We start from the raw sequence: 288358 nt of genomic DNA, 5'->3' as shown, positions 1-288358 counted from the left end.
TGACAATGGGTCCAAGGATTTCATCCCGATACCTAATGGCCGTCAGGGTGCCATTGTCTAGCTTGTAGAGGTCTGTGCGTCCCTCCATGGATATGCCTCCCCAGACCATCACTGACCCACCACCAAAATGGTGATGCTGAACCATGTTACAGGCAGCATAACGTTCTCTATGGCTTCTTCAGACCCTTTCATGTCTGTCACATGTGCTCAGGATGAACCTGCTCTCATCTGTGAAAAGCACAAGGTGCCAGTGGCAGACCTGCCAATTCTGGTATTCAATGGCAAGTGCCAATCGAGCTCTATGGTCCCGGGCAGTGAGCACAGGGCCCACTAGAGGATGTCCGGCAATCAATCCACCCTCATGAAGCCGGTTTCTGATTGTTTGGACAGAGACATTCACACCAGTGGCCTGCTGGAGGTAATTTTGTATGGCTCTGGCAGTGCACATCTTCTTCCTCCTTGCACAAAAGGGCAGATACCAGTCCTGCTGATGGGTTAAGGACCTTCTACAAACCTGTCCAGCTTTCCTAGAGTAACTGGCTGTCTCCTGGAATCTCCTCCATGCTCTTGAGACTGTGCTGGGAGACAAAGCAAACTTTCTGGTAATGGCACATATTGATGTGCCATACTGGAGGAGTTGGACTTCCTGTGCAACTTCTGTAGGGTCCAGGTATCGCCTCATGCTACCAGTAGTAACACTGACCCTAGCCAAATGCAAAACTAGTGAAAAGCAGTCAGAAAAGGTGAGTAGGGGAAAAGATTTCAGTGACCGCCACCTGTAAAACCATTCCTGTTTTGGGGATCATCTTATTGTTGCCCATCTAGTGCGCCTGTTGTTAATTTAATTAACACCAAAGCAGCTGAAACTGATTACCAACCCCCTCTGCTACTTAACTGACCAGATCAATATCACAGGAGTTTAACCGCCTCCTGCCCGCCATATAAGGAAATGACGGGCACAAGGTGGCTCTCTCGTTCTGGGAGGATGTCATATGACGTCCTCCCACTTTAACCGCGCGTGCGCGCCAATCGGTGGTGTGTTGTGTCCCTGGGACACAGCGGATCACCAATCAGCGGAAAGAGCTGATGACTTCGGCTCTGTCATGTGATCAGCTGTGTCCAATCACAGCTGATCATATGTAAATAAGGAAATGCCGGTTATCGGCATTCCTCTCCTCACGAGCTGTCACGCTGACAGCTCGTGAGGAGAGGAGAGCCAGTAATCGGCATTCCTCAGAGGGGACAACTACACTGATCATCAGGGCACTGATTATCAGTGTAGCCCCATCAGTGCCACCTGTCAGTGCCCATCTGTGCACATAAATGCCACATATCAGTGCCTACCAGTGCACATCAATGCCACATATCAATGCCCATCTGAGATGCCTTTCAGTGCCACCTATCAGTGCCGCCTATGAGTGTTGCCAATCAATGCCAGTCAGGGCCGCCTATCAGTGCCACCTAACAGTGCCAGTCAGTGCCAGTCAATGCTGCCTATCAGCGCCAGTCAGTGCTGCCTATCAGTGCCATATATGAGTACTGCCTTTCAGTGCCCATCAGTGATTTCTGTGAATGCCCACCAGTGATGCCTGTCAATGCCCATCAGTGCCACCTACCAGTGCCTCCTCATCATTGCCGCCTATCAGTGCCCATCACTGCAGCCTCATTAGCGCACATCAGTGAAGGAGAAAAATTACTTATTTACAAAATTGTATAACAGAAACTAAGAAAAAAACTTTTTTTCAAAATTTTCAGTTGTTTTTGATTTGTTTATCAAAAAAAAACCTAGTGGTGATTAAATAGCACCAAAAGAAAACTCTATCTGTCTCAAAAAAATTATAAAAATTTCATATGGGTACAGTGTTGCATGACCGCGCAAGTGTCATTCAAAGTGCGACAGCGCTGAAAGCTGAAAATTGGCCTGGGCAGGAAGGGGGTGAAAGTGCCCGGTAGGTAAGTAGTTAAATGACTTGATACTATACTCTGATTAAAAAGTGTTCCTTTAATTTTTTGGAGCAATGTATATATAGTTATATATTGCCTTAAGCCGGCCATACACAACACAATCTGATTGTACAATCTCTGTATAAGTACCCAAATTTAAGTAATATGATGATAGCCTAAACAATCCATTCAATATGCACCAAATCAGGGAGGCCATTACACTACATAGTTGATGGTAAATCTAAAGTATATTGCAGATTGTATAGTGTATGATCAGTCTAAAAGTACATAGTACTGTCTGAGCCGGATGGACTACAATGAAAATGAAATCAGTGTGTTTACACCCTCCCCCTCTCCCTTGCTCTCCATGAGCTGGATTACAGGAACAATGGCACCTGGGTCACTCCCTCCCATGTGCTTGCATAAATGAGAAAATTGGAAATGCATTCCCTGCATTAACCACTTGACCTCCGGAAGGTTTTACCGCCTTCATGACCAGACCATTTTTGTACTAGTTAGCAAAGTGCTACTTCAACTGGTAATTGCTCCATAATGCAACACTGTACCCAAATGAAAGGTTTATTCTTTTTTCACACAAATAGAGCTCTTTTAGTGGCATTTAACTGCTTATCCACCTGGCCGTTTATGTACAGTGGCTGGGTGGGACAAGCGCCGTTCTGAGAGGATGTACAGGTACGCTCTCCCACTCCTCCTGCTCATGCAGCAGCGTAATCCTGTGATGGCTTTGTCCCCCCGGACACAGCACACCACAGATCTGGCCATGGGCTCTCTGGCCCCCCTTGATGTGTCCAATCACAGCCATCACAGAATGTAAATAGAGGCATGTGCCTCTGTCTTGGCTCTTCTTGTGAGAGCTAAGTGAGGAGAGGGAGAGCAGACTGCTGCAGCCTGTCAGGGATCTATGGGCAGCTGCTGATTTTACTGTGCAATTACACACATATCCCACACAGTGCAGTCAGCTGCCACCAGTGCACCAGGCACCATCTGTCAGTGTCCAAGTGCACATCAACATCTATATCAGTGTCCCATCAACATCTGTCACAGACTACCAGTGTCCCATCAAAGTCTGTCATAGTGTACAAAAACATCTGTCCCAGTGTCCCAGCAACATCTGCCACAGTGTACTAGTGCAGATCAACATCTGCAATAGTGTCCCATTGGAATATCAACATCTGTCAGTGTCCCAATGCAACATCAACATATGTTGGTGTCCCTAGTGGACCTTCAACATATGTTGGTGTTCCCAGTGGACCATCAACATCTGTCAGTGTACCAGTGAACAAAACCTCTGTCAGTGTACCAGTGTCCCTTCAACATCTCTCACAGTTTACCAGTGTCCCATCAACATCTGTAAGGCTACGTTCACACTAGCGTTGTGTGCAGGCGGCAGAGAGGCGTTTGGGAAGCGTTTTTACTGCTTCCCAAACGCCTCTGCCAGTTCTGCACATTACAGCACATGGTGTTGTTCTAACGGGAGCGTTTGCATTGCAGCAAAACGGACGCCTCTGGTCGAGTCAGGAGGCATTGAAACTGCCTATTCTAGTCTATGGTGCCGCTCTGCAACCGTGCTAAACCGCACATGCGGCGTTTGCGGAGCGTTTGCCGAGCATTAAAAATCCGCAAACACCAGACCACTGCTTGCCAAACACTATAAGGGCGTTTGGCAAGTGTTGGTAAAACAGCCAAGTGTGAACGAGCCCTTATAGTGTCCCATTGCAACATCGTCTGTCAGTGTCAAATTGCAACATCAACATCTGTCAGTGTCCTTAGTGGACCATCAACATCTGTAGATGTCCCTAGTGGACCATCAACATCTGTCAGTGAATCTTCACCACCTGCTGGTGTCCCAGTGGACCATCAACATCTGTCAGTGGACCATCAACATCTGTCAGTGTCCCAGCAGACCATCAATATCTGTCGGAGTCCCTAGTGGACCGTCAACATCTGTCATTATCCCAGTGGACCCTCAACATCTGATGGAGTCCAGCTGGGGTATTCATCATCGTATCACCAGGACAGAAAGTTGGATAATTTAACAGTTTTTCAGCAGCAGGAGGTAAGGAGAAATCCTCCAAAGGGGACACCTATGCTGGTAACAGTTGTCTAAAAAGGAGAATTCCCCCCACTTTGGAAAGATTTTCTCTCACTTAGGCTAAATTTATATGTGCAGCAGACTTTGCTACTGCCTTGAAAAGCAATTTGCGGTGAATTGCTTTTGAGAGGCATTTGACAGGTGGTGAGGAGGCTATATGTTATCTCCTGACTGCCTGTTTTAACCCTGTGAATGCCACACCACCACGCTGAAAGTATGAGCATTACACATGATTGCAGGGCAGTTGCAGGCCCCACAAAAAATCCAAAAATATATATATTTTTTACATAAAAAAGTGTTGGCTTTAGGTACATATAAATGACTCAAAGTAATTGCAGGCACTCCCAATGTAATGTGAATTTGATTTTTAGATATCATCTTCTAGGTCATCTTTATCTCTACAAATCACACTGAATTAAGTTTTATATACAAAACTACAGATGTGTTTCATTGTGAGCTCAGCCTGATTTTGAGTTAAAGCACATGGCTACCTCTCTTGTAATTGTGCTAAAAGAAAAAAAAAGTAGGTGGATGAGGAAGGCGGCCAGTGCTCATTAATACTACAGTAAATGCATGTTAGAATATTCCTCCAAAATCTATGTGAAACATGTACTAGCCCTATGGTAACAAAACCATCTTCAATTATTTTCCCATGTAAATACAATAAAAGCAAATCTCACACTATCACCTCACTTTGTATTGCCAAACTAAAGTGGCAGAATGTCCACAGGGTGGCACTGTGTGACAAATGATGACCACACTAGACTTTCACTACTAAGGTGAGAAATCTTTCGCTGACAGATAAGCAGGTATCTACATACTATTTCCTGCAACAACATTCTTCACTTAGGCTAGCTTCACATCTATGCATGTGTGGTTTATGCGTTTTGAGGCCCGTTTTGTGTTTTTTCATGCAAGTTTTTTATGCGTTTTTATGCATTTTGTGTTTTTCGGATGTGTTAATATTGCTAGGAGGAGGTGTCTGTTGCCATGCAGGAAAACGCTCCAAAAACGCATGTACATGCATTTTTTATCTACTTCCATTAACACCTTCCCGCCAGGCCTATAGCAGATTGATGGCCGTCAAATGAGGTCCTCTCAAAATTAGCTGCACGCAGCCACAGGGCCACTCAGTGGGCGATCTGTCACCGGCCGTGTCGATGGGACACAGCCGATGACATATCACTACACTGGTCCGTTGCTAGTATCATGTGATCGCTGTGACCAGTCACAGCAGATCACATGTCAATTGTATACAATGGATGGCTTTCTGTCATGCCATCCATTGTATACAATTATGTTGTAAGCTTTGACTGGTCAAGGCAGTCACATGATACAGACAGGGCCAATCACAGCCCATCTGTATCATGTGATCAGCTTTGCCCAATCACAGCTAATCAACAAAAGACTGAATGAATCAGTTTCATTCACTAACAATGATTGCAAATATCCATGAAATACATTGGTATTAGCAATCATAATGTGTTAATAAAAAAAAAAAAATCCTGATCACTTGCCCAGAGTAGTTCAATGTTACTATTGTAACATTGTATTGCTTTGGTCACAGTGTGCTGAAAAATAAAATAGTAAAAAAAAGAAAACATTTTATGGTACTTGTCTGTTAATTCACCAGATTTATTTATTTTTATATATATATATATATATATATATATATATATATATTTGTGATATATTTAAATAAAACATATAAAATATATATATATATATATATATATATATATATATATATATATATATATATATAAATAAATCCGGTGAATTAACAGACAAGTACCCATTTTATAAAAAATAAAAAAATAATAGAAACATTTGAAAAAAAATTCAATTTTATTATTATTTTCACCAAAGAAATGTACCAGAATACATTTTTACCTAAATTTATGAAGAAATGTTACTTATTTGCAAAATGTTATGACAGAAACGAAGAAAAGTGTGTTTTATGTCAAAGGTTTCAGGTGTATTTTGTTTTATTTAGCAAAAAATAAAAAACTCAGTGATGATTAAATACCACCAAAAGAAATCTCTATTTGTGTGAAAAAAATTATAAAAATTTCATATGGGTACAGTGTTGCATGACCGCGCAATTGTCATTCAAAGTGCGACAGCGCTGAAAGCTGAACATTGGCCTGGGCAGGAAGGGGGTATAAGTGCCCAGTATTGAAATGGTAAAGTCTATGGAGCCAAAAAAAAAAAAAAAAGTCCCTACACCTCTCCAAACAAAAAACCACACTGGTGGAAACTGCAACTAGTCGTATAGAAGTGCATTCACTAGAATGAAAGATGGATCAGATTTCAGCATTCCCAATGAATCTGCTGAGATTTGAGCCATGCGTTGTCTAGCAAGCACCTCCTGGCTTAGTCAAGGTTAATTTAAAAACTGATTGAGCTGGGTGGAAAATGATCGACCGAACAGCAACTGCAACTTAGAAAATGCTCTTACTGTTTGTCAGCATCAAAACCCACACAAGCCACAATTGCCTGGATACAACAGTGATTCCTCCATTCACCCTGTTTATCATGGGTGGGAGAATCAAGTGTCTCACTCTGTATCTTGCAAAATTGAGTGATATAGGAGAAAAGGGATCACTTCAAGGGAGAAATGATGAGTGGCCCAACTTCACTTATTTTTGTGTTTGCGTGTTTTGGGTGAATCAACACGCATTGTCGAACCAATTTAATCATTTTCTTTGAGCCCCCATAGACATTAAAAAATGGTACCTGATGCATTTTTTGTGTGTGCATATTTTTTTTGAGCATGCATGAAAAGATATACTTCAGCCTGCTATATCTGCTGGATCTAATTTCAGCTGAAATCTGCTGAGTTTTGGGTGGCTCCCCTGGGCTCAACAAAAGTTTATTTAAAAATCGACTGGACCAAGAGGAACATTTAGTCTTCATGCACACTGGACGTTTTTACAGCTGCAGTTTTTGGCTTTTGGCGTTTTCTTCTACAGCCAGTAAACGCCCCAGCACGTTATCCTATGTGTCCATGCATACATAGGCTTTAATCAGCGTTTTTTGGCAGGGATGTTTTTTGGCTGGAAAACCCCCCCAGAACTAGTGGGTTTCTAGAGGAGTTTTTTTTAGCTGTAAAAATGCTCTAACACTGAAAAACGCAGTAAAATGCAGCAAACTGGCATTTTTGGACCTTTTTGAGCAAAAAAAGTGTATTTTTTGTGTAAAATAATGCTAAAAGCTCACGTTTTTAATGTGATTTTACACAGCTAATGCTACCTGCGTTATTAAAATGCCCAGTGTGCATGAAGCATCAGGTTTCTTCATCCATTCTGTTTAGGATGGTTGGAGGAATCAACTGATTTTTCTTGTTCAGCCTGTGGGACTGAACCAGATAAACCTGATGGTTTATGGCTAGACTAAGGCAGCCCATAGAAGAGTCTTTTTTTTTTTTTTCCATTCAACCAGCAGGTTGACTGAAAACAAACAACTCAATTCCCCCATCCACACGCTTGAGGTGGACGGTGGAATTTTCTGTGCAGAGCTATTGTATTCTGACAGCAGAGAGACTTCCCCACCATCAGGATACACTGATCAGCATTGGAAATTACCAAGAAAGGCGCAGGGATACAGCTAAATAACAACATAGTCATACAAGTGAATGTGCTCTGGAGGTGTAGGATTATACTAAAAAGCCTAGAGTTCCAAAAATATCCGTGGCAGCGCCTCAATGAGACTGAAGTGAACTCTGCGATATATAAAGGAAACAGTAGAGGCCGCCAACAAAGTGCAGTATATAGGAAAATATTTTTTGTAAAAATCATAACTGTTAGCTTACAAGATGCCTAAGGATAAGACCATGTAATCCTTCCAGTGCAATTTGCTGTTGCGCCTCAGTGTGTCTTCAGGAGCCAGAAAGCCAGGAGCAGTGTAGGATACCAGAAATTAAACCAGAAATCCTGGAGCGTATGGACTGCGTGATACTGGAGGTGATGTCACATTTGGTAGGCAGGTGTGATGTTACTTATGGTCTTGAGCAGTCCATGAGTTCCAGGGTGGCTTCAGGATTTCCGGTTTCGTTTCTGATGTCCTACACTGCTCCTGGCTTTCTGGCTCCTGAAGACACACTGAGGCGCAACAGCAAATTGCACTGGGAGGATTACATGCTCTTATCCTTAGGCATCTTGTGAGCTGGCAGTTATGATTTTTACAAAAAATATTTCCTATATACTGCACTTTGTTGGCTCCTAAAAACACGCTGAGGCTCAACAGAAAACTGGGTGGGTTACTCTTATTGTTATGCATTATGTGGGTTGCTACTTGTAATTTTTAATAGACTTTTCCTATATGCTACACTTAGTTGGCACCCTTCACTGATCAGCAATGCAGGCTATAGCCTGCGGCGCTGATCGAGCGGGGAAAATTTGACAGGGTGGTTGTACAGAAGTCGATCAGTAGGTCAACCTCTGTACAACCTCTCTGCCAATATATGGGTTAAAGTTCTGCCAGCCACTTCTGAAATGGCAAAATTTTGTTGGTCCATGTATGGCCAGCTTAAGTCTCTTCCAGGGGCGGACTGACCATTTGGAAACTCGGTCACTGCCCGAGGGCCTGGGGTCAGTAGGGGGCCCCATGAGATGCCCCTGGTACCTTTTTCATAGGCTTTTTTGAGTTTGGGCAAGGACACAGGGGCCCCATGATCCCCTATTGCCCGGGGGCTCCATGAGTTGTCAGTCCGCCCCTGGTCTCTTATACCAAAAAACTTTATCTACTAACAATTCTTTATTTGTTGTTGAAAATTTAGTTCTGCTTTAAATCAAAACGTAAGAGAATCAGCTGAATACACAGCTTAAATACATATATTGGAATTGTTTGTGCAGACAGCTTTGTGAGTTAGGCTCCATGTACACTGCAGCTGATAAACTCACGTTAAGGAGCTGTTCTGCATTTTTTTCAGCAGCTCCTGAACTCTCCCTAATGTTTTCTTATGTGTCCATGTACACTATGTTTACAGTCGTTTACAGGCAGTTGAGTTTACAGTCATTTTTTAATGCACCAAACTTGCGTTCAGGAGCAGATTTTATCAGCGTTTCAAATGCTAAACTCGTGTAAATGCGGCTAACCGCGTTTATAAGCGTTTGCGCTTTGAACATTTTTTTAACTCTTCCATTTCCAGATGCTGTCTGGATCCTTTTTTCATCATGAAAAATGCATGCAAAGCATTTTCCCAGTACTCAAATCGACCTGGTACACCATACATTGAGGTTTCTCATGAAAGAAAATATGTTAGACACTGCTGCAATAATTTCTGCACAGAAATGAGCTGGAACACATCCAAACACCACAAAATAAAAGACAGCTAATCTCAACAAATACTTCTCTCTCTGAATCTGCTCTCTCTATTTCTCTCAAAATGTCTGAAATAGTCAATTTGTTACTGTTTTTTAGTGCATTCTGGGCATTTGGAAAGGTCTCCTGAGGTTATCTTTATAAACCTTCTAAACGCTAACGCTCATAAACACGGTATGCAAATGCAGCTAAAACTGTGTTTTCCACCAGTCAGTTTCCATTGTTCAGAAGTGTTTTTCAAACGTCCCGTGTACATGGAGCCTTAGTTTCCATTGTAGCAGCAACACTTGGTATAAAAAGAAGACTGACTGGACAGTGATGAAGCTACAGTACATGGAGGAGATCATCCCTCTGATCTTTCATTCTTTCAGCAACAGAATCTGATTGCCTTAGTGCTGGCCCTCCCTTTCATCTGACTGCTGATTGGAGGCCAGAATTATATTATATCTTTATTCATTTTTAAATATTTTAAATACAATTATTACTTTTTACATCTTAAAAACATGTGTAGGATTTTTATATATATCTTCCTGGAGTTCAGATTTAAATAGTGTTTGGTTGCATATGCGCTGTCAGACAAGCAGACATTTGCTCAGTCCAGTTCTCTGAAATTACAAACAGTCAACATCTGGTAGTGCTTGTGAATTTGTATGGTTATTGCACTCATTACAATGTTTGCTTTGAATTAGCATAAAAACCACTAGAAAGAGATAAAGAGTGGAGACTAGAAAATATCTAAGAATCTGCTTCCTAGCAATTTGCTCAGTCTGCCCCTTTTATCCATCTAATGGAAACATTTTCTGAAAATCACACATTTTGCTGAGGGTACTTGGCTGTTTTTTCGGCTGGTTAGTCACATAATTTCCACCAGCATCTTAACCTGTATTATGATCACTAGGAATTAATACCTACAGTCAGGTCCATAAATATTGGGACATGGACACAATTCTAACATTTGTGGCTCTATACACCACCACAATGGATTTGAAATGAAATGAACAAGATTTTCCTTTACTGCAGACTGTCAGCTTTAATTTGAGGGTATTTACATCCAAATCAGGTGAACGGTGTAGGAATTACAACAGTTTGCATATGTGCCTCCCACTTGTTAAGGGACCAAAAGTAATGGGACAATTGGCTTCTCAGCTGTTCCATGGCCAGGTGTGTGTTATTCCCTCATTATCCCAATTACAATGAGAAGATAAAAGGTCCAGAGTTCATTTCAAGTGTGCTATTTGCATTTGGAATCTGTTGCTGTCAACTATCAAGATGAGATCCAAAGAGCTGTCACTATCAGTAAAGCAAGCCATCATTAGGCTGAAAAAACAAAACAAACCCATCAGAGAGATAGCAAAAACATTAGGCGTGGCCAAAACAACTGTTTGGAACATTCTTAAAAAGAAGGAACGCACCAGTAAGCTCAGCAACACCAAAAGACCCGGAAGACAACGGAAAACAACTGTGGTGGGTGACCGAAGGATTCTTTCCCTGGTGAAGAAAACACCCTTCACAACAGTTGGCCAGATCAAGAACACTCTCCAGGAGGTAGGTGTATGTGTGTCAAAGTCAACAATCAAGAGAAGACTTCACCAGAGTGAATACAGAGGGTTCACCACAAGATGTAAACCATTGGTGAGCCTCAAAAACAGGAAGGCCAGATTAGAGTTTGCCAAACGACATCTAAAAAAGCCTTCACAGTTCTGGAACAACATCCTATGGACAGATGAGACCAAGATCAACTTGTACCAGAGTGATGGGAAGAGAAGAGTATGGAGAAGGAAAGGAACTGCTCATGATCCTAAGCATACCACCTCATTAGTGAAGCATGGTGGTGGTAGCCTCATGGCGTGGGCATGTATGGCTGCCAATGGAACTGGTTCTCTTGTATTTATTGATGATGTGACTGCTGACAAAAGCAGCAGGATGAATTCTGAAGTGTTTCAGGCAATATTATCTGCTCATATTCAGCCAAATGCTTCAGAACTCATTGGACGCCGCTTCACAGTGCAGATGGACAATGACCCAAAGCAGACTGCAAAAGCAACCAAAGAGTTTTTTAAGGGAAAGAAGTGGAATGTTACGCAATGGCCAAGTCAATCATCTGACCTGAATCCGACTGAGCATGCATTTCACTTGCTGAAGACAAAACTGAAGGGAAAATGCCCCAAGAACAAGCAGGAACTGAAGACAGTTGCAGTAGAGGCCAGGCAGAGCATCACCAGGGATGAAACCCAGCGTCTGGTGATGTCTATGCGTTCCAGACTTCAGGCTGTAATTGACTGCAAAGGATTTGCAACCAAGTATTAAAAAGTGAAAGTTTGATTTATGATTATTATTCTGTCCCATTAGTTTTGGTCCCTTAACAAGTGGGAGGCTCATATGCAAACTGTTGTAATTCCTACACCGTTCACCTGATTTGGATGTAAATACCCTCAAATTAAAGCTAACAGTTTGCAGTTAAAGCACATCTTGTTTGTTTCATTTTAAATCTATTGTGGTGGTGTATAGAGTCAAAAATGTTAGAATTGTGTCGATGTCCCAATATTTATGGACCTGACTGTATATACTAAGCAGTCCGCAAATGGTTAAAGTGGAACTTTATTCAGAAAATGAAGTCCTGCTAGATCACTTCAGGCTGGCCCCTTATGCAGGTATAGCTATGTAATTGTAGGCTCTAGATAGCCAAGAGGAGCTAGTTAAATTTTTTTTAAAGTTAGAAAGTCTGAGTAGCAACCTTGGGAAATAGTCAGTGGGGTCAAATTTGGGTCAGGGCTGAGAGGCTCTGCAGGTCATTTTCTTGATACCTCCTCCTGCTCTAGAATCTTGGAGATGATTCTAGAAGCAATGGGCAGGGGTGAGGAGGACTTTGGGCCAGGGCAGCCTTTAATTGTGATTTAGCCTGCTCAGCAGCAGGAGGGTTCAGGTGGGAGATTGAGATTCAGGAGCCTGGAAGGGGGCCCAGTGGAAAGAGGCCTACCTACAGGCTGACACCTGAAAAGGAGGATTGCTCAGCCTTACTGGTTCCTGGAGAGAGGACCACAGGTAAGGAGCCAGCCCAGCAGAAGGCCTGAAGGCAGCCACCAACCCAACGAGCTCACAAGCAAGGAGTGACCTCCTGGGCCAGCTAAAGGGAAAGAACATTCTGGTGGGAAACTTGATTAGCTCCTTACCCAGGGGCAGACTGACAACTCATGGGGCCCCCAGGCAATAGGGGATCATGGGGCCCCTGTGTCCTTGCCCACACTCAAAGCGCAGCCAAAAAGCCTATAAAAAAGGTACCAGGGGCATTTTATGGGGCCCCCTACTGACCCCGGGCCCTCAGGCAGTGCCCGAGTGCTTGAATGGTCAGTCCGCCCCTGCCCAGGACTGTTTAACTTAAAGTGGCAGGCACTGCATCCCCTTGCCCAGGGCTTCCTCCAGACAGCTGGGTAAAGAGGATTTATCTGGGGTCTGGGGTGGTACACTAGGAGAAGCTGGAAGGCTCTCCATGAAGAGAAGTTCTATCTTTGTACAAAATTTCCTGGAAGTTGTCCTCAGTTTACTGCCCTTTGGGCATCCCATACACCCCCTTACCCCATCCAAGTTCCATTCCCCTAATAAAACTAAAAAAACAAGCTCATGGACTGTTTACTTTCTCTCCGGAATGCAAGTCTGTGAAAAATGTGTGTTGCATGGCTGTGCAAGACTATAGGGGGACCCAAATCTTCAGCAACTCCATAGGGGGTAATGCTACATAAAACATTAAAAATAAGTGCCTATATTGCCTAAAATCCAGTAATACACTTTCTCAACCTGTTCTGCACATGCTCATTTGCTCTCCATTATTCGGCACTGTGCCAAATTAGTAGAGGTTGATCTGCTGACAGCTTAAAGATTTACTGGTGCTCAATGGCTCTGGGCTTCAGCAAAATGGCAGCCTCCAGCAAGAAAAAACAGGAACAATGCAGGAGGCAATTTACACAAATTTCGGTAGCATAATTATTAATGTGGAATGTATGTTCCCTGCTAAATAACATTATTATGATTCCAACTGTTGTATTAGTGACTTATCCCTTGCTGAGACCTATATGCCTGGCCTGTATAAGCAGATATAATCACCGCGGACAGACTTTATCAGATGAACTCACCAAATGTCTGTTTTCTCATCCATTATATATTTATTGCACGCAGCAGGTTAACAGCAGACAACAGATGCAGCAGATGATTCAAAACATGGTAATGTGTTCAAGAATGCAAGCAGATTACATGTGGCCTAGAGACTAGCAGACATATTCATCCCAATAAAGACAGAGTGAAAAAGAAAAGGAAATACATCACAAGTGGGAAGTAACACAAGATGGAAGACAGAAAAAGATGGTGCAATAATCAAAATGACCACAAGATGGTATTATCTTAACTAGCTATACTGAGGCTAATAAACAATGGCTAAGGAGTTTAACTGTATAAAGCCTTAATTCACATTAATATGAACATTAACCATGACTACACATTGCATTCAATTTTCACACGTGTAACAGCACAAAAATTATTATTTTTATCATATTGTTATGGGCAAAGTTCCACTTTAACTGGAAACTCAATAACTCTTTTTTTCCACTGAATACAATTGTGGTATAAAAAGTCTACTGACATTGTGACCATGTGTAGCAAAACCCCAGGAAAACACGACTGATTTCCACTCTTCAAGGCCTGACAGAGGGGTTCTCAATATTTCCCCAGTGTTGGTTGTAGTTATAAAACATTCAGAGTCCAGATCTACACTATATTGCCAAAAGTATTGGGATGCCTGCCTTCAGACGCACATGAACTGTAATGGCATCTCAGTCTTAGTCTGTAGGGTTCCAGTTGGCCCACCCTTTGCAGCTATAACAGCTTCAACTCTTCTGGGAAGGCTGTCCACAAGGTTTAGGAGTGTATCTATGGGAATGTTTGACCATTCTTCCAGAAGCGCATTTGTGAGGTCGGGCACTGATGTCGGACGAGAAGGCCTGGCTCGCAGTCTCCGCTCTAATTCATCCCAAAGGTGTTCTATTGAGTTGAGGTCAGGACTATGTACAGGCCAGTCAAGTTCCTCCACCCCAAACTCGCTCATCCATGTCTCTATGGATCTTGCTTTGTGTACTGGTGCTCAGTCATGTTGGAACAGGAAGGGGCCATCCCCAAACTGTTCCCACAAAGATGGGAGCATGAAATTGTCTAAAATGTCTTGGTATGCTGATGCCTTAAGAGTTCCCTTCACTGGAACTAAGGGGCCAAGCCAACCCCTGAAAAACAACCCCACACCATAATCCCCCCTCCACCAAGCTTTACACTTGACAAAATACAGTCAGGCAAGTACTGTTCTCCTGGCAACCGCCAAGCCCAGACACGTCCATCGGATTGCCAGACAGAGAAGCGTGATTCTTCACTCCAGAGAACACATCTCCACAACTCTAGAGTCCAGCAGCAGTGTGCTTTACACCGCTGCATCCAACACTTTGCATTGCACTGGGTGATGTACGGCTTGAATGCAGCTGCTTGGCCATGAAAACCCATTCTATAAAGCTCTCTACGCAATGTTCTTCTAATCTCTAAGCCAGACAAAGTTTGAAGGTCTTTAGCTATTGACTCTGCAGACAATTGGTGACTTCTGTGCACTTTAGCATGCGCTGACCCCAATCTGTCATTTTACATGGCCTACCACTTCGTGGCTGAGTTTCTGTTGTTCCCAGTTGCTTCCATTGTGTTATAATACCACTAACAGTTGACCGTGGAATATTTAGGATTGTCTTATTGCACAGGTGGCAACCTATAACGGTACCATGCTTGGATGTTTTTACATATAGTTACATATTGTGAATTATCCATAACTACAATGTTGCCACCTTAATCGTTAGCGAAAAATTCCTTGAAAGGAGCAACAAGGCCTCTATCTTACCTTTATTGAGATTTAAATTGGTGGGGGATTTAAGCTTTAGTGTGTTAACTTCTTGCCCCACCAATTTCAAAAAGGCCGCCACATTAGGATTGGAACTCAGGGAGGGAAAGTGATCTGATTTATTTTTTAATTTTGATCGCATCTGTTGAAATGTATCCGTGTTTGTGGAATCAACAGATAATAGAGTTTAGCAACATCAAGTCGATCAGTCAGATCAGTTAGGTCGCTCTCTTCAAATAGAGACATAAGATGGTCTAACATAATCTGATCTGTGTTTGTCAATTATTGTTGGGGTCATGTTTATCGTATAGGCTTTTAAGTAAAGGTTTTCGGGCAAAGAGTTGGAGATCCTTCTCTATTTCAAACTTGTCAAGACTCTCATTCAGACAGAAACTCAAACCTCTTTCTAAAAACGTTTATCTCATCCTCTGAAAGTGTATGAGAGGATAACTTGATAATACTGAGACCATTGTCTCTTAGTGTCTCCTTATGTGTATATCCATGTTGGGGATCCCCATAAATGGATGCGTGTGAATAGCTGTGACTTCTAAATAAGTATCAGGTTGAGTGCACATGTAAAACTTCTTTGTTCTACATGTTTCGTAACCTTAGGTGTGGAATTAGTGAGTACAGGTTTGTCAGAGGAAGAAGTAGAACCCCTCACCATATTTGGTACATTACCTGGTACCTGAAGAGAAGAAGGCCACCAATGTGTAGAATTACTCTGACTAGATAAATTGAGATGTGTGTCAAAATGTGATTTCTTAGCCGATTGTGCAAATGTACTTTCTTCATGAAAACGTCTTTTGAACTGTTGTGTTACATTCTGATTGGGAGACACCTGTGAAGAAATGGATAGAGAGGATAAACTGGAAGAGGATTGAGATAAAGCCGAATGATGGTTATATTTTCTGATAAAGTAGTTTTTAAGCTGATGTTGACTAGAATTCCACTTATAGGCCTCGCCGTCGTGAAAGGATGATTTGTCACGTAGGAACTTTTTTTCTTTTTTAATGAGAATATCTTTGTTAAAGCATTAAAGTTGGTCCTTCAATCTTTTATCATGATCTATAAAAGACACATGCATTTTGTATGCTGTTAATTTCCCATTCAATTCCTTGATTACTTTGCCTAGTGAATTAGATCGCTGTTGATATTCAGATATCAGCAAGGTCATCATGTTGTGAGAGCAGGCTCGCATAGTCTTTTCCCATTCATATTTAAACTCTGGATCTAGATTCTCCAGGGTAGGGAAAATTTGAATTCTAAGGCAAAAAGGGTTGATATCCTCTTTGGTGTAGTCCTCAAAGGACTTAATATGCCAAAGAAGGGCAGATTTCTTTTCTAAAATTATAGACAGACTCTGAAATAAAGAGTAAAGTTCAGAGTCTAACAATTCCTTCTGCCCAAAATCATTGAGATACCCTGACATCAGTACTTCCCAATCTTTCCCCAAATATTAATCTATGGTGCAAGAAAAGGTAGGGGGGGGAGCAACCACCAACAACCTAAACTAAACAATAACAACAATAATGTCATACAAATATTCACTATTACATAATCATATAAGTCAATTAGATAATACTGGGAATGCACACCATCAAGAGGAGGGAAACGGGTATTTTCTACCCTGGCAATCAATATAAAATATATATGGGTGTATTCTAAAAATGCCACATCCATTAATTATAGTACTAAAACCAAAAAGAGGACCCCAATGGGACTTTGAAGGCATTACATAACAAGAATAGGATAAAAGATTGTTTGTGAAATGTCCTCATGCACACTGGACGTTTTTACAGCTGCTGTTTTTGGCGTTTTTTTCTACAGCCAGTAAACTCCCCAGCATGTTATCCTGTGTGTCCATGCACACATAGACTGTAATAAATGTCTTTTGACTGAAAAAAAAAAAATTACTGTAGTGCATTTCTAGAGGAGTTCTTTTAGCTGTAAAAACACTCTAACATTGAAAAACGCGGCAAAACGTGGTAAATCGCGGCAAACCGGTGTTTTTGGACTTTTCTTTGCTGAAAGAAAAACGCTAAAAAAACACTGCTAAACGCTAATGCAAAAATGCTAAAAAGATGCTTAAAAACCCATGTTTATAATGTGACTTTACACAGATAACGTTACCCGCATTATTAAAACGCCCCGTGTGCATGGCGCTGTTACAATATTGCATAAAAACATCAAACGACTTACAAATTCGATCTATTACATTGCATGTGGTAGCTCTCAACAATTTACAGAGACTAGACACATAGCTCCATTCATCCAACGCGTTTCAGAGATCCAACACTCTTTCTTCAGGGTTATAAGATATACGGTCTCTAGAACATAATATAATTAACAATGACACCAATAAACATTGCATATACAAATTGTCATACCTCAATAGACAACTTACTAATTAGAGAGCCATAGGAGCTCCGTAGGAGAAGTGGATCCACTCTGCTGACAGGAAGTGATGTAGCAGACCCAGTACTGGGCACTAGGGGGGAAAAGGCCTAATTATAATCTCATCTGTAAGTGTCCCTGAATTGCATAGTGACATAGACAGCACTTGGCTACGTCAGTACATTGATCATTCAGTAACATTATTTTTTTTCTCTGGTACCTCTTCATCTACATGCATTCGCTTCTTCTTTGCATTGGCCCTTGCGCTTCTGAGTAGCTAAATAAAGGCTAAGCATCTTGAATAATAGTTTTATTTTTCTCACGTGGTATTTTGGGTATTTATATAGGTAATCGTACCTAAAAAGCCTGGTGAACCATGTGTCAGTGCAATATACAGTCAAATCAAAAGGTGGGAAAATATGTTCCACCAACATAGGGTAGTTTATGCTTTGCTGCAATTTGATCACACTGAATGTTGTTGATTATTTCAAATGCTAGGCATATTCCTCTGCAGGAGTTTGCTATTTGTCACTGATCTTCCACATTGCAGTAATTCCTTGTGACCTATATTCAAGTGGACATGCAATATTTATATGTTGTATACCTGTTGCTGTGGTGGCTGGACCATAGGAGTGGTTGCATGTACACCCAGTTTTTATATTCATAAGAGTTAATCCCATTGATTCTAAATGTGGACCTTTGTTGTGCTTACTGTATGTGTATGTGTGTATATATATATATATATATATAATTTTTGAAAAAAATTTCTGGGGGGGGGTTAATGTATTTTTAATTAAAGTTTTATCAAGAAAAACAGTATACAATGCTGGAGCATGAAATACAAAATGTCCATTTAGATGACACAAATAATAAGAGTGACATTGTAAAGGGTAGCCAGCTATGTCAAATACAATACAATGCAATGTCCATAAAAATATACACAGTTAAGATCTGATAATATAAGAAAAAAATTAAGAGATATTGCAGGCTCAGAATTGCCTGCTATATCCAACTTAACAAAATGACATAATATGAACAGAGTTGTAACCAGCAGACAAACATGAAGCACTCTAGTAAGTCCTTCAAATGTGCATGTAAGTAAATGGATGTCACAGTGGCCACTGTGGTAAACTAGAAGAAATTATCGTGAGTACAGATGATCGGCAGAGAAATAAAAAAAGAAAAGGAAAATGGTATGTAAAAATCATGTAATCTGTCAATCATAAGGTGTAGAAAATGAAATATGACATACAGAGTATATATCACTAGGCATATCATAAAACCAGATCTACACAGCAGTCATATTTAGGTACAGTATCAGTACACATGACAAGTTGCACCACATATTTCCCAATGACTACCAATTATATGTGTGCAACTTCAAGTTGCAGTGACTTGAAAGTAGTTCCTGCACTACTTTGGTCCGACTTTCATGCAACTTGAGGGCCATAGACTTCAATGTAAATCCACCAAAGTTGCATGAAAGTCGCACCTGAATGTTATACACGCAACTTGTGTGTGACTTTGTACAGCACAGTCATCCTTGGTCAAAGCCAAAGTCGCACCAAAGTCACACTCATGCAAAGTTGTGCCAAAGTTGTATCAAAACTGCGTCAAGTCGCACTGTAATGTCGCAATGAAAACCGCACGATTTTGAAGTCGCACAAGTGTGAATGGAGCCTTATGATAGGCATGCTGATATTAATGAGGACCTGGTCCACCTATCTGCACAGGTGCTTTTTTCGATTGTTGTATATACAGTACATCATACACCAGACAGTGTTATACACCAGTGGACAAGCACATCACATCAGCCCTATTCTAGAGGTTAATCGTAAATTGCTACATGAAACATATGTAATCCTTCAAGTAGTAACGTTTATGGTCTGTGGTAGTTTTTTTTTCCTATCCATTCTCACTATGGCTGTTAAAATATACAGAATATGATTTTTTTTCTTTTTTGGCAGGACCCTGCTATAACGTTTAACTGTTTGCTTTGGGGGTATATATATACTGTTTATACAAGTATCATATACATTTTATTCTGAGGGCCTTTTCTATTTGGCATTTGCTTTATCCTTTTATTAAAATGTCTTTGTAAGGTGAGGTTTTGTATGTATTGTATTGATTTAGAAGGGCTGATGGAGCAAAGTTCTGACTTTCTTCCTAAAATGGATTTTTCTATATCATAGACACATAGTCAGATATATTAAAACTCTTTTTAGTGCTATATTGATTATTCAGTAACATAATATTTTTTCCTTTTTTGCTGGACTTTCCTCTCTTCTCTGGTACCATTCCATCTATGTGATCTCACTTCTTCTTTGCACTGGCCCTTAGCCTCCTTACTGCTCTAAAAAGGCTGAACATCTCAAATAACAGTTACATAGTTACAAATGTAGCACCCACTAGGTGGGGCTAGTGTAAGGTAAATGTATTTTTGGCTCATGGTAGTGAGTGAGCCTGAATTAATGTTGACTCAGCAGGTTGGGACTCTATCACTTCCACCTGGTTCTTGAGGTCCATGGAAGCTTCCAGAAGCCACTAGGTGGAAGGGTGGAGACCTCATTCTGGATATTCATGGAAGTTTGACCAATCCCAGGCAATGAGGCCCTGATAGTGCAATAGACTAGCCCTTAAATATGAGAGAGCCATGCTAGGGAGTCGAGTAGAAGATAGATTGCTGAGAGGTGATGCTGTGATGCCACGTAGCCTGGGAGGGAGCCCCGAAGGAGGGGGGTTCTGCTTCCAGGATGGAGGCTGGAAGTTGAGGTGAAGCTGAAAGAGGGAGCTACACTGCCCTGCCAGAAGGACAGCTTGCAAGGCTTGGAGAGGAACCAGCCCAGCTAGAAGGTCTGAAAGCAGTTCTATCCACAGCTGCAGGAAAGGACAGTGTGAGTGCCTCTATGCCTCCAGAAGGGAGAGGTCTGTTGGATGCAAGTTCTGACAAGTTTTCAGGGGATAGTTCATAGCTGTTCATAGCTCACCCAATCCCTTGTCCTGGGATCAGATACCATAGCCAGGTGGTCTGATATTCTGTGCACCAAGGGGACCAAGAGCTCCTGCACATTGTCATGTTACTAGAAATCCACTCAGGGGACACCAAGCTCCTAAAAGAGGATTAATTTACTACGGACTGTAATGGTTCCGGCTGGTACTTAGTCAAGAGTCTGTAGTTTTTTTACTAAGTGTGCTAGAGCAGGAAACGTCCTATATCTGCTATTTCATCACTCAAATTGGGCATTCTATAACCCCTTTACCCCTTCCAAGTGTAATTGCTTAATAAAACAAAAAAAACAAGTCCAAGGACTGTTTTACTGACACTAAAAGTACAACTGTGGAAATACATACATACAGTAGTTGGTAAGGTTGAATAAAGACACCAGTCCATCCAGTTCAACCTGTGTGGATGTATGAGTGTTCAGGTCAAACATCCCTGTATATTGTAAATATACAGCAAACCCCAGTGCACAGGAATAACTCCAAAGCTTACACCCAGGTTATAGATTGCTGCTGTGCACAGGTATATTAAAACCAAAATAATGACAAAACAAAAAACAGCGCAAATCAACACCCTGCCACAATTAATACTTTAAACACCTTACAGTGTAAGAATCAGTAAAAATATAAATAAAAAATATATAAAGTGACCCCCAGAAAATATTGTCCAATCATTTAAAGTGTCCAAATCAATAAAAATAAATATAAGGAAAAGTCCTTTCTCTCCAAATAAGTTGTGAAAAAATCAATTATCCAAACGAGATAGTGCTTCTACCAATCACCAGTGAAAAACCAACATCAGCCGCACTCACCAGATGATGGTGAGTAATACGCCTTTTAGGATGTATAGAGATCCTAAGCCCTCTCTAAAGCCTTCAGGATTCCTTTCCACCATATAGGATTTAGGGTATTTCTTCCACTCGCTCCAGCCTTATCCTCTCACCAAACTTCACAGCAGTGCAAGGGAAAGAAGTATATAATAGTGGAATACTGCTATTGAATGATGTAATAATAGAAAAAATATGCCAGACCACTCACATTTGCAAGATGAATAAAAAGCATCTATTTTATTGCCTCCATAGGCAAACATAGATTCCACTGCTTCCACACCTCATAGGAGAGACCTCACAGCCTGGTTCAGCAAGGGATGACAGGATACAACTCCAAACAATAATCAAGATGGCCGCTTGGAACGCACCGCTCAGCGTGCGTTCCACTCACCGGAAATGACACGGGACGTCAGGACGGCAGACCGGAAGTGCGGCAACACATTTCGCCCCACCCACAGGACAACACCCACAGTATTACACAGTATATTTACAGTATACAGGGATGTTTGACCTGAACACTCATACATCCACACAGGTTGAACTGGATGGACTGGTGTCTTTATTATTATTATTTTTTGGGGGTCACTTTATATATTTTTTATTTATAATTTTTACTTTTTCTTACACTGCAAGGTGTTTAAAGTATTAATTGAGGCAGGGTGTTGATTTGCGCTGTTTTTTGTTTTGTCATCCCTGTATACTGTGTTCGCTAACATACCCATCCAAGAGTTTTTTAAAACTATCAATACTTCCCGCTGAGAACACCGATTGTGGAAGCGAGTTCCACATTCTTACTGAAAGTGAAAAAACCCCTACGCAGTTTTAGTTTAAACCACTTCTCATCCAATTTCTTTGAGTGGCATGTGTCTTCTAACACTACCTGAGACTGAATAGTTCATTTTGTTATGCTAAAATCACCATTAAGATATTTGTATATGGCTACCATACCTTCTCTCAAGTGTCTCTTTTCCAGGGAGAATAAGTTTCATGTTAGCAGTTGCTCCTCATAGCTGAGGTCCTCCAGTTCCCTTATTAACTTAGTTGCCCTTCTCTGGAAGCTCTCCAGTTCCAGCACATCCTTTCTGAGGATTGGTGACCATAGCTGAATGGCATACTCCAGATGTGGCCGAGCCAGAGTTTTATAATGTGGCAGAATTATCATTTTATCTCTTGAGTAAATTCCATTTTTATGCATGCTAATATTCTACTGACTTTGCTTCCTGCAGCTTGGCACTGCATGCCATTGCTAAATCTATCTACTATGACCCCCAGACCTTTTTTCGTCCTGGATTCCCCAGGAGGTTCTCCCCCTAGCGAGTACCTTGAATTCACATTTTAGCTCCCCAATTCTTTGTTCTATTTTTCTTGCATGGTATTTTGGGTCTCACACCTGCTTTGGAACACCTAGTCTCTGTTTCCTTATCGTCAACAACTTTAAACTAAGATGAATTATCATTGGAGATCCCACCAAGAGTTTGCTCAATGGTTTGCAATTTAGGGGTTTATGCATTTGGACTGCAAAACTACTAATAATCATGTATAGCTATCAAGGCCAAATTAACTATTAGCCACAATATAGCAAAAATACTGCACGCACTGGCCTAAGGAATACGTAATCAATTTATTAAATAAAACCAAATGTGTATACGCAGAACCATGTAGAAAAAAAATCCAGCATGTAGACTGTACATGTTGATAAATTTGATTTAAACGTGCTTCACAAGGCAAGTATACTCTGTTGCTATAGGGAGGTAAGGCTGTGCTTGCACTGCAAGGTTAACTCACCATTTGGGTCTAGGGGGCATAAAAAAGAAGATCTACTTGTACAATCCTCCACTCTGCTAGACTGGTCCTGATAGGTCCTGATCCCAGGAGAGGATCTGAGTGAGTACACCTACACACCATAGGCAGATAGGGGAAGGAGAACTCTGGTGGGAAACCAGATTAGCACCCTACCTGTGACTGATCACCTATTTAAAGGGACAGGAACTGGATCCCCTGCTCAGGAATACCTCCAGATTGCTGGGTGAAGAGGAGAAGTTCATCTAGGGTATGGGGTGGTACATCAAGGAGAAGCTGGCTAGCTCTCCAACAGAGACTGTGCTGCAGAGGAAGCTTGTGAATAGTTCCATAAAGTTTGTTCTCAGTTGTCGTGCAATATGCATGGCTGTGCAGGACTATAGCGGGATCCAAATCCTCAGCAGCCCCCAAAGGGGTTGTGCTACATATGCTATTTGTGACAATATTGTGGCTGGCATAAACTTTCCTCTGCATCCTTTACATTAATAAAATGGTTTAGTTGTTTGTACTTTCCTATATAGTGCCTTGCACCTTTTGGAGTAGACCAAAATATGAGAACATTATCAGGGTTTGTTAAGTATTTATAAGAAAGGCCACAGACTTTCCACCTCATCTCAGAGTCACAGGATGGAGTTTGTCTGCCTGTCAACTTCACATATGATCAGTGCAAACAGGTTAGAAACTCCACTAATTGCATTACACCATACAGACAAATTTTGTAGGCTTATTATAGGCTCATTGATTCAATGCTGTGTAACCTCCTTCTCATTCACCCTTCTCACTGTTGTCTTGAAACTGTGTGTTCTTCCTTTTAATGTCACTGTATAGGAAGCCAGGGATGGGTCCTGAACGGGAGATACTGTATGTTTCCCCATTATTTGGGTTGTGGTTCTTTTAAGGGGGATGACTTGTGTACAATTTGAAATACTCAGGTGTTGTCACCCATGCAGGGTGAGGGGTTCCCGTGGTAGTTTGGTCAGAGAATGACTCTCTCTGGATTAGTAAGTCCTCAGTTGGGACCTGGAATTTTGATGGCTTGTAGAGACTTTTGGGTGGAAAAGAGCCTTTAACCCTGATTACAGGGACTTTGGGCTGTACCCAAAACAGTGTTTAAGGACCCCACTGACAAATGTTTGGAAACTCTTTCCAAATCCTTGCATTCTTTAGTAGGCCCACATTACAACCTATTATGGCTTTGATGTTACTCTGTCAGACCTTAGAGGAATGGACTAGACTGATGTTAAAGGATCCAACTTCTATTCATATTGATCCCTCATGTGTGAATTGCTTTGTGCTATTACCAACAGACCTACAGTATTGTGTTGATGGGTTGGATGATATTACCTGTCTTTTTTCTGAACTAGTCTTCAATCAGTTAATATGCAGTGCACCCTTTGACAAAAATGTTGGTCAGCTGAACAATGTAAACATCGTTTGCACCATGATTTTCATGTTAAATGTCTCTTTGGAGGTGCCTTAGACACCTTCATAAAAGATGTCACTGGGGGTAAAATTACATATTTGTTGCAGCTGAGAAAGCCTTAAGCATTAAGCTAGAAAAACTGGGCAAATCCATTACCTGATTAATGCAGGCCATAGATGGGTCGAAAATCGGCCGATTTGTCGGCCGAAAATAAAATCGGCCGATTTTCGGATCGTTAGTGGGCGATTTGGTCGGCCGTTTTTCGGGATTTTGGCCGTTTTTTTTTTTTGGTAAAGTTGGAAAAAAAATCGGCCGATCGGCCGATTTTCGCGGCATTAATGGGCTAATCGGCCGATTTTTTACCGATAAAAAATCTGCGCATGAGCAGTGACCTGCAAGAGGAAGACAAAAAGAAGAAAAAGAAGAAGAGGAAGAGGATGAAGAAGAGGATGAAGAAGAGGATGAATAAGAGGAAGAAGAAGATGAGGATGAAGAAGAGGATGAGGAAGAAGAAGAAGAGGATGAGGATGAAGAAGATGAGGATGAAGAAGAAGAAGAAGAGGATGAGGATGAAGAAGAAGAAGAAGAAGAAGAAGAGGATGAGGAAGAAGAAGAAGAGGATGAGGATGAGGAAGAAGAAGAAGAGGATGAGGATGAGGAAGAAGAAGAAGATGAGGATGAAGAAGAGGATGAGGATGATGAAGAAGAAGAGGATGAGGATGAAGAAGAAAAAGAAGAAGAGGATGAGGAAGAAGAAGAAGATGAGGATGAGGATGAAGAAGAGGATGAGGAAGAAGAAGAAGATGAGGATGAGGATGAAGAAGAGGATGAGGAAGAAGAAGAGGATGAGGAAGAAGAAGAAGAAGAAGAAGAGGATGAGGAAGAAGAAGAAGATGAAGAAGAAGATGAAGAAGAAGAAGAAGAAGAAGAAGAGGATGAGGATGAAGAAGAAGAAGAAGATGAAGAAGAAGAAGAGGATGAGGATGAAGAAGAAGAAGAGGATGAAGAAGAAGAAGAAGAAGAAGAGAATGAGGATGAAGAAGAAGAAGAGGATGAGGATGAAGAAGAAGAGGATGAGGAAGAAGAAGAAGAGGATGAGGATGAAGAAGAGGATGAGGATGAAGAAGAAGAGGATGAGGATGAAGAAGAAGAAGAAGAGGATGAGGATGAGGATGAAGAAGAAGAAGAAGTAGGATGAAAATAAGAATTCCAGTCCAGCAAAAAGTGTCTCTGCAGAGAGCTCCGCTATTTCTGACAGTTCTCTGACAGTTCCTTGACATTTACAGCGGTTGAAACATTGTATCTATTTGTTTCCGAATAAAAACATCTGTATCCTAAATGGAAACAAATAGATACAATGTTTCAACCGCTGTAAATGTGAAGGAACTGTCAGAGAACTATCAGAAATAGCGGAGCTCTCTGCAGGGACACTTTTTGCCGGCTGTAGACGGGATGAAAATCGGCCGATTTTTTTTACCATTGGTGGTAACGTCGGCCACTTGAACGACCGATTGTTCGTTTTTTTAAAAGAAAAATCGGCCGATTTTCGACCCATCTATGGCCTGCATAAGTGTCTCCTGATTTGAACTGATTCCAGCACATTACTTTATCATTGGTGTCCATTTACCAAGGATACAAATGATCTTAACAAGTTACATTTCAGAAGATGTGTATTTCAATATCTCCAAGTCACTGTAGAATGGTACATTGACAAGAACATCAGGAAAAGCTTTCAAGATTACCATTGCTGGATGAATAAGATATGCCATTTAACTTAGAGATATGCCTATAAAAAAATCTCCCAATAAGGTTCACTCTACTCCATAGAAAGGGTTAATTTCCACCACTGTGGAGAAGATCTTCAGGGCTGCAATTTAGTCAAGTGAGCATTCCAACAGAGTATACTGGAATGGAACTGGACCAGCAGACAGATTTCAACTGGAAATTCTTGTTGACAGTGACCCATCCATAGAGTATCTGGTATATCCATTGAGTGTGCTGTTATGGGGCATAGTGAAAAACTAAATTTACTAGTCATATATTTCTGCCATTTGTGATTAACTGGGGGGCGGGGGGATATTTTTGCAATGTGTTACATGCATAAGAAATAGGCATTTGGTTGTGTCACCACTCTGTCTCCACCCTCTCTTACATACTGAAGGATAATAATGTTGTTCCTAGGAATATTTTTTCAAAGTTTACATTGTTTTGATGGGTGTTATGCAATGCAGGGTGTGATGGACCGCCGAGCGGCACCACTAGCACTCCACTGGTCAGGCGTGCCCAGAGCGCGGAGTCTAAGCCCCAGGGTACTTGTTCACCAGGGCCCCTGATGGTGGGGATGGACTTGTAGTACCCCGAGACCAGGTCGCCACTACTGAGCACACCTGTCAGTGGTAGGGGTGTTCGCCAGGGGCTCCAACCAGGGAGAGCCAGATGTGAGGAGGTCGGGTGACCCCGATGGGATGGATGGATGGCTGAGCAAGTGCGAAGTCAGACAGGCCGAGTTGGTAACGTAGAGGACGGTAAGGTACAAGGGAGCAGGCAGAGAATCGTCGGGTCACACGCCAGGTCAGCAACAGGAGGTCAGATCTAATGAGGGGCATCCAGGGAGAGAGGTCAGGCAAGCAAGGGTCTGGGCAGGAGAAATCAGCAGGTCAAGAACAATCCGGGTCAATAAACTTACAAGGCACAGGTACAGAATCACAGGAAGCAGGTAAGACCAGAAGGCAACGAAATGACAGCTCAGGGACCTTTAAATATCCCGCCCTGCGCTGCCATTGGTGCCCAGCGGGCGGACGCGGCTTCTACTGCGCATGCGCGAACTCGAACGCCGCGGCCGGCCCGGACCTAGTGCCCGTGTACAGGGCGGAGCAGTGCGCCTGCGCCGGGACCATCGCAGCAGGGATCGAGGGGATCCCTGACATTGCCCCCCCCTACGGCAACCTCCGGATGCCCACCCGATCTCTCCACCACGGGTGATCACAAAGAAACCTCCGGACAAGTCTAGGTGCATGGACATTATGGGCTGGTTCCCACGAATTGTCCTCAGGGCCGTAGCCCTTCCACTTGATGAGAAATTGGGTCTGGCCCCCCCTTCGTCGGCACTTCAGGATTGCCTCCACCTCGAATTCTTCTTCCTCTTCAACCGTTACGGCCTCCGGGGGCCTGGATTCCCGTTCCGGGAAGGCATCAGGGACTACCGGCTTCAACAGGGACAGACAGGGTGGATCTTGAGTGTCTCAGGGAGAACAAGTTCATAGGTCACTTCATTGACCATCCGTTTGATGCAAAAAGGGCCTATAAATTTAGGTCCCAACTTTTTTGATGGGCAGAGCATCTTCAAGTTCGACGTAGCCAGCCAAACCTTCTCTCCGGGCTGCAACACCAGATCCCCTCTTCGCTTCCTATTAAAAGCCCTCTTGTAGTCTTCTTGGACTTGACGGATGGCTTCCTGTAGTTTTTTATTGTTTGAAGTGAAGAAGGCTAGTGCATCCTGTGTCGCTGGAATTGGGCATTCCGGGACTAAATCCGGGAGGAAGACAGGATGAAACCCATAGTTGGAGAAGAACGGGGACTGCCCAGTTGCTGAATGGCAAGCGGTGTTGTACGCGAATTCTGCCAAAGGGAGAAGTGGCACCCAGTCGTCCTGAGAGAATGATGTGTAGCATCGCAGGTATTGCTCTGGGGTCTGATTGGTCCTTTCGGTCTGACCATTAGTCTGAGGGTGAAATGCCGAGGAAAGGGATAGCTTGATATCCAGGGCTTTGCACAATGCCCTCCAAAATCTCGAGGTAAACTGCACCCCTCGGTCCGAGACGATGTCTTCGGGAACCCCATGCAGTCTAATGACCTCTCGAATAAAAACTTGCGCCGTCTCGGCTGCTGATGGAGTCTTCCGTAAAGGAATGAAATGGGCCATCTTGGATAAGCGGTCCACGACCACGAGAATTGCTGTGTGGTCCAGTGAAGGTGGAAGCTCGACTATAAAGTCCATAGAGATTTTCTGCCAGGGCCGTTCAGGGATGGGTAATGGACGTAGCAGGCCCCACGCCTTATTTCTTGAAGGCTTGTTCCGCTGGCAGATGGCAGAGGAGCCCACGTAACTTTTACAATCCTTGGCCATGTCCGGCCACCAGAAGGAACGTCGGAGAAGTTCCAGAGTCTTGACCGGGCCAAAATGTCCTGCCATTGGGTGGTCATGGCAATGTCCCAAGACTAAGGTTCGGGCATCCTCCGGCACCACAATCCGGTCCTCCCTCCATAGGAGTCCCTCCTTGTTCCGGAGGGGCGCCCCATCGGAGGTAGACATCGCTGTGAACGCTCTCAGGATCTCGGAGCGAAGGTTCATCTGAAGAGCCAAGAAGTTTCCTGCAGGAAGGATAGTGTCGGGTACTGGGATCTCCTTGGTGTCCTCGTACATGCGCGACAACGCGTCTGGCTTCGTGTTTTTTGAACCGGGCCTGTATGTGATGTGGAACTGGAACCTCGAGAAAAACAATGCCCATCTTGCTTGTCGTGGGCGCAGACGTTTGGCCGTCCTCAGATATTCCAGGTTCTTGTGGTCCGTGAATATCAGGATGGGATGGGAGGCACCTTCCAGCAGGTACCTCCATTCTTCTAATGCGGTCTTGATAGCCAGTAGTTCTCGATCCCCAATGTCGTAGTTCCTCTCCGCAGGGGTAAGTTTCCGTGAGAAAAATGCTACTGGGTGAAGTAATTCCTTGGCGCCCTTTCGCTGGGAAAGGATGGAGCCAACCGCGTTTTCTGACGCATCTACTTCTAAGATGTAGGGCAGGGAGGCGTCGGGATGACCCAGAATGGGTGCCGAGGTAAATAACTTCTTTAGTGCTTCAAAAGCTTCCTGTGCCTCTGGCGTCCATCTGAATCGCGTACCAAGCTTGGTTAACTGAGTGATGGGGGAGACCAGACCCGAGAAGTTCTTGATGAACTTCCGGTAGAAGTTTGCGAACCCAATAAAACGTTGGACGCTTTTCCTATCCGTGGGTTCAGGCCAATCAAGGATCGCAGAGACCTTCTGAGGGTCCATTGCGACCCCCGTGGTGGAGATAATCAGACCCAGAAATGTAACACTAGCCTGTTCAAAGCAACATTTCTCTGCTTTAGCGTACAACCCGTGCTGCCGCAACCGCCCCAACACCTTTGTTACATGTACCCTGTGCTCCCCCAGGGAGGATGAGAAAATCAAAATGTCATCTAAGTAGACGATGACAAAGATGTCCAGGAAGTCCCTAAAGATGTCGTTTACAAAGTGCTGGAAGGTGGCCGGCGCATTGCACAACCCGAAAGGCATGACCAGGTATTCGAAATGGCCGAAACGGGTGCGGAAGGCCGTTTTCCACTCATCCCCCTCCCTTATGCGAACCAAGTTGAAGGCTCCCCTTAAGTCCAGCTTGGTAAATACTACTGCAGCTTTTAAGCTCTGGAATAATTCAGGTACCAGTGGTAATGGGTAACGATTTTTAATTGTGACCCTATTCAGCTCCCGATAGTCAATACATGGCCTCAAAGTCTTGTCCTTCTTTTCTACAAAGAAGATCCCTGCACCTGCTGGGGAGGTGGAGGGACGGATGAATCCCTTCCGGAGGCTGTCCTCAATATAATCCTTCAGGGCCCCTAATTCTAGCTCAGAAAGGGGAAAAATTCACCCGAAAGGAATTTCAGAACCGGGTAACAGATCAATAGGACAGTCATATGGGCGGTGGGGGGGTAGAGCATCTGCTCCCCGTTCACTGAACACATCAAGAAACTTATGATAGGCTGCAGGAATCACTTGTTTTAGGCTGGCATCCCCTTCAGAGCACAGGAGGACCTGGGGGACCTCCGGGCCCGAAGTTTGACACAGTTCCCGACAGTATGGGGAAGGGAACGAGACAACCCCAGTTTCCCAGTCAATTTGGGGGTTATGGGCCCGCAACCATGGGAGTCCCAGAATGACTGGGAAAAGGGGTGATGCAATAGCATCCAGGCGGAGGAGTTCCCGGTGCTGACCGGCAATAGAAGTCACAATGGAAGGGGTCTCCTGGTTAACCACCCCTGACTTTATCCGGGAGCCATCAGCCAAAAAGATGTGAAACCCCTTCTCCTTTGGGCGGAGGGGGATACCCTGCTGGTGAGCAAAATTGATATCCACAAAACAGCTGCATGCCCCCGAATCAACTATGGCCATCACCTCCACGGTCCTTTCTGAAAGCTGAAAGGAGAGGGGAACAACTAAGTATTGGGACGGATTCATATTGCCAATAGATAAAGAAGATGAGGTGAACTTACTCAGTTTCTGCGGGCAGGAACGTACCATGTGACCCGCTTCACCGCAGTAGAGACACAGATTCTGGGAGCGTCTGCGCTGGCGTTCCTCTGGCGATAGTTTAGGCCGTGCCAGGCCTAGCTGCATGGGTTCGGGAGCATCTTCAGGCGGCAGGTTCTGGATGTTTGGCCTAGTATGTTGACCGGATCCTTGGAAAGATCCCCAGGTATTTCCGCGACCCTGACCAGACCTCTCCAATCTGCGCTCCCGTAGCCTACGGTCAATTTTAATGGTGAGTGCAATCAAGTCCTCTAATGTCTCGGGCACCTCCACCCGGACGAGCTCGTCTTTCAGAGCCTCAGAAAGGCCCATACGGAACTGGTGCAAAAGTGCGAACTCGTTCCAACGAGTGTCACCCATCCAGCGCCTAAAGTCAGAGGCGTATTCCTCAGCCGCCCGCCGACCTTGTCGGAGTGCGTATAGTGTGGCCTCGGCCGAGGCCGCCCGTTGTGGGTCATCGTATAAGATGGCCATAGCGTTAAAGAAGTTGTCAACCGTAACCAGATGAAGATCATTAATTCCCCTTAGTCGGTGGGCCCAGTCTTGGGGTTCACCCTGCAACAGGGAGATAACAAACCCCACTTTCACCGATTCTGTCAAAAAGATCCGTGGTTGCAGTTCAAAGTAGAGCAGACAGGAGTCACGGAATGACCGAAAGTGTGTGCGATCCCCATGGAAGCGCTCGGGTAAGGGTACTCGGGGTTCCGCCATAGGGAGTGATGTGGAAGGCCCAGGAGCCGGCCCGTGGGCTGCTGCGACCGGCGGTGCAGGAGCCGGGGCCTGTGAAACAGGAGCAGATATGGTGCAGGCCTGAAACCGATTCTCGATCTGCAAACATCTGTCCTGTAATGTGTTTACTGCTTGCGTCAGGGTAGCCAGGTGCCTGCAAACCTCGTCCAACGGGGAGGGTCCTCCTCGAGGCTCAGTCATGGCCTTCTGGTACTGTGATGGACCGCCGAGCGGCACCACTAGCACTCCACTGGTCAGGCGTGCCCAGAGCGCGGAGTCTAAGCCCCAGGGTACTTGTTCACCAGGGCCCCTGATGGTGGGGATGGACTTGTAGTACCCCGAGACCAGGTCGCCACTACTGAGCACACCTGTCAGTGGTAGGGGTGTTCGCCAGGGGCTCCAACCAGGGAGAGCCAGATGTGAGGAGGTCGGGTGACCCCGATGGGATGGATGGATGGATGGCTGAGCAAGTGCGAAGTCAGACAGGCCGAGTTGGTAACGTAGAGGACGGTAAGGTACAAGGGACCAGGCAGAGAATCGTCGGGTCACACGCCAGGTCAGCAACAGGAGGTCAGATCTAATGAGGGGCATCCAGGGAGAGAGGTCAGGCAAGCAAGGGTCTGGGCAGGAGAAATCAGCAGGTCAAGAACAATCCCGGTCAATAAACTTACAATGCACAGGTACAGAATCACAGGAAGCAGGTAAGATCAGAAGGCAATGAAATGACAGCTCAGGGACCTTTAAATATCCCGCCCTGCGCTGCCATTGGTGCCCAGCAGGCGGCCGCGGCTTCTACTGCGCATGCGCGAACTCGAACGCCGCAGCCGGCCCGGACCTAGTGCCCGTGTACAGGGCGGAGCAGTGCGCCTGCGCCGGGACCATCGCGGCAGGGATCGAGGGGATCCCTGACACAGGGTATGTTCTTATATATCAAACTAAATCTTGTTAATTTCTGTTGGTTACTCACTATTAAGATTAAAAGAAATATGTGGACATAGACCTATTTGAAATGTATAACACTGTATTTGATTGAACAGAAAAATCTGCTGGATAATGTGGACTTACTACACATGCATATATGACAGCTGAGACCCCAATTTCCTCTCTAATTGTCCTAATCACCAATGTCACCAGGAATGAATGTGAGAATAAATCCCAAATTTTGAGTTTCCACCAGAACAGGCATAGAGGGGAAATTTCCACTGGGGACGCTTGTTCTCTTGGGGTATTTCCTTCACATTGGGAAGATATCCTTTCACTTCTTGTTGCATCTACATCACAAGAAACTAAATGAAATCTCCAAAATGAAATGAAAAAAAAAATATTTAAAGCTATTTTAACCCTCCTAAATTTCTATTTAAACGGAAAAAAGTTATAATTTAGATATATTTAAATAAGAAATGTTCCTGCTTAGAAGCTTTCCACTCTGCTTGACAATGAACCCTAAAATTAGCGGGTGTGAGGGTTAATCCAGAACAGCCAAATGTAGATGGGCTTAGCAGGTCCCCAAAATCTTGCATACACCTAAATTGTATGGCCATGGCATACTGGTACATTCAGTTCTACACACAATATTCCAAAAATGGTTAAAAATTCACAGTTCTAAATGCCAGAGAAAATAATGTTCAGCTCTGAAACTTTGTGAAGGCCATATTGTTCATATTATCCACTTCAGTTATAGACCAGTAGCTTCTGCAATCATTCAAATGACACAGTGTTCAGAGCCTATATATGATATTTGTGTGTGCAAAAACTGAAATATAATGCTCAGTTATATACACATGGGAGCAGAAATATGCTTGTTAAAATGTCTAAACTCGGCTATATCTTGAGAAGCATTAGCCTGCTGGCTTACTCCTAATCCCACTTAGCAACCAGATACAAACATCATGAAAATATACAGAACTGGGCACGATGACTGCATTGAAATATGATGATTGCTTGCCTTTAATCTTCACCTTAAAGTCCTAAATGACTGGAGGAAACCACACGTGATTCACAGGCGACTTCTGAATATTGTACAGTCAGCATGAGTACAACAGGCATTCAATAAAGGAGAAAGTTTTTCAGAACTCAGATGGACAAAGAATATCCTTATAGCTCTACTGGGACAGCTGTGGCATTGAAATTGTTACAAAAATAGCACCAAAGCAAAGAGTTCGGGTGGACAAAGTTTAACGCACCAACAGTTTTTACAGCAGATGAGAATTTTCATGTCCTGGTTTTCTAGTCAATTTTTGTGCATGGATCTGGAATAGGCAGTGCTCTGATTCTGCAATCTAAGCACTGAAAGTGCTATCTCTATAAAACAATACAGTTGTGGTGAAATCACAGTCTCAGTGTTTGAATTGCGGGAGCAAAACAGTAAAAAATTATAATGTGTCTAGCTCCAGCAAAATATAGTACACTGCTCAAAAAAATAAAAAGAACAATTTGAAAACACATCAGATCTCAATGGGGAAAAAATATCCTGCTGGATATCTATACTGATATGGACTGGGTAATGTGTTAGGAAAGCAAGGATGCCCTATCGTTTGACGGAAATTAAAAATATCAACCTACAGTGGACTGAATTCAAAGACACCCCAAAAATCAAAGTGAAAAAATGATGCAGCAGGCTAATCCTTTTTGCTGAAATTTAATTGCAGCAACTCAAAATGGTACTCAGTAGCTTGTATGGCCCCCACTTGCTTGTATCCATGCCTGACAACGTCAGGGCATACTCCTAATGAGACCACAGATGGTGTCCGGGGGTATTTCCTCCCAGATCTGGACCAGGGCATCACTAAGCTCCTGGACAGTCTGAGGTGCAACCTTGTGGTGTCAGATGGACCGAAACATGATATCCCAGAGGTGTTATGTAGAGATGTGCAGGTTGCTTTAAATCTTAACCGTTTCAATACCGTGCAATTTTACACCTTCCTGCCCAGGCCAGTTTTCAGGTTTCAGCGCTCTCACACTTTGAATGACAATTGCGCGGTCATACAACATTGTACCCAAACTAAAATTTGATCATTTTCTTCACACAACTAGAGCTTTCTTTTGGTGGTATTTAATCACCGCTGGGGTTTTTATTTTTTGCTAAATTAACAAAAAAAGACCAAAAATTTTGAAAAAAAAACACATTTTTCTTTGTTTCTGTTATAAAAGTTTACAAATAAATAATTGTTCTTCATAAATTTAGGCCGAGATGTATTCTGCTACATGTCTTTGGTGAAAATAACCCAAATTAGGATGTATTTTTTAGTTTGTAGGAAAGTTATAGAGTTCACAAACTATGGGATAGATCTGAATATTGATCAATCCTGAAGTACTGACAGCCAATCTAATATCTTGAGGTCCAAGATGTCAGAACAGTATAGATATCCCCCAAATGACCCCTTTTTGCAGAGTAGACAGTCCGACGTACTTCATAAGAGGCATGGCGAGTTTTTTGAAGTTGTATTTTTTTGTCATAATTTTTCGGAAAATGAAAAAATTAAAAAAATTATTTTCACTATTTATTTTTTTTACATACTGTCACCAGTGCAGTACAGCGTCATCATATAACTGGCATGGCGGTGAACAGCGACACTGACTGGTGACAGTATGAAAAAAATATATATGTATATTTTTTTTTTTTATTATATTTAATTTTTTATTACATTTTTTTTTATTTTTTTTAAGATTTGTTTTCATATTTTACTATGACCAAAATAGTACAATGTTACCATAGTAACACTGTACTACTTTGGGGAAGTGATCAGTATTTTTCTTTTTTTACACAATTTGCTTATAGCAAAGAATTACTTTGCTATAAGCAAGCATTTACCTGAATGAAATCGATTCATTCAGCTTTTTTTTTTTTTTTTTTTTTTTTTTGTGCTTAGCTGTGATTTGGTCACAGCTAATCACATGACATGTGCATGTGATTAGCTGTGACCATTCACAGCTAGGCACTAGTATACAATGGATGGCATCATGAATGAAGCCATCCATTGTATACAACTGTCATGTGACCTGCTGTGATTGGTCACAGCAGGTCACATGGTACCGGCAACGGGAGCCGGTACTCGGATCTGTCATCGGCCATGTCCGAGGTGCACGGGCGGTGACAGATCGCACTGCTGCGTCGCTCTGCAACCGCGCAAACCGCGCATGTGCGGGAGCACGCCAAATGGCGTGCACCCGGAAAGCTGCAGCGCTTTTCAAGCCGCCAAACAGCCATTGGCCGGGCGGCTAATGGTTAAACAGCAGTTGCAAAGCATTTTTTTTTCAATTCCCTCGTTGTGATAGACAGGAAAAGCAGGACTGTGCTCTGATTGGTGGTTGCTACAGCTGAGAAGGATCCACCCATAGCAGCACTGTTGCAGCTGAACTTATGATTGGCTGTGGAGGAAAAGGAGAGAGGAAAAAGGAAGAAGAAGCACATGTGGGGAGGCAGACATTTTCAGGGGACCGCATGGAGCAAGGGCTCCTGGTGTAAAGTCACAGAGTTTCACTCTCTGTGCTGCTAGAGCCCATGGGCTGGGATGGGAGTGTGTAGCAGAGAAATTGTTTCAGGAGGACAGTGTGCAAACTAAGGATTGTCCTGCCTGACACTCAGGATTACAGCCACTCAAGTGCATGTGTCTCTCAAAGTCTAGAGCTGCTGAAAGAGAGAGGATTTCTACTGCTGTCTAATGCTATCTAGAGGACAATTCAGAAACAGTGAGTACTCTGTGATGAAAGGGGATTTTGATATTGCTGCATTTGCTGTTCCTCTCTGGAGAATGGTTATGAGAAAGCCTGCTCTCTAATTCTCAGAGTGACACAGACTTTGGAAAGCCCAAGCTGCTCAGAATTAGCTATTCCTGATGCTGATTGAAGAGAGAACTCTGTCTCTGTATATTACTGGTTTGTCTCCTCAAGACTTGTGCTGTGGTTGAAGAGTGTGTTTAGTTCCAAGTCCCCACAGAAGTTTGCTGCTTTAAATATACTGAGCAAGTGTCAGCATATCAGGATTGCACCTGTATGGTAAAGATTTGTTGAAGTGTTGTTTTCTTCTATTGCAATGTTCACTGGAAGATTCTGCTTAAAGGAGATTGTGCTATCCTGCTACCCCTGGATTACAAATACTCTCCCATGCAGATAGTGAGCGCTCTTCCATTGATTAAAGGGCCCCAACATTGAGAGACTTTAAGTTTCATCCCACTGGCCAGTGGTTAGGTAGGACATTTCTGCTCTAGATAGTACTGCTATAGCAAATTTCAATAAGTTGCTAAATCTCATTAACAGTTATTGTTTCATGTGTCAATGTCACCCTAGTCAGTGTGATTTTAGTCAGTTTTTGCAGTCTTTAGCGAGTGAATTGTGATTTCTTACTGTGTTATGCAAAGTGGTATCTGTGTTTTGTGTACGTTACCTGTGTTAAATCAGTTAGTTCTTTTCAGGGGTTGTCTTCTTCAATAAAACCCATAAAAAATATTCTCAGAGTGTCGGAGGTGTCACCAGATTCAGGTGGGAGCTGAACCTATATATCTACCAAGCATCACCCAAGGGTGTGCTACAGTTCTATTGGATTTAGATCATCCTCCAGGAACTGCCTGCATACTCTCACCACATGAGGCTGGGAATTGTCATGCACCAGGAAGAACCCAGGACCCACTGCACCAGTGTAGGGTCTGACAATGGGTCCAAGGATTTCATCCCAATACCTAATGGCAGTCAGGGTGCCATTGTCTAGCCTGTAGAGGTCTGTGTGTCCCTCCATGGATATGCCTTCCCAGACCATCAGTGACCAACAACCAAAACAGTCATGCTGAACATTGTTATAGGCAGCATAATGTTCTCCACGGTTTCTATAGACCCTTTCACGTCTGTCACATGTGCTCAGGGTGAACCTGCTCTCATCTGTGAAAAGCACAGGACGCCAGTGGCGGACCTGCCAATTCTGTTGTTCAATGGCAAATTCCAATCGAGCTCTATGGTGCTGGGCAGTGGGCATAGAGCCCACCAAAGGATGTCAGGCCCTCAGGCCACTCTCATGAAGTCTATTTCTGATTGTTTGGTAAGAGACATTCATACCAGTGGCCTGCTGGAGGTCATTTTGTAGGGCTCTGGCAGTGCTTATCCTGTTCATACTTGCATAAAGGAGCAGATACCGGTTCTGCTGATGGGTTAAGGACCTTCTATGGCCCTGTCCAGCTCTCCTAGAGTAACTGTCTCCTGGAATCTCCTCCATGCTCTTGAGACAGTGCTGGGAGAAACATCAAACCTTCTGGCAATGGCACGTATTGATGTGCCATCCTAGAGGAATTGGACTGCCTGTGCAACCTCTGTAGGGTCCAGGTATTGCCTCATGCTACCAGTAGTGACACTGACCCTAGCCAAATGCAAAACTAGTGAAAAACAGTCAGAAAAGATAAGTAGGGGAAAAAAATCAGTGGCCTCCACCTGTAAAACCATTCCTGTTTTGGGGATTGTCTCATTTTTGCCCATCTCATGCATCTGTTGTTAATTTCATTAACACCAAGCAGCTGAAACTGATTAACAACACCTCTGCTACTTAACTGACTAGATCAATATCCCAGGAGTTTAATTGACTTGATGCTATACTCTAATTAAAAAGTGTTCCTTTAGTTTTTTTGAGCAGTGTACCAGTGATGAATGGAGGCTAAAGCATGAAGAAGGGTGGGACTAACTACTTTGAGCATCTCCTAGCTATGAAGGGAGAGGTAGGGAGAAGCTTAATAAAGGCAAACCCTCAGACAATGCATGTGTAACATGATAGGCAGCATCTAGTTGCTTGTTTGTTTGGCAATTCATTACGGAAAGGCAACTTTTGGGTTATTTTTGCATATAGTTGGGAATGTAGACATATTATTTGGGGTCATTGGAAGGTTTATAAAACACCTTACACAGCGACCTGGTATATGATTTGTAGATGAAATCTGTAATGGATGTCATGAAAACGAGGAGCAGGATAAGAAGTGGAATGTGGTAGCCTGTACATTAAAAATAGACATAAACCATATCTCAATAAAAGATAATAATATCTACTTATGTTCCATTACATATTATGAAGCATGTGGATGAGAGGATATAAAGTCATTGACACCCACAAAGCCTCAATATCAATATTGTCCAGCGAGCTTCACAAAAATGGAAATTGGAGCATTGTATTAGGGACATTTTGGTTAAACTAAATGGAGTCCACTGGAAACTTTACAAAATGAGGTTGCATATAAAAAAATAAAACATATTTTCCCTCATCGCCTTCCAGGACAACACCTAGAGAGAGTGTAGCTAAACCCTCAATTCTAGGAAACACTGCAGTTTTAAAATCCACCTCTTCCACCATGTCCTCAGTATTTGTGTTTTCTCAATGCCTGCAGGGAACCTCTGAAGGGGGGCTGCACTCTCTCCAGGTGGGGGGGGGGGGGGTGGCCTACCAGTTTGTAGTTCTGTGAGCCCATCTCAGCACATTCCTTTGGCAGGATGAAAGGGGAGTACCGCATCCTTCTTTCCCCTACAGTTCAGGGGAGCAGTGGCCAGTCGGGGGTCCTTGCCCATGTGCCCAGAGGCTATGGTCGGTGGCTGACAGGATACTGGTTCCCTGGGGCTACTGAGCGGCCTGGCGGAGTGACAGGCTGCGGCTTTGGTGGTTGTGGCACAGTGGTTCCGTGACAGGGGCTGGTGCTTCCGATTCCAGGTCCCTGGGTGCTAGGAGGCCGGAGGGAATTTTAAAAAGGACAGTGTGGTCCAGAAAGCTGCATGCTCTGCATGGAGGAGGCAGTGGGATTGGCAGCAGCTGAGGAAGCAGGTGCCTCATGCACCATCCAAGCCCAGGTAAAGGGGGATACAGTGGTGCCTCTGATATTTACTTTTGGGCCTGTGTTTCTTCTGTTGTGCCCTTCCCCAGTGATTGTAGGGTGGAGCCTTCTGCTGGGTGGTGGAGGTGACTTCACTCGGCCTCACAGCCTGGGAAGAGAATGCCCTGCTGTCCTTTGGTGGACACATTTGCTTTCTCTCTATCTCTCCTGGTGCTTGGTCTGTGTCACTATGCGTAGGTTTAGTGGCCTAGGGGAGCCTGACAGGGTGTTGGTGCCCCCTTGTGTTTTGTAGGCTAAGGCCACAGTCAAGCTGAAGAAATCATCTCCAGTTTAGAGGAAGTGCCCTTCCTGTTGAAACCCGTTTTGGGATTCATGGCCAAAACCCTTATGTAGATCGTGTGTGGCAGATTTATTCAAAGAGGAGTCATCACAGCAGTGCCAAGATATCTTTTCTTCAGTTAAGAAGGAGTTAACAGAAACTATGGGGTCATTTTGCTCCTTATTGGATAAGATACTGGGGCTTCGGCCGATTTCACAGCAGAGAACCCTGTCCAGACCTCTGCCTTCCACCTCAGGCCGTATGGAGGGTAGTGAGGAAAAGAGGGAGAGCATGCTACTCTCCCTTAAGGATTCAGATGAGGATGAGGTAGAAGAGGAGATTGCTTGAGCATCCAAATATAAGCCGTCTTTAGAGGAAATGGATGATCTGTTAAAAGCAATTTACACCACCCTTGATATACAGGAGGAAAAGTTGCAATTATCCATTCACGATAAAATGGATCAGGGCCTGGACCAGGTCCAACGCAGAGTTTTTCTGATCCATCAAGTGTTATCTGAGTCAGTGAAAAAGGAGTGGAAGGACTCAGAAATGGGCATCTTCTTTTCCAAAACTCGCAGATGAAGATTTCCCTTTGATGAGGATGAGGCCTTGGTGTGGAACAAGAAGCCAAGTTGCATTCGGCCTTTTCTCAGGTCTCTAGGTGCACAGACATGATCATCCTCGAGAATGTGATGGGTAAGAGGGCGGACTCTTTACTTAAAGCGTGGGATTCCTCCTTATCCAACCTCAAGCTGGCGATGGCATCCACAGTGCTGCCAGAAATCTGGATTGCTGGCACAAGCAATTGATGGAGCATGTGGAAGTAGGGACCTCTAGGAGAGAACTTTTAGAATCCTTCCATGTACTCTTGAAGGCAGTAAAATACATGGTGGATGCATCAGCAGAATTGATTAGGAAGTCGGCCAGGTCCTCTGCATTGGTTAACTCTGCCAGGAGGGCCATATGGCACAAAACCTGGGTGGGGGTCTAAGCATCGAAGATCAAATTGTGTGGAATCCCTTTCTCAGGAGACCCCCTGCTTGGGCCAGACTTAGAGTCTGTTTTGGATTGGATGTCCGATAAGAAAAAAAGCTTTCCCATCCAAGAAGAAAAAACAGCCAGTCAGGTGGAATTGTTGTCAAGCCCACAGAGAGAAGGATCAGGGCCATAAGAAAAACTGGAGCTATCAGAAAAATTAGGGAAAAGGGAGCGTGCTCGTTGGACCCCCAGAGTGGCCTGCTAAGTCCCAATGACAGTCCTTTTCTGGTGGAGGAAGACTCCGGTCCTTCTATCCACAATGAGAAGAAGCAACAGGTGTACTTGTCAGGAACATCATTGCTCAGGGCTACAGTCTAGAATTCTCCAAGACTCCCCCCAAGCAGATTTTTTGTGACCAATCTCCCAAGGGATCAAGAGATGGTGGTAGCAATGATGTCCCTCTTAAAGGAACTGATGCAGCAGAAAGTCATTATCCAGGTTCCCAGGGAGCAAGAAGGTCTGGGTTTCTATTCACACATTTTTTTGGTCAAGAAACCCTCCAGAAAGTTCCGTTTGAGTGTAAATCTAAAAGTGCTGAACAAGTCCATTTGGTCCAAATATTTTCGGGTGGATACACTTTTTCAGTGAAGAAGCTATTGTCCCCAGAGTGTTTACAGTACCAAGAACTACCTTTAAGCCTGTCAGCTTCCCCAAGGGTGTTCACCAAGGTGATGGCGGAAGCTCTGGATCACCTAAGGCTAAACGGAATTGCAGTGGTGCTATATTTAGACAATCTGATTCTGTTTGCAGAATCCAGGACTCAGTTGCTGGCAAACCTTCAAATAGTTCAGGCCCATCTGAAAAATCTGGGGTGGTTGTTGAACCTGGACAAATCCAACTTGACCCCAGCCCAGAGCGTAAGATTCTTGGGGTATACCATAGACTCAGTACAACAGAAGATCTTTCTCCCCGAGAAAAAGATACAGAAAATTCAGGCGTCTCTGAGTCAGGTTCAATCCAATCTGTCAGTGTCAGTCCAGGGGCTCTGTCAGCACTGGGGTTACTCACCACTTCCATTCTGGCAGTCCAGTGGGCCAGGTTGCACTCCCTTCCTCTACAACTGATTCTCCAAAAGTGGGAATACCAGGAGCCTCTGGACAAACCTATAAAGATTACCTCAAAGGTAAAAAGAGCCTTGTAGTGGTGGCAGAACCTATCCAACCTGTGAAAGGGGCTGCCTTGGTCCTTTTGGACAACCAGACAATTGACGACAGACGTGAGTGCCTGGGGTGGGGAGCCCACCTTGAGGGTCAAACGACTCAGGGCTCCTGGGCAAAACAGGAGGCCAGAAGGTCATCAAACTGGGGGGAACTAAAAGCCATCCAGCTGTGTCCCCTCTATTTTCAGGGGACAGCTAGGGACCAGATCCTTCCAGACAATGTAACAGCAGTGGCATACATATCAAGGCAAGGAGGCACAAGGAGCAGGCCCCTGCTAGAACTGGTGCTGCAGATCCTGTTGTTGGAGAACAAAATGTAGCCTTGCTCTTGGCAGTCAATCTAAAGTGCTCGCAGAATCAGTTGTCAGACTTTCTAAGCTGGAGCAAGGTGGTAGAGTCTGAATGGAGCCTGAATAAGGAAGTCTTTCAGAGGATCATGGAAGCATGCGGTGTTCCCCAGGTATATCTTTTTGCTTGAACACAAATTTACCAGAGTTCTTCTCCCTGCACAGGGAAAATCAGGCCATGGGACTAGACGAGGTGGCTTATCCTTGGAATTACCCCTTTCCTATGCCTTCCATCCTTTCCAGCTGGTTCCTCTAGTGCTTTGGAAGTTCGAACAAGAAGCAACGGATCTAATACTGATCACCCCATACTGGTCAAAAAGACCATGGTTCTCAACGTTCCTGAATCTAGCCTCCAGACCCCCCTGGAAGCTGCCAGACAGGAAGGTTTGCTGGTCCAGGGACCTATTTGCCACCCGGAGATGGAGAGGCTCAAATTACCAGCTTGGTTCTTGAAGAAGATCTCCTAAGTAGAAATGGGCTGTCAGACAAACTAATTGTGTCAGGAACCATCGCGACTCATGGGTCTACACATGCGTAGGTGTCTGCCGAGACGTATAGGTGGCAGGGCACTAGGACCCAGGCGCACCCGTCGTCTGGACAGTACTAGGCAGGCACTGGGACCCAGGCTATGCCTGTCAGGTGCAGGGCGGGCTATTTAAACTAGCCCTCTACAGACACTTGTTGCCGAATGGTCTTTGTATCCTGTTACCTGTGTGTGAGTACTTCTGATCTGGATTGTTTTGACCTTGTTGCCTTTTCCCGTCTTGACCCCTTGGCTTGCCTGACTCTGCTCCTGGATGTTCCCGTTTAGATCTGACCTCCTGGTATTGACCCTGCGTGTGACCCGACTATCCTTTGCCTACCGTTTTGTACCTTACCGATCCGCCAGTTACCGACCCTGCCTGCATGACTCTGATTTAGCTCATCCATCCATCCACCCCGCAGGGATCACTAGGCTCCCTTACATCAGACTCCTAGCTCTCTGGAGCCCCTGTCAGACTCCTCTACCCCTGTTGGAGATACCTGGTAGTTGCGACCTGGTACCGGAGCGCTCCAAGTCCATCCCCACCATTAGGGGCCCTGGTGAACAAGTGCTCCGGTGCTTAGACTCCGCACTCTGGGGAGGCTCTACCAGGGGACTGATAGAGGTGCTGTCAGGTGGTCCGTTACAAATTGCCACCCTTCATTCAAGTAGGAAGAAAGTGACCAGAGCAATATACCTTAAGGCTTGGAAGTGTTATAAGTCCTGGTGTTCAGCCAACGACTTCCAATTGAAGAGTTTAGTTTCAGTTTTGGAGTTTCTCCATGAAGGAATGGAGAAGGGGTTCACAACAAGTACCCTCAAGTTTCAAGTTGCAGCATTATCAGCTTTCTTGGAGAGAACGTTATCCCAGGAGCCGTTAATAGTTAGATTTTTTAGGGTATTGGCCAGGACTAGGCCAGTTTCTGTTAACGTTTTTCCCAAATTGGACTTATCTTTAGTTCTACAGGGCCTCACCAAAAGGCCATTTGAACCCTTGGAAGAAGCAACCCTAAGTTACTTAGTGGTAAAGACTATTTTTTGACTGAAATTACTTCAGCTCAAAGGATAAGTGAGATCCAGGCATTATCAGCCTCAGAACCCTTTTTAGTTATGTTTCCAGACCGGGTGATCCTCAGAACAGACCTTGGATTTCTGCCAAAGATTGCCTCAGCCTTTCATTGCACTCAGGAGATAGTGTTACCTACCTTTAGTGCATCTCCAACTAACCCAGGAGAAGAAGCCTTCCATGCATTGGATATCAGATGGTGTCTATTGCGATACTTGGAGGTGTCGAAGAAGTTCAGGAAATCAAACTCTTTGTTTGTCCACTTCTCTGGGAACCTCAAAATGGAGAGAGCTTCCAAGAACACCTTAGGGAGATTCCTCAGGCGGGCCATCAAGTACGCTTATGGTGCTATGGGCAGAGATCCTCCAGAGGGAATTCAAAAGGTCAGTGATGGCATCCTGGGCTGAAAGTGCTGGTGCATCTCCTGAACAGATTTGCAAGGCAGCTACCTGGTCCAGTTTTTCCACATTTATATGCCAATATAGAGTGGACCTGTTGGCGGCTGCTGACCAGTCCTTTGGCAGGAAGGTTCTTTACGCAGTGGTCCCACCCTAGAGTAGGTTTCTCGATTATCATCTCCATGTGCTGTCCTGAAAGGCAATGAGGGAAATACTTAGTTAGACTTACCAGTGACGGTATTTCTAAGAGCCTTTCAGGACAGCATTGCTTACCCTCCCTGTCTCCTAATGAATATGTCAAGATTGCTATTATGTTTTGCATGGTGTTGTTTGTGCTTGTGTTATGGATTTTTACTATAATTTCTTTAATGCTTTGATTATCTATAATGAGACATTTTAATGCGCCATTTAAAAGTGACAAAATGAAGGGGAAGGCAGAACAATGGAGAAGGGTGACAAAGCAATGAAAGTATTTAGTTACTCTCACCCTAATTATTAACTCTTACCCGGACTATTGACTCTGATCCCTGCTGCTTGCTCACTATTTACTCCTGACAACTGGCACCTGTCTCCAACACCTGACAAATGCCTCTGACATCTGACAACTAACAACTTAATCTGATACCTAACAAGTGACTCTGGCCCCTGACCTTGACGTGTGTGACTCTGACAAGTGGCTATGACACTTGACAAATAACTGTGGTTTGATGAATTATTGATGGGATGAACCATAGATACCTAATTAAAGTTTGAAGGAAGACAAGAGTTTTTTTATGTAGAGCACAGAGTAAACTGTGGTATGTTGTAAAATGTACACCATAGCATACAATCTCCACAATAGCACAACAACAATGTGCATGGTTCCACAATATGTTTGTGCGACACAGTTGGCACAGTTCAGGGCATTGCAAGCTTTGGGCTCTAGTGTGATTTCACCCTATAAAATGTTTTTGCTAAGGCATCTGGTGCCTCATAGTGGAGTCAGAAGATGTCTACTAAGAAGATCACTTTTAATATCTTCTCATAATCACCATTCGTGTCAGTAGGATGATTTACAAACAAGTAGATAACTTTTGCAGCATATGCTGTAGTGTTAGGCCAAGGCTCAAATATCATTGTATGTAGTATGCATGCCATTAGTAGAAGGAATATTTCAGCTTGAAACACATACAGTATAAAATACAAATGTACATCTTACTCCTTGCTGGATAATTGCTTAATAGTACAATATCCCTTTGGCAACCGCTGTCATAAACAGAGTGGCATTTTGGAGATAGGGACATTCACAGACAAGCTTAATGTCAACCTAGTTACATGTCCCACCAACTGTGATGAATATATTTTGCAGTATTTCTAACATGACCTAGTACAATTCTCTTGCCAAAGCATAGTTTCCTTGCACCCTCCTACATCCCCCTATTCTTTGTCCATTGTTTAATACTGGCTGCAGACTCTTGGTTCAGTGTGATGGTAGCCTAAAGAAGAAAAGCTCCTTTGATTTAAAACGTGCATGCTGTTAGACACAATATTTGATTATTCTACTTTACGTATCTAAGGAGAAGTCCATGTTTATACATCAAAGCCCTGGGAAACATACCACTAATTGGTGATGTTAAAACAGCTGCCTCCGTTGAACTCAAGAACATTTTTAAGGGAAGAGCCGATTAACACTTTCAAGCCTGCCATTATATAACCATTTTTGTAACTGAAAACTGAAAATATTATTAAACACACATAGTTAGAAGTTGTAGGTCATGACAACTGTGGTGGCACAGGTAGCTATTAGCAGTGAGTCTATAACCTTAAGGGCATCTGGTTCTAGAAAGCCTATCTCTTATTATCTTTTACTACCAGTTGAGAAATAAATATTTATATGCCTAGTGGATCAAAGGGGCTTTCAATTGTCCAAATGTGGTAGGTTATTATATATTGTGTAATGTTTGTAGCATTTGTGTATATGGATGAAGTTATTTGTAATATGTTTTTGGGCCCTAGGCGACATTTTGCATCAGAGCCCAATAATATGCAAAGCTTACAGATACTTGGTATATGAGCTATACCCATAAGGAGAAGGTAATGTAATTTGGCATGCAGAGGATGATGGGAAGTTAAAGAAGAGCTCTGAGAATATCTGACCTCTGGTTGTGGGGGATGTAGTTGTAAAACTTTAAATAACACCCACCTCTGTAACTTTCATTTGCTTAAGTTAGCTCCTGTAACATTTTGCTTTCAAGAGCTTTCTGGTGATTGGACATGTAACTGATGTCTGAGGGCCCATATGCAGAATGTGTATTGAAGTAGTCAGTTCAATAGAGATCTATAGAGACCATTAACAGCCTATAATCTAAAAAGTTCAAGAAGGACAATCAGCATTCCAAGGATCTGTGGATGACCACAACAAAGGCAAAAATAACTTTCACTTGCCTTTCCTATATCCCAATGCTGTGTTGAGTAACACCGTACAGAAGAATAGGAAGACTCTTCTGCAATTCCTTTGCAGTTGGTTTCATGTGATACGTATATGCAGTATATCAAGTGCTTGGCTTAGTATCTGTAATATGGAGCTGAACTCAAGGCAAATGTGCAAAGTCAATGAATACCACAAGGTGCATCTAAGTGCAGCAAGTTAAGTAATTTATTGATAAAGCATTAAAAAATGCACTCACATTTAGCAGAGTAAAAGAAGGCATATCATAAAAGCAGAAGTAGTCATCTCAGGAACCCAAGTCAATCAGCAGCGATCCAGGGTCATGCAGTTCAAAGCCGCCAGCAGCATAGATAGGTGCAGTAACACCAGAGCCGATCTAACAGCATGAGAAAGTTCCTGAATGTGGTCCTTCTTTGATGGTTTGGCTACATGTTTTGAGGCAGAGCTGCCTCTTTTTCAAGCCTCAGGCTTGAGCCAGTTATTTAGGTGATAAGTACCCATAAAAACACCTGATGTAGAAAACACTTCCAACATTTTACTTATACATATTCATTTCCGATTCTGAAGCCATGTCCATTTATTGCTGGTGGAAGGACAGAGATGGGGCCTATCAAATACAGCCAGTCCCTTCAAAGACAAAGGCCTGGGAGAATGAGCTCTGCTTAAATGGAAATGAAGATGACCAAGGCTGGAGCTGGGCATGTAGCTAACTGAAAAAAACAACAAGCAGTTATCCCGAAAAACTGGTATTCAAGACTGGGTAACAGGTACCAGAAGAACCATGAAGGTGCTAAATCATCAGCAACTCAAAGAGAAGGAGGAGAAAAAGGTTGCTATGGAGAAAAAGAATGCGTCCCGCCAATTTTTCATCATAGTATGCAATGGGCAGGACTAGGTGTGGCAAAGTACTATTTTTTCATCCCACTTTTGTACAAGCAGGCACAGCGTACATGAAAGTGGCAACTCTGCTCTGAATTCAAGATCAGTGTGGCATCATTGCCACACTATAACAGGAAGCTACATTAGGTTGACTTCACTGGCAGGCTCAACAATTATTTGTGATACATTGCTGGGGAACTAAGAGAAGTGCAGATGCAGTTATAATTAGGTGATGCAGCACATTTTTTTTAATGGCAAACAAAAGTTTTGCTTTAAGAGCTAGTGTCCACTATCTTTTGTTTGGATCAAAGCTGCTTCTCTCTTCATTTGAGTCTATGAGAGTTCAAAAGCTATTCAGAAGCAGGTCAACTGCAGGTTAAACACATCTATCAATGAATTCCTAATGATTTCTACAGTAACTTAAACTGACGTCAAAGGCAAGCTGCTTTTGCCTGTAGGCAGGTGCAGTCTCATTTCTCCACTGTAGGTGGTGCTCAACCACAGTGGTATTGCAGGAGGAGAAGTAGTCAGGAGGAACTGCTCCTCTCTGCTTTCCTAGGTCATTGGGGAAGGGATCTGGTTGGATGCTACTGCCCCATGTGACTCTTGCAGCTATCGTGGGTCAGACAGAGTCTATTTAAGACCCTGGCTCTCGTGTTTGGCTTGCATTTTGTGAATGGACAGAGCAGGGGCATGTTACCCTTCTGTGGGGGAAAGTGAACAGCTGTGGGGAAAGGTTATGGATGAGTAAGGACTGGATAGGGACACTCTGTCCTTTCCAGGAATCCTCCCATTTGGGCACAGACCAGCCAGGCCACGTTCCACCATCAGAGACAGAGGCTGATGGCACTCCGGACCTGCTCTGCATTATTGTTAAGAACTGTGAGTGTTCCCAGTTGGTTGTCCTCCCGCTCTGCTGTTTGTATCTCTGAGACGTGACTTTAATAAAAGTTCTGTTATTTGCAATTGGACTCTGTGGGGTAGATTTACTAAAACTGGAGAACTCAGAATCTGATGCAGCTGTGCATGGCCAATCAGCTTCTAACTTCAGCTTGTTCTATTAAGCATTGGCAATACAACCTGGATGCTGATTGCTTACTATGCAGGGTTTGACCAGATTTTGCACTCTACAGTTTTAGTAAATAACCCCCTGTGTGTTCGCTGCAGCCACACCACGCTACACCCACCCATCAGCCCGGGCTCTTGGGAGGCTAACAATGCTCAAGCACACATTTATGGTGAGCTACTTCTCTACCATACTGTATGTAGTTGCTCAAAGTTTGATCAACTCAATTTCAGTGCAGATACACTTCAAGGGCCAGTGCTTTACCTTAACACACAAATTAAAGGGCTGTTACCATGTATCTTAGGTGTATTGCTTTATTAGGCTCTCTCATTTTGAAGGGCTGCATCATGCCTAAAACAGTGCATAAAATAGGAACATTTTGTTTAATGCAATGCACCACAACATACATCTGTGTATTGTGGTGTGTTAGAACACATATATACTGAACTATGTTGTGTTAGCGCAGTGTTTCTCAACTCCAGTCCTCATGGACCCCCAACAGGTCATGTTTTCAGGATTTCCCTCAGATGAAACAGCTGTGGTAATTACTAAGGCAGTGAAACTGATCAAATCACCTGTGCAAAATAATGGAAATCCTGAAAACATGACCTGTTGGGGGTCCATGAGGACTGGAGTTGAGAAACACTGTGTTAGCGTGTTGGAGCACTATTCAAAAATGAATGGCACTACAACGCTTGCAGTGCATGCATCTAATCTGTATCCTTTACAAGATATCTGATCTGTTTGTTGGATCCTTTGCCACTTTCCTAAGCAAAGAAATTTAGACTCATATATTTATTTTAAATATAAATTGCTTGTCATTATATGTGTATTTAGAGAGTAAATCCCAACTCAGTGGTTTCTGCTCCAAAACCTCAAAGTAATACTAATCATTTGTCATTTGTTAGCAGATAATGTGTAATCAATTATGTACATCTGTTTTAGGGCCAAGAAAAAGTACGTCTCTATGACAATCTCCTTGTAAATACAAACAGTAAATAGGAGACCTGTTCATCCTCTTGTGTGAAAGCATTGGAATTTACTTGAAATTGTTCAAAGCAAGCATGATTTGGAAATCTTCATACAAAGAACAATCTGTGTTTAATTGGAGTGAGTGTTTTGCAATCCACTAACTGGTTGACATATAGGCGGCTCTGTGTTAAGTACTCCACTTCAGCTGAACACAAGTTTTGTGTACTTTGCTGTATCATAGCTACAAGGCCAAGCTGTAATATTTGTTGTCACCCAACATTAGATGAGATTAACTAAGAGCATGTACATAAAGTGACCTTGCAAAGTTATGATGCGTTTCATTCCCCCAAGGGCTATTGTTCGTTGCCAGCATATCAATACAAATCCCCTAACATATAGTATTATACCAATCAATTCGGTTTCATCCAAACTGGGGTTAAGTAGACAGTTTTAAAAATGATTCACATATAACTTGTACAATCATCCCAGTCCATCTCCGATTGGAACTCATTTCCTCTTTGATTTTACTTCTCTTCTTTTTTTTTTTAAATGGTAATATTGTTTATTTGGAAGGAAAAGAACTATACAGACAGGGGTCCAAAGAGTACATGGCTGAGGGAGGCTAGGCGATAAGCAAGGTATCAATGTCTGCGGCCAGTACACTGGAAAAGTATGCCAAGAACCCACATTTTTACAATCTGGACACAGGTAGACACCAAAAACAGCATGCAAACACTGATATCCAGGGATCACACTCACAGGAACTTGCTAACTGTAGTAAGGTCCTTCTTTGAGGGAGAGGGATGAGAAAAGCATGGTTTGGGAATCTAAAACATGACTGTTAAACAACTATTACAGCCTGCAATACTGCCAGCCACCACTAGAGGAAGACTCACAAAAAAAGCAGGCAGATTCAGTCTGGTGCACTCCAGGTTTTGTAGCAGCTAGTTAATACACACTTCTGAAATTCCCCAAAATATACTGTAAACTGGAATTCTTGTGTAGTCATCTTTGCTAGTGCCCACACACGAGTAGACTGCCGCCACCTGCAGTTTGTTATTATTTTATTTATTTCAGGTACTTATATAGTGCTGTCAATTTATGCAGCGCTTTAAATATATATATATATATATATATATATCTATGTAAAGCACTGCATACATTGACAGCACTATATAAGTACATAAATATATATATATATAGTACATTCACATCAGTCCCTAACCCTCAAGGGGCGCACAATCAAATGTCCCTAACTCACATCCATACATACACATACTAGGGCCAATTTACACAGGATCCAATTAACCTACCAGCATGTCTTTGGGGGGAAACAGGAATATCCAGAGGAAACCCACACAGGCACAGGGAGAGCATGAAAACTCCAGGCAGGTGGTGCCGTGGTTGGGATTCGAACCATTGACCCTAGTACTGCCAGGGGGAAGTGCTAACCATTTAGCCACTGTGCTGCCCATTAAGTAACCATACACACATATACACACAACCCTGATGCTGGCGATGGGATCTGTCCCTACACTGACACCATTCTGCATGCAATCAGATTGGTTGTCATGATTTGTCAGCCAACCACAGAAACTACATAGAATTCAATCTCACGCAGATGAGCCGCGAACTAACAACTCAGCATACAGACATTTGGTAATACCTCGTAACAGTCCTTTGGGGGTTGTGAATTGTTTCCTTAGAAGAAGGACAGAATCGATTTTAAATCCAAAGCCGAACTCCAGGCACAAGAAGAATACTATACTTGCAGTGGGGCTCCCTCACACCACAAGGGTTAAATGCTCATTTTTGGCTAGAGGTAGATGAATAAGGTGTCTTCAACACGGCCCATTTAGCTATGTGACCAATCCCTCACAGCCTCTGCTGTAGGGCAGGCCATACATTATAATTTACATTTTTATGGTCCACCCAGTGGGTTAAATGAAATAAATATTCCAATTGCCCCATCCACACATCCAATGTGAATCGGGGAATCACTCCAGCTGTGCTATTGTGTTCTCAGAGCACAATGATCAGTGTTGCTGGTAAAAACTGTCAGCACTGATCATTTGGAAAAAACCCAACAGGGTGGTTGTACAGAAGTCAATGGATAGATCGACATCTGTAAAACCAGGGTGCCCATACGTGGATTGAAATTTGGCTGGTCTCTGCTGAACTAGTTGAATTTCGATCCATATATGGCCAGCTTTAGCCACTGCAGCCATCATCACACTTGCCTCCTCTACGTATAATGCAGGGTTAACAGTCCTGCATTGTACATGGTGATGCCAAGGGACTGCCACAGACCACAGTACTAGAGGGAGAAGAAGACATCACTGGAGTGGTGGTAAGGTAAGACATATAACCATCTCATCTCCCCCAAGACATATTGAACGCAATTTGAAGAGAGAGCTGGAGTCTAATAACAGTCCTTCACAATACTATATTTGGAAAAGATAAGTGATCTGGGACATACAAACAAACCTAGCAGAACTCCAAGGTATTTCAGCTGAAGCCTTGGGGTATATTCACACCAGATCAGTGGGACTGTGTTGGGTGGCTATCTCAGCGCAATCCCACCGCATGACAAGACAAAATGCTTTATCTCTGGTGTGCCCAGTTCACACCACTGAGTTGCAGTGGTGTGTGGGTTGTGTGCACTGAAAAAAAGGTACTGCCGCTTTACATTGCACAGTCGAAAAATTTAACTTAATGAAATGTCTGTGTGACATTTTTAATAAATTTAATAAAAAAAAAAGTGAAAAAGTGAACTGTGTCGACATCGGCGCATCGGCACTGCAGTGATCCCGCTAAATCGCACTGCACAGCAGCTATTGTAATGCAGTGGTTGGTATGAATTAGCCCTCAGTCATAGCTAATGTACTAGACATAAAGAGCATTTATCCTTGCAGTGGGGGGCACTTCAAAGAATTGGTTTTCCTTTCAGCCTACAGTTGAGCTTTAATATTTGTAAAAAGCAGAAAAATGCATGGAAATGTAGTGCTATGCCCGTAGAGGCCACTGAAGATTGGGAACTTCTTTCCCAAGCAGTGCAGAGGTAGCCAGTCGTATAGACACAGTTCATTCATTCTAGCTCATTAATAAGTCTAGGGAATGTGTTTTTGAAGTTTATTGCTAAATAACTTGTAACTGGTGAGTGCAATGGAGTATGGAATACTCAAAAATGTTTGAACACAAATCTGCAGAGGACACTTTAATGGGTAGTAGCAACACAGTATGTCTTGTGCCCAGTCATGGACAAGGAGAATATTAGGTGCAGATTTAGCAGAAGGCACCTTTCCACTAGTTAGTAGCAACACAATATTTCACTTCCAGCTTAGGACCAGGAAAATTGTTGCGCACATTTAGTACAGATATACTGAAGCAGTCTAGGTTCTTGCATTTGAAGACAACATGATAGGTCGGAATCACTACTAGAACCAGAATGGAGCAGTCTATATTCTGGCAGCTGGGGGCCACAAAGTAAATTGGTATCACAAATAGGCAGGCTGGAGTAGTTCAAACATCCACAGCTGAGAACCATTGATATACTGCAGTATAGAGGGTTTGGCTCTTGGCTCTACTCGCAGATTCCGACTGAGAACAAATCCACGCACTCCACCCAAGGGAGCGTAGTCCAGCAGTCAGTCCTGGGAAAGTTTTAAGTAAACAGCCCCCTGAAGCACACGGCTCCACTTCCCTTCAAGGAAGAACAATTCTGAACAGGTTCCAGCCTATTGGCCAGAGGGTAGTAAATATTCAGGTGAGAAATTTGAATTTCCCTACCTGAACTCTGGAAAGTTCTCAACAGAGACAGGGAGAAATAGTCTATCTCAACACCCGGAAAACAAAGAACAGACCCAAACAAGCAAATCCAACTTCTCTGCCTACAGATCAAGCCAAACATTACATTTTCCCAGCATTCTAGTCCAGTGTTCCTAAATTCTTTTTCAGTTAAGGCACCCTTTGAAAGTATATTCAGTCTTGAGGCACCCCGGTCTAATGTGAGGTACACACTATGAGTTAGTGTGCATTCAGCCCAGTGGGCTGAAAATAAAAACTGGACAGATCTCTGTACTACCACAGGTGATGTTAGTACGGTGATCCCCTCGCTCTGCTATTGTGTACTGACAGGGGAACTGCCCCTGCCAGAACACAGTGATCAGGCTCGCAGCCATTCGTTGATTGGATGCTGGTTTTCCAGCATGACTGTTCGACAGAATCTGGTCATAACAGGAGCTGTACAAACAGGCAGAAAGTCATCCAATTCTTGCTGCAGCTACAACATGCTGCTTTTTACAATGTGGGGCTGCCATTCATTTTTAATGGCACCTCCACTTATATAAAATGCAGAGCATTTGAAGATGTGGGAACCACTGGGAAAGCACCATGCGATTTCCTGGCTGTTGTGGTTTAAAAATGGTGCAAGAACCTTTTTCCTGCATGAAACGCAAGCACGGCAACCCAAGCAAATGGAGCTTGCAGAGCTGAAATAGTGTGAACCTAGCCTAAGAGATCATTCAATCGTCAGGTTGGATGATGGTAAACCCCATCCCCCCTCCCTAACTACTCTCCTTTTATCTGCAGAGGCAGCAGCCAGGGCTATACATATGCTGTAGCCACAATGCTTTGTGGCTATGGCAGGAATTATACCCCCGTTTCATTGTGGGCATTACTGATGAATGCAGCTGTGCTGCAACCACCCTGCAACCGCGTGCACTGCTTGAAGTTGCAGCTAAGTGGTGCTGTATTTAGGGGGTAAAACAGGTGGCGAGGAGGCGACATATCTCCTCACCACCTGTCAAATGCCTCTGAAAAGTGAGCAAGAATTACTATTCCTTACCACTAGTGTGTACAAACCCTAAAAAAGCAGTCCTATTAGCTTAGAATAGCAGCTCTGATTGTATAGTGTGTAGGGGTCATGATCAAAAGAAACATACAGACATACATACACATGAACACAAATAGACATACATACACATACTGTACATACAGTGAGGAACAGAAGTATTTGAACACCCTGCGATTTTGCAAGTTCTCCCACTTAGAAATCATGGAGGGGTCTGAAATTCACAATGTTTGTGCATTCCCACTCTGAGAGACAGAATTTAAAAACAAAATTCACAAAATCACATTGTATGATTTTTAAATAATGTATTTGTCTTGCACTGCTGAACATAAGTATTTGAACACTTAAGAAACAGCAAGAATTCTGGCTCTCAAAGACCTGTTACTGTGCCTTTAAAATGTTCACCTCTACTCCACTCATTAATCTAACTTAGTAGCACCTGTCTGAGCTCTTTAAAGACACCTGTCCACCCCACAGTCAGTCAGACGCCAACTACTACCATGGGCAAGACCAAAGAGCTGTCGAAAGACACCAGAGACAAAATTGTGGACCTCCACAAGGCTGGAAAGGGCTATGGGGCAATTGCCAAGCAGCTTGGTGAAAATAGATCAACCGTTGGAGCAATTGTTAGAAAATGGAAGAGGCTAAAGACGACTGTCAGTCTCCCTCGGACTGGGGCTCCATGCAAGATCTCGCCTCGTGGGGTATCACTGATGATAAGAAAGGTGAGGAATCAGCCCAGAACTACAAGGGAGGAGCTGGTCAATGACATGAAGAGAGCTGGGACCACAGTTTCAAAGGTCACTGTTGGTAGAACACTATGCCGTCATGGTTTCAAATCATGCATTGCACGGAAGGTTCCCCTGCTCAAGTCATCACATGTCCAGGCCCGTCTGAAGTTTGCCAATGACCATCTGGATGATCCAGAGGAGGCATGGGAGAAAGTCATGTTATCAGATGAGACCAAAGTAGAACTTTTTGGTCTAAACTTCACTCGTCGTGTTTGGAGGAAAAAGGATGAGTTGCATCCCAAGAACACCATCCCTACTGTGAAGCATGATGGTGGTAACATCATTCTTTGGGGGTGCTTTTCTGCAAAGGGGACAGGACGACTGCACTGTATTAAGGAGAGGTTGAATGGGGCCATTTATTGTGAGATTTTTAGCAACGACCTCCTTCCCTCTGTCAGAGCATTGAAGATGGGTCGTGGCTGGGTCTTCCAACATAACAACGACCTGAAGCACACAGCCAGGATAACTAAGAAGTGGCTCCGTAAGGAGCATATCAAGGTTCAGGAGTGGCCTAGCCAGTCGCCAGACATAAATCCAATAGAACATCTTTGGAGGGACCTGAAACTCCGTGTTGTTCAGCGACAGCCCCGAAACCTGATAGATCTAGAGGAGATCTGTGTGGAAGAGTGGGCAAAATCCCTGTTGCAGTGTGTGCAAACCTGGTCAAGAACTACAGGAAACGTTTGACCTCTGTAATTGCAAACAAAGGCTTCTGTACCAAATATTAACACTGATTTTCTCAGGTGTTCAAATACTTATGTTCAGCAGTGCAAGACAAATAAATTCTTTAAAAATCATACAATGTGATTTCCTGAATTTTTTTTAAAATTCTGTCTCTCAGAGTGGGAATGCACCTACAATGTGAATTTCAGACCCCTCCATGATTTCTAAGTGGGAGAACTTGCAAAATCGCAGGGTGTTCAAATACTTCTGTTCCTCACTGCACATTATATATATATATATATATATATATATATATATGTAGCCCTGTTTTGGGGGGGGGTTATGTGAAATGGCCCACACCAAACAAGCTATGGCGCTAACCTGTTTTATGAGTAGGCAATCCTGAGCCTTCGCTATGTGGAAGAGGGGTTGTGATAATACAAATGGCAGTGCCTCCACCTAGAATAGGGATCCTGCAATTGAGGAGACTCACCCCTTTCTAGGAATGTAACAGGTAGACAACTTAAAGTAACTATACATAGCGGTATTAATGCACCCAGCTTATATTTCTAACATGAAAACATGTCACCACACCTGTATGAGATTAATGCAAAGTTTATATAAAGCAGCCACATAAAACAGGATGCATAAGAATAACATTCAGGAATTACAATTTACCATAAATTGGGAGGTTGCAATTATACCCGGGTATATGTGCATGTAGTATACAGAATACCTCCAACCATGGGTTATAGCGCAGTCCGATTGCAGGGGCCCCTGGAGAGGTGAGAGTCAATAAGATGCACGCTTCCACTTTAGATGCTGTGATGGCGTCCAAGTAACACGTTCTATGCGGATGATTGCACTGCTTGTCTGACAATCAGCGATGCATCACCCAAAAGGATAAAATGCCCTATCTTTCCTTACTCTTAGTCCCTATCCCTAAACTGGGCTGTCACCGCAACCGGGCCTCTATCTGTCTAAGTGGCCGTCGGATGCCTAACCTACCTCTAGCCTAATCTATCCAACGCTTCCTATGCTAATCCTAGCTAAAGGGAGATCCAGACCAATAAGGATGCTATGGCTTTAAGCAAAGAGGCTGCAAAGATACACTGCAATTAACAGAAAGTTCACCTGACAGTCTTATGCAGGTGAAAACACTGATCTATATATATATATATATATATATATATATATATATATAGACAACTATAAGGATTCTGCAGTGTGTAAATAGAATAATGATAATGAACCACAAACCTCTCTCTTACAGAGATATTAGGGTTCCAATACAAAAGTTGAAATATAACAGAGGCAGACCTAATCTGCTTCAGTAACAACTAGATAGATAGCAGCCTTGTTAATCTGGATCATTACTCACAGAATCACCATACAGTTCTCCCCAGATACACAACACATGGCAGGCTGGCACCCTCTGCCTGATACTTCCTGGAAAAACAAACTATATCATCCTGAGGTTTCTAGACCTCCTTGCATGGGGATTGGAAGCACACCTAGGGACTTGTCTGTAATGGGACCTCTATGGTAGTGGCTGTATATGAATGTAAACAAACCACAACTAGTGTATAAAATAACAGTTCCCTACATATATATATATATATATATATATATACACAAATACATATACACACACACTGTACATACATTCACACATACACACATACAGTACATAAATAAGGCCTTTTTAAAAAAAATAAAATGCAGATCTAGGTACCCCCGCAGCCTGGAGAAATGTTTATTTACAAAGTACTGCACTGTAGGAGGACATCAAGCAGGTCAACACTCTGGAAGAATCCTCCCACATTTAGGACTCTGTACATTGTTGGCTCTGCCTATTAATGTTGACTCTCACTTTACTGACAATTCGGAATTCTGCCAGTCTCACCCCTGCATAGACTGGCATAGATGCATACTGATGGCAGAGAGAGAGAACGGATAGGATTTCTCAACCAGGATGCTGTGGCACCCCAGTTGAGGAAGGCTGACATACAGTATATATATATATATATATATATATATATATATATATATTTATTTATTTATTTATTTATGTGAAACAACATCTAAAAAGTAATGAAAACCACATTCATAATCTCACTATTTGCAGGCATGGTGATTGATATTATTAATGTAATGATTACATGAAATATTATCAATCACCATGGCTGCAAATAGTGAGATTAAACCAACTGTGTAAAAATGACTACCTTCACAAACAAATGTACCTCCCGGAGCTCACAGGAGCTCATATGCTGCAGCCTCCTCATGGTCTTCTCTTTCAATCCCTCTCTCACACCTGCATGTGCCTTCCCAGCTATAGTGAAAGAAGAGTAGGAAGCATTATAGCAAGAAACCATCAGAATGCATCCCAGAAAGCTGCACGGGTGCCCAGCTGGCCCTTAGCAATGGCGGCAGCTGCAGGAAAGTTTGAGACAGTGGATCTGCACCCCTGTACTAACAAATAGGCTTAACTGATGGCGATTAGAACCTTTTACTAGATGCCTGCTTAGTTGGGGAAGATTTGGCCATTTTTCTGCGGCACCCCTGGGGACTCTTTGCGGCAACCCGGTTGAAAAACGCTTTCCTAGTCTAGGAGGGTGCTACAGAAATATAAACAGAAATAGTCATTACAAAAACAGTAAAGAAAATGGCACTGAGAAATACTAGCTTTCTACTAAAGCATGAAAAGGGAGAAAAACAGAAATACACTTTACAGTTTGGGCAGTATCGTTTTATCCTGCTGATTGGAGCATGCCGGAAACCAAAAACCACTTTGTTCAGAACAAACTCGAGATGCATTACGTATTTAATTTTCATGCTAATTTATTTATAAGGGTATGAATGCGATGGACTCTTTCCTCTTGGCTAATTCATTTGCAGGTGGTACAACCATGGATGTGAAGAAAGTTCCTTTCCTCCGCAGTGACCATAGCATAAATGATAGCGTGCTCGTCCGCACGAAACGCGTCAGTTGGAGCCTAGCTGGTGACGTCACGCCTCCCCGCACCTCGTGGAGGCCGGTGGTCATCTATGTTTCTGGGCTACCCTATGTGAGTGTACTGCATTATGTCCAAATAAAAATCTCTGAACATACTACACTATCAGTGCTTTTTTGGGGTGGGCTGTATGGATGAGCCCCCCCTTTATAGGTGGATATCTATTTTGAGTGCCCTGCTCTGAGGAGTCCTGATTAGCTGTATGACAACCGTTGCTGGATGCCTGGTGCCCCCCTGCTGGTTAGAGGAAGGAGCATCTCCATCAGAGTGACAGCCTGCTAGATGATCTACATTGCCTCAGCCTTCTAGTACCAGGAGTGGTCTGACAACTCTAATGCGCATACAATGCGCTTTCTGGTGAGTGCATAAAGTTTACCCACCTATGAGCACGGAGTCGACAGCATTTGCACCTATTACTGGGACGATTGATATATCACCTGAGGACATTGTTTTCACTTTAAGCACTTTAGCCACCACTTATTTTTAATTTTAATTTTATCAGACGCATGATGTATTTATGAGTCTTTTTTAGCGCTGCATATGTTTTTATTATCTATAAATGGACCAACTGTTTCTGATGATTGGGTTGATACAGCACATTATTCCAATCATACTAATCCAAATACAATGTGACATCAATGAGAAGGGTTTATATTATTAGCTGGTACCTATATGGTTCTGTAAAGCCAGGACATACCATATTGTATCTGCTTACAGCTCATAGCTTATACTATCTGAAGGAATAACTAGAATCATCCCACAGTTAAGCATTAAGCATGCTTAGAGACGCCTAAACATGTGTATGTGTGTAAATTACTACGCTCTGTACTCAACGCTGTATTACTGATCTTTACTGTTGTCCCATAGACAACAATGTACCTAAATTTCAAATCAGTAAAAAATGTGATGTTCTTTTACTCCCATGTGCCTAAAAGTGCTAAAAACTTTTTTATATAACTTGGCCTGGGGGATGCCAGTAACCTAATAGTAAATTGGTGCCTCTGTATGATGTATACTTGTACTACAGCAAAACTGACATTCACAAAAAAAATCCCATTTACATTTCTGCCAAATGACAGCTTGGCCCCTTTACTTCTGTTTGTAAACAAATGTCTGACAATTCTCTTTACCTGTACCAGACCCTTATCCTAGATGAGAGTCTGATATAGATGTTAATGGGATGCCTCCAAATGAAAACAAATAGCATGGGGTACTACATGCCAAACCCTTATCTCTGATGAGGGGCTGGTGTTGATGTCAAGGGGGACCTCACGCAAAAAAAACAAAAAAAATGCATTCCATCCGCATGAAATTCTATACCTGGCAGAGTGTGGTATAAATTTTAGAAGAAAACTCCATGCAAATCAGAAGAAAACTGCATTTCATCTACCCATTTCTCAAAATTAGGTGGGGAAGAGGGACTTCCAATGTTTTGGTATAATCCTTCCAGCAGGCATCAGGAAAACATAAAAGACCCTATTTAGCATCTTTCATAGAACCTGGGAGAATAGACAGGAATACTATTTGAATTATTTATTTATTCTTACTAAATATAGGCTTTAATAGTAATTACAAGAGTGCTAAAAAAGCAAAGGTCTTATTTATGTTAAAAGAAAGAAAATAAGTACATAGACAAAACTAAATGAATATTACAGAATATTTACAATAAAAGAGCAAATATAATACATTATGCAGAATGTCCATTTGAAAATAGTGATTTTTTAAAAATCATACTTACCTAGGTGGATGCTGCATCTGTGCCCTGCTGGTTCTAAGGGTGAGAACCAGGGGCCGACTGACCATTTGGAAACTCGGGCACTGCCCGAGGGCCCAGGGTCAGTAGGGGGCCCCATGAGATGCCCTTGGTACCTTTTTCATAGGCTTTTTTGAGTTTGGGCAAGGACACAGGGGCCCCATGATCCCCTATTGTCCGGGGGCCCCATGAGTTGTCAGTCCGCCCCTGGTGAGAACTGATCAATCAGACACCAGTGATCGCTCAGTTCTCCCTGCCGCTCTGAGCAGAGAAATATGTCTGTCAGTCACCACTGTCTGCTCTGCCTCCCCGCACGCTGGGCTGTGCAGGGGGCAGGAGTGGCTGGCTCAGGCTCTGGGAGGCTGAGCCAGATGCCTGTCCAGGCTCCTAGGATCTTTCCCCAGTCTGGACTGGCTGAGTGATGTCAGCTGGCAGCGGACTTTAGCCCACTGTTGGCTGAAAACAGCTCAGAGGAGTGCAGAACGAACTGCACTCCTATAAACCACAGGGGAAGTACAGCCAAACGGACTTTGGCTGTACTTCTCCTTTAAGTTCTGTGTCTTGTCTGGGGCTTATCAGAGAGGAACAGCTGGGCCAACACCGCGCTGAGTAACAGTCCGCAATGGGGAGTGTAGACATCCAATAGGCTAAGGAAGAGGCAAGTCCTCGAAATGCGTCAGCCTATTGGATGTCTACACTCCCCATTGCGGACTGTTACTCAGCACGGTGTTGACCCAGCTGTTCTTTTATGATGTGCCTTGACTTTATTCTCGTTTGTGAGTACAACACCTATTTTATTTCTTATTAAACATTTTTTATGGTAATGCACTAGGCCTGTGCGCCATCTCTTTGTTCTTTCCTCATTCACATTTTTCATATGATTGTGCCTCACTTGCTGACATTCTACCGCAGATGGAGTTACCATACTGTAGGCACATTTCTCAACCCCGCAGTCTGCCTTTTGAATCCTCGTTGATGAATAGTAGGTAGATGTGTCACCAGGGTGTCTTTAGGGGGCCATACCCATCCTGCTTCACTGCTCCTAAGGCACATTCAGTAGAAACAACTCATGGCCCATTGATTGATGGACAAAATAACCTTGCTTCCATATCAGACAGTCATACAGAAATGTCAAATCGCTGTGTCATAATGGCATTTTTTGAAAATGTTGCATAGCCCAACAGCTGTCCTGTCCAAAAATGCTCTTCGCATTGCTGCTTTGCTGGCTAGTGGCTGCCATGCTTGACTATGTACTGTATATGTACAGTATGTCTGCATGGCAATGTCATTCCCCATTAGCAAAATTTCTTGACTAGAAGAAACCATAATCTACATCTCACCAGGACTAAAATATCCTCTCTAGTCATCGTAAATCCTGCATGTCTGGATGTGATTCTTTAGTTTAAACCATTTGACTTGACTTGAAAACATTTAGCTTGGTAAGTCTTAGTTACATATTCCTTAATGTAACAGCAATCATCTAACATCTATATCTCAGATAATATGAGATTAATTATCTGTTCTTGTTTAGGCTGCAGTGTTATGAGTCTCTATGGCAATCCTTTATAAACAAACACAACAAAAAGACATTCATCTTTTGGGACTGAATCTTAGAGTTGACACTAATGAGGCTGATGATCTGCATTGTTAAACCGGTTTATGGGAACCTGCCAGTTTCTTGCAGGAATATTTACCTTTAAAGGGGCATTATTCTTATATTTTTTGTACATGTAAAGTTCAAGGTTAATGCCATTCTGCATGATATAGTGTTTCCCCAAGATATAGTTATGAAGTGGACTCCGAGATTGTAATGGCTTCATTCTCTTCTTTTTCTTTCTGCTAACCACTCTGTCCTAGACTCTCCCATAATGACTGATCCACCCCTAACAATGCCACACAAATCCAACTAACATATTCCTGCATGCACACAATGTGATGTGGAAGCAAGAATCCCCCTAGCTGGGACATTGTATTCTGACAGCACGGGTTCTCTACCAGTGCTAGGACTAGTCCAACCGATGTCTATGGCAAAGTGGCAAAGATGGGAAACTGCGCCCCCTCTTCCCCCCATTGCACAGAGAAGGGAATTGCGGGACCAATAGTGGCAAGCGCCCAAATGTTTGTTATATTTATGGCACACAATGAAATAGTACCAATGAAAAGTTTAAAATAGATACACAAATATGTGGCAAAAGGAAAAATGGCCTTGGGATGGTTGGATGAGTCAGTGGTGTCACTAAAAAACAAAAATGCCCATCTTGGTGGTGTCACTGAAAGGAAACAAAATTGTCCTTATGTATGGTGGTGTCACTGGAAGAACCACCACTACAAAGCTCCTCCCCCACACCCCAGTACAGTACTCTTCAACTCTGCCCACCCCCTTCCTCACTACAAAGTTTACCACCCTATCAGTGACATAGTTAGCACATTTGGCACATGGGCCCATCATTTTTACCCCCTCCCCGAAATTAAAATAGTAGGAGAAAATATAACAGTACGCGCAGTGCCAAATTGTGAGTGTGGTCGTTTTAGGTGTGTTCAAACCCTGAGTGTATTCGGGGCCTTGCACCCATATAGATGTCACATTGGGTGCAGTGGCTGTGTCCATGCAGCCACTGCCTCCCAATTGACTTTAATGCCCACATGGGGATCCGTGGAACACCTGTGCAACCCCGTACAGGTAAACATGGCAATCAAACAGATACATATGGCCTGTGTGAACAAGACCTAATTGTTATGTGTGTTAGATGGAAATATGTCAATTATTTCATTTATCTTTCACACAACCTGTTTCTCTGCTCTTGTTTGACATTACAATAATTGATGTCCTGATATATGTGGTGAACGCACCGACTCCAGGGCCAAGGCAGGCTCTTCTACAGTCCAGGATTTAGGTCTACTCGCTCTCCCTGAATTCCTCAGGGCCTGCAGGCACATCCTTTTTGTACTAAATAGCCTTCAGACATTCCCTCTACTTGTCCAGGGCCTACAGGAAACCCTTCACCTAGTCCAGTGCCTCAAGGCACCCTCTTTTCTAGTCCAGAGCCTCAATATTCCTCTTATTTATTTAATACAGGTACTTATATAGCGCCATCAATTTACGCAGCGCTTTACATATATATTGTACATTTATATTAGTCCCTAACCCTCAAGGGGTGTACAATCTAAAGTCCCTACCTTACATTCATACACATACTAGGGCCAATTTACACAGGATCCAATTAACCTACCAGCATGTTTTTGGAGTGTGGGAGGAAACTGGAGTACCCAGAGGAAACGCACAGGGAGAAAATGCAAACTCCAGGCAGGTGGTGCCATGGTTGGGATTTGAACCAATGACCCTAGTACTGCCAGGCGGAATTGCTAACCATTTAGCCACTGTGCTCTTCTCCAGGCCCTAGGCAGGCTTTCCCTCAGTCCTAGGATTTAGATCCACTCTCTTTCTCCCTGAATTCCTCAGGGCCTGAAGGCACTCTGTTTCCTAGTCCAAGGCCTCCAGACACCCCCTCTACTAGTCAAGCGCCTCCAGGCAACCCTTCACTTAGTCCAGTGCCTCCAGGCACCCTCTTTTCTAGTCCAGGGTCTCAATATTCCCCTTCTCTTAGTCCAGGGCCTCCATATACCTGCTGTCTTAGTCTGGGGCCTCCAGCAATCAGCTTCTCTTGAATCAGGAAGGCTACACACAGATCAAAATTTGTCAGGTCCCTGCTGAACCAAACGAATTTTGATCCTTGTGTACCGAGCTTTGAGGATTTCACATTGAAAGAGAAATCGTATCCTGCAGGGAACTGGAATACTGATAGGTACAGTGAATAGTTCCTGTGTTAAAGTGTTATTAAACCCACAAAGTAAAATCAGCCTGTATATGCAGTAAAGCATGCTTGTTATACTCACTGTGCTAATGGGTTAATCTTCTGCATTGTGCAAAAAGGCTGTTTGAGCCTTTCTTCATTGTTCCTCCCCTTTTTTCAAGAAACCACCTCCTATCTCCTGATAAGGCAGACTGAACCGTAGGCATTTTGCACATGCTCAGTTTGGTGTGTATTGCTAGAAAGGTTTTTTTTTTCCTAGAGAGAGTGCATGTGATCAGCATAGACAAATCAGTACTGGTCAGACAGAGGTCAGGGCTTTTGCATCCTCCTAGAGCAGAAAGAAAACTCCTACTACTAGCTTTAGCTAGTGCCTGGCTGAACACTGAAAGATGCCACAAGACTGCTCTAACTTGTGATGAGAAAAGGTATTTAGCAGTTTATATTTACTCAAATAATTGCATTTCCATGTTCTGTGTACTGTGGGAGACCGGATATAGTGGATGCAGGGTCCTGGATTTAGTAACACTTTAAACAGTCTTAATAACGTGTTTATGACAATGCTTAAGAGTTATATATTATCATACCTACTAGGGATGAGCTTCAGATAACATACTAGATTTGAATTTTCAGAGGAACCTCAGGCAAAAAAAAGCAAAAGAAAAACACATGGTCCCTCTTGAAAATTTATACCAGACCTTTATCCTGTAGATAGTTTTGGTATGGATTTTGAGGGGGAACCCAGGCAAAAAACAAGGTGAGGGGCCCCCACAAAATCCATACCAAAACCTTATCAAGGCATGGAGCCTGGCTGACCAGGAAAGAGGAGGCAAAGTTCATATGTGCCCTTCCCCACATCCCTTGCATGATGGAGGTGGACATCTGAGGGGGCATAAAGAAGTGCTCAGAAAGTTTTGGGCTTGCCCGGCATTGTCTAAATATTGGAAGGATTTGTTTTCCTTCTTTGAGACTACCCTTCACCTTCCAGTGCCTTGGACTCTGGAAGTTTTGAATGACTTCCTGCTCAGACACATACTCGGATCCTGCTTCAGATGCTTTTGTTTTATGCACATAAATTGATTCTGCTACACTGGAAAGATACAGATCCACCCTCCCTCCAACATTTTTTCCATTTGTTTAATGCTGATTTGCCCAAGTTTAAATTGATCTATAAGGGCCGACCATGTACAAAACTAAAGTATGGCAGCCTTGGTTGGATATCTCTGAGTCCTTTTGGGCAGAGATTTCTATGTCTCAAACTTCCTATTTGCTCCTGTATTGGTCATTGCTAATGAGGTCTGTTCCACTGTACTGGTTACCCGTTCACTGAATGTACATATGCAGGATAGTGGCACTGGGTGTGTGTGTGTGTGTGTGAGTCTGTGTATGTATGTATTTTTTCTTCTGTTCTGGTTGTATTCACTTTAAGACATCTGGTACTGTCTCCTATTTCTGCCATAGGGCTTTGTGAAATCCCTATGGTCGGTACAAATTTGTTAACCCTTTGGGTACAGTACTTATATTTACACATTGCATTCATTTTGTGCTTCTAATGATCCTTTAATGGTTCTTTTGTATACCTGTACAAAAACATAAATAAACAACTCTTTAAAAAAAGAGTGCTCCCAAATAATCAATAATGTAATTTGCAACAGGAGTGTTAGTAGTTCATTTGTGTCATTTATTATGATTGATGTTGGACCTACATCGCTGGACAACATGTTTGACATTGGGTTTACACAGAACTTTTTTTAAGAAAGGGCTTTTTCTAAGATGTGGGCGTTTTTATTTACTTTTTTTTGTGAATGAGTAACAGGGGGTACAAAGGGTTCTTCCATATGTGGGGATGAGGACCTTGTCTGCATTACCATGGAACAAGTTGGCTTTGCCCTTCCAATGCTGGCTTAAGGACTGGTATAGTTCAAGAGAGGGGGGGGGGCACATGCTTCCTGTCCCCCTTTCCTTGCCAACCAGGCTGCATTCCTGGATAAGGGTCTGGTATTATGGATTTTGAAGGGCACCCCACACTGTTCTTTGCTTAAAGAAAAAGTACACAGTTTTTAAAGGGACACTCTTGCTGTCCCTTTAAGAACAACAAAATGGCATAAGGTCCCCTTTAAATCTATATCAGAGCTTTATAAGGTGGATAAGATCTAGTTTTGCTCTTGATGGGGACCCCATGCCATTCCTAAGTGGAAACTGTAATTTAGCAGCAATTGTTTTTCTAAATGTAACTTTTTCCGGAGGTACATAGCACTGGTGCACAACCATCCAGTTCAACCATAGAAAACAAAAAAAAAAGTGATTATCCTACACCCACAGTTGATCCAGAGGAAGGCAAAAAAAAACAGCAAAGCATGATCAAATTTGCTCATGCAGGGGTAAAAATTCCTTCCTGATCCCCCTGAGATCCTGATCCCCCCGAGAGGCAATCGGATATTCCCTGGATCAACCTTATCTGTAAATTTTAGTAACCAGTTATATTCTGTGTATCCAAGAAACAATCCAGGCCTTTTTTAAAGCAATCCATTGAGCTGGCCAGAAGCAACTCTTGAGGGAGTCATTCCACATTTTCACAGCTCTTACTGTAAAGAAACCTTTCCGTATTTGGTTATTACATTTATTTTCCTCCATGGTGTTGCAGGGATCTTTCCCACTGTTCTATTGTATATTCTAAACAATAAAAACATGCAGCGCCATATAAAATAATGTATATAAAGCAATAATATAGTATAATAAATCTCCAAAATAAATAAGTGTAAGAAAGAGTCCACAAAAGAAATGTCCCAGTAAAAAATCTTGAAGAATCAATCTACCACTCCTCAGTTAAAGTGTTCATAAGCCAGCCACCATCTCCCTGTGATTTCAACACTCAGTGGAACAGATGGCTGTCCTTACAACAGCATACGTGCCTATGCCAAAAATCATCAGCATGTGTGCGATGCTCCCCGGTGTCTATGTCCAACGGCAGCTCCTGATAGGATCGAGCTGGGATGAATAAAGCTCATCAGGAGCAAAGATTCTCCAATAGTAGTATTTATGATAAAATAGGCATAAAAATAATCCATATACATGCAGAGAAAAGTTGCTTACATGAAAAGCCACTGCCAACCAGGGATCGTGCAGCGGTGTGACGTCAACACTAGAAACTCCACCCCCCAACTCCTGTAATGTAAGCACAACTATATTTTTTTTATTAATTTTTTTAAAGCTGAATTCTAGGTATAGCTTTTTTGCATAGTTATGTTGGCCCATTCTGGACCAATGTAAAATAATTGGGTATCCTATCAGAATGTTTTTTCCTATGGGAGGTCTGGAGATAGTGGTGAAAAAAGCACATCTGCTGGGGATAATTTACCCGATTAAAGGTGGTGGATCCATTTCCAAGGACTATTTTTGTGTGGTAGATGAATCACAGTTCCACAGATAAATTGAGGATTTAGCAATATTGCATTTATTATTTGTAGCACACATCTGAACATAAGGGCACTCTCACACTGTGTAGTTTTCCCGCACTGCGGGTGCAGCACAGCATAACTGTGTTTGGAGCAGGTTAGCTGTGCTTTCCCCTAGAGTTATATTGTGTCCTGCGTGTTTGGTATGCTTCCTGAAAGCGCACTAAAACTCCTGCACACTGCATCTTTGGTGCGCTCTCAGAAAGCACACCAAACACACAGCGCACATTATAACTACATGAGAAAGTACAGCTAACCTGCTCTAAACACACAGATAGACTGCACTGCACCCGCAGTGTAAAAAAATGTTGATTTGTTGGATTCTGTGGTGGAGATGTACTAGAAATCTAAAGATGCCTGAGGAGAAAGTGGTAAAAAGCACGAGCAACCTTACAGTTGAACGTAATGATGAACAATGCGATTCAACATTTTAACATCTTTATAAACCTTACAGAATATCCTAGAACAGCCTTTCTCAACCGCTCCAACACAGAGGAACCCTTGAAATAACTCTCTGCTCTCAGGGATCCCCTGTTAATAATTACTATATCTACAATTCATGATACATTAGTGTGATGGTCAGTGGGAAGAATGCTCCTTACACTTGTGGTCACTGGGAAGAATTAACCCCTTACAGATTGCTAAAAACATCAATGGTGTCAGTGGGAACGTATCTGAGAGGCAGAAATTGCTCATTGTTCAAGGAACCCCAGCAACCTCTGGAGGAACCCTAGTTTAGAAACCCTGACCTAGAACAAAACTACACAGCACTGTGAAAAATGTGCCCCATTCTAGTTTTCTTGATCCAGATTTCTGTGCATTTTATCAGATCTTTTTGCCAGTATTTCTGTGTATGAATGGGGCCTGAGAGAGAGAAACAAATGGAACTAACCTTGTTTTCATTCAGTTTCCTTTCTGTAAAAAAAATATATTTGCAGTCATAGGTGTGAAATAATTGCCTCCAACTTCAGATGTTGGATTCAGTTTTGAGTTTCCAGCACTCATAACCTGCAGTGGCCATTTTGGGGGATAGGCACTCTCAAAGTGTATAATGTATACATAGCACAATTTTTTCCTTTGGTTTTGGATAGAGCAGAGATGAAGTAGAACCCATGTCTGGTTTTATTGGCTGTTCGTGTTCCCACAGGGTAGATTCTAGAGATGAACTTTTCTCTATGCAAACTTCCACATCATTCTATTTTCTAGTCCAGTCAGCTCCAGGCTGGGTCATTCTCCACCCCACAGCACATGTAAGCAAAGGGGCGGGATACTGGTGATGTCAGTGCCCTTATATGGACACACGACTATATTTAATCAATGTTACTTATTAATGTCAATGACTGAATGTGTGCATGTGTCCTTATACGTATCCAACCCCTTTGTTTATGTGTACTGTCGGGTGGGAAATGACCCCACCTGCAGCTGACTCAACTAGAAAATAGCACAACATTGAAGTTCAGATAGAGATGAGTTCGAAGTATGCCCAAACTCATCTCCAGTAGATTCAACTGTTCTGTTTTTCCTGGTGACCATTGATTTAGAGGCAGAATGTGGTGGAAAATCCAGAGATTTACTAGATCTACCAGATCATGAGTAAGACTGAATTTCCCAATGGGAATCTGTTAGTGTAACAACTACCTAGGAGGGGAATTCTTCTCACTTTGTAGAGATGCTCTTTCACTTGTTGTTGCATCTCCAGGATAAGAAATTAAGAGAAATCTCTGCAACAGGACAACAATCAATGGGTAATTGTTTTACCCTTACCCTATTCATAAGTTAAAGATATACTTACACTTTAATTGTGGATTTTCCATTTATTTTATATATGGAGAATGCACATGGCGAATGGGAGGCACGCAAAGCTAGACAGGAACACCCAAAGCACTGATATGGGCAGTAAGGTCTCGTGGTAAAAATAAATGGTTCAGCCATGCTTCCACCTTCAGAGGAAAATGGTGCCCAGTTGGGTGAGTACACGTTGCAGCGGCCAAAATGTTTCACATCGCAATGGAGCAATTTTTACTCTCCAAACAGGTTGGCAAGCAGTGATACATGCAAAACTTGACCATGAATGTCAATGACACCATGCCACAACTGCTTGGCTTGCATTTTCAGCACAGTAGTTCAATGTAAAAAAAAAAAAAAGAAAAGCCATTCAGGAGTGGCTAGTGTGCTAGTGTGAACCTAGCCTAACAGCCAGGAGCTATTGTAAGCAATCTCACTCTTGCAATCACCAAAAGATATAAAATAGCAACAGCTGACTCAACCTACCAATCTCCACCTATTACTGAAATAAAACCTTTGGGTGGACCAACCCTTTCATGTAACATGTTCCTATCATAAATGAATGCAGTCATAATGCATGACTAGATTAAATTAGGAGCAAACAGACAAATGGAGTTTGCATACTTCTCCATTCAAGCATATTATTACCGGTAAAGCTAGAGTGCCATTTTCACTTTCCGGTTTGGGTTCAGCAGTAAACTGCAGCTGTAATAACACATATTTCAGAATATGCCGGGCATGCATATGTTTTGAAGTATGCAAATCAGGCAGCAAGAGATTCATTTCATTCATAGCTCCGAGAAATCCTTCACCTGTTAACAATTAAGACTGTGAATTCCATGTCCGAGTGTTTCATGCAGCAACTGTTCCCTAGGAAACCACACACTCCGCACCATTCCAGGGATTAGGGCTACATAATGTAACAGCTGATGAATATGTGATATGCCTTTAAAGGAGAAGAAGTCACTCAGAATTAATAGCAGTGTCATATTCATCATGCTAAGTGTAAAGCAATTACACCAGGCTAGGAGGTCTGTGCAAACCCCACTGGAAATAATACATTAAGACTCTAGCCAAAGATGCCTAAAATTGGTTCATTACTGCTGGATTTAAGTTTTTGGAACACTTTATTGATATTGAACGACAATATTTCAGTGTAACAAATAACATTTTTTCCCCACTCAGGCGCCCACTTACCTCTGTCTGTCAGCAGCAGCTTTCTGCAGTGTTTACATCCTTCATTATCCTCTGTCCATGCCTGCACAGTAACTTCTCATATATGTGAATGAAGCCTCACTCCAACTGTTCAGGTTTCTATTCATGTTTATGGAAAGTTAGTGTACAGGCATGGGCAGTGTCTAGAAATGATCTGAATGAAGAATATAAGCATTGCAAGATACCACTGTCATTGTCAGAAAGATATAAGTGGGCACCTGGGTGGGGGGCTAGCTTAGTGTAGTTTGGGGGATAATGAGTGTGGGCCAAGGGCATAACTAGCATTGTGAAAAACCTGGGGCACCAATAGGTACCCTGAGGGAAGTAATGATGGTGACATGTGGGTGTGACCAAATTGCACAGTGGGAGGGACTTAAAGGGGTATGGTTGAATAAAACCTAAGTCTACTCTGGTCTAAGGCAGCATTAAGTAAATTGAAGAGTGCAGGAGTCAGGAGTAACCCACAAACTGCAGGGGTCAGGAGTAAGTAATGCACAGATTGAAGGGGTCAGGAGTAAGTAATGCACAGAGTGCAAAAGTCAGAAGTAAGTAATGCACAGAGTGCAGGGGTTAGGAGTAAGGAGTAAGTAATGCACAGAGAGAAGGAGTCAGGAGTAAGTAATGTACAGAGTGCAGGGGTCAGGAGTAAGTAATGCACAGAGTGCAGGAATCAGGAATAAGTAATGCACAGAGTGCAGGGGTCAGGAGTAAGTAATGCACAGAGTACAGGAATACGTAATGCACAGAGTGCAGGGGTCAGGAGTAAGTAATGCACAGAGTACAGGAATACGTAATGCACAGAGTGCAGGGGTCAGGAGTAAGTAATGCACAGAGTGCAGGGGTCAGGAGTAAGTAATGCACAGAGTGCAGGGGTCAGGAGTAAGTAATGCACAGAGTGCAGGGTTTAGAAGAAAATAACGCACATATGAGTTTCTGCACACAAAAGCTACCACTTTGAGCCTACCTAAAGAAGAACAACTTCTTTAATAGCAGTTGTAGAGACAATGAACACTTTGGCCAGGACTAGGTAGAGGGAGGGAGAGAGATAGGGGCGAGGAGAGAGAGAGGGGAGAGAGAGTGGAAGGAAAATGTGGGGGGAGGGAGAGAGAGTTTCACAGAGTGGAAAGGGAGGGAGATAAAAGAGAGAGTGGAGGGGGGAGAGAAAGGGGGAGGAAGAGAGAAGGGGAGACGAAAAGGGGAAGAGAAGGATATCAGGGGTAGAGGGGGGTGTGCATGATATAGAGAGGGAGGACAAGTGTACAATGTAAAGAATGTGTTAACTCATATGGGAAATTTACATAATTAACAACTCGCTGTCCAATTATGAACTTCCCCAGGGTCCAACTTCAGCTCATCTCAGGCTCAGTCGCCAAGCTTGGTCTACCCCAGGGCCAGACACCAACTCAGGCAGAGCACGAGCATCTGAACTAATTTATTTCATTAAAGACTGTAAATTTAAATCTCCTGCTGGTTCCCTCACAACCCCCTCCAGAGTCCACAGGACAATGAAAGTGTATTATTAGCAGGCAGCCATCATCTGATTACAGCTGCAGGCTGTAATTTTAAGTCTGCCACCCTCACAACCCTCTCCAAAGGCTCAGCATGCATGATCTCAATTCATGCCCAGGCATTGGGATGTTGGCTGTAACACTCAACTCAACTTCTGTATCTGTATATTTGCAAATGTGTGTGCCTAAAGCTTTTGCTTTTAACATGAACTGTAAGACAGAGTCAATTTGGTTTGTTGCAGGCTAGTAGGTAAGTAAGCTGAGAACTTTTGTTTGTTTTTCATCTTCTGTACCTACCTGCCACCTGTCAGACTTGCAGCACAGAGCTGGGGAGGAGCTTCACATCATTCTACTTCAGGTCTGACAGGTAGTAAGTCATATGTCATATGTTTTGCTTGTCTTTGGATTGGAACATACAATAGGTTCAACAAATCGAGCTTAGTAGTCTATTTATAAAGATTGAATAATTAATAGAGAAAGGAAGATGTTCCCCCAGGAATGAAGGGTATATCTGGCAAATCTGCCTGTCATATCAGTAGTCTACTAAATGAAAAGATAAACAGAGTCTTGATGTTAGCACTGTTAACTGGGTTCTTCAGATTTTTAACTGTTCTCCATTAAAGACTGAAGGATTTACACCCATGACAGGGGCATTTTCTTAAGGTTTATAGGTGCCTCCTTCTGTCTGAGGTGCTTCTTATTCACCTGTATTGATAATTATACTTTTGCCTAGATTTCCCTAATAGAAAGCGGGGCCCAACTTTACCAAACAGAGCAGATTACAGGATGTTCAGAAAAGACAAACAATGAAACTAAAGACATGCTAGCAAATAATCTTGAATATTAAACATAGCATTAGAAAAATGAATGTACTATGGGGTTGGGTAGCAGTAAGCATGTAACATTTTACCATGTTTATCTGATGACTTTGTCATTTTCATGACCCTCATCCATTACTTCATTTCTTAACACATTTTCCCATCAGAGAAGGAAGTAGGGGTTTATTAAAAATGTAACGGTTTTAAAGGTTCCTCCAGACTGATAATTGTTTGCTTTATACTAGGAAAACCCTTCAGCAGAACACAGTTTAGACATTTCAGAGCTTAGCACCATGCTAACCACATACAAGTGTAGAACAGATGAAATGGAAAACCATTCACATAAAACATTACAAGAAAAAAGGAGTTCATCCTCTAGCACAGAAGCACTTATACTAATGGAATTTTGTAATGTACAGCTATAGCCCAAAAGTTGGGAAGACACTTCATACTAGGCCATTACTGTAAATCTACTGCAGGTCTCCTGGCAATTAGTTGATCATATTCTATAGTGGACTGCCAATTTACTTACCATGCTCTGATTTGGGTCCTTTTAACTCCATTTCCCACAACTTCCTGGGTTCCTGGACATGCACAAGAAGTTTAAATTCCTCAGAATCACTCCCTCTGGAGCTTAGAGAGGCTACACCTGCTGAGGCAGAGGTAGCCAAGTGTTTTGCAGCCAGGTGAGAGGCTCTGTACTTTCACAACCTTCGTATGAACTGACGAATGAGAGCATAATAGCACAAAGCTTCTCCAGTAGACCCAACTACTGTGAGGACCACCTCCCCAATTGCTACTAGAGTACTCCACTTCCACTGGGGTGTCCCTCTGCCCTTGGATTTTGGATCCCTTCAAATGTTCACCTGTGTTACCAGAGCTATGCTGGAGTTCATTGTGAGGAACACTGTTTATAAGAATAATCACAATTGTGATTCCTGCTGTGAATAGCCCATGTTGGTTCATCTTTCACAACCTGTTTTTTTTTCTTTTATTATTTTACAGCATGTGCATGGCTTTGCCATCCAGAACCTATTTTAAATTATTGCTCCCAACAGTGCACCTCTTTAGTAAACTGCAAGTTCGAGTTATTCTCTCTGATTCTCTGGTCTGATCATTCAGCTGATTACCTATTCTGGTAAAATAATTTTAAATGTTTTTGAGGTTTTCCTGAATAAATTTTTGTTAAACAATTTATTATTATCTGGTTTATGTCAGACAGAATTTAAAACTACTATTAAGAGTATAACTCCCCAGAAAATAAATAATAGCCCTTCAAAAGATAAAATAACAGCTATTGTTACATAGTTACTTAGTTAATCTGGCTGAAAAGAGACAAAAGTCCATTTAGTTCAACCATGGAGATTAAATTTCTCTTCCTCCAGATGAAAATAAGAGAGATTGTTCTTTGTGATGACCTCAGGGTGAATAACTTTACACTGAGTTCACTATGTGGACCACCTATGTATTTATACATGTTGATCATATAAAAGTTGTCTCTCTGAAAGAGAACATAGCCAGGAATAATAATGGCCCAGTCATGTGAAGAATGAAGCCAAGATTCAGCAATACCAATTAAATCATAGTTCTCTTCATGCACCAAAGCTTCAAACTCATCTATTTTGCTTGGCAGACTTCTGGCTCTGGTGAACAAACACTTTAATTCATTTAAACCTTTTGCATACGTATGTTGCATGTTTTATGTTTTCGTACAAATGGTACCAATTCCAATGGATGTTTTTAACATGGGAACCTTCTTATCACCTGCCATAGCCCTCTCCCCATCTTTCCCCATTCCACCCACCAATAAGGACTGACCCCTGTCTTATCTGTCTGCCCCATTATAATCTAATTCTCTCTACCCCCTCAATCCTAGTTTAAATACTCCTCCAACCATCTCATAAACCTCTCCCCCAGCACAGCAGCCCCCTTCCATTTAGGTGCAAACCATCTCTAACATATAGGTTGCCCCCCAATGAAAAGTCAGCCAAGTGCTCTAGAAACCCAAATCCTTCCCTCCCACAGGTCTTTAGCCATGCATTCAATTCTCTAATCTCCCCCATCTTTCCTGTGTTGCGCATGGCACAGGTAATATTTCAGAGAATATCACCTTGGAGGTCCTTCCCTTCAACTTGTAGCCTAGTTCTTTAAATTGATTCTTAAGGAGCCTCCACCTTCCATGTCATTGGTTCCAGCATGAACCAAGACAGATGGGTCATGCCCAGCCCCTCCCAGTAATTTATCTTCAACCAACTTGCAAATCTGTTAGGGTGCTCAAGCCCAGCCCGGCCTTCCTTTTCTGTGAGCTCCTAACACTGCCTCTTGCTACAGTAATCCATCTTCCTACCTGATAATCCTGACTAGCCCCTCCACCCTCCACATCAATCCCATTAGCTACCTGCTCAAAGTGCAGAAGACCCCTTTAAAGGTTATCAGTTCTGCCCAGTGTTGCAACCTGCTCCTCCAGATCTCTAATGCGAGCTCCCAGAAGGGCAAACCGTTCACATCTGTTGCAGCGTTATCCATCCTGGAGCTGTTGCTCCATTGTTGTATACATGTGGCACACTGTGCACTGCACTAAACCTTCAACCCTGCTAACACTCATAATCCCATTATTATTTTCTCATTATTATTGTGCAGTACTTAAATAAGAATTTTGCCCAAAAGGGGAAGTTCAGCTCTTCCTCCTCTCCCCCCCCCCCCCCCGCCACATTTTTAATTTTTTCCTTTTGGGGGGGTGGGCAGAAGTACCTAGTTTTGAGAGGTTCATCTCCCCCCTGCCTGCCTGCAGAATTCTGGAACACATCACAGGTCCCGGAAGACTTTGGGACCATTCAGGTAGCACAGCATGGCTCACACATGCACTGTAGATAGCATGCTGTGCAGCCGCAAGCAGTCATAGCTAGCTGTCCACAGTTAGGATGCCTGCACCGGGGACCAAAGACTGGTGAAGAAACCAGCTCAGGTGGGTACAGCGCTGGATCCTGGGACAGGTGAGTGTCTGTTTATTACTGTTGACTTTTGATGTTCACACACATGACTAAAGCTCCTCTTTAACTTCAATCTGGAGTTGTCCTCCCACAAAATATCTGTTCTGCCAGTAGATGTCCCCTGTCTTCTGTGTGGAATGATGATTCACTTCATTTGAGTTGAGCTTGTCATGGGCACCCCCAACCGCTCCCCTTTAAGTATGCACATTATCAGAACATAAACAGATTGGCTCCTTGTACAGCTGCTTCCAGTGGTGTATTTAGGTTTCGTGCTGCCCTAGGCAACACAAAAATTGTCTCTCCTCCCCACGGAGAGACCCTGACACCGACCAACACCCCCCTCCCCCACAAAGAGAGCCTGACGTTGACCAACAACATCCCAGTCCCACCCCCACCTGAGAGAGTCCTCCACTGCCACCGCCCCCCCATACACTGGCAACCACACCCCCTACCCCGGCAAGAGATATGACACTCACCTTCACAGCTCCGGATATTCTTGGGAATGAGAGTCAGGCTCTGCATACACCATCAAGCAGTCCCCAGCCTCTCTCAGATCCCACCTGGTCTCCATGCTGCATGTGTCTCTTCTTCCTTTCCTTCTTTCGGTGGATGGCGCTGCCCCCCTTGAAAAATGCTGCTGCCCCCCTGAAAAATGTCGCCCTAGGCAAATGCTTTGTTTGCCTTGTAGTAAATACACCCCTGGCTGCTTCCTCTTCTCGTCTGCTCTGCTGTACAGGGACTGCAATACACTGATACCAGGTCAAATCCAGGTGCTTACACAGATTGAAATTAAAATCACATTTATTATGTATTAATGTTACCAGAACTGTAGTAATTTGTGTCTTTTAGTTCTGCCATGAGTTCAGCTTTAAACTAAGCCTTTGTATAGGCATTGTTTATACTGTAAATTTTATATTGTGTTACTGGGTGACTTTTTATTTGCTTCTTCCAGCTAAAGTTTAGTTTGAATAATTCATGTTTCAATGCATATACAAGCAGTACAAATATAAGTAGGCATAAATGAGATTGTCCCATTTTACTTCTCCCAAATGCTTTGGAGTCAATAAGAAAGGCAAAATTAGGGAGTTAATATAGTTAAGGTAGTTAGAGTAGTGAAATTGGGGTCTCAAAGAAACTAAGATAGTCAGGTATGTATGCTTTCATTTTTACTGTGTTATCTTTCAGTCTTCCAATTATTGGAGGAAACAGTTTTTGATGTAGGCTACAGGTTATATTATTACTGTACATTTTGATGTGCACTCACTCTGAATTTTTGTATCATCAAATGCCAATGAAAGCTTATATTTACAATATACATGCCCAGATCCATGCCAGGAGCTAGACCTTACTCTGCACTGTGTTGTGCCAGACTCATACCAGCTGCCAAGAGGTCTTTAGCAGTGAGTGTAATAAAGGATTCATATGAACTGCTGCCAAAACACCAGAGTGGAGGAAAAACTTGTCTGTACCTTTTTTTGATGTGTTGTAGAGGTGCATTAGGGTGCCAAAATACACTGATCAGTCATAACTTTATGACCACCCACATAATGTTGACTAGCAGGGGCGGACTGACCATTTGGAAATTCGGGCACTGCCCGAGGGCCTGGGGTCAGTAGGGGGCCCCATGAGATGCCCCTGATACCTTTTTCATAGGCTTTTTTGAGTTTGGGCAAGGACACAGGGGCCCCATGATCCCCTGTTGCCTGGGGCCCCATTAGTTGTCAGTCTGCCCCTGTTGACTAGGTCCCTATTTTGCCACCATGACAGCTCTGACCCATTGAGGTGTGGATGCCACTAGACCTCTAGAGGTATGCTTTAGTATCTGGCACCAAACTGTCAGTAGCAGGTTCTTTAAATCCTGTACATTGCAAGGTAGTGCCTCAATGGATTAGACTTGTTTTTCCAGCACATGCCACAGATGCTCAATTGGATTGAGAGCTGCAGAATTTGGAGGCCAAGTCGACACCTCAAACTCATTGTCATGTTCCTCAAACCATTCTTGAACCAATTTTGCTGTGTAGCAGGGTACATTACCCTGCTAAAAGAGGCATCTGCCACCTGGGAATACCATTTCAATGAAGGGCTGCACTTAGTCAGCATCATTATTTAGGAAGCTGGTATGAGTCACAAAACGTACACATGAATGGCAGGATCAGAACAGCAGAACATTGCTCAAAGTTTTATACTACCTCCACTAGCTTACCGTCTTCCTGTACTTGCATCCTGGTACCATCTCTTTCCCAGGTAAGTGATGCACATGAACCTGGGAATCCACATCTATCCATCTAGGTGTACACCAGCCTAACACAAGCCTGTGGCCTGAGCTAGAAAGTGGAAGGGGGAACCCCCAGTGTGCCGAGGACCAGAGTTGAGCTGAGTGAATATGGAAGCAGACCAATCTCTGGATAGTGGAACTAAAGTGGCTGTATTGCTGAGACTGGTGAGAGGACATCACTGCCATTGACTTTTGGCTGCTAGTAAAGACTGAGCACTTAGAGACTGGACATCTGACTAGCAGGCTTTATCACTGCATGCATACTTTATATATGAGCACCACCGTGGAGATGGGGACCCAATGCTAGCCAGCTGAAGAACTAGGGCAAAGGACTGTCTCCTCAGATAGCTGCTCTACAAGGACTTCATATAGAGTGCACTCTAAGCAGCGTAGTATACTGGTCACAGAAAAATTATTACAGTACTGATTACCATTGGAATTAATGTTATCCGTGACATTTGTTTAATGATGATTTGCATATTCCCAGATATAGATTCATCTAACCATACAGATCCTTATCATAAACTACTACAATATATTAACCAGTTTGTCTAGAGAATTGTGTCTGACTGATCGATAGATCAACTTGTATACAACCAGCCTGCCTATACAGTACATGGATCAAAATTTGTTTTGCCACTCTTTGTTATTATTGTTTTGTTAGGCTGTCCATTATACAATTTTCTTGTACAGTTTTCCTTTACCAAAACCATATAATATGAGATCAAAACACTTTCAATTTGTATGCCATCAGGCAGGCCCTTGCACTACCTAGTTGAAGGTAAATTGAACAAGAAAATTGTATAATGTATGGCCAGCTTTACTCTGTCAGGCATGTTGCCCAAATAAACACTTCTTTCAGCCTTGATGTGTTACAAAGTTTGGTATTGCCTAGCGGTTGCTAACACCAGGAACAGGGGAACCCATTCATCAGTAGTTGCTTTGGGGGTAGGTTGTATTACTTGGATTTACAGTGGAATTCAGAAAAGAAGAAACCAGCTACATAAATTTAAACTGCCTAAAAGATGTCAGTCCTGCTATTTCAATTGAAAATCATCACTTCCAGAACTGTTGGATTCTCCGATATTCCATGCCCCTTTCCCTCTTGGCCTCTACATCATTACAGTATTTCAGCAGCAAGTACAAATATCTCCCAAGAAATATTTGACTCTGAAAAGCTGCTGCTTACTTTGCAGTAACATTTTATTTTTTACTGTGTGATATAGGTGCAGCGATATGTCTGTGTCCACTATGCGCTATATCTTCCTTTGGACCACCTATAACTGTGTATTGTAAATTTTAAAAAATGACTTCAATATGTCTGCCCTTTCCAGAAAGTCAAAAGACTATGGCCACAAAAAGAGTGTGAATTAAAATGTCTGATGTTAGACCCAATATCATTTCTTTAGAATCTGCAAGTTATGAGTGGATGAGGTCCTAGGGTCTTCTTCTGATGGTAGAAAAGCAGGTATGTTCATTCTCCATTCTAAGTGATAAAAACAGAAACTGACAGCGGTTGCTGCAGAGTAAGTGTGAATATCCAAGGCAAATAACTAGCAGTATACAAAATCTATGCCCCCAACTCCCCGCCACAAACATTTTTTCACCCAGCTATCCTATTACTGATACCTCCATACGTGATTTTGTGATCTTTGACCATGTCCCTATTTAAATTACTGTAATTTCCACAATTCAACATCAAAATGGACTATATTATATGGAATCCATCTTGTTTACCCCCTCAGAATCTTTTTAATCCATTCTGTGGTGAACTTGGTTGCAATATAGTACCCTTTTTGTGAAATTACTTCCTGAGTCCTAAATGGTGTTGTATTGGTATTCTAGATGCCAAGATTCTATTAAATTTGTAGTTTACAGACTGCTGTCCACTATTCCAGCTCTCAGATAGAATTTGTCAAAGGCCACTTAGAGGTTAATAAGATACAGAAAGTTTATGGTGGTACTGGAATGTGCCAAAACCATCCTAGACAAGATATAGCCATAGTAGCTAATCATGCTGAGAAGGGTTTTGATAATGGTAACCTGCCTTGGCTACATCATTTACTGGACGACATGCAATTCAGTGGACAATCCATGCAATTCTTGGAGAATATGTATGCTACCCTCAGGCAGGATATGTACATTCATGACATTTATTATACTGCAGCTTACCAACTCGTAGATGTGATGGCTGCATTAGTTGTTATTTTTTAGGCTTTCTTTCTTCTGGTTTTCTCTTGTTGATCCAGCTGATAAATCTGTTGTTTTCAAAAGAAGAACCTCTCCAGCAGAATTTATCAGTTACAGAGATGAGACAAACCATTTACCACTGACAGAGGTGCTTAATTATTTATGCAAAACCTTTATCTCAAAAGGAAAGGAAAAAACATTACTCACATCACCATATCTCATTACCGTATGTTCCCATTATTTACTTACTATAACTGAACTCCTGTGTCAAAGCACGGAATCTACACCACACCATAAACCCACATTTTTGTTTAATGGCCTGGTGATGTATCATGAAAAATTGTTTATGAAACCAAAAAAGAAAAAATTGTCTCTCTCCAACATCAGCCTCAGTAGTACCCACTGTCCTTAAAGATTTGACACTGTACTTAGAGAGATTAGATGCTGGGCTCCATTGAAGAAAATACCTTGCTAGGAGCACACTAGAAAGTCAGCCAGCTGCTCAGCACAGCATAGAGGTCTGGGTCTTCAATCAACCACACTCAAGCTGTCTGCTGATTGTAGCATTACCTGGGTGGGGATAGGGGGATATGCCAGATTGCTGAAGACCATGACCTCTGTGCCCATCAGTCCAACTCTCTAGTGTACTGCTAGCACAGGGTATTTTAACCCTTGCTATAGCAAATAGGTCTGTTAAAAATAAAGAAGTCTCAATTATTACTGTTTTTATATAATTAATAAAGTTTCAATTGGGCTTTAAGGTGGTCTTTGTTGGTTTTTAACAGTAAAGTGGACAGTACTTGGTTCTTGAGGGTTAATCAAACACACACGCGCGCGCGCGCACACACACACACACACACTTTTATTGAGTGCATTTTAACTAAAGATTCCAATGAGAAATTAAAAGGATTATAATTTATGCAGGCCAGTGACGGGTCGTTTATCGGCCGAATTTTCATCTGATCAAAAACTTTTCACACCGTTAGTGGGGCAATGCCATTGGTCGTTTTTTCACAGATCATCTCATTTCTTTTTATCAGTCATGATGGAAAATCTACGAAAAACAGCCGTTTTTCGTAAGCATTGATGGCAACCATCCATGTCAGCAACGACCAATTTTTAGTTTATCGGCAGACAATTCGGCTGATAAACGGCCCGTCTATGGCCAGCCTTATTTATTTAATTAAAAAAATTACTTTAATATCACTCTTAGAGTTTCTGCTTCAGTGAAACAATGAATTTGCAACCACATCAATATCCACAATTATATTGTTAATGCCTCTTTCCTGCACATCATGCAGCTGATTTAATATAGGAAAATAGGTTGTTCACTTCAGGGGTGGACTGACCATTTGGAAACTCGGGCACTGCCCGAGGGCCCGGGGTCAGTAGGGGGCCCTATGAGATGCCCCTGGTACCTTTTTCATAGGATTTTTTGAGTTTGGGCAAGGACACAGGGGCCCCATGATCCCCTATTGCCCGGGGCCCCATGAGTTGTCAGTCTGCCCCTGGTTCACTCTGCAAGGGAATTTGCCCCAGAGCTTAGTGAAAGAGATGAAGCTCTACTGAGTTCCATCATCCAATCATTTGCAAGCAAAAATGCAGTTTTTTTTTCCTTGCATGTGATTGGGTATTCTTTGCAAAGTGAAATTTCACCATATTCAGTAAGCACTGGGGCAAACTCTCTTGTAAAGTGAACAGCCTACTTGTGTTTAGTAAATCAACCCCAATGGCAAAATCTATTACACAGGGGCCTAGGGGCTATATAATTGCATATCGGTGTTTTCCTAAAGAATGTAATGAAAATGAAGTGGAAATGACTTTCTGGGACTGCTCCCATCAAGCGGTGCTGGTGAGTTTTCCCAGACTGGTCTCCCTCCCTGCCCTGCTCCCTCTTTATCTTTATTAGTTCTAGCAGCAGCAAAGCTTCAATCTAGAGGGTGAGCATACATGAACAGGTCTGCTATAAACCGTCTTTCATTTCCAGGGAAACCAGAACATTTGGACACTGTTTCTTCCTTGTTGTTACCCAATGCCTAATTTATAAAGTGTATAGCGCAGAATTAAAGATGTATTTTCCTATCTCTTACAGGCCTGACTGTTGAAGGTGTGACAAATGTGGAACTGTCCAAACCTCTGTAAATTCCTTGCCCTGACGGAGGTGATGGGAAGGACTGACATAGATTTTCCATACACAATTAATGCCATATTCATCCAGTGAAATGATTTACTTGCTAGCCGCAGATGACAGATGTTTGAAAACATTCTAATTAAAGAATTATAAATAACAACTGAAATAAACTTTGTGAACCTACTCAGGCTCGGCATACTGAGTCAGGCAACAGACTAACTTTATATCAGTGTTTCCATCAATATTGGAGATTGGGAGCAGCAATTCATGGGTCATCCCAATCCACGGCAAGACAAAATGCCTTGTTCTTTATGGGGTCAGGTCACACCACTATGCACTACTTGTTGCAGCTCAGTGTGGTGCAACACAATACACTGCATCACACCACACTGCAGCCAATGGAACTAATGAGCTGACAATTACTTTGTCTCAATTTCCAGGACAAGTTGATTTTCCTACCTAATTCTACATTTATTGTTTATTCCTTTAAAGTGGAGTTCCAGTCTTTTTTAAAACTTACAATATTTCTAATGCCCCCCTCCCCCAATGTACAGTGTGAAATGGAAATTATTATTTGATTTGTTTGTTTTTAAATGCCTTTATTTTAATTCTTCAGGCGGCACTTCCTGTCCCGGCTGCCTAGGCGATGACATCATTAGGCAATTCCCATTGTCTCCTGGGATATTGGCAACATTTATCCCAGGAGTCTTTGGGAAGCCTAATATTGTAATATTGACAGGTTGCCATAACAAGGGGGGGGGGTGGTACTTCCGACAATGACGACGACATTACTATGGCAACCTGTACAAAAAAAATACTGAGGTGTAGGGTCTTGTGAGCTACTATGGTGTAGGTAAAGTGCTAGTAAATATTTAAATATTCAAATAATACTAAAATTGTGATATATTAATAAATTTAAATAAAATTATGTATAAAACTGTGAAAATGTGGTTCTCTTACACTCTACACATACTCATACCACTGTGTCATATAAAATAAAATCAAAAATAGTGTCCCGCTCCACGATCAATTACAAAATTTATGAGTGAATATATACTGAATAAATAAAAGTCCACCATCAAAAAAATATATGTCACTTCAATTATATTGCTGCTGCCAACATGTCCTTAATATGTCCATGCCTTTGGTACTTCTTCTAGTGCTGTGATGCGAGATAATAACTGTGCAGTTCACCAAGCATAAAAAATGTATATTGTGCACCTTCACCGATTGTGCTCTCACCTGGTGTATTTAACCAAACCTTTAAGTGAGGTCATAAAAAGCTTGTGTCCCTTTAATTGGACTCGGTGATAAATGGATGGGATTATCCCTCTTTCCCTGGGATGGATGGATGAGCAGAGTGTTCCCTTTTTCCAGCAGGGGGTCCCCTCACTTCCTTATGGATTTTCCTGGAGCTGAATAGATGGATGGAAATATCCCTCTTCCCACTAGGGGGTCTCCTTGCTTGCTTAGGGATTTTTCTCCATAGGTATATTGGCCATGAAATGTAATAAAAGAATATAGTTCCTTATCCTCTTTAAAATTAATTTATTTAAATAAAGTAGTGCACTCACATGTATTACAAGTTAAAACTGCATTGAAAGTTAAACTTTTAATCCACAGTAAGGTTTTTCCAATGTAGTTGAATACTTGCTGTATGTAGCTTTAAGCGCCGTGACGTCAGAGCCCCTCTACTAGTAATGGCGGCGATCAGGACTGTGACAGGCATTCTGACACTGGGGGGGGGGGGGGGGGGAATGACTAACTGCCACTGACATACCAATGACACTAATACAGTGATCAGAGCTAATAAAAAGCACTGACACTGTACTAATGACACTGGGCAGGAAGGAGTTAACATGTAGGACGCTGAAAGGGTTAACAGTGTGCTGTTTTACATGATGTGCTGTGTGTGTTTTACTAGGGAGACATGCTGCTGTGTATTTCTCTTCTGTTCAGAGAAATACACAGCAGCATATACTTGCTGGCAGGAGAGAGACGTGTTGTTTACACACAGGTCTCCCCCAGTCAGCTTTGCCTGACGATCACTAGCAGTAGTTCTATAGGGTGGAGGGAAAGCGGTTAATTCTTGCTGCAGCACTTTGGAGCAAAAAACTAAAAGAACAGTGTATTTAGTACTGCTTGTGCAACCTGCCGTGTAAGCAGATGTTACTAGGATGTTTCCTATGTCAAATGTTTTTTTCTTTTCATGTTATATGCTCTAGGTTTGGTTATTTTGATTGTAGTAATGTGTAAGAACCCCCTGTCCATCCCACTGTCTCCCTGTCCATCCTGCTGTCTCCCTGTCCATCCTGCTGTCTCCCTGTCCATCCCACTGTCCCCCTGTCCACTCTGCTACCCCCTGTCATTTCCGATGCCCCCTGTCCCTCCTACTGCCCCCCTATCCATTCTGCTGCCCCTTGTCCACCCCAATGTCCCCCTGTTCACTCTGCTGTCCCCTATCTCTCCCACTTTCCCATGTCCATCTCACTGAATCCCTGTCCATCCTGCTGTCCCCGTCATTCCCAATGCCCCCTGTCCCTCCCACTGCCCCCCTGTGCATTCTGCTGCCCCTTGTCCACCCTGCTGTCCTCCTGTTCACTCTGCTGTCCCCTATCTCTCCCACTTTCCCATGTTCATCCTGCTGAATCCCTGTCCATCCTGCTGTCTCCCTGTTCATTACATTGTCCCCCATCCACTCTGCTAACCCCCTGTCCATCCTGCTGTCCCCCTGTCCATCCAACGCTTCTTCTTCTTCTCCTCGGAGACTGAGAGTGATCCTCGTCTACTTTTCTGCACAAGTCAGAGAAGCTCAATATACAGTGCATGTGTCCAGGGAATGGGGGAGGTGGACTGACTCAGGCTGTGGGGGTTCCCCAACTAGCCAGGAAATGGGTGACTTGGCATGGGATATGGAGTCTATGGTCGTGAAGGAGTGTGGTACTTGGCTCTTTCAATAGCGAATGGATACCCACATGCTGAGACCGTCCTTGCAGCATGCAGTTCCTAAGGACCTAGCCTGAGAGTCACGAGAAATGCAGTGAGGCCTCGGGAGGAGAACAAGCATGGGATTATGGAGCATTGTGCTTCCTGTATCCAAGAGTAACATATGGATCGTGGCCACTGGTAGTAAGGTGACGGGACTGCTGTGTTGGTGGAGACTGGTACAAGGCTACAAGCGCCACAGTTCTGGCTCAAAAATGCTGCACACCTGGGGAGAGGGGAAGTCTAACAGAAGTGTGTTCATAGTGCATATGTGTCAACAATGTAGAAGTTTGGCCATGGATTACAAATAATTGGAGGAGTCTCGCATTTAATCTACAGTTCTGATTTCATGGGAACACAGCCTCCACCTGCAACTGGGGATACTAGCGAGAGTTCACTTCGACTTCCCCGCATGTAGGTACTAAGCCCCGCCCTTAACTGCTTTCCCATAACAAGTAAGATGAATCAATTTGGATTTAAAGTGATTATAAAGGCAGATTTTTTTTTTCAATTAACCTCTTGGCGCCGGCCGAACGCAAATATGCGGCCTCCCCGCGTCTGGGCCTAGATGCCGAGCGGCCACACATTTGCGTTCTATTAAAAAAAGACATATGCGCTGAGAACGCACGCCCTGCGCGCTCCCAGCACACATGTCTGGTACTCACGGAAAAAGGTTCCGATCTCTTTCGATCGGGACCTTTCCCAATCATGTGACCGCTGTGACGTTGTGTCACGGCAGTCACATGACTCTAAACCCTGCCCCACCTCCAGACTTCTGAAACCCTTAAAGGGCCGTGAGGCGCCAGCGCCAAGGGGTTAAAATAAAAAAAGATGTTATACTTACCTGCTCTGTGCAATATATTGCAGTGAGCGGTCTCTTACCTCCTCATCTGGATTCCCCACTGGCTCTGTCTGACCACTTAAAATGGGAGGATTGGCAAAGTTTTGCAAGGTGATGCATAAGCATTGAAATATTTATAGCTAGTGATTTGTTATCAATGATTTTGAAACTGAACAGCCAGTCATTCAGCATTTTGCACACAAGCGTTCATCCAGAGACAGAAATCAGCTCTTGAGCATTGGTTTTGTTGTTTATTGAAGGAATTAAAACTTGGATAGGGTAAGGGGGTATAGGATGCCCAATGAAACTGATATCTGGGACAACTTCCTAAACTATTCACAAGCTTCTCTTCTTCAGCAACACGGTCTCTAGTGGAGTCTAGTAAGCAGCTCCTAGTTCCACCACCCCAGACCCTAGGTGAATAACTCTTCACCCAGCAAACTGGAGATGTTCTGGGGGATCTGGCTCTTGTGCATTTAAATAGTGAATAGTCACTAGTAGGGGGCTAGTTTGGTTTCCCACCAGAGTGCTCCTTCCTCTATCTGCCTAGGAGGGTGCAGTTGTACTCACTCAGATCCTCTCCTGTACCACTTGCGGGTTGGCTGCTGCTACCAGTCCTATCAGCTGGGCTGCTCCATCCCTGCCATACAGGTGGTCCTCTCTCAGGGGTCCAGTGATTCCTGAGCTTTCTGCCTTTCCATCTTTAGGCTCGCAGACAGGCCCCATCCCACTAGGCCTCCTACCTCCTACAGTCTCACATCTTTCTAATCCACACTCCTCTCTCCACCACCACACTCTCTCTCTCCCCCCCCCCCTACTGAGCAGACTCTTACACTTTTAAGGGAGTTGCAGCCCCTTGCCAATCCTTCTGTTGAGGATTTGCTGAGGTTCCTCAAGAGTGCAGCCAACCACTCCTCAGATCCACCCACTGCCTCCAAGGCCCTCCTTTGAAAGCTTCGGAGCAGGGGGAAATTCCAGAGGGCTGGCCTGCAGAGTCTCTCAGCCCTGATCACAATTTGACCCCTCTGGCTATCACACCTGAGCTGCTAACCAGCTTTGTCATCTTAGAATAGAAAATGTGTTACTGGTAGGATCCACCAGTGAAAATAAGGAATATAATACCTGAATAGAGAAAATAGTGCAGTCCCATTTATGGACTGGTAAGCAGTAATAGATAAAATTTCCTTCTTGAATTTTGATGATCTATTATTTTGTTACAAATATGCAATATAAAAAAGAGCTATATGTATATAGCCCTACTTTGAGGCCAAACCTTTTTAAGAGAACCATGAACAGTATGTATCTATTCATCTTCTTAACGTTGGTGTGGTTGTTTTCAGTCTTCATTTCATAATAGTAGTTCATTATATATATACCGTATATATCTGAGTAATCTATACATAACCCCTAAACCTAAAATGTAAAGGAAACCTGCCATGAGAAACACGAAGACTGCCATTGCTGACCATCTAGGGCTGTTCTTCTGTCCCTGTACAGTATATAAGTAACCATTTGGACGTGCATACACTGGAAATGGAAAAAACCCGCCACACACCAACCCAACCCAGAATTTGAATGAACAAGGCAGCTTTAGCCTGACTCCACCCAGGCCAAGCCTCTGATGTATTTTTCCCCGCCCATGGGAATTAATTATAGATGTGCAGTTAGAAATGAACAACTGTAGTTTCTATCAGCTTGTCGATACTTTGCATAGGATGCTGGCCATGGCTATATGCCAACACCTGTGACTCCCTGTAGCAGAAACATGCTGAATTCTTGCGAGTACGCCTGAGCCATGTCATGTGCCCCTAATGTAGGTCCCAAACCTTCACTGGATGATATTTTCTTAAGTAATGTGTGTGCCAAATAAACAATTGCTAACTTATTTTCCCCATGAAACACAATATTTTAATCCTTTTTTGTATTGCAGAACTGCTGATCCCATCTAGTCTCTTTCAGACACTTTCCATCTACATACACTTACTCCAGTATCAGCTGTTCATTTTTGCTGGCTTTTGGATATTCATAACAGTGACCTGTGCTTGCGCAATGTAGAACAATTGGTAGACAGTTGTCAGCCCATAACAGGAAGTGTCTGAATAAGTACCACCAGCCTGGCAGGATCACCAGCTATTATCTTAATGAAAGCTGCAGATTTAAAAAGATGAAAAACAACTTTTGACATAGGAAAATAATGTTGAACCTGGTTTGATGTATGTGGAAGAAGTACATGTTATTTATTTGATTGGATTTACAGTTTTTCTGAGATTGGGCTCAGTTAGATTCTTGTTTTAGACAAATATAAACTAACCAATGAAAATAATGGGATGCAGATATAAACAAGGTTGCTTATCCATAGTTAACCGCTTTCCCACCACCCTATAGCAGATATACTGCTACAGGGCGGCAGAGGTGCACAAGATCACATATATATACGTGATTTCGCATTTCCGGGTAGGGGGCGCACAAGCCGCATTCTCGGCTGTCAATCACCGGGTCCCAGCCAGTGATTACTCGCTGGCACCCGGTGATAACAGAGCATTACTGACAGAGGGAGAGAACTGTATGTAAACAATGCAGTTCTCTCTATGCAGAGCCATGCAAAGCAGTTTGCCTACAGAGTAAAACACTAACACAGCCCACAGTAAAACAGCACACAGTGAACCCTTTGATCGCCCCACATGTTAACCCCTTCCTGCCCAGTTCTCAAAATTGTTGGTCTTTTTTTTTTATAAAGCAAAAAATAAAAAACGCACAGGCAATCAAATACCACCAAAAGAAAACTCTATTTCTGGGAAAAAAAGGACATAAATTTCATTTGGGTACAGTGTTGCATGTCAGCGCAATTGTCAGTTAAATTAATGCAGCGCTGCATCGCAAAAAATGGCCTGGTCAAGAAGGGGGGTAAATCCTCTGGAGGGCAAGCGGTTAAAGCGGTTGTAAAGGCTAAAAGTTTTTTACCTTCATGCATTCTATGCATGAAGGTAAAAAACCTTCTGTGTGCAGCAGTCCCCCCAGCTTCCCTTAATATAATTAATACCTGAGCCCCATCGAGATCCAGTGATGTGTACAAAAGTCTCAGCTGTCCTGGTTCTCTGCCTCTTCATTGGCTGAGACAGCAAGAGGGAACCATTGGCTCCTGCTGCTGTCAATCACAGTCAGTCAGCCAATGAGTCAGCCAATGAGGAGAGAGAGTAGGTGGGGTCAAGTCATGGCTCTATGTGTAAATGGACACACGTAGTAGCTGGTGCCCCCATAGCAAGCTGCTTACTATGGGGGCACCCGACAGAAAGGAGGAGTGAGGAGAGCCTGTGGGGGACCAGAGAAGAGAAAATTCCAGGCTGCTCTGTGCAAAACCGCTGCATAGAGCTGGTAAGTATGGTAAGTATAACATGTTTGTTATTTCACAAAAAAAAAAAAAAAAAAAGAATCTTTAGTATCGCTTTAAGTATACCAGCACAGTATCAGACAGAACATTCATTATCGTCTAATATAATCATCTACACATAACAAGCTTTCGAGGGACGCCTGGCATGCTCACAGGGCACTAGAGACATTTGTTTTTTATTAGTTCCTGTTCTCCTGTAGCAATCCTCTTCCCGCTGATAAGCTGAGATCCAGTGTAGCAGCAATGTGTGCACAGAGCAGGAGGGCAAGTTAGGATTTGTCACTTTATTTAATAACACTCAGAAGCATCCTAGCAACCCATGTCGGCTTGTTATTCTATCGGCTCCCGAAAAGCCATTAAGGTGGTTTTTGGTCTGATGGTATTTGCTTTACAGGATATTTCCCACATAAAGAGATGCTTGTGATTCTTTTCTTTCTGACAAATCAAGCAATATTATTTGATAAAGATTACCTTGTGGTTATACGGAGATTTGTGTAGGGTAACGACTAGCATAGCTACAAGTATAATACAGATAAGAAAGTCCTGTTTGAGACATTTGGGTGTGCGGACCTGTGTTTTGCCATTCAAGTCAATTGAATGAAATACTTAAAGAAGAATTCCAGGTATTTCTTTTGCATAGTTACATTGGTTAGGGTTGAACCAATGTAAGTATACAAATTCTGTACCTGGATGATCCTTGTTAAAGCAGAGAATCACTGTAGTACCTGCTGCTACTACAGTGACAGTTGCTGCCCTCTGGGTCCCCTGCTCTATCCTGCTGCACAATATCCACAGGGATTGCTGCATGGGTCCCATTCAGAGTATTTTTCTAAATGAATACAAGGCATTTTCTGATTGGGCATGGTGGAGATTATGACATCAGCACCCTGCCCCTCCACCTTGTCCACTCAGAAAACGCTTTGCATTCATTGAGAAAAATGCAAGGTGTTCCCTGAATGGCACTCATGCCTGGTGAGTAACCCCCAGTGTTTACTATGCAACAAGGAAACTGCTCAGCACAGAACCTGTAGATCAGCGAGGATCACTGTAGTCGCAGCACCTATTACAGTAATTCACTGCTTTCACAGGGATCAGCCAGGAATTGAACTGAATATGTATACTTACATTTATCCAAGCCAAACCAGTGTAGCTATGAAAAAATCTTGGAATTCAGCTTTAGAGGGTAAAGCCAAAACGGTTCTTCTAGTTTGAGATGGAGTGGGGAAAGGTTAGAACTGCTGCCAGGTTTTTCTGCTTGCCGGGACCCCATTAAAGAGATTTACTCTCACTTCTTGTCCTGGTGACACCATTTTTCCCAAATAAGAAGTGTTGGAAAATCTGCAGCAGGGAATGTGATATTTTAATTGTCAATTGCTCAGTCATGCAGCCCTGTACTCAAATGAAATTGATATAATTTCTTTTACACAAATAGAGCCTTTTTTGGTGAAATTTGATTGCCACTGGGTTTTTTTTATTTTATAAGTAAAAAAGGACACAAAAAAACTGTTATAAAACATATCAAACAACATCAAATTTCTTCATAAATGTATGCTAAATTGTATTCTGCTACATTTCTTTGGTAAACAAAAATCCCAATAAGTGTATATTAATTGGTTTACAAACTATGGTATATACAGTATATTTGAAAATTGATCGGTCCTGATGTACTGACTGTCTATCCATTTCTGGAGAAATGCCAGGACAGTACAAATGTCCCCAAAATTACCCCAAATTACCCCTTTTGGGAAACTAGACAGTCTGAGGTATTTAGTATGAGGGATGGCAAAGTTTTTTGAAGCTGTAATTTTTTGGTCACAATTTTTTGGAAAATTAAGACATTTTTTTCACATTTTTTTTATACATATTGTCACCAGTGCAGTCCAGCATCATCATATGACTGGTATTGTGGTGATCAGCGATACTGCGGACAATTCATTAAGTGGTTTCTTACCGCATCCAAGTATGCAATAAGATACTGCACATTATTTTATTAAGTCATGCGGTATTTTAATCGTGAAAACATGCGGTGATGTATCAGAACATAAAAAAAACAGAATTGTTGCAAATTATAAATTAATAAAAAAAATGGCATGGGTTCCCCCCCCCCCCCCATCTATACCAAGCCCCTTGGGTCTGGTATGGATTTTGAGGGGAGCTCCCACGTCAAAATTTTTTATAAAAACGGCATGGGGTCCCCCCCCCAAATCCATACCAGACCCTTATCCGGAAAGTCAGGAAAGGGGGGCACGAAAGAGCACCGCCGCTCCTAAACCATACCAGGCATCATGCCCTCAACATGTGGGGGTGCTTTGGGGCAGGGAGGGTCCTGGTGACCCTGACCTCTTGTGATGCCGTGGCATGCTGGGTCGAGGGGGGGGCCACACCATATTTTTTCTATTTTGGTATGGGGGTTCCCCTTTAAAATCCATACCATACCCCAGGCCTCAAAATTTGTATTCACCTGCTTCCATTTGGCAAGTGGACATAATGTGGGGGTGAGTGTGTCCCAGGCAGGGATGCCTGTAGTAGTAAGTTAGGTATCCACAAATCCATAATCTGCACAGACCATTCACCCCACAGAAGAAATATCCTCGTCTGACCAATAAATCCCTGTGTACAGCTCCATTTTCCTTCCCCTCACCGAACTGCCACGCTCCACCTTATGTAGCCCTCCAACCTTCCCCCTCTGGGATTTCCTGACCGCCTAGGATCACATGACCTGCACATCCCGCCCCCTCAGCCGGCTCCCTGCACGAAGGGTGAATTCTGCATGTCTCCGGAGAAAATGAGCTCTGACATTCCTCAGGACGTTGTCATGCTTCTCAGTGGTGAATGTACAGCTCTCCATCCTCAAAGCTCTTCCCTCCTTATGCTCATATTAGTCAGTCATTGTACAAATTCTCCTTATTTTATTTCCTATGATGTTTTATAACCAGTGAATGTGGTGTCATGGGCAATGCAAACTTTTCACATCTTCCCAGACTTAGAAAGTTGGTTTTTCTTATGTGTTAGCAGTAATTCTCAATGATGAGAGATTTTCTGGGTGCACTGGGTATCATGGTACAGCACCAGGGGGCAGAATGTAAGATTTATTAATTAATCAAAAGCAATATTTTACATAATTTATTTGTATTAGTTTATTTTCCTTTTTATTTCTGGGTTGTGATGTTTTAGTTGCTTTACTAATCAGGTTGACATGTGACCCCCCCCCCGTTACAGTATATCGTTTTTTATGCATCTGGATACAGTCGTGTTGTCTATGGGCTCCAACGCATGAGTGTAAAATAATACTATTACCCACACAGTGTCTTGCTGGCAAAGAGATCTACCTTAAAAAAACACACATAAAGCTTGGGTATACACTAGTAGAGTTTTGTTCAACAGTTTTTTGCTGGAAGGACATTGATTTATTTTGCTAACCGTTGTGATCAAATCGGGGATCTGTAATTGGGGGGTGTGGTCTGTCAATGGGGGACTAGAGGAGGACATGAGATGGGGGAGATGGGACTGGAGGAGGATGAGAACATGGGATGGAGGAAATGTTTATACTGCTTTATGTTAATATTGTTAAAATTGTTGTTAATATTTATTTTTGTAACTTCTGTGTAAATTCTGCATAAAACATTTAAGTGTTATTTCATGAGATAATTTGCAAGGACGTGTTTAGGGGCAGAATTGGGGGCTGGGCAGGGTAGGGGTTGGGTGAGGCAACTGGTGGCGAGTAACTCTTAAGACCTGACTAGTAGCTTAGGGCTTGAAATTTTGCCTATTAAAAAACAAAAACAATTTTTACATTTTTTAAATTAGATTTTTAAAAACATTTTTATACATTTTTCTTTTCTTTTTTTTAGAATTGTTTTTCTTTTTTAAAATATTTTTAATATACATATTGTGAGGTGATCAGGGATATATATATTTTACACTGTGATTGCTGTTACACGGAGGAACACTTGAGCAATCGCTTAGGGCTCATTCTCACCATATGTGCAGAAAAACTGATGGAAACTGACGTGCATATTTCACTTGCAGAGGCATCAGTTTACATCAGTTTTCATGCGCGTTTCAATGAGTTTTATACACGTTGCAGATTCCTGCACAGAAAAAATCTGCACATAATACTAGCGTTGTGGTGTGAACAGGGTACATAGAGAATACAATTATTTTTGTTGTGCCCTTGCAGAATGTGGGCAGAAAAACTGACGTCTCTGCACCATTGTGTGAACAAGGCCTTAAACTGTCATGAACTGATTTCATTCACAACAGCTGTGCTTATTCTAATGATGCTGTGATTGGCCCACAGTTATCAAATGGTACAGGGTGCTGTGATTGGCCCAGGTACCATGTGATAGCTGTGGACCAATCAAAACATCACTTATGTAAGCACAGCTGTTATAAATGAAATAATTTCATAACAGCTTTGTGTACATTGTAATCACATGATCCCCTGGTCGCTCAAAGCAGCCAGGTACCAGTACTTAAATCCGCTGTGTCCACAGCAGCAATGCGCTCCATGTCCTGGGGGCATGCTAGTGAGCATGTGCCAGGCAAAGTATATTTACGTTGCTGAGTCTGCCTGTGCTACCCACCCACAGTAAAAGTACTGTGGGCTTGACAGCAAGTGGTTAATAGAGAATCATCATCTCATATTCACTTGTGATATTCAGTCTGTAAATAGAACATATAAAGTCTGTATAAACCCTAACTGAATGACACTTAGTTTGCTAAAGCATTGTGTATCACAAACAATTACCTTAATAAAAAATAAAGTGCTATTTTTTTCACCCTATTTTATAATTTTTTTTCATATCTGCTATCAGGGCAGGTTTCCTGATAGTGACAACAGTGAACTATGCAATGTGTGTGGGACTGGCCGGTTGTAGCTCCATTGAGAGAGCTTGTGACAAGGTGACAACAATGGAGAACAAGTAGGAGACAAGGACAGAGTAGTGTCACCCTGTAACAGGAAGTCCCTGCTCAATGACCTTCATGGCAGGATCACAAGGCATTATTTTAGTGAAAGCTTCCCTGATTATCAGTGCAGCCCCAAAAGTGCCTATCAGTGCTGCCAATCTGTGCCCAACGGTGCTGTCAATCTGTGCACATCAGTGGCGCTAATCAATGCTGCCTATTAGTACCCATCAGTGTTACCTATCAGTGCCCATCATTGCCATCCATAAGTGCCACATATCGGTGCACCCTCTTCAGTGTCTTCTCATCAGTACTCACAAGTGCCCCCTCATCAGTACAGCCTATCAGCACCCATCAGTGCTGCCTATCAGTGCCAACTCATCAGTCCCTCATCAATGCACATCAGTGAATAGAAAAATGACCTGTTTGCAAATGGTTATAATAGAAACACTTTTTTTTTTTCAAAATGCTTGGTCTTTTTTAATTTGTTTAGCAAAAATTAAATCCCACCAAAAGAAAAAATGTAATATGGATACAGTGTTGCATGACTGCGCAATGGTCATTCAAAGTGTGACAGTGCTGAAAATTGGCCTGTACAGGAAGGAGGTAAAAGTGCCCAGTAGGTAAGTGGTTAAAACAGAAGTGAATGCATACTGTAACTTGTTTTTATTTTGTATAGTATAAGGGGGGGGGAGGTATAACCCCTGGCAGGTTTTTTACCATCTGTGTCACATTGGGGAGATTTCCCTTCACCTCCTGTTCCATTGTCACAACAGAAAGTAAAAAGAATTCCTCCAAAGTTAGGGAAATTCCTATAAGTCACCAGAACTAGTGTACCCGTTAGAAGATTTTCTCTTTTTTCCTGTTTTGATGACCACTCAAAATATGGGATTTTCTTTCACTTTTGGTCACAGTCATCAGGACAATTGGAGAGGGTGAATCTCTCTAACAGGGACACAGGCAGCAAGAAAAACCTGACATGTTCTAATCTCTTTGCACTCTACACCAAAACAAAGAAAACTGCCTTCAGTTATACTTTAAGAATCATTACTAACCTCAAATGAGAGAGATAATTGGTTACCAAGCAACCTGCCTTTTATATACTTTTATTTACTGTTCTGTACCCTTGTTAAAGTTGCCATGGAGGTGTTTGCTGCCTCAACAGTATGGTAAGCAGAACAATCCAACAGACGCTTATTAAACAAGCCAGTGAGATCATTACAATTATACTACAGTTGTAACAGTTGTATACAAAGCATTATACTGGGCCGTTTCCTTTTCAAAAACTTTGCTAAATGAAATTCCTTATCTGGCTACTTGAAAATGTTGGCTGTTCCGCATTTTTGATGTATGAAAATATGAGGTTCAAGTCAAACCGGGGCTTTTGAGTTTATAAAATAAAAAAAACTAATTTCAAGGCGTGTAAACTGCATTTTTTTTCTATATACCCCCCTGCTACATTTATACACCTATCCCAGTATTTAACTAATGCCTGGAAAGCTTTGGCATAGAAAGATTTGTCAGTACACCTGGACCATCCTAAGACAACCTTCTTCACTTTGTCATCATTGTGTTCACCATTCCCACAGAAAGATTAGTCTCTTATACAATTTCACGACAGGTTATGCGTTGATTATCCAGGATCAGGCGTTCCACGCACTGAATGTTCATTGCTGCTGGCTGGGAACCACCACAGCCGGGATCGTCACTGATCGGCGTACAGCCATCTTTGGAAAGTTTATACCACTATGCCTTTGTTTACAAGAAACTTCATCACCACACATTGTTCCATGCATGAACTAACACTATTGTCTGTATCTTGATTAACGGTCTCTGAACTGGCCCATGACATGGGCACCACCTATCAGTAATAAGACACAGTTGCCAGTTACTGCGTGTAGTACCGCCAGCATCCCATTTTATACCTGTAAAAGTAAAAGTCCCGGTTTGACTTGAATGCCCCTCGTAGCTTGGCTGGACTCTGGTGTTGAATTTGTTTAAGTCAATATCACATGTCCTACATTGTATTCTTCATAGTGTTAAATAACAATCTGGATAGGATACAGCTCGCAAGCACAGGTTAAACTATGGCTCTATGCAGTCCATCCAATTTAAAGTATATATATTTATCCAATTTAGACACTTTGTCAAGTTTTTTTTGCCGCTTTTGCCCCCAGAGTGTAAATCAACCCCTGTATTTATCCTGGTGACCAGTGTCACCAAGACATAAAGTTAGTGGAAATCCAGAAATTTATAATTGTCACTAGTGCAGGAGGTGAGAGAAAATCTTCCAGTGTGACACCTGTTCCTTCAGGTATGCAAATCAACACAATTGTTGTAATGTACAGTATGGCCATGGTATTAGCTTAATACAAACACATCACAATCTACCAAATCCACAGCCATATTGTTTTGTGGTATCTTTTTCATCATAGATCCACTTACCTCTTTACTGAATATTTTAAAGGCTTTGAAGACATATGGGGCTCTGTCCCCTCAACATTTCTACAGATCCTGACATAATCCGAAGCCTCCAGCCACCTTTTACTTTTAGATAGGCCTCCGACGCCGATACTACATTGGCACACCTTAACTCTGATGTGGTTTGGTCGATGCAGTGCTATCAAAATGATGGTGCTCCCTTCCAGTCTTCTACTTGCTACAAGCCCTTCCTATATGTCTTCCTCCTTTATTCTTCTGTAATATTTGCTCCTAGTTCCTGAACTTTGTCTGGTCCCACAAGAAACCACACCAGATGCTACAGAACCTATCCTTCTGGGGGTGTTGCCCTTCTGGATATTCAGGATTACTACTGGGCCACCCATCTTACTAGGATAGCCAATTGGCACTGCCATGGTGATTTATGCTTTGGTTCTCCATGGAACTTGGGGACTTCCAGGGTATTGCCATGAGTTGGCCATGGATTGCATCCCCTTTACCTAGGGAGCTTTGCGAACATCCTGCCATTGGTAGTACTCTCCAGGTCACACTAGAAACATTCCAAAGCTCCACAGTTTACCCGCTTTGGTCACCTTTGATCCCTATTCTGGGCAACCCTGAATTAATTCCCGGTCTTCACAATAGGCAATTTCATTGTCTTAAAACCTACGTCTACACTCACTTGCCAGATTTTCTAACCTCGGGGGGGGACTTTGATCGCTACAGATCCTACCTATCTTGCCGACCCTCCCTTGGACTTCTGGGGTGGACTCCAACTGCACTATTTTCTTTGCCAGCGCTCCCTCGCTTTAGGCATTACTTGCTCACTCACCAGATTTGAATCATTGTGCCATAGGGGGGAACCAGTGTGTCATTCTCTCTCCCTGCTTTATGCCTCCTTGACACACCCTGGGGAGGATTATATGCCCTCCTTTCTCACAAATTGGGAATCCAATCGAGTCTTACTCCCATTCAGAGAAAGAAAATTCTCCATTTTGCCCAAAAGTCATCTATCGCCACCAGGATTCAGGACACTAGTTACAAAATCCTTGCCAGATAATACTGGATCTCCACCCTGCTCCACTGTATATCTCCCCAAATCCCCGACACACGTTGGCACTGTGGCACGGTGAGTGGGACCATGCTCCACATTTTTTGGATATGTCTGGAAATCAAGCCATTTTGGCAAGATGTAGTCATTGTCATTAAACAACTCACTGCTGTTGATTTGCATGACAATCCAATAGCCTGCCTGTTGCACATGACGGAGAGACCTGTCAAAAAAATACAAAACTTCTCTTATGATCCAACTCTTCAACACTGTTAAGGCCTATATCCCACTTTGCTGGAGAGATGCTGACCCTCCTTAGAGGACCTTACAGCTACACTGTGCAACGTGGAAGAGCTGTATACTGATACTTGGAGGCCTTGGAACTATTTTGTGTAAGCCTACTCCTAATTCAACGAGCTGTCCAAATCCCTGTGAATCCCAACCTACCCTGTCTTTACCCAGGTTAGGGGCGACTTTGTGATATTCTCAACCCCTTCCTACCTACTCGCCTTTCCTCTTATTCCCTCCCGCCTTTTTCTTTTCTGCCACTTCATTCCCCACCCCTTGTTTTGTTCACACTCTCTCTCCCTATCTACTCAACTGAACCTCCCTCTGTCCTCCCTGTTCCTCTCCATCCCCGACCACTTTTTCTAGTGACTACTGGTCCCATACATGGTAATTTACAATGATCCCTGAAGGTTTATGGTCTGGTCCCCCCCCCCCTTTTTTTTTTTTACTTCTTGTTATTGGCAGCATCGCTCCATTCTGTATGCTCTATACAGATAATGTGTTTAGCTGTTACCGCAGTGCATGCTACCTTATACCTAAATGTTACTCATAATGTAGATGAAGATTTCTTCACATTAACTACTGAATCAGGTGTAAGCTATTTCCCTTGACAAACTTGAATATTTAAAGTGAACATATCTTTGTCTTGTTTACTAAGCTAAGTGAATAGAGAAGTAGCACCAAAACTCTTATGGCCCTACTTCTCCTATTGATCACAGGAATGCACTTTGTTCTGCACTCCTGTAACCCGTATTCAGCCAACAGCGGGCTAAAGTATGCTGCTGGCTGACGTCACTAAGCCAGTCCAGGCTCTGGGGAGATTCCAACATTAAAATCGGGATCCACCCAGATTTCTGACTGGCAGCTGGCTCAGCCTCTCAGCAAGCTGCCACCTCCACAGCCCAATGCTCCAGGGAGCACTGGAGGGGCAGAGCAAACAGTCAGTGATAAACAGTCACCAGCTCTCTGCTCATTCAAAACTGAGAACTGAGTGGTCAGCAGTCTTTGATTGCTTGGCTCTTGCTCTTAGAGCACTGCTGCTGCATCCACCTGATCCAGAAAGACTGACAGCTTTCATAGAAAGTAAAACACTCCAGAAACTGTTTCTGTAAATAGGAAGGAAGCTGTCCCCGTGCATTGATTCAGTCAAGTTGGGCATCCCATAATCCCTATTACCCCTTCCAAGTTATATTCCCCTAGTAAAATAACAAAAAGTGTGGAAAATGCATGTTGCCTGGCTGTGCAGAGCTTAGGGGTACTTAGAAACACAATGGCTCTCACGAGGGTAGCGCTACATCTGTGTGAAAAAAATAACTTGATCTTCAAAAGTCTGATACCCTTAAAATCAAACTAGCCTTGCATAAATCATCCCTCATTTCCCACATAGCTGTTATTCCTTCTTTTTCTATTGACTCATCACATCTGTTGTACCTATAGCTAAAAAGGTATTAAAGTATTTTCTCATAAATTAGAGATCTGTAGCATGTGAAAAGCTGTTAAAGTGGCCTGTCAACAATTTATAAATTCAATAAAAACTGCCCTTCTATAAAGGAATGGAAATACTTACCTATCCCATGCCTGAACTGGCAAACGCCTCTTGGATCAACAAGAATCACCAGTGGAAGTCTGTGAAGAAATGAACTCATTCAGGATCCTCAATCTCCTGTGTCCTACACAGCACTTGCTGATTCCCCCTCCTACCATCATGTCATTTCAGTATCCTTGGGCATCAGTGAGAAGAAATCCTGGCCCCCATGTTTCACAAGAAATGTCACCAGGCTATTCTTTTTGATCGGAGTGACATTAGGGGACACAGGCGGCAGGAAAGGTAAGTATGTACATTGGGCAAGGGGGCAGTTTGCATTTATTAATTAACTGCAGGGTCACCTTAAGGGATCACATACAAGAATGTGTAACATAAAATGATACCAAAGTGACAGTTGGGAATTCATGTTTTTAAAGACAGATATTAATAAGACAGTATGAAACCCAAAAGCAAACATATATTATACTGCAGCTTATCAATTCTTAGATGTGATAGCTTCACCATTTTCTTTTTTAGTTTATTTTAACTTGGTGATCCTCACATTAAGTCTGTTGTTTTTCAAAAGAACAAAGTGTCCTGCAGATGTAGGTTAGAGGGGTGAGACAATCAGACAAACCATTTACCACCGACAGAGATGCTTACTTATGTAAAACCTTTATCCTAAAAGCAACAAAACAGTTTGCTGTAACTGCCTACTGCCTATATATTATTAGCTGGAGTTTGGTTTCAATTCGATACACTACCCTCCCCTGAGGCAAACAATGTAGCTGTCCAAAGGTGTCTCTGTTGCTCCTTTAGGCTCTTTGATACAAGAGGTGTGTTACTGGCCAGATCACCTGGTGAAAACAGAGGGGAAAAAGTCTAAAAAAACTAATGCAGCCACCACATCTAATGATTGGTAAGCTGCAATATATTACCTTTTTGGTCTTGGGTTTAAATCCGCTGTAAGGCTGAACTCCAGCCCTACCTTTTAGCTTGCACTTACAGTATAATGGTTCGTTTGCCTTACTGAAATTGCTTACTGTAATTCCACTGTACACGGTAAGCTTCTCACAATTTGCATACAAAGCTGCAGCAAGTCAGATAGAGCCTGCCTCATTTCCTATCTGATCTTCCCATTCTAGCCTTGCTGTCTATGGCACACCACTTTATTCATTGGATTTCAGTTCTTTCAATCAGGGAAGCTCTGAATCACAGATGGTCTTTACCACAGTTTCCTGTTTCTGGAAGCTATGTACAGCAACCTGCCTGGTACCCAATATACTGTAGAGCAATGGCATCCAGAGACCAAGTGAGATGTTCAGTTGTATTAGAATTTCTCCCCATCCCACCCCCATTTTAGCAGAAATCCCCCCCTCCCCCAATTTCCCCCTAGAACAAATCCCTCTTCCCCCCAATCCCCCTCCCAGCACAAATCCCCCCTAAATTCCTCTTCCCAGCAAAACTTCTCCCTCTCCACCCATGTAGCACATAAGACGGATATCTAACAGTGAGTATGATGAGAGCCAGTTTCTCTGAGAAATAGCTTTAACTTTCTTAAGCATGCCAAATATCTAGGAATTGTTCAAGGCAGCTACAAGACCCCCCCACTGTCTGACCCCAACCAATCCAAGAAAGCAAAAATGGCAGTTGCTCAGATTATATACATCTTTCCATTTCATAATGGCAGCAACAAATATTTGACTGAGGTTATTATCTTTTAACTTAATATCAGAAATGAAAATAAGGGTTTTCCTGGAGTTGAGCTTAAATTGTAACCATGAGGAAAATAAACAAAATACAAAATGCATCTCTAGCATTACCACAGAAGTCCTCCCCGTTACCTGCTAATTCCTGCCAGTATATCCTTTATTTTTTCCATTTTCTGTAACTGGCCAAGCTATCCAGAAAAAGTGACAATTACAGTTGGATTAAAGCAAATAACACTTTTATAAACAGCCAGCATATGGTTAGAACTATTTTTCCAAAAAAAGTTACAGTTACTGTAACTTCTTATAAAATGTGTGAGGTCCCCCAGGAAATCCATGCCAGACCCAAAGGGTTCCTCTAAAACAGTAAACACTTTGGTCATGAGTATGTAACATACAGAACAACATAAAGACTCCAGAAGATAAGATTATGTGCCCCATCATTGCTGGTCAGTGAAAGGGGGTGGTCAGTGGGAGAAAGAATAATAAACCCGCTGTTTGTTGTCAGTGGGATTTTTTTATTGCCATTTTCCTTTCTCTTAACTTGGTCTAACAGATTTTTGATTTTGCAGACTATCTTGTTTAACTTTATTAATATCCCTTGAATCACACACCTATGGGTTTCCCATACTGCCAGCAGAGGGATATCAGGATTGGAGTTTGTGGCAAAGAAAGATTTTATGAGGGCTTCTTAATGTGTTTTATTTTGGTTTGTGTTGGATCAGTTACTTTTTTAGTCTCCAGTGCCAGAATATAGGGCCAGGGCTGCCTATGTCTAGTGAGATGGCAACTAAGGCAAGGCCTTCATTGGTCATATATTCTATTGTGACTTCCTACAAATTGGGGAGGTCTTTCTGACAGATAATGAAATAGTCTATCCCAGAGTAAGTGGAATATACTGCGAAGCAGGGGTGGACTGACAACTCATGGGGCCCCCGGGCAATAGGGGATCATGGAGCCCGTGTCCTTGCCCAAACTCAAAAAAGCCTATGAAAAAGGTACAGGTGGCATCTCATGGGGCCCCCAACTGATCCCGGGCCCTCGGGCAGTACCCGAGTTTCCAAATGGTCAGTCCGCCCCTGCTGCAAAGTAAAACATAAAATGTTTCCAATCACTATGGATCACACGCCAGGTATCTACAAGTCTTCCCATTTGAAATGAGCATTTAGTTCTGCACAGGTATTGGTAAGAATGATGTGCATTGCTCTTAGTGCTGTCAAGGAGCAGAACTAGGGGCACAGTGAAATCAGTCCCTAGAAACAACATTGCCCTGGCAAAGTCTGACAATTTATCTAGAGTGTGTTTCAAGAAAGTGGCTTGGTCTGTGTTGAGGCTGTATATGTGGGCCAATGTTACTAGTCTGTTCTTGATTAATTTGTAGCAAAAAAGGTATCTGTCTCCCATGTCTGCTTTGATATAAGTTAGTTTCCAATTAAAGAAGTTTTTTTTACCAGGATTTAGTCCCCTTTTGTTTTAGATTCAGCACATGATGTGATGTGAGTAAAGGAATGTATTAGAGAGTATAGGAATTCGGGTTTTAAGTCTCCAATAGGTGGGGCCCTTTTTAAGGTATGTTGAATACTTTGACCATCAAGTATAGAGTATAGAGCAGAACAGGGCATTGCTACTGGCATATGGAGCATGTGGTATTAGGGGTGGGAAGCAAACATGGGAGAGGTTGGGTGAGTGAGGAAGGAGAGGAGAGGGATAGTAAACGCAAAAGGAAGGTGGTTGGGGAGGGCTATAGTAGGGGGAACTGGCTAATTAAGGGGTGTTTTGATCTTGCAGGGGTGGCTAAGATGTTCAGCAGGGGGATTATTGAAGTCTGGAATTATATATATATCATATATTAACTTATTAAATTATAGATCACAAGTGAAAAGTCAATGCTGCTAGATATACTAATGAACTGGAAAGTAGGTACTTCTTTTAGGACCCCTAGATAAATTAGATGATGCGTGATGGGATGTCAGTTCTAAAGTTCAGATCACAATAACATAGTCACAGGATGAGAGATTTATTTATTTATTACAGGTACTTATATAGAGTCATCAATTTATGCAGCACTTTACATATATATATATATATTTTACATTCACATCAGTCTCCAACCCTCAAGGAGTGTACAATCTAATGTCTGTAACTCACATTTATACACATACTAAGGACAATTTAGACAGGATCCAATTAACCTGCCAACATGTCTTTGGAGTGTGGGAGGAAACTAGAGTACCCAGAGGAAACCCACACAGGCACAGGGAGAAAGGTGGAGCTGTGGTTGGGATTTGTACCTGCAACCCTAGTGCTGCCAGGCAAAAGTACTAACCATTTAGCCACTGTGCTGCCCCGAGATAATATCCTGTGTAGGGTCAACTGGACCACACCTCTCTTCTGTCTGAGCTGTAAGGGGCTGAAAACAGTGTCATAGAGAGCCAGAGATGTATAGGAGAATGTGTTTGGGGAGGAGATCCACCATGGGAGTGCCACCATGTGTTAATTGTGTCATAGAATGTAGGGTGAAGCTGGCGGGGCCTTTACAGATTGGCAGATGCTTGGGGTAACTGAGCTGTATGTAGCTCCGCTCTGCCTGATTCTTTCCAGCAATGGTTTTAGCAGTCTGCACACTAGAGTGTGCAAAATGTATCTTGCTCTTGTTCCACCCCAGCATAGGATCTCATCTAGTTCTATGGCAAAGTTCTGAAGCCTGACCAATACGGAGTCTAGTATTCCAATTACTGTTTCCTTCAGGTCTGTCCTCTACAGTGTAACATTGTTCCTCTGATTGCAATTTATTTTATATTTGACAGTTTTGATATTGGTAGTTGTTGCATTTTAGCAAGACTCTAAATTCTTGCCTAGCACAAGCTAAATTAAATAAAAAAAAAGATTCTTGTAAAGTTTAGACATAAGATCCGGACAGGCACTTCATGCACTGGCACCAGCCAGAAAGCACCAAATTCTCTATGCTATGTTACACATAATCTCATAATAGCAGTTCTGTCCTCAATATTTAATCTCCCAGAAGTACTACCCATCATACAAGGGAAAAGCGTTTCTACCAATGTTGTGATATGTTTTGGTTTCTAGGTGGGTGTGACCCTGCCTGATGTACTTGGCTGGTGTGCTAATGTTGGTGGAAAGAGTCTTTCCTCTCTGGAGAGAAAAAAGGCATGGAAGGGGAAAAACAGGGAGCACACTTCAAACGGATCAAGTGAAAGTGAAAAGAATTACACCGCATAACAAATAGTGTGTCAAAAGATGTCTGCGTTGTTTATCCTTAAAACGTTCTAATAACTTTTCAGGGTAAGCTTAAGAGTGCAAGGCAGTGAATGAAATGCCATATGGAAAACAGATATAGTTTCTTATAACACGTAAAACATTAAGGTTTCTGTGTTTTAGGGTTTTATTCCTCCGTTTCAAGGGAAAACTGAGTGCGTGTGTAAGCCAGACTCTTGGGTACTGTTTAGGTCACAGTTTGCTCTTACAGAATATTTTACACTAATTCTAAAGGAAATCGTTAATCCTCTTTTCCCTTAATCCTTCTTCTACTTCTTACAAAATCATTTTAATGATATATTCTGCTTATTTTCAAGGATTGTCCAACGTATCCACTCCTGTTTTAGCTTCAGCTTCTTTTAGCTTCCTTCCCTAAGCAGGATGAATTCAGGCACCATGTCACTGGACAGACAGAACAGAATGGTGGCCTGTCTTGTAGCCACAGCAGTATAAGGGAGAATGTAATGTCTGCTGTCAGAGCCAAGTACATTCTAGAAATGAGTGAGCAACTTGATGATGCACTGGACTGAAGGTGGTTGGATAGTGTTAACTGTTGGGTTGAAAATGGGCAAAGCCTGTTGTATTTACAGTGACAAGCTACAGCTATAAAGACTCTACGGGGGCTTTAAGATGCCACAATAAATATACCTACAAACCTTAGGAGCTACAATATTACTTGTTTTTTATTGAAAGCATTTGTTAAAATACAGTGGATATAAAAAGTCCACATACCCCTGTTAAAATGTCATGTTTCTGTGATGTAAAAAGATGAGAAAAAGATGAATCATTTCAGAACTTGTTACACCTTTAATGTATCCTATAAACTGTACAACTCAGTTGAACAACAAACTGAAATCTTTTAGGTGGAGGGAAGTCAAAATAAAAAACTAAAATAATATGGTTGCACATCCTTAACCATTTGCCGCCCGCCCTATGGCCGAATGGCGGGCGGCAAATGTCATCAGCGTTCCGGATGGACGCCATATGGCGTCCTACCACACTTGTGCAGATTGCGCTTCTAAAGAGCGGTGCAGCGGCGCAATCTGTCACCGGCCGTGTACCTCGGACACGGCCAATGACAGATCTGAGTATCGGCCCCGTTGCCGGTACCATATGACCTGCTGTGACCAATCACAGCAGGTCACATGACAGTTGTATACAATGGATGGCTTCATTCATGCCATCCATTGTATACTAGTGTCTAGCTGTGAATGGTCACAGCTAATCACATGCACATGTCATGTGATTAGCTGTGGCCAAATCACAGCTAAGCACAAAAAAAAAAAAAAAACCCTGAATGAATCGATGTCATTCAGGTAAATGCTTGCTTATAGCAAAGTAATTCTTTGCTATAAGCAAATTGTGTAAAAAAAAAAAAATACTGATCACTTCCCCCAAGTAGTACAATGTTACTATGGTAACATTGTACTACTTTGGTCATAGTGAAATATAAAAAAAAAATCTTAAAAAAAAGAAAAAAAGTAATAAAAAAAAAATATATATATACTGTATATATTTTTTTTTTTCATACTGTCACCAGTCAGTGTCCCTGATCACCGCCATGCCAGTTATATGATGACGCTGTACTGCACTGGTGACAATATGTAAAAAAAAAATTGTGGAACTAATTTTTTAAATTTTTTCATTTTCCGAAAAATTATGACAAAAAAAATACAACTTCAAAAAACTCGCCATGCCTCTTATGAAATACGTCGGACTGTCTACTTTGCAAAAAGGGGTCATTTGGGGGATATCTGTACTGTTCTGACGTTCTTGGACCTCAAGAAATTAGATTGGCTGTCAGTACTTCAGGACTGATCAATATTCAGATCTATACCATAGTTTGTGAACTCTATAACTTTCCTACAAACTAAAAAATACATCCTAATTTGGGTTATTTTCACCAAAGACATGTAGCAGAATACATATCGGCCTAAATTTATAAAGAACAATTATTTATTTGCAAACTTTTATAGCAGAAACAAAGAAAAACTTTTTTTTTTCAAAATTTTTGGTCTTTTTTTGTTAATTTAGCAAAAAATAAAAACCCCAGTGGTGATTAAATACCACCAAAAGAAAGCTGTAGTTGTGTGAAGAAAATGATAACATTTTAGTTTTGGTACAATGTTGTATAACCGCGCAATTGTCATTCAAAGTGTGAGAGCGCTGAAACGTGAAAACTGGCCTGGGCAGGAAGAGGGTAAAATTGGCTGGTATTGAATTGGTTAAACTAATACTTGGTTGAAGCACCTTTTGGTTGTATTACAGCACTCAGTCTTTTTGGGTATGAGTCTATCAGCATGGCACATCTTGACTTGACAATATTTGCCCACTCTTCCTTGCAAAAACACTCCAAATCTGTCAGATTGCGAGGGCATCTCCTGTTCACAGCCCTCTTCAGATCATCCCACAGATTTTGAATTGGATTTAGGTCTGGGGTCTGGCTGTGCCATTCCAAAACTTTAATCTTCTTCTGGTGGAGCCATTCCTTTGTTGATTTGGATGTATGCTTTGGGTCATTGTCATGCTGAAATATGAAGTTCCTCTTCATGTTCAGCTTTCTAGCAGAAGTCTGACGGTTTTGTGCCAATATTGACTGGTATTTGGAACTGTTCATAATTCCCCCTACCTTGACTAAGGCTCCAGTTCCAGCTGAAGAAAAACAGCCCCAAAGCATGATGCTGCCACCACCATGCTTCACTATGGGTACAGTATTCTTTTAGTCATGTGCAGTGTTGTTTTTGTAACAAACATATCTTTTGGAATTATGGTCACAAAGTTCAACCTTGGTTTCATCAGACCATAACACATTTTCCCACATGCTTTTGGGAGACTTCAGAAGTGTTTTTGCAAAATTTAGCCAGCCTTGGATATTTTTCTTCATAAGAAAAGGCTTCCATCTTGCCACTCTACCCCATAGCCCAGACATATGAAGAATATGAGGGATTGTTGTCACATGTACCACGCAGCCAGTACTTGCCAGATATTCCTGCAGCTCCTTTAATGTTGCTGTAGGCCTTTTGGCAGCCTCCCAGACCAGTTTTCCTCTCGTCTTTTAATCAGTTTTGGAGTTCTTGGTAATGTCACTGTTGAGCCATTTTTTTCTCCACTTGATGATCACTGTCTTCACTGTTTTCCATGGTATATCTAATTATCTAATGCCTAGGAAACTCTTTTGTACCCTTCTCTTGAGTGATACCTTTTAACAATGAGATCTCTCTGATGCTTTGGAAGGTCTCTGCAGACCATGGCTTTGCTGTAGGATGCGACTAAGAAAATGTCAGGAAAGACCTACTAGAACAGCTGAACTTTATTTGGGGTTAATCAGAGGCACTTTAAATGATGGCAGGTGTGTACTGACTCCTATTTAACATGATTTTGAATGTGATTGCTTAATTCTGAACACAGCTGCATCCCCAGTTATATTAGGGTGTGCACACTTATGCAACCACATTATTTTAGTTTTTTATGTTTATTTCCCCCCTAAAAGATTTCAGGTTGTTTTTCAAATGAGTTGTACAGTTTATAGGTCATATGAGTAAATTAGTTTTTTGTCAATATCCCCTTCTAACACATTCTGCCCAGTGTAAAGTTTTCCTTGGTGAAGCCAGTTATACTAAACAGAGTTACCCCATCCAGGTCCTTTGCTGAAGCTGTGTCCTTCTGCAGGGACTGCTAACCTAGTGCCATTTGTTAACCCTCACCATCTGGTCTTTATCACTCCCATTGGTCTCTCATCCCTCTCCAGGATCCTAAGAGGATCACTTTGCTGACCAGCCATGAGCATTGTCCACATCAAGCAGGTAGTGATATGAACACCTGGTAGAAGGACCCCTCCATGAAATAAACATTCAGGAGAAGGACCCGACACTGGATAATTACATTTCAGTGGCTTCAGGCAAGTGAAAACGGGAGTTTTGATTCTCTTTTTTGTTAATATGGTGATCAGATAGAAGGAAGTGGGAGGGGTTACATTTATTGTGGAGTTCTATATTATATACAAATCACTAAAACCACAATTAGACACATGCGATTTGTTTTGTTACAAAGATTCAGATGTATCCAAATCTCTGAATTACAATAGTAATGAATTTCAACTAATCAAAAATAAATTATAACGAAAACAACAAATTAATTTGTATTCATTGGTTTCATTAATTTGTGACTTCTGAGGGTTTTGTAAGCTCAGTAACATGTGTCATACTCTGAGTTATTATGATTGGTCAAAGCCAAAGTAGCAAAACATCAAAGTTGTGAGCAAGTTACATCAAAGTCTCCTGCAAATCGCAAGCAAGTTGCATAAAAGTGGCAAGCAAGTTGCTGAAATAAGATAACGAGATAACATATGTATCCTAATGTTTCAGAATAACGTCCGAAAATACAAATCAAACACTGAGTATACAAAACTAATCCAAGTATACAAAAAGAATTCTGAAAACAAATCATTCGAACATAACAACTATGAGGAAAAGAAATGATTGACCTAACAAATTAATCTGAAACGAAACAAATTTTTTTGTCATGCACATCTCTAACCACAGTTCCTTCCCTAACTAGACTCTCCCAGTTTGTCATCCACCCCTTTATAAATTTATTGTTTTGTCCCTCTTTGTCATTCACCCCTTTATACATTTATTGTTTTGACCACAAAGGGAAGCTGTCGCAACACTTTTCACACTTCTGCTTCTTCAACAGATCAGGGAATGTAAATCTCTATAGTATCATATTAAAACAAACTTTAGAAATAGCATATAAGCGGTATAAAAAGCATCTTGTCAAAAAAGTTTATCAAGAATGCTTACATTTGAATACTGCCCACTATGTTCAACGACAATAGGCTAACAGAGTCTGGCTCCCTGGCCAAACTCATAAGAGACCACAATATGTATACTGTACTGTACATGTGTGTCCAAGTTTTCCCAATGATATTTCTCTAGAATAAGTATATTTTAAAATGTTATATTGGTATTATTAATCATCCATTTTCATTGGCTGCAGGAGCTGCATTTGTAGGTGCACTGAAGAGTAAGTCACCCCTTAGTGTGTCCCTGTAGTGACTATGCACTCGTTTAAAGATTAAAGGGGCTTAATTCTGATCTATCAAGAACATATTTGCAGACTATATTGTAGCTCGAAGATACCTATGTGTACCTAGTATTTAGTGTATTTTCTGATGTTGTCGAGAATATTCCATGATAATCCTAGTTGTTTCACTGTTCCTGTACATTAGATTGAAAGAGCTTTCAAATCATTTCCCTTTTTTGTCCTTTATTCTTTCATCAGTGATATGTAGGATCCTCCACTGATAGGGATGTTTGACTAGCTGAAAATATAAATATGCTGTATAGGATTTAAGATAGAATAATTAGATAGGATAATTAGATAATTTGGCCACTTGTACACTGGGAGTTCAGCCCTGGTGCATGAGGCTCTGTGGTTTAGGTGTCAGGGATAGTACATGTGCACCATCCAGCCCCGTTACGGGGCCCAGGATAAAAGCAGTCTGTGTTCCGAACATTTAATCATCATCCAGCCCTGTGCGCCTGTACCGTTCACCCACACCTAAATGCTGGAGCGTCAACCATGTGAAACTAGCGTGGAAGTGATTTGACAATTCTGCATAGTGATGATGCTGAACTGAAGGGATCATACTGGGGCAATCAGACTGTTCAGTCTTAAGACATATATGCATATTAAACATGAGTAACTTATGTTTATAGATAAAGAAACACTGACTATGCTCTAGTACTTGAAATATATTCCTAATTTTTTATTTATTTATAACATACATTTGTAGTTTAAAACTGATAAATTCTTCCTTCCTTCATTTGGGTAAAATCAATGATGAGTCACTAAGATATCCCTTTGTATAATGTTTTCTCTTTAAAATTTTCCATTTAGGAGAGAAACCAACTATATCCTAAGCATTTATTTGTATCTTAAACAGAACCTGTGCCCAGATCCTGCATGCTAAAGGATTTACTTACGCTGAACAAGACGTCAAAGCACTTCAAACCCTCATTCATATCTGTATCTGTTATTGTTGTGATCTGTATCCCATTGGGAAGATTTACCCTCTCTTCCCATCTACCAGTCAAAACAGGAATTGAGAGGAAGTCCCTGCAAATTACGGGGCTCCCAGGTCAATGAAACTAGTGTACCCATTGGAAGATTTTCCCTTTATTACTGTTCTCGGGACAACCCAAAATTTGGGATTTTTTTTTAACTTTCACTTTCAATGATAATGGTAAACAGGACAAATAAGAGGGTGAATCTTGCTAATGGAGCAGAGGTAGCAATAATAGCCAAACAGGTGTTCTAATCCCTCTCCACTCTATACAAACAAAATACTTTAAAGTGCTATTAAAGGTATAAAAAAAAATAAGCATGTTATATTTATCTGATCTGTGCAGTGGTTATGCACAAAGCAGCCTCGATCCTCCTCTTCTCGGGTCCCCTGCCAGCGCTCCTGGCCCCTCTCTCCTGCCTAGTGTCCCCAGAGCAAGCAGCTTGCTATAGGGGCACCTAAGCTGATCACGCCAGAGCTGCTGCTCTGCGTGTCCATTCACACACAGAGCTGTGGCTTGGCCCTGCCCCTCTCTCCTCATTGGCTCACTAGCTGTCTCAGCAAATGAGTAGGGAGTGTACCCAGAGAGCCAAGACTCCCAGACACATTGCTGGATTGAGACGGGGCTCAGGTAGGTATTGGAGGGGACTGGGGGCTGCTGCACACAGAAGGTTTGCATAAAGGGCAAGAACTTTGAACCTTTGCAACCATTTTAAGGGCTTCATAGTGGTATAATGACATAATCCCTTTATTCTACCTCCAGTGGCTCAGGGAAAGGGTAGAAATGAAGATCAATTCAGCCCTTCCAGTATCAGACAGTCCTACATGTTCAGGAGATATTATAATGAGTTTTGAAGCATTATTACCTTTCTGGGATGTGTCCCTGCTGACTTCAGGTGCAGGCGCCAGCATCTTCAGTAAGTGAAACTGGAAGTGAAGCTTTGCGGCTTCACAGCTGGTCCCCTATTGCGCATGCGCGAAGCACACTGCTCTTTTTGAATTGTCCCACAGTCTTCTGGGACCTGTGAAGTGTTCCTGAAGGCTGCGGGGTAAGGAAGGGGATGAACTTCTGGCTAAGATCACTGCAGCGCATCTGACTGGAAGTGGGAGCAGGTACCTGTCAAAACCAGGTACCCGCTCCCCCCAAAAAAGTGGCAAATGTGGCAGTGGAGGAGAGGAGGGGGCAAAAAAGTGGAACTTTCCCTTTTTTAAGAGTTTCTCAGAAGTTTCTATGATTCCTTTATCTTGCACTGGTCAACTACTGTATTTATGACAAATAGGACTGTTGGACACAGTGGGGGAGATTTACTAAAACTGGTGCACATAGAACCTTGTGCAGTTATGCATAGTAACCAATCAGCTTCTAACTTCAGCTTGTTCAATTAAGCATGGACAATAAAACCTTGAAGCTGAAGGTTACTATGCACCAGAGTTTGCGCGCACCAGTTATAGTACATTTCCCTGAATACGTATCAAAATTGCATGGAACCTTTTTGTGTTCCTAAATTAGGCATCTTATGAATAGATTATGTTTCTGGTGTCTCCCTACTGTTAGGAATTGAATTTCCCACCAAGGTAGTGGATCTTGCTTTTGTTTACATGGTACTCTACAATCTTGCTGGCAATTTCAGGTTGCCACCAGATATCAACAAAAACCTGGCAGGGATTTTAGACATCAAGGAAGGGCTAAACTCCTCTTAATTAATTGCCGAACCCATAAAGTCTTGTAATATAATGTACAGACTACTAACATAGTACTCTTTTTCTTTACAGAGTTGGAAGGACTTTAGAGGAAATGCCCCATTTAAGGATTTCTAAATTTAGAATGCTTCAGATAAGTGGTTGTTAGAAATTAAAGTGCTTTTATAGTTAACGAGTAGACTCACACTGAAAGCTATTTAAGATATATATCCAGGCGCCTATGCGTTATTATAAACACTTAAACATGTATGAGGTGCCCAGATTTTGGCATGCCACAAGTAAGCAGTATGGTCAAATATTCTACATTTCTGTAAAACAAGCCATAACTTGCAATTTCCTTTCATACACTGAATTTTTCACAAGATATTTAGAATATTTGAGGTGTATGAAAATGTTTTGTGCAATATGGCTATTCTCTATTATTGATGTATGACCTTGTTAACCCAAATGAATTCACAAACTTGCACTTGTTACTGGGGTTTTCTGCTTGTAATAGCATTTTACAAGGAATGGCAAGCATCAGTATGTCTCTTTACCTGTTGACCCCAGTCTGAAGTAGGGGGCTGAATTGATCACCCATAGCCACTTTCTATGTTCTCACACACTTTTTCTGCCAAATAATTTATTTCTGGATTTGATTAGAAATTTTAGTGAACTGGTATAGGGTATTAGAGTTAATTATACTTACCGTGGCCTAGACTACACTAAGATTTCTGATAACATGCATTTCATTTTCTGTCATTGTGAATTCAGAGGTCCACATTCTGTGGGCTCATGCAGAAAAGAGTATAGTGTGATGAAATGACTGGTGTTCATAGACTCACTTCAATGTCTTCTTGGCACACAAACTGATGACATGTGCTGGACAAACTTACTTTGATGGGATGGTCTGGGCAGACAGACCTAAATGGCATGGGCACACTAACTTTGCTGGCATAGTCTAGATTTCCTATGGAAATTTTAAAAACTGTAAGAAAGAAAAAGAAAGGATTATAGGCCAAAGAAACCCTTAGCATATTTACTTTCAGATAGATTTGACTACAGGAAAAACTAAATGTATCTGTTAGCTTCACTTTAATTAATAATTTGTCAAACTTTTCTGGGCAGTACAGTGACTTAATAGTTAGCACTTCTGCCTTGCAGCATGGAGTATGCATGTTATCCTCCTTGATGGCAGGGACTGATGTGAATGTACAGTATGTAAAGTGCTGCATAAATTGTCAGTGTTATATAAATGCCTGTAATAACTAATAAATAAATTACATTACTTCTTGTGGTATATTATGCTGACCAATCACCTTACTAACTGACTTTATAATCTAAAACATTTCGATTTTATAACACAAATGTGAAAATAGCTGACCATGCAGTGTGCCCCCCTCCCCCACTTTAAGGGTTAAATCCTTGTTTTTTTATAGGGGTAAAGGAATAAGCAGAAATAATTATCCATCACTCCAAAGGCTTCCCCCAACTGCATCAGTTTCAGACGTTGTTTCCCTTCCCTGCTTGACCAGTAGCTGCTTCTTTGACGTCATCAAGGACATCATTGAGGGCCTCAACCACATCCTAGAGCACTGGAGAGCATAATAGAGCAGCAGCTGCTGGGAGAATAACAAATGCGTATTTTTGCTCTTTCTTTTACGCCTTTACAAAATTAGAACTTAATCTTGCAGTGTGTATGAGGGGCCCACTGCAAAAGTTAATTTTTGCTTTCTCTCTAGTTCAGCTTAAAATAAATAATGCAGAATCTTCCTTGCAAGTAAATGATTAATGCCTTGTTAGTCTGGGGAGTGAGCGAGCAACAGCTGAGTGGGCTATTTGCCCTGTCTAGTGATCCTATGACTGGTGATTTGTTGTCAATGACAGGATTGCTAGTACTGTATGGCACAGGTTTAACAACTAGGTAACTAGCATTTTCAGAGGGAATCAGGAATTGCAGCTCCCTTATTTCTTGTAGGGATGGTTTGCTAAGTAATAATTGGACCTCTTGGCAACTTTCCCAATCCAGCCAAAACATTCAGCCTAAAAGGTTCCTAAGGTTACCCGCAGCAGAGAACAAGGAAAGGCAGAGCTACAGAGCCATTTACTTCTGCCACTTTGGAGGTTGATGATGATTTGCAGAATCTTCACTTTACCTAAGGCATACATCAGTTGCTTTAAAAGCTGTGCTGCTAGTTCAGCTATGCATTTTAAATACTTACATGATCTGAAAGTTTCTTTTTAACAGATGGTAGTCTTATTGAACGGATCTTCTCTTTCTGTGCTCAGTCTACAGCTGTGTTCCCAAGCTGAAAGACTCATAATCTATTAGCCTTAGGTTTCCTCCAGTTACTTCATGTAATGGCCCTTGAGTATTGATTTAATAAATACATCAGACATATTCTATTGCTGTTGTACATCCTCTGATGTCCTGATGAGTCTTCTCTGAATTTAGTGCTTCACAGTCAGCAAAAGACTTTCATGATAAAAGGTCTTCAATAGTTTGTTTTGCTTTACCAGTATATGATGGAGACCTTTCTTGTGCACACGAGAGATGCAGGATAAAATAGACAATTGGATTAAGACATTACTTTACCCATGAGATCATCCAATTACATTTGAAAATAATATCAAAATTTTTTGGCTTATTTATTTGAGTTTATTGGACAGATGTTAGTTTATTGGCTGAATATGTAATATTTTACAAAAATATATTACTTATGTTTTCCTGTTATCTACATGGTAAGTATAAATTAAACCATGTTTGCATATTTATCTTAACCTCCCTGGGGGTATTCCCGAGTGTAGCTCGGGGTTAATTTTCAGTACCAAAAGCGGTCACCTCGAGCTACACTCGGGATTACCCTGCAGAGCTGCTCTGGTATCCCTCCAGCACTTACCTTGTCCTTCGCTCCCGCGATGTCCCCCCTGCAGCTTCCCTGGCCATCTCCTCCGGCCGATGCTGGCATCCGTCTTCCCGGTTCCTGGTCCTTGCGAGCGTCGGGACTTATGGGACGTACAGGGGACGGAACCGGCGGGAAATTTAAAAATGTTAAAAAGTGACATTCACTCAATACACTAAAATCACATAGTAAAACATGACTGTATCAAGCCATTTCACATACGTTTTGTCCCTAGTGCTTTGTCCTGCGCCCTGCTTGCATTTTTACTGTTCGTTCTGTCTGGAAACTGAGAAACGTCCACGGCGTCCAAACGGCGTCCCTTTAGGTCAAAAGCGGTTTTATACCAGCTAAAGAACAGCGACAGTAAATTAGAACCACTTGCAGAATTGAGTGATAATGATTCGTGGGGAAATTCGTCATCAAACACTGAAAACGATTTTGCGACTGAACTGAGCGATGTGCGAACTTGGCACTCTATTTCAAATTTCAGTGTTTTTGGTTTGATTATATTATTGAATTAAATTTATTATTAGATTATTATTTTTATGATTATTTATTATATTATAATTTATGATTTCATGTTTTAAATTTTATCATACCCGGGATGTTTACTAGACTCTTGTTTGGACAGATTTCAGTGAGTTATTCCTAAGAAATACAGGCCTACAATAAAAAAAGACATATTTCCATGCAAAAAAATGTACCGCTTTGAGCACAGAAATATTGACATATTCAGACCGCTAGGGAGGTTAAAGTGCAAAATAAAATAGGTCTTTATACTTTAATTGTAAATCTCTACCATGACCCACAATATAGACCTCATTGATGTGGTTAAGTACTTCCAAAGTTTGAATGCAGATGGTGAGCTGTTGAATAACCATGTGATCTGTTAATCATCCTTTTTTGAATTTCAGTGCTGCTCATCTTCTCCAGTCTCCAGTCTTCTCCAGTCAGAAGTTGTGATGGATTTGGTAAAATGCCTATTCTGTTTCCTGTTTAAAATATACATATATATATATTTACTTTTATACTTTTTCATATTTCTAAATATATGTGTTATGCATATATATTTTTGTCTGCTGGGCTTTGCAGTCCTCCTTAACTTGCTTGTTCAGAGCGATGTTCTCAACCCCTCCCTTCGAGCTGTGAGGACCTTATACTTGGGCTTTGAGTATGTGAGGGGCAGTGAAAAGATAATGGGCGAGAAGCAAGCTTCAAGTTTCTGCATTTCTCCCATATTTCAGCCAAGCAAAATGTGCCTTTTAGAATGTGACTGTATTTACGTAATAGTGACGTATACTCTATTGTTTTCTATGTATAAAAGGTTAAGCACCGCCCTGCAATAAACAGAGATGAGGATGTTGTTATACTGCACAGTTGCTAGTGTGATTATTGTCCGGCCTGCACGTGCAATTCATTTCTCTAAAAATTAGGAACAGCAGCAGAAATCCTACCCTGAGCCCGATTGTGGTTCACACAACCTTTTTAAAGTGACCAAGATGCATCTTAATAAAAAAGCTTACACACGGAGCCCAAGATGTACGTAGTGTAGTACTTTATTCAAACAGCGATAAAATCCACGTGAAGTACATAAAAACAAAAGTGGCCAAACTTACATGAATGGCCACTGGACCGCACGGCCTTGGCAGCGTGACATCAGCACGTAGGCTCCTATGACATATTTTCTGCATCTAATAGGGGAAAGGTATGTTCATTGGAGTACATCATATCATAAAATCACCTAGTAAATCTACACAATATCTGTACTTTGAAGCAAGAAGACCAGCTAGTCCAGCACTGGGATTCATGTATTCTTCATCTGAACAGTTTGTAAACTTTCATGCTGGTAAAGTTTGACAACATAAGCAAGCAAAATCTCTATAGTGGTTTTAAATAATCCCACTGCAGACACTTTGTGTTATACTGCAGTCACTAAACTTGAATAGTTTATGCTAAAGTGATATATTGTTGTAATAGCAGTTGCCAGCGTTTTTATCTGGATTTTCATCCAAACAAAAATTGTGATGAGTTAAGACACGAAATGCCAGGCTTGTGAGAAAAGAATCAAGGGAGAATTTGATGGCAATTACACCACATGGGTATTTTTCATTGATTAAAATAGGGCCTCTCGAAGACATCAACTGATTAGGAGAAAGGTAGCAGTAGTGGCCCCCACCACCTATAATCCGGCAACTATTAACTGTTGAAGTGATATTAAAGGCTGGGGTTTTTCTCTAAATAACAAACATGTCATACTTACCTGCTCTGTGCATTGGTTTTGCACAGAGCGGTCCTGATCCTCTTTTTCCAGGGTCCCATGCTGGCCCCTCCCCTCTGCTGAGTGCCCCCAGAGAAAGCAACTTGCTCTGGGGGTACTTGTGCATGCTCTCTCCCAAGCTTGCCCTGTATGTCCATAAAACACACAGAGCATGTCTTGGCCCCACCCCACTCCCTCCTCATTGGCTGTAACTGAAAGCAATGTGAGCCGATGGCTCACGCTGCTGTGTCTCATGTAATGAGCATGTAATGAAAATAGAGAGACCTGGGAGAGCTGAGGCTCCCGTGCACAGTGCTGAATCGAGATTGGGCTCATGTAAGTATTGGGGGGGGGGGCTGTGGAGGGAGCAGCACACAAAAGGTTTTTTCTACCTTCATGCATAGAATGCACAAAGGTAGCAAACACTTTTTAGCCTTTTCAATCACTTTAAGTGTACTATAAAAGTGTATTCCCCCAATCCTCTGGAACTCCCTACCCCAATCCATCAGACTGTCACCTACCCTCCTCACCTTCAGACGCACCCTGAAAACCCATCTCTTCAGGGAGGCCTACCCCACCCTCACTTAACAACTGATCTCCTCCACTTCTCCCACCGCTCCATCCCCCACAGCCACTTCCTCCTGTACCACTTTCCCCTTCCTCCTAGATTGTAAGCTCGAAAGAGCAGGGTCCTCGAACCCCTCGTGTATTGTATTGTTACCGTCTTGTCTCATGTTTTGTCCCCCTTGCTACTGTACAGCACTGAGCAAACCCTTTGGCGCTATATAAATACTGTATAATAATAATAATATAAAATATAAAGTGGTCAGATTTTTTTTCTTGGTTTTAAACATAATTCCAGGTACAGCTAGAAAAATCACAATCTAGAAGGAAAAATATGTTAATATGTTCATTTCTCTGTTATTTTCTTAAGGGGTTGCTTGTTTCAAAAACCCATACTGTCAGTGGCCCCCAACAGTCAGGATGCTCAGAACTAACTTGTGTTGTGCCTGATATTATCTGAGTGAAACAACAATGGCTGAACAAAGTAACAAGACACAAGGTAGTTATGCTGCATCAGCAAGGTCTGTCCCAGGCAAAGCTTTCAAAGCAATCTGGGGTTTCAAGATATGCTGCTCAAGCTCTTTTGAAGAAGCACAAAGAAATGGGTAATGCTGAGGACCAGAGACATCAGCCAAGGAAACTTAATGCAGAAGATGAATGAGACACAATGCTTATGTTTAATATCAGAATATGTCAGCAGTGCCATCAGCACAAAACTGGAAGAAACAAGTGGGACCCAGGTACACCTATCTACTGTCTGGAGAATTCTGGCCAGAAGAATTCTTCATGGAAGAATTCTGGCCAAAAAGCCATACCTTTGACATGGAAACAAGGCTAAGTGACTCAACTATGCATTAAAACATTGGAACTGGGGTACAGAAAAATGGTAGCAGGTGCTCTGGACTGATGATTTAACATTTTAAATATATGGCTGTAGCAGGAGGTAGTTTGCTCGTGGAAAGACTGGGGAGTGGTGTAATAATTAGTCTCTGTAGGCAACAGTGAAACATGGCGACGGTGAATAAACGTCAACAAATGTAATTACACAGCTGTCACACAGATTTGGCATTTGCTAATTGTGACACTCTATAAAGAAGAAAAGTTTGTTTGTTTTTTGCTTCTCCTCCAGGCTTAAAATGTGATCTATTGAATGCAACAGATACTTTCCAAATGCATCTACAAAGCTGCATATTACATTAATAAATCCAGTTAAGTAAGTCCTGTCCTTTAAGCATCAAAGGCCCCAACTTCCTGGTCTTCTTTCTGAAAATGCTGGTGTAGCCCTGGAGCTGTTGGTCTCTTTAAAATTTGGGAGCCACTAAGCCCAGTAATTCTCATGACTGCACTGCAGGTTGGTTTCCTCTCCATCAGTGTTTGACAGGCCTGAGAGAAAAGAGGAACATGTCTGGTGGCATCAGTGGTCAGGGGATTAAGGAACTTGGTTGGCAGGGAGAGAGGATGCAGTTTGCCAGAGAATGATACTGCAGGGGAACTATGGGAGCTGATGGTCTACACAGCAAGCTGACCTTGTGAGAAGCTGGGCACTGGCCCCTCTATTGCACCACAGGGACAGTGTTTCCTACTCTCCATTCAGCCATGACACTGTGGCCTACCTCTCATCCACCTTCATTCAGCTGAGGCGACCTTGAGACATTACCCAGTAGGAGATTTGTTGGACAACTGAGTGGTGAGCAGCTCCTTGCCACTTTCGTGTATGCTGAACTATGCCTACAATGGTTGAGGACACTACTACCTCTGGTGAAGCTTTCTTGAAAGGGGACCACCCCAAACTTTAAAGGATAAATTCACCTTTTAACAAAAAAAAATAAATGCACATTTTTTGGAGAGAAAAAATTGTGCATTTAATATTTTTTTTGTTTCTGAAGCCACTAAAGCATTTTAGATCGCTGGTACCATGCAGGTCTCCCTCTGACCTGTCACTGTATCTGTTTGCTCGAACATCCCATACGGGCTAGCTGATACTTACTGACAGGAAGACTCAATGAATTACCACGGCGGTCCACAGCACCGTGGTGGTTCATTGACAACTACAAGCTGACAACCGGAAAGGCTGTTGGGACTTGTAGTGTTCTCATTTACAGAAAACTGTAAATGAGTGATGCAGCTGAGAGGGTGGAGCCCCGCACGGCCATGTTTTTTAAAAATTGTGACAGCTAGCGCCTCGGGGAGGAGAAGGTTCCCTGTTTGCTGTCACAATGGGGTTTGGGGGTGTGTGGGGCCGCTCTGATCATAATATGTTATATATCACACCCTAAATATGGGTGTAATATGTTACGAAAAGTGAACTTATCCTTTAGCTGTCAGCTGCTTCAGGACACTTTTTGAAGATATACTTACCCAATGTTGAGTTTAAAGGGCCTCACTACTGGCAGACTTTGTGACAGGATTACCCACTGGCCAGTGATTAGATAGAGTCTGTTTGATTATAGTTAGACCCAAACATTAGCTGAATCTCTTGTATTCTAGATCATAGATATTTGGAATTATTTATTGTTTTAATATTGCTTGCGGCATCATTCTCAATTTATCAAATACAACTGAGACAAAACTCCTCATGGAAGTTAAAGAGAAAGAGCCTTCTTAAAGTTATCATGCTATAAAATGGTTTCTTTACTATTGTCAAACTTGTTTAACCATCTCTTTATGTCATGGTTTATGGCTGCTTTAATCAAAGCGCAAATACCACTGGGAACAGTAAGAGAACCCATCATATACTATCAGCTCCTGTGGTGGTAGTGCTACACATGAAGACTCATCCAGGTTTTTTCCTCTATTTATAGTATTTGAGAGATGTATGGGCTTGTAGAATCTTGAATAATTCCAATTCTCTTCAGCTCAGCAATTTGCTCTCTTAAATCTTCTAAATCCCCAAGTGGGATTTGGCAGAATCCTTCTCTAAAAGGTTTGCTCTCCTGTAGCCATATATGATGTTGAGAACTATTCACACACCCCACATTGAACTCATGATTGGAGAACAGCTCTCTCCAGAACCTGAGTCTGAATTCTGCTCTCCTATTCTGGAGGTAATGGGGTATTTGCTGGGCAGAAACGGCCCACAGGGATTTCAGCTGCTCCTCCCAGATAAACAGAAGGAGAAACAGGGTTATTGGGTTCACTTGTCAAAGAAGCATTCAAGTTGTGGTTTCACTGGAATGTCAGTGTAGTACCCCAACTACAATATGGGGTGTACACCTCCTGGCAGTAGGTAGTAACAGAGGGTGAGGGAATCCAGAATTTATCTCACCATGTCTGTATTGGTTCCTATGATAAAGGAACTTCTCACAGACCCTGAGTGTTGGGAACACACAATGGCTAGAGGGTCAAAAGTTCCTGGGTGCCCAAAGACCAAAGCATTGAATGAGAGTCCACAACACCTATTCTCAGCATCTGGCCCGATTCCACCTGTAGGAATGGCCTGGGGGGTGAACTTTTTCCAATGCAAAACATTGTTACCTCATGACAGCCAAGCCACTTACAGTTTTGTAAGAAGTCAGAAATGACAGCCAATGTGTTCCCCTGTCCACTTTCTATTACAGCCTTTTTACTTGTGAGCGTTTTGTAATGTACTAACGTTGCATTAAGGCAGCCCATTTATTTTAAATGAACTTCCAACACACCCCAGCATATCCAGAATTAGACATGACCCTTTTTTTTATAACATACTGTCATGCTACTATTTTAGCGGGTGCTTTTTTAAGGACCTATTCACACTTTTGTTGTGTGCTGACCCTTGTTGAGTTAATGAAAATGAATGGATTGTCAATGTACTTCAGAACATGAAAGAAAGGAACCTGCACTATCTTTGGCAATGAAACACACGTGTGCATTCTGGGGCAGCATACCTCAATGCACTTATACCTGTGCATTAACATGTTGCAATAATGTGAGGTCAAATATGACTTTTACTATGCATTACCATTGCACAATAATTAATACTGACTTAAACTGAAGCAAACTTCACTTTTGCTAACTTTGTTAACACCAATATATTTTGGCTGATGATATTTACACTGCTGTGATTACTGTTGGACTCAACTTCTAGCAGAACAATATTGATTAACATCCACATCCTGAGTTCACTTTCACTGTATGAGATCGCTCAGTTCAGCTGCCTGCTGTCACAGAGCTTTATCTCCCCCCATTGCCTGGGGAATTCCTGCCTGGGATCTGTCAGAGTGTGGATCCATTGGTGCTGGTGTCTTCTAATGGCACTTATTTTTTCAAATTAAAAGAAATTTACCAGTTTCATATTTTGTTAATTTGATTTTTTCTACTGTTTTTTTTTCATTTAATTTATTATTTTTGGGGGGTTGCAAGTAGCTGGTCTTGCCTAGGGTGAAAAATAGTCTAGCACCAGCCGTGGTAACAACCACAGCCCTTATCACATGTCCTTACACAGATTTGTATTGCAGAGAAGGGAGGGGATATGTCTGACTAGTTTGTTACATCACTGGGAGCGGTGGGTCATGAGCCAGCCATATATGGATCAAAATTTGGCAGGTTAAGTAGGGACCAGCTGAAGTTCAATCCATGTGGCCACTGCGGTTGAACAGAAGTCAATTTACCAATCAGCTTTTGTTCAAGTGCCCTGTCAGGTAAAAGCCACTTGATTTTTTTTTTGTTCAGCCCACTGGCTGAACGAAAAAGACTGAATCATATATGGCCTGCTTTACTCTGGTACCTACTGTAACAGAAAAGTGGAAGCAAGCCTATGAAAATGGGGATTGTTAGTACAAAGTGTATCTGACACCATATCTATTTATGTATAATGGTGTGAACCTCCTGCGCTCAAACACTATTAGTGTAAGCAACCTAATTGGGAGCTGCTGCTAACATTGAATCATATACCAATGATCATGTACAACAATTGCATGGAGGAATGTAGCGATACTCCCATAAACTACTAAATAAATAATATATAAATTAAAATAAAAATATAATATAATATATAAGTGGGGAAAAAATTCCTATAATATGTATTATAGTGAAAATTAAAGTGAAAACATGCCACATAATCAAAAATGATAATAAGTAACAAATACCACGTGACACTCCTCTATGTGGACACAAAAACACTCAACAGTGAAAGTGAAAAATTAATTCCAGCTGTACGAATATATATAATCACATTCAAATAATAATTGACTAATGAAACAATCTATAAAATGTGAGCAAACGTGTAAATTAATACGCATATATAACTACAAATACCCCATTAAGTGATCAAATATTGAGTACATAAAATGTGTACAATAGTGAAGAAACAAAAGTTCAACTGCACCCAACAGAAAACTCTATTACTGTGCTCTTAATGTCCAAAAAAACACGCATGGATGACCACATTCGGATAAAACACTCATGCTGATATTTGTGTGAACATGTGGGTGAGTGGTTGACAGACGATAATTCGACCTCCGGCTAGATCAGCCTCTCACCTCAAAATTTCGACCCTTGCAGGTCAAAAAGCTCGATTGGATCCCTCTCACAGATCCTCCAAGTCTGCTGTCACTCCCACTGGATCAGCTCCCACAGCTCACAAACTTATCTTTAGGGGTCAGCACACCAATAATGGCTCCTCTCCAGGCAGGGTCAAATACTGCGCTATTATCTCATTCAAAAACATAAAACACAAGCTCCCATTGTGCAGTATGTTTATTGCTAATACTTAAACAGTACATAGCGCACTCACATTAGTAGGTATAAATTTGCAGCTCCAGTCCCATGCTTTTGGATGTGAAAGTGACCATGGGTGTACCAAGATGGCCACCATGCCAGAAATGCATCACTACGTCAGGCCCAAAGTGTCAGAGCCTGGGATTGAACCTGGGCCTTCTGCGCTGAGAGGCAATGTTTCTTCTCACTGAGCCACCTGGAATGCTGTAAATCTGGCCTGATGTAGTGACACATTTCCTGCGTGGCGGCCATCTTGGTACTCCCTGGTACACCCATGGTCACTTTCACATCCAAAAGCATGGGTCTGGAGCTGCAAATTTATACCTACTAATGTGAGTGCGCTATCTACTGTGTACTGTTTAAGTATTAGCAATAAACATACTGCACAATGGGAGCTTGTTTTCATGTTTTTGAATGAGATAATAGCACAGTATTTGACCCCGCCTGGAGAGGAGCCATTATTGGTGTGCTGACCCCTAAAGGGAGGTTTGTGAGCGGTGGGAGCTGATCCAGTGGGAGTGACAGCAGACTTGGAGGATCTGTGAGAAGGATCCAATCGAGCTTTTTGACCTGCAAGGGTCGAAGTTTTGAGGTGAGAGGCTGATCTAGCCGATGGTCGAATTATCGTCTGTCAACCACTCACCCACGTGTTCACACAAATATCAGCATGAGTGTTTTATCCGAATGTGGTCATCCATGTGTGTTTTTTTGGACATTAAGAGCACAGTAATAGAGTTTTTTAAGGAGGAGCCAAGTAGCAAGTGTGACTTCCAGACCACTGGGACCAAGAGGAGGTCTGGTGGTCTTTGTTTTTATGCCATTGCCGGGTTAGTACTACTATTTCCTTTCATACCTACCTGTCCGTTATTGGCTTATGGTGTATGGATATATGTGTGCATATGACCCAGGCATTATTGCTCCAATAAAGTCTTTTGATAGTACCACACTATTGGCGTTCCCCTTTTTCTTTGACTCTCCTGTTGGAGAGTGCAGATACACATCTTCCATTCCTGGGGTGTCTGGAACCAAAAAAGGGGGATCTCTGTCTTTCTACCTTTGGATCTGGAGATATTGCTACACCCAAGGCAAACGAGAGTGTTGGAGAGGGAGGATCCGTGTGGTCTCTGGAGCTGTATACCTGGCTGGTCTTTTGGAATATATCATACACAGGCGCATTTTAAATGTGCGGTCGGTGAGTGCGCAATCTTGTTATTTTCCAGTCACCTATTGAGGAGAAGACCTGCACATATTTGACTATATTGTCATAAGAAAGACTTTTTATATATATATATATATATTTTACACATTTCATTTTTATACTTTTTCAGCGCTGCACTATATGTATATATTGTCTCTATTATGAGGTTTAGTGATTCCTTGAAGTGTTTCAGCAGCTGGTTTTTCTGAGCGCTCGCTTTATTCATTATTCATTCAATAGCACAGTATTTGACCCCGCCTGGAGAGGAGCCATTATTGGTGTGCTGACCCCTAAAGGGAGGTTTGTGAGCGGTGGGAGCTGATCCAGTGGGAGTGACAGCAGACTTGGAGGATCTGTGAGAAGGATCCAATCGAGCTTTTTGACCTGCAAGGGTCGAAGTTTTGAGGTGAGAGGCTGATCTAGCCGATGGTCGAATTATCGTCTGTCAACCACTCACCCACGTGTTCACACAAATATCAGCATGAGTGTTTTATCCGAATGTGGTCATCCATGTGTGTTTTTTTGGACATTAAGAGCACAGTAATAGAGTTTTCTGTTGGGTGCAGTTGCACTTTTGTGTCTTCACTATTGTACACATTTTATGTACTCAATATTTGATCACTTAATGGAGTATTTGTAGTTATATATGCGTATTAATTTACACGTTTTTTCACATTTTATAGATTGTTTCATTAGTCAATTATTATTTGAATGTGATTATATATATTCCTACAGCTGGAATTAATTTTTCACTTTCACTGTTGAGTGTTTTTGTGTCCACATAGAGGAGTGTCACGTGGTATTTGTTACTTATTATCATTTTTGATTATGTGGCATGTTTTCACTTAAATTTTCACTATAATACATATTATAGGAATTTTTTCCCCACTTATATATTATATTTTTATTTTAATTTATATATTTTTCATTTAGTAGTTTATGGGAGTAGCGCTACATTCCTCCATGCAAATATCTATTTATGTGACTTTGAATGGGCTTCAAAAGGAAAATTACCATTACTTACATGTCACAATATGGAGATATGGAGAGAATGAAAAGGTACCCAAATGCTCCTGTTCACAAACTTGTATAAGGAAAAACAGGAAAATATGCATATAACTAAATGTTCCTTTCACCTAATAATATTGTCTCTAAATATTCAGTTGTATTATGTTGGCCTGAAAGACCTGTCTCCAGTGTGCTATAGCTACCTGTCAACTTGTAGCAAGAATAATAGGGGTGTTGGTTGAGAAGAATCGTAGGTGTGTACAGCATGTTTTCTTAAATTTGGATACATCAGGTTTCCTTCCTCCTTGCCCTACATAAAAACATTTTTGTTGCAGTCAAGGCAACTGCTTAAAAGTTAAAATGATTAAAGGATCACTTTACATTTAAAACACATTAATCATTTTTTTTAGTATGTTTTATATGTACAGAGGATACATTTTTGTTCTCAATTCTATGTCTGCAGTTACATTACAGAATGCAAACAGACTGAAAGTGAGTAGAGCAATGTTTACACTAGCCTGGACCCTTCGATAACAGCTTCTAAAGCACAGATAGATAGGTAGAAATGTACTGTATCTTTTATTTGCAAATTTGCATAAACGTTCTGAACAACTTAAACAGCTTATCATGGGATTTCGATGAAACTATGATGGCACATTTCTGGCAGCAGTTTCCTTAAGAACTACCTGCACTTAATTCAGGCACGCATTTGTGCCAGCGATGGTAACATTACTGATACATGCGGCAAATTCATGCAGTTCTTACTGCAGACATTTTAAGAACCTGTCCCTGTGGCAGCAACAGATTCCTAAAGAATTACTGCCAGTTCACAGATGAATAAACTAGTGGTAATTAAGACCAGCTCCAAGCTGGCACATGGAGGCATGGCACATGTCTGTGCTGGGAAGATGTCATATATGTGACAGATTCCTGCACAGTACTGTATCCCTGCCCGCAGGTAGCAGTCAGGCAGCAAATTCCCCAGCCTATAACTCAATTTAAACATGGGGACCAGGGATACCGGGTCTATCTTTACCCAAAAATGGCAATGCCCATGCCACTGGATGTGATCCCCGCCAGCACATTACAATAGTGCTGCGGGAGGGATTACCCCATCAACACTGACTGTGTTGATGGGGGAATCAACTGATTTTCTTTCCTTCCACTGGTGGTGAAAGGAAAGAAAATTGTATAATATATGGACTGCTTATGACTTAAGTGCTTCTTGCCTAAACTGCCTCATCAAGTAGACACAATCTAACAAGATGAACAAGAGGTAAATGACCCTGAGGCCACTATGTGTCATACAAATATGGATTTCAGTAGATTCCTGCCTGTAATCAACACTTATTTGTATGATCCCTGACCCTGTTAGACAATATTATCAGTAAAACTGCAGCCTTTATGAACGACCCATCATAAATAGTCAACTCTGCTTTTTTTAGCAGTTAAAGTCCAATATGTTCTATTTAGCACAACATTCCTTGGTATTATATTTAGGTATCTGGTTCTGTTGTACCATGGGCCACTGTAATTGACCCCAAAACCACAAGGAGCCAGTCTACCAAGGCTGTAAGAGACTTCTACCATGCATCATAGCAGGAATAACCATTAGGGAGACCATTAATTGACACTTCTTTCTAGAATATGACCAGTGAAAATAATTTATAGTTTAATTTTGCCATTTCACTATGCACAAGCCAAATGTGCAGTTGACCATGTCTGCAACAATCATAAGGGCTCATGCACACGGACATTTTTTTCATCCAAAATGGTGTTCTTCAAATGCAAGTCAATGAGAAGCATCTCAAAGCACAGAATGTCAGAAGCATCTCAGAAGCAACACAGTCTCAAAAATTGCCAGCTGAATGCTGTTTAATCATTCCATACTTACCCATCTACACAAGCTTTATTTGTTTATAGTATTGGCAGATACAATAATATTTCTGCTCATTTGTAGAGTCACATGCAAGATGATTTTCCATTTCATTACCAAACAATACATTCTATGTGGCATCAAAATGGCCAGAAGTAAACAATTAATATCAGTATGCCTTTGTATCATATGTCATGCAACTTGTACAGTTTGACGGTATTGTACACTTTAAAATGTTTTATTGTTTTAAATAGATATTAGAGTAGTTATGTTCCCTGTGTTGTTTGTTTGTTTGCCTTACCTTGTAATGATAGGCTCATATATTGCAGCTGCAGTTTGACTGCTATGGCCGATTGATTCCCCTATGTCCATGTATTAATTCACCTAGCTTGTCCCTATTTGCTAGCGGGACAGCAACTTCTTTTTCCGAGTCATACAGCATCCAGTCCAGGTCTCAGTATTTCCTCTGTGTTGCGCCACAAGTGTGGGAGTGCTAATGCAACAAATTATGCATGGTGATCTGTCGGTTAATTGTTCTGGCTGCTTATGGCTGTGTTAGATCTACTTACTGTGTAGCTCTCACCTGCACAAGTGCTGAGAGACTAAGGGATTGTGGGATATGTTGTTTCTTCACAGGAAGCTTTAGTTATTGTAATACAGACAGAGGTTATGCATTAACCTGTGCAGTGCCATGCTGCATGTGGGAACACAGACTGAAACTCTGACACAAGAATGTGACATTTTACTTTATTATAGGCTCTGCATACAGGAGTCAGACAACAAATGACACCATGAAACAACATGATCAATGCACATCTTATGCAGGTGAAAAACACAAGGTGCAGGTAGAAAGGTTGATAATGCCTTCAAGGTAAAATTGGCTCTCATTTACTGATCATATATTGCCTGCTCTAACAGATTAACAACAGATGTACATTTTGTATTAAGCAATTACTTGGAACATTTTGAATTCAGTGTTATTAAAACAATAAATCATTTTGAATTCTGTGTTTTTGGCATTTTAGAAAACCCATTACGATGGATACTTCCTGACGCTTTAGTTGTTTTGGAAACTTTTTGTTTTCAATATCATTTGCATGTGTACCAAGGACTAGCTCATATTCGGCCATCCTCAGTGATATCACTCCCCTGTTATGTTGGAGTGGCCATTCTTTATAATGTTTTCTCATTATTCCAACATCTGTTTCTCTCAATCACTGCTCGTTCTTTTCCTGTAGATGCCTTGTTGTTTGCTTTCATGTGAAAATGGTAGAAAATAAATTATTCACAATGGATTAGTACTGGAGGATATTATGGATGTTTCTTTTTTGCACACATCAAATGCTCGGGAGCTGGTTCCCTAGACACCAAGGGCTTAGCACTGCTTACACAGACACTATAGCAAATATGGAGTTAAGTGATTACTTAAGCCCTGTGTTGTGTTTAGATTTTATCAGCAACTGCTCTGTCATTCAGCTCAGTGTTCATAAAACTCCAATGCATTTCCCTGTAGCAGGATGGGCGCCTTAGTGACAAAGTTTGCTTTCACAACTAGCACAAAACATATTCACTTGTTATGCATTGTTCAGAATGTTTGTGCTCTTCTTGGCATCGGTCTTTCCAGAAGAAAAAAAAAGGTTAGGCTAAGTGTGCACAAGCTGTAATTTAACTTTTATTTGCTGGGTCCATAAAAAGTCTATTGCAAAAAAACTAGGATGAGAATAAAATAAGGGCATCATGATTTATAGGCAATAAAATCTCTTTTAAAGCAAACACTATTATTTGCAGATGGCTATATTTCATTTTATAGAACAATAAAAGAGGAAAAAAAACCTTTAATATATTAGGATACCAGGATGAAAAGTATCAATTTGCAAATGTTTTGAGGTCTAGAGACTAGAATCTAGAATGATCAATGCTGCCAATAAAATATTAATATTCTATGTCATATAAATCCACTTAGTGTGCACCAAATACCTTTGAAAACTCAGCTTTTATCTTGTAAAAGAAGCAGTGACATGTTCTGCACAGAGCCTATGCAGACCTGTGGGAGAGACCCAGGAGGCCCACTACAGGCTGTCTGTGGGGGGGGGGGGGTGTAGACAGGAGCAGTCATTCTGCATAAATAAAAAGAGCAGACATGACCTTAATTAACCACTTGCCCTCCTAAGGATTTACACCCCTTCCTGACCAGGCCATTTTTTGCGTTACGGTGCTGTGTTACTTTAACTGACAACTGCGCGGTGATGCAACGCTGCACCCAAATGAAATTTATGTCCTTTTTTCCCACGAATTGAGATTTCTTGCGGTGGTATTTGATCACCTGTGTTTTTTATTTTTTGCTCTATACAAAAAAAAAGACTGACAAGTTTGAGAAAAAACAATATTTTTGACTTTTGCTGTTAAACATATCCTGTAAAAAAATTTTAAAAATATAATTTCGTCATAAATTTAGGTCAAAATGGATTCTGTTTCATGTGTCTTTGATAAAAAAAATCCCAGTGCGTGTAAATTAATTGATTTATGTGAAAGTTATAGCGTTTACAAATGGCGGTATATATATATATATATATATATATATATATACTGTCTTTTTTTTTCAAATTTTTACTAGTAATGGCAGCAATCAGCAACTTACTGCGGGACTGCGGTGGGCATTCTGACACTGGGAGAAACTGTCTTGGTGTCACTGACATCCCAAGTGACACCAATACAGTAATCAGTGCTAAAAAAAAAACACTGACACTGTACTAATGGCACTGGGCAGGAATGGGTTAACATGAGGGGCGATGAAAGGCCTAACTGTGTGCTGGGTGTGTTTTACTATGGAGCTGTATGTTTATGTTTCACTATAAGCACACTGCTTTGTATGGCCATGAAAAGCAGTGTGCACGAACTGACAGGGAGGAGAACTGTTTTGTTTCCTCATTGGAGATCTTCAGCAATCACTCGGCACCAGTGAGTAATCACCGGCCAGGACCTGGTGATTGACAGCCATGGCCACGAACAGTGGCACAGGTAGTGCGCGCACATGGCTCGCCTGCACCCTCTACCCCGAAATGCAAAATCACATACAGTTGCAAGAAAAAGTATGTGAACCCCTTGGGATTATGTGGAGTTTTGCATGAATTGGGCATAAAATGTGCTCTGAACGTCATCTAAGTTACAACAATAGAAGAACACAGTCTGCTGAACATAATACTACACAAACATTAGATGTTGCCATGGTTTAATTGCACATAACATGTAAACATTCACAGTGCAGGGAAGAAAAAGTATGTGAGGCCCTAGCTTAATGACTTCTCCCAGAGCTAATTGGAGCCAGGAGTGAGCTAACCTTGATTCCAATCAGTGTGATGATATTGGATGTGTTGCTGACAGCTGTCCAGCCCTTAAAAATCACACACCTGTTTTGGGTTTACTGGTTTCAAGAAGCACTGTCTGATGTGAACCATGCCTCACAGAAAAGAGCTCTCAGAAGACCTACGATCAAGAATTGTTGACTTGCATGAAGCTGGAAAGGGTTACAAAAGTATCTCCAAAAGCCTTGATGTTCATGTGTCCACGGTAAGACAGACTGTCTACAAATGGAGAAAGTTTAGCACTGTTGCTACTCTCCCTAGGCGTGGCCATCCTGTAAAAATGACAGCAAAAGCACAGCGCAGAATGCTGCATGAGGTAAAGACGAGTCCCAGAGTGTCAGCTAAAGACCTACAGAAATCTCTGGCACATGCTAACATTTTTGTTGACACATCTACAATAAGGAAAACATTAAACAAGAATGGAGTACATGGGAGGACACCACGGAGGAAGCCATTGCTGTCCAAAAAGAATATTGCAGCACGTTTGAAGTTTGCAAAAGAGCACCTGGATGTTCCACAGCACTACTGGCAAAATATACTGTGGACAGATGAAACCAAGATTGAGTTGTTTGGGAAGAACACACAACACTATGTGTGGAGAAAAAAAGGCACAGCACACCAACATCAAAACCTCATCCCCACTGTAATACATGGCGGAGGGAGCATCATGGTTTGGGGCTGCTTTGCTGCCTCAGGGACTGGACGGATTGTTGTCATTGATGGGAAAATGAATTCCAGAGTTTATCAAGACATTTTGCAGGAAAACGTACGACCATCTGTCCGCCAACTGAAGCTCCGCAGAGGATGGGTGATGCAACAGGACAATGACCCAAAGCATACAAGTAATTCAACAAAACAATGGCTGCAACAGCACAGAATACACCTTCTGGAGTGGCCCAGTCAGAGTCCTGACCTCAACCCAATTGAAATGCTGTGGCATGACCTTAAGAGAGCGATTCACACCAGACATCCCAAGAATATTGCTACACTGAAACAGTTTTGTGAAGAGGAGTGGTCCAAAATTACTCCAGATCATTGTGCAGGTCTGATCTGCAACTACAGGAAACGTTTGGTTGAGGTTATTGCTGCCAAAGGAGGGTCAACCAGTTATTAAGTCCAAAGGTTCACATACTTTTTCCTCCCTGCACTGTGAATGTTTACATGTTATGTGCAATTAAACCATGGCAACATCTAATGTTTTGGTAGTATTATGTTCAGCAGACTGTGTTCTTCTATTGTTGTGACTTAGATGACGTTCAGAGCACATTGTATGCCCAATTCATGCAAAACTCCACGTAATCCCAAGGGGTTCACATACTTTTTCTTGCAACTGTATATATATATATATATATATATATATATACGCTATTTTGCACACCAGTGCCGCCCTGTAGAAGTATTTCTGCTATAGGGCGGATGGGAAGCAGTTACAGGAAGCCCCTGCACAAAGGAAAATGCATACACTGGATTACTGCAGAAATGTGGGAGACACGCACAAATCGCACCAAGTTTGATGCATAGTAATAGATGGGCTTATATTCTTGTAAAATATATATTAGTGCCACGCTGCCATAATAAAAGAAAAAAGATATTTTTAACTGTGAGTCAGCATCAATATACTACCATCCTTGTGTACATAAACATAACCCATTGGTGTAAATAATATTATAACATGTAAGTGAATTAAAAAATCCACTCCGAATCACATCATCACATAATGTACATGAGATCTGTGTCTTAAACATTACTCTCAAATGACTAATATGACAGTTATAGGTCTCAGTATGCCATTTCCTCTACAGGGATTAATTAGCTTTCAGCTACTCTTCTCCATCTTTGGATCTCAAATACACATGCCCAGGTGTGTGCTCCTTTAAGGGGGATAGCATATCTTGCTTAGACAAATGGCAGGATGCTCAAAAGAAGAAAATAACTCCCATTGTGCAGTAAGCCTCACATTATAATATTAAAATTAAAATAGGCCCCAGACTAAGACAACAGGTGTATGGAGGCCCTGGATTAAGAGAAGGGGAATATTGAGACCCTGGACTAGAAAAGAGGGTGCATAAAGGCACTGGACTAGGTGAAGGGTTGCCTGGAGGCCCTTGACTAGTAGAGGGGGTGTCTGGAGGCCTTGGACTAGGAAACAGAGTGCCTTCAGGCTCTGAGGAATTTAGGGAGAAAGAGAGTAGACCTAAATCCTAGGACTGAGGGAGAGCCTGCCTAGGCCCTGGAGAAGAACACAGTGGCTAAATGGTTAGCACTTCCACCTGGCAGTACTAGGGTCATTAGTTCGAATCCCAACCATGGCACCACCTGCCTGGAGTTTGCATGTTCTCCCTGTGCCTGCGTGGGTTTCCTCCGGGGACTCCGGTTTCCTTCCGCACTCCAAAGATATGCTGGTAGGTTAATTAGCTCCTGTCTAAATTGGCCCTAATATGTGTATGAATGTAAATTAGAGACCGTAGATTGTACACCCCTTGAGCGTTAGGGACTGATCTGAATGTATAAAATATATATGTAAAGCGCTGTGTAAATTGACGGTGCTATATAAATACCTGTAATAAATAAATAATAATAAATTTAGTATTGCACTTACATTACTTGGTAAGCAAACTCTGGTGCACTACAGGGGAATAGACACTCAAACACAGGTCTCTATGCTTACGGAGGGCCACTCTGGCACGGTCTACACAACTTCCTGAATGTGAAATCTGTCTACTCCGCCCTACATGTATCGTCATCAATCACATGACTTCATCAGGGTTTATATTCTTATATTTTATTAAAAAAAACACTGTACCAGATTCCCATCAACACTGGTCACACATCAAAGGCCTAGGTACTTGGTCACATGATCTTTGCTGAGAAAGGAATGATCATCCAACATAAAATCTTATTCAACAAAGACCATACAAACAATTACCTAGGCTTTTATATGTGTGGCTAGCATTAAAGGGACAGCATTTGCCCAGGAAAAGTAAACTTTTTATTTCCTTTTTATCCATGCACACAAGACTGTTAACATACAGCTTTATGTGTAGTCACTCTTTATGGTTCTGACATTATACACTGTACTCAACAAAAGTTTCTTTGTAGCACATCATGTCGTTTTGTAGGTAATGCTAAAGTTTGTAAATTTGGGTTGAAAGGCTAGGGTATGCAGATAATTGGGTTGATTTACTAAAACTGGAGAGTGCAAAATCTGGTGCAGCTCTGCATCGAAACCCATCAGCTTCCAGTTTTTTGTTAAAGTTTAATTGCAGAGACCCCTCTAGGTAATCTATAAACATTGGAAAGATTTTTGCTAACCTTTGTATCTAAGCTGCTATTTGTTCCACCATACACCTCCTCAAACTGATTTCTGAATGGAAAGATTAACCTTCATTATAGCCACTAATGTAATCTCTTATTGTAATGAGAAAGCCTCACTGTCTGTTTCAGTTTAGTTGAGGATTGATCATAGAAAATATATCTCTAAAAAAGAAATTTCTATTGCAAGGGAAGTCTGAAATGTGGCCTATTTTAGCTTAGAATTTTGTAAGAGAGGCTGATGAAGGATGAGGAGATGCTGGATCTCCTATCACTGTTAGAAATGGCAGCGAGGCGGGACAACGTCATCATAATGGGGGAATTCAACTATCAAGACATTAACGGGCAGAAGGAACAGCTAATTCAACAGCTAAGGCTCACCATTTCCTAAATGTCTTACAGGACAACTTCATGTGCCAATTGGTGGATGCCCCAACTGGTTGTCCATCAGGAGATGACCGCTAATCAGCCTCTCTGCATCCCTGTCACTGCAGCAAATGACCAAACAGCAGCCTGCTACACCTTGTGTGTGCTCCACAATGTCCCCTGTGAGACTACCCTGAGTCCCAGAATAGTCCTTCCTTTTTCTCTCCACATACCTCTAGTAATGCTGGCATATGTAGTCCTAAAGCCAAACTGTAATAGAGGCTCAATCTTCCCAGAATCCCCAGCAGCTCAGTTGCCTTTTTCTCCCTGGGCGATGGACAGGGCTTTCTTTCAGTTCTCTCATATGCTGCATACAGTCCTGCAAATGGCCAGTGCTTTGTCTCTCTCTTTGCCCTCTCTCTCTCCCCACAGCTACTCTTCTCCTGCCAGTGCTGCAGCCTAATGCTACAGCAGAACGACAAACACCTTTAGGCCTCACTGCCCACTGGGCATTTTTACAGCTGTTGTTTTGGGCATCAGGCTGTAACGTACATGTAAGATTTGAGTAGCTGAGATGTGATCTGTAGAAATATGACAATGCAGGTTTAGCTTTAGTCCATGTTATAATGATATAACATGTGTTCAGAATTAAGTCAGAGACATATGGTCACCAATTAGCATCTGAAGGGACAGAGCATCCTCTAGACTGGAGGTGACACCTGGATGCCAATTAGATTTGTCACCTTCTGGAAATCTGGAAGGAAAAGGCTCTAGACAGTTCGGTTTCATGACACAGCGGGAGACCAGAGGTGGTTCCGATGTGTCTGGGTGCTTTGACGTATATACACAGTTCAAAGGAATATATTTCATCTCTCATAAAAGCTAAAATATTAGTTGCAGAGAGATTAAACTCCTTCCTTCTGATTGGACACGCTATAGGCTACATCTGCATGTAAAACTGGATTTGTAGCCTATGTAGAATCCCAGAGAAATGCAGAAAATGGTTATATGGCACCTGATTGTGATAGCTTAACAGTGATTGGTACTGTCGCGATCGGACTGATGCGCTGGTGTCGGAAACTCAATCCCTAACTTGGTGATTCAAACCGTTCCTGGTCCAATCGACTTTGGGCACTTCAGTACCCAGAACGTCCTGTGGGCTGTACAGGAACACCCCCCAGAGTCTATTGGCCAAGGGCTAAAGTCCATCCTACATTCATATTCCCATAAATTGAGGACCCTGAGATATGGACGGTGTGATTCGTACGGAGCCGGTTCTATTGACTGGCGGATCACGCATCAATCTCTGACTTGTTCCAGTCGCAGGATAACTGTCACGTACCTGATGGGAGAGTGAAATGACGAGGTCGGCCTCACTTGTGTCACTAGCCCTGACCCCGCTGGAGTTGGAACAGAGGGAGTCTAGGACCCAGGAGAACAAGACTGCCAATAGTTGTTGTTTGCAGCTCTTGCAGATGATAACCTTGGAAGGCTGATGATCCTCTGATTCAGGCACAGTAGTAGTAGTCAGAGCAGGTTTTGTAGATTGCCAGGCATACACCAGAGCAAGGCAGGTAGTGAGGACAAGAGACAGGAGCAGTGTCATGGAATAGCCAGGGTCATCAACAGTCTGGCAGCACGGTACAGAATCAGAAGGAAAAGCCAAGGTCAGGAGCAGAGCCGAAGTCAGGAACCAGTATCAGGAGAGCAACCAGAGTCAGGTGAGGCACAAGTTGGGTCAGCAAGAAAGGAATCACACAGGAACAAGCAGGACACGGGGGAGCTGAAGACCAGTCAGCACTGAACATAGGCCGTCTGGCGCCAATCTTCCCCGTGCATGTGCACGTATGCGTGCGTGTGCGCGATCGCGCATTCCTGCGCGCATGCACACAACCGCCAATTCTCCTGCGGGAATTCCTATGCGCATGCGCATTTCCGATCGCTATTCTTCTTGCCGGAAATCCCTTACAATAACTCTTGGTAAAAGTTTTATTTCTGTTTTTATTCCCTTTTATTTTATAGTCAATAGCAAATTGTGTGTCTTCTTTTTCCGTATTATTTGTAACTCTTTATACTTTGTACATATTTTATACACTGCCCACTTTTGGGATATTAAATCATAAAATTAATAAGTGACTTCTGTGTAATAAGCTCGGGCTCATATCTCTGGAGAGATTATATTGTATTGCAGTGTCTTTATATGCTCAGTCAAGTTCATTGCCTATCTGTATGCAATTGCATTGCGTGTTGACAGATTGCATGCAGATTGTAAAGTATGATATCTGTATGTGTGTGTGTGTGGTAGCTCAGCAGACCAGGCTGCAGATAAACTGTTGGGTGGTGGCAAGCTACCGTTTGTTGTGTGTCTGGTGGACAGTGGAAGAGTGATTAACACCGGGGTTCTAGCTTGTAGGATAGCTGGAGGAATCCTAGAAGGGTATGCCAATTGCTAGGCTGCTCCTCAACCCTTAGTGTGCACCAGATTGCATATAAGATTCGTATCTGCCTGTGTGTGTGGTCAGCCAGCTTGATTGGAGTGGAGTCTCCCTCTAGTGGTGGCCAGAGGTAGTGCGGGCTGTGAATGTATATCACGGCTGGTCTTATATATATTTAGATTAAGTAACCCTCATTCCTTCTTGCCCCAAGTCACGGCCGGACGTGCACGCCTCGGTTAGCTAGTTGCTGTGGGCGTGTACGTGTGGGTTGGATCCGTGACACAGGCATTTTTTTTTTGCAAATATACTCACAACATCAATTCTCCTGCACTTGAGTTTGGGTCCAGAAAAGACAACTGGCTGCAGTCACATCCATATTGGCTTGGATATCACACACCTTTCTGCCCTCATAAATCTAGGAACACTGTAACCATAAAACAAAACAGAGGGCACACTGGCCTAGTGTATTATCCTTAAAACATGTATTTATTATTAAAGAGTGGTAAGTATTATACTCACAAGACAGCAATTTTCACAAGCTCATCATACAAAAACAGCTCAGTCCAATTCACGATTCATCATATCACACAACAGGGCAAATAGACCTCCAATAGGCTAAGGAATTTTGGAAGCTCCCGGGGAGACATTACCACCATCTCCACCTTCATTATGGCAGGAACCAGATACTGAATATTTGTTACCGGCAGAAGGTCTTCTCATATTCTGGTTGTCACGGACATGCAGGGAGTCAGAATCTCAGCTGAGTTGAACGCCGCTGGTATCGGCGTTCAACTCATCTGAGATTTGAACGCCGCTGGTATCGGCGTTCAACTCATCTGAGATTCCAACTCCCTGCATGTTCTTGACAACTGGACACAGAAAACCTTCCACCAGTAACACATTTTCAGTATATGGTTCCGACAGTAATGGTTCTGGCTTTTCAACAAATAGTTTTTTCTATTTACGAACAATTCTGCTTCTGACATGCAAAGCAAACAGATACCATTACACATTCTGGTCTTGCCATGACAATTCACCATCTAGTGCTACAAAAAATTCAGCAAACTGGTTGTGAATGACCCATCTGCTTGATTGTAAGTCCATGAACTGGACTCTCTATGCTCTGAAAATGGCAACTAAAGAACTACACAATGACTATTCAGAGATGTATTGTGAGAAAGTGGAAGTTAAAAATAGCAGGGTGGTGTTTTTTCTGCTAAAAGAAGCTAAAATGCTAAATAGGCAAAACGCTAATGTAAAAACTCTCATTTTTAATGTGGCATTGTACAGCTAATGCTACTGGTGTTTTTATAATGTTATGTATGCATTAGGCCTTAAAGAAACCCTATTTCACATTGTTTAGAATAGTTAGTCTGACCTTTTTCAGCTTGAGTTGTTTATTGAACTCCCAAAGGTTCTCATATAGCAAACCCATTAACAACTTAGCAAAAGTCTTGAATGGTATGTCACAGTCACTAACCTGCCTCATTCCAGTGATGGCCCATTGTCCTTCTTTTTTGGCTGCAGGCACTTCTGGATTTTGTCAGGAGCTTCCGGCCCTTGATGTGTTACCTGACCTCGGTATCTACTAAACTCAAGCAGGACTAGTTGTCACGACACAGTCTCTCTGCTACTATGAGCAGCCAAGTACGGTTCCTACAGCCTGTTGCTGAGCAGCCAAGTCTGCTTCAGTTTTCTATAGTCTAGTCCAGGGGCGGACTGACCATTTGGAAACTCGGGCACTGCCCGAGGGCCCGGGGTCAGTAGGGGGCCCCATGAGATGCCCCTGGTACCTTTTTCATAGGCTCTTTTGAGTTTGGGCAAGGACGCAGGGGCCCCATGATCCCCTATTGCCCGGGGGCCCCATGAGTTGTCAGTCCACCCCTGGTCTAGTCCAGTCTGATTCACCCTGCTACAGTCCTGTACAGCCTGCAACTGTCCAATACAGTCTGTTAAAGTTCAGTACAGCCTGCTAAAGTCCAGTCTAGTCTTCTACATTCCAGTCTGCCACAGCACAGTCTGCTACAGTTCTGTGTCCAGTGTACTCCTACCAGTTCAGCTTGCTATCAGTTCAGCTTCAAGTACATTTCTGCTACCATTCGTATACCAATGCTACGTAGCTCCTGCTGTTCACAGTCTCCTCTTTGGCTCTTAATTCCTCATTCACACTGGGCATTTTAAAAACACGGGTAGCATTAGCTGTATAAAGTCTCGTTACAAATGCCGCATTTTTAGCTCAAAAAAGCCCCACAATGCTAGTTTGCCGCATTTTACCACGCTAAAAACCTCCTCTAGAAACCCACTAGTTCTGGGGTTTTTTTCCAGCCCAAAAAAATGGTGATTAACCACTTGACAACCGCGCTGTAGCCGAATGATGGCTATAGTGCGGTTGTCCAATTCTGGGAGGGCGTCATATGACGTCTTCCCAAAAGGCACCATCCAGCGTGCCCCCAGCGGCACGCTCCCAGCAATCTTTGTGATCGCAGTGTCCTGTGGACACAGCTGATCACGTGATGTGGTAAACGGCCAAGCACAGCGGCCTTTTACCTCATGATCAGCTGTGTCTAATGACACAACAGATCACCGGGTAAATACAGTTGCTGGTTATAGGCTGCACTTTCCTCACACTGTCACGCTTAGAACAGATAAGCACTGATGATCAGTGCCCTGATGATCAGTGAACAGCAGTGCCACCCATCAGTGCTGCTCAGCAGTGCTGCCAATCAGTGCCTCCCATGAGTGCTTTCCATCAGTGCAGCCTATCAGTGCCGCATATCAGTGCCCATCATTGCTGCATATCTGTGCAGCATCATCAGTGCCGCCTATCAGTGCCCATCAGTGCCACCTATCAGTGCCCATCATTGCTGCATATCTGTGCAGCATCATCAGTGCCACCTATCAGTGCCCATCAGTGCTGCCTATCCGTACCACCTCATCTGTGCCCATCAGTGCTGCCTATCAGTGCCCATCAGTGCTTCCTATTTTTTGCTTTTTTTGTTTATAGTGCAAAAAATATAACACCCAGCAGTGATTAAATACCACCAAAAGAAAGCTCTATTTGTGTGAAAAAAATTATAACATTTTCATATGGGTGCAGTGTTGCATGACTGCGCAATTGTCATTCAAAGTGTGACAGCGCTGAAAGCTGAAAATTGGCCTGGGCAGGAAGGGGGTATGCGTGCCCGGTAGGCAAGTGATTAAAGCCTATGTGTACATGGACACATAAGATAATATGCTGGAGAGTTTACTGGCTGTAGAAAAAAACACCAAAAGCCAAAATCAGCTGTAAAAACATCCAGTATGCATGACGACTATAGCACAAACCCACCTCTGGGGCCATAAGTACCTGTCAAGTGACCTGGGGGAGCTTGCAGCTAAATCCAGTCCCTAGCAGAATTCCAGCTAAATTCTTATACTCCACCCACAGAAAAACATTTATAAAAAGTCAAAGTAGATAAGGGCAATAACAGTGAAAAACTGCAGTGAAAATCCTAGCATGCAGAAGAAATTAAATTTTTAAAAGATGAAAAATTTTAATCATGTTGGGGTCAACCTAAGCCCACCCCTTTCCCCAGTACAAACACACATATGCACGTCCTCCCCATTCCATATACTGTACGATATACCCTAAACTAGTCTCATCAGTTAAGCTAACATTGCATGGTTGAAGTATTAGTCTGAGTCTCCACTAGTCAACTGCACTGTTCATGGGCTCCAGCCGGCTCCAACTAAAGGGTGAGGGTAACTGTCCCTAACAAGCATGTATTTGTCCCTGCCCTGTAACAAAGGGACCATCTTTGATGCAGTTGGTTCTACCCCTGTATCCAAGATGGTCTCTAGCATGTCTTGAGAACTCTAACACTCTCCTAAGATGGCATTATTAGTCCATGGCAGAAGACACTTGGGCTCCCCCTAACACTTGTAGTGAGCAGCAGTCATGTGTTTATTACATAAAGACAACTGAGGACGAGACTTTGCAGTCACCAGATCACTATATCACTTGCTTCACTGCTGGTTCGGCATAATAGGACAAGCACATGCTGCTGCCACCACCTGCTTACAACCCTGTATGTCCGTATAAGCTTTTAACACATGTTCAGCACACTACACAGGCAATCATTGTATTTTAATAATAAAATATAAAAATTTGCCATCTTAATATGGTGATTTTTTTTTTAATTTGCCCACTGACTGTCCAGTGAATGAGCAGGGAATGTAACATTCTTTTGATGATTGCTGAATGCTGGAGAGCCTGAGAGGTGGTGTGCATACTGGCTTAGGGTCCTTTCAACCTGATATCAGTTGGACGCTGCTGAGCCAGAAAATATTACAACTGTTTGAGAGCCAGGCACGTTTTGATCTCTTAGCATTAGGATCTTTTATTCTTTTGTTGAAGTTTGCAGTGGTGCACTGAAGGTATCATATATAGCTTCACAGTGGAATAAGAATTGTGGACTATTTTTATATTGTATTGCACTTATTTTCACGTTTGGAATATATATTTATATTCCTTTTTAAATATAATAATTCACTTGTTTATTAGCATACCTACTTTTTCTGCATATAATGTAAAATTATACCCTTTTATGTTTAGGTGAATTTACAGTAACTTTTGTTACTGTAAAACAGATGCTGGCAAATGTTCTTTTTTTACCCAGAGAATGTTTGGCAAATCTATATGTGACGCTACCCCTGCAGGGGCTCTGATTTTAACTGGTTCTTTTCCCAAAGAATACAGAGGTTACAAGTCACCCAAGCAACAGTCCATTCACTACAGCTCCAATAAACAGTCTACGGGTTGCCTTTTGTATGATTTATTGCTGGTAGAACTTGGAACAGGACAGGGGTTGGGCACGGGATACTCCAAAACGCTCATCAGTAGATACTGAACAGAGGACATTCTTTCTAGCTTTCAAAGGCCACACAGCTGAAGATGATGGAGCAAGTCTTTGAGAATCTGGTTACCCTGTGTCAGTGTCCAACTATCAATACTCAGTGCAGTGTCCAGCACACAGTCTCAGGGAACAATTTAAGGTCACTAATTTTATGTCCTCAAGACACCTGCCTCTTTCCAGGTTCCTCCGAACACATCTCAGTGAGTGAGTTGGCACCTCTCCGAAGCCAACCCCTTGTGGTTTGGGTCTGCAGTCAGCTCTGAGCAAAGTCTATTTGAACCTTTGAGCTCTGTAATTTCAAAGCCATTGTTTCTAATATTTAGAGACTCTTTAATGACTGTCATAGTACCACTGGACTGGCGTAAGGCCAATGTGGTGCCTATATTTAAAAAGGGATCAAAGTCTTTACCAGGTAACTACAAACCTGTTAGTTTAACTTCTATAGTCGGAAGATGCTGGAAAGTGTAAAGAACATATAGAAGAGTTCTTACTGGAAAAAAATATTTTTAGTAACAGACAGCATGGATTCATGAAAGAAAGGAGTGGCTGTGGACATTTTGGATCTTGCAAAAGCATTTGACACAGTTCCCCACACATGGCTAATGTGTAAGGTAAAGTCTACAGACTTGGGTAAATGGATAGAAAACTGGCTAAAAGATGGTATTCAGAGAGTAGTGGTTAATGATTCATACTCTGCATGGTCTAGGTTTGTTAGTGGTGTACCCCAAGATTCAGTGTTGGGACCCTTACTTTTTAATATATTTATAAACGATATAGGGCCTGGGATTAGAAGTACTATTCCAGTGTTTGCAGATGACCCCAAGCTGTGCAGTGGAATAATGTCCTTACAGGATGTCTCCAACTTACAAGCCAGCCTCAATGCACTGTTTAATTAAGCAACTATGTGGCAAATGAGGTATAATGTTGATAAATGTTAATTCAAGCACTGTGGTGCTAAGATATGCATGCATGTTACATACTAGGAGGAGTACAATTGGGGGAGTCGATGGTGGAGAAGGATCTGGGGGTTCTAGTAGATCATAAGCTTAATAATGGCATGCAATGCCAAGCTGCAATTTCCAAAGTGAGCAAAATCCTTTCTTGTATTAAGAGAGGTATAGACTCCAGCAAGAAAGATATAATTTTACCCCTGTACAAATCATTAGTAAGACCTCATCTGGAATATGCAGTTCAGTTTGGGGCACAAATTCACAAAAATGATATCGGGGAACTGTAGAAAGTGCACAGAAGAGCAACCAAACTGATAAGAGGCATGGAGGAGCTCAGCTATGAGGAAAGATTAGAGGAACTGAATGTATTCCCTCTGGAGAAGAGGAGATTAAGGGGGCATATGATCAACATGTATAAATATGTGGGTGGTCCATATAGTGAACTCAGTGTAGAGTTATTCACTTTAAGATCATCACAGAGGACAAGGGGGCACTCTTTATGTCTGGAGAAAAAGAGATTTAATCTTCAAATACAGAAAACCTATTTCACAGTAAGAGCAGTGAAAATGTGGAATAAACTCCCTCAAGAGCTGGTTCTACTGCCAGCTCAGTAGATTGTTTTAAAAAAGGCTTGAATTATTTCATAAATGTACACAATATAACTGGATACTAATATTTCTAGGTAAAGTTGCTCCAGAGAATACCTGATTGCCTTTTGGGGGATCAGGAAGGATTTTTTTCCCCTGCAGGAGCAATATGGATCATGCTTTATTGAGATTTTTTGCCTTTCTCTGGATCAACTGTGGGTCTATGATTGTGTATATAGGATTGTATAAATTATATTTTTTTCCCCCTTTTATTGGTTGAACTACATGGACTTTCAACCAGACTAACTATGTAACTATGTAACCTTTGATCCTGGAACCTCTTAGGCTTCCTAGAGAAGCAGTTCAGTCCTCGGGCTGCCTGGCAGCAGAAGTCCCTGCACCTCTGGCACTCTCCTGGGTAAAAGGAACCCTGCTATTCAGTGTCTCAAACTATTTATCCACTTTCTAGTCCCTACTAGACACTTTCCCTTCAAGGATAGGCTGGAACCTGATAAATATTCAGGCTGGTCGATTTGAATCTCCCGCCTTTAGCTTCTTCCAGAGGCAGGGGGAAACAATCAAACTCCCAGTTTGTGATACCCTGAACAGGCCCAAACAAACAATTACTGCTCCCTTGATTACAGAAGGAGTCAAAGCTATATTTACCTAGCAATGTACACTAGGAGGGTGCTACATCCACTACCACTCTAAAAAAAAGCCCTGTCCTCATAGGCCAACAACGCAACAATAATGACTCTTGTTTCCAAGAGCAGAGCATTCCATAGTAAAACCAGGATGGGAGGAGGAAACGCAAAATTAACAATATTACAATAAATATGTGGCATTCCATGTAACGAAGGTTCTACAATTGAGGTAGAGTAACTTTGTACATTTTCTCTGAGGAGACTTGTCAGTTGACAGAACTCATGTAGCATACATACATATAAATACACCCTATCCTGGGGAGAACCCTACCACTAGTATATATACTAGTAATATCAAGTAATGTGCAAATCTCTTGACGCAATTCACCTTAAAATACAAAGTTGGATAAACAGCATAGATAATACAACTCAGAGTTGGAACTTTATCTCCACAGAGATGACCCTTCAAAAAATCAACAACACCTGACAATAATCTGTCAATTTGAAATATAGCGTTTTAATGTCCATAAATTAGCTTCATTACTATACTGCCACTCCGTGGCCATAAAAACATTATAACACCTTTAGTGGGCATAAATATAAACAATGAACCAGATTTAATATAATCAGAATATTCACAACAAATGAAATGATCTTGACATGCTGCTGTCTTTCAAGATCTTGGAATAAAACAGAGAGATATAGCCTAACCTAAATCCTAACTACAGTAACAATAAAAGTCCTATATAAAAAAAACTTTTTTTGAATGTGGATTGCCCTTTCCTTTAGGCAACAGTTCAGTTCAATGTATGTTAAGGCGGTAGTAAATCATGTTAATAAAAAAATCTGGTCCCCCTGCAGTCACATGTCATAATGTGGTAGTATGCACCACATGTTGTGTCACCCTTTCCTGCAACAACACAGGACTCAGATGAGTTTTTTAAAGCTTCTGTAAGCCATATTTTGTGCAGCAGCCTGTGCCCAAGGGTGAGGTTGTGACAAGTCAATCCTGAAATCCCTATAGGATCTCTCTAGATATAATCTTTGAGCGCTCTCTAATAACTGGCCAGTAGACTCTCTCTCTCCTGCGACTTCAGGATCAGGTGTGCTCTCTGCTGCCCTTTTGGACTTTACAGGGAACTCCTGGCCCCTCAGATCCTCCCAATCCCATTCTGATTGAAAAGAACCTGAGGACTTCCACTCTCCGACTTCTTCACCTATTGATTCTGGTTTGTACTTTGGTGATCCTGGATCTTTGTCATTATTACTCTCCTCCCCGACAGGCTCACCTAGTTGGTCCTCAACATCCAGCCTCTCTGGTACATTGATGGCAGTAGGGGTCCCAACCCCAAAGATAAGTCAGCTCTCTCCCGCTGAGTGGTGGTGGATATTTTGACAGCCTCATGCCCCACTGTAGCTGGTCTGGTGAATTCCAGCACTTCATTACAATAGCCAATATCCCAGTCCATCCTCAGGACACTCATTGGGATATCACTTGGCACTAGATCTAACAGGACCTCCCCACAGTTCCTGCAGCAACTTCAGGCCTTTATTATCAATGTTACTTTTCAGCAATGTCTGCAGACTATAGCAATATGCTCAGACCCGGTTACATTGCTCAGGGCTAAGCATATAGTGGTGCTTTGAGCACAACGCCATTAAGCATGCAGGATACATGTGGAAGATCCACAATCTCCAGCTGTGACAGTGTATATAGGGGCTTTGCAGTCCTATAGGTTGTAGAGTACATCTGCAAGGCTGAATATCCTGGCTAGATAGACTAGACAGCTATTATAATATACCCTAAAAGCAGCTGTAGTTGGGTGGCTCTGGCTGTATGTTCAGAGTGGGATGTGTTCTGACAAACCCCCTTCCCCCACCGGGTTGATATCTGCAGCAGGGTTGAAGTGGCTCTGTGTGTTCTTCACCCACTCGCCCCCACCAGTCTACTGTAAACACAGAGTGGGCTGTAAGAGTGCTGGCACCTTCTCTCTTCGCTCACCTAAACGCCCCCCCCCCCCCCCGCCTGGACACCACATGTTAAAAGGAGAACTGTGCAGTGTGTGAAGGAAGCCAGTGCTTCTCATCCAGAGAACCATGCAGCACAGCTTAGGCATTTGCTCTATGTGAAATCTCCCGCTCTTGTTCTCCACCCCTTCTCCTGGCAGTGTGGATCAGATCCAGTCAGAGGGCAGGGGGGTAAGAGCAAATAGGAACCTCAGAAAGGACTTGCTGGACAGATGCCAAGGATCCTGGGAAATGCAGTCTTAAAGGAGTGTTGCAGCATTCTTCTGAATGCAGACTAATAGCTACTGGACTTTAGCCATTTGACCTCCGGAAAGTTTGCCCCTTCCTAACTAGACCATTTTTTGCGATACGGCACTGCGTTATTGTAACTGACACTTGCCCGGTCATGCAATGCTGTACATATAAACAAATAAAACATATCCAATGAAAAAATGTAGAAATCAAATTGCTCCATACATTCAGGCCAGTATGTATTCTGCTGCATATTTTTGATAATAAAAAAAACCCAATAACTGCATATTGATTGGTTTCCTCAAAAGTTATAGCGTCTACAAATTATGGTATATATTAGAGATGAGCGAAGTATTCAAAAATTCGATTCGACTGATTCGGCGAATTTGTGGAAAAATTTCGATTCGAGTCGAATATATTCGCTGTGAATTTAACTTAAAAAAGGGTGTTTCTAGGCTTCAGAGAGACTTAATATTAGTGCAGAACACTGTACCTTTAATTTAAATGCCCTTGGAGTCTGCTGGGGAAGAGAAATAATACTGTCAGTCAGTATGACATGCAGATGAGTGCCGTCGATCTTAGAATCACCGCACACTTCACTCATTTGGGCAGTCACGGGGCCAAAACCAGAGTGTGGAGCCACAGTGTGGCGGTGGAGGCAGCAGCAATGGGAGGCCATACAGCACCCTATGACAAAAATGGAAACCACCAGCAGTGTGAGGAGACCTGAAAGTGGCACATGGCAGAGTGTGGCGATAGAGACAGCAGCAATGGGAGGCCGTACAGGGACCCATGACACACTCTGGACCTGGCAGCAGCATGAGGAGGCGGTTCAGGGGCCCATGACAGATTACGGGCCTGGCAGCAGCATGAGGAGTCGGTACGGGGGCCCATGGCAGATTACGGGCCTGGCAGCAGCAATGGGAGGCCGTACAGGGACCCATGACACACTCTGGACCTGGCAGCAGCATGGGGAGGCGGTACAGGGGCCCATGACAGATTACGGGCCTGGCAGCAGCATGAGGAGTCGGTACGGGGGCCCATGACACACTCTGGACCTGGCAGCAGCATGAGGAGGCGGTACAGGGGCGCATGACAGATTACGAGCCTGGCAGCAGCAACTTGGACAGGAGGACGTTCAGCTTCTGCACCGTCGGGTGCGTGCTCGCAAACTGTTGTCTCTTGGAAACGGATTCCAAGAAAGACTGCTGACGGAATCCGTGAAGAGGAGTAGCAGGAGAAGGAGCATCTGAACGAGCGGAATATGCCAACAAGCGACAACAGGGGCCCATGACAGATTACGGGCCTGGCAGCAGCATGAGGAGTCGGTACGGGGGCCCATGGCAGATTAGGGGCCTGGCAGCAGCTATGGGAGGCCCGTAATCTGCCAGCACCCTATGACAAAAAATGGAACCCACCAGCAGTGTGAGGAGACCTGAAAGTGGCACATGGCAGAGTGTGGCGATGGAGACAGCAGCAATGGGAGGCCGTACAGGGACCCATGAGAGACTCTGGACCTGGCAGCAGCATGAGGAGGCGGTATAGGGGCCCATGGCAGATTAGGGGCCTGGCAGCAGCTATGGGAGGCCCGTAATCTGCCAGCACCCTATGACAAAAAATGGAACACACCAGCAGTGTGAGGAGACCTGAAAGTGGCACATGGCAGAGTGTGGCGATGGAGACAGCAGCAATGGGAGGCCGTACAGGGACCCATGAGAGACTATGGACTTGGCAGCAGCATGAGGAGGCGGTATAGGGGCCCATGGCAGATTAGGGGCCTGGCAGCAGCTATGGGAGGCCCGTAATCTGCCAGCACCCTATGACAAAAAATGGAACACACCAGCAGTGTGAGGAGACCTGAAAGTGGCACATGTTTGGGGCATGATTCATGGCGGATTTAGTCAGTTGTGTCAGGAACTGGTGGTTTGAAATCCAGACTAATCCACGCCTGATTCATTTTCACAAACGTGAGTCTCTCCACACTTTGGGTGGACAGTCGTGTCCTCCGCGGAGTTGCGATACCTCCTGCCGCACTAAACACGCTCCGATGCCACGCTACTGGCCGGGCATGACAGCCTTTCAAGGGCAAATTCAGCTAGTTAGGGCCAAAGGTCAAGTTTCGTTGCCCAGTAGTCAAGGGGATTGTCTACCTCGGTTGGCAGGGTGCTGTCCAAGTAGGCCTAAGCTTGTTGTTTGAGGTCCTGCTCCAGGTCCACCTGATGCTGCTGCTGCTGCTGCTGCTGCGGCTGGTTAGTAGTTTCCTCACTGCGCTGGTGAAGAAAGCTACTCATCATCGACTGCAGACTGAGGCAGCCGCTGCTGGTGGAGCTGCCACTGCTCCTACCACCCCACCCCTCCCCTGCTGCCATGGCAGCGGAACGCGAGCGCACAGGGCCCACAGTGTCTGAGGATGGACGTTGGCGCAGACAGGCAGAGACCAGCTGACTACATAGGTGGTTTTTATAGTACGTTATTTTGGCCTCCCTCTCAGCAGGTGTGAAAAAGGCCACCATTTTTGAACGGTAGCAAGGGTCCAACAAGGTGGACAGCCAAAAGTCATCCCTCTGTCTGATGGTTATTATTCGGCTGTCGCTACGCAAGCAACCGAGCATGCTATGGGCCATTTGTGCCAAGGAATGCGAGGGACTCCCTGCCTCCATCTCCACAGCATACTGCCACGGTGCGTCTGGGTCCTCTGTCTCCTCTTCCTCCTCCTCTACCAGATGCTCCTGCTCCTCCACTCCTGTCCGCTGAGTGGAAAAACCACCCATTTCACTCAATAATTCCTGAGCACCAATGTCCTCCTCTACCTCCTCCTCTTCTTCCTGTCCTGCCCCCACAGGGGTCATGTGGCGTTGAGATCTGTGCGCCACGTCTACCGCACCCTGACCAGCCATTGTTAACAGCATTTGTTCCAGGACGTGCAACAGAGGAATGACGTCGTTCATCCCATAGTCCTGCCGACTCACGAATAGCGTGGCCTCCTCAAAGGGCCTGAGCAAGCGCAGGTGTCACGCATGAGCTGCCAATGGCTGACATCTAAGTTACACAGGGAGTACCTTTATCCGCTTTTAACATCAGGAAATCTGTGATGGCCTTTTGCTGTTCGTAAAGGCGGTCTAACATATGTAGGGTTGAATTCCACCTTGTTGCAACGTCACAGCATGAGGAGTCGGTATAGGGGCCCATGGCAGATTAGGGGCCTGGCAGCAGCTATGGGAGGCCCGTAATCTGCCAGCACCCTATGACAAAAAATGGAACACACCAGCAGTGTGAGGAGACCTGAAAGTGGCACATGGCAGAGTGTGGCGATGGAGACAGCAGCAATGGGAGGCCGTACAGGGACCCATGACAGACTCTGGACTTGGCAGCAGCATGAGGAGGCGGTATATAGGGGCCCATGGCAGATTAGAGGCCTGGCAGCAGCTATAGGAGGCCCGTAATCTGCCAGCACCCTATGTCAAAAAATTCAACACACCAGCAGTGTGAGGAGACCTGAAAGTGGCACATGGCAGAGTGTGGCGATGGAGACAGCAGCAATGGGAGGCCGTACAGGGACCCATGAAAGACTCTGGACCTGGCAGCAGCATGAGGAGGCGGTATATAGGGGCCTATGGCAGATTAGGGGCCTGGCAGCAGCTATAGGAGGCCCGTAATCTGCCAGCACCCTATGTCAAAAAATTCAACACACCAGCAGTGTGTGAGGAGACCTGAAAGTGGCACATGGCAGAGTGTGGCGATGGAGACAGCAGCAATGGGAGGCCGTACAGGGACCCATGACAGACTCTGGACTTGGCAGCAGCATGAGGAGGCGGTATATAGGGGCCTATGGCAGATTAGGGGCCTGGCAGCAGCTATAGGAGGCCCGTAATCTGCCAGCACCCTATGTCAAAAAATTCAACACACCAGCAGTGTGAGGAGACCTGAAAGTGGCACATGGCAGAGTGTGGCGATGGAGACAGCAGCAATGGGAGGCCGTACAGGGACCCATGACAGACTCTGGACTTGGCAGCAGCATGAGGAGGCGGTATATAGAGGCCTATGGCAGATTAGGGGCCTGGCAGCAGCTATAGGAGGCCCGTAATCTGCCAGCACCCTATGTCAAAAAATTCAACACACCAGCAGTGTGTGAGGAGACCTGAAAGTGGCACATGGCAGAGTGTGGCGATGGAGACAGCAGCAATGGGAGGCCGTACAGGGACCCATGACAGACTCTGGACCTGGCAGCAGCATGAGGAGGCGGTATATAGGGGCCTATGGCAGATTAGGGGCCTGGCAGCAGCTATAGGAGGCCCGTAATCTGCCAGCACCCTATGTCAAAAAATTCAACACACCAGCAGTGTGAGGAGACCTGAAAGTGGCACATGGCAGAGTGTGGCGATGGAGACAGCAGCAATGGGAGGCCGTACAGGGACCCTTGACAGACTCTGGACTTGGCAGCAGCATGAGGAGGCGGTATATAGAGGCCTATGGCAGATTAGGGGCCTGGCAGCAGCTATAGGAGGCCCGTAATCTGCCAGCACCCTATGTCAAAAAATTCAACACACCAGCAGTGTGTGAGGAGACCTGAAAGTGGCACATGGCAGAGTGTGGCGATGGAGACAGCAGCAATGGGAGGCCGTACAGGGACCCATGACAGACTCTGGACCTGGCAGCAGCATGAGGAGGCGGTATATAGGGGCCTATGGCAGATTAGGGGCCTGGCAGCAGCTATAGGAGGCCCGTAATCTGCCAGCACCCTATGTAAAAAAAATTCAACACACCAGCAGTGTGAGGAGACCTGAAAGTGGCACATGGCAGAGTGTGGCGATGGAGACAGCAGCAATGGGAGGCCGTACAGGGACCCATGACAGACTCTGGACTTGGCAGCAGCATGAGGAGGCGGTATATAGAGGCCTATGGCAGATTAGGGGCCTGGCAGCAGCTATAGGAGGCCCGTAATCTGCCAGCACCCTATGTCAAAAAATTCAACACACCAGCAGTGTGAGGAGACCTGAAAGTGGCACATGGCAGAGTGTGGCGATGGAGACAGCAGCAATGGGAGGCCGTACAGGGACCCATGACAGACTCTGGACTTGGCAGCAGCATGAGGAGGCGGTATATAGGGGCCCATGGCAGATTAGGGGCCTGGCAGCAGCTATGGGAGGCCCGTAATCTGCCAGCACCCTATGTCAAAAAATTCAACACACCAGCAGTGTGTGAGGAGACCTGAAAGTGGCACATGGCAGAGTGTGGCGATGGAGACAGCAGCAATGGGAGGCCGTACAGGGACCCATGAGAGACTCTGGACCTGGCAGCAGCATGAGGAGGCGGTATATAGGGGCCTATGGCAGATTAGGGGCCTGGCAGCAGCTATAGGAGGCCCGTAATCTGCCAGCACCCTATGTCAAAAAATTCAACACACCAGCAGTGTGAGGAGACCTGAAAGTGGCACATGGCAGAGTGTGGCGATGGAGACAGCAGCAATGGGAGGCCGTACAGGGACCCATGAGAGACTCTGGACCTGGCAGCAGCATGAGGAGGCGGTATATAGGGGCCTATGGCAGATTAGGGGCCTGGCAGCAGCTATAGGAGGCCCGTAATCTGCCAGCACCCTATGTCAAAAAATTCAACACACCAGCAGTGTGAGGAGACCTGAAAGTGGCACATGGCAGAGTGTGGCGATGGAGACAGCAGCAATGGGAGGCCGTACAGGGACCCATGAGAGACTCTGGACCTGGCAGCAGCATGAGGAGGCGGTATATAGGGGCCTATGGCAGATTAGGGGCCTGGCAGCAGCTATAGGAGGCCCGTAATCTGCCAGCACCCTATGTCAAAAAATTCAACACACCAGCAGTGTGAGGAGACCTGAAAGTGGCACATGGCAGAGTGTGGCGATGGAGACAGCAGCAATGGGGGGCCGTACAGGGACCCATGAGAGACTCTGGACCTGGCAGCAGCATGAGGAGGCGGTATATAGGGGCCTATGGCAGATTAGGGGCCTGGCAGCAGCTATAGGAGGCCCGTAATCTGCCAGCACCCTATGTCAAAAAATTCAACACACCAGCAGTGTGAGGAGACCTGAAAGTGGCACATGGCAGAGTGTGGCGATGGAGACAGCAGCAATGGGAGGCCGTACAGGGACCCATGAGAGACTCTGGACCTGGCAGCAGCATGAGGAGGCGGTATATAGGGGCCTATGGCAGATTAGGGGCCTGGCAGCAGCTATAGGAGGCCCGTAATCTGCCAGCACCCTATGTCAAAAAATTCAACACACCAGCAGTGTGAGGAGACCTGAAAGTGGCACATGGCAGAGTGTGGCGATGGAGACAGCAGCAATGGGAGGCCGTACAGGGACCCATGAGAGACTCTGGACCTGGCAGCAGCATGAGGAGGCGGTATATAGGGGCCTATGGCAGATTAGGGGCCTGGCAGCAGCTATAGGAGGCCCGTAATCTGCCAGCACCCTATGTCAAAAAATTCAACACACCAGCAGTGTGTGAGGAGACCTGAAAGTGGCACATGGCAGAGTGTGGCGATGGAGACAGCAGCAATGGGAGGCCGTACAGGGACCCATGACAGACTCTGGACTTGGCAGCAGCATGAGGAGGCGGTATATAGGGGCCCATGGCAGATTAGGGGCCTGGCAGCAGCTATAGGAGGCCCGTAATCTGCCAGCACCCTATGTCAAAAAATTCAACACACCAGCAGTGTGTGAGGAGACCTGAAAGTGGCACATGGCAGAGTGTGGCGATGGAGACAGCAGCAATGGGAGGCCGTACAGGGACCCATGACAGACTCTGGACCTGGCAGCAGCATGAGGAGGCGGTATATAGGGGCCTATGGCAGATTAGGGGCCTGGCAGCAGCTATAGGAGGCCCGTAATCTGCCAGCACCCTATGTCAAAAAATTCAACACACCAGCAGTGTTTGAGGAGACCTGAAAGTGGCACATGGCAGAGTGTGGCGATGGAGACAGCAGCAATGGGAGGCCGTACAGGGACCCATGACAGACTCTGGACCTGGCAGCAGCATGAGGAGGCGGTATATAGGGGCCCATGGCAGATTAGGGGCCTGGCAGCAGCTATAGGAGGCCCGTAATCTGCCAGCACCCTATGTCAAAAAATTCAACACACCAGCAGTGTGTGAGGAGACCTGAAAGTGGCACATGGCAGAGTGTGGCGATGGAGACAGCAGCAATGGGAGGCCGTACAGGGACCCATGACAGACTCTGGACTTGGCAGCAGCATGAGGAGGCGGTATATAGGGGCCCATGGCAGATTAGGGGCCTGGCAGCAGCTATGGGAGGCCCGTAATCTGCCAGCACCCTATGACAAAAAATGGAACACACCAGCAGTGTGTGAGGAGACCTGAAAGTGGCACATGTTTGAGGCATGATTCATGGCGGATTTAGTCAGTTGTGTCAGGAACTGGTGGTTTGAAATCCAGACTAATCCACGCCTGATTCATTTTCACAAACGTGAGTCTCTCCACACTTTGGGTGGACAGTCGTGTCCTCCGCGGAGTTACAATACCTCCTGCCGCACTAAACACGCGCTCCGATGCCACGCTACTGGCCAGGCATGACAGCCTTTCAAGGGCAAATTCAGCTAGTTGGGGCCAAAGGTCAAGTTTCGTTGCCCAGTAGTCAAGGGGATTGTCTACCTCGGTTGGCAGGGTGCTGTCCAAGTAGGCCCAAGCCTGTTGTTTGAGGTCCTGCTCCAGGTCCACCTGATGCTGCTGCTGCTGCGGCTGGTTAGTAGTTTCCTCACTGCGCTGGTGAAGAAAGCTACTCATCATCGACTGCAGACTGAGGCAGCCGCTGCTGGTGGAGCTGCCACTGCTCCTACCACCCCACCCCTCCCCTGCTGCCATGGCAGCGGAACGCGAGCGCACAGGGCCCACAGTGTCTGAGGATGGACGTTGGCGCACAAAGGCAGAGACCAACTGACTACATAGGTGGTTTTTATAGTACGTTATTTTGGCCTCCCTCTCAGCAGGTGTGAAAAAGGCCACCATTTTTGAACGGTAGCGAGGGTCCAACAAGGTGGACAGCCAAAAGTCATCCCTCTGTCTGATGGTTATTATTCGGCTGTCGCTACGCAAGCAACCGAGCATGCTATGGGCCATTTGTGCCAAGGAATGCGAGGGACTCCCTGCCTCCATCTCCACAGCATACTGCCACGGTGCGTCTGGGTCCTCTGTCTCCTCCTCCTCCTCCTCTACCAGATGCTCCTGCTCCTCCACTCCTGTCCGCTGAGTGGAAAAACCACCCATTTCACTCAATAATTCCTGAGCACAAATGTCCTCCTCTACCTCCTCCTCTTCTTCCTGTCCTGCCCCCACAGGGGTCATGTGGCGTTGAGATCTGTGCGCCACGTCTACCGCACCCTGACCAGCCATTGTTAACAGCATTTGTTCCAGGACGTGCAACAGAGGAATGACGTCGTTCATCCCATAGTCCTGCCGACTCACGAATAGCGTGGCCTCCTCAAAGGGCCTGAGCAAGCGGCAGGTGTCACGCATGAGCTGCCAATGGCTGACATCAAAGTTACACAGGGGAGTACCTTTATCCGCTTGTAACATCAGGAAATCGGTGATGGCCTTTCGCTGTTCGTAAAGGCGGTCTAACATGTGTAGGGTTGAATTCCACCTTGTTGCAACGTCGCAGATCAGGCGATGCTGTGCAATTCCGTTCTGCCGCTGCAGCTCAAGGAGGGTGTGCTTTGCGGTGTAGGAATGGCTGAAATGCATGCAAAGTTTACGTGACATTTTAAGGATGTCTTGCAGTGGGATGGTGGATTTTAGGAACCGCTTGACAACCAGATTGAACACGTGAGCCATGCATGGCGCATGGCACAACATTCCTTGACGCAGAGCAGACAACATGTTCTTTCCGTTGTCGGTCAACATGGTTCCGATTTTGAGTTTGCGCGGAGACAGCCATCTGTCGATTTCCCTGTTCATTACACTGAGAAGTTCCTCCCCTGTGTGACTACGTTCGCCAAGGCATACCAGGTGCAGCACAGCGTGACACCGTTGCGCCCTGGACATGTGATATGCCGGTCGGGTAATGGGACTTGGCACGGGGGTGGCGGCTGAGGACACGGCGGAAGAAGAGGTGGTAGAGGCGGACATCTTTGCCGGACCAAGGACGTGCAAACGTGGAGGCAAAAGCGGCGTGACCTGTCCAAGTTGCTGGTGCGGCTGTGACGGCACCACGTTCACCCAGTGGGCCGTAAATGACATGTACTGTCCCTGACCGTAGTTACAGCTCCACACGTCGGCGCTGCCGTGCACTTTGGCAGAGACCGACATGCTCAAAGACTGGCCCACCATCTCTTCTACATGTGAATGCAAGGCTGGCACTGCCTTTTTGGCGAAGAAATGACGGCTTGGCACTCTCCACCGCGGCGCGGCACAAGCCATCATTTCTCAGAAAGGTGCTGAGTCCACCACTTGGAAAGGGAGGGACTGCAGCACCAGCAACTTGGACAGGAGGACGTTCAGCTTTTGCACCGTCGGGTGCGTGCTCGCAAACTGTTGTCTCTTGGAAACGGATTCCAAGAAAGACTGCTGACGGAATCCGTGAAGAGGAGTAGCAGGAGAAGGAGCATCTGAACGAGCGGAAGATGCCAACGAGCGACAACTACCCTCAGCAGAGGTGTTGGAGCCTTGACTGGCTGATGGAGGGCGATTGACGTCAGGTGACGGAGCAAGTAACGGAGCGGGTGATGGAGCGGGGGCTGGGGCGGGCAGAACCGCCGTATCTTTATCACAGTTTTCCCAGGCCACCAAATGGCGACGCTGCATATGCTGCCGCAACGCTGTAGTCCCAACATGGGCCCCCTGGCCATGCTTGACTTTCTGGCCACATAGTCGACATACGGCTACGTTTACTTCCTCGGGCGGCTTGACAAAAAATTGCCACACCGCCGAGTAGGAAACTTTGCCCCCGATACTCCTCACTGGCTGACTGCTGCTTCCTCCGTGCACACCGGCACCACTACTGGCCGTGGTGGTAGGCTGCAGTGGAGCTGGTGCTCTACTCCGTGGCCGTTTGGCTCCACTGACACTGCTGCGACCCTGCTGCTGTCTCCTGGGCAACCCACCGACTGTTTTGCTCGCTGCCAAGCTGCCACCCTCTTCTCCTGATGATGCGGAAGAAATTGCCTGATGACGACGAGGCTGCCAAGTGCGATCAACCTCCTCATCATCAAGTAGGGTCTCCGCCTCACTACTAGCCCCCTCGGCTGCGTCTGGGTCAGGAGACAGACCTGTCTCTAGACCGGCTACCGAGCCACTCTCCTCGCCACTACTTCTTCGCCTGGCTGCTGAAAAGGCGGATGTCTCCCCCCGTTCCTGACCGCCCTCTGTTAGCTCTTCCTCACTGTACAGTGGGGCTGAGCCCACAGCATGCGATACTTCGCTTGGTGAGGGAACACCAAAGGACAGGGGCAGGTAGAGGACACGTGATTTCAGTGGGCTTGGTCCCGGGCCATGCCAACTAACGGTTGTGTCTGACGTACCCACCGACCGTTGGCTGTAGGTGTCAGAGGTGACCTGGGAAGAGGAAGACGACCGAGCCAACCAATCGACGACGGCAGGGTTGTCGGTGGAGACACGACCGCTGGATGACACCGGGAGCACTGGCCTCTGGCTGCGAATAGTGCTGCCTCGACCCCTTCCTCTGCTGCCACGTCTGCTCGCTCCTAAAACATTGCCTCCTCTGCCACTCCTCTGCATGTTGTCTGACATACTCTTTAATTCAATGATTCTGTGTCCCTGAGTAACAATTCTGTGTCCCTGAGTAACAATTCTGTGTCTGTCCCTGAGTAACAATTCTGTGGCCCTAAGTAACGGTTCTGTGGCCCTCAGTAACAATTCTGTGTCCCTCAGTAACAATTCTGTGTCTGTCCCTGAGTAACAATTATGTGGCCCTAAGTAACGGTTCTGTGGCCCTCAGTAACAATTCTGTGTCCCTGATTAACGTTTATGTGGCCCTAAGTAACGGTTCTGTGGCCCTCAGTAACAATTCTGTGTCCCTGAGTAACAATTCTGTGTCTGTCCGAGTAACAATTCTGTGGCCCTAAGTAACAGTTCTGTGGCCCTCAGTAACAATTCTGTGTCCCTGAGTAACCTTTCTGTGGCCCTAAGTAACGGTTCTGTGGCCCTCAGTAACAATTCTGTGTCCCTGAGTAACAATTCTGTGGCCCTAAGTAACGGTTCTGTGGCCCTCAGTAACAATTCTGTGTCCCTGAGTAACAATTCTGTGGCCCTAAGTAACGGTTCTGTGGCCCTCAGTAACAATTCTGTGTCCCTAAGTAACAAATCTGTGGCCCTAAGTAACGGTTCTGTGGCCCTCAGTAACAATTCTGTGTCCCTAAGTAACAATTCTGTGGCCCTAAGTACCGGTTCTGTGGCCCTCAGTAACAATTCTGTGTCCCTAAGTAACAATTCTGTGGCCCTAAGTAACGGTTCTGTGGCCCTCAGTAACAATTCTGTGTCTGTCCGAGTAACAATTCTGTGGCCCTAAGTAACAGTTCTGTGGCCCTCAGTAACAATTCTGTGTCCCTAAGTAACAAATCTGTGGCCCTAAGTAACGGTTCTGTGGCCCTCAGTAACAATTCTGTGTCCCTAAGTAACAATTCTGTGGCCCTAAGTAACGGTTCTGTGGCCCTCAGTAACAATTCTGTGTCCCTAAGTAACAATTCTGTGGCCCTAAGTAACGGTTCTGTGGCCCTCAGTAACAATTCTATGTCCCTCAGTAACAATTCTGTGTCTGTCCCTGATTAACGTTTACGTGGCCCTAAGTAACGGTTCTGTGGCCCTCAGTAACAATTCTGTGTCCCTGATTAACGTTTCTGTGGCCCTAAGTAACGGTTCTGTGGCCCTCAGTAACAATTCTGTGTCCCTCAAGAAACAATTCTGTGTCTGTCCGTGAGTAACAATTCTGTGGCCCTAAGTAACGGTTCTGTGGCCCTCAGTAACAATTCTGTGTCCCTGATTAACGTTTATGTGGCCCTAAGTAACGGTTCTGTGGCCCTCAGTAACAATTCTGTGTCCCTGATTAACGTTTCTGTGGCCCTAAGTAACGGTTCTGTGGCCCTCAGTAACAATTCTGTGTCCCTCAGTAACAATTCTGTGTCTGTCCCTGAGTAACAATTCTGTGGCCCTAAGTAACGGTTCTGTGGCCCTCAGTAACAATTCTGTGTCCCTGATTAACTTTTATGTGGCCCTAAGTAACGGTTCTGTGGCCCTCAGTAACAATTCTGTGTCCCTGATTAACGTTTCTGTGGCCCTCAGTAACAATTCTGTGTCCCTCAGTAACAATTCTGTGTCTGTCCCTGAGTAACAATTCTGTGGCCCTAAGTAACGGTTCTGTGTCCCTGAGTAACAATTCTGTGTCCCTGAGTAACAATTCTGTGTCTGTCCCTGAGTAACAATTCTGTGGCCCTAAGTAACGGTTCTGTGGCCCTCAGTAACAATTCTGTGTCCCTCAGTAACAATTCTGTGTCTGTCCCTGAGTAACAATTATGTGGCCCTAAGTAACGGTTCTGTGGCCCTCAGTAACAATTCTGTGTCCCTGATTAACGTTTATGTGGCCCTAAGTAACGGTTCTGTGGCCCTCAGTAACAATTCTGTGTCCCTGAGTAACAATTCTGTGTCTGTCCGAGTAACAATTCTGTGGCCCTAAGTAACAGTTCTGTGGCCCTCAGTAACAATTCTGTGTCCCTGAGTAACCTTTCTGTGGCCCTAAGTAACAGTTCTGTGGCCCTCAGTAACAATTCTGTGTCCCTGAGTAACAATTCTGTGGCCCTAAGTAATGGTTTTGTGGCCCTCAGTAACAATTCTGTGTCCCTGAGTAACAATTCTGTGGCCCTAAGTAACGGTTCTGTGGCCCTCAGTAACAATTCTGTGTCCCTAAGTAACAAATCTGTGGCCCTAAGTAACGGTTCTGTGGCCCTCAGTAACAATTCTGTGTCCCTAAGTAACAATTCTGTGGCCCTAAGTAACGGTTCTGTGGCCCTCAGTAACAATTCTGTGTCCCTGATTAACTTTTATGTGGCCCTAAGTAACGGTTCTGTGGCCCTCAGTAACAATTCTGTGTCCCTGATTAACGTTTCTGTGGCCCTCAGTAACAATTCTGTGTCCCTCAGTAACAATTCTGTGTCTGTCCCTGAGTAACAATTCTGTGGCCCTAAGTAACGGTTCTGTGTCCCTGAGTAACAATTCTGTGTCCCTGAGTAACAATTCTGTGTCTGTCCCTGAGTAACAATTCTGTGGCCCTAAGTAACGGTTCTGTGGCCCTCAGTAACAATTCTGTGTCCCTCAGTAACAATTCTGTGTCTGTCCCTGAGTAACAATTATGTGGCCCTAAGTAACGGTTCTGTGGCCCTCAGTAACAATTCTGTGTCCCTGATTAACGTTTATGTGGCCCTAAGTAACGGTTCTGTGGCCCTCAGTAACAATTCTGTGTCCCTGAGTAACAATTCTGTGTCTGTCCGAGTAACAATTCTGTGGCCCTAAGTAACAGTTCTGTGGCCCTCAGTAACAATTCTGTGTCCCTGAGTAACCTTTCTGTGGCCCTAAGTAACAGTTCTGTGGCCCTCAGTAACAATTCTGTGTCCCTGAGTAACAATTCTGTGGCCCTAAGTAACGGTTCTGTGGCCCTCAGTAACAATTCTGTGTCCCTGAGTAACAATTCTGTGGCCCTAAGTAACGGTTCTGTGGCCCTCAGTAACAATTCTGTGTCCCTAAGTAACAAATCTGTGGCCCTAAGTAACGGTTCTGTGGCCCTCAGTAACAATTCTGTGTCCCTAAGTAACAATTCTGTGGCCCTAAGTAACGGTTCTGTGGCCCTCAGTAACAATTCTGTGTCCCTAAGTAACAATTCTGTGGCCCTAAGTAACGGTTCTGTGGCCCTCAGTAACAATTCTGTGTCCCTAAGTAACAATTCTGTGGCCCTAAGTAACGGTTCTGTGGCCCTCAGTAACAATTCTGTGTCTGTCCGAGTAACAATTCTGTGGCCCTAAGTAACAGTTCTGTGGCCCTCAGTAACAATTCTGTGTCCCTAAGTAACAAATCTGTGGCCCTAAGTAACGGTTCTGTGGCCCTCAGTAACAATTCTGTGTCCCTAAGTAACAATTCTGTGGCCCTAAGTAACGGTTCTGTGGCCCTCAGTAACAATTCTGTGTCCCTAAGTAACAATTCTGTGGCCCTAAGTAACGGTTCTGTGGCCCTCAGTAACAATTCTGTGTCCCTCAGTAACAATTCTGTGTCTGTCCCTGATTAACGTTTACGTGGCCCTAAGTAACGGTTCTGTGGCCCTCAGTAACAATTCTGTGTCCCTGATTAACGTTTCTGTGGCCCTAAGTAACGGTTCTGTGGCCCTCAGTAACAATTCTGTGTCCCTCAAGAAACAATTCTGTGTCTGTCCGTGAGTAACAATTCTGTGGCCCTAAGTAACGGTTCTGTGGCCCTCAGTAACAATTCTGTGTCCCTGATTAACGTTTATGTGGCCCTAAGTAACGGTTCTGTGGCCCTCAGTAACAATTCTGTGTCCCTGATTAACGTTTCTGTGGCCCTAAGTAACGGTTCTGTGGCCCTCAGTAACAATTCTGTGTCCCTCAGTAACAATTCTGTGTCTGTCCCTGAGTAACAATTCTGTGGCCCTAAGTAACGGTTCTGTGGCCCTCAGTAACAATTCTGTGTCCCTGATTAACTTTTATGTGGCCCTAAGTAACGGTTCTGTGGCCCTCAGTAACAATTCTGTGTCCCTGATTAACGTTTCTGTGGCCCTCAGTAACAATTCTGTGTCCCTCAGTAACAATTCTGTGTCTGTCCCTGAGTAACAATTCTGTGGCCCTAAGTAACGGTTCTGTGGCCCTCAGTAACAATTCTGTGTCCCTGAGTAACAATTCTGTGGCCCTAAGTAACGGTTCTGTGGCCCTCAGTAACAATTCTGTGTCCCTGAGTAACAATTCTGTGGCCCTAAGTAACGGTTGTGGCCCTCAGTAACAATTCTGTGTCCCTCAGTAACAATTCTATGTCTGTCCCTGAGTAACAATTATGTGGCCCTAAGTAATGGTTATGTGGCCCTCAGTAACAATTCTGTGTCCCTGAGTAACGTTTCTGTGGCCCTAAGTAACGGTTCTGTGGCCCTCAGTAACAATTCTGTGTCCCTGAGTAACAATTCTGTGTCTGTCCCTGAGTAACAATTCTGTGGCCCTAAGTAACGGTTCTGTGGCCCTCAGTAACAATTCTGTGTCCCTGAGTAATGTTTCTGTGGCCCTAAGTAACAATTCTGTGGCCCTCAGTAACAATTCTGTCTGTCCCTGAGTAACAATTCTGTGGCCCTAACTAACGTTTCTGTGGCCCTAAGTAACAGTTCTGTGACCCTCAGTAACAATTCTGTGTCCCTGAGTAACGTTTCTGTGGCCCTAAGTAACAATTCTCTGGCACTCAGTAACAATTCTGTCTGTCCCTGAGTAACAATTCTGTGGCCCTAAGTAACAGTTCTGTGGCCCTCAGTAACAATTCTGTGTCTGTCCCTGAGTAACAATTCTGTGGCCCTAACTAACGTTTCTGTGGCCCTCAGTAACAGTTCTGTGGCCCTCAGTAACAATTCTGTGTCTGTCCCTGAGTAACAATTCTGTGGCCCTAACTAACGTTTCTGTGGCCCTAAGTAACAATTCTCTGGCACTCAGTAACAATTCTGTCTGTCCCTGAGTAACAATTCTGTGGCCCTAATAACGTTTCTGTGGCCCTAAGTAACAGTTCTGTGGCCCTCAGTAACAATTCTGTGTCTGTCCCTGAGTAACAATTCTGTGGCCCTAACTAACGTTTCTGTGGCCCTAACTAACAATTCTCTGGCACTCAGTAACAATTCTGTCTGTCCCTGAGTAACAATTCTGTGGCCCTAATAACGTTTCTGTGGCCCTAAGTAACAGTTCTGTGGCCCTCAGTAACAATTCTGTGTCTGTCCCTGAGTAACAATTCTGTGGCCCTAACTAACGTTTCTGTGGCCCTAAGTAACAATTCTCTGGCACTCAGTAACAATTCTGTCTGTCCCTGAGTAACAATTCTGTGGCCCTAACTAGCGTTTCTTTGGCCCTAAGTAACGATTCTGTGGCCCTCATTAACAATTCTGTGTCCCTGAGTAATGCTTCTCTGTCCCTAAGTAACGTTTCTCTGTCCCCAAGTAACGTTTCTGTGGCCCTAACTCTGTCCCTAATACAGAGCGGTCTGCCTCTCTTGAATGACTGGAGGCAAATGAAGAATTCTAAAATGGCCGCTATTTATAGCTCGACCATTACACAGTGCTGGCTGCCTGGCTGCTGATTGGCTAATGCGATCACGTCATTAAGGAATGCATTATGGGTCAGCGCGCCTTGTCTGCGCGCCTTCCCAGACATCCCCGCTCCGTCGCCGCACATGTCCGCCGCCATTTTAGGAAAAATTTCGATTTGCGCGTCCGAAGTAGGCTATTTTTCGGATTCGGCGCGAATCGAAAATTTTCCAATATTCGACTCGAATTCCACTTCGCCTACTTCGATTCGCTCATCTCTAGTATATATACTGAAATTTTTATTTATTTATTTATACTAGTAATGGTGGTTATCAGCGACTTATACTGGGACTGCGATATTGCAGCAGACAATCAGACAATGACTGACACTAACTGGCACTTTGTGGGAAACAGTGACACTAACACAGTTATTAGTGCTGAATATATGTACTGACACTGTACTAATGACACTGGCTGGGAAGGGGTTTAACATCTAGGGTGATCAAGGGGTTAACTGTGTGCCTAGCTATGTGTAATGTTTACTGTGTGTGCTATTTTCACAAGATAATGTGCTGGATTCTGTTCCCTGCTTGCACATTGCCACTGACAGGACACAGTTCTGCCTTATTTTCTGTCGGTTTCTTAGATGATTGCTGGAGCTCATGCATTGGCTGGCACCCGCTAATCGGCTTCTGCTGTGACCAATCACAGCAGAAGCAGCACTGGTGGCATGCACACGCACCTGCGACTGGAAAGTGCAGAATTACGTCTGTATGCGTGATTCTGCACAGCGCGGCCACCCTGTAGTAGTATATCTGCTATGGGGCAGTCGGCAAATAGCTAATCCCCACAAATCCTTGCATATAGAGGAGGAGAACATCATTGTTTTCCTGTCCAAACAGAGGGAGATCAAGGCTAGTCTAGAGAGGAGAGTGAAGGGTACAGACCTTTTGTCGGGGTTTGTACTCTACATCAGAGAGACTGAAGCCAAGGAGAGGAGCTAAGCGGACCTTTTGCTTTGCCTGTCCACCTATATCAAGGAGAGAGGACAGACCTGCTTCCAAGATGCCCCAGAGACTGAACTTAGAAGACAGAGTGTCACTGTATTTTCAGAGTTAAGAGACTGCACCCTGTGTGAGGATCCAGACACTAGACTGAACCTTCAGGACCTGCCTTCTGGAACTTGTTGAATGCCAAGTTGTTGAGACCAGACTAGTCACCAGCCTGGAGTGGTGAGCTGAATTATACACCTTCAACTCTCACCACACACTGTTAATGCCATACAGACTGTGCTACATTCCCCACTAGCACCTTTAGAAGGACAGTGCACAACCTAAAGAAGGGCCCCACCAAAAGTGAAATGTTAACTATTAGACGCCACATACTTTCCACCACCTTCAGGAGGTATCCCATATGCTAGGAACGTATACTCTCACCAGCTGCTGGGTTATATGCATAGTGTGCACACATGGACCCTATTATTCTTGCAAGTTAGTTTATACCATTCTAGAGACTCTACTTGCACCCATTATAGTTCAATTTAACTTTGCTATAGTCTTTTCAGTGCCAATTAGTGAGTGATTGACTGTTCACCGTTTATAGTGCCCTTACGTGTGTACAATTATCTGTTCATTGACTTATGCCTCATATAATTGTATTGCCTTAATACATTTAACTAATCCAAGTTGCTTGTTGTCTAATTTCTGTGCATTATTATAGAGTGGTGGACAACTAACTCTTAAGTTACACAGGTGAAAATGACTGCCACTGGAGATTTGTGGCAGAACAGAGGAACCATTATCATCAGCGGCTCCTGTGGGGGTAAGCGATACACAGCCAATGAAGATGCAATTTAATATGACACTGTCTTATATCCCTAAGGTCTCCAAGTAATGCTTAGTGAAAATAGTGCTTTAAAGTTTAAATGCTCTTAAAATGATCCTTTACTTTAATTTGTCCATGTGAGATATAGAAAATGGGATACTTATACACTCACATTTCTTGCTCCCATGATGCTTTTTATGGCCACTGGGATCAGGGAAAGAAAGCCCTGTGTAAGTTTCAAACTGAATATCAAATCATACACAAGACTATCGACTCCTCTCCGTCTACATGTGACAGTGTGCCAGTTACAAGATACCAATGCTGTCACATGTAGGGGGAGTGAATCACATGCTCACCCATACCTAGAAATATTTTATATTGTACCTGGCTGCTAATCAGAACAGTGGGAGAGTGAAGGAAATATGAGTACGTGCTCCTGTGTAGAGGGGGTGTTCCGGGTGTTCAAGGTTCACTTTGCTCTCCATGGGCATAGAAATCACTCACCTTAAGTCGAAAACAGCCCTGGAATTATGGATATACTTGTATCGTATCTAAATCCCCATTTAAATCAACCATAACAAATATGTTAAGCAGATGCCTTTTTCTTCTTTCATACTGCACAATAGGAATCATCCTGGCTCCATTTACAACAGTCAACATCTGAGAAGTACCATATATCATGGAAATGAAATGGCTAAATCTGCTTGCAGCTCAACACATATGGACAGAGTTCAACTCATCTCATAAAAGCTTTATTTTGGCCCTTGAATGAGATATCCAATCTAACTGAGTGATATTAAATTAGAAATGATTTATGCTTTCTGTCCTGTAGCTTCTTCCAGTAAGTTTAATGATATTATCCAGCCAATACTTACATTTAGCCATCATAGAGAGAAAAGGTCAAAGATAATGGGAGTTTCTTGGCATGTGATCAATAACATCTTAGTTTCCCTCCGCTTTTAAAATTGTAGTTTCCCTTAATACATCTTTATAGTTTATATCTCCTTGTAAGTAACCACAATATATGCTTGGCTCTTTCATGTTTTAGCAAGGTCTCTGTATGACCAATCATCTATGTAATCTCTGAAGATTTTTTGTAAACAGTTCTTGACACATACAATTTACAATGCTGGGAGATGTCGTAAATTCAGTAAAGGTCAAGCTCTTAAGCCTTCTATAATACTGTGATTTTGACGACTACAATTAGCAAATATCGTTAAACCTCCATCAGATAAGTCAAATTGCGCGCATATTTAATGAACTATTGTATGTCTTGACTTAAAATGTATGTCGAAAGCAAAAAAAAAAAATCACCTCTCTTCAATACAGCACATTTCTCCATGTTTCATCCCTTTAATCGTGGCACTACCACCAATGTAAGCCCTGTGTCAGCAGCATAGGGGGCTTTTAAACACACTCCTTGCTGCTGTGGATTGTGTCTACACCTGTCAAGCAGACTGTCCACTATTACCCCCCTATGTGATGGCAATAAAGTTAAGTGAAAAAAAAAAAGTAACAAGTAAAGTAAGAATAAAAAAAAATACTGTGCATTTTTAAAGTCCCACTCCCATACCTACACGCACATATGTACGTAAACGCATGCGTCGGAGAAGCCCACATATTAAAAAGGCAATTGCATTTCACATGATAGATATCACCTTGCATACTAGAATGAGAGCACTAATTAATTTTTCATTGTAACTTTAAACTTATGGTATGTAGAGGCTTTTAAAGTATCGCCTGTGGAAAACTTTTGGTACTGATATCTAGTGTCAATAATGCACAGTTGCACCACTGTTGACCAGTCAACATCCTTTAAAGTGGCAGCACTTTCGTTTGCTACACCCAAAAAAATCCAAGTCATCAGGAAAAGTCATGGCCACAGTTTTCTGGGATAAGGAAGGTGTTTTGTTGGCTGACTATCAACAGGAGGGCTAAACAGTTGATGCAGAAGCCCCTTAAAAATAGGACTTTTAAATGTACCCAAATAATGTAGGAGATACAATGAGCACAAATGGTAAAGTAAAAGCACACATTTTATTAAAAAAAAAAAACTATTGAAAATACAAATATGAATCTAATTACAGCGTATGCCATATCTAAGCTTTTCTACAGTCATGAACAATCGATAACTTACGTAAGCATGCTAACATAATTGCTCTGCCAGTTATAGAAGCTGTTGGAAAAAACATCGAGTGAAGTTGTGGAAAGGTGTTCACTTTTTTGCAGAACAATGAACTTGTAGCAAGACTGGCAAGATGATGGGTCTTTTGAAGAATGTGGGGTTTCAGTGCATAGGCCATCCACCAAACCTCAAAAGGAATTTGAAATGGAGGAAATGTATGGATGATTCAGAAGTGAAAGCAGCAGTAGTGCAATAGGTCAGTGACCATACATCAGAATTTTTTATATCTGAGGGTTTAAAGAGACTTGAGAAATGATGTGCCAAATGTGAACTCTGGGGTGAAAATGTGGACTAGTGTCTAGGTTTCATGGCTCTAGGTCATTTTCTTCTTGGTTCAGCCTAGACTTTTTCAACACCCCCTCATACTTCAGACTGATGCATTTCTACTGTGTACATTATATACTCCAAACCTCTTCACTTTGCAGAATATGCTGTAAATTGCATACTCTAAACTGCTGAATTCTGTATATAGTGCTGTGCATTACCTACTATAAACCACTGATCTCTTTATGTTGTGCTGTACTTTCATCATGGACCTTCTCTCATCATTAGATGTTGTACATTACAGACTGCACACAACATTTCTCTGTATCCTGCACTGTGCTTTAGATACTTCACACTATATTAATCATCCCAATATAATCATATTACTTGAAAAAATACTTCAGAATTACACCCCACTCAATTCCAAGGCACAATTGTGGGCAGCACCCATGTGGGGACAGGGAGAGAGTGCTTGCTAATAACCCTAGAGGCTAACAGAGGCACATGACTACACACAGGTATGGCTTCACTGTAAAGCAGTAATAAACCCAAAAGAAACATTTATTATATTGCAGCTTAACAATTCTTAGGTACGCTGGTTATATTGTTTTTTTTGTTTGGCTTTCTTTCTTCTATTTTCATCTGGTGATTCAGCCAGCAACTGAGACCATCTATTTACCACTGGCTGGGGTGATTAAAATGACCAGTTATTTATTCATGGAAAACCTTTATCTCTAAAGAAAAGAAATGTTTGCTGTAACAGATTATAAAGTGTTAGCTGGAGTTTGGCTTCAATGTGTTATTTGTATTCAAATCTGGTACTATAGTTAACACTCCTATCCTCCACCCACCCCTCCCAAAACTGACAATGCTGCTCATTCCTACAAAGTGGTGTCTCACTAATAAATGAGGTGTGTTTCTGGCCAGATAACCAGGTGAAATCAGTGAGAAAAAAAGAAAAGAAAACTGATGCAGCTACCACATCTAATGTTTGGTAAGCTGCAATATCATACATTTTTGGTTTTGGGTTTAATACCAATATAAGGTAGCACTTCTCCACACAGACAGTAATAAACTCCTTGTAATTTGTGACTCAGTTCTTTCTCTCTGTATACACAATACCAGTGTTTCTCAACCTTTTTTCAGTCAAGGCACCCATTAAAATTATGCACAATCTTAAGGCACCCCATTCTAAAATGTAAAAACTAAAAAAATAGTTTTACATAATGCAGCAACATTCACACACAAAGGTTGCAAAGGAAACATGCCTTTGCACACTGGTAATGACTAGTATTCCACTGTTTCTCTTCTCCCACAGTTGCTCTTCATCCAGTTCAACCATTAAAAAAAAAAGTTATAATCCTATACCCACAGTTGATCCAGAGAAAGGCAAAAAAAAACCCAGCAAAGCATGATCCAATTTGCTCCTTCAGGGAAAAAATTCCTTCCTGATCCCCCGAAAGGCAATTGGATATTCCCTGGATCAACTTTACCTATGAATGTAATGTGACCCCAGTGTTAATGGAGAGGGGAAAACAAGGATGTTGTGCCCAAAGTCCTCCTTATCAACTGATGACATTATTGGTTGTTAGGACATCGGCAGCTAGAAGGTTGTAATGGTGCACAATGAAAACCTGTGGCTTTGTGTAACTAAAAGACAGACTGGATCCACCTGCTGACTAATATACAATTGTTGGGCAATTTTTAGGCATTTTGCAAGGGCAACCCTGGGGAAACTTAATGACACCAGCCCAGTTGCCCACCACCTCATGCCAGTGACACATATTCGTATAGTATACTTGTGTTCCAGGAAGCAAAACTCTATACGCATCCCATACTTATTCTCCCTGAGACCTCACTCAATCATCTGTGACATTACAGGATGGGTCCCTAGGATGCCTCGAGCTGTGAGTCTGATCTAGTATTGGGGTTCATATTGCTAGGGAAGTAGTCTAAACACACCAGCTCCTTCCCTAACAGAGTTTTCCATCACCTATGCCATGCCACCACTACTTCCTGAATGGTTTCAAGATAAATGGCATTTACATCCTAGCTAAGCTCTTGTTCCCTTCCCGTGCATAGAGCAACCAACTTGCCCTAGAGCAGGGGACTCCAAACTTTCTAAGCAAAGAGCCAGTTTACTGTCCTCCTGACTTTAGGAGGGCCAGACCATGGCCATCGGGAGTAGAATAGGTTTCGGCATCAGTGGGAGTAAACATGCCCCACCTTTGTCAGTGAGAGGAACTGTGCCCCAATCTTGGTGTCAATGGGAGGAACTGTGCCTCATCCTTCATGTCATTTTAGTGAATTGTGTCCCATCGTTGGTGTCATTGGTGGGAATTTTGCCCCTTCTTTGGTGTCAGTGGATGAAGTAGAGCCCCAAGGACTAGATCAAAAGCAAACAAAGGGCCGCATCCAGCCCTCAGGCTGCAGTTTGGAGACCCCTGGTCTAGAGCAGTGGTCTCCAACTGTGGTCTGAGGGCTGGATACAGCCCTTTGTTTGAGGAATAAGGGCCACTTAAGTGATTCATAAACAGTCACGGGCCACAATGAAATGAAATAGTTCATAATTTTGAATAGCATAATGAACATTTTCCTCCAACAGCTGCTGAATGCTGGCGGTTGCAGGGGGAAAATGGAAAAGATCGGTGCCCCATTGTTGGTATGGATGGGAAGGAATAGTGCCCCATTGATGGTGTCAGTAGGGGGAATAGTGTCTCATCATTTGCAACAGTTGGTTAAATAGAGCCCCAAGGGACAGATAAAGGCAAGCAAAGGGCCACATCTAGCTCCCAGGCCGCAGTTTGGAGACCACAGCCGCAGAGGCAAAACCTGGCTTACACATCAACTTACACACTTGTTCGTAAGGCCAAAATAGTCAAATTACCTTCTCCAGATACCATCCATCTGAGAATTCTAAAAGATTTAGGCTGATGTCAGACTGGTGATTCTGCCGCTAGAGACAAATCTCCAGGATTGCTGAAGAGACTTCCTGTCTGTCTCAATGGAATTGTTCCCTGTGTAACCATATTAAGAGAGATTTCACTCTGTTACATAGTTAGTCTGGCTGAAAAAAGACAAAAGTCCATCCAGTTGAACCACAAATGCTGGCCCAAATGCTCCTGAATCACTAGCAATAAGAAATCATTCTGCCCAGCTAAACAGGAAACTAATCTACTGTATAGGGACAAACAGGCATCCTCTTAGCAAATCAGGTGATTTGAGAGTTGCCCGTCTGACCTCAACCTACATATGCGTGTGTGACCTATGTATGGTTTTGCCTTTGCACATGAACACAGGGGGACAGGGGTGCTTTAAAATGTTTAAAATTTGATTTTATTATTCATTTATTTTTTATTTTTTGCACTGTCTCCTTAATTTTTTTAATCACTTTTATTGCTATCACAAGGGATGAACAACATCCCTTGTGATAGCATTGGCAGTGACGGATCTCTTTACTGAGACATTTGGGGTCTATTAGACCCCAGATGTCCCCTATGCCTTAAAGGTATGAGATCAAACAGAGATTGGTTTGATCAGATGTTTTCACAGGCTGATAACAGCCTGTTTACATTAGACTGAAACCAAGATTACCAAAATACTTGCCAGTTCCTATTTCTTAGACCATAGAGATTATTGGGTCCTCTGTCATCTCTATGGTAAGCCAACGGGACCACTGGCTTCAGTCCCAGGCTCCCCGGTAGGACGGGATAGCCCTGAAAGGCTGGGACCCCCTTCCACTAGGATTTCTTTTACATGAAAGAGCATCATCTTCAGAAAAAAAAGATACTGAGGTCATAACTGCAGCTGGCCCTGGTATAACCACTGAAACCCAAGGAAATGTTCATTCAAGGGAAGTGGTTCATTCTTTTTTGCTACTAAAGAGAATTAACTATGTGTTGGAACACACTAATATAAATGCTCTGCCAATAAGATGTTCGGCCACAAGTAGGTAAATCTGTTAGCATAAATCATCATAACAGTTCAGTGTCTCGGCCCTATCTCCGTCACTTCCTGTCCTGATGCGGCAATGGACCCCCTTTAAACAAATAGGTCTCAGCATTGTACAAATCACCTTGAGCCTATGTTAAGTACTCAGATTATAAATCCACTCAGTACTCTTTAGCCACAGGCACCCACCAGGGTGCTCCCTCTCACCGTTGCTCTTATCCCCTCCCAATATTTAGTCCATTCTAGCTAAATTTGTCTGTCTCGGGACTGGAGGTAGACACAGACAAGTCCAAAGCACTCAATGTCACTTTATTGCAGGACTGCCTCACTTCACTTTAGCATAACTACACCTTCAAAATAGCCACCACTCTTCCTCCCGTACCTAGGAGTCCACCTGATGGTTTAATACAATGATCTCTACACAGCAAACTATACCACTCTATTATGGAAACCTAAATCACTCCTGCACAAATGGAATAAATACCCAATCTCATGGTTTAGGAGAGTAGCTGCCATTAAGATGACATATCTTCCTAAGCTTCTGTATTATTTCTAAACCCCGCCCAGTTTGGACCCCCACTGCCAAGCTTATCTCCCCAGACAAACTTCTCAGTTATAACCCTGCATGTTCCCTGGGTCTATCGAACCCTTGGGCATATCGGGAATGGATCACTTAAAACCTCACGCAAGTGCAATACCACATGACTAAAAGGTGAAACCCTTTGCACAATTGCAGCAGGAGAAGGCCTGAAATTAATTTCTTTACAAACAACTCTTGACACCTGGTATTCAAAATGTGCCCTCCCACACCCAGAAATGGTCAGTTGACCTAGGACTTAACCTAGATGCCCAAGACTGGACCCAAATCTGGGAATCCACCAACTTCTGCTCCACTAATATCTTGGAAGTAGAGACAAATTATAAAATTCTAACCAGATGGTACCTTGCTTGCTTTAGAGTGGGTCAATACAATGCACAATGCTTCTCACTCTGTTTTCATAACTGTGGACAAGTTGGCAGATTCCTGCATGTGTGGTGGGCATGTTCTGAGGTTATCCACTTCTGGACAGGTATTAATCAACTGATCTCAGATTTATTTGACCCTCTTGTGCTTTTTGTGGCCCAGCTTGACCTCTTAAACCTTAAACGCCAAAACATAATCAAAAACGCCTTTCAGTTGCTGTTGTGTGTCTTCGTTGCAGTGAAACAAACAATTACAAAGGCATGGCAGACTCCCGCACTGTCCTTAGCTGAAACTAAATCCAGGATTAACAATGTCCTCATACATGAAAGACTCTAAGCAAAACTCCTCGACAGTGCCAAGCAATTTCAGGCCATATGAAGACCTTGGATTTCTCTATAGGGTTTGACCAAGATTTACTACTCTCATAGTAGAAGCTACAGGTCTGTCCACAAAATATCTCCTCCCTCACCCCACCCTATTTTTTTTGTTCTCCTTCCTACTTCTCGACCGCCTAGTCAGCACTACTGTTGTAACTAATATACATTCACCAGCAAATTTATTAGGTACACATTGCTAGTTCCAACAAAATATCCTCCACACCATTACACCACCACCACAAGTCTGAACCGTTGATACAAGGCAGGATGGATCCATGCTTTCATGTTGTTTATGCCAAATTCTGACCCTACCATCTGTCGCAGCAACCAGTCTGCCCATTCTCCTCTGACCTTTGACATCAACAAGGCATTTTCTTCCTCACAACTGCTGCTCACTGGATATTTTCTCATTTTCGGACCATTCTCTGTAAACCCTAGAGATGGTTGTGCATGAAAATCAAAGTAGATCAGCATTTTTTTAAATACTCAGACAAGTCCGTCTGGCATCAACAACCATGCCACATGCCTTAAGTCCCCTTTCTTCCCCATTCTGATGCTCGGTTTTAACTTCAGCATGTAGTCTTCACCATGTCTACATGCCTAAATGTATGATTTGCTGCCATGTGATTGACTGATTAGCAATTTGTGTTACCAAGCAATTGAACAGATGTACCTAATAAAGTTGCCGGTGAGTGTTTATGATGTCTAGAGTACAGCAGCACTTTCAGGTTTTTTTTCCTTACAGTTTTTCATTAAATAAAGGCTTACTACCGCAAAAATGACATACAGCTGACATGGTGCCAGTATTTATTATAATATCTGAGCACGGAAAGTACCGACTCATAAGTCTGACATCATCTCTTTGCAAAATATTTGGAGATAATGGCTGTGAACCTAAACCAGCATGTTTAACACTTTGCTTTACAAATTAATGTTTTTATTAACACTTATCAATGTATTATAACATTTTAGTTATACTTTTTTGTGGAGTAATGAAGGTAGTGTTTATATTGCCAATAAACTTTGCACACATTGGCAGTTTTTCTTTCCTATACTTAGTGTAAAAAAAAAAAGAATAAGGGATGTAAAATGGAGTTTTAGTTTCCCTCTTAGTTTCAACCTAATATAGAGAGTACAAGTTCAAAATAATATAAAAGGTTCAATAGTTTAGGAGGGAAGAGTGATAAATAGTGGGAATGGTGGTGTTGTATTTCAAATAAAATGCTTACTGTTAAAGTAAAAGAAATAAAGAACCAATTTGGATGTTGGACTTTTAGAAAATGGTTGCCACACTGAAGGGTTCTGTGGGGGATTTATAATACCATCTCAGTTTTGGCTTATCCCTTCCTCTCAGCCAGGAAGTGCGCGCTCCCTCCCCTTTACCCTGGGGACTCACACAATGTGCACAGCACACCCAGAAGTTGGAGGACTGACTTGCCTTTACAGGCAGCACTGGGGAAGAGATGATGTCACCAGGGGAAGGAGGATGAATGGCACTCCAATTCTCAATTACAGTCAGTGCCAATGGTGCAGGTCTGTTTTTTTCAGTGCCGTGCAGTAGCAGCCCTTTCTTGATTAAATGGCTGCCTTATTGCAGCACATGTTATCTTGTATGCAGTAGCTCACTTCATAGGAGCAGCACAATGTGAAGGATGCCCTAAATATTTTGATGGTTTTTTGATGGTCATGTGATGTTTGGACTATGAGGACTGATCTCCTAACCTCATAGAAGCTAATGAAGCTCTAGTATGCATATATGGGAAAAGACCTGGACCCAGAATTTAGGGGAAATGCTCACTGCCACTGTAACAATCCACATTTCTGTGCACTCTGTGCCACTGCAGTGATGCATCTTTCCATTTTCAGCCCATGACAAAATCAAGCACACTTTTGCTAGTACAGATTATTTGAGAAATGCTCATATTAAGCAAATGTAATAATTTTTCATGGGAAGGTAGGTTTGACAGTATGTCAAATCATTATTAGTTTGAAATACAGGACAGGACTTGTAGAAAGAGCTCATAGACTGTGGCCTAGCACAGCAATATTTCTGGGGGTAAAAGGCTTGTATTATTGTCTTTAAATAAAAAAATAAAATTAATAAATACATGGATAATTATTTCCTATGTAAGCATAGGATATTAACTATTTAATATGAACTATGCAAACATATCATATTGTACTATATATATGTATGCTATATTGTACAGTATATTACATGCAAATATCTTGCAAAGCCTTGCCAAATTACATGTGATATGAACCCCCACCCAACAAAGCTGTTGCTAGAACAGAATGACACAGAAACAATTAAATTCTCTGACAGAAGTTACACAGTTGTCTATGTTTCAGGCTGGTTCCTGCCCACCTAAGGGCCTATTCACATCATTTAACTAGAAATCCAATTCTTTCCTATGTGGCCATCACATCTAGGCACTTTGTTTGAAAAAGAAAAACTACTGTATAAGGGCCAATTCACACCTATGTATGTACATTACCATGTTTGCTGCAATTTTTTTTAAACCAACAAAAACACCCACTATACTGTATGTATGAAAATCTAGACAAAAAGATTTGCTGTGATGTCAATAGAAAACTTGCTCTCATGCAGCTGCACCTATGACTTCCTTCAGTTAAGGCTTCAGAAAATAAAATTGCGTTGAAAAAAGTTACCCATATGGGTTTGGAGGTAGATCTAAACCATAACTGGATGACACTTAGTTTGCTAAAGCACTGTACCTGAACATTGTGTTAGCATGGTCACTTGTAGTCTCAACCAAGAGCACATTCGACAGGGTGACAATGGATGAGGACAACTGACAAACACTTGTCACACAATAAAGTGCCTAAACAAGGTCCTTATGGCAGGATCACCAGTTATTATTAACTGCATGTCTAGGTGGACCATGTGGAGTGCAGAGTAGATGAGAATTTATTCAAAATGCTATAGCATACACAGTACAGATAACCAAATTCAACAAAACTAATTTGGCAATTACAGTTCCACTTAATGATTCTTTTTCAGACAGAATTACAGTAGCTAGCCTTATTAACGTTTCCTTAATAAATTGGTTAATGTACAGGAAACAGGGGACCCTTTTATCCATGAGAAAGGGGTGTCCTGACTGCTGGCACATGTCAGTAATAACCCCCTTCTCCCCCTTCATCCCCTCCCTAGCAATCAATTTTGTTTAATATATGGCCTTGTCCATTGGCCATGCTGAGGTAGGCTTTGGATAGGTTAGAGGAACCTTTAAGTGTGGGAGGGGTGAGACTACTGACCTTTTAGAGCTCCTCAGCAAGACAGTAAGACAAGCAAGACAGTAGACAGGGATGGATTCCAAATGCTATATAGCCCACAAAGCACAGGAATTATAATGGAAAAGTTTATTGTAAATTACCAAATTAAAGGCAGCTAATGTGATGATTATTATTCAGACTGAATCCCAGTTGCTAGCCTATCTAATATTACCTTTAATAAATTGGCTAATGGACAGGAAATAATGTTCACACTACATAAGGATTTCGGCAAGCTAAGTACAAAATCAGTTAATAAAGAACAAAATATATGTTGAAAGTGATACTAAACCCAGGCCCCTGCATTCACTATATCTGGTCTCCCACAGTACACAGAACATGGAATTGCAATTATTTTAGTAAATATAAACTGTTAAATACCTTTTCTCATCAGCAGTTAGAGCAGTCTTGTGACTTCAGCAGAGCACTGGTTAAAGCTTGTAGGAGGAGTTTTCTTTCTGCTCTAGGAGTATGTGAAACCCTTGACCCTCTGTCTGGACAGTGCTGATTGGTCCTGTGCTGATCACATGCACTCTCCCAAGACAAAAAAAAAAAAAAAACCTCTCTGGCAATACTCAGAAAACTGAGCATGTGCATGTGACTATGGACTCAGTCTTTATCAGGTGGACAATTCAACAAGAGGAGGGGCCGAGAAGACAGGATCAAACAGCCTTTTTACACAATGCAGAAGATTAACCCCTTAGGTTCCACAGTGAGTATAACAAGCATGCTTTACTGCATATACAGACTGATTTTAAAGTTGTGGGTTTAGTAACACTTTAATCTCCCTAAATGAAAAATGACAGAACTGATCTGTGGTAACACTGTCCTAATATACTAACCTAGGCTGGCCATAGAAGCCTTTTTTTGATCACCCAGATGGCTTAAAAAAACTGATTCCTTCATCCCCTGCGGGGCTTCTCCACTGTCAGAATATGCTAATCAGTGGCTGCAGCCTTTTGGGTGAAGCTATCAGCAAAACCTTTCCAACAGTAATGTTTGATGGAAGTTGTTGAGCAGAAACATATACATATACATAGATGTATCGAAATTCGGCCGGTCCCTGCTAAAGCAGCCAAATTTCGATTAATCTATGGGCAGCTTAAGGATTCATTCACACAGGCAATGACATACTGTACATAAAATTATATGCATTTATAGAACATTTACAAATGCATATAAATGAATGTAATGATTTAAATTATACAATGCACATTATACGTTTACTTTCATTTAGGGGCATTCCATTTAATTGTGTTTAGAAAAAATAGAAATCTGTGCACCCAGGGTGAGATTAGATATTCTGAATACATATATACACGGGTATATGAATGTACATTTTGCATATAAACGCAAAACAACCACTATACTTTCTCAGCTCAATTTCTCCTGCTGTTAACCACTTGCCTACCGGGCACTTTTACCCCCTTCCTGCCCAGGCTAATTTTCACTTTTCAGCACTGTTGCACTTTGAATGACAATTGCGCGGTCATGCAACACTGTACCCATATGAAATTTTTATCATTTCTTTCACACACATAGAGCTTTCTTTTGGTTGTATTTATTTACCACTGGGTTTTTTATTTTTTTAACTATAAACGAAAAAAGAGCAAAAAATTTAAAAAAAAAAAGTTTTTCTTTGTTTCTATTATAAAATTGTGCAAACAGGTAAATTTTCTCCTTCACTGATGTGCATTGATGAGGCTGCACTGATAGCCATCACTGATGGGCATTGATGAGGCGGCACTGATAGGCAGCACTAATGGGCACTGATAGGCTGCACTGAGGAGGCAGCACTGGTGGGAATTGATGAGAAGGAACTGATGATGCTGCACTAATATACAGCACTGATGGGCACTGACTGGAAGCACTTACTGGTGGCACTGATGGGCGACACTGTTGGATGGCACTGCTGGGCACTGCTGAGCACTGATGGTTACCACTGATGGGTGCCACTGCTAGGCAGTGTTGGCGCTGCACTGATAATCAGTGCCCTGATTATCAGTGCAGATGTCCTGTGTGTCACTTGCTGGTTATCATGCTGCCGATAAATGGCCACTGTATTTACTTTGTGATCAGCTGTGTCATTGGCCACAACTGATTATGTGATAAAAGGCAGCTGTGATTGGACTTTTACCTTGTCATGTGATCACAGACCGCTCCGGGTGCGCACCACTGGGGGCGTGCGGGGGGCACGTTCTGGGAGGACATCATATGATGCCCTCCCAGAACTGGACAACCGCACTGTAACGATCATTCAGCTATAGCTCGGTTGTCAAGTGGTTAAATAGAGTGCAAATTAAACCCACATGGCTGATAACCCTGTTGAAAATTTCATTACAGCATTGTCAACTCACTACAGGAGATTAGGACTTCACTTGATTTTTGACATAGTTTCTGATAATAGGTATTTTTTGCACTTATCAAACAGATATGAAAAAAGTAATGGTGAACTTAACAGACCTAAACAAAGCACATAAAAGAAATTTGTTGTTAGCATTTACATGCACTTAATCTTTAGCCAGATTTGTTGTAAATGTCCTTATCTGCCACGTTTGATTTAAATCTGCGTTGTTAATAAAATGTTTTCTTTGGCATGAGAAGTGAATAAAGGTTAAACATTTGGTTTCTGATAGTATCAGATACTTTACCTTATATTTTAGGACTGTGCTTAAAAGCATTTTTAAAATATTTTTGCATTCAATTTTTTCTCTACAATTTTATTTTTTATTTAAATGCATAAAAGGGTATTGAGAATTCTGTTTTCTGCTGCTCTAGTTAATATATGTACCTAAGATGCTTATACTGCTTCCTGCTATTTAGTGCTAAACAAATATATTTTTATTATAACTTTCTATTTATTATAGTTGCAGAGCATGGTTTGGGGCAACCAGAAGAAAATTGTTTTGTTTTTTTTCAGCTGCAGCACTTATGGAGCTTTAATGGCAGATAAAACAGGTGCAAATTAGCTTGGTAGTCATTAATAATTAATCATTTTGTTTTTTTTTAAAGCAGTGTAAGTACCTGATATTGATCTGGTGTCTTCTAAGAATCCTTGAATAGCAGAGCTCAGAGAAGAGGAGAAAAAAGCAGCACAAGGAGTAAATACATTATGTTGTAATCCAAGAAACATGCTGATGAATAGAATGATAAAGAGAACTCATCAATGTGCCACTTCTACTTTCACTGTCCATCCCAGGAGGGAACTTTAAAGTGGTTGGAAACCTTCACATATACCCAATGAAGTGACTGGCCTCAGGTGATACACATAGATGAAACAAATCCCCCTACATTAGTTGTACCTATTTATCTAGGGCCACCTTTCCCTACATCCATTAAAAGTGCAGAAATTACACAGGATCTCTCAGCTCTGAAAAACATGGGGCAGAAAGCTGAAGGAGAGCAAGAAGAGCTGATTGGAGGGAAGGGACACACTATGTTCACACAGCACACAGCAACAGAGCTGAGGCTCTCAATCACAGGCTGTGTCCTCCCGTTTCCACTTTTCTCTTGGTGTTGGGAAAACTCATCAGAAGTGACTCATGCTTATAGCAGAGGAAATAGGCATTGGACAGAAATGACACTCAGTGTTCTGGAATGAGACAAGCACTATAGAGAGATAAGCTTTATTCATATTTCATGTCTGAGGTTTACAACAACTTTAAGTGAAAACTGCAGCAGAAGTAAGATCAGGTCCCCTCCCCTGACTGGCAGGACTGTGCTGTGTGGTAGAGCCTCTCAGGACTGGATGGATGGAAATTCAATCCTTTAGCAGGCAAAACAGTTCCTATATATGTTTTTAATTTGTATATTTTGCTGTTTGCCTGGATTTCAACTTTAATAATGAAAAGGCTAAGGTGACACCATTGCTTAGGGTATCAGTAGGCCTTTATCAAACCTTGAATACTGCAGATATTGGGGACCATCCAGTAGAAGCAAGCCAAACCACACCCTATTTATTGCCTGACTCTTTGGGGTCTAATCATGGAGTTCCCTTCATGTACCCAGGTACCTAGGAGCAGGCTGTTGACTAAAGAGCCCCCTACACCATCAGTGCCCAGGATATTACTCCGTGATGACGACATCAAGTAGAAGCCCAAGAGTATTACAATGAGGGCTACTCTTGTGCCACTATTCTATCATGCATTCTGCTGTAGAGTCATCTTTATAAAAGTGACTACGCTAACGTATAAGAAAATTCCAATCAGTTAGACATCTAACACATCAGTGTTACAAGGTCCAGAAGGTGAATGAGACACATTCTATCTCTTAAGAGAGCCATTCATAATATCCATATCATAACTGGTGTCTAACATATTGTAGTTTCATTCTATTAGGTAACATCCTGATTGCCGGAGTGTGAAACCTTGTTATCTGGAGGTATAGATGTATTTAGGATAGTTAGTATTACCAGTATGTCAGCTGAGCATGATAAAATACTCCAGCACATATACCAGCACACTCCTCTGACCCTCTAAATTGATTAGATCTGGAACAACCTCATAACGGACAAGAAACATCTTGCATTTGATAGCTCTGAGCTCTCATCTTACCATCTAAACCAGCCTTTCTCAAGCCGGGTGCCTTGAGGTTTCCTCAGGGGTGCCTTGGCAAAATGTCTAAAAATTGCCCAAAACTTGTATACAAGCCAGCGGGTGGAACAAGCCTGCCTTTTATTTATACAGACTTTTTTTGTGCACCATTACAACCTTCTAGCCACCAGCGTCCTGGTAACAAATGACATCATCAGTTGATAAGGAGGATGTCAGCTGCCAGCACAGCATCCTATTTTGACGCTCCCCTGCCCCCCTCCGTCAGTGCTGGGATCACATTAGCTCAGTAATACAGAAAAACCCAGGGACAAAAAAAAACCACTGGAATACTACTCAGTACCAGTGTGCAAAAGTGTATTTGCTTTGGAAGAATACATAATCTCTAATGTTGGGTGTCCTACATATGTGGATGCTGCTGCATTATATAAAACTATTAAAATAGTTTTTCACATTTTAGAATGGGGTTCCTCAAGACTGCCCATAATTTTAAAGGGTGCCTAAGGACTATCCATAATTTTAAAGAGTGCCTTGACTGAAAAAAGGTTGAGAAACACTGATCTAAACTAAGAAGGAATGCTGAGCATCATTTATGAGAGCCATTGACTCTGATACATCAGCTTTGGACTTACTGTGACAATTGAATTGGACTCTGCATGGACCCAAAGGCTGCTGGTGAATGTCATTTAAGTATTTTTCCCTCTTAATCCAGCTCACTTTACTGTTGCTTTAGTCTGTTTTGTCTTTTTTTTTCATTAAATAATATTTTCAAATTGTTAAACTCAATCTCTGAATGCTTTTAAAAAAACTCTGTTACATTTCTGTCTGGGTGTTGCAGTGTGTGATACAGATTTTTTTTTTGAAGTTTAACATTGCAACGGCATTTGCTGTGAACGATGCATGTTTCCATTAAAACACATTATGGTAGCTACCATGTGTGTGTAAAGGGTTAACTGCTCATACTGCGATACCTGATCAGGTTGATGGTGCTTAGATTGTTGTGGGGCCTGTGAGTGTAATAATCATAAACTTAAACATGCCACATCCCATTTCAACACAAACTTACCTGCTGCAGGGGTTGTTCTTGATGTGCTTCTGTCTGAATGTCCACTGTGAGTATGTCCACTGCGAGTATGGTTGCCGCTGTTGCCGCTGTTCTACATTACTACATTACCGCTACATATGTGGCAGCGCCTTTGGTATAGGCCGATATGTAAAGTGGCGCCGATATCTAATGCATGCATGGTAATGACACAATGTTAAAAACACTACACTAACCCTAGAGTGGACCTGCCATTTAGTGACAGTGCTGCTGATTTCCTTTGACCCGGGGTGCTCTACACAGCTAGTGGCAATTACCAACCAGAACAGGAAGTTTCCCATCACTATTAACATATTTGTGGCTTATACTGTACATGTCACATGATCTACTGACAGCTGTAAATGAGTTATTAGTGACCTGTGCTACGAGCCGATTGCTGTTTTATGCAGGGATCACTGGAGCTTCTATGGGGTCAGGAGATGGATCAGTCCTCATAATCCACACATGACATTGTTAGAAGTGCAGGCTCCTTCCCCCTAACTAAACCTTCTTGCACTGACCATAGGTAAGCGAGTTATGAGGTCCAGGAACTTCACCATTTCAGATGGCACTTCAAGAAGCCTCCCCCCAGGCTTACATGTAGACACCTTTAGAATTCTCTCTGCTTCCCAGCACCCCTTACCAGTTCACCAGCAGGGCCTAGGCAGAAAGGGGACTTATTTTTTTTATTTGTGTGTAGGCAGCTTTTACTTGATCACCCACAGCTCTCAGTAAAGTATTCTGCCCTGGACCCCATCTGCTTAGCAGAGGAGACCAAGAGCAGGAGCCTAGAGGGGATGTTTCACTTTATCTCAAGTGCAGGAGGATGAGCAACCTCAGTTTCTGATATTAAAATTATAGCCCCAGCCTGAACAGGCTTTCCCTGTTGGAGTGATATACAGTTCTTCTCTCTCAGCCAGCAGCACAACCCTGCCCACTGCCTCTCAGAGCAGAGAAACAACGTGCCTGGACCTGGGTAACAAGCTAACTTGTGGTAATCAGTGAGCTGTATGAAGCTCTGACAGTTAGCCCTGCCAAACCAGATGAATGCATATGTGTTTAAATGGTGACTTGAGAGTCTAGTATGCCTGGAACAAAACATACTGTAGTGCAGGTGTCTCCAAGATGGAAGTGGGTGAAAGGGCAGCTGGGGGTACTTACCCCCACTTGGGGGGCAGACCAGTATGAGGCCCCATGATTCCTAATAGCAGTCATGCCACTGATACTGTACCCTAACACTGCAGACATTGCACCTTTCTGCCATCCAGCAACCCTCTGCCAACCAGCAACTCTGTCACTTTACTCCTCCTGTCCCTGCAAACCCCCTGTTAAAGCTCTCCCCATCACCTTTATAGGGACATGCAGAGGGAATAATAAATCTTAATTTACTGTGCTCTCTTCCCATTCGACTTTTGGATCCACGCACTTTCTTTGCCCTTTAATGACATTACATCCCCCTCTCATAATTGATGTCTCCCAACTTTTTTGGATGAATTGACAACTATGTACTTGGTAACTATGTCTCTAAAATGGGAAGTTGAGGAAAATGAAAAGATACACTGGACAAATAGGGATATCTCACTGGTGTTACTATCTTAAAGTACTAATGTTAACGAAAATGATCTGGTTTCCTCACAACTACTAAGGTGCAGATACAACTTTAGTCCAATAAAAGTCACGGGGACATCCCTAAAGGTTTTGCAGGTCCAAGATCACCACCTTCATCAGAGTTTGATTGACAACTATGTGAATAGATTAGAAGTGAACTATACCTTTAGCATTGGTGCACACTGGGTATGAAAAATGCTGCTTTGCATTTTTTCTTCAGCCTGTAGAAACCTGTAAAAGCAGCTCTATGTTAGCCTATGTGTGCACATTGGGGAGTTTACAGGCATATTTTCAGGGGAATGTTTAGAGGCAGAAAAAACCTATTTGGAATCATGATTTTGAGAGAAGCTTTTGGGCAGAAAAAACACTTAACGCTCATACATGCGCATAATGATTAAAAAACAAGGCTTTGAGCTTTTTTTAAGCCAATTTTTTTGGCCAGAGATTCAAATTTTTTGTGCCTAGTACACATGGACTCTTAATGTTAATTTTACCAGTCTGATTGCAAGCACAGGTCTTGTCAGCAGCTGGCTGCAATCAGGCAGTCAGTCCACCAGCCTCTGGGGGCACTGTGTGTGTTCCTAGGGGAAGAAGGTACACACTTCTGAGATGAGAGGAAGAGGGATGCCATACACTGAGATAGTATTAAAAGCCCATCCACTGCCTCTGTGACTATAGAACCACCTTGCAACGTGGCAGCCATCTTTAAGAAGCCTATATTTCATATATATTCACTTCTTTTACTAAGGTAAGCATTTTATTTAAAATACAAAACTATTTATCACTCCTCTAAACAATCAAACTTTCTATATTATTGTTTTGAACATGCAATCTATGTATTAAGCAGAAATTAGAGAGGAGCTAAAACTCAATTTTAGTTACTATAGCCTTCCTTTATAGTATGTAAAGGATGGACTGTACCATAATTTATGGAACACACCATAATAATATGTCTTAAAGCCAATTGTAATTAAAAATTATTTCTAGACATAAATTAAAAAAATACTTTTGCCTACCCATTTCATCCACCTTTACCTAATCTATAGTTTTATTATTATAAAATGTAGCTACAAACTCCTCTTTCTTATTTGAAACCGCAGTCACATACGTGTGAGATGGTCCTTCTTGCCCATTGTCGGAAGAGTGCATCAAAAGGTCCCCAGAGACCCTTTGAAGACCGGAGATCCTTCACAGGGTCTCCAGGTCTTCCAGCAGCAGTGTCTCAACATCATGACTCAAGGACAGTGACAAGACTGATGGACAGGTGCAGAGTGCAGCTTTGACCATCAGTTTAGTACAGCAAAGGGCACTATGGACCATCAAGTGGATGCCGATTTGGGTAATATATTTGTGTGTTATATGATTTTTTTTCTCTTTTTCTAATATCAAAGAGCAGGTGGGTGGAATTTGGATTTTAAATGCCAGCTGGTTCTCCATTTTTCTGGGGACATTTTAAGTTTTCTCTTTTTTTCGCTTCCTGTTCTGTCTGACACTTGTACGGAATTAAGGTAAAATGTGCTTTGTTGGCAAACCGCCTCCCCCCAAAAAAAGGACATGGGTTTTTAAACCTTCCTTGCTCTACTAGCCATTGTGTTTTAATTTCTGTGCAAGTATCTGTTGGGGAAATTTTATTTTACTTTCTGTTCAAATATAATAAAGTGAGGAGAATTTGGAACATAGCAGCTGAATAAAAAGTTCCTAGAGGTTATAAAGCTGGTTATGAACTACTAGGATTTTTGACAGTGAAAAGAAAATTTGAAGGCGCTGGAAAGAAGCATTTTCTCAAATGAACAAGTTTTTAAAAGTGCATGTGATTTACATCCAGTAAAGTCCATGTGTTCCAAAAGCAAATTAAATTTGAACATACTTTCGAACAATGAATTTCCTTACAAATGTTTGTTCGAAAATCTTCTAGTGTATGACCAGCCTAATGCTACCCTGTTTTATTGCTAAAGTCAGGAAGCTAAACTCTGGGAGAGAGGCGACAGAAGCGCATGAGTTCCCCCATATTTGGAAGTACCAGGTATTTTTCAGGCTGTGGTATTGGCTTGGGTTAACAGGCAGTGCCTCTTGCAAAGCAAACTTGTGATTTAACACAGTATCGGTGATGGCAAAATTTCATATTTTCTTATTAACGTTGTCTCACAATATCTAAAAAAGCCTCCAAAGCCTGGTTACCCTAGCTGACTTCATACGAAAGGAATGTCATTACAAACTGACCAAGTGCTTAGAAGTTGCTCTTAAGGGGGTTGGCCATTTACTTACATACAAGTCTTGTATATAACAAGTGGCGTATGTACCATGAGACTACCATGGCCTTTGCTGGGGCAGCACTTTTCAGGTGAGCGGCGACTCAATGTTAACACAAGAGATACCACGGTGGGTGGGTTTGTTGGTGGGCGGTGGTAGGAGACAGTAGTGGTCACAAGGGGGAATTTGGTTGGTGTCGGATGGTGGTGGGGAGGAGTTTGCTGGGGAACCAGGGGGAGGGGTGTGCAGAGTGCTGGTGGGAGGGGCGCTCAATTTCCGTGTTGACTAGAGCAGCACAGAGGATAAATCCACCACTGTATATAGCACATTATTATGATTATTATTATTTGTATTATTAATATAATATAGGATTTATATGGCACCAACAGTTTTCTCAGCGCTTTACAATATAAAGGAGACAATACAGCAACGATACAGTTCAATACAAGAGGGTTAGGAGGTCGCAGCTCCTTCCAGCTTACAATCTAATAGGGAGGGGCTGGTGTCACAAAAGGTAATAACTGTGGGGGAAGAAATGATGGGAGAAATAGAAGATTTGGTTATTAGCTGAAGGCAGGATAGGCTTCCCTGAAGAGATACAGTAGGTTTTCATCGATCACCTGGAAGTGGACAGAGTAGTTGGACAGACTGGGGTAGAGCATTCCAGAGGATGGGAGAGGCTCTGGAGAAGAACTGGAGATGAGCATGAGAGAAGAAGACAAAGGAGCTAGAGAGCAGGATGTCTTGGCAGGAACGGAAAGGACATTTTGGGTGATATTTTGAAACAAAGTTGGTGATGCAATTTGGGACAGAGTTGTAAATGGCTTTATATGTTATTGTTAATGTTTTGAATTTTATTCGTTGGGCAACGGGAAGTCAATAGAGAGATTGGCAGAGAGGGGTGGCAGACATGGAACAGTTGGTAAAAGTAGATGAGTCTGGCAGCAGCATTCGTGATAGCCTGAGATTAGGTAGGCCAATGAGGAGGGAGTTGCAATAGTCAAGGCGAGAGATAACAAGGGAGTGAATAGGTTGCTTAGTGGTTTCAATGGTTAAAAAGGGGTGTACTTTGGAGATGTCACAGAGGTGTGAAGTCTACAAAATTTGGACAGTGATTAGATTTGGGGCTGAAAGGACAGGTCCAGGATTACACCTATTACCCTGGCATGAGGGAAGGGACTGATGGTTGTATTATTGATTTTGATGGAGAAGTCAGGAGAGGGGGCACGGGCTGGAGGGAATATTATCAGCTCAGTTTTAGAAAGATTGAATTTGAGGAAGTGGTGTGACATCCGTGCTGATATGTCAGTTAGTAAGTAAATAATGCGAGAGGAGACTGAAGGAGTGAGGTGAGGAGTAGAGAGATAGATTTGTGTGTCATCAGCATAGAGATGGTACTTGAAGCCATGGGAGTTTATCAAGTGACCAAGAGAGGAGGTGTAGCTGGAGAAGAGAAAATGTCCAAGGACAGGACCCTGGGGGACCCCCAAAGCAAGAGGAAGTGGTGAGGAGGAGACAGTATTGTAGGTAACACTGAAGGAGCTTTGTGATAGGTAGGATGAAAACCAGGAGAGAACAGAGTCTCAAAAGCTGAGAGAGTGGAGTCTTTTGAGGAGGAGCGGATTGTCAACAGTATCAAAAGTCGCAGAGAGGTCTAGTAGTAAGAGAATGGAGTGGCCATTGGTTTTAACAGTTAGTAAATTATTAGTGGGTTTTAGTTTAAGTTTCAGTGGAGTGTTGTAAGCGAAAGCCAGAGTAAGGAGTCAAGAAGGTTGTTGCCAGTGAGGTATGAGCCCAGACGATTGTAAACTAAGAGTTCTAAGAGTTTAGAGGAAAACGGGAGAAAAGAAATGGGACTTAAGTTGTTCAGGTTGGTGGGGTCCAGTGAGGACTTTTTAGGTATGGAGGTGATCAGCACATGTTTTAGAGAGGGGAAGGTGCTGGTAGAGAAGGAAAAATTGAAAATGTGAGTGAGGGAGCATAGGATAGAAGAAGAGGGTGACTGTAGTAGTTGTGTGGGAACAGGATCCAGGGTACAGTTGGTAAGGTGGGCTTCTGAGAAACGTTTAGTGACCTTTTTGGTAGCAGCTAGGTCAAAAGAGGAAAGTGTTGAGGGTGGTTTTATATAGAGCATGCTAAGTGGGATAGATATCTATGCAGTGGAGAAGCCCACATGAACTGCATCAGACTAGTTTTTGAAATGATTGGCAATCTTGTGAGCAGTGAGTGAGTTACAGTGTTGGGTAACACTACGTAAAAGCTAAAATTTGGAATAATCAGTCTTGTATCAGGGCTGCTTAAATGCATATGTGTCAGGGCAGGAGCTGAGGAACGGACAGGCAGGCCTAATAACAATGTAACGCACTGGCTGACGACAACCACCACCCACAGACCGAAGTCCCTCAGGGCCCGGAGTCTAAGTCCCAGGCTGCCCTTCACCAGGGTCCCTGATGGTGGGGATGGACTTGACTCAGCCAGGAACCAGGTCGCGGCCCCCAAGACACCTCAGTTGCGGTAATGGCCGCCGCCAATGGCGTGTAGCTGGTGGAAAAGACAATAGAGTAGTCAGGCAGGCCGGGTCGACAACAACGGGACAAAACGGTACAGGACAGCAGACGAGAATCACAGGTCACGAGCCGGGTTCAGCAACAGAGAGTCAGATCAAAGGAGAACACAAAGAATAGTCGAGTCACAAGCCGAGTCAGATTCCAGGAGAGTCACAAGAGTCAGAACAGAGTTATAGCAACACAAAGACACAAGTGCAAAGGGCATGTGCGGACCACAGGCTTATATGTAATCAGCCACACCCCTCTGGGGGATGGACCTCCGAGACCTGAAGGCATAAAAGATTCCCACCATGCTCAGCAGAAATCCAAGATGGATGCCAGCACATGGAGTAACATAACCTCTGGGAAAAGGTAGGACCTTGACAATATGCCTGATTCGGATCATCTGTGCCACACCTTGAAAATGAACAGGACTCCGTGGTGAAAAGGCATCTTTAGTTAAGTATTCTTGTTATATTTTCTAATATTATTACATTTGTTATCTGTATCTGTCATTACTTGATTAAATGTTATACCTACAAGTGTTTGTGTGATATCTCTTTGCACATCTCGAATACAAACCGTAAAAACTTAAAATATCACATGACCATGCTAAAACAATGGGCAAAGTCTAGATTTGCATCAAATGCCATAAACCAAAAATCTCTTCTACCTGGAAACACTGTCAAACATAGGTGTCTGGATCACAGGATTGACTCAACAGAATTACAAGCCTTTTGTTTGCATTTTATCTATTTATTTAGCCAATTGCCTTCAGCTTAAACAGTTTTTTTCTTATTTTTGAACAAGTGATCTATGACTATGCTGGCAATCAAGAAAGAGAATTAAAGCATAAATAGGAAATGTCTGGAGACAGCACCATTCATATACCATGCAATAGTGTTTTTGTTGTATTAGAGACAATGCCTAAGAACAATAACCAGTTGTGTCTGTTTATCCATTCCCTTCTTATGACATACAGCCTAGCTGCTGTGATACAGCTGTCATGGCTGTGTATGTCAAAGGAGGCTTTCATTTTGTTGGCGCATGTCACATGTGAATCTGTTCAGTCAGCTTACTGTCAAATGATTTGGATGTTACTGTATTTGAAAATATATTCCTATACACACTCTACTATATAGTAAATGATGTATAGGCTACCACTTAGTAATTATGAAACCCAAATCCAGTCAAAGCTTTTGTATTTGATAAACTTGGGAACAGTAAATACATCTGTCAAGTTTGTAATGCTTTCCTGTAGGGAAATTTCAGCTCACTGCTTGTCCCTGTGAAAGCAGGACAGACATGTGGGGAGCAGTTGTCACAAGGATAGGAAGACACAAACAATAATAATAGCCTGTAAGAGATCTAACCTTTCCCTATATTATTGAGAAAATTGTACTTTCATCCATTTACCCAGTACAGAGATTTTCTATCACTGTCCCAACAAAAAGAGATCAGAAATCTTCCCAGTGGGAACACAACCTGCAAAAAAATCCTCACGTAAATTGGTGCGTAAGGAGGAAAGCATCAAATATGTCATGTGAAGTCCAGAAATTCTCTTTATTTAGATAAGGCCATCACATTTCAAGAATTCTGCAGGTCCCCTTCATCAGGGCTTTACAAATGCTGAAGAAAGGAAACATATACTGTATTGGTACCTCTGGACCCATGGTGCCAAACCTGCAGCCTGGGGGCCACACTGGGCCATTGGTACTTATTGTGTGGCCCTTTAGGGACCTGTAGTCATTAGTAAGTCTAGTATTACCTAGTTGTATAGGTTTTGAAAGAAACAAACCTACATACTCACCTGATCGATGCTGCATCTGTCCCCTGCCACCTCTGAGAACCATGCGATCAAAGCCTGCTGATTACTTGGTTCTTGGTCTTTAGAGAGCAGAGAGTGGTGACTGTTAGTCACCGGCTCTCTGCTCTGCCCCTCCAGCACTCACTGGAACACTGAGCTGTGGAGGAGGCGGGAGCACCTGTCTCAGGCTTTCAGGGGTTCTCTAAGAGGCTGAACCAGCTGCCAGTCAGGAATCTGGGTGGATCCTGACAGAGTCTGGACCTGGTGGGTGACGTCCACTGACAGAGGGCTTTAGCTCCCTGTTGGCTGAATCTGGGTCACAGGAGTGAAAAATGAAGAGTACTTTTTTTGACCTACAAGAGGAGTAGGACCAAAGGAGCTTTGGCCCTACCTCTCCTTTAAATTGTTTGCTTTATTTCTTTCACACTAGGTACTTTTTCGGCTCTGTTCATACTGTTCTCTTATGTTTTTTTGTTTTCCTTTGAACTATTATTAGGAACTCTCTGAAAGAAATATCAGTTGTGATACAAGTCATTTTTAGGGTGGCAGTAATAGCAGGGATCTCTTGCAGTCTCATGTAATGTGTCTCCAGAATTACAGTATGTCCCCAGTCTCAAACCACTCTTCTAGCATGTTGCAGTCTCCGACAATCTTTTGTAGCACGCCTGTGGCCTCTGACCTTCTTGTGTTTTATGTCTGCAGTCCCTGGCAGCTTTCTGTAGTATAACAGTTGCTGAATATATAATAATATGTGTAGCCCTTCAGTGATGTCAGGAACAACACGTAAGGCCCCCTATATCAAGGCCTCCTAGATTGTAAGCTCTAATGAGCAGGGCCCTCTGTTTCCTCTTATACCAAAATGTATTGTGACTGTAATGTCTACCTTCATTTTGTAAAGCGCTGCGCAAACGGGTGCGCTATATAAATCCTGTATAATAGTTGTCCACCACTGCTCCAGTGAACTTACAGTAATGTTCGATGAAAAGATAAAAGGGTCCATTCCTGAAGTCAGTCACACTGCACCCTTCTTCTGTTGGCATTTTCCTTCTCAACACATGTACAGTGGGGAAAATAATTATTTGATCCTCTGTAGATTTTGTAAGTTTGCCCACTGACAAAGAAATGAAGGGTCTATAATTTTTATCATGGATGTATTTTAAATTATAGAGACAGAATATCAACCAAAAATCCAGAAAAAACACGTGATAAAAATGTTATAAATTGAGTTGCAGTTCAGTGAGTAAAATAAGTATTTGATCCCTTACCAACCAACAATAATTCTGGCTCCCACGTGTGCTCATGTGGTACATAGATTAGTCCTGTCAGTTTGAGAAGGTGCTCCTAACAACAACTCGTTATGTCTATAAAAGACACCTGTCCACAGAATCTCTTTCTTCCATTCAAACCTCAACACCTTGGGCAATAACCAAAGAGCTGTCAAAGGACATCAGTGACACGATTGTAGACCTGCACAAGGCTGGAATGGGCTATAAGCCCATCATCAAGAAGTTTGGTGAAAAGGAGACAACTGTTGGAGTGATTATTCACAAATGGAAGAAATACAAAATAACCATCAATCGCCCTCGGTTTGGAACTACATACAAGATTTCACCTCATGAAGTAAGGATGATCATGAGAAAAGTGAGGGATCAGCTCAGAACTACAAGGGTGGAGCTTGTGAATGATCTCAAGGCAGTTGGGACCACAATCACCAAACATACCCTTGGTAACACAATACGCCGCCATGGATTGAAATCCTGCAGTGCCCGCAAGGTCTCCCTCCTCAAGAAGACACATGTACAGGCCTATCTGAAGTTTGCCAATGAACATCTAAATGATTCAGAGAAGGACTGGGAGAAAGTGCTGTGGTAAGATGAGACCAAAATTGAGCTCTTTGGCATTAACTCGTCTGGTGTGTTTGGAGGAGAAAAAAAATGCTAACTACAACCCTAAGAACACCACCCCTAGAGTCAAGCATGGAGGTGAAAACATTATTCTTTGGGGCTGTTTCTCTGCTAAAGGAGCAGACCGACGTTGCCGCATTGAGGGGCCAATGAATCGGGCCATGTATTGTAAAATCTTGGATGAGAATCTTCTTCCCTCAGCCTGAAACACTGAAAATGGGTTGTGGATGGGTCTTCCAGCATGACAATAACCCAACACATACTACCAAGGCAACAAAGGAGTGGCTCAAGAAGAAGCACATTAAGGTCATGGAGTGGCCTAGCCAGTCTCCAGACCTTAATCCTATAGAAAATGTATGGAGGGAGCTAAAGCTTTGAGTTGCCAAGTGACAGCCAACGATTTGTAGAGAAGAGTGGACCAAAATCCCTCCTGAGATGTGTGCAATCCTGGTAACCAGCTACAAGAAACATCTTACCTCTGTGCATGCCAACAAAGGTTTCTCCACCAAGTACGAAGTCATGTTTTGCTTGGGGATCAAATACTTATTTTACTCCCTGAACTGTAACTCAGTTTATAACATTTGTATCGTGTGTTTTTTCTGGATTTTTGGTTGATATTCCGTCTCTATCATTTCACATACACCTATGATAAAAATTCTAGACCCTTCATTTCTTCGTAAGTTGGCAAACTTGCAAAGTCTTCAAGAGATCAAATAATTATTTTCCCCACTGTATATGTAGCACAGCTGATGGGCTCCTAGTCCTGCCCTCTCCCTCTGCCAGTCTGAATGTTGCTGCACAGGAGATTACAGTGACAGTAAAGTTACAGTGATCGTAAAGGATATTTTTTTTAAATAAACATGTCATACTTACCTGCTCTGTTCAATAGTTTTAAATAGAGTAGCCCTGATCTTCCTCTTCTCGGGTCCTCCGTCAGCACTCCTGTCCCCCCAGAGTGCCCACCGTAGCAAAACGCTAGCTATGCGGGTACTCGTGCATACTCACTCCTGAACCAGCTCTGTGTGTCCATAAGACACACGAAGCATGGCTTGACCCCACACCCCGCTCCCTCCTAACTGGCTAGGCCAATGATAAGTGAGAGAACCAGGAGAACCTCTGCTCTCATGCACAGTGCCGGATCAAGATCAGGCTCATGTAAGTATGGGGGTAGCTGCTTGCAGGCTTTATTTTACCTTACTGCAAAGAAAGCATTAAGGTAAAAAACCTTCTGCCTTTAGAGCCACTTTAATGCAAAATTGAATTTAGGTGCGTATACTACCGGTAGTTGCATTTAAAAACAAATACCATTTTCTTTTTTAATAAGCACAAATTTGTTTTAGTTGATATTTTTATATTGGACTGGAATTCAACTTTAGAAATGTTTCAAAAGTTTTTTTCCATTCAAAGGTTGTGAATAACCGCACAAGATAGAGGAATCAGGATATGCTAAGTGCTTCAGCACTAAAAACTTCCTTCTTGTGAAAATCCGCAATTGATTACATGTTCTTCAAGTGCTGGAAATGAGGGAAATCCATAGACATTATGAAGACAAATTGTTCCACTTGGCTTATGCTTTGTTTGCAGTTTACACATGAATGAGGTTTCCTTGCAATTCTGTCAGCATCTGCTTTTGACAGCATCCATGACTGTGTGACTACAACAGAGTTAGGCCTCATTCACACTTGCTTTGCTTTCTGAAGAGCAATCCGTGTTTGGATCACTCTTCAGAGAGCATGCGACAGTCAGTAAGTAGGCTTTGTATTCGCTTGTTTTAACCCCCTAAATGCTGGTCTACAACTACGCACATTGTGTCCGGTTGTTTAGCAGCTGCAGTGTGGCCCCACTCACTTAACTAGTTTGCGTTTGGTGGCCAGTAGTGCCCACTGAGTGCAACAGGGAGCATGATTCCTGCTGTGGCAACAAAGCAAAGCATCGCAGTCATGCGCCCACAGCTGCTGCCTCTCCAGCTAAAGGGGAGCAGCTGAGGGGCAGTAAAAATCTGGCTCAGCTAAATAGTTTTATCACCCCTCCCTAACCGCTAGTGTAAATGAGGCATTAGTGTCATATGATGTTATATGGTTGCACTAAGCTTTTATGTAAGCGGCTCCCCGGGTGAGCAGGAGTCGCTTCCTGGGTGAAGAGGGATTTTATGCTTCAGCACACAGGTGTTGCTCTATGTCCATATGCATGAGGCCTAAAGGATAATGCATGATCGGATTATAATGTGTGTGGTGAGCTTTAGAGACGGCAATAGAAATTATGTAGCGCCTGAGTACTGCAAAAACTGTAGCTGCTGACTTTTAAAATAAAGCCACTTACCTGTCCCTCGATCCAGTGGTGTCCTCACCACCGCTGGTTTCACTGGTCGTCCTCTCTCCCTGGCGCCGGCATCTTTAGTGTGGGTACCTGGCTGTGACAGCTTGCGGCTTCACAGCCGGGTGCCCACTGCACATATGCAAGAAGTTCTGCGCTTTGCAAATGGCCCCGTAGTCTACTGAGACCCTGTCACGTGTCCCAGAAGACTATGGGGGGGGGGGGACAACGTTCACTTCCGATCACCTAGGCGATCACAGCGGAAGTGGGAGCGGGTGCCTGTCAAATTTGGGTACCCGCTCCCCCCCTGCTCCCCAAAGGTGCCAATCCTTAATGGGGAGCGGGGGACAAAGCATTTGGGTGGAGCTGCGCTTTAAGCAGGCCATAGATGAGTTGAAAACCAAAACGAAAATTCTTGTCACTAGCCAGTTCATTTTGTTATTTGCATTTTCGGTGTGACCGCTTCAACACATGATTTTTATGCCGAAACTGAAAGTGCCTGATCCAACATGTTGGATTTGTTTTGTAAAAAGAAACTGATTTCTAATCGTTGATGGGGTAATCGTATGAAAAAGTTAAGAAAAAAATGAACTGCGCATGAGCTAGGAAAGCATAACCTGGAAGGAAAAGAACTTTCACTACCAAGAAAGTTCTGTCATACATTTACCACTTAAAATCCAGACACTTTCACCCCCTTCTAGTCCAGGACAATTTTCAGCTTTGAGTGACAATTGCTCAGTCATGCAACTCTGTACTTATATTACATTTTTATCATTTTTTTCTAAACATATAGAGCTTTCTTTTGAGGGCATTTGATCACCACTGTGTTTTTTATTTTTTGCTATATAAATGGAAAAATATCGAACATTTTGGAAAAAAATAATTTTTTGCTTAGTTTTTGTTATAAAATTTTGCAACATGTACAAATCATTAGTAAGACCTCACCTGGAATATGCAGTTCCGTTTTGGGCACCAATTCCCAAAAACAACATTGGGAAACTGGAGAAAGTACAGAGAAGGGCAACCAAACTGATAAAAGACATGGAAGAGCTCAGCTATGAGGAAAGATTAGAGGAGATTAAGGGGCGATATGATCAACATGTACATCAATGGTTCACATAGTGAACTCGGTGTAGAGTTATTCACCCTGATGTCATCACAAGGGGGCACTCTTTACGTCTGGAGGAAAAGAAATTTAAACTCCAAACATGGAAAGGTTTCTTCACAGTGAGAGCTGTGAAAATGTGGACTAGACTGCCTCAAGAGTTTGTTCTGGCCAGCTCAGTGGATTGCTTTAAAAAAGACCTGGATTATTTCCTAGATACACAGAATATAACTGGATACTAACATTTATAGGTAAAGTTGATCCAGGGAATATCCAATTGCCTCTCGGGCGATCAGAAGGAATTTTTTTTTCCCAGCAGGAGCAAATTGGATCATGCTTTGCTGGATTTTTTTGCCCTCCTCTGGATCAACAGTGGGTATAGGATTATAATCTTCTTCTTTTTTTTTTTTTTAATGGTTGAACTGGATGGACTTTTGTCTTTTTTCAGCAAGACTAACTATGTAACTATGTAATGTAAGTGCCATGTGGTTTTTGCAAAGTTCCTTGCTCTCCTTAGTGACTGTCTTGCAAATTGTAGAAGCTAAAACAGTAATCTTCAATTATTGTTCATCCCATCAGCAGCTAGTATGATAGACTGGATTGCATTGTGAAGGAAAGTTTGGCCACATGTAGAGGATAAACTGCTTTGCAGTAGTACTACTGGATAAAGTAAACTGTTTGGAAAGAGACTTTCTTCAAGGTAAACCATCTTAAAGGGACTGTACACTTGCAGTATCTTTCAGTGTGTATATCATTCAAAGATACAGTACATTTGTTCCTCCTTTGTTGCCTTGCAAAGGAATCTATTACTGCACAGTTGTTCAAGGCCCCAACGCAGACCTGTGAGCTCACCAACAGACAAGTTCGGGACTTACACTACAGTTGGTCTAGCTAGATAAAATAGATTGAAGTGGCAATGGGTAGGAAAAAAAAGAGTTAAACTTCAATGTTTTCCAAGAATGTACAGTTTAGTCCACAATATTTCAGATCCCATTAAATCTAAAAAACAAACACTGCAGCACCTTGAAATAAGGGATAGGGAAGATAAAGCAGAGAACATGGCCTAAACAAACTTTTTTTACCTCACAAGGCCATTTGTCTTGTGTTCTCTGCCTTATATCTAATACAGGTGTCCCATCATATTGTCTACATGGAGATTTCCTGATGCATACAAATTACAGGATGTCCTTGAATAGACCCGAAACACACCGAATACCACTTCAAGACTGAAACCACTGTGCATAATAATCAATTGGATGTTCAACATCATTTTATGATTTTCATGATACATATAACTGAGAAGGGGTCTGTTATTATGAACTTCATGGACAGTTCTTCTTTCAACTTCCAAATTCTGAGATTCTCATGTTTCCAATTTCCTTCAGAGACAGTCTGGAATTCTACAGAAAAAGCTTGTGTTGGTTACCAAACAAACAGAAGTTGGGACTGGGGAATTCAGCCCATATCTCCCAATTGTCTTTATTTTGGTGGGAAATTCCTGACTTTTGGACATTTGGAAGGGGAAAAAAAGCAAAGTTTTATGCTAATGTGGGTTGATTAAGCACTAAATGGATCAAAGAAAATATATGTCTACGTGCACACTGCACTTTATTACGTGTGTACTGTTACAACCTAAATCAAGATTACTAGAAGTGTTAGTATATACAGTATTCATATAACAATCATCTCTGTGTGTTTAAGACTGCAGCTGTTCATCAATAACCTATACCAGGTTATCCACGTATACTGAATATTTATACACAGCGCTGTCTCCGCCTGTCAGACAATATATATATATATATATATACAGTATCAGACAGAAGTAAGTACACCCCTCACGTTTTTGTAAATATTTTATTCTATCTTTTCATGTGACAACACTGAAGAAATGACACTTTGCTACAATGTAAAGTAGTGAGTGTACAGCTTGTATAACAATGTAAATTTGCTGTCCCCTCAAAATAACTCAACACACAGCCATTAATGCCTAAGATAAAACAACTGACAAGTCTCCCAGACCTTTATATACAACGAATATAAGGTCATCAATATAATGAAAAAACATTCTAATATTGCACCTAAAGGGATTACCAGTGCCATAGATGTGTAACTGCTCCCCACCAACCCATATAAAGGTTGGATAATGATGGCAAGAATTTGGCTCCCATCGCGGCTCCACACTTTTGAAGAAAAAATGCCATTAAAGATAAAGAAATTTTGGGTAAGCAGATATTTTACTACATCTAAAATAAATAAACGGTGTGCGATGCTAAACCCAGTGCTGGATTCTAAATAAAAGATATTGCTTTTATGGCAAGATGATGAGATATAGAGGAATATAAACTAACATGTCAGCCATAAATGAAGAAGGTGATTGGTGTCTCTCAAATAACTTGGACGTTGTACAACAAGAGGCTGGAGCTATGTAGCCAACCAATCTCTCATTTAAAGACCCAATGCCAGAAATAATTGGCCTCCCTTGTAGAGGATGCAAATATTTATGGGTTTTTGGTAGGTGGTAGAATGCAGACAGCACATGGAAATCGGGGAAATTCCTGTGAAACTACAGGTCTCAGCCAACCTTTGCACTAGGACCAGTATAACATCTAGCGGTCACCTTGGGAAGCCCTGTGAGCAACAGTTTATGTTGCCTAGCAATAGGGGCCATAAGAAATTCCTTCCGCCGCTTCAGAGGCAGTAATTTATACTGCTTTCCACAGAACCCTGCACCAAGGGAACCCACAACATGGAAGATTTACAGCTCATCTGATGGGTCTTCTAACCCAGAGGAGGCTGAACCTTGGTAGGAGAAAAAAAAGGTTTAAAAGGTAAAAAATATTATTTTTAAAACATTTTTTTAGAGGTGCCCAGAGCGAAGACAAAAAAAGAACAGTGACTAAGGGATACTGCCACACTTTATAGGCTAGTGAAGAGGTTGTCCTAGAAGGGTCAGAGGTGGTGAAGCTGACGAGTGGTAGGCTGACATGAGGAGGTCCAGGAAATATATTTTGTCTGAGAGGTGAAGACAGCGCTGTGTGTAAATAATCACTAAATGGATTACGGTTGTGCCTAAAATCCTTGATTTTATAGTTAACGATGTTTAGGGGTACCATTCAGCACCTTCTGTCAGCCACAAGCACAAAAAAATGGATCCAATGCAAAGCTCTGGTGAACTCCATGTCCAGGAGGCAGTTATATAATAATGGTGGCCACACAAAATATTGACACTTTGGGCCCAATTTGGACATTTTCACTTAGGGGTGTACTCACTTTTGTTCCCTGCAGTTTTGACATTAATGGCTGTGTGTTGAGTTATTTTGAGGGGACAGCAAACTTACACTGTTATACAAGCTGTACACTCACTACTTTACATTGTAGCAAAGTGTAATTTCTTTAGTGTTGTCACATGAAAAGATAGAATAACATATTTACAAAAATGTGAGGGGTGTACTCAATTCTTTGAGATACTGTATCTATGCACAGTGAGGCCTTGTTTACACTTGCAGTTGGGAGGTGGTAAAAACAGGCAGTTGAGGTACGTTTTTACTGCCCCACAGTGCCCCCTGCCAACCCATGGTGCAAAGGTAGCCGTAAAGAGCTATACAATGCTTTGAAAAAGTATTCATACCCCTTGAAATTTTCCACACTTTGTCATGTTACAACCAAAAATTTAAATGTATTTTATTGGGATTTACATGTGATAGACCAACACAAAGTGGCACATAATTGTGAAGTGGAAAGAAAATGATAAATGGTTTTCATTTTTACAAATAAATATCTGAAAAGTGTGGCGTGCATTTGTATTCAGCCCCCTGGAGTCAATACTTTGTAGAACCACCTTTCATTGCAAATAAAGCTGCAAGTCTTTTTAGGGATGTCTCTAATAGCTTTGTACATCTAGAGAGGGACATTTTTGCCCATTCTACTTTGCAAAATAGCTCAAGCTCTGTCAGATTGGATGAAGAGCATCTGTGAACAGCAATTTTCAAGTCTTGCCACAGATTCTCAATTGGATTTATGCCTGGACTTTGACTGAGCCATTCTAACACATGAATATGCTTTGATCTAAATGTTGATAGGCCTTTTTTATTAGGGTAAACCTTTTTTTATGCAGCAATGCTTCCCTAAACCCCTTAGTGACTGTAGTATGACTTTTTAAAAGCCCCCTTATTGAAAAAATGTTAAATAACTGCAACCAACTTGTCTGTTCCCAGTTCTCCAACCCGCTATCAAACAGAAAACTATTCTTAGAAATATCGTCACAACTGCATAATTTGAAAGAAAAAATAAAAATAAGTGCAAGAATAGTGTGCACATAAATCACCTCACATTATATCAGTCACATTCACTGCATTCCCCTATTGCAAATAAAAGTTGGACACCCACTGATTAGGCCTATTATCCCTGATTATTACTGTTCTGCTACTGGCCAAAGTTTCACTGCTGTATCATTGTTCTCTTAATTCTTTTAGAAAAACCCTTGTCCCTGCTCTTGGTCTAAAATACATTTCAGTCTATTATCCTTGAATAAAACTGTCCTACTACTGGCTAATTTTACCCAGTTGTATACTCTGTAGTGTCTTAATTCTAGTAGTAAAACCCTGCCTGGGACCTTTGTTTCTAGTAAATGTGGGCCTAGCCAAAGGCGTAATGGGGGGAATGGGATCAGTGGCAGTGCTGGAGGAGGAGGGAAGATGAGATCAATGGCAGTGCTGGTGGTGGGAGGATGGGATCAGTGGCAGTGGTGGTAGTGGTGAGGAGGGTGGAGGAGGCAGGATCAGTGGCAGTGGGAGGGAAGGGATCAGTCCACTGAGGGTGTTGGGGGAATGGGACCAGTGGCAGCAGTGGTGGGACCAGTGGCAGCAGTGGTGCTGGGGGATAGGATCAGTGTCATCGGTGGTGGGGGGTGTGGGATCATTGGTGGTGGTGGGGAATGGGATCAGTCCACTGATGGTAGTGGGAGAAGTTGGGATCAGTGACAGCAGTGATGGTGGTGGGAGATAGGATCAGTGACAGAGGTGATTGGGGAGCGGCAATAGGATGAGATCAGTGGCAGTGGTGATACTAGTAGGGGGGATGGGATCAGTTAGAGGCAGTAGTGATGGTGGGGCGGATGGGATTAGTCAGAGGCAGCAGTGGTAGTGGGAGTGCGATCAGTCAGAGGCAACAGCGGTGGCGGTGGGGAATGGGATTAGTCAGATACAATGGTGGTGGTGGGGGGATGGGATCAGTCAGAGGCAGTGGTGGGGGCACTGGGGGGGGGGGAATTAGATGCAGTGGTGGGGGCCCTGGGGGGGATGGGATCAGTCAAGGAGGTGGTTGGGGCCCTGGGAGGGATGGGATCAGTCAGATGAGGTAGTGGGGGCCCTGGAGGGGAGGGCATGGGATCAGTCAGAGGCAGTGGTGGGGGCACAGGAGGAAATGGGATCAGTCAGAGGCAGTGCTAGGGGGCCCTGAATGAGATGAGATTAGTTAGAGGCGGTGGTGGGGACCTTGGGCAGGGAATCACTCAGTGGCAGTGATAGGGGCCCTGGGGGGGGCATGGTATAAGTCAGAGACAGTGATGGGGGCCCTGGGGGGATGGGATCAGTCAGAGGCCATGGTGTGGGCCCTGGGGGCGTGGGATCAGTCAGAGGTGGTGATGGGAGCCCTGGGATGGTGGGATAAGTCAGAGGTGCTGGCGGGGCCCTGGGGGGGATGGAATCAGTCAGAGGTGGTGATGGGGGCCCTGGGGGGGCATGGGATCAGTCAGAGGTGGTGGTGGGGGCCCTGGAGGAGATGGGATCAGAGGTGGCGGTGGGGCCCTGGGGGGGAGTGAGATTAGTCAGAGGTGGTGATGGGAGCCCTGGAGTGGTGGTATCAGTCAGAGGTGCTGGCGGGGGCCCTGGGGGGGATGGAATCAGTCAGTGGTGGTGATGGGGGCCCTGGGGGGGCATGGGATAAGTCAGAGGCGGTGGTGGGATCAGTCAGAAGCAGAGGGGATGATGGGATCAGTGGCACTGGCACTAACTTATTCTCAGTGTGTCAGTGTATCCACCTGTCTCTGGAATCCCTTCACGTACCTCCAGTGATGACTCTCTCTAGTCCAGGGGTCCTCAAACTTTTTAAACAGGGGGCCAGTTCACTGTCCCTCAGACCGTTGGAGGGCCGGACTATAGTTTAAAAACAAAAAAAAAACTATGAACAAATGCGGACACAGTACAGGTGATGACCAGAGACTGCAGACATACTACAGGAGATGACAAGAGACTGTGGACACAGTACAGGAGATGACCAGAGACTGCGGACACAGTACAGGAGATGACCAGAGACTGCGGACACAGTACAGGGGATGACCAGAGACTGCGGACACAGTACAGGAGATGACCAGAGACTGCAGACACAGTACAGGAGATGACCAGAGACTGAGGACACAGTACAGGGGATGACCAGAGACTGCGGACACAGTACAGGAGATGACCAGAAACTGCGGACATAGTACAGGGAATGACCAGAGACTGCGGACACATTACAGGAGATGACCAGAGACTGCAGACACAGTACAGGAGATGACCAGAGACTGCAGACACAGTACAGGAGATGACCAGAGACTGCAGACACAGTACAGGAGATGACCAGAGACTGCGGACATAGTACAGGAGATGACCATAGACTGCGGACACAGTACAGGAGATGACCAGAGACTGCAGACACAGTACAGGGGATGACCAGAGACTGCGGACACAGTACAGGGGATCACCAGAGAGTGCAGACACAGTACCGGAGATGATCAGAGACTGCGGACACAGTACAGGAGATGACCAGAGACTGCGGACACAGTACAGGAGATGACCAGAGACTGCGGACACAGTACATGAGATGACCAGAGACTGCGGATACAGTACAGGGGATGACCAGAGACTGCGGACATACTACAGGAGATGACCAGAGACTGCAGACACAGTACAGGAGATGACCAGAGACTGCGGACACAGTACATGAGATGACCAGAGACTGCGGACACAGTACAGGGGATGACCAGAGACTGCGGACAGTACAGGAGATGACCAGAGACTGCGGACATAGTACAGGGGATGACCAGAGACTGCGGACACAGTACAGGAGATATTCAGAGACTGCGGACATAGTACAGGGGATGACCAGAGACTGCGGACATAGTACAGGAGATGACCAGAGACTGTGGACATAGTACAGGAGATGACCAGAGACTGTGGACACAGTACAGGAGACGACCAGAGACTGCGGACATAGTACAGATGACCAGAGACTGCGGACACGTACAGGAGATGACCAGAGACTGCGGACATAGTACAGGAAATGACCAGAGACTGTGGACACAGTACAGGGAATGACCAGAGACTGCGGACATAGTACAGGAGATGACCAGAGACTGCGGACATAGTACAGGGGATGACCAGAGACTGCGGACACAGTACAGGAGATATTCAGAGACTGCGGACATAGTACAGGGGATGACCAGAGACTGCGGACATAGTACAGGAGATGACCAGAGACTGTGGACATAGTACAGGAGATGACCAGAGACTGTGGACACAGTACAGGAGACGACCAGAGACTGCGGACATAGTACAGATGACAAGAGACTGCGGACACGTACAGGAGATGACCAGAGACTGCGGACATAGTACAGGAAATGACCAGAGACTGTGGACACAGTACAGGGAATGACCAGAGACTGCGGACATAGTACAGGAGATGACCAGAGACTGCGGACATAGTACAGGGGATGACCAGAGACTGCGGACACAGTACAGGAGATGACCAGAGACTGCGGACACAGTACAGGAGATGACCAGAGACTGCGGACAGTACAGGAGATGACCAGAGACTGCGGACATAGTACAGGGGATGACCAGAGACTGCGGACACAGTACAGGAGATGATCAGAGACTGCGGACATAGTACAGGAGATGACCAGAGACTGCGGACATAGTACAGGAGATGACCAGAGACTGCGGACATACTACAGGAGATGACCAGAGACTGCGGACATAGTACAGGGGATGACCAGAGACTGCGGACATAGTACAGGAGATGACCAGAGACTGTGGACATAGTGTGTGGGAGGAATAGTGCCCCATCATTGGTGTCAGTGGGAGGAATAGTGCCCCATCATTGGTGTCAGTGGGAAGAATCGTGCCCCATCATTGGTGTCAGGGGGAGGAATAGTGTCCCATCATTGGTGTCAGTGGGAGGAAAAGTGTCCCATCATTGGTGTCAGTGGGAGGAATAGTGCCCCATCATTGGTGTCAGTGGGAGGAATAGTGCCCCATCATTGGTGTCAGTGGGAAGAATCGTGCCCCATCATTGGTGTCAGGGGGAGGAATAGTGTCCCATCATTGGTGTCAGTGGGAGGAATAGTGCCCCATCATTGGTGTCAGTGGGAAGAATCGTGCCCCATCATTGGTGTCAGGGGGAGGAATAGTGCCCCATCGTTGGTGTCAGTGGGGGAAGGAATAGTGCCCCATCATTGGTGTCAGTGGGGGGAGGAATAGTGCCCCATCGTTGGTGTCATTGTGGGGGGGAATAGTGCCCCATCGTTGGTGTCAGTGTGGGGGAAGGGGGAATAGTGCCCCAACATTGGTGATAGTGGGAGGAATAGTGTCCCATCATTGGTGTCAGTGGGAGGAATAGTGTCCCATCATTGGTGTCAGTGGGAAGAATCGTGCCCCATCATTGGTGTCAGGGGGAGGAATAGTGCCCCATCATTGGTGTCAGTGGAAAGAATCGTGCCCCATCATTGGTGTCAGGGGGAGGAATAGTGCCCCATCATTGGTGTCAGTGGGAGGAATAGTGCCCCATCATTGGTGTCAGTGGGAGGAATAGTGCCCCATCATTGGTTTCAGTGGGAGGAATCGTGCCCCATCATTGGTGTCAGGGGGAGGAATAGTGCCCCAACGTTGGTGTCAGTGGGGGAAGGAATAGTGCCCCATCATTGGTGTCAGTGGGGGGAGGAATAGTGCCCCATCGTTGGTGTCATTGTGGGGGAGGGGGGGATAGTGCCCCAACATTGGTGATAGTGGGAGGAATAGTGCCCCATCATTGGTGTCAGTGGGAGGAATAGTGTCCCATCATTGGTGTCAGTGGGAGGAACAGTGCCCCATCATTGGTGACAGTGGGAGAAATAGTGCCCCATCATTGGTGTCAGTGGGAAGAATCGTGCCCCATCGTTGGTGTCAGTGGGGGGAGGAATAGTGCCCCATCATTGGTGTCAGTGGGGGGAGGAATAGTGCCCCATCATTGGTGTCAGTGGGGGAGGAATAGTGCCCCATCGTTGGTGGCATTGTGGGGGGGAGGAATAGTGCCCCATCGTTGGTGTCAGTGTGGGGGGGAAATAGTGCCCCAACATTGGTGTCAGTGGGAGGAATAGTGTCCTATCATTGGTGTCAGTGGGAGGAATAGTGTCCCATCATTGGTGTCAGTGGGAGGAATAGTACGTCATTTGTGTCAGTGGGAGGAATAGTGCCTCATCTTTGGTGTCAGTAGGAGGAATAGTACGTCATTGGTGTCAGTGGGGGGATAGTGTCCCAACATTGGTGTCAGTGGGGGAAGGAATAGTGTTCCATCGTTGGTGTCAGTGGGGGGGAGGAATAGTGCCCCATTGTTGGTGTCAGTGTGGGGGAGGAATAGTGCCCCATCGTTGGTGTCAGTGGGGGGGAGGAATAGGGTTCCATCGTTGGTGTCAGTGGAGGAAGGAATAGGAACACTATTCCTTCCTCCACTGACTCCATCATTGGTGTCAGGGGGAGGAATAGTGCCCCATCGTTGGTGTCAGTGGGGGAAGGAATAGTGCCCCATCATTGGTGTCAGTGGGGGGAGGAATCGTGCCCCATCATTGGTGTCAGTGGGAGGAATAGTGCCCCATCATTGGTGTCAGTGGGAGGAATAGTGCCCCATCATTGGTGTCAGTGGGAAGAATCGTGCCCCATCATTGGTGTCAGGGGGAGGAATAGTGTCCCATCATTGGTGTCAGTGGGAGGAATAGTGCCCCATCATTGGTGTCAGTGGGAGGAATAGTGCCCCATCATTGGTGTCAGTGGGAAGAATCGTGCCCCATCATTGGTGTCAGGGGGAGGAATAGTGCCCCATCGTTGGTGTCAGTGGGGGAAGGAATAGTGCCCCATCATTGGTGTCAGTGGGGGGAGGAATAGTGCCCCATCGTTGGTGTCATTGTGGGGGGGAATAGTGCCCCATCGTTGGTGTCAGTGTGGGGGAAGGGGGAATAGTGCCCCAACATTGGTGATAGTGGGAGGAATAGTGTCCCATCATTGGTGTCAGTGGGAGGAATAGTGTCCCATCATTGGTGTCAGTGGGAAGAATCGTGCCCCATCATTGGTGTCAGGGGGAGGAATAGTGCCCCATCATTGGTGTCAGTGGAAAGAATCGTGCCCCATCATTGGTGTCAGGGGGAGGAATAGTGCCCCATCATTGGTGTCAGTGGGAGGAATAGTGCCCCATCATTGGTGTCAGTGGGAGGAATAGTGCCCCATCATTGGTTTCAGTGGGAGGAATCGTGCCCCATCATTGGTGTCAGGGGGAGGAATAGTGCCCCATCGTTGGTGTCAGTGGGGGAAGGAATAGTGCCCCATCATTGGTGTCAGTGGGGGGAGGAATAGTGCCCCATCGTTGGTGTCATTGTGGGGGAGGGGGGGATAGTGCCCCAACATTGGTGATAGTGGGAGGAATAGTGCCCCATCATTGGTGTCAGTGGGAGGAATAGTGTCCCATCATTGGTGTCAGTGGGAGGAACAGTGCCCCATCATTGGTGACAGTGGGAGAAATCGTGCCCCATCGTTGGTGTCAGTGGGGGGAGGAATAGTGCCCCATCATTGGTGTCAGTGGGGGGAGGAATAGTGCCCCATCATTGGTGTCAGTGGGGGAGGAATAGTGCCCCATCGTTGGTGGCATTGTGGGGGGGAGGAATAGTGCCCCATCGTTGGTGTCAGTGTGGGGGGGAAATAGTGCCCCAACATTGGTGTCAGTGGGAGGAATAGTGTCCTATCATTGGTGTCAGTGGGAGGAATAGTGTCCCATCATTGGTGTCAGTGGGAGGAATAGTACGTCATTTGTGTCAGTGGGAGGAATAGTGCCTCATCTTTGGTGTCAGTAGGAGGAATAGTACGTCATTGGTGTCAGTGGGGGGATAGTGTCCCAACATTGGTGTCAGTGGGGGAAGGAATAGTGTTCCATCGTTGGTGTCAGTGGGGGGGAGGAATAGTGCCCCATTGTTGGTGTCAGTGTGGGGGAGGAATAGTGCCCCATCGTTGGTGTCAGTGGGGGGGAGGAATAGGGTTCCATCGTTGGTGTCAGTGGAGGAAGGAATAGTGTTCCATTGTTGGTGTCAGTGGGGGGGAGGAATAGTGCCCCATCATTGGTGTCAGTGGGGGGGAGGAATAGTGCCCCATCATTGGTGTCAGTGGGGGGGAGGAATAGTGCCCCATCATTGGTGTCAGTGGGGGGGAGGAATAGTGCCCCATCGTTGGTGTCAGTGGGGGGAGGAATAGTGCCCCATCGTTGGTGTCAGTGGGGGGGAGGAATAGTGCCCCATCGTTGGTGTCAGGGGGAGGAATAGTGCCCCATCGTTGGTGTCAGTGGGGGAAGGAATAGTGCCCCATCATTGGTGTCAGTGGGGGGAGGAATAGTGCCCCATCGTTGGTGTCATTGTGGGGGGGAATAGTGCCCCATCGTTGGTGTCAGTGTGGGGGAAGGGGGAATAGTGCCCCAACATTGGTGATAGTGGGAGGAATAGTGTCCCATCATTGGTGTCAGTGGGAGGAATAGTGTCCCATCATTGGTGTCAGTGGGAAGAATCGTGCCCCATCATTGGTGTCAGGGGGAGGAATAGTGCCCCATCATTGGTGTCAGTGGAAAGAATCGTGCCCCATCATTGGTGTCAGGGGGAGGAATAGTGCCCCATCATTGGTGTCAGTGGGAGGAATAGTGTCCCATCATTGGTGTCAGTGGGAGGAATAGTGCCCCATCATTGGTGTCAGTGAGAAGAATCGTGCCCCATCATTGGTGTCAGGGGGAGGAATAGTGCCCCATCGTTGGTGTCAGTGGGGGAAGGAATAGTGCCCCATCATTGGTGTCAGTGGGGGGAGGAATAGTGCCCCATCGTTGGTGTCATTGTGGGGGAGGGGGGGATAGTGCCCCAACATTGGTGATAGTGGGAGGAATAGTGCCCCATCATTGGTGTCAGTGGGAGGAATAGTGTCCCATCATTGGTGTCAGTGGGAGGAACAGTGCCCCATCATTGGTGACAGTGGGAGAAATAGTGCCCCATCATTGGTGTCAGTGGGAAGAATCGTGCCCCATCGTTGGTGTCAGTGGGGGGAGGAATAGTGCCCCATCATTGGTGTCAGTGGGGGGAGGAATAGTGCCCCATCATTGGTGTCAGTGGGGGAGGAATAGTGCCCCATCGTTGGTGGCATTGTGGGGGGGAGGAATAGTGCCCCATCGTTGGTGTCAGTGTGGGGGGGGGAATAGTGCCCCAACATTGGTGTCAGTGGGAGGAATAGTGTCCTATCATTGGTGTCAGTGGGAGGAATAGTGTCCCATCATTGGTGTCAGTGGGAGGAATAGTACGTCATTTGTGTCAGTGGGAGGAATAGTGCCTCATCTTTGGTGTCAGTAGGAGGAATAGTACGTCATTGGTGTCAGTGGGGGGATAGTGTCCCAACATTGGTGTCAGTGGGGGAAGGAATAGTGTTCCATTGTTGGTGTCAGTGGGGGGGAGGAATAGTGCCCCATCATTGGTGTCAGTAGGGGGGAGGAATAGTGCCCCATCATTGGTGTCAGTGGGGGGGAGGAATAGTGCCCCATCATTGGTGTCAGTGGGGGGGAGGAATAGTGCCCCATCGTTGGTGTCAGTGGGGGGAGGAATAGTGCCCCATCGTTGGTGTCAGTGGGGGGGAGGAATAGTGCCCCATCTTTGGTGTCAGTGGGGAGAGGAATAGTGCCCCATTGTTGGTGTCAGTGGGGGGAGGAATAGTGCCCCATCGTTGGTGTCAGTGGGGGGGAGGAATAGTGCCCCATCGTTGGTGTCAGTGTGGGGGGGGAATAGTGCCCCATCATTGGTGTCAGTGGAAAGAATCGTGCCCCATCATTGGTGTCAGGGGGAGGAATAGTGCCCCATCATTGGTGTCAGTGGGAGGAATAGTGCCCCATCATTGGTGTCAGTGGGAGGAATAGTGCCCCATCATTGGTGTCAGTGGGAAGAATCGTGCCCCATCATTGGTGTCAGGGGGAGGAATAGTGCCCCATCGTTGGTGTCAGTGGGGGAAGGAATAGTGCCCCATCATTGGTGTCAGTGGGGGGAGGAATAGTGCCCCATCGTTGGTGTCATTGTGGGGGAGGGGGGGATAGTGCCCCAACATTGGTGATAGTAGGAGGAATAGTGCCCCATCATTGGTGTCAGTGGGAGGAATAGTGTCCCATCATTGGTGTCAGTGGGAGGAACAGTGCCCCATCATTGGTGACAGTGGGAGAAATAGAGCCCCATCATTGGTGTCAGTGGGAAGAATCGTGCCCCATCGTTGGTGTCAGTGGGGGGAGGAATAGTGCCCCATCATTGGTGTCAGTGGGGGGAGGAATAGTGCCCCATCATTGGTGTCAGTGGGGGAGGAATAGTGCCCCATCGTTGGAGGCATTGTGGGGGGGAGGAATAGTGCCCCATCGTTGGTGTCAGTGTGGGGGGGGAATAGTGCCCCAACATTGGTGTCAGTGGGAGGAATAGTGTCCTATCATTGGTGTCAGTGGGAGGAATAGTGTCCCATCATTGGTGTCAGTGGGAGGAATAGTACGTCATTTGTGTCAGTGGGAGGAATAGTGCCTCATCTTTGGTGTCAGTAGGAGGAATAGTACGTCATTGGTGTCAGTGGGGGGATAGTGTCCCAACATTGGTGTCAGTGGGGGAAGGAATAGTGTTCCATTGTTGGTGTCAGTGGGGGGGAGGAATAGTGCCCCATCGTTGGTGTCAGTGGGGGGGAGGAATAGGGTTCCATCGTTGGTGTCAGTGGGGGAAGGAATAGTGTTCCATTGTTGGTGTCAGTGGGGGGGAGGAATAGTGCCCCATCATTGGTGTCAGTGGGGGGGAGGAATAGTGCCCCATCATTGGTGTCAGTGGGGGGGAGGAATAGTGCCCCATCGTTGGTGTCAGTGGGGGGGAGGAATAGTGCCCCATCGTTGGTGTCAGTGGGGGGAGGAATAGTGCCCCATCGTTGGTGTCAGTGGGGGGGAGGAATAGTGCCCCATCGTTGGTGTCAGTGGGGAGAGGAATAGTGCCCCATTGTTGGTGTCAGTGGGGGGAGGAATAGTGCCCCATCGTTGGTGTCAGTGGGGGGGAGGAATAGTGCCCCAACGTTGGTGTCAGTGGGAGGAATAATGCCCGATCGTTGGTGTCAGTGGGAGGAATAATGCCCGATCGTTGGTGTCAGTGGAGGAATAGTGCCCCATCATTGGTGTCAGTGGGAGGAATAATACCCCATCATTAGTATCAGTGACACCAATGATGGGGCACTATTCCTCCCACTGACACCAATGACACTTGCTGACTCCTGCTCCAGCATGATGCTGCTGTAGCCAGCATACCTGGTTGCAGCAGCACCATCAGCAAGACACACTTACCTGTCAGCTGTCCTTCACTGCAGCCCCATATAGTTAGTGCCCCATCGTTGGTGTCAGTGGGGGAAGGAATAGTGCCCCATCATTGGTGTCAGTGGGGGGAGGAATAGTGCCCCATCGTTGGTGTCATTGTGGGGGGGAATAGTGCCCCATCGTTGGTGTCAGTGTGGGGGAGGGGGGAATAGTGCCCCAACATTGGTGATAGTGGGAGGAATAGTGTCCCATCATTGGTGTCAGTGGGAGGAATAGTGTCCCATCATTGGTGTCAGTGGGAAGAATCGTGCCCCATCATTGGTGTCAGGGGGAGGAATAGTGCCCCATCATTGGTGTCAGTGGAAAGAATCGTGCCCCATCATTGGTGTCAGGGGGAGGAATAGTGCCCCATCATTGGTGTCAGTGGGAGGAATAGTGCCCCATCATTGGTGTCAGTGGGAGGAATAGTGCCCCATCATTGGTGTCAGTGGGAAGAATCGTGCCCCATCATTGGTGTCAGGGGGAGTAATAGTGCCCCATCGTTGGTGTCAGTGGGGGAAGGAATAGTGCCCCATCATTGGTGTCAGTGGGGGGAGGAATAGTGCCCCATCATTGGTGTCATTGTGGGGGAGGGGGGGATAGTGCCCCAACATTGGTGATAGTAGGAGGAATAGTGCCCCATCATTGGTGTCAGTGGGAGGAATAGTGTCCCATCATTGGTGTCAGTGGGAGGAACAGTGCCCCATCATTAATGTCAGTGGGAAGAATCGTGCCCCATCGTTGGTGTCAGTGGGGGGAGGAATAGTGCCCCATCATTGGTGTCAGTGGGGGGAGGAATAGTGCCCCATCATTGGTGTCAGTGGGGGAGGAATAGTGCCCCATCGTTGGTGGCATTGTGGGGGGGAGGAATAGTGCCCCATCGTTGGTGTCAGTGTGGGGGGGGAATAGTGCCCCATCGTTGGTGTCAGTGTGGGGGGGGAATAGTGCCCCAACATTGGTGTCAGTGGGAGGAATAGTGTCCTATCATTGGTGTCAGTGGGAGGAATAGTGTCCCATCATTGGTGTCAGTGGGAGGAATAGTACGTCATTTGTGTCAGTGGGAGGAATAGTGCCTCATCTTTGGTGTCAGTAGGAGGAATAGTACGTCATTGGTGTCAGTGGGGGGATAGTGTCCCAACATTGGTGTCAGTGGGGGAAGGAATAGTGTTCCATCGTTGGTGTCAGTGGGGGGGAGGAATAGTGCCCCATTGTTGGTGTCAGTGGGGGGGAGGAATAGTGCCCCATCGTTGGTGTCAGTGGGGGGGAGGAATAGGGTTCCATCGTTGGTGTCAGTGGGGGAAGGAATAGTGTTCCATTGTTGGTGTCAGTGGGGGGGAGGAATAGTGCCCCATCATTGGTGTCAGTGGGGGGGAGGAATAGTGCCCCATCATTGGTGTCAGTGGGGGGGAGGAATAGTGCCCCATCGTTGGTGTCAGTGGGGGGAAGGAATAGTGCCCCATCGTTGGTGTCAGTGGGGGGAAGGAATAGTGCCCCATCGTTGGTGTCAGTGGGGGGGAGGAATAGTGCCCCATCGTTGGTGTCAGTGGGGAGAGGAATAGTGCCCCATTGTTGGTGTCAGTGGGGGGAGGAATAGTGCCCCATCGTTGGTGTCAGTGGGGGGGAGGAATAGTGCCCCAACGTTGGTGTCAGTGGGAGGAATAATGCCCGATCGTTGGTGTCAGTGGGAGGAATAATGCCCGATCGTTGGTGTCAGTGGAGGAATAGTGCCCCATCATTGGTGTCAGTGAAAGGAATAATACCCCATCATTAGTATCAGTGACACCAATGATGGGGCACTATTCCTCCCACTGACACCAATGACACTTGCTGACTCCTGCTCCAGCATGATGCTGCTGTAGCCAGCATACCTGGTTGCAGCAGCACCATCAGCAAGACACACTTACCTGTCAGCTGTCCTTCACTGCGGCCCCATATAATTAGTGCCCCATCGTTGGTGTCAGTGGGGGAAGGAATAGTGCCCCATCATTGGTGTCAGTGGGGGGAGGAATAGTGCCCCATCGTTGGTGTCATTGTGGGGGGGAATAGTGCCCCATCGTTGGTGTCAGTGTGGGGGAGGGGGGAATAGTGCCCCAACATTGGTGATAGTGGGAGGAATAGTGTCCCATCATTGGTGTCAGTGGGAGGAATAGTGTCCCATCATTGGTGTCAGTGGGAAGAATCGTGCCCCATCATTGGTGTCAGGGGGAGGAATAGTGCCCCATCATTGGTGTCAGTGGAAAGAATCGTGCCCCATCATTGGTGTCAGGGGGAGGAATAGTGCCCCATCATTGGTGTCAGTGGGAGGAATAGTGCCCCATCATTGGTGTCAGTGGGAGGAATAGTGCCCCATCATTGGTGTCAGTGGGAAGAATCGTGCCCCATCATTGGTGTCAGGGGGAGGAATAGTGCCCCATCGTTGGTGTCAGTGGGGGAAGGAATAGTGCCCCATCATTGGTGTCAGTGGGGGGAGGAATAGTGCCCCATCGTTGGTGTCATTGTGGGGGAGGGGGGGATAGTGCCCCAACATTGGTGATAGTAGGAGGAATAGTGCCCCATCATTGGTGTCAGTGGGAGGAATAGTGTCCCATCATTGGTGTCAGTGGGAGGAACAGTGCCCCATCATTGGTGACAGTGGGAGAAATAGTGCCCCATCATTGGTGTCATTGGGAAGAATCGTGCCCCATCGTTGGTGTCAGTGGGGGGAGGAATAGTGCCCCATCATTGGTGTCAGTGGGGGAGGAATAGTGCCCCATCGTTGGTGGCATTGTGGGGGGGAGGAATAGTGCCCCATCGTTGGTGTCAGTGTGGGGGGGGAATAGTGCCCCAACATTGGTGTCAGTGGGAGGAATAGTGTCCTATCATTGGTGTCAGTGGGAGGAATAGTGCCTCATCTTTGGTGTCAGTAGGAGGAATAGTACGTCATTGGTGTCAGTGGGGGGATAGTGTCCCAACATTGGTGTCAGTGGGGGAAGGAATAGTGTTCCATCGTTGGTGTCAGTGGGGGGGAGGAATAGTGCCCCATTGTTGGTGTCAGTGGGGGGGAGGAATAGTGCCCCATCGTTGGTGTCAGTGGGGGGGAGGAATAGGGTTCCATCGTTGGTGTCAGTGGGGGAAGGAATAGTGTTCCATTGTTGGTGTCAGTGGGGGGGAGGAATAGTGCCCCATCATTGGTGTCAGTGGGGGGGAGGAATAGTGCCCCATCGTTGGTGTCAGTGGGGGGAGGAATAGTGCCCCATCGTTGGTGTCAGTGGGGGGGAGGAATAGTGCCCCATCGTTGGTGTCAGTGGGGAGAGGAATAGTGCCCCATTGTTGGTGTCAGTGGGGGGAGGAATAGTGCCCCATCGTTGGTGTCAGTGGGGGGAAGGAATAGTGCCCCATCGTTGGTGTCAGTGGGGGGAGGAATAGTGCCCCATCGTTGGTGTCAGTGGGGGGGAGGAATAGTGCCCCATCGTTGGTGTCAGTGGGGAGAGGAATAGTGCCCCATTGTTGGTGTCAGTGGGGGGAGGAATAGTGCCCCATCGTTGGTGTCAGTGGGGGGGAGGAATAGTGCCCCAACGTTGGTGTCAGTGGGAGGAATAATGCCCGATCGTTGGTGTCAGTGGGAGGAATAATGCCCGATCGTTGGTGTCAGTGGAGGAATAGTGCCCCATCATTGGTGTCAGTGGCAGGAATAATACCCCATCATTAGTATCAGTGACACCAATGATGGGGCACTATTCCTCCCACTGACACCAATGACACTTGCTGACTCCTGCTCCAGCATGATGCTGCTGTAGCCAGCATACCTGGTTGCAGCAGCACCATCAGCAAGACACACTTACCTGTCAGCTGTCCTTCACTGCGGCCCCATATAGTTAGTGCCCCATCGTTGGTGTCAGTGGGGGAAGGAATAGTGCCCCATCATTGGTGTCAGTGGGGGGAGGAATAGTGCCCCATCGTTGGTGTCATTGTGGGGGGGAATAGTGCCCCATCGTTGGTGTCAGTGTGGGGGAGGGGGGAATAGTGCCCCAACATTGGTGATAGTGGGAGGAATAGTGTCCCATCATTGGTGTCAGTGGGAGGAATAGTGTCCCATCATTGGTGTCAGTGGGAAGAATCGTGCCCCATCATTGGTGTCAGGGGGAGGAATAGTGCCCCATCATTGGTGTCAGTGGAAAGAATCGTGCCCCATCATTGGTGTCAGGGGGAGGAATAGTGCCCCATCATTGGTGTCAGTGGGAGGAATAGTGCCCCATCATTGGTGTCAGTGGGAGGAATAGTGCCCCATCATTGGTGTCAGTGGGAAGAATCGTGCCCCATCATTGGTGTCAGGGGGAGGAATAGTGCCCCATCGTTGGTGTCAGTGGGGGAAGGAATAGTGCCCCATCATTGGTGTCAGTGGGGGGAGGAATAGTCCCCCATCGTTGGTGTCATTGTGGGGGAGGGGGGGATAGTGCCCCAACATTGGTGATAGTAGGAGGAATAGTGCCCCATCATTGGTGTCAGTGGGAGGAATAGTGTCCCATCATTGGTGTCAGTGGGAGGAACAGTGCCCCATCATTGGTGACAGTGGGAGAAATAGTGCCCCATCATTGGTGTCAGTGGGAAGAATCGTGCCCCATCGTTGGTGTCAGTGGGGGGAGGAATAGTGCCCCATCATTGGTGTCAGTGGGGGAGGAATAGTGCCCCATCGTTGGTGGCATTGTGGGGGGGAGGAATAGTGCCCCATCGTTGGTGTCAGTGTGGGGGGGGAATAGTGCCCCAACATTGGTGTCAGTGGGAGGAATAGTGTCCTATCATTGGTGTCAGTGGGAGGAATAGTGCCTCATCTTTGGTGTCAGTAGGAGGAATAGTACGTCATTGGTGTCAGTGGGGGGATAGTGTCCCAACATTGGTGTCAGTGGGGGAAGGAATAGTGTTCCATCGTTGGTGTCAGTGGGGGGGAGGAATAGTGCCCCATTGTTGGTGTCAGTGGGGGGGAGGAATAGTGCCCCATCGTTGGTGTCTGTGGGGGGGAGGAATAGGGTTCCATCGTTGGTGTCAGTGGGGGAAGGAATAGTGTTCCATTGTTGGTGTCAGTGGTGGGGAGGAATAGTGCCCCATCATTGGTGTCAGTGGGGGGGAGGAATAGTGCCCCATCGTTGGTGTCAGTGGGGGGAGGAATAGTGCCCCATCGTTGGTGTCAGTGGGGGGGAGGAATAGTGCCCCATCGTTGGTGTCAGTGGGGGGGAGGAATAGTGCCCCATCGTTGGTGTCAGTGGGGAGAGGAATAGTGCCCCATTGTTGGTGTCAGTGGGGGGAGGAATAGTGCCCCATCGTTGGTGTCAGTGGGGGGGAGGAATAGTGCCCCAACGTTGGTGTCAGTGGGAGGAATAATGCCCGATCGTTGGTGTCAGTGGGAGGAATAATGCCCGATCGTTGGTGTCAGTGGAGGAATAGTGCCCCATCATTGGTGTCAGTGGGAGGAATAATACCCCATCATTAGTATCAGTGACACCAATGATGGGGCACTATTCCTCCCACTGACACCAATGACACTTGCTGACTGCTGCTCCAGCATGATGCTGCTGCAGCCAGCATACCTGGTTGCAGCAGCACCATAAGCAAGACACACTTACCTGTCAGCTGTCCTTCACTGCAGCCCTCTCCCTCACTCGATGTTCGCGGGGCCGCTCGGCTCCGCCTCCTCGCAGGTGATTGGCTGCCTGTGTGCCTTTCCTGAGCTACAGTTCTGGCGCCCAATCACCGGTGAGGAGCCGAACGGCAGGAGTGAGGGCGTGGACGGAGTGAATAAAGGAGCTGCGCTTCCTAGACTAGATCGTCGTTGGACTGGGATACGGAGCCAGGTAAGGTACAGCAGCCCCCTGTACTTAGTGTCCCTTCCTCGCAGAAAATACGCCCCTGCCGGCGGGCCGCATGTGGCCCGCGGCCCGTAGTTTGAGGACCCCTGCTCTAGTCTCTGAGCACAGTGGCAAGCTTCTCCTCTTCATGCCTACTGGCCATCAGTTGGTCAACTGACTTTCTCCTCCATTCATCTGCAGCAGTTGGCGGGGGGAATCGCTGTGTTGGAATGGCAGTGACAGTGTAAGTGATGTACGTCGGTGTACTATCTCCCTGACTCCCATAAGAATAAGTGGTGGCCCCCCTAGACTAGGTGCAGACTATCTCCAGACTCAGGGGCCCCTACAGTAACGGAACACCAGGGACCGTTTGTATGTGCGTCATCTGCGTCATGGGTAGTTCTGCCGCTGGGCCTAGCCCAACTGTCTTGCTGTGGCCATTTTACACTGCTGTATCATCTATGGTCTGGTCATTCTTATGGAGAGTTCAATACATATTGGCCAGCGGCAGGACAGGTTTTCACCATAGTGAACATGGACAGCGAACTATTGGCCAATTTCTATCTGATGGTCAAAGTGAACCTAGTATTGGCTGATGAAATCAAAGGTCGCTGCTAAACAACTTCACAGCTAAATGTGCATTGCCAGCTTACACTCTTCACCATGTATAGCTATAAAGCAGAAAGAAAGAATTGAATACAGTGCAGCTTACCAATCCATACATGCGGTGGACGCATTTGTTTTCTTTATCTCCTTTATTTTCACCTAAAGACTTGGCCAGTAACACATTTCCTGCCTTAAGATGGCTTTTCTTTAGTTATTGGGCAGAGTGGAAAGGGATTAGAACACCTGATTTGTATTGTTGTCTGCTGCCCCCCCCCCCCCCCCCCCCCGTGTGTTCGTTTACAGGTGACGTGTTCCATTGGGAAGACTCAAATTCCCTCACTTTGGAGGAATTTTCTCTCACTTCCTGTTTTGCATATGGGAGAGGAGATGAAGGGAAAACTCCCCAACGGGACACAGATAGCAAAAAAATTGACAGGGGTTATTAATCCTCCATTGCTCCAACTAAAAAGAAAAAAAATGTTTGCCTTTAGTTACACATTAAAGAATTTGTGTATTTTCGATGTTGCCCTCAAAGCCATTTGAAAAGACCCTCTTCCCGTTTCACAATATTTAAAAATATTGTTTTGCATTGGTACATGTCCCTCATGCCAGTGCCCGGCACCATATGCCTTTTTTTCTGTCCAGTATTTTTCATTGTGAACGCATACATACAGTGCACAGTAGTACTTTGTATTTCTGGATCTACCACATATAAGAACCCCTTGGATATAAACAGGCCTCGTTCAGACAAGTACTGGCACCTATACTGCATGATGACAGCCTATGGAAGTAGATGCAGCAACTGCTCAGACACGGCTGCATGTCAAAATTTAACAGCCATGTAGGAGCAGGTACAATGCCCCAATGCATACTGTCTGTGTTAGGGGCTGTGCACCCACTCCTGCTTGGCTGTCACATTTAGACATGAAGTTGTGTCCATGCAGCCAATGCATCTGCATCCATCCCCATAGGCTGCCTGCATGCAACTGGGGTAGATGCAGACACCAGTACAAATGCCACCAGTACAAATGCCTCCTGTCCACGGTACGGGTGCAACAAGGCTACAAGGATTAGTTGATTAAATCCAACCATTGATGTAGCACTTAAATCTTGGATTGTTAAAATTCCCATGTTTTTTATAGCAGTTTTCCTATTAGTCCTAGAAATGGCCAGAACCTATTACCAAGATTTGCCTCCTGTTGACCTCAGTGGGATTCCCCTCTAACTTGGAAATCAGTGAATCCTGCTTAAAGCAGGCCATACATGGACCGAATTCTGAACAATTTGTCGATCAAAGATTGAAAACACTGTTCATTCTGTAATCTGATGGTGCCACCAATGATTTCGAAAATCGGACGTTTTTCACAAATTTTCCAGCATGCCGATTAACGAAATGGGAAGGAACCACGAAAATCAGCCGGTGCCATTGCCCCACTAACAGAGTGAAATTGGCCGATTATTCTTAGGTCTGATTTTCGAACAAAAAATTGTTCGAAAATCGACCCATGTATGGCCGGCCTAAAGTGGAGTTCCAGCCGTTTTTGTGTTTATTAAAAGTCAGCAGCTAAAAAAACTGTACTCACCTGTGCAGTCCCTTCTCCCCTTCTCTCCTTCACAGAGCCGGCATCTTAACTGTGGGCACAAGGCTGTGACAGCTTGCGGCTTCATAACCTGGTGCCCACTGCGCATGCACGAGTCACGCCGTGCCTCCTGATTGGTCCGGCAGGCTCCTGGGACCTTTCTCCTGGGATTGTGGGAGCAAGGAGGGGGCTGAACTTCCGACTCACTTCGCCGCAGCGAACTGAGCTGGAAGTGGGAGCGGGTACCTGTCAAAACCAGGTAACCGCTCCCCCCCCCCCCCAAAAGAAGCCAAATATGGCACTGGAGGGGGAGGAGGCAAATAGAGCTTCGGCTTTTGAGTGGAACTCCGCTTTAAAATTTAGCAAAGGAAGTATGGTAATTTCACTAAACTCTACTCATCTTGATAAGAAAGGGAGAGGTGTTCTGTACTACACAGAGGAGAACTGAGCAGGACAGATTATTATTATTATTATACAGGATTTATTATTATTATACAGGATTTATTATTATTGTACAGGATTTATATAGCGCCAACAGTTTGCTCAGCGCTTTACAATATAAAGGGAGACAATACAACAATGCAGATCAAAACAAGAGGGTTAGGAGGGTCTGATCCTGGGAGCTTACAATCTAAGAGACAGATAACACTGCTTGGGATTTCAGAGCAGGAAAGACACAGAGCATGTGAATTTAGGCGAACACTGGATCTCTGGCAGGATCTACAGGAATTTTTCTATAATTGCAGTGTTTATGTGCATGTATTAAAGATATATTTTGATATGTATTTTTTTTTAATTATGCCCTGACATACACTTTTAACGCATCTCCATATAGTAATTGATCACTTTTGTGTGAGATTTATTTCTGTCACTTTTCTGCTAAAGTGCCAAATACAAAATTAAAGTGTGTTACATTCATCAGATGCAATAATTCAATTCAATTAAAGTTCAGCTGTGTACAAATGTATAGAAAATTGTATTTTCACTTTATGTTCGGCATATTCTCATTCATATGTTGTGTCAGTAATGAGGATTTTTTATGTACCACCAACTCTTCTGCACATCTATACCAAAGTGAAAACATACAAAGAGGCAATAAGAGTAATACACACACAGAGATGTGTATATATATATATATATATATATATATATATATATATATATATATATATATATATATATACCGTATTTTCCGGGGTATAAGAAAACCCCCTAATTTTCCAGTTAAAACATAGGTTTTGGGCTATACTTGCCGTATAAGACTACCCCCCCCTTCCGAGGTAACACCATTTAAAAACATCAGATTTTTTTATTGAAATCATAAGTTCATGAATGACATCTTGTGATACATTTGTAAGACAGTCATCATATGGATCAAATTCCAAATCAGATGGTTACCGCTGGATGTGCCGTAATACGGTAGCTTCGGCTACATACAGTATATATACAGCCCGCTGGATGTGCAGTAATGTACATACAGTATTCTGAGCCAAGCTGGTTCAAAACAAATGTCCCTATGACAGATTAATCTGTCAGCCCGCTGGATGTGTGGTATATACAGTATACTGAGCCAAGCTGTTTCAAAACGTATCAGTATGTCCCTGCTGTAATCATCCCGCTGGATGTGTGTATATACAGTAGCTGAGGCTGAGGTTGTGACATCAGCCCACCTCTCTGACTCAGCCAATCCGAGCAGGCTTTGTATTTCATTAGTAGAATACATCACTCACCCTGATTGGCCCAGTGTATACTGTATGTATCCGCAGCTACCGTACATACACACATCCAGCGGGCTGATTACAGTAGGGACGTACCGGTACGTTTTGAAACCGCTTGGCTCAGCGCAGTATACTGTATATACCGCACATCCAGTGGGCTGACAGATTAATCTGTCATAGGGGCATTTGTTTTGAGCCAGCTTGGCTCAGCACAGTATACTGTATGTACAGTATTACCACACATCCAGCCAGCTTGACCCAAACAAACTCAAGGTTCACATTTTATACCCAGCGTATAAGACGACCCCTAATTTTTGGGGTATATTTTTAAGTATAAATAGTAGTCTTATACGCCAGAAAATACTGTGTGTGTGTGTGTATATAAACACACACAGTATATACAGTAAATGTATAAAAAAAAGATTTTGTATATAAAATAGACGACAATGATTAGTATAAAAAAAAAATAACATAGCATAAAAATACAACATAAATCAATCCTGAATAAAAAAAAATCTGAATTTATGTATTTGTTGATGTTATTGCTGAAAAAGAAAAATAGTTTGGAAATTGCATTGCACATTTACACTATTATTGCACAAAGCAATTGATGTTTTTGCATATATATATATATATATATATATATATATATATATATATTATAATATATAAATAATTAGTCAGTTTGCAATTTGCGATATTAATCCGGCTGCGGAATTTGATTTTACCTCTGACTTTTATATCTGAATATTAGTGTAATATTTGTCACTTCTATAGCTGCAGCAGAATGTGGGGGAGTTTGTAGCCCAGTCGTGGATCAGCTAGCCAGTACATGACGGTGCCTAATTGCCAGCCTTTGTTTCATCCTGACACACCCCTCTCCCACAGCACCCCATCTACAGTCTTGCATCTCCACCAAGTGAAATCTTGTCTGCTGCAAGCAAGAAGAGTACATCTCTTACGCCTCTCTCAATGACCTTGGTCACTTATATTTATATTACACTCCCTTGATGTTTTACAGGATGTCTCTATGGATACAGGAATAAACACAAGATAATAGCCCTACAGTCTTTAAAGCAGCATTTCATTCTACAGGCCAGGCGGGGAGAGGAGGCGTCTATAGCAGAACAGAGGGAATCAGGAGGTAAGAGCAGGATTCTCTTCCAGTCACTGCACATAGCACAGGCACACTTCTTCCACAATAAAATGATTATTTTTATTTGCTTTCTTAATCTTTACCTGTTACGGAGATCAGCATAGCAATCCATTTGCTTCCAGATTCCTATGAAAATTTGGTTTGCAGGTGCACAAAAAAAAAAAAAAAAAAAATATGCATGTATCTTTGAGAAAAGGGATACAGTTCTAAGAGATGCTTTTTGCAGGATGGTCCTTTTTTCCCCGAATGGAATAAAATCTTTTTTGCCAGCGCTGAAATGTGCTGGAGTGTTCTGTGGCTGAATATAGTCATGCATGGTGTCCCAGGCATGTTTTCATATAAACATTGCCTCAGTCTCTCTTGTCTGCTAATGTTGTAGTATTTTTATCTCTGCTTCCCAGCTACTGTGCATGAGCCGAAGACAGATTTTTACATCTGTTCCTGCAGGGTGGGAAAGGGACTGTAATGGTTTTTCACTAGCCCCTTGCTTCCAGAGAGGAGCAGTGATTTATTTGTTATATTGCATATCATTTTACAAGGCTTTGGGTAGATAATTAAGGTTCATGACAGCTTTTGGATGGAAGATGGTACAGGTTACTTGATGCTGTCATAATATATCTGCATTTTGTGTAAAATGATTTAAAATAAAATGTAATTCCACCTTTTCCTGGCAAATGTGATACGTAGCTGAGGACAGCTATTTACAGAGCCCGCAGCATAGAAAAATGTACATTGCGTTCAACGGGTAATTCAAAAGTATAAAAACAAAAACATATTTTTAAAACACAAATCATAAACTGCTTGGAGTCCTATAATCCATGATATACCATTTATTGTATCTATGATGTATAACAAACGTTACAATAAGCAAACAGGCATTGTTTTGTATTCATTTTAACAGTTTAAAAAATGGTTTCAAAATTAAATCCAAAAATAAATAGAAACAATAGCATGGTAGTTATGTTCATTTTTTGTTAATGTACCATGCTGTTATACATATTATGTACAGGACTATGTAAGAGTTTTCCTGTGTTATTATACTGGAGTTCACTAGCTGAATATTCCTTCTGTATTGTTCATTTCAGCATATTGAATGACCAGTGGCAGTTGACTGAGGGGATCAGTGCAGAATGTATTCAGAGTACATGGAGCAGAGTGGTACCAGTGGGTTCTTGTTAGTTATGGGGTGTAAAACTGAAAGTGTTAGATTCATGAAGGCATCTTTTGTATTGGCGTTCAGCAGTGAGAATCTTGGTGATCATGTAACACAATCTTGTTATTGCAATCAAATGTTCATATCATATACACAAACACAATAGATATCTCTAATTTACTATCCAATTGTACAAATTTCTATAGGTGTCCCATAGATGTAAAGGTGTCTATGCAGATTAGAGAATGGTCTCCCAATTTCCTATTTGTGGTTAGCACTCCTGCCTTGCAGCACCAGGGTCCTGGGTTCAAACCTCAACCAGGATGCAACCTGCATGTTTTCCCTGTATTTGCGTGGGTTTCCTCTGGATACTTTCCCTTTACACTTTAAAAACATGCTGGTAGGTGAATTGGGTCCTTTCTAAAGCTGGCCATAGGTGGATTAGTTTTTCTTCTGTCATTGAGCTGAGCAAAAAAACTGACCAGCACTCTCCATCCACACAAAGGAGGTGGATAGAGGAATCTTCCCTGTTGAGATATTGTATGATGACAGCAAGTACTCTCCACTATCCCAATACACTTATCAGTGGCTGCAGCACAGATTGAGAAAGGTTTTACAACAAGCCCATTCAACAGGAGCCAATTGTTCAGGAGCAGCCACCCCTTGATCAAAATTTGGCTGGTCCCTGCTGAACAGACTAAATTTCCATCCATCTGTGGCCAGGTTTACTTAGCCCTAGTATGCGTATGAATGTGAGATAGGGACCTGACGTTGTAAGTTTCTTCAGAACAGGGACTGCTGTGAATCTTCAATATGTAAAATGATGTATAAACTGTTGTCGCTATATAAATTACCTGTAATAAATAGTTGTAGGCGCTGATGCCTAAGGTTGACTATAGATGAGTCAATTTTTTTCATTGTATGCGGAAAGTAGTACAAGCGCCTAAGTATATAAGTAACAAGCTGCTATGCACAAAAAAGGTACCAATATCACCCTAGAAACAACAATGTATATATAAAGTGCAGCGCTCGGTATTAAAAACAAATATATGTATTGCAATGAAGGTTGATATTTAGTAGATTCTAGATATATAAATATGAGTTCAAAAACGAAGAAATAGTCCAGGAAATCAATATAAAGATTAAAGTGCTCAGGTGACATAGAAGTCCGGTATCCGTTTAGTAGTGATAAGGCAATGCGCACTCACCGGACGCGCATATTAAATGCGATTTTGTGTATAAAAAATCCAGATGTCATCTGATAGTGGGTGGTCCTCCCTCTGTTTGGTATGAGGCTGGTGGTCCTCTTCCACTAGGGGTCCCCCTATGTGCTCCTGGTAGGTGGTATCCCTCTGGTTGAGCTGGGTTCCACTATGTAGCAGTAATCCATCCAGGGAACGTGTCTGTGGACTCCAGCAGTATGACCTCATGTACTATGTTTGGTCTAACTGCTCTTTTCATCCCAAGATGGACACTGTAGATCAACTTGATGGATCCCAGCTATGATTCACAACTTGTCCAGAATATAACTCCCACCATCACATCACCTCATAAACAAAAGATTCCACATAGTGTGAGAAGAACTCTTTCAGAGTAGACCTACTAGTAATAATAATAATTTTTTTCATTCAAGCAGTGGCTTGAACGAAAAACACTGACTCCATTCAGCCATCCACACATTCGATGTGGATGAGGAAATCCTTCCCACTGTGTCTTTGTATTCTGACAGCAGGTATACTTACCCGCCATCAAAATACACTGATCACAGTCTGTAGTAGACTGGCAGATCAACATCCCTTCAACCACAGTGGCTATACATGGATTGAAATTAGGCTGGTTCATATTGTATGGCCTGCTTAAGGCTCCTTGGATGGTTTAACAATTGGACAAGTTGGAAAACCTAAACCATTACTGTTCCCCTCCCCCACCATGAAAAGCCGAGGCTGGATGTTTATCTCCCCTGCCCTGCTTCATAGGCCTAAATATGAATGACTATCCAGTGCAACTGTTCATGTTCAGGGAAGTACTGGCCACCACAGATACCTGAAGGCAGCAAGACTATGCCTGCTCTTCCAGCCACCCTCTGCTGCTATGGCCAGTTTAAGAAGAACCTGGAAGTGATAATATTAGGCTGCCTGTACTTGCTTCTTTTTTTTTTGTTCTGTTTTTTTCAACCAACGGGTTGGACTACAAAAAAAAAAAAATGACCCAATTTCTCCATCCATACTCAATGTAGATGGTGAATCACTCCCATTGAGTTATTGTATTCTGACAGCGGGAGACTTCCCCAACTTCAGAACACTGATCAGTGCTGTTGGCTATAGCTGGTGGCCCTGATCGATCAGGATCAACCTGATAGGCTGGTTGTACAGAAGTCAATCAGTAGATCAACTTCTGGACAACCAGACTGCTCAACCGGTTCCCGCTTTGCCATGTATTGCTACATATGACCACTAGCAACAGTAGTGAAGTACACCTTAAAGTGGAACTTTAAGTCAGAATTCCTTCTAGATCCTTCAAGCTGGCCCACTTTTGCAGGTATAGCTATGTAAACCATTAAAAATTAATGGCTATACTGTTTAAAATCCAGTAGTACAGTGTTTCACTCTGCACATGTTCAGTTGCTCTCTATTTTTAGGTACTATGCCAAAACTCAGTGCTGCTAGAGGCCGATCTGCTAATAGCCTAAAGATTTAATGCTGCTCAGGGTCTCTGGGCTTCAGCAAAATGGCAGCCTACGGCAAGAAGAGACAGGAACAATGCTGGAGGCAATTTACAGCACACACTAATTTTGGTAGCATAATTATATTATGGAATGTATGTTTCTTGCTAAAGAACATTATTTTTTTTATCAAGTTATGAGTAAAGTTCTGCTTAATGCACATGATATGTTGGTTGATTTCCCTGTTTGTACTATATGTGCATTAACCTATAAGTGAGCACACATTCCAGGCACTTTGGGGTCATAAATGCCCGCATGAGCTTGTTTTGAACATGTACTGCATACTAGATGTGATTAGGCTGTAACTTCCAATGTCACATTAAATTTGGTAGAAGAAAAATGTATGCTCAGCACCTGTTGATCACTGTCATTTGGTAGTGATCATCTCTCAATGGCAGATATACTACTATGTAAAACAAAAATCCTGTCTGTCTTCCCTTTATCCTGGCCACAGATGGGTAGAAAATGAGTACCTGATTACTCTATCATTGAAACAATTTTTCCTAACTTGTCGACATATTGTCAATAATTTACAGCATATGTAATTTTTTGTCGATCAATTTCAAAATGCAGAATGCGCTCATGCACAGTGCAATTTTTTTTGTGTTTATTCCCAATCGATTCCACTGTTCACTCTTCAGAAATTATTTGTACGGAAAAAGTAACATGACTGTTTGGTTTTTTTTGCCATGAATCTTTGCATCTCAAGAATTAATATGAGCTCACATTTAGAAAGTTGAACCATCAAGCCTTTCAAAGGAATTTTCAAGCAATTTTTTACCCATCTATGGCCAGCTTTACAGAACAGAACTTAGAATAAAAAAATAGAAGAGAAGGGCTACACTAACCAGCATTTTTTCAGCTCAGCTCTGTAGGGTGGGGCTCTAGACTAATCTAATGTTTTCATCTCTAGTCAGTCCATCCTGGATCTGTATTCTGCTATAATGATGCCAATTTGTAAAATCAATGAGAATGCACATTAAGAAATAATGATTGCTGATGTCTGGCCACCCCAAATTAGAAATCTGATTGAAAATGTTACAAGCAATATACAATATTGTGATATTAATTCTATGTCTTCTTTGTAAACACCCTGTAGAGACAATATATTGCTCCTATACTTATCATTGCTATACATGCCCAACCTTTGCTATACACAGCCTTTTTTGTACATCAGCATGTGCCATCTATTAAAAGTAAATATCTACAATTTACAACATAAGCCGTGTATGTACAGAATATCTGTTGTATACATTTACAGTATGTGTGTGTTTTAGTTATGTTCACAATATACATTACAACTCAATGGCTCAATTTCTTCTCTATATACTATAATATCTATACAGTGTGAATATATATATATATATATTTATATTTATATATATATATATATTTATATATATATATATATTTATATATACACACATATTTATATATACAGTGTGTATTATGCTGCTATGTTTAGACCATGTCACCTCTCTATAGGACATATTTTACTATTTACATCATGTCTGTAAAATAAGTAAAAAAATAAAAGCATGTCACTATATATCACAGACTAAGGATTAGAATTTTTGACGTATACAATACAGTAAATTTGGTTTCTTGGCTGTGTCTGTGAGGCATAACAATATGAAAGTCTACAAGGAATATTCATTTGTTCCAAGAACATCTGTGTTCTCTGTCTCTAGAGATTGTGTCATTGCTCTGTACACTTAGAATTCTTAGAGCAGCTATATAAATATTCTATAGTCTTGTGCTGTACTCACAAAGTGCTGTCCCCTATGACATTCAGGTATTTAATTAATGCCTCCATTACCAGGAACATTGAGTTAATAGCAACATTTTTATCCAATCACTGTGAAAACCGACCCGCTGCCTCCACCAAAGCTTCCTCTGCTTTTGCTCCCTGACGTCACCATTGTCTGCTGTAATGGTGATTGGTGGAATGAGAAACAGCAGTGTCATGATCCCCCTGCAGGGCTCACAAGGATACAGAATGGGGTGGTGGATGTGTACAATAAATGATTCAGTTATCCTGAATGTTATTTTAACTATATAAATATGGAGATAATCATCCACAAGTTTGAGTTCTCTGATTTTTCATAAACATCACCACTAGATGGGTGTTGTACTATTATTGTATTTATAATTACAGGACCAGTTAGGACTGAACAGAGCCAAAAATGCATTATAATGTATGCATGCATGGAACATAAATGAACCATTTATGTCAGGAAATTCTAAACGGAGTACGTTTCATGTGATGTTGCCCAGCTGTGGTCCTCAGGAACTATGACAGAACAAAGACATGCTGCTTAGAAATATCTCAAATGTAGCACATTTGTCACTTCAGCTGTGATCCTAGCGGAACTGGAAAAAAGATCTAGTCACTGAGGACCAATATGTAAAATAGTAGCTTAAATTGTCAATTTATACAAAACTGATCTTTCAGTTTCTTGTACATGCTGGGGAGTTAAACCACTCGATGTCTCTGAAGGTTTATCCAGGTCATGGTATAGCTAGTAGTAGTTAGTCACATTCAACTGGACTTGTTCTGTTATGTTTCACAGCTCATCCACACTGCTTTTTCAGTTCTAATGAGTGTCATGAACAAACATTTATAAATGTTGAGGATATTCCTGACACTCATCAGATCTGAAGAAGTGGCTTGGCTGATATACGGAATGCCTTCAACATTACAGAAGAAGTCCTGTTGAATGTGAATAACTACTACTAGCTAAACCACCTTGGTTTTTTTGGGGGGGTATATATCTCTGGGACTCCGGCAGGAAAATTTTTGTGCTTGTGTTCCCAGATCTGCACACCTGCCATAGTTACAGCAAAACATATTATTTAATTCAATATTTTGGAGAAGGAAACTCCAAGATGGCAGGAATCTTCACAGCTTCCATCCCTGAGAGAAAATAATTATCCAATGACTTATTTCATTAGATCCCCCTTCTAACAGAGAAATCCATTCTATGTAGGCTGACCCCTCATCAAATCAAAAGATAATACTTCTTTAGATGCTTTTTTGATGGACATCTGTTACAGAGATAGCAGGTACATACAGTATACCTGGAGTTTAAAATGCTGGACACTTTGTTCAGCACCAGTGTAACCTGTTTGCTAAAGCCCAATATCAGCCAAAATGTTTCCTTAGTTTCCTGTTGACCAATGAAGGGTTAGACCCTCTGAACAGAATCAGAAAACACCCTGTGTTCCTGACAAGAATATTTTTCTGGCTGATTTTAAACGTTGCTCATGGAGGTAATTTATTTTCTATTCCTGTGACACCTATTGCCTAGACACATACAACAATCAAATAAACCTTCCTCACTCTATAGAAAATGAAAAGAGTTTATTCACATGTCATGCAAGAGATTTAACCCTTTTGGGTTTATGTTGCAAGATCCAAAAGCCAAGGGTGCCTGTTTGATTTATTGTTGATGTCTAGCCAGGGGCGGACTGACAACTCATGGGGCTCCCGGGCAATAGGAAATCATGGGGCCCCTGTGTCCTCTCCCACACTCAAACCACACCCAAAAAGCATATGAAAGGTACCAGGGGCATCTCATGGGGCCCCCTACTGACCCCGGGCCCTCGGGCAGTGCCCGAGGGCCTAAATGGTCAGTCCGCCCCTGTGTCTAGCTCATTTCTACCCCAGAATTTCATTACATGCAATATTTAATTATGTTGGGTGTTAAGATTTGGTCCCTTTAAGATTGTCCTCTGACTAATATTCCGACAGGATCATTATTTTGCCTAATTGTAATCCTAAATTGGTGTTTTTTAGGATTCTTCCTAGAGAGGATCGTATACTGTAAGTAGTCCAATTTTTTGCGCTTAATGTAATTTTATATTCATTGCGTGAGTGTCTGGATTACAGTACTCTAATTGAAAAATTGTAATTTTGTTTTTGCAAGTCCTTATTTTTTTTATTATTGTGGAGTTTTCTATTCTACTTATTTGTTTCTCCCAGGGACTGTGGTTAATATTATTTTGCCTGGTTTAGCTATGGTTTAGGATTTTGTGGTAAAATCATGGGAATAAAGATATATTTTTTGAAAATTATTGATTTTTTAGTTTGTGTTTATTAGTTATTGTGGAACATCTGAAGCTCTTCATATATTGTTACTTCCGTTAATGTACTGTATAACATCTGAGGCAGTTAACTGCTAAGAAAATTGTTGGTCTGTATTCAGGGCCAGTGCTACCACTAGGTAAACTAGACAGCCGCCTAGGGCTCGGCCACGGCCAGGGATGCCGACAGAGCAGTACAGTTGGCCCTACTGTAACACTAATTATATTTTCCCTGGGTCCCATCAGTTCATCAGAGAGGCCCAGGAGGGCAAGGATGAGAGAGGGACTCTTTTTTTTTTAATTTCGAGCACAGGTGGCTAACTCCAAGCTGCGTTTTGCAATGCTGATCAGTGGCAGCCATCCGTGGCTGCTCACAGCCTTTCACTGACAGTGATTCTTTCACTGTTGGAGTGATTATCCCTTCCTCCACTGCGGAAGGTAGAAGGCGAGGCTGTAGCCCGGCGGTAGAAGGTGTTTCAACCAAGCGGTGGCTGAGGGCACAGGCAGCAAAGGGAACCCAATGCACAGGCAAGCTCACAATTTCTGTTTTCTGAGGCACAGACAGAGATGCAGCACCTTCTGTACTATGTGATCGTCATCATGATAATGATGACGATCACATAAGCACAATGAGATGCTTCCTGTTAGTTCTTATTTACACTTGTGTTTGTGGGACATTATGTGGCTAAGCCACGCTTTTACCGTCTCCCAACCACTCCCCATTATGCTGTGAAGGCACTGCCACCATAGTATGGCAATACTGGCGGAGTCATCTGTAAAACTCCATGCTGCTGTACTAGGGTGGCGTAAGTTGTGGAGCGGTAAAAGTGTGGCTTAGCATTTTTAATGTCCCTCAAACACAAGTGTAAATAAGAACTAACAGGAGGCATCTCATTGAGTGTGTGTAAATCTGACATGCTGACTGTCAGGTGGAATAATCCAATAGCTGTGCAGCCTCCAGATCACTTCCACACCCCCCATGTGCCCTGCCATGCTTCCCAGGCTCTGTGCTCCAATCAGCAGACCTGAGACCTGCATGGCGGGCACCACAGCAGAAGGGAGGGAGATCAGAGAACACCTGTTCACTGCTCTCCCCTTCCTGTTAATGACCCGCAAGCAACATGTAAAATGTTACTTCTGGGTCCTGGTGTCACTGTCCCCAGACAAGATTGGATGATGTTAGCTGTAGACTAAGCTGTCTCCTGCAAACTTCAGCCAATCCCAAAGAAGAGGTATCCAGCTAATGAGGAGCAAGGACTAGCTTGTGAGGAGTTTTATTTTGATGTTTTATTTGAAGTTTAACTTTTTTTGTGGGTGGAGGGGGGGCACAAAATAGGCTAGCACAAACCCTGTCTGTATTGATTCCTGCATTCATCAGAGAAAACTCTTGTCTCTCTGGAAAACTGTTTTGTAGAACTAAAGAAATCCATGGACATTAGATAATAGTTTTTCAATCCAGTCTTCTTTGTTGAATTTGGCAAAGATCAATTGCCTATTTCATATAGTTTAAGAAAGTCCCAAATTAGCATTTTCTGGCAACAAAATGATTAGCTGGGTTACTAAATATTGCAAAAAAGAATTCAAGATCCACACTAGTGTAAAGGTATTGTTTGGGCCTTAAAATTGCCACATTCAGCTACATGCAGTGACAAAAAACCTTGACAGGTTTCAAACATATTTATGCTTAACCATAAGCGTGTCAAACATATCAAGGCTTTTTGCCAAGTCTGATCCTGCACCATGACAGAACTTGACTGGGGGGATAATTCCTGTGGTGGTAGCAAACGGAACCTTTTTTCTTAGAAAACTTTGCCTGATTGTGAATATGATCCCTCTTCTCAGAGCTCCATTACTCTAAATACACCTCCTGCGACTAGACCAATCCTGTTTGAGGCACGTTCCCATTAAAACACATACAAAAGTTTAAAATGCTCCATTTGAATTGACCTGCATAGAAAACTACAGCAGGTCACCCACATGGAAGAAAAATATATTTGAAATATATTTTAAAAATATTCTTTCCAAATATATTGACATATATTTGAAATGCTACAATGTTGACCATATTCAATATATTTCAATAAATATATATATATATATATATATATATATATATATATATATATATATATATATATATATATATATATATATATATATATATACTGCATGTTGAAATGGGTTTTTATTACAAAATATATGAAAGATATTTTTAAAAATACATTTCAAATATACTTTTTTTTAAATATATTCTTCAGATATTCTACATATAAAAAAGCCATTCAACACTGTACCCAAATGAATTTTGTACCATTTTTTTGAGACAGATAAAGCTTTATTTTGGTGGTATTTATTCACCGCTGGGATTTTTATTTTTTTTGCTAAGTAAATGGAAAAGTCCCAAAATTTTGAAAAAAAGTGTGGTTTTTTTAATAAAATTTTGCAAATAAATAATATTCCATCATAAATATTGGGCAAAATTTATTCCATTATCTTTTTAGTAAAAAAAAAAATCCAAATTAGTTTATAACCAAAAATTATAATTTTTAAACTTTTTTTAAACATTTTTATTTTATTTTTTTATATTATTATTTTTTATTTTTATTTTACATACTGTCATCCTAGCAGTACAGTGTCGCCACTACTTGTGGGGGGTGATGAGGATTTTTTTTTTTTTTTACACTGATTGCTTTTACACCCATATAGGATGTAAAAGCAATCATTTCTCTTTCTCTCTGTCTGCACTCTTGCACTCATTGAGAAGTACTGAGTGAGCTGTGATTGGTCACAGCTTGTCACATGGTACAAGGCTGTTGTGAATAGCCTTGTACCATGTGACCTCTGTGATCATTCACAGATTTCACACGTAGTAAGCAATGATGTCACAAGTGACATCTTGCTTACTACTTTGCATGTGATCACTGATTGGTCAATCAGTGATCACATGATCGGGACCTCATACAGAGGTCCCGTCCAACGATCGGTGTTTCACTGTGTCCGGAGGACACAGCAGGCACCGGATCGCAGAGCTGCGCGCTCCCAGGGAGCGCACACAAGCAGGGTGCGGGGAGGCCGTTTATAAACAGCCACCCGACCCTGCAGTGCCACTGTCCGGCTGTTTATATGCAACGGCCGGTCGGGAAGTGGTTAAAGACATACAGTATATTTGAAATGTATGTTTTAAAAATATTTTTCTTATATTTTGTAATATAAATGTGTTTCAGCATGCTATATACATATATATAAACATATTTTGAAATATATTGAATATGGCCAAAATTGTAGCATTTCAAATATGTCAATATATTTGGGAAGAACATTTTTAAAATATATTTCAAATTTATTTTTCTTCCATATGGGTCAAAACATCTAAAAATCAGCTTTCTGGACTTTTACTCCACACTTACAGTGGGGATCGAAAGTTTGGGCACCCCAGCTAAAAATTTGTATTAATGTGCATAAAGAAGCCAAGGAAAGATGGAAAAATCTCCAAAAGCCATCAAATTACAGATTAGACATTCTTATAATATGTCAACAAAAGTTAGATTTTATTTCCATCATTTACACTTTCAAAATAACAGAAAACAAAAAAAATTGCGTCTGCAAAAGTTTGGGCACCCTGCAGAGTTAATATCTTGTACTGCCCCCTTTGGCAAGTATCACAGCTTGTAAACACTTTTTGTAGCCAGCCAAGAGTCTTTCAATTCTTGTTTGAGGTATCTTTGCCCATTCTTCCTTACAAAAGTCTTCCAGTTCTTTGAGATTTCTGGGCTGTCTGTCACACACTGCTCTTTTAAGGTCTATCCATAGATTTTCAATTATGTTGAGGTCAGGAGATTGTGAAGGCCATGGCAAAACCTTCAGTTTACGCCTCTTGATGTAATCCCCCGTGGATTTCGAGGTGTGTTTAGGATCATTATCCATTTGTAGAAGTCATCCTCTCTTTAACTTCAGCTTTTTCACAGATGGCATCAAGTTACCATCCAAAATTAGCTGAAATGTTATTGAATCCATTTTTCCTTCTACTCGTGAGATGTTCCCTGTGCCACTGGCTGCAACACAACCCCAAAGCATGATTGATCCAACCCCATGCTTAACAGTTGGACAGAGGTTCTTTTTATTAAATTCTGTGCCCCTTCTCCAAACGTACCTTTGCCAAAAAGTTCAATTTTAACCTCATCGGTCCACAGAACTTGTTTCCAAAATGCATCAGGCTTGTCTATATGTTCATTTGAAAAGATCAAACAATGATTTTTGTGGTGAGGAGGAAGAAGAGGTTTTCTTCTGATGACTCTTCCATGAAGACCATATTTGTACAAGTATCTCTTTATAGTGGAATAGTGTACCACAACTCCAGTGTCTGCCAGATCTTTCTGGAGGGATCGTGCAGTCAAACGTGGGTTTTGAATTGTTTTTCTCACAATCCTGCGAGCTGTCCTGTCTGATATTTTTCTTGGTCTTCCAGATCTTGCTTTAACTTCCACTGTTCCTGATGACTGCCATTTCTTAATTACATTCCGAACAGAGGATATTGACATCTGAAAACGCTTTGCTATCTTCTTATAGCCTTCTCCAGCTTTGTGAGCGTCAACTATTTTCAGTTTCAGTTTTCTAGACAACTGCTTAGAAGAACCCATGGTGCTGATTGTTGGGGCAAAGTCAGATGAGTCTGGGCATTTAAAACCTTTGAGCTTGACATCACCTGGTCTTCCCAAACGATGATTGAGAACAATCCATGATACTGGCAGGTCTCAGCTTTGCAAAGGGGACAGTGCATGCTATAAATTCTGCAGGGTGCCCAAACTTTTGCAGACGCCATTTTTTTGTTTTCTGTTATTTTGAAAGTGTAAATGATGGAAATAAAATCTAACTTTTGTTGACATATTATAAGAATGTCTAATCTGTAATTTGATGCCTTTTGGAGATTTTTCCCATCTTTCCTTGGCTTCTTTATGCACATTAATACAAATTTTTAGCTGGGGTGCCCAAACTTTCGATCCCCACTGTACCTGTGACACAATAATGGAAATAGACAATACGGAAAGCCACAGCCCGGGAGGGTTTAGGTGGTGTGCATTAACAGGAAGCGACTGACCAATTACCTTCATGGCAGGATCACCAGGCATTATTTTAATGAAAGATAAAATACTCATGCTTATTTGAGATTATAGTGATTGGGTTTGCATATACTTTAAGAAAAAGAAAGGTGTCCGCATTCAACCAAATAACTCCCAGTCCTAATGTAAACTAACACTTTTGGAAATGTAGCTTTAGACAATGGTCTTCTTTCCATTCTTTTAATCCTTAGTTGCAATGCTTTGCCTGGATTATCACCTACAGAGCTTTCAGAGACATTTGTCTTTCACAGCAAGGACTTTATTCACTTGGCCATATTTTTAGATTCTTGACAGAGATGCAAAGCCACATACCTGGTGAGCGTTCCTCCACCCTTCAGACACATGCTAGAAAAAATGTTTGCAGAGAAAGAGCCTGCCAGGGAAATTATACAAAGGAAGATTGAAGGCAAATAGTCCCCATAGCAATAAACATAACATCATTTTTAATTACTTTGCCCTACAACCTGACAGCATCTAATTGCTTTGGCCAACACTTTAGATTTCAGTTTCCTCCATTAATGAAGCACAACCCTCTTAGTGACTGAATCAAGGACTTGTTCTGCAAGTGCTTCTTAGATTATCTCTAGTAAGTTTTTCCATATCAGTACAATTATGTACAAAACAGAATTTATGTAAAAGACATAACCCGCATTGAAGGATACCTTAAAATAAATGACCTGTTGTGAATATATATAGTAACTGATGTCTTAGTTCTATAAATACATTCTCACACTTTTAACAGGTGTTTCGGAGTATTTTAAAAGTGGTCAAAATGCCAGAAGTGATTAAAATACTGATGACAGCTGTTTGACTCAGGAACAGTGTATGTTGTATGGATTATGCTGATAAAATGCATAGTAATGTGGTTTAACTCCTGGGTTTGCCGAAGTAGAGAACCCCATTGTTGCCTCCAGTAGGAAGCTACTGCATGCAGTTATGCCAACCAACATAATGATTCTGGTGCCATTTTCATATTTCAAAATTGTCAGTAATATCAGACAATAAGCTTCCCCCCCCTTTGCCATGCCCTTTTACCATAGCACATATTCTAAACCAGGCTACCCTGTGGCTAAAAATTTTCTTTTCTCTCTTGTGACTCATTGCATGGTCACAGCCAATAGAAGTAAATGTAGTCTGCTTCACATGGTGCTGAGTCAATGTTTATGATATGGCGTGAGCATTAGCAATTAATCTGGGTTCCTACAACCCAAGCAGTAGATCATATTAATTACCATTTGATTAAAATGTTACTAAACCCGGGACCCTGCATTCACTATATCTGGTCTCCCAGGACCCTGCATTCACTATATCTGGTCTCCCACAGTACACAGAACATTGAAATGCAATTATTTTAGTAAATATAAACTGCTAATTACCTTTTCTCATCAGCAGTTAGAGCAGTCGTATGATTTCTGTCAGTGTCCAGCAGAGCACTGGTTAAAGATTGTAGGAGGAGTTTCCATAGTCCCCTATGAGGCTGCAGGACCCCTGACCCTCTGTCTTTACAGTGCTGATTGGCCCTGTGCTGATCACATGCACTCTCCCAAGAAAAAAAAAACCTCTCTAGCAATACACACCAAACTGAGCATATGCAGCATGTACCCAAACCTCTGTTCTATCAAGAGATATAGTGTGGACAGTAGAAGAAGGGGAGGGTCAGAGAAGACAGGATCATACATCCTTTATTTACACAATGTGGGGGATTAACCCCTTAGGTTCCATAGTGAGTATAACAAGCATGCTTTACTGTATATACAGACTGATTTTATTGTTGTGGGTTTAGTAACACTAACTCTAATGCTAACTATACATAATATAATGTGATTCTTCAATCTCCTTTAGGCTACGTTCACACTAGCGTTGTGTGCAGGTGGCAGAGAGGCATTTGGGAAGCGTTTTTACCGCTTCCCAAACACCTCTGCCAATTCTGCACATTACAGCACATGGTGCTGTTCTAACGGGAGCGTTTGGTCGAGTCAGGAGGCGTTGAAGCCTCCTATTCTAGTCTATGGTGCCGCTCGTTTGCGATGCGGTTGTGGGGCGTTTGCGGAGCGGTAACACCATTCAAACTGCATTATAGGCATTTGTGGGGCGTTTTTAATGCTCGGCAACCGCCGCTAAACCACGTTTGCGGGGCATTTGCCGGGCGTTAAAACACGCTCTGCAAATGCCGGACCAACGCTTGCCAAGCGCTATAGGGGCGTTTGGCAAGCGTTGGTAAAACAGACAAGTATGAACGAGCCCTTAGAGATACATACATCTATATAGACAAAAAAGAGAAGAACAGGAGGCACCAGCTAAGTGCAGCGATTAGATGCTGTATTTAATAATACAGGATTAAAAACACTCACAAGAGGCAAGAAAATGACAAGTTCATCTGTGTAGAGGGATGTGGCTACTCCTTTCCTTCCTGCAGGTGCCACCGGTCATACACCTAGGGTGTCATGGATGTAAGTTGAGACAGTGTGGAACCGTGTATGCTGGTTAGGAGACCACCCGGATGTCATGGGGATGCAGCAGAGCCGGTCCAACGCCATCTGGACCAGGAAGAGTCCGCGCTGACCAGCGTGGAACACAGCGACGGAAGTGATGTCAGCGGAAGAGGTGGAGGGCCGGATGTAGAACACAGAAGATACCAGGAACCCAGCAAAGGATACAGCATCTAATTACTGCACTTAGACTGGCGCCTCCTGTTCTTCTCTTTTTTGTCTTTTGTATATAGATTTGTCTTTGCTCTATAGGATGGCTGCAGCTATCTGACACCCAGTGTCCCAGAGACTTTTTAAAGACTTGATTATGTCGATGGACATTATATGATTTTTTTTTTATTAGTGTTAATTTATATTTAACCCGTGCCTGTCTCCAGCATGGAGTTGTACATATAAAAGTTACATATACACATATACACATTTGCCTTGCAGGCATCTGACATTTTGTTCATAATCCATACTGTATTAGTTTGGAATAATCTGACCTCTGTGTGCCAGAATTTCTCCTTTATTGTACATCTATATAGTACTATGATATTACCATCTATATAGTACTATATTACCTGATTACCTGGACAGGTTAGATAGGACCTCACATTACAAAATTATTATTATATTTATTATGAAGATTTCTATTTTGCTGACAATTTATGCAGGGCTTCACACATTGTACATTTACATCAGTCCCTGCCCTCAAGCAATTTACAATCTAAGGTTATTTGATGATTCTAAAGCAGATTACATGTAGATTGTACAAGCTTCATTTATACATCAATATTTTTGCTTAAGCCTCCTACACACAATAAGAATATTGGACGAATGATTGTCCGTTTTTTTTTTGTTTTTTTTTTGCATGCTAGTCTCATATTGAAATTGAAGAGGTTATTAAAGTTACGAAAATTCTATGACAGAATACAACTTCGGAAGTAATGTAATGTATTCTTTGGTTTCCAAGCATGTGCTGTCTTGGTCACTTGATTTTTTTGGATGAATACTGTGCTGATTAACTACTTCCTGCCCAGCCTATAATCAAATGACGGCCGGGCGAATCGCTTGTCCCTCTGGGAGGGCGCTTTGCGTATGCACTCAGGGCTGCGCTGTGGCAAGATCTGTCACCGAGGTACACGGCCAATGACAGATCTGTGTACCGGCCCGATTGCCAGTGCCATGTGACCTGCTGTGACCAATCACAGCAGGTCACATGACAGTTGTATAGAGTGGACAGCTTCCTTTCATGCCATCCATTGTGATCACATGCACAGGCTGGGCCAGTCACAGCCCATCTGTGTCATGTGATTAGCCATGGCCAATCACAGCTAACTACAACAAAAAAAGCTGAATGAATCGATTTCATTCAGTTAAATGCTTGCTTATAGCATAGAAATTCTTTGCTGTAAGCATTCAAATTGTGTAAAAAAAAAAAAAAAAATACTGACCACTTCCCCAAAGTAGTACAATGTTACTATGGTAACATTATACTACTTTGGTCATAGTGTAAAATGAAAAAAAAATCTTAAAAAAAAGAGAAAAAAATTAATAAAAAAGAAAAGAAAATTTAAACAAAATTGAAATAAAATTATCAAAATTTTTTTTCGTACTGTCACCAGTCAGTGTCCCTAATCACTGCCACACCAGTCATATGATGATGCTGTACTGCACTGGTGACAGTATGTAAAAAAAAAAAATTGTGACTATAATTTTTTACATTTCTTCATTTTCCGAAAAATGACAAAAAAAATACAACTTTAAAAAACTCGCCATGCCTCTTATGAAATACGTCGGGCTGTCTACTTTGCAAAAAGGGCATTTGGGGGATATCTGTACTGTTCTGACATTTTTGGGCCTCAAGAAATTAGATTGGCTGTCAGTACTTCAGGATTGATCAATTTTCAGATATATCCCATAGTTTGTAAACTCTATAACTTTCCTACAGACTAAATAATAAACACTGATCTTGGTTATTTTCACCAAAGAAATGTAGAATACATATTGGCCTAAATTTATGAAGAACACTTATTTATTTGCAAACTTTTATAACAGATACAAAGAAACTTGTTTTTTTTTTCAAAATTTTCAGTCTTTTTTTGTTAATTTAGCAAAAAATAAAAACCCCAGCGGTGATTAAATACCACCAAAAGAAAGCTCTAGTTGTGTGAACAAAATGATAAAATTTTAGTTTGGGTACAGTGTTGCATGATTTTGCAAATGTCATTCAAAGTGTGAGAGCGCTGAAGCCTGAACTTTGGCCTGCGCAGGAAGGGGGTAAAAGTGCCCGGTATTGAAGTAGTTAAAGGAAATTGTTTGTTCTATTATCTCGAAATCTGTGTACTAATGGTCAGATTATCGGATGATCACTCCAAAAGCAGTATTTTCTGTCTGCTTTTCTCATCTTGTTTACTCCCAGAAGACTCCTATCAGGCAAAAAATTACAAACCATTAGGCACCAGTGATAAAGGAATGGGAAAATGGGTGTGGATAAGTAGAAATACAAGCTCAACATACAGGCCAGACAATTTAAAGCTGAACTCAAGGCAAACAGCATACTCAGGTAAAAGGCAGCTGTTTTATCTGCCAAAAGATTTGTATGTCTGTCCATCTAGTTCTGAAATTTTCACAGATCTACCACACAGCACAGCCCTGTCTGGTACAGGATGGGAGAAGACCCTTTTTTCACTGCTGTAGTTATGTAGCATTTATTATTATTATACAGTATTTATATAGCGCCAACAGTTTGCGCAGCGCTGTACATTACAAAGGGGGACAATACATGTGACAGTACAATAACAATACAGTGCGAAACACGAGGGGTTGGAGGGCCCTGCTCCTTGGAGCTTACAATCTAGGAGGTAGGGGATAGTGGTACGGGAGGAGAAGATGTGGGGGATGGAGTGGTAGGAAGAGTGGAGGAGATCGGCAGTTAGCAGAGGGTGGGGTAGACTTCCCTGAAGAGGTGGGTTTTTAGGGTGCGCCTAAAGGAGAGGAGAGTGGGTGATAATCTGATGGATTGGGGTAGGGAGTTCCAGAGGATGGGTGATGCCCTGGAGAAGTCCTGGAGGTGGGCATGGGAGGAGGAGATCAGGGAACTAGAGAGAAGGAGGTCTTGTGATGAGCGGAGAGTACGGTTTGGGTGGTATTTGGATATTAGGTCAGTGATGTAGCTTGGGGCAGAATTATGGACAGCTTTGTACGTCAGTGTTAGCAGTTTGAATATGATCCGTTGGGCAATTGGAAGCCAGTGGAGGGATTGGCAGAGTGGGGTGGCGGAAACGCTGCGGTTGGTAAGGTAGATGAGTCTATACAGGTATATACAGGTCTTGTCCCTCCCCTAGGTACTTACATTGCTTGTATTTAAAAAATACATTTATTGATGGAATAATGAATACAGAGCTGTGTTAATTTGTGTCATTTATATCTGTCTGGAGTTTAGCTTAATATCATTTTTTGGTTGAATATTAGTGAAGGAATCATCTTTGCCAAGAACTCTAAAGCTGACCATAAACTCCTACACAGTGCAGATGGACAAATCTCCTGCTGCACCTATTGTAGACTGACCAGAGGTGGTGTCAGAATACTCAAATGGTGGCTGCATCTGGCTGGATGTAGTTCAGGTTCAACAAACGTTTTCATCTGGTTCCTTCACTTTTTTAAACAAAAAATGTTGGGTAGTTGGGCGAGTTAATGAAAAACCAGCCAAAATTTACATGCATGGACAGCTTTAGTTATGTAGCACTTAATAGAAAAGAAGAGCTAGAGTGATATCATACATAACTAATAATGAAACAATTCTACCTAGAGACATTTCTACATTTCCTCTTTATTTAATCCCAAATTACCCAATTACAGTATGTTAGGTTATCCAAAACTGGTTTGATTAAGAAGACAGGGAGTTGGCCTTTTTACAAGCATTGTTTACTCAAAGCCTTGCTGACTGGCAAATGGTTTTATCACTAGATACACAGGTTGGATGATAGGACAAATGAGCTCAATATTTGTTTAGGGTGCCAGATGATTTCAAAGTTTACCTATCGCTTGTAACACAAATATGGCTCACATGTATTCTGTCACTGAGCTTGTTGGGATATCTTTAGTTCATGACTTGTTTACAGGGACTGTATCATACAAAATGGCCTTTTGTAATCCAATTAGCCATCTATAATATCACTTTAATAATATTGCTGGACTGGTTGATAATAATGGTTCCACATCCCAGTTTCTTTGCAGCTGCCATCTATAATGTAATCAGGTCATATTTCATTGACTTTGTAATGATTAATACATATTTCTGCTGCTATTAAAGAGGAGGTGCATAGTTGTGCAGAACTCAAAGGGGGAATTTTACATTTCTAAATTAATGAACATGAGTATGTGTTGCCCCAACCAGCTTTCCTTAAAGTGTTACTAAACCCAAGACCCTGCATTCACTATATCTGGTCTCCCACAGTACACACAACATGGAAATGTAATTATTTTAGTAAATATAAACTGCTAAATACCTTTTCTCATCAGTAGTTTGAGCAGTCTTATGACTTCTATCAGTGTCCAGCAGAGCACTGGTTAAAGCTTGTGGGAGGAGTTCTCATTCTTCTCTGATTGTCCTTAAGCTGCAGGACCCCTAACCCTCTGTCTGGACAATGCTGAATGGCCCTGTGCTGATCACATGCAGAAAGATAAAAAACTCTCTAGCAACACACACCAAACTGAGCATGTGCAGCTTGCCCCCAAGGCTCTATTCTATCAGAAGATGGATTGGGGACAGTAGAAGAAGGGGAGGATCAGAGAAAACAGGATCAAACATCCTCTTTACATAATGCAGAGAATTAACCCCTTAGGTTCCACAGTGAGTATAACAAGCATGCTTTACTGCATATACAAACTGATTTTACTGTTCTGGGTTTAGTAACACTTTAAATCCTATGTAAACTCAACAACAAAAATGTAATATGTTGCAGGTTACCCGCATATATATGTGGTGGCTGCATTAGTTTTAGTTTTTAGCCTGTTTTCCTTTATTTTCATCGAGTGATCCTGCTAGTAGCACACTTCCTGTCCTAGGATGACAACACTCACCCACTGTTCTGTATCCATAGGAGCAGTGTTGACAGCCTTGGACAGGAAGGTCTATCAGGACTAGAGAAAATATTCTCATTTCTTCTTCTCCATAAACACAGAGGGGAGGTGTTCTGTAGTCCATAGGGTTAAACTGATAACAATATTAACTGATAACAGTCAGCAAAGGCAAATAGCACAAGAATTTATCAGCCGATTGGATTTTTGGATTAACAGTAACTTTTTCCACTTATGTATATTAAGCAGATATAACAAAACACTTTCGATGTTACAAAAGCAAATAGAGAAAGTCATTTGTAGGATTTATGTATACTTTGAGCTTTCAGTTTATCCTTTTAAAACCTCAACCTGAAAGTGTAAATCTAAAGTTTTACGTTTTGGATGGTGTTGTACAAGGATTAAAATCTCTATCTGCCTTTTATTTCAGTCTGTGCTTGAGTTGAGAAAATGGGACACCTTTTAGCATGAAGTAGGCAAAGGACACATCCCTAGTATTCCCCATTTACACAGGCTGTGAGTAATTAACATGCCAAAAAATAATAATCAACATTAGCCGCGACTCATCCGGTCAGTGCGCTGCTTGGACTGGCATCACTGGACTGATTTTAGCAGAAGCCCCCACAGGTTCACAAGGTAGGAAATGCACTCAGATGCCTTTTTCAGAACAGGCCAAAAGCTGGTTGTCAGTGGAACCTTGTCCTCTTGTGCTGGAGGTCAGTGGAACCTTGTCCCCTTGTGCTGGTGATCAGTGGAACTTTGCCCCCTTGTGCTTGTGATCAGTGGAACTTTGCCCCCTTGTGCTGGTGGTCAGTGGAACTTTGCCCCCTTGTGCTGGTGATCAGTGGAACTTTGCTCTCTTGTGCTGGTGGTCAGTGGAACTTTGCCCCCTTGTGCTGGTGATCAGTGCAACTTTGCCCCCTTGTGCTGGTGATCAGTGCAACTTTGCCCCCTTGTGCTGGTGATCAGTGCAACTTTGCCCCCTTGTGCTGGTGGTCAGTGGAACTTTGCCCCCTTGTGCTGGTGATCAGTGGAACTTTGCCCCCTTGTGCTGGTGATCAGTAGACCTTGGCCCCCTTGTGCTGGTGGTCAGTGGAACTTTGCCCCCTTGTGCTGGTGATCAGTGGAACTTTGCCCCCTTGTGCTGGTGATCAGTAGACCTTGGCCCCCTTGTGCTGGTGGTCAGTGGAACTTTGCCCCCTTGTGCTGGTGATCAGTGGAACTTGGCCCCCTTGTGCTGGTGGTCAGTGGAACTTGGCCCCCTTGTGCTGGTGGTCAGTGGAACTTGGCCCCCTTGTGCTGGTGGTCAGTGGAACTTTGCCCCCTTGTGCTGGTGATCAGTGGAACTTGGCCCCCTTGTGCTGGTGATCAGTGGATCTTTACCTCCTTGTGCTGGTGCTGACAAATTATCAGCATGCATACAACAGCAAAGACCATATTAATTATTCACATTTATAGCTAAGTGCATGCTTACAGCCTGCATAACGCGTTGCTTGGTGTGTCGACATGCATTGTGGTTCATAACTTGCTGTATATGCTCATTCATTTCTTATGGGTCCTCAAATGCACATTTTTCTTTTTCACTTAAAACACCACAACCCACGCAGATGTTTACTGAAACGTTCGCACCCCAACATGCACAGTGTATCTGCACATGCAATAACAGATGAATGGAGCCTTGGTAGCATTAGGCAGTCTCAGAAGATCATCATTTCCATATCCTTTTGGGGATGACATGGTACTACAGCTATAAATTCGGTCATATGAAACCCCCAATATTTTGTAGTGAAGGTAAACTGGGGGGAACTATCTTATTACTTGTTAGCCAAGGAAAAAAAACAGTTGTATAAATCATTCGGACAGACAATCATGAGTGAAGTATTTACACATTAGCCTATTGCGCCGCCAGGTCTGCATTGCAGCTTGGCTCATATGAGAAAACAATGACATCATTCCAGCACAGAACAGTTTGGCAAAGCAAACCGTCTTGCATTTAAATGAACCTGTCACCATGAATGAATGTCTACCGCAAACTACTTCTGCATGTCATCCCACCTGTTTACACCATGAGAGCAGACTATTTATGGTTGAGTATAGCTTCCTTCCTTTGTGGCTCACTGGTTGTCAGAGGCTACCATTCATAAAACTGTTACGGCAATCAAGCTACTTTTCTAAGAGAAAATAGTGGGGGGGCAAGATCTGAATATTTGCCAAAAAAATCACAGATGTACAAGAGGCCAGTGGTGGATTCAGCTTAACGGCAACCACCCAATAATGTCAATATCAACTACTATTAAAGAGGTTAAAGGATGGTCGAAGCAAAGGGGAATCTGTTTTTTTAAGCACTCAGTTCAAGATATTCCAGGGCATTTACTACAATAATGATTACAACAATTTTTTATTTTATTCTATGTTAGAAAGAAAATGTATAAAAATCAATCATTTTATATCGGGGTGGAATATTAGCAGAGATTGGCTTATTAGAGTGTATGTGAACTCCTAATCTATTATTCAATATGTTTGTTGTATAGTATTCTTAAGTATATAGTTTTTTGTTACTCTATTCCTACCTGAAATCCTGCCAATAAGAAGCACTTCCTGCTTTTAACAGCATCATTTTCAGCCTTCCATGGAAGCTTCTTCCATTGACTACTGGTCATCTTGTTAGATAGGCCAGACAAGTAGCCCAATGACCAGCTGATGGAGTTCCAGGCACCAATTTATTGTTGTCAGATTGTAACACGAAGTGCTGTGACTGGTAGGTAGGGATGAGCCGAACATACCTGGGTTGGGTTGTGAGGCAGATTTGATGGACAATGCAAAACTCTTTTGCAGTCTATTCTATGGAAGCTGAAAAAAAACAGGCTAATTGGCTAGGTAGTATCAAACAAATGGCATGGGGGGCTAGGCATTGCCCTGGAGAACATATACCAAAGCAAAAAAAAAAATTTTAAATACCATTTGGTGGGGAGCAGAAATTTTAATTATGATTAAAGGGCAACATCAAAAATTCCAAGTTACTTTAAAGTGGAGTTCCACTCACCCTGTCAAAAAATAAAAGTCAGCAGCTACAAAAACTGTAGCTGCTGACTTTTAAAAAACAGCCACTTACCTGTCCCTTGGTCCCACGGTGTGTCCCCTGCAGCCCGTTTCACCAGTTGTCCTGTATTCCAGGAGGCCAGCATCTACAGTGTGGGCACCCAGCTGTGATAGCTTGCAGCTTCACAGCCGGGTGCCCACTGTGCATGCGCAAGTAGCGCTGCACTTCATGAATGGTCCCGTTGTCTTCTGGGACCTGTCACGTGTCCCAAAAGACTACAGGGAGGGAGGGAGGACACCTTCCGTTTCTGATCACCTAGGCGATCAGACCGGAAATGGGAGCGGGTACCTGTCAAATTCGGGTACTCGCTCCCCCCGCGCCCCAAAAGTGCCAATCCTTAATGGAGAGCGGGGAGCACTTCCGGTCTGATCGCCTAGGTGATCAGAAACGGAAGGTGTCCTCCCTCCCTCCCTGTAGTCTTTTGGGTCAGGGCATCTCCCAGGCATGTTATTTAAAGCAGAGCTCCACCCAAAAGCGGAACTTCCCCTTTTGGGTGGAGCTCCGCTTTAAATAACATACCTGGGAGATGCCCTGACCCTGTTTGTGAAGTAGTGTATCTGTACTATATATATATATATATATATATATATATATATATATATATATATATATATATATATATATATATATATATATATATATATATATATAATCTGCTGAAGCAAAACTGACATTTACAAAAATAAATCCCTATTTAATTTGCCAGCAATTAACAGCTTTGACCAGTAATTCCTTATCCTAGATTGGGGTCTGGTATACACTCACCAGCCTCTTTATTAGGTACACCTGTCCAATTGCTTGGTAACACAAATTGCTAATCAACCAATCACATGGCAGCAACTCAATGCATTTAGGCATGTAGATGTGGTGAAGATAACTTGCTGAAGTTCAAACTGAGTATCAGAATGTGGAAGGGGATTTAAGTGACTTTGAACGTGGCATGGTTGTTGATGCCAGACAGGCTGGTCTAAGTATTTCAAAAACTGCTGATCTGCTGGGATTTTCACACACAACCATCTCTAGGGTTTACAGAGAATGGTCTGAAAAAGAGACAATATCCAGTGAGCGACAGTTGTGTGGACAAAAAATGTTTGTTGATGTCATAGGTCAGAGGAGAATGGACAGACTGGTTCAAGATGATAGAAAGGCAATATTAACTCAAATAACCACTCATTACAACCAAGGTATGCAGAACACCATCTCTGAATGCACAACACAGTGAATCTTGAACCAGATGGGCTACAGCAGCAGAAGCCCACACCGGGTGCCACTCCTGTCAGCTAAGAACAGGAAACAAAGGCTACAATTTGCACAGGCTCACCAAAATTGGATGATAGAAGACTGGAAAACTGATGCCTGTTCTGTTGAGTCTCGATTTCAGCTGCGAGATTCAGATGATAGGGTCAGAATTTTGCATAAATAACATAAAAGCATGGATCCATCCTGCCTTGTATTAATGGTTCAGGCTGGTAGTGGTGTAATAGTGTGGGGGATATTTTCTTGGCACACTTTGGGCCTCTTAGCATCAATTGAGCATCGTTGAAATGCCAGGGCCTACCTGAGTATTGTTGCTGACCATGTCCATCCCTTTATGGCTACAGTGTACCATCTTCTGATGGCTACTTCCAGCAGGATAATGCACCATATCACAAAGCTCAAATCATCTCAAACTAGTTTCTTGAACATGACAATGAGTTCACTGTACTCCAATGGCCTCCACAGTCACAATCCCAATCCAATAGAGAACCTTTGGGATGCGGTGGAACAGGAGATCTGCAACATGGCTGTTCAGTCGACAAATCTGCAACAACTGTATGATACTATCATGTCAATATGGAAAAAAATCTCTGAGGAATTTTTCTAACACCTTGTTGAATCTATGCATGACAAATTAAGACAGTTCTGAACGGTGTATCTGATTAAGTGGCCGGTGAGTGTAGATGTTAATGGGGGACCACGCACAAACAAATGCACGGGTTTCCCCCTAGAAATACCTACCAAACCGTTATCCTTGATGATGGCCTGGTGTTGATGGCAAGAGAGACCCCATGAAAAAAAAAAAATAAGAAAGGTATGGGGTACCTCCACATTCTAGAAGGGAATCCCTGTGATGTCATTGGTTATGTCCACATTTGGTTAATGATGTCAGGCAGGAGACAACACTGCTTTGTTTATACTCCACTGTCATTTGCTGGATATGACATTTGCAGATAGGTATTCGTAGGGAAAGGATTGTGTCGGCGGGGTTTTCTTTGGCAGGCGTCAAGATTTGGGATTGACGTGCATTGTAGGACATTTTTCTTTATTTCTTTTTTTTTTTATAAGACTAGTCAAAAAATGTATATGTTTATTTACTGTTTACATTTCATTTTCATACGGAAAGGACTGTGTCGGCGGGGTTTTCTTTGGCAGGCATCTAGCATTGGGATTGACGTGCATTGTAGGACATTTTTCTTTTTTTATTATTTTTTAAAGGACTAGTCAAAAAATGCGTATGTTTATTTACTGTTTACATTTTATTTTTGTGAATGAATAGGGTTAGTACCCCTTTTTTATTCACATTGATAAAGGGGGCTTTTAGACTCTAAACAAGCCCCCCCGTCCCTCAGACCTCCACAAACACCAGGCAAGGATCGTGGGGAAGAGGCCCTTGTCCTCATCAACTCATGATTGAGTATTCGTTGCAAAGTTGAACTTTACCTCATTTACTAAAAACTCTGGAGCAACTGCACTTGCAGTGCACAGTAGATTTGCCTTTAGTAAATCTACCTTGCTGAATGAAAAGTGTCCCGGAGTTGCTATTTTTGTGGAATTTTTCTTTCCTCTAGCTCTCCAGATACCCCCACAGCTGTGATCTTCCAGTGCTGCAGGGTTAATACAAGCCGCTGGACCTGTCACAGACACTTGTCAAAAGTGCCAACTATGCCCACCCCTTTTGCCCCTGTGCTCCATTCATTGGGGCTGTGCAATTCAAAGCACTCTATGAATGGAGGATATGGAACTTTTTTACTCATCCACCTGTCGTCCATTTATAGAGCGCTTTACATTGCTTCTATGCATGGAGCAGGGGTACAGAGGCTGGGCATAGCCTTTACTTTTAATGAGTGCCTGTGATAGGTCGAGTGGCTTATATTAACCCCCACAGTGCCAGAAGATCACAACTGCAGGGGTATCTGGGGGAAGAGGAATGAAGATTGCAATCACTAGCACCAGGAGCACTTCCCATTCAACCTAAGTACCATCCCTGGTGCAGATTTTAAAAAAATATTTAATTAACTAAACTTAAAGGATACAGTAAGTTCTCCTTTTGAGGAAAAAAATAATAAATGCACATATTTTTGCAGGAGAAAAAAAACTGTGAATGTATTTATTTTTTTCCCTGCAAAGGATTGCACCTGTGATCAGTGGATCAGGGGTGCAAAGTCAGGCTCCTGCAGACAAGCCTTGCAGCTTTCAGCCTGTACCTCCGATACAGGTTGACTGTTTACAAGCTGCGTGGCTTTTGAATGAACTATGAGATCACTCCTCAGCAAATTCACAGTCCACTGAGAACTACAACCTGTCAGCTGCAAAGGCTGACATTAATTTTAGTTCGTTCATTCACATAATTCTTTGAATAAATGACCTGACCATGTGGGTGAAGCCCCACATGGCCATGCTGTTTGTGAATTGTGACAGCGGGTGCAGAGAGAAGATCCCCCACCTACTGTCACATGAGAAAGGGATTGGAGCGGGCGGCAGCAGTAGCTGAAAGATGGAGATACTGTATACCTGACTCCTACAGGTATGGAGGGAATGTGACTAAAGCTGGCCATTCATTATCCAATTTTCTTAAGAAACTTGCTTTAGATTTACCAAAAACCATATAATATATGAGGTCAAACCTAAACAACACTTTCAATTGTATCCAATTAGGCAGGCCCTCGCACCGCATAGTTGAAGGTAAATCTAAAGGAAATTTGGCAGAAATTGGACAGAAAATTGTATAGTGTATGGCCAGCCTAACTCCCCTTTCTTACACCTGATAGTGCTGGTGCTTGATGATTTGCTGCTAAGGCACCCAAGTCTGTCACATGGTGGTGCAGGGCAAGCGTGTTCACTGGTACAAGCAAGACCTCACTGCTGCCTCCCCCAAAGTATGAAGGAGGTTACAGAGCACACAATGATGTGATGAAAAGTGGCAGCCCTGCCCAGGAATAAGTATGATAAACTTGCTAAATCTATATCTAATATAAATTTAACATATTAAACCTCTAATGAAGGTACATTTAGCAGGCTTTCTGATTTTAGTATATTTGCCATGTTTCTTGAATAGTGTTACCAGTCCATTGACTGAAAGCTTAACGTGGTTGTAAACCCTTAGCGGGGGTGTGGAAATTTTTGAAAAAACTACTTGTCCAAGGGACTAAATCAGTGTCCCAATCTACTTGTCCCTCATGACAATCTACTTGTCCAGATAGAAATTTTTTTTTTAACCAAAATCGTATTTAAATCAGAGGTGATATTAGGAATGTTTTAAAAACAAAAGGGGTTTTATGGCGACTTAAACGTTTAATATTTTTAACATTGCACTGTTCATCTCCTCCTCCCCTCCCTGCCTGTCTCCAGCACCACACTCATTGTCCCCATGTGATGATTTTTTGGTGACAGGTTCTCTTTATTGAGACATCCAAGTCTAAAAGACCCTAGATGTCTCCCCTCTGCTCCCCTGAATGTAATGCAGTGCACATCGCACTGCATTACGTTCTTTCCCAGTATCAGTTGCTGGGAATCTCTCAATGGGGACCCAGAAGTGACATCATAACGTCACTTCCGGGTCAAGACAAGAAGGGGAGGCGAGCGGCCCGCAGATGGGCAAGTGTAACCCAGGAGACAGTGGGCAGGGGCAGCAGCCCACAGCAGGGCTGAAGGTAAAAAAAAAACTACCTGCCTGGCGCCCAGAACTACATGTCCCGGGCGTCAGGCGATAGGAATTCAACATCCCTGCCTTAGGCCAGGTTCACATATGTGTGGCCGTGCGGGACAAGTTTTACGTAAACACAAGAGCCCATTCATTTGAATGGACTCCCGTGCCGCAGGACACGCAGGGAAGAAGTCCCTGCACTTTTTCGGAAATCACGTCCCGCACGAGATTTCCAGTGCGAACGGTGTGCCGGTAAAATTCCTCTGTATGCATGGTGCGGCTGCAGGTATTTGTGCGGGTCCTGCAGAGGCACCACCCGCACAGATGTGAACCAAGCCTAACATATACCCAGTGAAGTGACTGGCCTCAGGTGATACACAGAGAGGAAGCAAAACCTCCTACAGCTGTACCTGTCTATCTGCAGTTTTCTCTCCTCTTCAGCTTGTCTAAAAGTTCAGAAAAAAAGGTGTGGAGAGCTGAAGTTACACTCTGCAGAGCTCAGTGAGGCGAGCCCTGAGAGCTGATTGGGGGGAAGGGACACACACCCCCTCCACACAGAAGAACAGAGCTGAGGCTGTCAATCTGCTGGAGGTCCCTCCCCTGTCACCATTTTTCTCTTGGTGTCATGAAAACTTGTCAAAATTGATTCATGCTGATAGCACAGGAGCGAAGGAGCAGACAGAAATGACAATTAGTGCTCTGGATTGAGACAAGTACACACTATAAAGGGCTATGATTTGTTCATATTTCATATCTGAGGTTTACGACCACTTTAAAGTGGAAGTATAGTCAGATACTAACTAAGCCTAAACTTGTCTCCACCCCATTCTAAGCCTATTATAATTACCCTGTAAAGGAAAGATGTCTATACTTACCTATTCTGAGGGTGCTATGGTCTGATCACATGATCTCCCCAGCAGCCAGCTTTAGTGAAAAGGAGAGATCGCTGACAGTGGCTGCAGAGCTGGGCAATGATATCGCCCAGAGGCTTACTATGGGGCATCCATTGTCAGCTACACCATAGCCGGTGCTGAGAGCCAATCACCTTACCGGACTGAAGCTGCTTTACAATAGGCAAGTATACAGATCTTTCCTTTAACAGGGTAGATGGAATAGGCCTAGAATGGGAGTGGGAAGTTTTAAGCTTAGTTAGTATTTGACTGAAATTCCACTTTACATAGTTCTATAGTTACTTATTTAATCTGGTTGATTAATCATCCAGTTCAACCACAAAAACATCCAGTTCAGCCAAGCTTGAACTTTTAGGCTCCATACACACGGGGCTTTTAATAACGCTGGTAATGTTAACTGTGTAAAGTCACATTAAAAACATGAGTTTTTCAGCGTTTTTTAGCGTTTTTGCAATAGCATTTAGCTGCTTTTTGCTGCGTTTTTTCACGTTTCAGTTTTTATCGTTTTATTTTTTGCTCGAAAAAAGTCCAGAAACGCTGCTTTGCCGAAATTTACCACTTTTTGCCATGTTTTCAGCATTAGAACGTTTTTACAGCTAAAAAACTCCTCTAGAAACCCACTAGTTCTGGGGTTTTTTTCCAGATAAAAAATGCCCCCATCAAAAAACCTTTATTACAGTCCATATGTGCATGGACACATAGGATAACATGCTGGGGGGTTTACTGGCTGTAGAAAAAAACATGAAAAGCCAAAACAGCTGCTGTAAAAACATCCAGTGTGCATGAAGACTAAGTCTATATTTTTTTCTAAATCAGCAACAGGGGTGGTACGTACATTGAATGAAGTGGCTGTGTTCATTGAAACCTTCAGTCCTCTGTCTCCTGTTGCCTCTGATACCACCGCAGATGTGAAGCGCGGTTGGGATTAATAGACATGTGACTCCAAAAATGCACCAAAACTCAACTGCACTTTCTGTCACGTTTTGAATTCACGAACTGTTGGACCCGTCACTGGTAATTTTTCAAAAGTGCCAAATTGCCTGACCTTTCCACCCCCTGCTCCATTCATAAAGGCTGTATTATTAGGCCTCATGCACACTGGACATTATAAAAACACCAGTAGCATTAGCTGTAGAATGCTGCAATAAAAACCTGAGTTGTAACATGTTTTTTAGCATTTTTGTGTTTCTTTAGTGTTTTTCAGCGTTTACGGTTTTTATATAGCTATACTCCCACAAAATCTTCAGGCTCAAAAAATGCTTATAAATGCCACTTTTTTTTTAGCAGTTTTCAGCGTTTTTCAGCTTTTATCAGCATTAGAGCATTTTGCAGCTAAAAACTCCTCTTTATACCCATTAGTTCTGGGGGATATTTCCAGCCAGAAAACGCTCCTGCCAAAAAATGCTGATTAAAATATATGTGCGCATGGACACAGGATAACATGCTTGGGAGTTTACTGGCTGTAGAAAAAAAATCCAGAAGCCAAAAACAGCAGCTGTAAAAACGTCCAGTGTTCATGAAGACTTACTCCTTGTAATAAAAAGTGCTTTCTGAATGCAAGAGGTGGACCTTTCATTTATCTGTCCATGCTGCATTCATAGAGTGCTTTTCACTGTGAGAAGTGATAGTACAGCTTCTGTGAAGCTGTGAAACATGGCATGTGACTCAAAAAAATGCACCAAAACGCAATGGCAGTTCTTGACACGTTTTCCATTCATTTCAAAGGGGGGTTGCATTCTTGGTGCGGTTTTGAAAAGCGCACCAAAGATGCAGTATGCAGGGCTTTTCAAATCGCACCACACTCGCAGAGCAGACTCAAAGAATTTTTATTTGCGTTTTTTTTTAGCAAGGTAAAAATTCATCAGTGTGAAAGAGCCCTTGAGCTTACATTTACATACTACCTAGGGATGCTCCTTACATGGAAAAGATAGAACTGCTTGATTTACAAATGAAAGTCTTCCTAAGGAAGGATTTCAAGTCACTGTAGTGGTTTCATCGAAAGGGTTCACTTTAGGTAACATTTACAAGTCTAGGCCAGAAAGCTAGCTGATGTAAGATTAATGTCCAACATTCACACCTTGCAAGAGGCACCAGCATACGTTCTTCGCATGCAGGAGGTGCCTTCCCTAACATAAATTAATATACCACGAGAAGCTACATAGCAACGCAGTGTAGGTACAAATACCGTTCTGTAAACTTTGTACTGAATGCCAGATAGCAACTGCTTGTTGCCACTAAATACACAGCAAACAGAAAACCTCTGACACCGCGGGCTTAGAAAACGAGCATTCTCCCTTGTGCCATGAGATAGTGTACTGAAATCTGGTCACATGTGTGATTATGGATGACAAATGACATTGGAAGGGTACCCATATTGTGCTGATGCCTGATAACCATGGCTTAATTAGATCTACAATCGTATTGACCTAAACTGAACAACGTACATATGCAGACAGAACTCTGCCTCTGATCTGTAACGTGTTTCTGGTACCCTTCCCTGCGTGTATAGTATTAATTATTGACCGTAAATTCCTGACCCCATAGGCTTTGGGACACCATGGGTATTACTATATAAAACAATCTATTTGTTCCAGTTTAACATTGTTGGCATTTAACCACTTGCCCTCCGGAGGATTTACCCCCCTTCCTGACCAGGCGACACAGCGCTGAGTTATTTTAACTGTCAATTGCACGGTCATTGCACCCCAATGAAATTTACCTCCTTTTTTTCCCACAAATAGAGCTTTCTTTCGGTGGTATTTGATCGCCTGGGCATTTTGTATTTTTTGCGCTGTAAACAAAAACAGATGACAATTTTGAAAAAAAAAACAATATTTTTGACTTTTTGCTATTAAACATGTTCAGTAAAAAAAAAATAAAAAAAAAATCATTTCTTCATAAATTTAGGCCAAAATGGATTCTGCTGCACGTGTTTGGTAAAAAAAAATCCTAATACAGGTAAATTAATTGGTTTACGTGAAAGTTATGGCATTTACAAATGGCGGTATATAAACTGGAAATGTTTTTTTTGTTTTTTTGGGTTTTTTTTACTAGTAATGGCGGCGATTAGCAACTTATAGCGGGACTTCTAACACTGGAGGGAACTGACTTGGTGTCAATGACAGTGATCGGTGCTAATAAAAAGCACTGACACTGTACTAAAGGCACTGGGCAGGAAGGGGTTAATGTTGGGCGATCAAAGGGTTAACAGTGTGCTGTTTTACTATGTAGGCTGTATGTGCTTTAAGCACACTGCTTTGTATGGCTCTGCTATGCAGAGCCAAACAAAGCAGTATGCAGGAGCTGACAGAGGAGAGATCTGTATTGTTTACATACAGGTCTCTCCCCCATTGGTAATACTCGGAGATTGCCGGGTGCCAGCGGGGAATTAGGACCAGGACCTGGTGATTCACAGCCGAGGCCGCAAATGGCGGCGTGGGTTGGGTGCACATGCCCCCTACCCAGAACTGCAAAATCACGTATATATACGTGATTTTGCGCACCCGTGCCGCTCTGTAGCAGTATCACGTATTTCCAGTGAGCACAGATTTACAGTTAAATTGCATTATATCAATGCAACCATCATTATTCTCCATATAATCCATACATATTTATTTCTGGTACTTATATAGCACCGTCAATTTACGCAGCGCTTTACATATATATTGTACATTCACATCAGTCCCTAACCCTCAAGGGGTGTACAATCTAAGGTCCCTAACTTACATTCATACATACACATACTAGGGCCAATTTAGACAGGAGCCAATTAACCTACCATCATGTCTTTGGAGTGTGAGAGGAAACCAGAGTACCCAGAGGAAACCCACGCAGGCACAGGGAGAACATGCAATTTCCAGGCAGGTGGTGCCGTGGTTGGGGTTCGAACCAACGACCCTAGTACTGCCAGGTGGAAGTGCCAACCATTTAGCCACTGTACTGCCCACTACTTAATGGCCATGTAATCTATTTTTCATAATACTGTTTCTTACAGTGTTTTTCAGTCTTCTGTGATCTCCAGAACCTTCCCCCCCTCACTTCTGTTTGAAGCAAGCAGTGCATGTTGGTCGCAGTCATGTGGGCTGCTGTATGTGGATGTGGGAACACATTTGGGTGTTATCGGAAGCCCATCTTATTCTTTAGCACACAGTGGCTGTGAGATTGGCAGTGCAGGAATGTTAATATTTATGTATCTATGCACACGACATATCCCATAGTACATAGTCCCTACTCCATCTTGAAAGTGAGCAAGAGAGGGTGGCTACTTTCCCACATACATTGGGACCATGGAGAACAAATGGAACCACCTTCTTACAGGGAATTGGTTCACAGCAGCAAAAAAAAAGTATTTGGAGAGGGCTGAAAGCAGTGGAAGGCAGTTTTTGTGTTAAAGTGGTTGTAAAGACTCAGAGTTTTCTGTACATTAAGGTAAAAATCCTGTGTGCAGAAGCCCCCCAGCCCCCCCAACACTTACCTGAGCCCCATCCTGATCCAGCCATGCCCATGAGAGCCTCGGTTCTCTCAGGACTCTCACTCTGATTAGCTAAGGCAGCAGCGGGAGCCAAAGTTGTCAATCACGGCCAGTGGGGCAATCAGGAAAGGGAGGGGGCAGGGCTGAGCAGCGGCTCTTTGTGTGAACGGACACGCAGAGCCACAGCTCACGAGTGTGCCTGCTGCGGTGCCCCCATAGCAAATTGCTTGCTGTGGGGGAATCTGACAGGAGGGAGGGGCCAGGAGCACCAGCAGGGGACCAGAGGAGAGGAGCATCTGGGCTGCTCTGTGCAAAACCACTGCACACAGCAGGTAAGTATGACGTTAATAATACTTTAAGCACATACACATTGTACTTACTTTTATATACGTATATATATATATATATATATATATATATATATATATATATATATATATATATATATATATATATATATATATAATTTTTTTTTTTTTTTTTTTTTTTTTTTTTTAACCAGAGTTTTGTGTCACTTTAAAGTAATTTAAGACATACTTCACATTTGTACAAGCCTATCCTTCAATATATTTGTGTTATTGTAGACTAGCCACCAGAGATCACTTTCAATAGCATAGTGCAATTAACTTTGCTTTTATTGTCTATTAAAACCCAACACTAAAATCTCATAAAAGCTTGTCTGTGTTAATGTCATTTCAAAAAACCAAACACTAAAATATCATAAAATTGGGTGACAACACTTGGTCCTTGTCTCCTAATTGCAATCATGCATTGTCACCCCATCATACAGACTTCCAAGGGAGAACATAAATGGCTCATTTAACACACATTATGCAGGCATAGTCCATTGTTGGCACCATCAGGAAACCCTCCCTGGGGAAATGCCCTGCAGCTGTAAAGCCAAAATGTGAACTCAAGTGCTTTAGTGAAGTAAATGCCATTCAGTTAGGGTTTATTATTATTATTATACAGTGTTTATATAGCGCCAAAAGGTTTGCTCAGTGCTGTACATTAAAGTGGGGGGACAGTACATGAGACAATACAGTTACAATACACGAGGGGTATGAGGGCCCTGCTCTTTCGAGCTTACAATCTAGGGTTTACATCTACTTTAACAACTTTTGATTTAGTAACAGCAAATAGACTGTGCACTCTGCAAGTGCAGTTGCACTACTTTTCCTCAGATTTCTATCATATAATCACATGCAAGCAAAAATACAGTTTTTTTCCATGCTCCTGATTGGGTATTCTTTACAAAGTGAAGCTTCACCACATTCACTAAGCTCTGGGGAAAATGAGCACAACTGTACTTGCAAAGTGCACAGTCTATTTGCCTTTAGTAAACCAACCCTATAGCATTGCACAGAGAGAATGGGAAGTATATCTCAACTACGTGAAAAAAGTTTTTAAAGTATTACCACAAAGTGATAGGATTATTCATTAGAAATGAAACTCCTGTTTGTCTAAAATCACAGAATTCTCTTTGCATTCTCTTTAAAGCGTAGCTGCTGACTTTTAATATACAGCCACTCACCTGTCCCACGATCCCGCTGAGCCCCCGCCGCAGCCCGTGTCACTGGCCGTCCTGTATTCCAGGCACCGGCATCTTCAGCTTGCAGTTTCACAGCCGAGCGCATGCGTGAGTAGCGCTACGCTTCATGAATGGCCCCGTAGTCTTCTGGGACCTGTCACGTGTCCCACAAGACTACAGGGAGGGTGGGTAGGAGGACAACTTCCATTTTCGATCGCCTAGGTCAGTGGTGGGCAACCTTTTTTTTTCAACTGAGCCAAATCTCACCAAAACCACGATTGAAATTTATTTTGAGAGCCACATTTTTAAAACTGAAAATACATTCCCCATATAGTAATTCATCCCCCATATAGTAATTCATCCCCCATATAGTAATTCATCCCCCATAGTAATTCACCCCCATATAGTAATTCATTCCCCATATTGTGTCAATTCACTTACCTTTGCTCCGCGCGTTCCTCTCGCCGTGTTCCTGCGCCGTTCCGGTCTTCAGGGCGGACTGTGAGAGGAGAGGAGTTTGTCACACTGCCCCGCCTACATCCTGACAGCCAATGTTTGCCATGGTCCGCGGGCCGGATTAAAAGGTCCGCCGGGCCGTATGCGGGCCGTAGTTTGCCCATTGCTGGGCTAGCTGCAGAGTCCTGACTTTTGGGGCGGCCACCCGAGAGGAGGGAGGGGAGCGGGCGCCCGGCACACAGAAGAGCCGCATTAATGTGTGTAAAGAGCCGCATGTGGCTCGCGAGCTGCGGCTTGCCGACCACTGGCCTAGGTGAATGCAGTGGGAGTGGGTACTTGTCAATTTTGCTCCCCCCTGCTCCCAAAAGGTGCCAATCCTTAATGGGGAGCGGGGGACCAAGTCTGCTTTCAGCAGGTCAAGTGTATGTTAGAAGGAGGTTTGTTGCAGGTCAGTTGCACCTGTTAATGAATTTTGAATGATCTTAAAACGATTTCAAACTGATGCCTTTGACACAAGCCTAATGCCCATCAGCACAAGCCCTAAAGCTGGGTTCACACCTCTACGTGTTGTGATTGATGCGTTTTTCCAATGAGTTTTGCAGTGTGTTTTGTGTTTTTTGAATACGCATTCTGCTTTTTTGGGGGAAATACTACTTGAGTGCCAGAGAGTATAAAGTTGCATCAAAGTCACACTACATGAACAGAATTGTCATACTTTCCTACTAGCAGAAAACAAAAAATAAAAAGTTGCATCACACATCTCGCACACATCAAAGTCAATACTTTCCTATTGACAACAAAAAGACCCAAATCATATAAAAAATGCATTACATGCTTTTCTGCCGCATGTCCATTGAAGCCTTATGAACCAAAAAATGCCCATGTCCCTGACCCTTTCCAAAAATGCAGCGGCTGAAAAATGCCGAGATGTGAACGGGATCTTTAGGAAACCATGATAAATGGACTGTAGTGCATTCCTGTAAAATGCACTAAACGCATAGGCGTGAACCAGGCCTAAGGCTGTTTTTAAACTGATGCGGTGCGGTTTGACCACACTGCAGTGCAATGTACTCGTGTGTTTGGAGAAAGTTAGCTGCACTTTCCCATATGGTTATATGGTGCCCCACGTGTTTCGTGCACTTTCTGAACGCTCACCAAAGATACAGCATGCAGGAGTTTCTGTGCACTTTCAGAAAACGCACCAAACACGCGGGGGAATTGCTATGGGAAAGCATAGCTAACCTGCTCCAAACACACGAGTATACTGCGCTGCTCATGTGGTGCGATCAAACCACACTGCATGAGTGTGAAATCAGCCTAATGCAAGACTTTATTTTAGATAAATGAAAATCATGGCTGCACCAATTGTTTTTCTTGCACATTTTTTTATGAAGCTTTGAAATAGTTAACCCCTTTTTCTGCTACAAATGTAAGTCTTACAGCAGAACAGAACCAGTAGCACTTGCCCACCTCACTAAGCTTTATGTCACCTGCATTTCTTTCTGCTGTAAGTTCATAGATGCTTTGGATCCCATGACCTTATGGCAGAATTGTCCCCTAAACTCTGCTGCGATTAGAGGCTGACAAGCCATTCATTAAAGTGCAATTCCAGCTAACACCTAACTAGCCCCCTCCCCTCTCCTAACATCTTTGCTAATTAACCTGTGTAAGATATACCCACCTATATGTAGTCTGCTCCAGTCCAGTCATGTGATCTAGCCTCAATGTGTCAGCTATTGGGGCTGCAGGGGAGAGGAAGGAGCCCCAACAATGGAAGAGCCATTGAAGCCTATGAGTGATGTCACCATTCCAGGTTTGTCAGAGTGTTCTCTCCTCTCCCTGCAGCTGTCACTGGCTGAAAGGTGATCACATGACCGGACCAGAGCAGCTTGAAAATAGGTAAATATATACATCTTTCTTAGACAGGTTAACTAGCATACAGTGGATATAAAAAGTCTACACACCCCTGTTAAAATGTCAGGTTTCTGTGATGTAAAAAAATGAGACAAAGATAAATTTCAGGAAGATACATTTCAGAACTTTTCCCACCTTTTAATGTGACCTATAAACTGTACAACTCAATTGAAAAACAAGCTGTATCCTTTTAGGGGAGGAAGTAAACATACAAAAACTAAAATAATGTGGTTGCATAAGTGTGCACACCCTTTTATAACTGGGATAGAGTGGCAAGACGGAAGCAGGGGCGGACTGACCATTTGGAAACTCGGGTACTGCTCGAGGGCCCGGGGTCAGTAGTGGGCCTCATGAGATGCCCCTGGTACTTTTTTCATAGGCTTTTTTGAGTTTGGGCAAGGACACAGGGGCCCCATGATCTCCTATTGGCCGGGGGCCCCATGAGTTGTCAGTCCGCCCCTGGACGGAAGCCTTTTCTTATGAAGAAAAACATCCAAGCCCGGCTAAATTTTGCAAAAACACATCTGAAGTCTCCCAAAAGCATGTGGGTGAATGTGTTATGGTCTGAGGAAACCAAGGTTGAACTTTTTGGCCATAATTCCAAAAGATATGTTTGGCGTAAAAACAACACTGCACATCACCAAAAGAACACCATACCCACAGTGAAGCATGGTGGTGGCAGCATCATGCTTTGGGACTGTTTTTTTCTTCAGTTGGAACTGGAGCCTTAGTGTAGAGGGAATTATGAATCGTTCCAAATACCAGTCATTATTGGCATAAAACCTTCAGGCTTCTGCTAGAAAACTGAACATGAAGAGGAACTTCACCTTTCAGCATGACAACAACATACATTCAAATCAACAAAGGAATAGCTTCACCAGAAGAAGATGCAAGTTTTGGAATGGCGCAGCCAGAGCAGAGACCTGAATCCGATCGAAAATCTGTGCGGTGATCTGAAGAGGGCTGTGCACAGGAGATGCCCGCTCAATCTAACAGATTTGGAGTGTTTTTGCAGGGAAGAGTAATACAAATATTGCCAAGTTAAGATGTGCCATGCTGATAGACTCATACCCAAAAAGACTGAGTGCTGGAATAAAATCAAAAGGTGCTTCAACAAAGTATTAGTTTAAGGGTGTGCACACTTATGCAACCATATTATATTAGTTTTTTATTTTTATTTCCCTCCTCCTAAAAGATTTCAGTTTGTTGTTCAACTGAGATGTACAGTTTATAGGTTACATTAAAGGTGGAAAATGTTCTGAAAAGATTTCTTTGTCTCATTTTTTGATATCACAGAAACCTGACATTTTAACAGGGGTGTTTAGACTTTTTATATCCACTGTAGGTGTTAGAAAGGTGGGGGGGGCAGTGTTAAGGCTAGTTAGATGTAATCTGGAGTTAAAAATGTGACATTGTTCAAAAGTAAGTGCCATGCAGCAATGTGGAAGGAGATTTATAACTCAATCATATTCTCTATCTCAAACATGAATCATTTGGGGTCCACTGTTCCTCCCTCTTACAGAGTGTTGCTGTTAGAGGGATTAAAAACTTGGTACCAAATAAAATCAGCGTCTTACACAAATTCCATCTAATAGGCATTTAGTCATTTTTATTTAACACAAAAGCAGATTTATTGGCATTTATAACTTCCAGCTTTGATATAAGAAAAGAAACTAAAAAATTATCTTCCATTAAAACTGATTTTTAAAATCTAAATTTCTCCGTCATAAACAAAAAATGTTTCTCTTTTCCAGGACGACAATGGCTGAAAACGCAGATATTGCTACTCTAGAAGAAAGTTTTAAGAAGTTTGCAATCTATGGAGATACAAAAGCTACAGGTCAAGAAATGACTGGGAAAAACTGGGCCAAACTTTGTAAAGAGTGCAAAGTTATTGATGGAAAAACTGTGACTGGCACTGATGTTGACATTGTGTTCTCTAAAGTTAAGTAAGTGAAGGCTTTATATGATATATTTGCATTTGATTTTGCATCCAGGGCTATAAAGATGACCTATCATCTACACATAACAGCTCATCAAATCTCAAATTAAAAGGATCCAGCAGGTTACTTAGCACGTGTTCAAAGGCAATGTCAGTATCCAGGACAGTTTATTAGAATGCGAGTAGAAGAGTTACGAGTTTATTATCATAGTGCATGCCTCTTTTATGAGAACCAAAACTGATATTAAAATATCCCAGCATGCACCACCTATCATATTTAAAGTGGTTTTAAAGGCATCAGGTTTTTTACTTTAATGCCATCTCTGCATTAAGGTAAAAAACCTTCCAATATCAGCTCCCCCCAGCCCCCCTACACACTTACCTGCCTCCTCTTTCAATCCAACGCTGTGCTCATCTGCAGCAGTACTCCTCTCTCTCCCTTTTCTCACTGGACAGAGAGGCAGCAGTGGGGGCCATAGGCTCCTGTTGCTGTCAATCATATCCTGTGTTTACAAAAACACAGAACTCTGTGTACAGGGAACAGCGATCTGACCGTTTCTTCTTCCTGCAAAGCAGGGGGGAAAAAACAGATAGTGAAATAAATGCATCACATATTACACATTGTTAGGCACACAGTTATCCCCTTGATTGTTCCTAGATGTTAATTTCGGCCCAGTCAGTGTCATTAATACAGTATCAGTGTACAGTATTGCCACTGATCACCATATTAGTGTCACTAGAAATGACCCTCCCAGATAGTGTCTTAGCGTCAGATTGCCCGCCACCCTATCATTGTCACACTGTAAGTCTCTGATCACTGCCATTATAGTATAGCGTCATAGCTGCGTAAATTCTAGTATACATACACCATAGTTTGTAGACAATATAACCTTTGTACAAACCAATTAATATACACTTATTGGGATTATATTTTCCAAAGATATGTAGCACAATGCATTTTGGCCTAAATTTATGAAGACATTTTTTGATTTTTTTTATTAGATATGCTTTATAATAGAAAGTGGAAAATGTGTTTTTTTTCCCAAAAGTTTCAGTTTTTATATCGTAAAAAATAAAAAACGCAGTGATCATATACCACCAAAAGAGAGCCCTATTTGTGTGAAAAAGATAATAAAAATGTAATCTGCGTACAGTGTTGCATGACCGCGCAATTGCCAGTTAAAGTAGAGCAGTGTTGATAAGCAAACAATTATCTGGTCATGAAGGGGTAAAACCTTCCAGAGGTCAAGTGGTCAAAGTGAAACTAAACTCAACCAATCAACATTACCAATCTTCACTATTTGTAATCCGTATTCTGCTAGCATTAGTAAGTAGATATGAAGGTATATTATATTTACTTGTTTTAAACTTTTTCTTCAGTTGCTTCCTGGTTTTTGGCCTAGGCCAAAATGCTGTCATACATCCCAGGAGTCTTCATGGGTATTTTTTTTTCATCTGGGGAGGTGAGGAGGGGCTTTGTTAGCTAAGCATAAGCACGCTATCCTGTCTCCATGCCTGAGCTAAAGGCAGATGGATTCCAGGAAGTAAATGCTACATTAATCATGTGCCCCTTAATCAAGATGGCCACAGCTAGTGACTAATCAACAAAATAAGGCATAGAGACATAGATGGATGGGTGAGTTTGCTTTGAATATTAAAACAAATTAAATAGCGTTTTCAGTTAGTGGTGCTCAGATACAGTTTAGATCTGCTTTAAACTTTGTATACATGTATCTTATTTTAGGTAAAGGATTCAGACTACTTAATAAAGTTAAATGTCATACAACATTTTAAGTATAAGTGGTCTACAGCTGCACTTCTCCCACAACTGTATTTCCTCTAAGTGACCCATGTTATGTATTAAATGCCTTACGGAGGGCTGACAGTTTTATTAATAGATAAACCCTATTAAGACCAAGCAACACGTTATACAAAAGGAGACAAGAAGATAATATTCCAAACAAAAATAAAATTCCAAAAAAAGATAAACATAACCAGAGACAAAAACTGAATATTGCATTCAGAACTGAGTGATAACTTATATTATATTTGCTCATATAAGAATAATTATTTTTGATGCAAAGGAAACATAGTATTCCATGCTGTACATGTGTACTGGGTTACAGGTCACAAAGCTCTTATTAACAAGTGCTTCTAAAAGGAACTTGATTATCTACAGGAACTTATGTCAGTCCTTTGACCCTTTTGGATATGAAAACTTAGTCAACCTGTCATAAACTTGAAATTCAAACACAGCATATGATGAAGAAATGCATAAGCAAAAGTTATCTTCAATAAACACGACTTGTCCAAAGATCCAGATGTCATCCAAAGTTATAAACGTCAACTTTTTCTTAAATAAAGGAATGCGCTAAAACCACAAACTATTCCTAATTTAGTGTAGAAACATTAGTTCCAAAGATATATATATCTATTCTCAATTAATATCAAAAAATATCAAAATTATGTGCAAAACTATTTTTTAGTGCATAAGTAATTTAAATAATTAAATTTGTGAATATAAACATTGTCCAATTCTGAATTTCTTCAAATGTCCAAACAAATCCTTTTCAAATTCAGGTGCTCTCAAAGAAATTGTGCCAAAATCCACCACCAAAGTAAAGTTGGGTAACTCACCAGAGCTCCATGCTGATCAATCTCTAGATCAGCAAAAAACGCTTTTTGCTCTGGGAGCAGATGCAATAAATCAACTTCTCAGGTGTGATGATCAATAGCTACACAATCATCCATACGGTAGGTATCCACCACTCAATATAACGGTTCCAGGAGCATTATATCACTCTCTCTTTTTATATCTCTCCATCGAGGTCATGTTTAGGAATGAAAGAAAAAATCATGGCGCAGCCAGTTTTTTTTATAAAAGTATCCAACAATTTAATAAAGATTTACACTCACAAAAAGGGTGTCTTCACCGACACCAGTATAACAGCATAAAACAGCAAATGGTATAACAGTCTCCTGTTCCCCGCATACTCACTACAGCGCTCGTGACTCAATCCTCTCCACAGACGTCAGCATCCAACAAGCCAAGCCCACTCCCTTTGCCCCACTCCCTCCTGCTGTCCCAGACTTGCAGTTGGTCATTGAGGCTATGCCCTATGGTAAATGATCAACAGTGAGGGTCAGGTGTGTCAAGCTTGACTCATATAGGAAGGGACAAGAATAATGAGTTTGAATTGTCTCAGTTTGTGACAGTTATACTACCTTTCTACTGCATGTCTAGTTAGAAGCTAGAAATAAGGATAGCTTCATACTGAGAACATGTATGTTCAAAATACAAATTATACAAATAAAGTGTTATTGCATTCCAGACAAAAGACGGCCAGAGTCATTACCTATGAAGAATTTAAGAAAGCACTTGAAGAGCTCTCATCAAAGAGATTTAAAGGAAAAAGTAAAGAGGAAGCCTATGAGTCAATCTGTAAACTTGTGTCCGGGAGAGAACCTGCTAGCATGGGAGTTACGGTATTAAGATTTACCATTTGTATTATCATCACTGTAAAACTCATAATATGCATTCTTTGTATCCTATCAGCATAGCATATGCAGTTAAGAGGCCATTAATACTGTGCTGATCTGTGCATTGATATTCAGAATGATAGGAGTAGAAAAAATGTCATATGTGAATTCACCAACACTATTATATTTATTGGTTTCTCCAAACTCTCATAGGAAGGTCCAAATGCCCTTATTTTTACCCACCTTGACCATCCATATCTTAAGATCAGCACCCAAAGCAAACATACTTGCTAGATCGTGTTTTAATTTTTAATGATTTGCCAAGGCATCACACAATTATATTAAAGCAATAGTCACTCAGCTTAAGGCTGAACTTAATCTGCCTATATCCCCCCATCCCAATTTACCTGTTATGCTGTGTTAAATTCAAACTACACCCTCACCTGCCCAGCAGACCCAGCATTGTCCTGCTGTGATCCTCTGTATCTGTGTCCTGCGTAATTGTCTAGGTCCTCTTCAGCTTGCAGCCAGCCCTTGATGACGAGACAGCTGCACCCCAACCCATTCTCTAAATGGGCTCCCACAGCCTTCTTGGAAATGTGAGCTTTACATGGGTCTGGAGAGGCATGGAGCAGGACATGTCATTTTGGCTTAGGCCACAATAGCAGTGGGAGGAGAAAGGGAGGGGGGGTCAAGACCAAAAAAAAGAAAATTCCCTAGTTTGCCAAGTACAACTTCCAAAATCATCCCACATTGGTGAAAGAGGGCCTCCTCTCAAAGTTTAGGGGTGCCACTGAACTTGCACATGATGGAGCACAGCAAAAAAGGGGGGACACATTAAATACCTTAGATGTACATATCTTCTTAACACTGCTAGTTTAACAAACCAGTCCCAAAAAGGTGTAGCTTTATAAATGACTGCAGTGTTTACCAAATATGGACAAATTTGGGATTTTGTTTTTTTGCCATGGTTTGGATTTTTTTTCAGGATTACAGTATAACCTGGTTATATAGATAGGCCTAATCTTGGCTATTGGTGTAAAAAAAAGGTTTTAGTTTCTAAGTGTAGCACCCTCCTAGAATAGGTGCTAGGATGTACGTAGTTAGATTCGTGTAGTTTGCTCATCTGCCTAACAGGGGAGCTAATAGGGAAATTTATCCTTAGCACTCAGCTTAACAGAGTTCTGCAGTCTATCAGTCAGGGCTGCTCGTGATGCTCTGGTGCTGTTTAAGTGTGCCTTCTCCTGCTTTCTGGAAACCACTAGAGCTTTCCAGAACATAGGTGGGTGCTAGGCAAATGAACAGCATAAATATGAATACAGCTCTGGCCAATTACAGGGGAGGGTGGCCCCCTTGCATGCTGGGAGTAGTTATTTTTATTTTGGGAGCACATGGGCTCAGTGTCCTTCCCAGAGTGGATAGCACCAAGCCAGGGTCGAGGCAGGCTTGCCTCCCCTGGCACCTACTGCCAAGAGGCCTCAGGTGGGAGACCTGAGGGCCTGAAACTGGAACTGACAAGTGGGCCTGGTTCTCCTAAAAGCTGACTGAGGGGGAGTCCACTGAAAATCCGTCTGGTATCACTGAGAGAGGATGTCAGTTGTTCTACAAGAGCCTGTGAGTACAGACATTGTGGGATCTCAGGGACCTTGTGCTGATAACCCCCCTCTGCTTTCCTATAGTCAGCTAAGGGCCCAGTTAAAGGAACTACTGGCTAGTGGTTCGAAGAGCTCTGTCTACCTGCCACTTACTGCTAGGAACTTTGCTCAAGCTTCTTTACTACTACACTGCCATTACAGGAGAAGTCTGCTATCTGCCCCCAGCAAGGGACTTCACCTAAGGCTCCATCTTAGAACAGCTAGTGTCCTCTAGTTTTGTGTAGGAGTTTCCTATCCAACCCCCTAATCGTATCCACGTTCCTCTAAAATAAAACTACAAAACAACTCCCCTAGACTGGTCTTTGACGCCAATGAGCTAAAAATGTATGCATCTAACTGTGGGAAAATATCTTGTGCCTGGCTGTCAGCTAGTAGTGGGCAATACTCGGGCAATACTCAAGCAGCTCCTATGGGGGTAGTGCTACATAAGTAATTTTCATTTTTCAGCTCAATTTTTTTCATAGTCTTAGATGGAGCGAGGAAGGGTTAGAAACTCTGTCAGGTGATTATGTTTGTCTGTGCCCCTCATTGGGGAGATTCAGTCTCTCTATTTGTTCTGCCAAACATTGTCTTTAAAAAAAATGATAGCAAATCCAGTAGGTAAGGGGAAATATTCCAGTGGGGACACTTGTTCTCATAACAACTTTAGGGAGATTTAATCTCACTTCCTGTTGTTTTTCCAATAGAAAGCGATGGGAAATCTTCCTGAAATTGCAAAAACAGCAAAAAAGAAACTCTAACACTACTCAAAACAAAAAAAAAAGTCTTAAAATATTCTCTGCTGCTTATTTTGCTGTGTTTCTGTTTTTTTTTTTTTTTCTGTAAAATGTACTCAATATCATACCATATAATTTATTTCCTTTCTATAGAAAGCTGCAGCAACTGGAGCTGTGGAACGTCTTACAGACACATCCAAATACACAGGATCCCACAAGGAACGCTTCGATGAGAGTGGAAAGGGAAAGGGTAAAGGTGGTCGAGAGAACCTTGTGGAAAACACTGGTTATGTAGGTGCATACAAACATGCTGGCACTTATGATGCCAAGGTAAAGAAATAGAGATTCCGCAAGAGGAGACATCCTACCTTAACTCCTGCATAGACATATTTGACCTCTTTGCTCCCAGTGGTGAAAAGCAGTCCACAGCGGTAGTGATGGTGATAATGGTTCTATCCTGGTCCCTTAAAGCACCAAAGGAGCTAGTGACAAGTGAATGATTTGTGAAGTAAAAAATATCCTTACCTTTTTATTTTGCTAATTCCAAAAACAAGAATGTGTTCAGATGACGTCATGCAAGTCGATACAATGGTTAGTTGGGTTTGAGGTACTGTATATGTATTGCTGTTTCTGAGTAGCAGCTGGCTATATTCACTGATCAATTATCACTTATTTATGTCTGAAAATTATCTGTTATAGCTATCTTGTTCTGTGATGCTTTCAAAGGCTCTTGACGTTTTTAAAGTAGGCACAAATATACAACAATACCAACAGTGCTGGGATATTGTGTGCAGATAAAGCAGCTGTATACCAATCCCTGAATGGGTAATTCTCCAACCACACTTTATGTTTTACAGCACTAATCTGCTTGCTTTTACTTTTGTCAACAGCACAATTAAGTCAAGGGGTATTGTGCATGTTTATGAAGAAAAAAAAATAAAATGTAAACCAGTACTCAATAAAGTGTCCATGCATTATAAGACTAGGTTCACACCTAAGCGCTTTGCTGTGTGTTTTGCATTTTACAGAAATGCACTACAGTCCATTTAACATGGTTTCCTATGGAAAACATACACGTCTTCACGTTTTCACCCAATGCAATTTTTGGAAAGGGTCAGGGACTTTTTTGAATGCAAAACGTTGCGTCTTGGTTCAATAGACTTCAATGGAGATGCTAAAGAAATACATGTAGTGTTTTTGATATGTTTTTGATGCATTTTGCGTTTTTAATATACCCAGCAACAAGTTGGCCTAAAAAATAAAGAAAACTGCGAAATGCATCAAAAACGCAAAATGCATCAAAAATACATATGCAAAAATGAAAAACTCACCGCAAAAAGCACTTCAGAAATAGATCAAACACAAACTGCATAGGTTCGAGCTAGGCCTAGCAGTCTTTCATATGTGCATAATAACCAATGACGTAGCGCAATAGCATTTTATGGCTTTGGCTATTAGGCACATTTGAAAGACTGTTTAATTGCATAGACACTTTATTGAGTACTGGTTTAAATGTTATTTGTTTCTAAGTAAGGACTACATTTTATAAAAACTGTAAAGGCCTGAAGTGAATATTTGGAGAAAAAAAAATTCCTTTTGTTGCAGACATCACCAGGTGTCTCTATAGGTTATTTGGGTGCCTGATTATCTGGGTGCTCTGATCTGTACATGGTGACCAGTTTCCATGGCCATTGACTCTCTAACTTCATGCACCTCACTACTGGCTTATCACTTCGATGGCCATCTAATAGTGAGGCACAGGAGGGTAAAAGGTTTGTGACCCTATGATCCCATAGCTTTCTGCACTTCCTGGGCTACACTAGAAAGAAATATACTCTGGATAAGATAAGTATTAATTCAGTTTTTTTTCTCCAAAGTTTCACTTTAGGTTGGTCAAAACTATAAGATGGTGACTGTTGTGTTATCTTTTGAATGATGTTTGCATAAATGTACCTATATTAAACAAGTATGCAAGTGTTAGTACTGTGAAGGTACCACCACCACTGGCATAATCTAAGAAAAACAACGGCAATTATCCAGGAAAATCCAGCCTCAGCGATCAGTTTTTTCTCCCAAGGTGGTCAGCCAGGACTGCAAAGGTTGTAATGTGCCCACAGGCATGCACTTATGTTGCAGTCTGAATATCATCAGCCAGATTGGTAATGATCATTACATTTTAGGCTTTGTCTATGCAAACATTTATAGACCGCTGTAGATGTAGAACTGAAGAGTTTATGGTCCCTGAATGCAAAAATGAGTGCAGTCTAATCTTCAGATGCAAGTAATACCATAATGGCACATTAAGAGTAGTACATACTAATCCAAAATTGTCCATGGTCATAAGAAATCCAGGGACTGCCACTGTCAACCTTCTTAGCTGAAAGCTATTGCCTGGCTTCCATGCTGATCCACTGGCTTAGTACTTGCCACTTAGCCATGTATGCATTTCAATGACTCAGAAACCACTGAAATCAGAGGATCCACATGTCATCTGGACAACACACATTTTCATAAAGGGGCTAGCAGTGGCTCCCAAGACAACTGTACTGATACTGTGGTGCCTGGGAATTTGAATAAAACACTTCATCAATTTAATTGAATAAAACAGGTTTGCTACATTGTTGGCTGATAATAACACACACAAATGTTCCATAAATGAGTGTATAAATGAACAGCAAATAGCATGCTATTTTATAAAACAGGATCCTCTTCTGGCTGCACAGCACAATGTTAGTATATACTCAATGAAAAAGGAAAAAAGGGAATGTTTTCTGTAGGCTGTTACATTAGCTTTAGTCACATATTGCCTCATGCCTTAAAATTCCCATTTCATTCTCTCACATTGTGGTGGAAGTTGAATACAAATCTGATTGGTTGCTATGGGACATACATTCAGAAATGGAAAACTTCATTGGAATTTAGATTGATGTACACTGAAGCTATGTTGTCCACAGCAACCAATTAACCCATTTCAATTCCATAAACTGCACTATAAAATGACTGGTGAGATCTCGTTCCTTTAAATACGGGCATTTCCTTATCCGGTTTTCAGAAGACAGCCCAAGTTTGTTTAGTAATCGATTCTAAGTAAATTGACTGAACATGACATAAAATGCAACTTTTTATTAGTTTTAAGCAGTTTTCAGATATTTTTTGCCATCAAATATATTACAAATTTTCACAAAAATCATTTGACAAATGACACACTTTTGAGATTTATAACTATTTCACTTGAATAAAAAAGGCACTATAAAATGACTGGTGAGATCTAGTTTCTTTAAATACGGGCATTTCCTTATCCGGTTTTCAGAAGACAGGCCAAGTTTGTTTATTAATCGATTCTAAGTAAATTGACTGAACATGCAATAAAATGCAACTTTTTATTAGTTTTAAGCAACTTTTTATTAGTTTTAAGCAGTTTTCAGATTTTTTTTGCCATCAAATGTATTACAAATTTTCACAAAAGTCATTTGACAAATGACACACTTTTGAGATTTATAACTATTTCACTTGAATAAAAAAGGCACACTTAATAAAGGAAAGGCCTATGTGTGAAAATTTGTATGATGACAAAATGCACTAATAATCTCCTGGCAATACATATGATGTTCTGCTGTTAGGTAATATTTGGTACCAGAAGGAATGATTCCAGTAGGGCATGAGGAATTGGAGGATGAAAGCAGCTAAAGTAGGGTATCACTCTCATGACCTTCGTTTGCATCAGAACTACTTCTTTAGCCACTCTGCAGGAAAATTGGAAGACCTCACACCAGCTATTTGCAACCTCTTTTTTAGTCATTTATAAAGCTGGTAAACAAGAGATGAATGGAGAACTGAAATGCTCTCTATGATTAAGTGCAGGTGAGCATGAAACACCTCCTAGTCCTCCATTCATCTCCAATGTATTGCTTTTATGAATGAATAAAAAAGAAAGAGGTTGGAAATAGCTGGTGGGTGGTCATCCAGTTTTCTTGTACAGTGGCTGTCCACAAAAAAGATGGACGGGCATCTGGCTACAGCGAGCAGGTGTGGGCCAGACTGACAAATTGTTTCTTTTGCTTCTCTCACCATTCTTGTGGAAATATAGGGCAAATGTAAAAATGAAAAGGAGCTTATTTGCATTTCAGATGCACCTAGTACTACATTCAGGATGATCCTAAAAGCATCTCAAACTGATCTCAAAAGCAAGCTCATCGACACAGCCCAAACCCGTCAACACAGACCTATTTAGATTTGGTTTTGCCCAACATGTGCTTACCTCCCAGCTTTATGATGATAAAGAGAGACACTTTTTAGCATACAGTATGTACGCAAAAGACACATCCCTGCCACGCCTGAGGTTAGATGGACCACAAAGATTAATATGCAGGAAATAATTAACTAAGCCACACAAGTGCTTTTTTTACCTCCTTTTTTTTTTTTTTTTTTGTATTTTTCGTTTTTGCTGGCTGTTCAAAATAACAAATGCAGTAATATAGAGGTTGGATGAAAAGTTTAGACCAACATAAGACTTTTGGTAGGAAAATAGTACGTTTAGTATACAGATGTACACATCAAACTTAAAAGGATAGCTGAGGCTACACAAGGGGCAGAGGATTTGGTCTCAAAAGAGGGACAGTCCTTTCAAATGAGGGACACTTGAGAGCTATTCATGTGTGTGTTCAGTAGGTCATTTGTCTGGTATTCACCGTGTACTAAATTTCACAAACTCCCCTTTAGAATTGGCCACAGTTATATATTTGGTATCATAGAAAAACTGGAAGAAAAGAGAAGTGAAATTGCTTCCCACTAAAGCCAACCAGATGCTTGCTTTCATTACTGATCTATTCTATAAAAATGCCTTTTATTGTAACATATAATATTTTAATTCTGTGTTAGCACAACAAACTAATAGTATATATTATTTTACACAAGTTGGTTGAATTATTAAAGGTAAGGTTGCACTATGCATGGGAATTTTCCCCGGAGCTTAGTGAATAAGCTGCAGCTCTGCTGACTTCCATCATCCAATCATGTGCAAGGAAAAAACACTTTGTTTTCCTTGCATGTGATTGGGTATGTGATTTCCCACATTCACTAAGCTGTGCCAAAAGTTTACTTTGAAAGTGCAACTTCCCTTGCAAAGTGAACAACCCATTTGCTTTTAGTAAATCAACCCCTATATGTTTAGTGCTAGCTAATTAAAATAAAAGAGCCATATTGTGTCATTTCAGATGCACAGTTTACTTCCTTTGTTACCAGTTTAGTGAATTATACCATGTTAGGTATTGATAACATTGTTACAGATGATTATATAATCTGTCCTTGCTATGCAGTGAGTTAACTAATGAAACTCTTGGTTGTATATTACACTGTTCCAAAATTGAATGGTTATTGTATAAAATATCTTTCTGTCTATAAATAAATAAATATATATGTATGTATGAAATATTCTTTCTCTGCAATAAATTCATCATTTTGTACACCAGTGTGATTTTATGTTCATAAACATAATATATATGCATAGTAAGACTTTGGTAATACTAACATCCTTCAATGTTAAACGTACATGTAGCATGGTAAAGAGATGCACCCAGGTTTGTAACTTGTTCTGGCTGCATTGTGCTGATACAGACAGATATCTCAAAATCATGGTATTTGGCAGTGTAGGGGTTAAGATTTGAGGATATGCAAGCGTTGCCATGTAACCCTGTGTTTTGGTAACAAAAACATAAAGATTGTTGCTACCAGGTGTTTTCAATGTTTTTGAGTGTGTTTTGGTTACCATGACAAAAAAGTCTCAACTCCACTAACCATGACCCTGAATTGACAGGCCTTCATCATACTCATGTCCCAAACCCTGAGTTATCCATGCCCCACCCTGCATGAGGGATGTTCTGTCTGTCATTTTGTAGGACAGAGTTTGAAGAAGGATTCTGCTATTGAAATCTAATCTAAAGTAGATGTAAACCCAAAAACTCAATTCTCATATGGGCTTTTAGCAAGTTAAAGGATAAGTTCACCTTTTATTAAAGAAAAAATAATAAATAAATGCACATCTTTTTGCAGGTAAAAAAATATGCATGTAGTATTTTTCCCACTGCAGCCTGTAAGACATTTCACCCACGATCAGCAGAAAGCAGGTGCAATGTCAGGATCTGCAGACTGTCAGTCAGCTGTCTATCTGTATATCCTGTGTGGGCAGACAGTCACTGAACTACAGAAAGAATCCAAGAACCAATCGAGCACCAGCCACCTTGCAGTTCATTGAGAACTACAAGCCATCTGCTTCAATGGCTGACGTTACTTGTTCATTCATTCACAGAACTCTGAATGAATGGCATGGTCATGTAGGTGGAGCCCTGCACAGCTGCTCTGTTGTTTAATCACTTACCCTCCAAAGGATTTACCCCACTTCCTGACCAGGCCATTCTTTGCGATATGGTGCTGCGTTACTTTGACAATTGCGCAGTCATGCAACACTGCACCCAAATTAAATTTATGTCTTTTTTTTTTTCCCCACAAATGGAGCTTTCTTTTGGTGGTGTTTGATTGCCTCTGCGGTTTTTAATTTTTTGTGCTATTAACCAAAAAAAGGCTGACAACTTTGAAAAAAAAAACTATTTTTGACTTTTCTACTACATGTCTGCTAAAAAACAAAAACCCCAATACGTGTAAATGAATTGGTTTACATGAAAGTTATAGCATCTACAAATGGCGGTATATACTGGATTTTTTTTATACTAGTAATGGCGGCGTTCAGCGATTTATAGCAAGACTGCAGTCCTGACACTGGGGGGGAAATGACTTGGTGTCACTGACATCCCCAGTGACACTAATACAGTGATCAGTGCTAATAAAAAGCACTGACACTGTACTAATGACACTGGGCAGAAAGGGGTTAACATCTTGGGCGATCAAAGGGTTAACTATGTGCTGTTTTACTGTGCTGTGTGCTGTATTTTACTAGGGAGGCATGCTGTTTTGTATTGCTATGCAGAGCAATACAAAGCAGCATGCTGGAGCTGACAGGAGAGATCTGTATTGTTTAAATAGAGACCTTTCCCCGGTTAGTGTTCCTCGGCGATTGCCGCGTGGCAGTGGAGAATCTCTGGCCGAGATCCGGTCATCAACAGCTGTAGCCGGAAGGTGCTGTATTGCAGCATATTATAAGCCATGGTCAGATGGACCAAGAAAGTTGCAGCCAGAACTGTCAAAAGCATTGTTCAGGATACATAAGAAAAATCCACAGGTAAGCTTAGGAGAAATACAACTTGTTCTGGAAAAAGGTGTGTTTTTTTTCAAGGAGCACAATATGATAGTTGAACAAAAAATAAGCTACATGGTTGAGTTGTCAGGAAGAAGCCTTTACTGCATCAATGTCGCAATAAAGCCCGGAGAGAAATGTCAAGGTGTTGGTGGGTATATGGTAACCAGGCTTTTTTGTGGCATTGGCGCAGTAAAGGCTTCTTTCTGGCAACTCAACCATGCAGTTCATTTTTGTTCAACTATCATCATTTTGTGCTCCTTGAAACAACCTGCCTTTTTCCAGAGAAACCTGTATTTCTCCTGAGGTTACCTGTGGTATTTTCTTTGTATTCCGAACAATTCTGAAAGTTGTGACTGCAATCTTTCTTGGTCTGCCTGACCTTGGCTTGGTATCAAGAGATCCCCAAACTTTTCACTTCTTAATGAGTGATTGAACAGTACTGACTGACATATTCAAGGCTTTGGATATCTTTTTATATCATTTTCCATCTTTATAAAGTTGCATTACCTTGTTACTCAGGCTTTTGACAGTTATTTTCTGCTATCTATGGCTCAGTATCTAGTCTGCTCAGCGCATCCATATGAGAGCTAACAAACTCACTGACTATTTATATACAGACATTAGCTGCAATTTAAAAACCCACAGATTTTATTGCCATTTTAACCCACGTGTGTCACCTTGTCTGTACCAAAGCCAAACATTTTGGGGTATGTAAACTTTTGATCAGAGCCATTTAGATGATTTGTTATCATAATGATTTAAAAAGGAGCTAAACAAATATGTGATAAGTGGCTTCATATGATCACTATCCGTAAATAAAATACAGTTTCTTGCATGTTCAGTAATCCTTTCAATATAAATGCCAACATTTCATGATTTCTATAAGGGTTTGCAAACGTTTGAGCACAACTGTATTTTACAGCTGACCAATCCTTATTTGTGATGGCTGCATTCTTTTTTTATGCTTTTTTTTTACCTGGTGATTTTGTCAGTAAATCTGTTATTAGTTATAAAACGTACTTTAACAGACCAAGCTCTCCAGCAAAAGTTTCACTTAGGCCTCAGCTACACTTGTGGTTGTGGAGAGAGGACAGTTAAAACACACAGTTCAGCTACGTTTTTGCCAGCCCCCAACTGTTCCACCTTCGGCTGCAAATGCAGCAGATGGGGGTGTACACGTCATCAAAAATGATCCCTCTATCATGCCAAAACAACCCCACATATGGTTGCCGTATGATGGTGCATGTTTTTTGGGTTAAAACAGGCAGTGAGGAGGCAACATAAGGCTTCCTCACCACTTGTCAAAAGCCTTCAGAAAAGTGATCCACCACAGATAGCTTTACAGAGAGCTAACACTAGTGTAAGCTAACCCTTACTTAGAAGGTTGAAGCAAACCATTTACCACTGACAGGGGTGCTTACAAAGTCCTGCTTTTATTAACCTCCCTGGAGGTATTTCCGAGTGTAGCTCGGGGTAAAGTTTCAGCACCACAAGCGGTAACCCCGAGCTACATTCGGGAATACCCTGCAGCGTTGCTCCGGGACCCCTCGATCACTTACCTTGTCCTGCGCTCCCGCGATGTCCCTCCTGCAGTGTCCCCAGCAATGTCCTCTGGCCGATGCCGGCATCTGTCTTCCAGGTTCTGTTCCCTGCGACGTCGGGACGTACAACAACGTAACCGACGGGAAATTAAAAAATTTTAAAAATGACATTCACTAAATACACTAAAATCACATAGTAAAACATTACTGTATCAAACCATTTCACATACATTTTGTCCCGAGTGCTTTGTCCTGTGCCCTGCCTTCATATTTACCGTTCTTTCTGCCTGGAAACTGAGAAATGTCCATGGCGTCCAAAAAGCGTCCCTTTATGTCAAAAGCAGTTTAGACCAACTAGAAAACAGCAATAGTAAATTAGAACTACTTGCAGAATTGAGTGATAATGATTCGTGGGGAAATTCGTCATCAGACACTGAAAACAATTTTGCGACTAAGATCAGTGATGTGCGAACTTGGCGCTATATTTCAAATTTCAGTGTTTTTGGTTTGATTACATTATTGAATTACATTTATTATTATTGTATTTTTTTTATGATTATTAAATTATAATTTATGATTTAGTGTTTCAAATTTTAACATACCCGGGATGTTTACTAGACTCTTGTTCAGACAGATTTCAGTGAGTTATTCCTAAGAATTACAGGCCTACAATAAAAAACGACATATTTCCATGCAAAAAAAGATACCGCTTTGAGCACAGAAATACTGACATAATCATACTGCTAGGGAGGCTGCTTGGTGTAAAAACCTTTATCCCAGAAGTAAAAAAAAAATTTTGTTGTAACTGCCTAATAAGTGTTAGCTGGAATAATATTTCCTATACTAAAATATACTGTTGTTGTAGTCTGTTCAGACATACATTAACATACAGAGGGTACAGATGGTAAACTAACCTCAATGTTAAATTTACAGAAATCTACTAATTTGTACATCAGTAGATCTTAGCTTATCCTAGTCATAATTGAGCCAAAATTGCTAGTAGACTAAATTTAGAAATATTAACAGCTTTGCCATTAGAAGCTTTCCAGTCCCCAACCATGCAAACATTGTAATGCCTTCATAATCTGGTCCATCAGCTCCTTCAAATGTACTCCTTCCTTATTCTAAATCCTGCAGTCCAGGCAGACTAGGCAGCACTGTTACCGATATGAAGATTTAGAATTTTTGACAAACTCAACAGCTAAGCATTCAGTTAAGTCTTTAACCACTTCCCCTGGCCACTGCCATATGTAATTGTCAGAAAGACCAGATGTACCTTAAGGCTTGGTTCACATATGTGCGGGTGGTGCTGCAGCGGATCCGCACGAAAATCCGTGCACCCGCACCACTTGCCAGAGGAATACGGACCCTCTGGCTGGTGCCATTAATTCTAATGGCACGCCACCTGCACTGGAAAACGCAACCGTACTGGGAACCGAATCTGCGTTTTCAGAAGAAGTGCAGGAACTTATTCCCATGTGTGTCATGGGGCACGGGAGTCCATTCAAATGAATGGACTCTGGTGCCCGCACGGCTGCATATATGTGAACCAGGGATTAATGAGCAGGCAGTCATTTATGGCTGCTTTCTCTTTTCTATTGTGTGCAGAAGGCAATATGGGAAGTTGTGTGTGTTTGCTAGAATGCAGGCTAGGGGTGGACTGCTCTGGGTGTCGCAGTGCAGCACTTTGTACTCCCAAAACCAAGACCTAGACCAGTCACTGCACTGCTGTTGTCTCACCTTCACTTCAGCTGGGGGACTCTTTGTCAAGTGGAAGGAACCAGTACAACCCATGGTGACTGTAGACTCAACTGAGTTTAGTAAAGGGGTATAGAATGTTCACGTAGCAGAGTAACACATTAATTACTTTAAATACCAAATCAAATGAGGGGAAAAAAAGTAAACATCCTTTTACTCTTTTAGTAAATCAAGACCTGTATATCTTTGTTAGAGATGAACTTGTGTTTGTTCTAAACAGGTTTGGGTCAGCTGTCATTTCTGAGCCAATATGCTGCAGGTGTGGGAATTCCTAACCCTTCACATAGAGGTTGGGATGCTTGTCATAGACCTACTAGGGCCATATGGCCATATTAGGTCAATACCATATGCCTTTATTAGGTCAAAGATGTCACAAGCATCCCACCCCCTTCTATACATCACCTGGGGGCGGGTAATTACCCACTTGCAACTCATTGGCACAGAAATAAAAACTGCCTTCTGGATTTGGACCCAAACCCATTGAGAACAAGCACAACTCGTCCTTGGCCTTTGTATGTAATTAGTTCTAGTGAACAGAAACAGAAGAATAACTGATGACCACTGGGCTTGAACACGAGTGGCAAAAGAATTAGCATTTTATGTATATTTTTTAGTGTACAAAAAGTTACTGGGTCAGGGGGCTCAAAGCACATTAGGTGGTATTGTAACTTTGTCCTACAGAATCATTTCCCTTCTCTAGGATGGAAAAAGGATTTGCATGTTAACATGACATGCCATGTTCCAATTCACTTGATAAAAAAAATGTTAAAATAGATAAAGGAAGTATAGCATAAATCAATAAAAACGCATATTCTGTTGAATTTCAACTCCTGTTCTTTCAAGCTGATGAGTGGCATATCATCAGCTCTGGATTAACTTTATCTCGGGCCCCAGGCTGTTTTAAGTTCAGGAGCCCCTCACCAGTTAAGTAGGATCATGCATATACATAAGCTCTGAATGACCTGGAACACACCATTAAAATTTCAACCTGGCTGTTACTATCTGCAAATTATATATGAGATGATGTCAGACTGTTTTAGAATGATGCTTCCAGTTCCAGCGAGTGTTCACATGTATTGATGTACAATAACTGATTATTTTAACTATTGAGAGCAATAAGGTTGCCATTGCTGATCTTCCTCAAGAAAAAAACATCTAAAGGCTTTCAAAATGAAATACAGAAGGTCAGTGTGATGATAATGAGTTCTGAGAAATGGATTGCCATAATCAAAATTCATATTCAGCCATCAAATTTCAGAATTATCAGGCAGCTCAGACACCCAGAGAAGGCTTCCATCAATATGGCCCCAGTGAGTGACCTCCACAGCAGAACACAATCGCAGAGATACACAATAACAAACAATAGACCTTTCATTTAAGTTTCAAAGGATTTTTCTAAACAGGTCAATATGACCTAGAAATAATCTAAATAATTATCATTAGTAATGCATAAAATCATAACTTCTGGGATGATCAAATTATCCTAATAGGGAGCATTCACTGACATGTTTTAAATAATTACAATCATCTTAACACTAAATATGCCTGTATTGCAAGGTTCAGGGGGCTAATCGCTTTTTATGGAGACAAAATGAGACACATACATGAGATGACCAGTGACTCTATTACATCAGACTTTCAGTGATGTGTTTATACATTTGGTAATATCTCCCCTTAATCTCCTCTTCTCAAGAGAGATTAAATACGGTTCCTCTAATCTTTCCTCATAGCTGAGCTCCTCCATGCCTCTTATCAGTTTGGTTGCCCTTCTCTGTGCTTTCTCCAGTTCCCCAATGTTCTTTTTGTGAATTGGTGCCCAAAACTGAACTACATATTCCAGATGAGGTCTTACTAATGATCTGTACAGGGGTAAAATGATATCTCTCTCTCTGGAGTCTATACCTCTTTTAATACAAGAGAGGATTTTGCTCGCATTAGAAACCACAGCTTGGCATTGCATGCCATTATTAAGCTTGTGATCTACCAGAACCCCCAGATCCTTCTCCGCCATTGATTCCCCCAGTTATACTCCCCCTAGTATGTATGATGCATGCATATTCTTAGCCCCAAAGTGTATCAACTTACAATTATCAACATAAAACCTCATTTGCCACATAGTTGGCCAATTAAACAGTGCATTGAGGTCGGCTTGTAAATTGAAGACATCCTGTAAGGACATTATTCCACTGCACAGCTTGGTGTCATCTGCAAAGTAAAATAATCTGCCACTGGCTGTAATTTAGGAGACAATCATATTACTCCTCTGGACTGTGTCAATATTTCAGGAAGCTGGTGGAGATTAGGTATGAAATACTTTTTAGAGAACACAAAGTCTAGCAACTGCAATTGATGCAAAAGGTGCATAGACTTGCAGGCTATCAAAGCTCAATGGAGCTCAGGATGTAGCACCCCCTACATTTCTAGTCTTCACATGTTAATAATATCCACTGGGCAGGCTCCTAGTGACCCAAGCTATGGGTCAGAAAAACAAAAGGAATGTTATCTAAGCACCCTTCCTAAGGAAAAATACCAACATTCTTTTGTGATTCATTTGATTAATCCTGCAAGGGCCTGAATTCCAGTAGAATAGAAATACCGCTCTCCCCCTACAATAGGGTTTCAACAGTGGTTGATGATGGCAAATTAAAGATCTGACAGTGACCTGAAGGAATCAAGGAGAACAATTCTGCAAGATATAGTGCAATTGGGCACAGTTCCAGCTTTCATCTACTGTAAATACAAGGAAATTATGAGGATACTACCACAGTATTTGGGTATTTTTTTTCTTCTCTTCATTCTCTAGTTTCCTGTAAGTGTTCTTGTCTGAACTATTAGAACTATTAGAACAGGAGAAGGGAGAGAGAGGGTGGGAGCACAGAGAATGAAAAACGGAGAAAAATGGGCTAAATCAGAGTAAAATGATAAGAGAATTGCCTAATACACCAATATATTACTGTTTATCAGAGCTTCTTTTCTCAGAGAATAGGTGCAGGAACTCCCCCCTTCTGAGTCATTTCTTGTCTCTGCCCCCTACCCACCTCTGAGCACCGTCCCTTGGTTCCTTCCCCTACCCACCTCCTAGTGCTGCCCCTTTTAGAGATTACAGAGCCAAGTATCATTTTGTGGTGCTAAGTAATTCGTATGGAATTTGATAATGATAACAAGAAAAGCAATAAAATAGATCCCCTGCAGCCAGCAGCAATACACCTCCCCAGCAACAATAGACCCCCGGCAGCAACAACAGTTTTCCCAGCAGCCAGCATCAATAGACTCTTCAGCAGCCAGCAACAATAGACCCCTAATTTAACAGATCCCTTCCAGCAACAATCGACCACCCAGTAGCAATAGATTCCACACCAGTAACAGTAGATCTCCCCAGCAACAATAGACAGCCACACAAAATAGATGCCTTCCAGCAACAATAAACCCCCAGCACCCAGCAACAGTAGACCTCCCCTCAACAGTAGATCCCTTCCAGCAACAATTGACACCCCCCAGCAACAATAGATCCCCCACCAGCAGCAATAGACCTCTGACACAACAATAGACCACTATGCAAAAATTGATCCCCTCCAGGAAAAATAGACCACCCAGGAGTCAGTATCCCTTGCCATTACATATATTCACTGCTGGAGGTGGCGGAACTGCGTTCCCCCGTGTTCCTGCTGAAAAATGCCCTGCTGTTTGTGTTGTATTGAGTAATGAGGCTCTTGGTTAACTGATGTATATATAACAGGATAAGTCTATTATTGAACTTTTGTGATATATGCTTGTATTTGTTCTGTATCATGACGGTGTTGCCAATTGTAATCGATTGTGAAAATATATGTCTGTTCACCTTGGCAAATAAAGATTAAAAAAAACAAAAAAAATAATTGTCACAGGTGTAGCATGGCATGGGTTAAAATCATCCAATTTATTAACTTTTTCTAAATCAAGAGGGTTTATTAACACTTTGTTATTCATTCATAAAGGACCATAACTAAGATTTTCTGATAAAACAATATCATTAGTAGTAACCAGCATGGATTTATGAAAGACCATTCTTGACAGACCAACCTTTTAACATTCTATTAGGAGCTGAGCTTAAATTTGGATAGGGGAAGGCCTGTGGGCGTAGTGTATCTGGAATTTGCTAAGGCACTTACTACAGTAGCCCATAAACAATTAATTTACAAAGTAGAGGAGCTCCAGTCCTGCCCCCCCCCCCCAAATTAAACATCAGCAGCTACAAATACCGTAGCTGATGACTTTTAATATAAAGACACTTACCTGTCCAGGGATCCAGCGATGTCCTCACCTGAGCCGATTCTTCAGTCATCTTAGGGTTCAAGAGTCATAATCTTAGATAAGGGCTTCCTACTGTGCATGAGTGAGTCTCGCTGTGCTTTGTGTGTCCCCCAGAAGGCTGTGGGGAGAAAAAGAAGAGGGCGGAATTTCCTCACAGATCGCTGCAGCGATCTGACCTGGAAGTGGGAGAGGGTACCTGTCTAAAACAAGTACAATAGCAGTTCCTGTGAACATTCATAGAACACCTGATCCTAGATAATCGCCGCATGACCTGAAATTGCACAAGAGACTAATCTTTCTATGGGAATGGTGAACACAATGATGACAAATTGAAGGCGTACTGAAAAATCTTTCTATGCTGAAGCTTTCCAGGCATTACACGCTGGGATAAATGTAGCAGGGGAGTATGTAAAAAAATAAATGCAGTCTCCACTCCTTGAAATTTGTTTGTTTATTATATGAACTCAAAAGTCCCGTTTTGACTTGAACGGCCCTCGTATAAATCTTTAAAAGATGAATGTATCATTGGGAGGGAACTAGTTAACCCAGCGTCTCTAAAGATGACATGATCACACAATGAAGTTAGGCTAGCAGCAGTTCAATCTCAGACTGCATAAGGAGTACTTTATTGTTAGAGTGGTAAGGATGTAGAATTCCCCTCCACAGTTGGTGATATCAGCGGGGACAGGAGAGTGCAGATACATTTGAAAAACTTTTAAATGTGTTTCCTATTGAACACAATTCCAAAGGGTACTGAGAATGTTAACAACACACACACACATGCACACACGCACACACTTAGGTTGAACTGGATGGACTGGTGTCTTTATTCAACTTTACCAACTATTTAACTATATTTAGAACCGTGCGAACTTTAAACAAAGCCGTTTTTAAGTGGCTAAAGTATATGTAGGGCTTTTTTTTTTTTATAAGGTAATTTTTGAATCAATAAAGTAGGACATGATTAAAACTCTCTGTCTATTTTCTGCCATCTGTATCCCATTTGGGAGATTTTCCCTAACTTCCTGCCCTCCATAATGTGAGTGGAAAGTTTTTTTATGTTGTTTGTGCCCCTTTAGGGAGATTTCACTTCAATGCAACAGGAAGTAACAGGATATCTCTACAAGGTGTGAGGTATTCCCCTTTGGACGACTGTCACAGAAATCACTGGAAGGTTTACCCTCACTTCTTCTCCGGGTGACAACTTTAAAATGTCACATTCCCCATCATTTCTGCGACAATGGTCACCAAACAAAAAGACAGGGTGAATCTACCTAACAGGGAGGAAGAAAGACAAATAAAACAAAAAGGAATTTTAACCCATCCCTACTCTATACTAACTAAAAAAAGCTTTGCTTTAAATACCCATTAACAAGGTGATATATTCCCAATGTAATTTATAATCTGAGTTTTAAAGTGAATTAATGTCCTTATTCAAAAAAGATGATCCTTTACTGCAAATACCTAAAACACTAATCATGTCATTAATAATCTATTTTCATTGTCACCACCCCATGAAATAACCTCCACTCTCCTCTTCCACACACTTTCATGAAATCAAATATTTCCTTTCTATGGAAAACACTGTCATAAGGCATTCTGGGTAATTTGATATGAATAGTCTAGATTCTTTCAGCTTACCACATTCATATATAAAACTGGCTTGAATACAAGGCTTTAAAACTACATGTGCCTTTAGTTCTTGACCCTTAGGCACCCTAAGCGTGAAAACACTTCTAATATGTAAGTAGTGCAGGGTTACTAAAAGTGATGCCCATTGAGAAATATGCCAAAATCTCTTCATTTCCTATTTATATCACACATCATTCTCAGGTCTCTACTGTCTCTTCATAGATATTGGCAGGCAGAGCCCTTTCATAAAGGACGTAGGACATCTGTTGGCTCTGAAAAGCAGTAGCTTTTAAACCGTAAATGAGTAAGTGTTACCCCCTGAAAGCTGTTTAGGACCCCCAGTGGTCCAGTGGGCTGACATTTCACCTAAGGGTTGGATCCTTGACTTCTTGTGGGGTGTGAAGAATTGGGTGCCAGAAAGGGTTTCCTTAATCTGTAAAACCTGGTAGAGAAGGATTAGGGCACAGGATACCCTGAAGAACCATCATCCAAGACAGCCATGGCTGCCACCCAGATGGTGTGGAAGAACTTCTGCTTTCCTTATGGCTGTCCACAGAAATATATTCAGATCAGGGACCCTGTTTCAAAAGTGAGTTTGTCCAAGAATGGTGCTACTTACTAGGCATTAAGAAATTGTAGGCAACCTCGTACCACCCACAAGGCAATGGCCGTGTGAAATGTTTATTTGCACCCTGATACAGCTGGTAAAAGGCTTAACTTGTGAGAAATGAAGCGAATGGACCCAATACGTAAATTCAGTGGTCTGCAACACAACCATACAGTACATTCCTTGGCAAGCCACTTATCCAAACATATTTTTGAGGGATCCAAAGATCAATAAGCCACAATGCCAAAAGAAGAACTTGAACATACTCCAAATTCCTCGTTTCAGGTGTGTCACTGGATTCATCATCCCCATCCTCCTCATCGCTTAAGCCAAATTGGCAGTAAGCTGTAGCTGCAGGAACATTAAAGTCAATAGCTGCTCCCTGCCTGATGTACCCTCCTTCTATTTTATATGCACTCTCATCCTCAATATTGGATGTTGGGAATTCTTGCTCATCCTCCTGCAGTAAATTGCTGACGATTTGCTGAAAAAATGTAGCTGACTCTTTCATGCCAGTTTGTGGAGGAGAAAAAAGATAATGTATTCTTAGTGAGCCACTTGAATACTTATTTTTTGTATTGTAGCTGTATAGCATGCCCAATGCCAGAATAAAAAGGCAGATATACCCTATTTCTCAAAAGTGCAGTGAACAGGTCTTGCACATGCAGTGTAGGTACCAAAAAGAAAGCTACTAGCACTCAAAGTTCACTCTAGAAGGAGATTTGATAAAACATGCAAATGAGGACCTGTCCAAGAGAGATACACAATGATCCTCCAGGATCTATGTGTTAAAAAAATTACATGAAAATAATAACAAATCACCATATGCATGAAAATGTGAAAAAGGTGTTTAACCACCTCAATACAGGGCACTTTTATAGCCGAACTAAAGTCTCCATTACCTGTCTAATGGTCTCTTACCAGCACGGCATCTTCTTCTGAGTGCCGGTCTTCAAGCCTCTTCATGGGCCGCTGAGGGGATGACGGCAATCCTGAGCACGTACAAGAGGCTGTCATCCTGGCACCCAAGGCTGGTCTCACACTAGAAGCTGAGCTGTGCATGCACAGCTCAGTACACAGTGCCAGAGGAGACAGAGAGCAGGCAGGTAGGGGCATTTTATTGCAGAAGAGACTGTGCATGTCTCTTCTGCAATAAAAGCCAGCCTGCTCACAGTTTTTCACTGTCTGGTTTCACTGTCACATAAAACTACTATTACTAAATATAGCCCAATGCAGCTGATTTGCTTGGTGTGGGGTGGGGGGCTCTGAGAACATGGAAGAGACAATCAATGAGAAACAGCTCAAGTGGCAGACAGCGTATTTGATAAAATCAAGCCTAATGTAAAACAAATAACAATAATGCACTCACAAAAGTGGAAATAGTAGAGGGCAGAATTACAGCATCCAGGGTAAACAATGACCTCACAGAAACTCCTAACTTTGGCCAGGGTAGTGGTGGCAGTTCAGATAGAAAAGGAGCATTCAGTCTTTCCAGGAAGAGTGCAGCATCCAGACTTCGTTCATGTAACCCCTGCTCCTGGATATGACATAAACAAGTGATGCAGGAATATTTTTGGGGAGGACGTCCTTGTTCTCACCAACACTGAGACAAGGTATCTTGCCATGGTAGCTCCCTTCTGGTAAGGAACCCAGGTTGAGGGCATGTGACCTTGAATGGTTCAGAAGGGGATGTGCTGCACACTTGTCCCCCCTCTTTTCCAGGTATGCTAGTCCGAATGCTCAGTCTGGTATGGATTTTGGAGGGGACCCCATGTTCTTTATGCAAAGCAGTGACTACTACATTGATATTCACCTTTCACAGGGATCTCACAGGTACGGCACATACATATTACATTGGCCCAAGGTGAAGCAAGGTAACTATATAAATACTGCCACACCTAAACTTCAGCTTTAAAAAAAATAGCAATTGTTTATGATATTAGATATATATGGGGAGGGAGATGGAGACATACATTTTCCTAAAATCCTTGTGAAAAAGGTTTTACTGGTACCACACCCCTAATTGGAAATGTAGTGTCGTATTGTGATATCATTGTGCTATCATTCTATCTATTGTGGTATGAACCTGAATTTCTCAATTCTTTGTATGGCTATATATCAATAATATGTTCCTGGATCTATTTTTGCTTTATTGTAGGAACTTGTGTTTTGTTTCCCTGAATAAGTGGGCACTGTCCCGTGAAACGCGTTGGAATACATTAACAAAGCATCATTTCATGTTTCAAGTCTGGAGTTATCTACTATTATGTCAGCTGATACCTTTGATGCGACTCTAACATCTTAGGTGTCAGCAACAATTTAGGAATATATGAATCAAGCATTCTTTAATTTTTTAAGGTAGTAGCTATTCAGTAATATATAAACTGATACCCATGATGTCACTTCAACGTCTTGGGTGTCAGCAACAACTTATATTGTAGCTAGGCTACCATTTGTACTTCTGTCTACTTCAAACATCTGAATTTTTATGATCCTCTATTTTTGTGTTTGATTGTCATGTTCCACCAATATGGCAGTAATTGATAATGTTTCATATGGTTTGGTACCCTCAAAACCCCATTATTTTTTTCTGGTTAGGGTCATATTTACTACAATTATTTATGATACACATTGCTTTAGCAAACTACTTGCTATGTATTTAAATCTACTTTAGCCATTCCTGCCATTTTCTCTTTCATATAAAATTTAGAAGTAGCTGTTCTTATGGTAAAGCTGGGTAATTTAAAAAGAGAAATGCATTGAGCTCACATTACATTTGCTATAATGAAACATTATCAAGCACCGAATAAAGAACACAAAATCAATTTTCTGCTCTTTGCTACAATCATTTAAACTTATATATACAAGTTAACCTTCACTAGATGTTTCTCTTTGAAATGTCACATTGACAAATGTGTTCAGTTACTGAAAATATGAATAATTAATAAAGGATGCATTATTTTACTTACTGCTAACAGCCATGGGCAGACACTTGGCTGTATAAAATGAAGTGCAGGAAAGTGCTGCCAAAACCCATCACTCTTAAAACAGGATTTTGCCTTGTATGTCTGAATGATGTCAAACAGACACACTTTACTAATTATGTTTTGGACATTCATCACATTATACAATTCACTTTCTGTGTGTAAATTAGGTCACTAAGATTATATAGGCAATAAATGACTTCCTGGTTAGGTAGTTGCCTTGATTGCAGAACATAACTTGTTTTAGAAGTTTTTGTACGTGTGATTTTCCATGCACTGTATGCTCAAATATGACTTAAATATGTCTTTGAAATCGTCAGGCATTAATGCACAAAATGAATCCCACAGAAAATTCAAATCCTGCATTAAGACCCACACATTTATTAACAATGTTTGTACCATACTGTACGACCAGTTTAAAGTAGTATTAAACCAAAAAGCAAATATTTATTATATTGTAACTTACCAATTCTTAGATGTGATGGCTGCATTCGTTTTCTTTTTTAGTCTTTCCCCCCTTTATTTTCACATGGTGATCGTGACAGTAGGTCTGTAGTTTATAACCAGAGCAAGCTTTACAAGCATGTACCACTGACAGGGGTGCTTACAATGATCAGCTTTTTTCATTTATATTTATCTATATATTTATCACCTTTATCCCAAAAAAGAAACTGTTGCTGTAACTGCTTAAAAACTGTGGGCTTGAGCTTGGCTTCCGTTTGACAGTGTATATAAATCTGCTAGTACATCTAACACCCCCCCCCCCCTTCCTCAAGACTGACAATACTGCTGTCCAAAGGTGTCTCTGTTCCTCCATCATCCAGAGCGTAGGCACCCAAATATGGAAGGTGTGTTACTGGCCAGATCTCCAGGTGATAAAAGAGGGGAAAAGCCTAAAAAAGAGAACTGTAGCCACCACTTCTAATAATTGGTAAGCTGCAATATATTACATTTTTGGTTTGGGGTTTATTACCGCTTTAAGGTTAGTATGGAATGTGATTACATGATCTGTAGTTGCAACATTGTATTGAAAACAAAGCTACTCACTAGAAAAAACTATGGGCATTGCTAGCTGAAGACATGCTGGGCACGTGCCCCAAATCTGTTGCTGAGTGTCCTGATTCTTCTTGAATTTGAGTGCTTCGGTAGTTTTCGTCCCACATGCCAGCCCACTTGCAACTCATCAAATCTCTGGGACAGAGACAAAGGAAGTGCTCCAAACTCCTCCTCGGCTTGGGGCTGCAG

The 288358-nt window shown here is 42.8% G+C and overlaps 1 protein-coding gene and 1 long non-coding RNA gene across 3 annotated transcripts; one reads left to right on the top strand and one right to left on the bottom strand.

Moving 5' to 3' along the window:
* Nucleotides 1–116855: 116855 nt before the first annotated feature.
* Nucleotides 116856–221815, bottom strand: LOC149456580 (uncharacterized). Its single transcript, XR_016313855.1, has 3 exons — nucleotides 221426–221815; nucleotides 117723–117797; nucleotides 116856–117098 (listed from the first exon to the last, which is right to left on the bottom strand). It is a non-coding gene; the product is annotated as an uncharacterized LOC149456580 (long non-coding RNA).
* TPPP3 (tubulin polymerization promoting protein family member 3) lies at nucleotides 221076–272514 on the top strand. 2 transcript variants are annotated; one of them, XM_089684778.1, is made up of 5 exons: nucleotides 221076–221330; nucleotides 229017–229043; nucleotides 261014–261208; nucleotides 264534–264687; nucleotides 267206–272514. In XM_089684778.1, exons 3-5 carry the CDS (start codon nucleotides 261021–261023, stop codon nucleotides 267392–267394), a joined length of 531 nt encoding a protein of 176 aa, XP_089540904.1. In that variant the 5' UTR covers nucleotides 221076–221330; nucleotides 229017–229043; nucleotides 261014–261020; the 3' UTR covers nucleotides 267395–272514. The 2 variants fall into 2 exon arrangements, with proteins under 2 accessions (XP_089540904.1, XP_089540903.1); XM_089684777.1 differs by lacking the exon at nucleotides 229017–229043 and having other exon boundaries at nucleotides 221077–221330.
* The last annotated feature ends 15844 nt before the right edge of the window (nucleotides 272515–288358 follow it).

The sequence above is a fragment of the Staurois parvus genome, unplaced genomic scaffold (genome assembly GCF_062004578.1).
Source record: "Staurois parvus isolate SC_StPar_1 unplaced genomic scaffold, SC_StPar_1.0 ptg000356l, whole genome shotgun sequence".
NCBI classification, from domain to species: Eukaryota; Metazoa; Chordata; class Amphibia; order Anura; family Ranidae; genus Staurois; species Staurois parvus.
Note: the sequence above shows the minus strand (reverse complement) of the source record. Positions and strands in the feature narration are given on the sequence as shown.

Excerpts from the sequence above, each read along its gene's own strand:
- TPPP3 (XM_089684778.1), top strand. The coding sequence starts at position 261,021 with ATGGCTGAAAACGCAGATATTGCTACTCTAGAAGAAAGTTTTAAGAAG. Across the intron at positions 261,209-264,533 it reads ATTGTGTTCTCTAAAGTTAA|ACAAAAGACGGCCAGAGTCA; the intron begins GTAAGTGAAGGC and ends ATTGCATTCCAG. Across the intron at positions 264,688-267,205 it reads CTGCTAGCATGGGAGTTACG|AAAGCTGCAGCAACTGGAGC; the intron begins GTATTAAGATTT and ends TCCTTTCTATAG.